Genomic DNA, 288,358 nt, shown 5'->3' with positions numbered 1-288,358 from the left:
TGCTGTATGTGAGAGGATGTGCGCAGGGCGTACACAAATACTACGCCATTGTACGTAAGGGACTTGAGCACCTTCGGGTTTTGGCAGGTGGGTGTGAGGGGGAGGTGGGTCCTGGAACCCATTCCCCAAGGACACCAAAGGATTACTGTATATATAAAACAGAAAATAGTAGAATTAACAAATAAATTAAAAGGCTGAATTTGAGGAAGAAATAAAAATATAAAATATGCAATAAAAAAAGAGAAAGAAAGCTTGTGTGCACAATATTAGAATTAGCAAATAACAAACAAAGAGGCAGAGACTTTTTTTAAATAGAGAATTTTATTTTATTTTATTTTTATTTCAGCATATTATGGGGGTACAAATGTTTAGGTTACATATATTGCCTTTGCCCTACCCGAGTCAGAGCTTCAAACATGTTTCTCCTCACAAGAATGAAAAACAAGGACCACATGTACTCACCATCAGATTGGTATTAACTGATCAACACTTAAGTGCACATATCGTAGTAACATTCATTGGGTGTCAGGCAGGTCAGGGGGAGTAGGGGATGGGTATATTCACATATTCACACCTAATGGGTGTGGTGCACCCTGTCTGGAAGAATTTTTTTAAATCTATGTATATGAATTTAGAAATCTTAAAGAAATGGGAAACCTTAAGTTTCACACATAGGGAAAAATTTGAAAATGGTATTAAAGCATTAAGTCCATAAAAGGTCATGGACACAGACACTCTCCCAGATGAGTCCTTTGAAATCTCTTTAAAAGAGATACTTCAACTATTTTCTAAACAGCTGAAAAAGGAGTACAAAATAAAGGAAAACCATAAATCAATTGCAAATATAAATGCAATTATTTGTGAAATTGAATTTATAATATATTTAAATAAATATACAACATGACTATGTAAATAATACATGAGTACAAAGGATGTTTAATATTTATAAATCTATTAAAATATTGACATGTAGTATATCAATAAGTTATGAAAAGAAACCCACATTATTACTTGGACAGAAGCAGGAAAAGTGTTTGATTAAATCAACATCCTTTTCACGGTAGGAGAAAATACCTTCTTGGTAAAACTAAAAATTAAAGCATATTTCTCTGATGTGACAAGAATTATATACTTCAAGCCAACATCAGACATTATTCTTTAAAATTCACTTTCGAGGAATTTCCATTAAATCCAGGAGCCAAAAATGTATGTCTACAAAGACTGCCATTATTTTGCCACTGTTTGGGAATTTCTTGTGTGTGTATGTGTGTGTAGCGGGAGGTGCTTTTCATTGACATATCATGGTTGTACATATTTTGGGGGTACACATCGTATTTTGATCAAGTATAGGATATGTAATGATCAAATCTGGGTAACTGGAATATCCATTACCTCAAACGTTTACCTTTTCTTTGTGTTGATAATATTAGAATTCTTTTCTTCTCAATATTTTAAAATGCCCAATAAATCATTTTTAACTATAATTTCCCTCTGTACTAGTGAATACTAGAATTTATTTCTTCAATGAAATGGCATTTTTATGCCCATTAACCAAAAATAAGAAAATAAATTATAGCTAAGTATATACACATATATGCTATAAACATACATCTATATAAAATTTCTTATTTTCAAAAATTAATTAAAAAAACTATTAGAACCAATAAGAGAGCTCAGTAAGTTAGATAATTACAAAATAAATATGCAAAAGCCACTAAGTTTTTATATACCAGGAAAAAAAAAAAACCTGAAAATTGAATGCAAGGAAAAAAAATCATAATGGCAACAAAAGAAAGCAGCTAATGGTTGATTAATCATGATATATGAAGAAATTTTATGAAATAATGAAAATAATGAAATAATGAAATAATGAAAATAATGAAATAATTTTACTAAATTTTTTGTAAAATTATTAATAAAAGAAAGCTTAAATAACAGAAATGTTTATCATAAATGTACATGGAAAATTAAGTGCAGAATTATTTTGCACATTAATGGAATTCTAATCAAAATTGCAATGAAGTTTTTGAGGAGCTCACCAAAATAAATATATTTCATCATAAGAATTAAGAAAGAGAGGCCGGGCGCGGTGGCTCACGCCTGTAATCCTAGCACTCTGGGAGGCCGAGGTGGGCGGATCGTTTGAGCTCAGGAGTTCGAGACCAGCCTGAGCAAGAGCGAGACCCCATCTCTACTAAAAATAGAAAGAAATCATATGGACAGCTAAAAATATATATAGAAAAAATTAGCCGGGCATGGTGGTGCATGCCTGTAGTCCCAACTACTCGGGAGGCTGAGACAGGAGGATCCCTTGAGCTCAGGAGTTTGAGGTTGCTGTGAGCTAGGCTGACGCCATGGCACTCACTCTAGCCTGGGCAACAAAGTGAGACTCTGTCTCAAAAAAAAAAAAAAAAAAAAAAAAAAGAATTAAGAAAGAAAAATATCTCCTTTTTAAAGAAGAGTACCATATGTTACATATTCCAGTGACATAAACATGGCACTAATGAAGAACTAAAAGATACTAATGGGATTAAAAATTGACAAATTCAGAAAGTGACCCACGTATTTATAAACACTGTTTGTATGAAAAGAGAAGCATTTGGAACCAATGCAAAAGGGAACTTTTATTTAATAAATAATACTGAGACAATTGTTCAAGCATTCAAAAATAATAAATTAGATCTCTATCTCATGCCACACATTAAAATAAATTTCAACAATTAACAAGCTAAATCTAAGAAAATAAACCATCAAAGAGAACAGAAGTGAATACCTAATGGATCTTACAGCAGGAAAGGTCTTTGCAACCATAAAAACCAATGAAGGAACAGTAAATAAAAAGTCTGATTGATTTTACCACACAAGACATAAACTTCTGAACATCTAAAAATACCACCATAAACAAAATTAAAAGACTAGTGACAAAATAGGAAAAATACGCGTAACCTATATGCCAGATAAAGCTTAATATATTTCATTTATGAAGAAGAGAGAACAAGAGCAGGAGGGCTGGTACATCTTAGTGAACAATCCAGTATATAAAGGGGCACAGGGCACGAATACGCCAATATATAAAATACGAAAACCAATGGAAAATAAACACTACATAAAATAGTCGAGCTCATGTGAAATCAAAGAGATGGAACATGACACACTAATGAGCTGATGTGAGTCCACATATCAAGCTGGCAGAGTTGCATTGTTTGGTTTTGCTTTGCTGTGTGTTCTTTTGTGCCCAGGTTAGGAAGCTTTGAGAAAAGGCCATCAGTCTTGGATGAGGGTGCAAATTGATGCTGCCTTTCTGGAGAGCCATTTGGAACTAGAGATCCAGTACATTTAATTAGATGGTGCTCTTTAAAAAATAACCTTAAGGAAATAATGAGAGAGGTACACAGAGATATTTGTACAATGATGGTCATCACAGTGATATTTATAATACCAAAAAAAATAAGCAGCAACCTAAATATCCAACAATAAAGGTATGTAGCACTAAGGGATGGGTTTAAAAAAATCTGTAGTATATCTATGGGGTAAAATAGCTATTAAAACCATGAACAGAAGATTATTTAATGAGGTAGAAATTCTTCAAATTATAATGTTAAGTAAATGAAACCTACCTATGTATATTGTCTGATCACCTGTTGGTTTATGAGAGGTGGAAGACAGAGACACAGACTAACTTAGAAAATAAGGAAATATGCCATAATTTAATATCAGTGATATGTAGTTTTCTATTCTGCATTTCCAGTTTTTACAAAGAATATATCACATTTATAAATCAAAGGGAAAATAATAAGTCTTCAGGTTTTATTCATTCAACATTTTTAAAAGCATGGTGTTCTCCAAGGTTAACATCTTAGCAACTCTCCTAAATAATCCATTGTTCATTCAGATAGATTGAAGTCAGCTGTCCAGAATTTCAAAAGTTGACAACAGCCATTTCAGACCTTCCAGCTTTTTTAGGCTCCGATGTAACAACATCGTGAAACATAATGGCAGAAAAAAGTATACAATGGAAGTTTTGATTCACATTCTGAAAGAGTATGTAACACATAGATTCAAGTGGCAAAAAAAAAAAAAAAAAAACCCAAACCTCACACACCATTAAAAAATTCCCCAATGTCACACTGCCATTGATGTTAAAATTTCTTTTAAATCTGTTTAGCAGAATGAAGTGTGGCAAAGCAAAACAGACCTACCAGGACACGCAGTTAGTTATCAGTCCCCAAAGGGACCAGCGCTGCCTCCTTCTGTCTGTGCGAGAGTCACCTGGAGACAGGGCCCTAGGTGCGGGGTGTGGCTCCTTTCACCCGGCTTCCAATTTTAGATTCTAACCAGGTTAGGAATAATTAGTTCTCAGAGCAGCAGAGCCCCGGGTATCAGGAAAGCGGTCATCCAGAATCCTCAAGGACTGAACACACCTGAGCTTAAAATAAAGCAAGGAAGAGACCTGAAGGAAGAAACGAGGCCAGTTGAGTGGAAGGCAAGGAGGCAGGTGGGGCAAAGTCTCCGCAGATGAAAGAGGCTCTGAGCCCCTGCAATGGGAAGAGTGCAGAAGGCCTGAGGACCCCGCCCCAGGGCTCCCCGCGGTAAGCAGGCAGGCGTTGTGCTTACCAGCATGACCTCCTTGAACCTCTCAATAGTCCTTAGCAGTCAAGAGATGAAGCAATTTACTCAAAGTCACAAACCAGGAATTGGCAAGCTGGATTTGTCTGCAAAGCCCCAGCTGGTTTAACTGCCCCCTGGCTGAGGATGGCTCAGGTGAAGCCCAGCAGTGAAAGGCCATTCAAGCAGGATCCTTTTGCAGGGAATGAATGGAGGGTCCCAGTACAGCGGCCCCAACTCGTCCTGTCTTTTCTGTCCTGCCCATCTATTCTCCGCTTTACCATGAGAGTCTCGCGTGTCCTCGCTTGCCTTCTCACACTCCCCCTGTCCGGACAGCTGCTCCCCTCCTCTTTTTCTCTAGATAACACACCCGTTCTCAGGCTGTGCACCCGCCTCCCAGGGAGCTGAACCTGCTAACTCTGAGCGTCCTTCTCTGCCACTCTGTACATGCAGCCAACAAAGTTTACAAAATGTGTAGAAGCTCTTATAATGCGGAACATTTTCAAGATAAATAAAAAGACCCAAAGCCCGCTCTATAGAATGAATAACATACACAATTCACTAAATGAAGTAGACTGGTATATGGATATGGCTATACAAATAGAGGCGTCCCACTAAAAAAAGGAGTAGCAAGATCAAATTTATTTAGGAAAAAGTACACACTCTGTCTCCTCTTCATCATGCATGAGAGCCTATTAAAGGGTTGGAACGGTCTTCCTGTTAAAAAATAATAATTTTTAACCCAAATTTCATTGAGCACAGAAGGCTTTGTGTGGGACATTTCCTAATATTTTATGGAATGTTAGTGATATGGTAATAAACTAAAGAACACAATATGAAAAATGCTGATATCTGCTGCTGCAAGCAATAGCATACCTGACACTACGCCAGGAGAGGCTGACAAACGTGCCCACTCTGCCTGTGTGCTCAGCAGCCTCCTCCTTAGGCGTCTGGTCTGCCTGTCTGCCTGGCCCACCTCAGGGTCGCCCTGGCCCCTATCCATGCACAGTAGGGTGGTTTGGACTCCTGCAGACATGGATTCAGTTCTCTACAACAGGGACAAGTTGGCTAACTTTTCTGGGCATCAGGTTCCTTACTGGTCAAATGAGCATAATCATGTCTACATTTATAACATAACTGGTATGGCTTGGACCACAAGAATACACACACACACACACACACACACACACACACCACTGATCTACACCAACCCAGTCTCTCTGCTCTATCAGGGGTGACATAGGCATTGCAGAGTCCTCACACTCTTGTGTCTAAAATTGCTTCCAGTTCAGCCTCACAAGCACTAACTTCAGCAAATGTAAGTCTGTTTTTTGAGCAATCTCCATTTTCTGTTTATTAGTGACAGATGCTTGCAATTACTGGGACTTCAGGAACAACACTTCCTTCCAAACCACTCTGCAAATATCTGCAACAGAACACCTTCTCCTCCTGGCTGCTACATTGGGGTGGAGGATTAGGGTTTTTGATGGACCTATCTTTGATATAAAAGAACAACTTCCAAGCTGAATTTTTCTGAAAATCTCCTCCCTACTTGGAATTTCTGTACAGACTATGTCCTGCATTCCATTCTCAAACCCTTTTTTACCTACCATTTTTTTTAAAGATGCATCTCCTGCTTCACTGGGTTTGCTGTGTCATCTTTCCGAGGCCAAGAGCTCCTAGTACACTGTCCCATCCCACCACAGCCCAAGCAGCAGTGACTTTGCAAAGTACAGTTCCTCATTTGCAACACAGATCCAAACAGCCACCCTTTGATCTTGGAGAATATAACACTGTCTGTAATTACCCAGAGAGACTAGAACTCGGAAATACAATCACATTTTCCTTGTTACTTATTAGAACAAATGAGACCTCACCTGGCTTTTCTGTGCTCCCCAAGTCCTGGCATTTTCATTGCTGCATAAATGCAAAGTCACTGAGCTCACCAGCACATTCCAGGTATAAGATTAAGATATAAGCACCCATTCCAGATATAAGATTAGTGTTTAAAAATTCCAGTCAGATGGAAAGTAGGAGTCCTGGGATTATCCAGGAACCTGCTTGAATGAGCTCCTGGGGCTTTGCCTTCCAATTTAGGCCTGCAGGTTTGACAGTTTACTGCAAACCAAATTGAAAGCAGCCCCTCCTGAGGGCATGGTCCCAGCCTCGGGGTTGGGGTAGGGGAGGTGCATGGGCTTGGGAGACAGAGACTGGGATGAAAATGCCTGCCCTGTCATTTATTGGCTGTGGGATCCTGGCTCCAGACAGGAGTGTATGTGAAAATGGCTGGCTTCTTTTCTCCTTTTGAAATCATTTACGGTGTACGACACATTTAGCCATCACCAGCACAGGAGGTGCTGTAGAAGACCATTGCAAAGGGAGTTCTTGTCAAGGCAAGGGTTACCCTCTGCTTGGTGCAGGAGAGACCTGGAACAGCAGAGAGTGCATCCTGTTATGGGGACTGACTCAGCCTCCCCGGGTACTGCCTCAAGGGTGCCTTTTACTCCATGTGGAGGGATGTGCAGACTGGGCAGAACAGGGAAAACAGGGTCTGGGTGAGAGCTTGGTCCCTCCCCCCAGCAGGGCTTTGCATATGGGGGTGAAGCCTCCCTCTGATAACAAAGGTCCTCCTCTGGAGCAGCTTCTGAATTATTTTCTTTAATCCCCAACCATCATTTCAATCCATTTCTTTCCCCCTGTACTTCCTGTGTAATCTGGAGTCTCATGATTTCTCCCCTGCCCCAAAGTAGTTCCTGAATGAACTCCAGCCACACTCCTCCCCAGGCCTCCACCCTGCCTGCCAAGGTGACATTTCGAAACCAGACACCTGGTCATGCCCATGCTGTGACACAGGCCCCAACGCCTCCCACAGGAGCTCTTGCAATAGTCTTCCCATGGCCCACCACCCCGGTCTCCTCGCTGCTTCTCTTACTGTGGCCCATAATCCATGCTCCACACAAACAGAATGATCAGCTGAAAAACAGAAACTAGGTCATTTCTTTTTCCAGCTTAAACACCATCACTCTTAGAAAAGAAGTCAGATCTCAGGGCCCTGTTTGATCCCCTTCTGCTGCTCCACGGATGCCCAGCCCACTCAGCCACTGCCCCTTTACTCCAGCCACCCACGTCGTCTTTCTATGCATGGGACCCACCCAGTGTATTCCAACCTTTGCCTTGTTATTTCTTCATGCTGGAATCCACTTCCCCAGATCCTGTGTAGCTTATTCTTCCTCTTCACTATCACTCCTGCGAAGCCCTTCCTTGACCACCCTGACTAAGGTCAGCCACACCGAGGAAATTGAGATATTGTATTTCTCTCCCCAGTAGATGTAAACTGGCAAGAGCAAAAACATGCCTGCCTTATCTGTCCCCAACTCTGAGGCTAGTATTCAGCACATTCAATTAAAATTTGTTGGATGGATGGATGGATAGAACAATGCCTAGGTAGATGGATGGATGGAAGGATGGGAGGAGAAATGAGTCATGTCACTTCCCTGATCAAAACCAATCAGTGATTTGCACTAGGACAAAGTCCACACTTCTTTCTATAGCAGGCAAAGCCCCTCCATCAGCCCTGCCTACCTCACCAGCCTCGTCTTTCACCCCTTCCACCTCTCCCTAGTTCAGACTTCTTATATTTAGAAAAATATATGTCAAGCTTGGGAATAAGTCAAACAGTCTTGCAGTGCCTGTCAATGTCACCCAAGTACACTGTCTAGAAATCCCACCTAATTGATGTTCTAGGGAAAGTAATTTTGTTTGACTTACTATTTACTATTGATTAAGACTAGGACTCTGCCAGAGTAAAGAGGTTAACTTAGAATATTGATAAGTTGCAAATGATTTTTATTTGGTAGAGATCTAAATGAATTTTATCCAGTAGAAAAGACAGCCAAAGGTTATAGCTTTATTGCTATGTCCAACATTAGCCATTTTGGTATCTAGTGCACCAACGTTATTCCAACATTCTTTCTTTTATTGATGATTTGCTTCAGGCTCACATACTCTCCTTTGAACTAGCTTTACCATCTTGCTGGTTCCCTCAGTAATGTGTTAAATCAATCTTTGACACATGCTCACCATATATTTTTGGATATTATCATTGACACTGAATTACTAACACTTATACAACTGTTCCACATTCTCAAGACTCTGCAGTATTTTCTCCATTTGCTGGTACAACGTGACTCTTCCCAGTCCCACCCTCTAGCCCTGTCCCCAAACCTACCCTCCTCCAATCCTCCAAGTTATCTCCTGTGCATCCCTGTAGGTGAGACTAAAATGTCAGCTCCTTAGGTTGACTTTTCTGACACACCCAACACACATGCACACGCACACGACATACACACCTCTCTGAAGATTACAGCTTTCTCTCTGGATTTTGTGAACCTCACCAGAAAAAAACAATGGGAGAGGGCAGGTCCACCAGACATGTGCAAAGGCTTAAACAGGCATACGGACCGTTCCCCTCTACAGTGTGTCAAGCTCCACCCGGGCCATTAGGGATCTGGAAGAAATAGAAATCCTTCTGTTTCCCTTCTGGAAAATCTCTACTCCTCAGAATCCAGGTGCATGCTTGTTTTAGTTTGTTCCTTCTGCTATAACAAAATATTTGAGACTGGGTAATTTACAAAGAACAAGAATTTATTTTCTCACCACTTTAGAGGCTGGGAAGTCCAAGATCAAGTCACCACCGAGTCAGCATCATGTGCTCTCTACTTCCAAGGTGGCACTTCCTGCTGTACCCTCACATGGTGGAAGGGACAGAAAAGAAAAAGGGGTGAATGCAGTGTGAAGCCTCTTTTATAGCTACTTTAATTCCTTTCGTGGGGCTCCACCCTTATGACTTAATCACCTTCTAAAGGTCATACCTTTTAATACTGTCACATTGGTGATTAAGTTTCAACACATGAGTTTGGGGAACACTTTCAGACCATAGCATGCTGCTTCTGACCCCCACAATTCATGTCCTTATCACATGCAAGATACATTCATCCCATCTCTATAAACCCCCCCCCCCCCCAAATCTTAACTCATTCCAGCACCAACTCAAAAGTCTAAGGACCAGAGTTTTATCTGAATCAATATGAGTGAGACTCAAGGTGTGATTCATCCTGAGGCAAATTCCCCCTGAGCTGTGAGCCTATGAAATCGAGCAAGTTATGTGTTTCCAAAACACAATTATGGGACAAGCATAGGTAGATATTCCCATTCCAAATGGGAGCAACAGGAAAGAAGAAAGGGGTAACTGGTTCTGAGTCTAAAACCCAACAGGGCAAACAATATTAAATCTTGAGGCTTGAGAACAATCTCCTTTGACTCCATGTACTGCCTCTGGACATATGGTTGGGCCCCCAAGGCTCCAGGCAGCCCTGCCCCATGGCTTTGCTGGGTGCAGCCCATGTGACAGCTCTCAGAGGTCGGAGTCAGGTGCCTGTGGCTCCTCCAGGCTGGCATTGCACACCGGTGGCTCTACAGGTCTGGGCTCTTTGTATTGGCCCCAGTCCCATGCTCCACTAAGTATTGCTCTACTGGGGACTCTAAAGTGGCCCAACCCCTGTGGCAGTTCTCTGCCTGGGCCCCGAGGCTCTCCAAGGCAGCCTTTGAAATCTAGGCAGAGTCAGCCAGGCCCTCATGGCTCTTGTACTATGCACATCTGCAGAGTTCACACCACATGGCCACCGCCAAGACTTACAGCTCTGTGCCCTCCAGAGCGGTGGCCCAAGCCCAACCTGGACCACAGCTGGAGTGGCTAAAGAGCACTGCATTGGAATATAGGCAGCAAAATTTGAGGTGGCCCTGGGCAGTGAGCTGCAAGGCCCCACAACCCTGGGCCCCTCGGTTGAAACTCTTCTTCCCTCAAGACCCTGGTGCTCTGGGCCTGTGATACAGGCACTGGGCCACAAAAATCTCCAAAATGCCTTCAGGGACATTCTTCCATTGTCTTGATGAATAGCACCTGTCTTTCTTCTACCCATACTGATCTTCTTAGCCAGCGTTCTCTTGGCCACAACTGTGGTATTCGCTCCCAAACACACTTTTTAATTCTTTACATGGCCAGGCTGAGAATTTTCCAAATCTTTAAGTTCTGCTTCCCTTTTGAGGATAAATTCTGTCTTTAATTTATTTCTCTCTTCTCCCATTTTACTATTAGCTGTCAAGAGAAGCCATGGAGCACCTTCAACACTTTGGCCAGAGATGTCTTCCACCGCATATCCCATTTCATTGCTCTTAAATTCTGCCTTCCACAAAGTACTAGGACAGGAACCCAACTCAGCCAAGTTTTTTGCCGCTTTGTAACAAGGATGGCTTCTTCTCCAGTTTCCGACAAGATATTCCTCATTTTTGTCGAAGACCTCATTAGAATGGCCTTTACTGTCCATATTTCCACCAGCATTTTGATCATAACCACGTAATCTCTAAGACGACCAAGGCTCTCTCTACAGCTCTTCTCCTCTTCTGAGCCCTCACCAGAATCGCCCTTAATGCTCCACTCACAGAAAACTGGGCTTTTTCTAGCATTCACTATAAAACTCCTACTCATTATCAGCTTCTATTCATTACCAGTTGCAAAGCTGCTTCCATGTTTTTCAAGCCAGGTGTTTGTTATAGCAGCACCTCACTTTTGGCATCAATTTGTGTCTCAGTCCCCTCATGCTGTATAACAATACTCCATAAATGGCAGATCGCTGGGGACTTTTTCTCGACAGAGGAGATCGGGTCATTCTACTCAGCACAGCAGAGTGCACAGCTTCTGGAGCTGCACTCCCCGGGTTCAAATGCTGACTCTTCTGGTTACCGTGCTTACTGGCTGTGTGACCTTGAGCAACTTACTTAACCTCTCTGAGCCATACTTTTCCCTCCCATAAAATGGGAGTAATAATAATTGTAAACCTGTCCTCATAGGCTATTATAAGAAAAAAATGGATTAACATTCCTAGAGCTCAGAAGAACAACTGACAAGTAAGTGAGTGACATGTGAGTGCTACTATGGTACTATGGTCTTTGTTCCAGTCTCATGCAAGCTTCTTGGGCTCACCTCTTCCCCAAGTCAGCTGGGGCTGCACAGATGAGACCCTCCCAACTGACTAAGTGGATGGGAGCAGCAGCAGGGAGCTAAGTCCATATATTCACATTTCATTCTTTTTTTTTTTTTTTTTTTTTTGAAACAGAGTCTCACTCTGTTGCCCAAGCTAGAGTGCCATGATGTCAGCCTAGCTCACAGCAATCTCAAACTCCTGGGCTCAAGCGATCCTTCTGCCTCAGCCTCCCAAGTAGCTGGGACTACAGGTATGCGCCACCATGCCCGGCTAATTTTTTCTATATATTTTTAGCTGTCCAGATCATTTCTTTCTATTTTTTAGTAGAGACGGGGTCTCACTCTTGCTCAGGCTGGTCTCAAACTCCTGACCTCCAGTGATCCTCCCACCTCAGCCTCCCAGAGTGCTAGGATTACAGGCGTGAGCCACGGCACCTGGCCTCTACCTTTCAAAGATCTTCCAAACAACTGGGAATCCTGAGTGCCCTACACAGTACCTGGCACAGTGAGTACTCAGTAACTAGCATCTTCCCTCTGCCACACCTGCTCTACCCATTTCCAATCCCAACTTTAAGTCAAGTACAATTTGGGATGCTTTCAACACTTTTGTATAACATTGACTCAGACGGAAGGGGCTGTTTCAGATTATTATTCATCTTTTCATTACTGTCATATACTTTATTGATTTTGCTTTGAAATGTTTTTTCAACATTTTAAAAGGAGGCTCTTGCTTCAGTAGATCCCAGATTCTCCCATCTGGTGAATTACAAACAATTGTGTGGGTTTTTCTTCTTAGTTTTAATTTCAAAAAATCAATAAGTCATCCATGATGCCTTTAGATGATATTAAATAATACAATCAATTTAGATTTCATTATGAAGATGATATTTTCAACAATATCTACACAAAGATCACAAGATTTGTGAGACCTTGAGGTGCTAAGCTTTCTGGAGAACATCCCATTAAAATCCAGAATAGAATCGAAAGGGCCCAGAGAGCATGCAGATCAGTAAAATTTTTGCTAAGAATAAACTCAAGGAAAATGAACAGATTTACTGGAAATTACTTTTTTCCATTCAAAATAAAAAATGGCTTTTGAGGTAATCCTAACCTTAACTATGATTTAATAAACAGTAGAACATCAATGAACACGGATGCTGTTTTGGCCACTAAGATATTTATAACTAGGTCATGTGAGAAAACACTACATGAAGGCAGCTGTCTAATCATTTGTCATGGAAATAGAAGGAGGCCATATGCAGAAGCCACACCCTTGGGGAGCAGGTGGCTCATTGCTAACACAGGCAGCCCATCTGGGGGAAAATGGAAAGTCTGAGGTTTGGAGGCTTAGTGAAGTACGTGTCTCACCTGAGTTTGCAAGCCATTACGAGACAGAGGCAGGACAGCTTCAGCCCTTGAGATCTCCTGCCCAGCACCCTTGCAACATTCCATGCTAGCAGCAAAAACTCAGTCACCCACCGCCAGTAGGGATGCTGCTCCGTCAGTGTCCCTGGACTTGTTGGCTGACCTGCTCTGCAACTGAAGGTCAGAGCTGAAGACAGAAGCCCTCTGAGGACTCCCAGAAAGACCAGTTGCCTGTGTACCTTGAGAAGATCCATGATCAACAAGGAATTCATTCGGCCGCTTCTGTGTTAGCTGCTGGATTTCAAGACAGGACAAAAGGTAACACACAGAAACACGCATTCTGTTTAAATCTGGCTCTGCCCAACTCTTTCTGACCCTACAGTGATTTCAGCTGGACATATGGCAGGATAATAAATGGCCTTTCTATATTTCTTCCAACTTTGCTAACTCATCTCCCACATCGAATGCGGCCTGAGACCCCTCACTGGCTTGCCCCTGTCCCGTGCCTTCCCCTTGATGGAGTTCTGCCTTCACCCTGCAGCTCACGTTCAGCCTGCAGCTGGGAGGAGTGTTTGTCTACCCTGTCAGTTCCTGCGAGCGCCCAACTCTGCCAGCTCCAGACAAGACGTGGGAGCCTTGTCCCTGGCCGGTCCTCCGTAGCTGAGACAACAGTGACATCTTGTGGTCTAGAATTCTGCCTGCCCCAAGCATCCCCTGGCCAGAGCAGACCCAGCCCTACCAGGAGCCTTTCCCAGACCCGCAGGTGGGAGTGGATCAGTTCCGTGTGGACCCTGCCTGCAGGGGGCTCACGGTTGAGCAGGACACCCAAGTAACCAATAATGTGCATACACTGGGTGATACAGACAATACACAGCGTCTGACCTACCATAAACACACGTACACACACACACACACACACACACAGGCTCAACTCAGTCAGCAATACCCTGTGTGTGATACCATGGGCGGCTCCAGAATCGGAGTTAATGAGAAGCAACGCAGACCATGACAATACTGTGAGCAAAGTGCCAATTACGGTATGGATAACAGCTGTGAGAGCACAGAGGCGGGAGGGACAAATGGCCTGAGGACAAGGTAAGAGTTCAAAAGTGACATTGACTCAGAATCGCAAGGGATACTTTGGCGTTACCATGGAAGTAAAGTGGGAAAGTAGCAAGTCAGAAATGTCTGAGCTTCACAGAACAGATTCCATCTGGAGATGGAGTGCTAAGCGGGGAGACGGCTGCAACAGTGTGGAGCGGTTTGCACGCGGTTTATTGGTGGAGAGGCAAGGGTGGGGGTGGGGCACAGAGGGGGACAGAGTAGAGGACAAGTCTGGAAAGACACAGCCTCAAATGCCAGAATAAAGAGGTCACTTTATTCAATAGCTGAGAGTCACATGATGAAGTTGTATTTAAAAAGAAATAATCTGGCAAAGACCAGGCATGACTCTATGCACAGAGCAAGGACTGGAGAGACAGCCACCCAATGTCAGCAGGGACTGTCAGTAGGGGAGAGGACTAGAGTGCTCATTTGTGTCATTTTTCTTCTTTCTTTTCTTATTTTTCTATTTTAATGAATTTTTGTGATGAAAGAGGTAACGATGCAAGTTATCATCGTATGAAGCAGATGTGTGATGGGACTGGAAGCTGCCCACTCCACCTGAAAAGGAAGCAGTTAAATACCGGGACTTTTATGCTATTTTATCTGATGGTTCTCAAAGTTTGGTTCAGGGACCCACGAAGGTACCCATGATCCTTTCAGGGGTCTATGAAGCCAGATCTATCTTCACAATGATACCAAGGTGCAACGTGGCTTCCCCACTCTCGTTCTTGCATGAGCGTACACTAGTTTTCCAGAGGTGACCTGACATGAGATGTCACAATAGATTGCATGCAAATGGATTGAAGGGGACTCCTGAAATGATTGTTGAATGATGAAAAGGCGGGTTTAAACTTTATTAAATCTATTCAATTGAATGCAAAGGCAGAGATGAAAACCTAGCTGTCTTCTGTTAAGCCAGACATTAAGGAAAGTTGAAAAAATGTAAAATGTAGGCCGGGCGCGGTGGCTCACGCCTGTAATCTAGCACTCTGGGAGGCCGAGGTGGGCGGATCGCTTGAGCTCAGGAGTTCGAGACCAGCCTGAGCAAGAGTGAGACCCCGTCTCTACTAAAAATAGAAAGAAATGATCTGGCCAACTAAAAATATATATAGAAAAAATCAGCCAGGCATGGTGGTGCATGCCTGTAGTCCCAGCTACTCGGGAGGCTGAGGCAGGAGGATCGCTTGAGCCCAGGAGTTTGAGGTTGCTGTGAGCTAGGCTGACGCCACGGCACTCACTCTAGCCTGGGCAACAGAGCGAGACACTGTCTCAAAAAAAAAAAAAGAAAAAATGTAAAATGCCACTCTTCTAATTTCTGGAATTAGAAAATAGTTATTCTTAAATGTTGTTATATTTACAAGTAATGAATGTATTGTTTTATTTTTAATGATTCACAAATATATTTGAAATTTCTCAGTTCTAATTGATAATATGGTAAATATGGATTCATATAATCGATACCACAAAAACCTCTTTGGGGTCTCCAATAATTTTTAAAAATGCAAAGAGGGCCTGAGTCCAAAACCTTTGAGAGTCTCTAATTGGACCGTCTAGCTTATCACCCCACCCCCTCCCCAGTCCCCACCTTCCAGGCTCCCCACCTTCAGGGGACAAATCTCCTCTCTCACCCTCAGAGGACACCTAGCACAATATTTCCTACTTACTAGGTCTCTCTCTCCCCCCACCCATGCTGTGCACTTGGCTCCAGGCAGGGCTGGGCTGGCAGGATCCTGTGCACAGAGAGCTTTCTCCCCTCTCTGCTGCTTTCCTTCCACCTGTTGCAGCCTTGAACCCACCTCCTGCAAGGCCACCTGTCTTCCCTGCTTTCAAGTGCCCCTAAAACAGCATTTCTCCCCCAGAAATTAGCTCTCAAACCTCTTCAAGGGGACCACAGACTGCAGAATCTGATGGAGTCGAGTCTGCCCCTGCCTTTTCAGCATTCAGCAATCATCTCAGGAGCCCCAACTCTGTGTCAGATGTTGGGGACCCAAAGATGATTAAGACATATCCCTTCAACCTGCTCACAGTTTCCTGGGGAAATGAAGAAGGAGCTGATAGTTCTGTCTAGGAGAGCTGGGAAATGCTTCACAGAAGATGTGACATTTGATGTGGATCATACAAGATGAGGAGGCATTTTCTAGGTGAAGAACTGAAGACATTTTCCTAGTGAGGAAAGAATGCTTTCAAAGGCACACAAATGTGAAAATGCATGGCATGTTTAGCGAACTGAAAGGATCAATGTGGGTGTGTGTGCATAGGTGTAAGTATGTATATGTATGTGCACAGGTGTGCATGTGTGTGAGTGTGAACCTGTGAATGCATGCTTGTGTCTGTGCATGTGTCCTTGTGCACATGCCTGTGTGTGCTTGTGTGTGTACATGTGGCTGTGTGTACTCATGTCTGTGTGTGCATACATTGAATGTATGTGCGTGCCTTTGTGTGCATGCCTATGTGTGCTTATGCATGTGTCTGCATGCACGTGTGTGCATGGCCATGTGTGTTAGCATGCCTGTGTATGCATGCATTGAGTGCATATGTGTGTCTGTGTGTGCATATTGTGTTTGCATGAGAGCTTAGTGGTGATGAGGCAAAACATGTCCCTTAGGCAGAGAAAGGAGAAAATGAGAGAGAAAGGAATTGTCCTAGACATGTTGCACATGTGATCTTATTTAATTCTCACAACAAAAACCTTGCCATGTGGGTGGTGTTGTGCCCATTCTACAGGAAGGATAAGAGAATTGTTCAATGACATAACAGTCATAGGTGATAAAGCTATATTTCAGGCCATACCTCTAACCAGTCCCCACCTAGGGACCTGAGATTGGGTACTATAACGTCTGGAAGCGCAGCTCTTCCCATGTGCCCACTCCCCAGGTGGAATCTTGTTAAATCCCTGAATGCCGACATTCTGCTGAGAGAGCTTCAGTGCACAGTGTGTATTTTCCAGATAGTCCCTCCAGCGTGTATCACGGCAACCTCGCACCTCTGCCACCAGGCAGAAGCTAATACCGGCAAAGCTTTTCCTGCAATTTAGAGTGCCAAAGTAAAACACAAAACCACAATTTCTGTCTTTTATTAATAGAATGGCCTGTCAGAAAATGAAATAGGAGGTCAAGAGTTTGCAGAACTTGGGAAAAACAATGAAATCTTCTCCCTACTCAACAAGGGCCGCTGAGAGCTTGTTGTAGCTCTGCACGGGAATGGCCAGAAGGGGTCAGGCACTGCCCAGCTCACTGCAGCGGCCTCTCCTGTCCTCCCTCCTCTGTTCAATCTGGCCCACAAAACAGTGATGATTCCAACCACATCTATTTCAGCTAAGTCAGAAAGGAGCAATCCTCATTCAAACAGGTATTCGGATGTATTTCTTGTACCAGACGCTTTTCTGAGGCCTTTGCATATTCTCTCACTTAAGTTACATCCATTTCCCATAGCCTACATGGTATTTTCTATATCATATATTATATAGGATAAAATTATATATGGCACATATTACATCTTCTTGTGTATTTAGTTTATATGTTTAAATATTACATGTTATATGTTCCATGTTGCCCATTATATAGTTTATTTATATTTTTAGCACAATCATTTGTGTCAGTTACCCCATTTTTCGGAGGAAAAAATCGAAGTCTGACAGGCTTGGATAACTTGGTTAAAGTCTTGCAACCAGTAAAAGAGGCAAACGGAATGCAAACCTACATCCTCCTGCAACCCAGACTCGTGCCTTTTCTTGTGTCAGCTCTTTCAGCTAGTCTCATGCTCGGTCACAACCGGGATGTTCCAGAGGCTGCAGGACCCTGGGGCCACCTCTATGCATGCCCCCGTGCCCAGTACCTGAATCAACCCTGTGGGCCCCAGCCACTACTGCCCCTTATTCATGGCCCGAGGACAGTGACAGTGCTGTGGACATACTTAAAATCTATCGCCAAAACAAATTGTGCAAATTCAGCAAATTGTGGCTCATTCAGAAATAGAATATTAAGGAGCCCTTAAAAATCATACTTCATGGCCATGGAAATAAATGCTCATATGTACAACAAACAATAATAATAAAGGACACAATTTTGTACTCATAGCATGAGATCAACAATGTGAAAAAATTCATAGAGAAAAAGCCAGAAAGACACACACCTAATTGGTGCAGTGAGCACCGTCTGGGGGATGGACACACTTGAAGCTCTGACTCAGGGGGGGCAAAGGCCATATATGTAACCTAAACATTTGCACCCGCGGAATATGCTGAAATAAAAAAAATTTTTTTAAATCTACAGCAGTTATTATATTGCTGAACAGTGAGATATTTTAGAGGTTTAGTACATATTTGAATTTTGAATATATTTGAATATTTTAACAGAAGAGAAGAAGTATTTCCTGGAAGAAACTACTAAATAACCATCATTTAAAAATTATTAATGTAACAATTTTAATAACTATGAAAATAAGTCAATTATTAACTGCAACCTGAACCATCAAATGTACTTTTTTTGGCGTGCTGTTTTGTGTGATAAGTATGGTTCCTGCATATTCTGTTATATTCATACTAGAATGAAATACATTTTGCCTATTCGGGTAATGTATTTCATGTAATCTCCTCTATGCGATCTTATAGAAGATACTTAACACTTCTAAATCTTAGTTTAAAAATTGGTAAATGTTTATGGACTTTTTAATAAAAGCCATTCTAACTGGGAGGAAAAAAAGCCAGAAAGGAAAGTCACGAATTACTAACAGTAGTTATTTCTGGATGATGGGCTTATGGATGCCTGTTTTTTTCTTTTGACTTTTCTGTATTTCACAATTTTTCCACATAGACATGCATCGCTTTACAATGGGGGCAAAAATATGTAAAATATGACTGTGGCTTGAAAAGGCGCCGCCCCCTTTCCCGTGCACTTAAAAGCGCAGGGCCCGCAGCCCCGCAGCAGGAGGGAGACGCCGCCTGGGGCGGCGGGTTTGAGTCTCTGCCCCGCCCTGTTCTCGCGTCACCTGAACTTCCCTGGGGAAGGCACAGGCTGCAGCCTCAAGCTGGCCCTTCATTCCCCAGCCAGTCTGCAGCGTCCAGCTCGGCAGCCTCGGGACCCGACATGCAGCCCTAAAACAGCGACAAACTTCGCCTCTGCGGGCTTCAGAAAACGCCCGCAGCCCGGTCTTGGCCTGAGCGCAACCCTCGCAGAGGACGGTGCCCGGAGCGTACAACCCGTGTGGGACAGCACGACTGTCCCCTCCCTCCTTCTTTGTCCATTGCCCTCACCCAAGACCACAAGTGACTCTAGCTGCTGTGCCTTCTACTCACTTACTCCTTTCACAAACATTTAATCAGCGCTTCCCACAGGGGACAGCCTCGCCTAGAGGACAAATTCCCGGGGTTGGGGGAGAGGGACAGACACCTGACAACACGTTGGATTAGGGGAGGGATCTGCGTGGTGTCCTGTAGCACTGACAGCAGCTCCCGTCCCTGGGGAAGGTCGACCATGAGCAGTTGTGTCTGAGCTGGGGTCCCGAAAGATGGGAAGGGATTAGACAGATGAGAGAAAGGTCAGCATTTTGTGCAAAGCCAACAGCATGAGCAGGTGCACACACACACACACACACACACACACACGAACGAGAGCGTTTGAGGTCTCTGACCAGGGTAAGATGCTCAGAGCTGAACTGCTAGCCTTGCCTGCAGTGCTCAGGAGGTGGGAGTCCCTCCTTTTGGCAAATGGAGCCCGCGGAGTCCGTAAGCACCGGGCTCCCACCGGCTGGGTCTCAGAGAGAACTGTGGCGGCGCAGGAAAGAGCGGAAGGCAGGAGGCCGGCTGGGAGTTGCGGTGCACATTCGTCTGCCCAGCCCCTCAGCACTTCAGTGGGAATCTGCGTGGAGTAGAGGCGCTATTTAATCTGTCCTGGTGCAGAAATCAGAAATGAGAAATGATGCAAACCGGGTTTCTAAGGCCCATCTGCAGACCCAGCCGTGCCTGGCAATCTGGCCTGAGCTGACAGGTGAGCGCATCCCGGCAACGTGGCACTGGGAACCAGAGGAGGTTCATTCCATCTCCCTGGGATCACTGGTCTGTAACCTGTGAGCCTGAGGGGAGCTGGTGGTCTTATCTGCCAGGCGGACTAGCACATAGAGGGAGCTGTTCTGCAAGAAATGAGGCAAACAGGAGACCAGAGGAGAGCCACTGCTAGTGAGGACTGTCTGGGCTTTGCACTGCCCAGTCTCTGTTTCCCTTCCTGCAGCCCAACTTGAGTCCTTCCTTTGCATTCCAGGAGGTAGGAAGGAGAGTCTGAAACTCTTTCTTTCTTTCTTCTTTCCTTTTTTGTTTTTTTGTTTGTTTGTTTTTGGTTACAGTTGCAAGTTTACTTTCTGTTACTTGCAACCAAAAGTCTTAAGTTATATAAAGCTTTTTGTAAAAGTTCTAGCCTGAACTCAGTATAGTGGGGATGAAAAGAACAGGGATTGTTTGAGAACTATTTAGATTATGAAGTTCTCAAACCAGAGACTGGCTGCTTTGTCAACTGGCCAAGCTCAACTACTCATAGACTGTCCCTCCTGCCATGTCCTCCCCAGGCATCTGTGAGCTTCAAAAAGAGAACACATTGGCTCCATGCTACCTAGAAACCACCCAACCACAGCAGGTGTCAAGGCAGCTCAGGAAAGAAAAGACAGGCAGGGCATGTACCTCATGAGAAGGGGAACAGAGGGCTCTAGTTATCTGTCTGGTGACTGTCTTTGCCTCTGTTCCAATAAGAGGGTAGCTGGGTAACCAGCCCTATTGAATCACGGACACAGGGGGGATCTCTGAGGCCTGGGGTTAAGATGACATCACTCCCTTTGTGGAGCAGCAAGCTGACATTAGCACAAGCCCCACCAGTTCCAGGGACAGAAAGATGGTAGAAGCCCCAGGGCAGATGGAGTTCCCTGGCTGCCCCAAAGACATTAAAACTTCTCCCCTCCTCCTCTGATTTTGCAAATGTCACTCAAAGCTATTTCTTCCTTCAGTTAGAAACCTCTTTATTCACACTTTCTCTGCCAAGTTCAGTGGCTTCATTTTGCAGCTTGGGAAGTTTTCCATTAAAAAAAAAAAAAACTTGCTCAGGTTTTTGATGTGTTCCAGATTCTCAAATTGCAATGCAGCTGCATATTGGTTAGGCCCATCAAAGAGAACAGGAAGACTACAGCTCAGCCAGGCTTGAGCCTCAGGTAAGCATCGGCACCTTTTGGATATAGGCTCCAAACTAAAAGACTGGTGTAGCCTCTGCCAGGTAGATGGAGTTCTCCCAATTCTGACCAAACCTGCATCTCAGGTGTGTTGGATGAACAGGGCAGGTGTGTGCAGCTGGGGGTGGGGGCAGTTAGAGAAGCACATTCCTTTCCTGCAAAAGCTCACCATAGTCCCTCCACACCCCAGATTCTAAACTGAAGCAGTCTCCATTTCAGCCCAGACAAGAAGCCTAGCTCCACTCACAGAATCAGATAATAGGCTCGCAGCAGATTTTCTACTTTTGATAGATACATCCGAACGATTGAGGAAATATTTAAACATAAATATTTCCTCCCTGGACTGGAGATTTCCTTTCCTTTCTTATAGAAGCCATGTTTTCTCTTCCCTCTAGTCCCAGGTGGGTTAATCTATGAGGCCAATTCCCCTGCTTTGTACAGAAATTCCTTCCCTAGATGAACCCTCAAACTCTTTTCTACATTGATGCCCTGAAGCCTTTATACAGAGCAGCCTCAGAACTCAGAGCAGAAGGGAAGGCACTGGAGGGGGCCGCTACACAAATGTGGTCTCTTTGCCCCATGAAACTGCCAGTCTTATGGCCCTGGTAGGTGTGTAAGAAGGGCCTCAGGATGGCAGAGGCTGCAAACAGGCAGCGCCTCTTGAACTCCTCTGAGGAAACCACTCCCTCCTCCACCTTCACCAGATGCTTATTGAGGACCAAGTATGGCCCAGACACCCTCCTCAGTCCAACTTTTATGACATCGTTTCTTTTCCACCCCAAGGCAGTCAAGAGTTTTCAGGACTCCAAGTCTCGTTAGTCAAACACCCACAGTAAGGAATGCCACATCAGGAAAAAGGACACCCAATGCTGCATCCAACTTTGGCCAGAAGCACCTGAACGGGTGGCTTTTGGGGACCAACCACAAACCAGCAAAGGAAAAGAAACCAAGGGCTGGGGCATGGCCTTAGGGACTGGCTCAAAGAAAGTTCCCTGTTGAGAGCCCTGCTTCCTCCTTCCCTGCCAGCCCCAGATATCTGTCCCCACAGATAACCACCTGTCCTAGACGCTCAGGAGCCCCCAAGGAGACCTGTAGTCCCTGTGGCTCTCCAGGTGCTGCAGCCCCTCCCTACCCCACTGGACCTGAAGGGCAGACCAGGGCCTGCTGGGTCGGGACAGGGACAAAGCACTAAAGGACCTGTCTGAGAACTGTCCCCCCTCCCCATTGTCCTTGTCTCCCTCCAGTGGACACCAGGGAGGGACGAAGTCCTCCCCCACAAGACTGGAACAAGGGACCCAGGGATCAAGAGTATCACTTGCCCCAGGAATGCAGGAAGCTCAGAGGAGCGTCAGCCACTGAGAGCCATTCTGAGAGGAGCCAAGAGAGTGACAATGACACGGGTCGCACCAGGGCCCCAAGAAGGCACACAACTTCCAAGTGGGCTGATGCCAAAGAGGCTCCTGAAACCAATTTTTTACATTTATACAATGTAGTAGAAGAATAAAGAAAAGCTTATCCTCTGTTAAGACAAATTGTTTGTTTCTGCTCCAAACAAGGGATGGCTTTTATATCCAGAATGTCACATAACATTTTAACAATTTGGTATTCTCTCCCAATGGACAGTGTCCCTGCCTTTCTCCAGAGCATTAGTTACACTCACTAATGAAGATGGCAGTAACTTACAAGGATACGTTTACAAAATCTGGCTGAAGATATAATTAAAAGTTGTTTTTCTCTGGCATTTACCTCAGCAAAATATTTTCCTGTTGTCTGTAGTTTCAGTTCTCTCCTTGGCTATTTATTGGTGTGTGGGGGTGTGCGATTTTCTGAAACAGACACCTTCTTGAATTCAAAAATTTGAGAGAAAAATAGAGAGAAAAAATCCCTCCTTTCTGGTAACCACAGATTACTCGGCTTAAGTCAGGATTTTGGATGTCACTGAGTGCCAACTTCAGGCAACTGTCTGCTCCCTGGACTCAGGCTGAGAGGCGCCACCTATAGTTGCTCCCTTAGGTTTGCATGTGTGTGTGCCATAAAACTCACATCGGGGACAGGTCGGCCCTGGGAAAGACAAAGTGGGAAGGAGAGAGAGAGATTCTGTGTGTGTATATGTGGTATGTAGTGTATGTGTGTGGTGTGTGTGGTATATTGTGGTGAGTGTGGTGTGTACGTGGTTTGTGTGTGTAATGTGGAATGTGTGTGGTGTGTATGAGATGTGCAGTATGGTGTGTGTGGTATGTGTATATGATATGTGTATGTGTAGTGTGTGTGGTGTATGTGTAGTATTATGTGCTGTTTGGTGTGCTATGTGTGTGATGTGGTATATGTTTGGTGTGCATATAGTCTGTGTGTAGTGTGCACATATGCTGTGTGTGTGGTGTGTGTAGTGTGTGGTACGTGTACTGTGTGGTTTGTATGTATATGGCATGTGTGGTGTGTGGTATGTGTTTGAATGGAATATGGGTGTTTTGTGTATGTGGTGTGTGTGCTGTGTACGTGACGTCTGTGTAGTGGGTGTGGTGTGTGTGTGCAATGTGTGTGGTACATGTGTAATATGTGTGGTAAGTGTGTGGTATGTGGTGTGTGGTATGATATGTGTGTGATGTGGTGTATGTTTCTTGTGTATATAATTTGTGTATGGTGTGCGCGCATGCTGTGTGTGGTGTATGGTGTATGTGAGGTGTGTGGTATGTGGTGTATGTGTGGTTTGTGTGTGTGATGTGGTGTGTGTATTTGACATGCGTGGGGAATGTGTGTGTGTGTGTGTGTGTGTATGTGAGGTTTCTCCCCCGTGCAGGGTCTACTCCGGAGGCACTGAGGCCGTCACCCCTGAGGGTGCTGTGGAGTGGAGCTGTCTGGCACCACGCCCAGGTCAGCCCCCGAGGACCGATCCTCCTGGCAGGGGTGTCCTGGCAGTGCCCGCTGGCCGCCCCACCTGGTGTCCCTGCCCGCAGGCGGTGACTCCTGGGCAGAGGCTGAGGGCTGGCTCGGGACAACTGAGCAGCCTAGAAACACAAGCACCCACCCAGCCCTCCTGGAGCTCACTGCGGGGGTCCGTGGGGCCCAGAGGAAAGGTCCCATCAGGTGGGAGGTTCCATCAAGTCCCCACATAGAACTCTGTGAGGCTTTGTCCCCACACCTTGAGGGGCAGGGGAGTCTCCCAGGGCCCCAAGCCAATCCCATTGTGTAGAGAGGGCCGGGACCTCTGTGGTTCCAGCCTCAGTCAGGAGCCCGTCGCACTTACCAATCTGTCCCACCGTCCCTCACCAGGTCCTCCGGCTCCACCACACAGAACTGAGCAGAGACGCAGAGGGCTGGGCTTGGGCAAAAACCATTAAGTAAAATGGTAACAGCAAAATGGAGGTGGTGGGAATATGAAGGTTCACTGTAAATAATGATTTCACCCTTGCTGCTTGTCTGAAGATTTTTATTATAAAATGTGGAGGGAAGGGGCAGGGAGGCAACATTTCCACCTGCAGAGGACCAAGGACATGGAGTGATAGTAATTCCCGTGACAATCCCTAAGGCCCTGAGGCCCTGCTTGGTGGCTCCAGCACCAACAGATCAGCTCCCCCGTCCCCACTGGGTCCTGGGCACTCTGGCTGGTGGACGCAGAGGCTTCTCCTCCCGCGCCTGTGGTTCCTGGACGCCTGCGAGACCGTGCTATATCCTGAAACATGTCCTTGATTTGGGCATTAAAATGACATTTTTTTACATTAAATGACAGTGAAAACAGATGATAGTTTTTTTAAAAAATGCTTGCTAAAAGGCTGGCAACCCTGGATTGGTATCTAAAACTCCTTTTAGAGATGTGACTAGACTGTGAAAACTGGATCTGGGAACTTCTAATACAAGCGGAACGTGTGGGCTTGGGCAAGTTTATTCTCTTCCTGCAGGCGGAAGGCCTTGGTTTCCACATCCTTAAAAAAACACGGATATTTCAATGCATGAAACTTAATTCAATCTTGGCTTTTAAAAAAAGCCAGAAAAAAAAAATCTGGGGAATAATTGAGAACATTTGAATATGGACTGGGTTTTAAACGATATTGGGTATTATGGATTTTTCTCGGGTATGGAAATAGTAGTATGATTATGTGAGACAGGTCTTTATTTTTAGGAGACACATGATGAAGTATTTAGAGGTGAAGTTTTATGATGCCTGCAATTTCTTTCTAAATGGCTCCCTAAATGGCTTAGGGAAAAAAATGCAGCAAGAAGTAAATTTGGCAAAATGTTAACAATTGTTGAATCTGGGTGACAGATATATAGATGTTCACTATACTCTTCTCTTAAAACACCTCATTTGCTGATTTGTTGGTCAGATTAAGGTGATATATCAGAGAAAGTTCTGTGCCTGAGAACAAGGCAAGCAAGGACAGAGCTGTGACCAGCCAGCCACCACTCTCAGGACACCCTGTCGCCCCCCACCCCAACAAGACAGGTGACAGAAGAGGTTCTGGTGAAGTCTGTCCAGGAGCCCTGTCACCTTCCAGGGTATTCTAAATGCCCAGCCCCACCAATAAGCTCGCCATTATGTTTCTGGGATCCCAAGTCACCTAAATTTTTTGTATCTGTGGGGCTGGGGACCTGGCCAAGAAGTCCCAGAAGTAACAAAGGAATTCTAAACAGTTATCTGGGCAAGAGAGAGAAAGAGAGATGGGCAGAGAGGGGAGCAGAAGGAGAAAGACGGGGGGTGGGGCGGGGAGGAAAATGGGGGAACAGGAGGAGTGACTGCAGCAGCCAGAGAAGCCCCTGAGCAAATCTCTGGCCACTGGGAGCTTTTCTGAAAGCCAGATAATGAGGCCAGGGGCAGATTAAAAAAATTCCTCCCCCCTTAGCTTCACTACCAACTCCATTTATTGCTAATCCTTGTTATTATTCCTCATAAGCTCGGCATAGCCTCTACCTCTACAAGGTAGAATGACCTATTTATGGCCTTTGTCCACTCACTAGCTGAGTGTGTGCCCAAGTCTGGAATCAATATGCCACGTGGATGACAACTGACCTCGAGATGTCTGGGGGAGAAATACCCTGTGCCTCAGGGAGATGTGAGGGCCCAGCGGGAGGAGAAGGGATGCACTCAGGCTCAGGCAGGAAGCGAACACAGTGTGTCTCTCTTGCCATCTGACTCCCTGGTGCTTCCCAAAGAGGGAAAGCTCTGGACTTCACCCCAACTTGGCGAAACCAAATGAAAGTAGCCATAGAGCACTTGTAGCACCTGCTCTGGTCAGGAAACCCTTGAAAGGTCCCCTTTGTGCCCAAGCGGAGAGAGGAGGTAAACCCCATGGTGGACTCCAGCAATCTCCAGCTAAATCTCCAGTAGCAGGAAGCCAGACTGCCTTGGCCAGAGCCTCTGGCGACACCCCTAGACCCCCGTCTACACAGCTGACAATTCCCCATTCTTGGTCCAGGACCCAGCGCAAGAGCTGCCTGAAGAGGGCTGGCCAGTGGATGCAAGGAGGGAGAATTCGCACTGAGATGGTGGAAGTGTGGCTCCCTGGATCCTAGAGTCTCCCACAAACTCTGAGAGGGGTCAGCCCACCTCACCTCTGAATCTCAGCTCTTCCAAGATACAGCCATGACTGCCGTCCCACGAGAGCCTGTCCTCCCCAGCCCTAAGTGCGCTTCTGGTCTGGGCTCCAGGAGCAGGTCTTGCTGTGTCAGAGCTGGCACCTCCCCTCTGTCCTTGCTAAAACTGTCTGGGCCTGGAGCTTAGACCACAAGGTCAAGAATGCCTCTCCCTGCTGAGGCCTCGCTCCTCATTTCCATAGTCTTCCATTTCCTCAGGTCCCTCCCAGCTCCCAGCTCCCCAACTCCGTATGTCAGTAATTCAAAGCCTGGCACAGACTCCACACCAAGAGGCAATCAAGGGCAGGAAGAGTCTCTGGGAGGCAGCTGGTCTGGCGCCTGCCTGCTGTAAGTGCTCGTAGTGCTGGGCAGGCTGCAGAGCGCTGCTATTACAGCCCATTTCAAGGGGGGGCACACAGAGATGGCAGCCCCCACCCCTCACTTCCAGTCAAAGTCCTTTAACTTCTCTGAAATTTCATGTTGGACAATCTGTCTCCATTTGCACTGTCACATCCATGGCTCAGGGCTTTGATCTCCCTTCTGCACCACTGAAATAGTTTGCCATTGCTCTATGCACACACGCATGGACAAATGTGCATTGAGTTCTGGCTGCAGAGCAGGCCCTGTGCTAGGCACTGGGAAAAGATGTCTCTCCTGCCACTGCAAACCAGGGAACCAGCAATGCCAAGTAGATCTTCCCAAAGATCAGCACTAACTTGTTTCTTTGCTACTCAAAATTTCTAGATGGTTCCCCTTATCTCATAGGATAGCTCTGTACCTAAGGGAGTTATTAAGAAAGAAACTAGCCTGGGTGCAGTGGCTCACACCTATAATCCCAGCACTTTGAGAGGCCAAGACGGGAGGATCACATGAGGCCAGGAGTTCAAGACCAGCCTGGGCAATATAATGAGATCCTATCTCTTAAAAAAAAGACAACAAAGAAAGAAACTAACCAGTGTCAGTATCTGCTTTCCCAATCTCCACTCTGGGAAAGAGAGCCCAGCCCTGTGTCTAAAACTCTGAGCTGTCCTTACCCTCCCCTCTCCCTACTCTTGGAGTAGCTTAAGAGTTTTGTGTGAGTGTGTGTGAGCATGCCTACACATGAGTAGGTTTATGTGTGTGTCTGCACATTTGTGCCATGTGTTTGTATGTGTATATATTTTAGGCCCATTAAAGAGAATTAATCTTTGGCTGTTCCTATAAAAGGAGAGGATAAAGGTGAGAACTTTCAAGATGGAAGCAAAAGCCAGCAGAGAGGAGATATTTTTGTCAGGAGGGGACAGTCACTCCACAGCTGCATTAGGCAGCTAGAGGAACAATCATGACCACATGGGAAAGAGGAACCTAGGTCCTCTTTCAATTTTTCTGACACCAGATAAGCTTCAAATCCTTCGATGATACCACGGCAGAGGGAAGAAGTCTCATTAATGATTGCTCCTGGGTATCCCGCCAGCCAGACAGGTGAGGTCTCAGAGCAAACTAAATCTGATTAAGAAAAATAAAGGGATGAGGCCTGTTGTATATCCTGTTGCTGTGGACTAAGATTCATATTATAGGTCAAAACGCCTTGGCTAAATGCTTACAGCTCTCCGTGAAATGTAGGACCAACCTAACCCACCCCTCCACTGCCTGACAGCTAGTACATGCCATGTGCAAACATACTCTAAAAATTTCCTCTTATTTAAATTTCTTTTTTGATTAGTATCTCCCATCACCCACCCCCAACACCTGTGGCAGGTATCTTTCTAAATGTCTGATTTTCCTGTAAAAGGAACCAACTGCTGAATGGTCCCTCGAACTGTTCTCCTGATTAATATCCCTCATCTAGAAGGACGACGACGACTGGAAGTGTGTCTGTGCCTCACTGGATGGGAGCAGTAGAGGGTCACTGTGGGCAGCAGAGGGGCAGGGGTGGCACACAGCCTGTGCCGTCAGGCTGACGGTGTCCTCACTCTGCTGTCGCCAGCCGTGTTCCCTGGGCAGGTCATTTAATCCCCCCTGCCCATCTCGGGATTTTCACGAAGAATGAGATAATGTACATAATTAATGAAAAGAGGCTCAGACATAACAAAGTGTCCCAAGGAGGCAAGATTCCTTCCCACTGAAAAGAGAGGTGAGCAAAGACAGTGGGCACAGGCTGCAGTGGTGATAAAGAAGAAAAACCCAGATTCAAAGAGACTCTAGAGACAGCATTGAAGACACAGGTACAATGGCCACGAGACAGGCAAAGAGAGCCACTTGGGACATTGCCAAGTAGGGTCTACAGGAAATCTCAATGGGCCCACAAGGCAGGCCACCAGGTCCCAGGAGGTGAGTGGCCGCCATGACGTGGAGCCCACTCTGGGAATTTGGGGCCACTTGTTCATTCTCGAGCGGCTGACTCCACACACCTGCCCCTCCCTTCACATCTGCCCACCCGGCACTGACCCCGCACACTTCCCCTCCCAGCCTGTCCGGTCTCACCAGTGTGACCATCCTTTGGCCTTCCTCCCAGGGTCACTTGTAGACTCCAGCTGGCATTTTCTTCCTGGCACAATTTATTTGTGTCTACTAATCTTATACATGGGTCTCAGGCATAAGAGAAAAAAAAAGGTTTAACTAAAGAAACTCAAAGGATCCATGGAATCAGCTTCTCAAGACAGAAGCTGCAGGCGTGCGCTGTGCACAGCAGCCTGGGTCCTCGCCACACCCGAGCTGGGATTCAGGGTCAAGCCGGCTCCCTCCTCCATCAGCAGAAGCCCCTCCCCTGTCCCTATTGCCTCCGTTGGCACATGGGTTTCTAGGCAAGAGAGAAAAATAGAGACGAAGAAATGAAGGCCAGCTTGATGTCTTGCTCTAGCTTACCCTGCAGGGACAAAGTGACACAAGCGAAAGCTGAGAGTTGCTTTCATGAGCTCACGGTGAGGCTCAGACAAAGGCAGAGCTGCCCGGGGCCCAGAAGAAGAGGTGGCATGGAACCAGGGCCCCATTTCCTCCTGGCACAGGGCCCACCTTGACTCAGGAAGATGGAAGCATATGCAATGGGGCGGGGCCCCTTGGGGAGCGTTGGCATTTGGAGAGCTCCGGGGAGCTGCAGCCAGGGTGGAAACTGGGGCTCTACAAAAAAGCGAGGAGGACAGGGAGCCGAGGGACCTCTCTCAAGAAACAGCTAGAAAGGACTTAACAAGGACACAAGAGCAGAAAAAAAATGAGTGGGCCGGTTGAGGACCCATCTGACTTTCCCTAGGGACTCCAAGATCTCCAGGCACATGTGGGAGGCTGAGATCCTGCCTCCGCCATGGGAGTGACCAGTCACCAGCACTGGAACTGGGAATGTGGACACTGTCTTATTGTAAGCACGTGCTAGGGGTCCTGGGGCCCGTTCAGATCACACACACGAGGGATGAGCACCTTTCCAGAAGGATCCAGAAAAAAGAGACATCATCTTAGGCCCTGAGCTGTGGTCCTGAGGACTGAGGCCCTCACGGGAAGGACAGAGTTTGCATTTGATCAGCAGATCAGCTGTAACCACACACAGTGGCCCATGATCTAAGGCTGCATGAACAGCACAGATGACAAAAATTAGAAATTCAGAAAAGGACAAGGTTAGTGTGTGCTGAGAGCTCCAGGGAGGCAGCTCAGGAAAGATCCATTTGTTCTTTCCCTGAGTATGTTTTTAGTTTTTGTGTTGTTTTTTTTTTTTTTTTTTTTTTTTGGCTCTCATGATAATTGACTTATTAAGATTTAATAAGAGCAATATTAGCTCACCATTGCTACTATAACAAATTACTAACGTTAGTGGCTTGAAACAACACACATTTATTTCCCTACGGTTCTTTAGGTCAGAAGTCCAGCACGGGTCTCCCTGAACTAAAACCGAGATGCCAACAGGACTGCAATCCGTTCTTGGAGGCTCGAGGGAAGAACCTATTTTCCTGCCTTTTCCAGCTTCTAGAGGCTTCCCACATTCCTTGACTTGTGACTCCTTCCTCCATCTCCAGAGCCAGCAACATTGCATCTTCTCTGACCCTTCGTCCGTGTTCTAGTCTCTCCGACCGTAGCCAAGGAGGTTCTCAGCTTTCAGGGACTCGTGCTGAGGTTGGGCCCACACAGATAATCCAGGCCCATCTCGCCTATCAAATTCCTTACCCTTAGTCACATCTTCAAAGTCCCTATTGCCAGGTAAGGTAACATATTTACTGATTCTCAGAATTAGGGCGATCTTTGGTGGGGGAAGCATTATTCTGCCTATGCCCAGCAGATATTTTTTCTAGGTAAAGTGAAAGAGATAAAAGTCTCCACCACAAAAATATTTCTTTCTCCTAATGCAGTCGACAGTCATGGCGTATTTCCAACAGTCACATCACACAGGGGCTCACATGCAGTTTATGGCCAAATGAAATTGCAGGATGGTTTTCCATTATTGTTTCGGGCTAACTCCTGAATAGACAGTATCTATTTCACTCATTTTTTTCTTAAACTGTATTTTCAAAAATTCAAGTTCAAATCATGATTGATTATTCAGAGTAGCTGATAGTCAATGAGGCTTCGGTGTTGGCACTCACAATTGAGAGGATTCAATTCTCAATCTTGAAACAAACAAAATTTACCTATAATTCTCAGAAATTAGTTTTATCGAAAGACAGCTTAGTCTCATGGCTTACAATAAATGTAAATAAAACCATGCTGCTTCCGATGTCAACCAAATTCACTGTCTAAGAAGCACCTCCCCAGCGTGGGCCAGGCATTGCCCCGAGCTCTGGGAACACAGAGAGAAGTCAGAGCCTTGTGGGGAAAGAGGAGCGTGGCCTTGGGACAACCCCTCCGATGCAGGTACGCACAGGGGCTGTGGGGACACCGGAGGGGTCACCCATGCTGCCCAGGTAGGAGGGAGACCAAAGGGTTTCACAGGGTGACAAATGCTCCAGGCTTAAAGCAAAGGAGCAGGGACACTCCTGGCAGGGGGGCAGGAGGGGCGAAGACACTGAAGTGGAAATGGTCTGTCCCTGGAAGCTCTGTGGGGTGACGGCGCTGGGGTGGGACAAGAGAGGCCAAGTAGGGAGTAGAGGTCAAAGCCAGAGTCTGAGGGTCTTTGAGCCATGATAAGGCAGAAAGTACCAGCGACAACAACTGGACTCCTGGCTCTGGACATAAAGGAGGGTGAATGAGGTTCCGCGGTCAGAGGGGAGTGCTGGAGGCAGAGCCCGGAGCATCACCCAGGAGAAGGCCCCTTTCTGGCACCGTCTTTGTGGCCTTTGGCCGGTCTGCCACCTTGCTCTGGGTTTCCACCTCCTCCTCTGGTGCGCAGGAGCCACCCACACCTCCTCTTCCTCACCCCGTGATACAAAAACCCAGCGAACTGCCGTTTGCCAGAGTCCTGGGACGAGTTCCAGCTGCCTTGCAGGCTCGCCGAGACCGCTCAGGGCCAACCGGGTATGTTCCGGGCATCATGGAGCCAACAAACAACCCACTGAATAGCCGTGCGCTCAGAACTGGATCCCAGAGTGCCCCGCCACTCTTCTCTCGGCAGAAACCAAATCCAGCTGATCCATTCTAAGTGCGAGTGACACGAGTCATCACCACGTATGGATTTAAGCTTTAAGAATTAATTAAAGCAAAAAGATTTCAAATGTGCCCAAACCACCGCCCAGGTGAGGCTCTGCCCTTGAACAGCTGTAATTTAGGATTGTCGTCTGCGGGCCTGATAATGAAAAGGAGACTTTATCCAGCCCCTTCTTCAAATACTAAAAATTGATTTTTGACCGAGGCCAATCTAGTGTTCCAGATCATTAACTTGAGAGAATAAATCATTTTCTGATGCAGTAAAAGCGGTTCCTGGGGGTTTGGTGTTTCGGGAGGCTGCTAATGCGGAACCGCAAGCCGCTTGCAGCAGGAAGAGGCTCTGCAGAGAACAAAGCGGCGCCCTCGCCTGATTCTTCCGGCTTCCTTCTAGGCGTTTGAATTCCAGCTAGACCAGGTACGAAGCTTCTCATCCTGAGGCCTGGATTTCAGCTTTTCCTGCAGGAATGCCCTCTCCCACCCTCAGGGTCAGCCTCGGGACACTAAGGGGAAGCTGACACCAGCAGCCGCTGACCTGACCCAGGAGTCCTGGTCACGCCAACCCGAACCTGAGATCAGAGCAAGGGGACAGTGGAAATCAAGAAAGCAGAAATAGCATTCTTATTTTCCATCTCTGTCCTCATCTTTTTTGAAATGTCCCTTCCTGCTAATGAAGCAGCTCTCCCTGGTTCTCCACATCTGCACAGGCGTGGGCTTGGCCGGGGGCGGGGGGGGGGGGTAAGGTGGTCTTAGATGTTACCCCTCTGCCCTCTAGCCAAGGCCACTGGGGTCGACTGCCCCTGTGGCTGTGGTGGGAGGCCTCAGGTGTGCACCTGTCCTCCAGGTCCTCATTGGCTTCCTCTGTGGGGTGACTGAATGGCCTCACCCTGGCCCCGGAAGTCCTCAAGGGACCAATGCTGGCTCCAGGGGCCTGTGGCCTCTCAGCAGCACCTGCACAACCCGTGAGGAACCCGGAGGAGGCAGGCAGGGGGACAGCTCTTTCTCCATTTAAGCATCCCATGCTGCAATCTGTCCCTCTGCCGTCACCAGCCCGGGGCCTGAGGTCACCCAGGGCGTGAGGCTTACCAGGACCGGAGGTGCCAGCCCCTGGACTTTTGGCTTCCCCTGCAGCAGCCCCGTGTTCCTGTCTTCTTAGGCCAGCACCCCGATCACCACCCACTGGGCTGAGGAGAGTGGGGTGCTGTGTTCCCCAGGGCCCCAGGCACAAGCTTCCCTGATCCCTCCGTCCGCACACCATGCCTCTTCCCACCTGGGGGGAACAGAGCACCCTGCATCTCATCCTCCTCCTCCTCACCCACCCGTGGGTGCCCCTGTCCTAGGGACCCCTGCAGCTCATTCCCTGGTCCTCTGAGTCATGTGTCTCAGCCTTAGGGTCAGACTCAGTGCAGAGAGAAACTGGTTTGGCCTAAGGGAAGTCGCCAGAGGAGACATTTTAAAAATATCCACCCGCCCCCCCCTTCAGTTAAATAAATGAGTTTGAGTCACTTTCTGCTATTTGTATGATTTTAAATGATGCAAGACCTGACAAGAAGCTCCTGTCCAGATCTTTCCCAGGACAGCCCTTGGGGGCCTTGTCCTTCTGAAGGCACCGGGATGAGGGGCTGGACAGAGGGCTCCACCTGGGATTCCACCTGTCCAGTGACTCCCAAGGCAGAGGAGGGACTCCGGCTGGCCTGCTGCACACAACCCTTCCCAGGGGAGTAGGAAAGCCAGGGGACCTGACTCCGGGCTAGCAGGGGTGCCAGACCTGCGTCTAGGCAGCCTCTCGGGCCACTGAGCTTCAGTGGCTGGGCCCTGGGGTTCGCCAGGCATCCTGGTGTGGGACCTGGCTCTGAAGAGAGCCCCCGTGCTCAGAGCTCCCTGTGTCCTGTCCCCTGCAGAAGGGATGCTCTCCCAGAGCCAGGGAATGGAGGGGGCTGACACCTTGCCCACCTGCCCAGTCCTCTCTGTCCAGGTCTGAGCTTGTTCCTCAGGAGCCAAGCCACAGCCACAGTGCCCTGCCTGCTCCGTCATCACAGCCTCTGCCACACTCACAGCCCTGGGCACCTCCTGCTGGGTGAAGAGGAGAGTGGAGCAGGACCCATCCAAGCCAGGCCTGGACCACAGCAAAAACTGCCTCTTTGGCCACTGTCATTAGAAAGCCCATCCCTCCTGCCCCCTGGGTCTGAGTTGGCTCCTGTTGCCAGCGTCAGCTACCCAGGTCTCCTTACCCCAACCCCGACCCAGGGCCTCCCTGAGGCCCCCGTCAGCCAATTTGGGGCCTCTGCTCTTTGTCCTTAGGTCCACTGGCATTGGCCTTCCCCTCCACACACCCCAGCCCCTACCGGGGCTCTACTTTTCCTCTTTGTGGCTTCACTGCTGCTGGGCAAGTTGAACCCATTTCTGCAAGTCCCAGAGGCTTGTCCTGGGAGAAGGGAGAGGAGGGACAGACAGGCAGTGAGCAGGACAGCAGCAGCCAATGAGCCCACTGGTCAGGAGCTGCAGGGAAGGGCACAGGGAGCGAGGACACTGGGCTTCTCCGTGTTGGTTACGTGGGGTCACGAGCTGTTTTCCTGCAAATGCTTCTGGGACTGAGCGTCCTTGGATTGAGTTTAATACCTGGATTCAAAAATGTGTTACCACATATAAAGTCATCTTTAATAATTTCATGCCATAATCTTCAGAATTTAATAAGCCCTCCAGAGATACTTAATAAAGTGTAGCCTAACTTGAAAAGTGAAAGTTATCGGCACAATACCCTTAGATACTGCGGGAAGGCCTGCTGTTCCCGTCCTGCCCGAGCCTTGCCCCACCTGGGAGCCTGGGCTTCTCCCAGCACCGGGGAGAGTCAGACCAGAACGAGGAGTTAAATTCTCACCTTTGAGCTCAATTCCAACGGCTGGGTGCTTAAAGGGGACTGGTTCTCCTTAGAATTTCAAAGAATTTATTCAAGTTAGATGATCAGGAAGCAGAGCTCTGCAGTCGGAGCTGAAGGCCTACAGCGGACAAGGGGCGTGAGAGGGGGACGCAGGGCAGGATCAGAACCATCTCCCTGCCGAGGGCCCACGGCAGGATCTGAAAGTGAGAGACGCAGAAGGGCCATTACCTGTGTCTGTTTGAAGGGATCGAGAGAGCTGAATTATGTTGAGGGGGAGCCCGAAAGCAGAGGGCGGTCGGCTGCCGCACTTCCCGTCTGAAACTCTGGAAGGAGGCGATGGCTTAGATGGCCTCACGGCAACACGGGAGCCCAGAGGGCAGAGGGGGTGGCACGGCACGCTTAGGCAACGTGTTTATCAGGGTTCTCGGTTTCAAACAAAAAATCTAATTCTGGCCAACTAAGCAGGAAAGACACCTATTGGCAGGGTAACAGAGAATGCCCACAAAATGAACAGAAGGAGCACGTGGCAGTCATCCCTTAAGAGGTCAGCCTGGAGACCTCTGGCCTTTGGCCTCTGTCCTTGCAGATGCCATGACCAAGTGTCTGAAGCTGGCGCAACTCATGGTCAGAGCTGCCCACAAGAAGCTGGCCGTGTCCTCTGCAGGCGAGGCTGCCTGTGAGACTCGGCCACACCCACCCTTGTGCCTCCCAGGCCCACGCCCTGCCCTGCAGTGACCTCTGGCAGGCACGCTGCCTCCCAACCCCCAGCCGCCGCCTGCATCCTTCCACAGGGGGTGTAGAGAATGTGCTGGGTTTTCTCCAGGCTCTGTGGAGCAGAGAGAGACTGGGGTGGCGGGGCAGAGGCTAGGTCAGGACCCTCTGGCCCTGGAGCATGTTTCTTATTTTGGCTACTCAGATTCCTATTTGGGGGAATCTCAAGACGGAAGGGAGGCAGCTCTACCTCCAAAGCCACAGGTGGTATGGGGTGGGGGGAGCAGAGACTCCCTTTCCCACCTGCTGGCCATGGGGTGGGCAAGTGGCCCAAGTGTGGCCAAGCAGGTGCCACCACCAGGGCTTGGCTCTTGAGGGAATGATGCAGGGACCTTGTCAGGTAGCCGATTTTCCACGGTGGCTGAGATGGGATGGAGTCCGGCAGGCTGGCAGCGGCAATGCCTGCAGCTGAGGTGACTGCTACACCCTGCCTTCTTGGTGCTTCCCCTGGACCGGGACCTGCAGGCATCCTCCAAAGCCAGGACAGCACAGGAACACACTCCAAGAACTTATCTCACACCAGAGGGCAGGATGGGAGGAGGGGCAGAGGGCAGGTCTGAATTCAGCTGAATATTAACCAAATCAGTAATGCTTTAAACTAAAAGACAGTGGACTACCAAGATCAATGTTGGCTGGTGGGCAGTGAGAGGGGGGTGTCCTGATGCAAGTTCAGTGACATAAAGAATAGATTGCTTTATGTTCTGTGTGACAATAAAAATAAAAGCGTGAAGAGGCTCCAAGGAGTGGCCTGGAGGGCAAAGCCCTTGCACGTCCGGACAGGGCGGGGTCTGAGCAGGTCCAAGGTGGAAAGGGGACTCGGCTTTACACGCTGTGGTCTGACGGGCGAGCCATGGCTGCAGCCGGCCCACAGCTGAGGCCCTCCGCAAGGACGGAAGGAGGGAAGGGATTCCCTGCCATCTCTGACAGGAGCCAGTCTCCCTGGGAGCTGGAGAAGGTGGAACCAGAGCAGCACCTTTTCATTTCTTGAGCTTTCTTATCTTTTCCCACACCCCTGCGATCTTCCCCGTCCCGTTACAGAACTGCACGCTCGTCCCTGCACTTGGCTGAAGGTGCCCTGGCTCTGTGCTCCTGGGATCACCCTCCTCAGTCCCATGCACCTCCCTGCTCTGGTCCCCAGGCCCAGCCTGGCTAGAAAGGAGGTCAGACAAGTGGACACAAAACCAGGAGTGACAGATGGGAAGGAATGGGGCTCGGACCAGGCCAAAAAAAAAAGCAAAATCTTGTCTATAAAATGTCACTCTGTTTTCATAGGTGAAGCTCCCTGAACTTGGTCAACCAGCCCAGAGAACATGGATCCCAAAGAGAACTTCATCCAGGGTAAATTCGCCAGACTTAAAATGCTCATTTCCTTCCCAAAACTGTCCCCTGCCCAGTCTGCAAAAGGCTCAGCTGATGGAGAAGCTGTGCCTTGTCACTCATTCCGTCGCTGAGCTGGTGTGGGCAGAGTCCCCAGCAGCTCCCCTCACTGTGCTGACAAGCGTGGAGTGAGCACAGCACGGGGGTCCCACGGAGCCTGGGGCACCGCAGCTGGAGGCCGGGAGCAGCCTGAGGAGGTGACTGGCTGTTAACTGAGATTTGATGGACAGATATCAGTTAGCCAAGAGAGGGTCCCTGCGTGCCAGTGTGCTTTGAGGAGTGATGTGGGGTGAGGCATGCACTGGGGCTAGCTTTTGTTCAAGTTCAACATGGTTTCTTTTGCTTCTAGAAAAGATGGAGTCACGGGGAATGAATTCACCCTCTTGCCTGAAGTAACAACAACAAAACAAAAAACAGAAAATAACATATGAAACAAGTGTTTTCAAGACACTGGAATCTGGAATCTGGCTATGAAAGAGGGAGATCTCTAAGAGAGGGGAAATCAACAAGGTGTCCCCCCCCCCCCGCCTGAGAGAGCTCAAAGCTGGGTGCACCTGGGAGAGCCCCCAGGTAGAGCCCCTAGGCCCCCTGAGTAAAGCAGACAGAGTGAGAATCCAGGGAGACCCAGGCAGCTACAGAGCACAAGATGGAGCGCTGAGGAGCACAGAGATGCCCAGGACAGAATGCATAGTGCTCAGAGGGGCCCCGCAAGTATTCTGCAGAGTTCTGACCAACGGGCATGTGTGTGTGTGTGTGTGTGTGTGGAAACTGCATGAAGCTTGGGGATGAGGCATCTAAAGGATTAGAGGGAGCAGCACCCAACCAAGCCAGAAATAGTACCCATTCCACAGGCCAGACTGGAAAGTTGGAGTCATGAAACGTGAATTACAATTACAGTGTTCTCTGACTTTAGCCCCACATATAAAATCTCCACAAACCCTGTCAATCAAACTCCTGCCTCTCGGTGCCAAGCATCCCGTGTGCTCCTCCTGGCCAGCTCTCACTCCCTGCCTTCACTGTCCCCATCCACACCATTCCCTTCCTGCAGCCTGTCACCAGGCTGGACCTGTCACCAGGCCCTGTTGCCAGGAAATGGACCTCGCCCTTCCTAGCTGAAGCTGCAGCTCCTGTTCCTTCTGTTGCAGACCAGTGGGTCTTTAATTCCTCATTTCTAATCATCGCACTGGAGGCAAAATGTCCTTCCTCCACCAGGGTACACCAGTGTGAATGCCTTTTCTTTTTCATTTGTGTTCGCTTTAATTAACAAATAAAACTTGTAAATATTAAATACTTATCATGTACAACATATTTTGAAATATGTATACATTATGGAATGGCTCAAGCTAATTAACATATGCATTATTTCAGATACTTGTCATTTTTTTGTGGCAAGAACACTTAAAATCTATTCTCCTAGCTGTTTTAAAGAATACATTAACTATAATCACCACATTGCACACTATATCTCTTGAACTTATTGCTCCTAACTGAAATTTTGTACCTTTTGACCTACTTCTTCCCAATCCTCCACCCCACAACCCCTGGTAACCACCATTCTACTCTCTGTTCCTATGAGTTTGACTTTTTCAGATTACACATATAAGTGAGATCCTTAGGTATTGGTCTTTTTGTGCCTGGCTTATTTCACTTAATATAATGTCCTCTGGTTTCATCCATGTTGTCACAAATGACAGGATTTCCTTCTTTTTTAAGGCTGAGTAGTATTCCATTATGTGTATATACCACATTTTCTTTATCCATTCATTGATCGATAGACACTTAGGTTGATTCTATATCTTGGCTACTGTGAATAGTGCTGCAATGAACATGAGAATGCAAATATTTCTTCAACATAATAATTTCATTTCCTTGGGTATATACCCAGAAGTGGAATTGCTGGATCATATGGTAATTCTACTTTAATTTTTTGAGGAACCTCCACACTGTTTTCCATAAAGGCTGCTAATTTACATTCCCACAACAGTGTGCAAGAGTTCCTTTTTCTGCACATTGTTGCCAACATATCTTTTATCTATTTATTTATTTTACAAAAGTCATTCTAAATGTGTGAAGTGATATCTCATTGTGGTTTTCATTTGCACGTCTCTGAAAATTAGTGATGTTGAGCATTTTTTCTCGTACCTGTTGGCCATTTGTATGTCTTCTTTTGAAAAATGTTTATTCAGGCCCTTTGCCCATTTTTCAATCAGGTTATTTGTTATGTTGCCATTGTTTGAGTTCCTTATGTATTTTGGATATTAAGCCCTTATCAGATGTGTGATTTACAAATACTTTCTCCCAATCCGTAGGCTGTCTCTCCACTCTGTTGATTGCGTCCTTGACTGTGCAGAAGCTTTTCAGTGTCACGTGATCCCATTGGTCTATTTTTATTTTTGTTACCTCTCCAGGTAATCCTTGCTCAGACCAATGTTGTAGAGCTTTTCTCCTATGTTTTCTTCTAAAAGTTTTACAGTTTGGGGTCTTTTGTTTAAATCTTAATCCATTTTGAGTTGATGCTTGTTTGTATATGGTGAGAGGGGTCATGAATGCCTTTTTTTATAGCTCCTTTGTGTGGCTCACAGTCTCAGATGATTTGACACCTTCTCTCCTTAGGCACAGACCACCCGACGACTGGTTAGGAAATGGCAGATGCAGTACCGACGGGCCTCACCCCACACCGACCCTGAGTCTCTGCGTGCATGTGAGTCAGACTCCTGTGAGGATTTCTTTCCTCCCCATAGTACACGTTTCGCAAAAGACCATCAGGAGGAGAGAGAAAGGAGACCAAGAAAGAGCAGGAGGAAAAGGGGGAAAAGGAGAAACAACAGCTATTCGCCAAGCACTCACTGCCCCCTCCCAGGAGCTACTGTGGCAGCATTGCAGCCCCCGTGGGTGGTCCCGAAAGACAGTAAAGGAGGGTAATCCTCGCAGCTGCCAAAGCTTTGAGAGGAACATCTACTGTCCAGTCTGCCTAAAAGGAAACATGGAGATGCACAGAATTCCAGTTCACTGACCCTTCGGAGACCACTGGTCATTCCTGTTCACACTGCAGCACTGACCTTGGATCTTCACTTTCCCCAGCTGAACCCACGCACAGTCATCTGGCCACTGTCCATGGAGAACGAGCCCATTGACATGGTTTGGTCTGAAGTGTCATCTGATACATGGGAAACCTAAGGGGCACAAAACATTACTGTAGGAAATCAAGCAAGGAAAGGGTGCGTGTTGAGGAGGGAGAGAAATAACTAGCACTTATGGAATATTTTCTCTTCAGATCTTTCATTGCTTGACTAGATGTACTGTGTGTAACTCACACAGTTCCAGCAGATCTCAACAATTATTAATAAGATAGCTCTACAGGTGTTAGATCTGTTTGGCTATTATCTCCTATCCCTTGCACCACAGGTCTCTGGGTTGAATACATCTTTCCCTTGTTGCTCTTCTCTGCTCATCCCAGCTTGCTGATAATTTTAGACCCAATACTTCCATTTCTCTGGCATTAAAGGACTCCTCATTCTTCTCTTCCCCAAGTATACCTCTCTTTATTCAATGTGTTCTGCCCATCCTCGTGACTCAGCATTCCATCCAAGTGTCTGCGTTTGTTTTTTCTCGTCCAAGTTTCCACATGCAGTAAAAGAAGCTCTTTACCTCTTAGAGCACTGAAGCCCTTGACTAAGGAAACATGTTCTCAAAATGCATACAATTATTTGAGTAAACTCTCAGAAACATAGCATTGATATTAATACTTGTATATCCTCAATTTTTTTCAAAACTATTAGAAATTTATTAGTCAGTAGGTTTCAATTATTTTTGACATACTTAAACACAGGCTCCCTCTACCTCTACCTCCAAATATATACACACAGTCATGCATCACTTAACGATGGGGATACATTCTGAGAAATGCATCTTTAGGGGATTTCTTCATTATGCAATGAGTGTATTTAAACAGATCTAGATGGTATAGCCCACTACAGACCTAGGCTATATGGTATGGCTTATTGCTCCTAGGCTACAAACCTGTACAGCATGTTACTGCACTAAATACTGTAGGTGATCGTAACACAATGGTAAGTATTTGTGTAGCTAAAGATATCTAAACATAGAAAAAGTACGGCAGAAATATAGTATAAAAGATAAAAATGGTACATCTATATAGGGCACTTACCATGAATGGAGCTTGCAGGACTGGAAGTGGCTCAGGGTGAGTCCGTGAGCGGTGAGTGAGTGTGAAGGCCGAGGACATTACTATACACTACAGTAGACGTTATAAACACTGTACACTTAGGCTACAGTAAATTTATTTAAATTTTTTCCCTTCCTCAATAATAAATTAACCTTAGCTTACTGTAACTTTTCTACTTTATAAACTTTTTAGTTTTTTTAACTTTTTGATTCTTTTGTAATAATACTTAGCTTAAGACACAAACACAATGTACAGCTGTGCGAAAATATATTCTTTGTATCCTTATTCCATAAGATTTTTTCTATTTTAACTTTTTTTTACTTCTTAAATTTTGTTAAAACTAAGACAGACACATATTAGCCCAGGCCTACACAAAATCAGGGTCATCAAGAGTCACTAGGCAATTGAATTTTTCGGCTCCATTATGATCTTGTGGAACCACCATCATACACGGGGTCCATCGCTGACCAAAATGTCATTACGTGGCACATGACTGTTTTTAATATATATTTGTATGTATATATAATACACAAATATGTATGTATTATATATAACGATTATATTGAGAATTAACTCACATATCATAACATTTGTCCTTTCAAGGTGTACAATTCAGTGGTTTTCATGGAATTGTGCAACTATTACCACTAATATCAGAATATTTTCATTACCCCAAAAAAGAAACTCCATACCCATTCGCAGTCACTTCCTCTTCCAAACCCTGGTAAACATTAATTTACTTTCTACTTTAATTCTACTTTCTACTTAATTCTACTTTCAGTAGATTTGTATAGTCTGGATATTTCATATAAATGGAATCATACAATATGTGGTCTTTCATGACTATCTTTTGTCACTTAATACACATAATGTTTTCAATGTTTCTCCATGTTGTAGCATGTATCAGTACTTTATTCTTTTTATTGCCAAATAATATTCCACTGTATAGATATACTGCATTTTGTTTATCCATGCAATTAATGGGCATTTGTGTTGTTTCTGCTTATTGGCTATTATGAATAATGCTGCCATCTACGTACAGGTTTTATGTAGACATATATTTTTAGTTCTTTGGGGTATATACCTAGTAAGGGAATTGGTAGATAATAGAGTAACTTCACTTTTAACCTTTGAGGAATTTCCAAACTGTTTTCCAAAGTGGCTGCACCACTTTACGTTCCTACTGCCAATGATTGGAGGATTCCAATTTCTCCATATCCTGCCAATATTTATTATTCGTCTTTTTCAGTATAGCCATTCTAGTGGGTGTGAAGTGGCTTCTCATTTTTGTGCTGATTTGCATTCCCCTAATGATTAATGATGTTTAGCATCTTTTCATTTGCTTATTGGCCATTGTGTATCTCTCTGGAGAAATATTTATTTAAATATTTTGCCCATTTTAAAATTGAGTTTTTTAATTATATTTATTATGACGTTGTAAAAGTCCTTTATATATTCTGGATACAAGTTCCTTATCAGATATATGATTTGCAATTATTTTCTCCCATCCTGTGAGTCATCTTTTCACTTTTGGGATAAAGTCCTTTGAAGCATTAATATAAGTTTTTCATTTGCAGAAGTCTAATTTATCTATTTTTCTTGTGTTTCTCATGTTTTTAGCGCTATACCTAATAACCAATTACCAAACCCAAGGTCATGAAGATTTATTCCGTGTTTTCATCTAAGAATTTTATAGTTTCTCTAACATTTAGCTCAATGGTCCATTTAAAGTTAATTATTATATATGATGTGAGGTAGGGTGTTTATATGGATATCCAGTTATCCCAGCAAAGTTTGTTGAAAAGATTATTCTTTCTCCCATTGAATGTCTTGGCACCCTTGTTAAAAATCAATTGGCCACACATGTAATGGTTTATTTCTGTATTCTAATTTGATTCTATTGATCTATATGTCTGTCCTTCTGTCAGTGTCACACTGTCTTAATTATTACAGCTTTATAGTAAGTTTTGATATTGGAAAGTGTGAGTCTTCCAACTTTGTTCCTGTTTTCAAGACTGTTTTTTATATTCTTGGTTCCTGGCATATTCATATAAATTTTAGGATCAGCTTATCAATTTCTGGGGAATAAACACCATCTGAGATTTTAATCAAGAGTTATGTAGAATCTGTAGATCAATTTGTGGAGCATTGTCATCTTAACAATACTGTTTTGCAATGCATGAACTTAGGCTATATTTCCATTTATTTAGGTAGATCTTCTTTAATTTATTTCAACATCTTGTAGTTTTAAGTATATAAGTGTTCTGCTTTTTTTGTTAAAATTATTCCTAAATATTTTATACTCCCTGATGTTCTACAAATGGAATTTTTTTAATTTCATTTTTTGATGATGCATTCCTACTGTGTAGAAATGCAATTGATTTTTATATATTAATCTCATATCCTGAAACCATTATTAGTTCTAATAGTTTTGTGTATGAGGATTACTTAGGATTTTCTACATACGAGATCATGTCATCTGCAAATATAGTTTTATTTCTTCCTTTCCAGACTCGATGCCATTGAATTGATTTTCTTGCCTAATTCCACTGGCTTGAACCTTCAGCACAATGTTCAATAGATGTCATAAGAGAAAACATCTTTGTCTTGTTTCTGATCTCAGTGGGAAGCACCTAGAATTTCACTATTAAGTGCGATGTCAGGTATGGGTTTTTTGTAATGCCCTGTATCAAGTTAATAAAGTTCCTTTCTATTCTTAGTTTGTTCTCTGTTTATCATGACAGAGTGCAGGATTTTGTTAAATGCTTTTTCTATGTCTATTAATATCACTATGGTTTTCTTCTCTCTTCTATTAACATTGTCTATCACTTAGACAGATTTTTTAACGTTAATTCAATCTTGCATTCCTGGGATAAATCTCACTTGCTCATGTTATATAATCCTTTTTATATATGTCTGGATTTGGTTTTCTAGTATTTTGTGGAATATTTTTTCATCTACATTCATAAAAGATTAATCTATAGCCTTCTTTTCTTATGCTGTCTTTTTCTAATTTGTGTATTAAGTTATACTGGCTTCGTAGAACAAGTTTGGAAGTTTTCCATCCTCTTCTATTTTCTGAAAGAGTTTGAGAAGGATTTGTATTAACTCTTATTCAAACATTTGGCAGAATTTACCGCTGAAGCCATTTTCAGCATGCCTTCTATTAAAGTAGAAATAGTTCCCATATTTAAAGTAACACATTGTAGAAATTCCAAGCTAATGTTAAAAGGTTGATAAATAAATGCTCAGACACATTTACAACTTTATTAAGTCACTGTCTACCTCTCTCTCACCTCTTAGTGTCAGCATTTGTAAGACATAACAGCTGCGGTTTTAAATTGGCAACTCATACTATGTTATTGACTGGAGTTATGTGAAAACCCCACTCAGCTAAAAGAAAGAAAGGAGAAAAGAGGGGTGGGGAAGAAAGGGGAGAAAGGAGAGAAGGAGGGAAGGGGGCAGTAAGAGAAGAAAGGAAGAATTAACTTGTTATAGGCCACACAGTTGATGAGTACCTGGCTATAAATCACACCCCAGCAGATCCATGCTTCTTTCCCTCTGGGACGACGTCAATACAGTGTCATTCCCTGTGCAAAGCTATGGCTATTATCAACCACCAGATACTGCTCTTCACACTTGGGAATAAAGCCCATTGGCTAAAAGAAGGTCTTATATCTGATGCTGCCCTATTTATCAGACAAACAATGTGGCTGTCCCCTCCCAAATTGTTGAGCAGTGTGACAAAGTGGAAAGAGCTTTGGGGTGAGAAGATCTAAGACCTGGTCAAGGCTCTTTCTCCCAAGCTGGGAGACCATTTCATGCCACTTTCCCTTTCTGGGTCTCAGTTTTCTCATCGTTACAATGAGGAGGTTGAACCAGACTGGATCTAAAATGGTTTCCATAAAGTGGTTTGGGACTGTAGAAATAATTCTCAGGAAGAAGTTTGTTCCATGGTTATAAGGAGGACCCTTGGAGCCAAAGATACCTGAATTCAAATTCTAGCTCCATCTTGTGTTGGTTGTGCCACCGTGGGAAGTCCATTATACTTGCTGAGCTTCGGTTTTCTCATAGGCAAAACAGGAAAAGTTACAAAGTCCCTTTACAGAGTGTTTATATGGATTTTGTGAGGTAATTTGTTGTGCCTGGTAAAAAGTAGGCACTGGAAAAATGTTAGCTGATGTCAGGTGCTAGGACCTTTGCTGAAGTCACATAAAGAAACAAGGTGATGCCTACTTTTGAAGAGCTCCCACTCCAGCAAAAAAGGCAGAAATGGACGCAGAAAAGTTTCAAAATAGCACAATGGGTTCCATGACAGAGGTTTGTAGGTGAAAGATGCTGTGGGAACATGGAGGCTAGATCTTGGGAAAGGCAGGGAAGATGTCAGGGAAAATAACATCCCAGGTAGGTCTTGAAAGATCAGTAGGGAAAAGCCCATAGGAAGAAAAGAATGGAAGGACATTCCAACTGGAAAGTGCTCCTCTGCAAAGCCACAGAGGCATGGAATAGCAAGGGGGTTTTAGAGAAGTAAAATGCACAGTGTGGTTGCAGTTTTACATCTAAAGAGAAAGACAGTGAGAGAGGACAATGGAGGGAGAAGTATGAGCTCATATGTACAGGGTCTTGTGAAAAGGTAGAATTTAATCCTGTTTGTAATACATAGCTCACAAGAGAGAGCCATAGTGTGTGTTGTGTTTGGGGAATATAACTTGGTACTCGGGCAGCCTGTAGGCAATCTCTGGGAAGGAGGTTAAGAGAAGGAAGGGGAACAACAGAGGAAAATGCTTCCATTTGAGGGTGGGTCCTCTGCCAAGGCAGTGGAGAAATTGTAGGCAATGGCATTTAAAGTCCCAAGCACTCTTCTTCCAGGATCCTCAGTCACCAGTGCCCCAAATGGGACGCTTCTGCTTTCCATGGCAGCCTTGGGGAGAAAGGCAATAGGCAATGATCACTTGATGAGCACCTTCTGTATCCCAGGCACTCACTCTCAGAAGCTGAGTACAGAAATCACCATCAGAACATACCACAGTAGTAATTGCTAAAGGCAAGTTCACTGATGAATAGTAAAAATTAGTGGGGAAAACATTCAGGAGAAACAGGATATTTGGATAGCCTCAAACCATCTCCACCAAGGTGTTTATTAATTACTCTGATGATTTTAATATATATCCAGAAATTCTTTGATACTCCCTCCTTCAGGAAGATGGAATTTAATTCCTTCCCTCTTGAGTATAGGCTGGACTTACTAACTCATTCCGAAGAATAAAGTATAAAAAGGGGAAAACAGAGAACATGGCAGACACCCCCTTAATCAAGTGATCAAGGCTAACATCACAAGTCATGCTGAAGTCATATACCTCCTGATATGATATGACGAGAAGGGCACTTCACCTCTCTTGTATTCATAACCCAGATTAATCATGAGAAAATGTCAGACGAATCCAAATTCAGGGCCATCCTACAAAGTACTCAACCAGTCCTCTTCAAAAGTGCCAAGGTCATGGAAATCAAAGAAAGTCTGAAAACAGTCACAGGTTGGAGGCGATTAAGGAGACATAACCACTAAATGCAAAGTATTATCTTGGACTGGATCTTAGAATGGGAAAAGGGCATTAGTGGGAAAACTGGGGAAATCCGAATAAAGTCTATGCTTTAGGTCATAGATGACCAACTGCTCTGGTTTGCTGGGAACTGAGGGGACCCTGGGGCATGGGACTTGGAGTTTTAAAATCGTGACAACCCCAGTTTGTCTGGAACTGGGGGCTTTTCTGGGATGTCAGGCTTTAGGTGTGAAAAAAAAATTTAAAAACAGGAAAGTCCCAGGCAAGCCTGGATGAGCTGGTTACCCTGGTAACACGATACAATTGCACCTAGGGTTATTTCTTAGCTTTGACTAATGTGTCTTGGTGGGCATGTGAGATGTTGTCATTCAGGGAAGCTGATTGCAGGGTCTACAAGAACACTCTGTACCATCCTTCTAACTCTAACCTGAAGTTATTTCAAAATTAAAAGTTCAAAATAACACAAAACAATTGAACTAACAAAAATAAATGAGAAGGGAATGAGAGGTGAGAAAAAGCACAAGCATCATGACATCCTAACTTATGATGGCAAAAAAGGTGACAGATGTGGGCAAGCCTTGGGAGGAGCTCAGGAATGGGAAAATCTGGAACTAGACTACCCTCCTGTCTCCCCTCCCCAGCCCCTTGTCCCCCAGCTCGGCAGTCTAGCTGTCCCCAAAGTCTCCCCCAACACCCGGCGCTCAGCACACGGAGTCTCTGAGCCCACTACAGTTTCCAAGTTGAGCAAAGCTGGGTCTTGCACCCACTTCCCACCTGCTGTGTGGGTGACACAGCCCAGACCCTTCAGCACAGTCTGAAGAGGTGGGTGAGAGGGCCGGCAAATGGGTCATCAGGTCATTAATGTTCATACTGGGAAGGTATACAAAAAAATACAAATACTGTTAAAGAATAAATGTTTGTAGTGAGCACCTTAGTGTTGCCTCAATTAAGCAAAGTTGTTTTGTTTAAAAAAAACTGTGAAAGGTGCACACCCCCATTCCTGCTCAAGTCAAAGACCAGCAGCTGCCACAGCTCCCTGCCTGGGCCATAGCAGACTCCCACAAGAGGGCCCTGCCAGCCCCCTCCTTTCCAGCCACCAGACCTTTCCTGGGTGGCCTCCTCCTCCCTCTGTTTTCTTTCCAGTCTTATTGTGATATAAATTCTGTTCCTTGCTATACTCAGTCCTGCCCTTTTGAGTCTTAAAAGCCTGTTTGGAAAATCAAATAATTGAAATTTGACTTTTCCTGCTGTTTTTCTTCCTACTTGTCTTACATACCTGAAGATCATGTGAGCGTCTTGATTGACCGGAAGTGGAGATCAGGGGATATGTACAAGGAAGTGCCGGGGGGACACATTAGGAGGAATATTTTGAATTATACTGTACACACTAAATATGTACCTGAAAAAAATGTTTAATGTGAGAAAAACATGCAACAGACCTACATGTTTTAAGAGTGTTTAAGGGTGGTTCCATCTTGGAGAGGAAAAATAAATACATTTTGTAACTCCCTGTTACTTCTCTCAAAAGATACAGTCTTTGCCTCTGTTCCTTAATTTTTTCTTTTCCTTTACAACCATAGTCACTGGTTCAGGCCCAGTGAGTGATTCCAGGAAGAGATTTATTGGTTTTGACACACCTAGCAGTTTCCATCTTTGACTCTATTGTTTTAAATTTATGAAACCCACACTTTATATCTGCGCTTTCATTTTTTCCCCATTTTCCCCTCATTTTTACAAAACAGGGACAAAATGCCACCAAATGCTCCAGCAGTTGCACAAAGGTGCACTGCACAAGACGGTATGCTGTTGGCCACTGGCAGTGCCATCAGCGCCGTTCATCAGCTCACAGGCAAATGCGTCCTACGTTCAATAAAGCAAAGTTTTCTTCCCTTTCTTAGGTATTGTATTAGATAAGTTTAATTTTATAAAAGGTTTATGCACTCATTGTAAAAAGTTGCACAATGGAGTTGTATGAAGAAGTGAATTCTCCTGCTCTCTCCCATGCCCCTCCACCCCAGGGCCACACCAGGAGATAGTTGTTGCCGCCCAGCCAGGTTCATTTGCCCGCTGCACAGAGAAGAGCCAATATACTGAGATAGTCGGGCTCCAAAGGAGAAAGAGTTTAATAATTCCTCATAGCGCTAAGCGGGGAGACGGGAGAATTTCTCAAGTCTGCCTCCCCGAGAATTTGGGAGACAGGGTTTTTAAGGATAGTTTGGCAGGCAAGGGATTAGGCAATTAGGTTTGTTAATTGGGGCAAAATTATAGGGGTGTAGAAATCATCTTGCGTTGCTCCAGTCCCTGGGGTCACAGTTCCAGTTGAGTCAGTTTCTTAGTCTGGGCCGCTAGACCTCTGCAGAGAAATCTAATTAATTTTACCTTATGCACAATATTTCACATTATGGATGTATCATAATTTATTTATCCATTCCTCAAGATGAACCTTCAGATTAGTTCTAGTTTTGACACCACCATAAATTTTCTCATATATTTACAGAAATTTAAAAATGGCCCTATTAGTTCTGTAAGAAAGATAGCCAAAAGTGGTTTTACTAAATCAAAGGATTGACATGTTATTTACATTATTAGGTATCCCATATTAGTTTCCCAAAGGTTATAGAAATTCACACTCCCACCATCAATGTTTCAAAGTGCTTATTTCTCACTGTCACGGGGTCTTGTTATTGCAGGGGCAAAGAGAATTTCCCTCCCCCTCCAGAGGTTAGGTCTGCTGCAATGAACTGACAATAGACAGATTAACAGGAGAAAAGGTGTACAAATTTATTAATGTGCATAAACACAGAAGCCACACAAAATATGAGACTCAAAGAATGCGGCCAGATGGTTGAATACCCTCTTTGGAGGTAGGCCAGGGTGAAGGGAGTAAATGATTTTCAGGGGACAGGAATGTGTCCAAAGAGCAGACAATAGTTTACAAGTGATTCTTTTAAGAAACTGACTAGTCTGCCAAGTTATGGAGTTATGGGAAGGTGAGGGGTGGCCACACACTGTGACAAAGGTGGTTTTTTTACACAGATAAAAGTCTCTTAGGCAACCTTGGAGCTGCCCTCAGAAAAAGAGATGAAAAGTCTTTCTGGGCATGGTGAAGACTTGCAGATTTTTCTCTTCTCTGGTAGTTAATCCCTCCAGGTTATTTAATGAGATTCCTAGGGAGAGGGTTTAAGACAATTGCATTTCTTTTGAAAAGAAGTTTCCTCAGTCAGATAAGGAAATTCCAGACAGAGACCCCCTCCCTGAACTTGGGGAGGGAGAAACAGAGAAGGTTAGAAAGTCCTTGGTTCTGAGGTGGCTTCTAAAGTCTTTCGGTTTCTTTTAATTCAAAGTGCTCAGCACTCCAGAGCACTATACCCTGTCGGGATATTTTTTTCTGAGCCCCAACATCATCAATTGTTTTAACATTTGCTAATTTAATGAATAAAGAATGGTATCTCATTGTTTTCATTTGCATTTGGTGAGATTAAGCATCTTTTCGAATGTTAATACTGTGAAGTGTCTGTTTCTATTCTTTGCTGTTCCCCGCCCCTCCCCTCCATTGGGCTGTTTGTCTTTTTCTTACTGTATTAGTTTTCTATTGCTGCTGTAACAGATTATTGGCAGTTGAAACAACACAAACTTATTTTCTTACAGTTCTGGACGTCAGAAGTCCAAAATGCATCTCAATTGGACGAAAATCAAGGTGACGGCCAGACTGTGTTTCTTTCTGGACATTCTAGGGGAGAATCCGCTTTCTTGACTTTTCCAGCCTCTCAAAGACACCCACATTTCTCGGCTTAGGGGTCCTTTCTTCATCTTCAAAGTCAGCAATAACAGGCCAAGTTCCTCTCATGCTGCCATCTCTCTGGTTCTCTGCAGCCCAGAAAGGTTTTCTGGTGTTAAAGACACATTAGATGGCGCCCACCAGGATAATCCAGGGTGCACTGTCCATGTCAGGGTCCATTAATCACATCTGCAAAGCTCTGTGCTTAGGTTCAGGGGATTAGGTTGTGGGCATTTCTGGGAGCCACGATTCTGTCTACTACACTGATATAAGTACGGTAGCACTTTTTTAAAAAGGACATCATCCCCCTGTTGTCATACGTGTTGCACACATTCTTTAACCTACCATTTCTTCTTTTACATTGTTTGTGACTCTGCTCTTTTTAGTATGATGTCTGCTCTTTCCAGACTTGCAAATAGCTTTCCGTTTTACCTTTCTTGAGGCTGTGCACTTGTGAGACGAACAAGTTTCCTGAATTTCCTGATTCAATGCATAAATAAGTAGCTTGAAGAGCCAAAATCACAATGTAAGTGGAATTCACACCCTGACCAGGTCTCTGGTGAGAAATTTAGGGTAATAATTGGGATGGACCCTGAGAATGAAATCATTAGGGTAGGGATGAATGTGAACACCTTAGACTCCCAAATTCTTCTGAGTCATCTTTTGCCAACGGACACCTTCCCTGTCCCCTCAGTTTTGACATGAATCGCTCTGCCTTGGTTAAAGACCCTATAATGGCCTTACCTGGGGCCAAGAGGGATCCATTGCCCAGCCCCCACCACACCTTCCTGCTTGAAGACCGGTAACTAGGATCAGATCCCAGCATTTAACTTAGGGGTATGAGTATAAATATGGCATATAAAAGGACTAAAACCCTGAATTCCAATAGTTTGCTAATTTATATCAGCAAATACCTTGGGATTATTTATGGAAAGGGGTTCTAAGGATATAATTTGCTTAGAGAAAATAATTCAAAGATTATGGAGATAGGAATGTTGGAGTGGATTTATCATGTGCCACCTACTCGTACATACCCTAAATATGTCTCCCAGAAGACACAGAGGAACTCTATTTAATGAGGAATCAAGAAATACATCGATTGGAAGCACCAGCACCCTGGTCCAAGCTCCGTGGTTCTGTCCCCTCTACTGGCCAGGGATGGAATTAACCGCGTGGGGCTGATGGGACTGGCTGTTTCTTGGTCTGCGCGTGCGTCACAGTCTCCTGCAGGGTTCGGTAAAACACAGAGTGTTGGGCCCCATCTCAAGGTTGCTGATTCTGTGGTCTGGGCGGGGCCTGAGAATTTGCACTTCTAACAAGTCCTCAGCTGCTGATGTTAATTGGACCTAGGGGGTCACAATTTGAGAACCACAGAGCATTCTCAAAAGGAGTAAATGAAGTAGGGACACGCGACCACGGAGGTAAGGGAGGTGGGGTTACTCTAATGGGCAGCGGGGTTAAATGATTTCGTCAAAATGTTTCAGTCCGTGGGGATATTGGTCCGTGGCCCTGAGTCTGAAATAGATTGGCAGACCACCAAAGTCTTATTTTTTCTGTTCAGTTAACCAATAAACAGAAAACCAAAGACAGATCTGGTGACACACAACAAAGATTCCTTGCCTCTCGCCCAATTCCCAGTGTTTTGCTACTTCACAGACATGGAGCCACTCGACTGAAACCGGCTCCGGCTCCCGTGTGGACGCTGCCCCAAGAACGTGCTGCAAACCCTTCCTTCATACCTCCCGATGGGACCTGCAAGCACTGGGCTGGCGGTGCACGGAGAGGGGAGCCGCCCGGACTCCACAGGGATCACTGGATGTTGACTCTAGATTCACAGTAATTCCCACGGACCCAAAATGCCACTGCAGTTCAACTGTCAGAGTTCTGCTTTTGGAAGACACGTGATACAGGGAATTTCCGCCCTAGTCCATTTCAGTTGGTCAGTGTCCATGAACTCTCTCTGTAGATATTTATCCAATTACTGAATACAAAACATACGCTTTCCGTTCTCGCCATGTGGAGTTTTGCTGGTTTAAAGCTCATAATTACTAAGGAAGAAATTTTTCTACCAGAGAACACCGGAAGTTAAGACTCCCACTTGGCAATTTTGAGACTCCCACTTGCCACTGAGGCAGCAAGCAATAAAGGGAGCTGTACAGGCTGGGTTACCTGACCCTGACTATCAGAGGGAAATAGGGTTGCTGCTACCCAATGGGGACAAGGAGGAGAATGTCTGAAATAATGGAAATTATATATATATATGTATATATATATATATGAAAATAACTGCCAACTAAGAATTTTATAGCCAGCATAAAAGTCTTTTATGTCCTTGAAAATAAAGCAAAATAAAGACATTTTTTTCAGATAACAAGAAACCTAACAGACCTGCATTGAAACACTAGACATTTATTTTAGTGTGAAACACTAAAGGAAATTATTAAGGCAAAAGAAAAATAATTCTAGACGGAATCTTGGATTTCCAGAAAGAATTAGAAAGGAAATTATAAATACACACGCACCCCGCACAGGTCTAAATGAATATTGACTGTATGAAACAACACGTGGGGTTTAAAAATATACATGCAGTTGAGATACATGAGAAAAACAGTACAAAAGGCAAGAGATGCACAAAGTACTTGAAAGCCCTTGAATTCCTGGGCTGTGAAAGATGATTTATGCTAGACTTATAAGTTAAGGATACCTATTATAAAGTAACCATTTTTTAAAAAAACTTCAGTATAGAAACCATCAAACTAATAGAGAAGAAAGAATGGAATAAATGAAAGCTACGTGCTGAATCTACAAGAAAGCAAGAAAGGAAAGAGAAAGAAACAGAACAGGTGGGGCCAATGGGAAAAAACAATTAAGATGATAGATTTAAATCCAAATATATTAGTAATTATATTAAAAATAAATAAAGTAGGTACTTCAATTAAAAGGTAAAGGTTATTACATGGATTAAAAGTCAATTATTATATGCTTTTATAAGAGACACACCCACAATATAAGGATATTGAAAGGATGAAAGTAAAAGAAAAGAAAATGCACCATACAAAGGCTAATTTTCAAAAAGCTGGCATAACGATAGTAATATCAGACAAAATAAACTTTGGAATCAACATGTTATAAGTGAGAATGTGGGGTATTTCATAATGATAAAATGTCAACAGTCAATAAGATGGAAAAGAATCTAAATGTGTATGCAACTAATGGCATAGCATCAAAATACATAATTCAAGAATTAACAAACCTGAAAGGAAAAAAAAAATAAATGACTCCACAACTTTAGTGTGAATTTTTAATACACTTCTCTCCATAACTGAAAGAGTAAGTAAACCACAACTAAAAACGTTTCCTCACAGAATACTCTAGGCTCAGACAAATGCATTGGTGGATCCTTTCAAACATTTAAAAAAGAAATAATACCAGTGACACCCAAACTCTTCCAGAGAACAGCAAATAAGAAACACACCTGCTTGTTCCATGTAGCAAGCACAACATTGGATTCCAAACTCTGACGGGGTCATTATAAGAAAAGAAAAATCACAAAGCCAATCTCTTTTAAAACATAACTCAAAAATCCTACAAATCTAGCAGCCTATAAAAATAAGAATACATCACAACCTAGATGTGCATATTCCAAGAATAGAAGGAACTTAACATTAGAAAACCAATGAATTTAATTTACCACATAAACAGAATAAGAGAAAAAAAAATCACATGATAATGTTAATATATAAAGATGAATCATCTTATAAATTCAATACCCATTTGTGATTAAAAAAAAACTTCTAACAAATTAGGATTAGAAGGAGATCTTCTTAATTTATGTATTTATATATACAAAAACCCTACAGCCAACATCACAGTTAGCAGTGAAATCCTAAAAGCTTTCCCACTGAGCTTAGAAATAAAACAAAAATACTTGCCGTCATCTCTTCTGTTCAAATTGCACTAGAGATCCTAAACCATGCAATTAAGCAAGAACAATTAATGAAAGATTTAAGAATTGGAAGGAAGAACAATGTAAAACAGTCATAACAGATTACTACATAGACTATATAGTATACAATAGAAAATGCCAAAAAAAAAAAAAAAACTCTATAGGCAAACTAGTAGAATTAAGTAAACTTAGCTAAATCACTAGATACAAGGTCAATATACAAAAAGCAGTGGTAGCTTGGTAATTTTATGTACCAATAAACAAGTAGGGAATGAAATTTTAAAATATTTCAATTGTAGTATTGTAAAAAATATAAACCTCAGAATAAATCTAACAAAGACAGTATAGGAGTTCTATGCAGAAAACTATAAAACGTTGTGAAAAATTGAAGATGCCTTAAATAAATGGAGAGACACACCATATTCATGAACTAGAAGACAATATTGTATAGAGATTAATTTCTCCTCAAATTAATCTGGAGATTCAATGCAATTTCTATCAAAATATCAGCAGGGGTTTTCAATTCAGCTTGGAAATTGGCAAGCTGATGTTAAAATTTATATGGAAATGCAAGGGGCCAAGAAAAGTGAAGATTGTCTTGAAGATTTTATAAAAACCTGGCGAAGATTTACAAAAAAGAACCAGGGAGATCTTAGGAAGAAAAATCAGGTGAGATAATATTGGCTGCTCAATATCAAGACTTAAAAGCCAAAATAATTAAAACAGTAACTAAACCAATGAAATGTAATGTGGAGTCCAGAAACAGACCCATACAATATGACTGCTTGGTTTTTGTATATCAAAGGGAAAAATGATGGTCTTTTAAGAAACATGATGCTGGGTCAACTGGATAAACATTTGGAAAACAGTTGAATCTTAACCTCTACTTTGCAACATCCACAGAAAATCAAACACATGAGAATTGTAGATTTAAACAGAAACATAAAACAGTAAGTCCCTAGAAGACAATATAGTTTAATTTCTTCATTATCTTGGGGTAAAGAAGATTAATTAAAGAGTATCCCAAGAGTACTGGCTATAAAGAAGTAATTACTAAATTAGACCTGATTAAAATCAGGGACTCTTGTATTCCAAAAGATACCATTAAGAGAATCAAAAGCAAGTTGCAGAATGAGAGGACTTTTGCAATATACATATATAATTTTAAAAGGGCTTGAATCCAGAATATGTAAAGATCTACTACAAGTAAATAAAAATACACAAAAAGTGTTGCTAGTGGTTACTTTTAAGGAATAGGACAGAGAATAGAGGCAGGATTTTACATTTTATGTGTTTAAATTTACATGTGTGTATATTTATTTATAGCAACATGTGTGTGTGTACACACACTCATATACACAATATACATGTATACAAATGCATGCACATATTCATTCATGCAGACATTTCTTGCTTTAATGTTTAAATGTCTAACCTTTTTAAAAAGGATACTATATACTTTTTAAATTTTGGCAAATATTTATAAAAAATAATGACTTGAGTTTTGGGATTTTGATCTAATGCCCTAGATCTAGCAATGATTAGATAATTACCAGTCTGCCTCTAAGGACAGGCTTAGTTCAGGGCAATAAAATATTTCCTCCCATTCTGAAGTTTAATCCTGCTGTAAGCAGGTCAGCAAGCCAGCTTCATGGCAGAGAATCCAGTTCTACAGGGGAATCCAGCCTGGTAAGCTCTGGATGCCTGTGGTTTGTCCAAATAATTCACATACTACTCACTCTACAATTAATAGAGGTGAGCCAGAGAGACTCCGGATCCATTATTGCCCACCACCTAGCAGTCCCCTTGTTTTGATATTAACATTTTTCCTGATCCTTCCCAGTTCTTGCTTATTCCTGATTCTGAGTTCATTCTCTTACCTTTCTCTCTCTCTGCTTTCTCCTGACTTTTACAATTTTAATAAAGTCTGTTTTTTTTTTTGTTTGTTTGTTTGTCCTTCATTATCACTAAGTACTTTGGTTCTTTCTGTTCTTAGCTGCATTTGATAGTGAACTACTCTCTACCCTGTAGGACCCAAATCATAGTCCTAATGCCCTTGGCCGTCACAAAGCCAAATCTGCACAACATCTGCAAGGCAATTTTGGTACTGATTATGTCCAGGAAAGAACTTGCTTTTTCCTAGAAGGCAGCATTTCAAGTCAACTCACAGGAGAGCCTTTGGTAAAGGCATATAGGAGTCCAGCATTTATAGCCAGTTGAACAGACCCAAGCAAGGAATGGTTTTATGTGTGTGTGTGTGTGTGTGTGTGTGTATACATAAAACGTATAATAAATATGTTATAAAATTATATATATAATGTATAAAAGGTACTCCTTGATAGTCAAAGAGACTCATTTTAAAAATACTATCATGATGAGTAAGCAAATGTGATATGGTGGTTGATACAAGCTAATTATACAAAAATCAATAGATTGGTTTGTTGTTGTTTTTCCTGTAGCAGTCAGAATTCTTAAATGTAAATAACCAACTCAGGATAGTTTAAACAGAAATGCAATGAATTAAAAGATATGAAAACTCTGATAAGGCCAGAAAATCAGGCCTCCAAATTACTCCACAGAACTGGAACAGGGGCGTCACCACTGCCACCCTCACTGGGCAGAGACATTGCAACTTGCATCATTAACCTGATGGGTGTTAGACACTGTTACAACTAGAAAACCTGCCCTGCAAACTTGTGTACCTGCCTCCAGCCATGCCACAATGCTTCAGTGCATCTTTCTATGTCATTAGCTTCTGAATCAAAGTCTGGAAAAGTATAACTCAGTGGCAAAGCCAGGGCCGGTTGCCCAAGTCCCAGCTACAAGGGCGGCTGGGAAATTTCCATAGGCAAGATGATCTTTCCCTTTCACCAAAATGTACAAAGTAGGAAATTCCTCAAACAAAGAAAATATGTTCAAAGCTTCTGGATAGCCAAAGAAAATGAAAAACACCTATGATATCCACCCTGTTAACTGTCCAAACATCAACATATGACTTTGTTCTATACTTAATCTTCCAAATCACACAAGTAATAATGGTTTCACCTAAAATAATAAAACTATGTACCCCAGAAAAATGCACTCATGTTCTTGCCTAAAACAGAGACAATCAAAGCCTTATTGCATATTTCATGCGATTTTGTATCTAAGCTTACCGTGCAATGCCCACTCTTCATCTAGTTCCATGTAGTGATATTCTGTGCATGGTGGACTAAATGGTAGAGTTCAACATCATAACACATAAATTACATAAAAATGATGGATAAAGGATATAATTAGTTAAATATATATACATATGTGACACAGCAAGGAGAAAATATCCATATTTAAATTTATAGGCAGTACATTGAGCTCCGTAGAGACAGCGCCGGGGCAAGTGAGAGCCGGACGGGCACTGGGCGACTCTGTGCCTCGCTGAGGAAAAATAACTAAACATGGGCAAAGGAGATCCTAAGAAGCCAAGAGGCAAAATGTCATCATACGCATTCTTTGTGCAAACTTGCCGGGAGGAGCACAAGAAGAAGCACCCAGATGCTTCAGTCAACTTCTCAGAATTTTCTAAGAAGTGCTCAGACAGGTGGAAGACCATGTCCGCTAAAGAGAAAGGAAAGTTTGAAGATATGGCAAAGGCGGACAAGGCCCGTTATGAAAGAGAAATGAAAACCTATATCCCTCCTAAAGGGGAAACAAAAAAGTTCAAGGATCCCAATGCACCCAAGAGGCCTCCTTCGGCCTTTTTCTTGTTCTGTTCTGAGTATCGCCCTAAAATCAAAGGAGAACATCCTGGCCCATCCATTGGTGATGTTGCAAAGAAACTGGGAGAGATGTGGAATAATACTGCTGCAGATGACAAGCAGCCTTATGGAAAGAAGGCTGCAAAGCTGAAGGAAAAGTACGAAAAGGATATTGCTGCGTACCGAGCTAAAGGAAAGCCTGATGCAGCAAAAAAGGGAGTTGTCAAGGCTGAAAAAAGCAAGAAAAAGGAGGAAGAGGAGGAAGATGAGGAAGATGAAGAGGATGAAGAGGAGGAGGAAGATGAAGAAGATGAAGATGAAGAAGAAGATGATGATGAATAAGTTGGTTCCAGCGCAGTTTTTTTTTTTCTTGTCTATAAAGCATTTAACCCCCCTGTACACAACTCACTCCTTTTAAAGAAAAAAATTGAAATGTAAGGCTGTGTAAGATTTGTTTTTAAACTGTACAGTGTCTTTTTTTGTAACGTTAACATACTACCGAATGTGTCTTTAGCTAGCCCTGTCCTGGTGGTATTTTCAATAGCCACTAACCTTGCCTGGTACAGTATGGGGGTTGTAAACTGGCATGGAAATTTAAAGCAGATTCTTGTTGGTGCACAGCACAAATTAGTTATATATGGGGATGGTAGTTTTTTCATCTTCAGTTGTCTCTGATGCAGCTTATACGAAATAATTGTTCTGTTAACTGAATACCACTCTGTAATTGCAAAAAACAGTTGCAGCTGTTTTGTTGACATTCTGAATGCTTCTAAGTAAATACAATTTTTTTATTAAAAAAAAAAATTTACAAATAATAACATGCTTCTATCTAACATAATCCAACTAGCACAAACAAAGGTATGCCAACCCTGTTCCCCAAAAGGGCAGACTCAAAGCCCATAAGTTACTGTATCCATGTCTGGGTGATGCTTATCCTTCATGCCATTTAGTTATAATTCCCTTTTGCTCTACTGGGTAACCTAAAGTTGTAAGATTAACTAACACACATAAGCAAGTAGGGAGAAAAGAGAGGGAAAATTGGTTAATATATAAAAACATACACATATCAAGATAAGGAAAAATATGTATAATTACCACAGTTCACATTTCTACAACTAGATTGAGGCCATATTTAGTGATTAAAATCTTCCGTTACCCACCCTGTAATCCCTTCACCTTCAGCCAGCCCTCTAGCTGACCATGGTTCTACTCCTGGGTGTTTCCCAGCGCAAGCTCAACTCTGCAGTGGTGCTCGGTGAGAGTCAGAGAACGCCTGCTGGAAGAGAAGCCTCCTGGGAGTTGGGGGAGTATGAGGCCAAGCAGGTAGAATGTCAGAGAACAGTTCTGCCTGCTGCTTACACCTGCCCAGTGCATGCTGAGTCCTTTCCCAGGGCCCAGCCCCTCTTGTCCAAAGCCCACAAATACCTGGAGAGACCCACAATTAATAGCATAGGATAAGGTCTGGTCACTGCACGTGATGGCTCTGCAAAGAAGAAAACAGGTCTGCTTGGTCTGCTCCCAGAACCCATTACGACACTTGCTTCGTAGTGAGAAGGGAGGTGAGATTTGGGCCAAGAGCGCAGGTCTGGAGCGATACAAAGCCAGATACGAAGACAATCTCTGACTCGTGTTAGCTCTGTGATCTCATACCAATCTCTCAATGTCTCTGAGCCTCAGTTCTTTGCCTTATAAAATGGGAATTAAAGTGGCAAGTCCTTTAGAGAGTTGCTCTCATGATAAAGTGAGACAATACACATAAGTGTTTAGCATGGTTCTGAGACAAAGTACATGCTCAATATATTCAGCTAATATTTTTTTCTACCATGGGTACACAATAATTATTTTTTACTGAATAAGTGCGCCTACATTCAGGGAACCTGGGGTCCCTAATTTAGTCTGAGTGCCAAAGTCTGTCCCTAGTCTCTGCCAATTCTGTTTTGCTTCTAATAGGAGGTCTGGGATTGAAGTAGGATCCTGCCCCAAAGCTCTGCCTATTGCCTTGGGCCCAGACCACCTCCTCTGAGCTTCCATATATCCTGTTCTTGGCAATGTTTGGGGTCTGGCATCCCTATAAGCATGTTCCCAGGAACACAGAACTACCAACAGCTCAATCGTCAGTCCCACCACCACCTAGAGGCTCAGGCTGTTGGGCCTGTTCCCCACCCCCAGCTTTGCCTGCCCCCGCCCTGGCTGACATGCAGATCCCAGACCAAACTCCACCTTCAGCCCCTGTTCTCCAGAGACGGATGTCTGACCTCTAAATTGGCCTTTCTTACTTCGGAATCTGCAAACCCGAGGGCTAAGGCCATAGTAGGGAAGGAAATAGACTGATTCACTGAATCAGTTTGCCAAAGCCAATTTGTAAATGATTGAGTCACCAAATTATTGAGAATTAATTTTTGTTTTAGTTTCATCATTGCTGTCTTATAGCTATTTACCCACAGTGTAGCCTGCGCAGGCCAACTGAATGTGAAGCCCTTGTCCGCTTCGCTGAGTGAAGGCAGAGCACTTCCTAGGTGGACATCATTTAACGCTGAACAGCTGAGCTTTCTCTTATATGCAGCCTCCCGTCTTCTTTATTTTTAAGGACTTTTGCTTTTTAAAAGCAAAATTACTCTTACCTTAGCTTCTGAGTCTTCTTCTACAAGGCCTTCTTGTTCTGACAGCAAACTGTTCGTAGCCACCCAGCCTAAACATGAGTGAGGGTTGGACGGTTTTCAGGGCATCGGCCATTCAGTGACTTGATGATTCAGCAAATTGATTTTCAGCAAATTAACTTGGTAAGTTGGCTTTTGGCAAATTAGCTATTCAATACATTAGTTTTCATTGAATTGACTTAGATTCGTGGATGACCTAAGTCCCCAAGTCATATTTTAGAGTAGAATACCAACTAGTAGCAAAGAAAGTCACATTTTCTTGTACTCTGAGAGAACTAGGATGCACTAACTCTTAATCAGTGTGTGTACCGGCATGCGCGTACACACGTGCTCACATGCACACACACACACACACACACACACGTGCGCGCTCCTTTAACAAAGCATGCAGCTGCCACGTTACAGCATCCAGAGTCTGTTTGAGATGATCCAGCAGTCCACACGATAAAGGAGGTAAAGAAGATGGAATGAGGCCATTTGTCTCATTGCCATTTGGAAACAAGAGATTGTGGAAGCCTGAATACACCCAAGAGTTGTTTGACGGAAAAAAAACTAACTGGTTGAGAATCAAGTTCAGGGGCTTCACCCTGGATGACTGGGTCTGATGACTACAACAGCCAACATATCCTGAGCACTTTCCAAGCACAGGCGCCATTCTCAGTGTTTGCATCCACACTAGATGTCAGTACTGTTATTATCCCCACAACACAGATGAACAAAACAAAGAACAGAGAAGCGAAGTAACTGGCTCAATGTCACACAGATAATGAATGGGGGGAGCCAGCGTTTCAATCCCAAGCCCAAGACACACTGCTCCTCTAATGGTGGTCAAAGCTTGGTGTCAGCTCAGATGGAGAGTCGGGACAGATGGCATCAGAGCCACAGTCCAACGGGGTGAAATATAACACAGAAGTAGGGAGAGGAGGCCAGAAGGGAAAGAGAAAGGAGACCTTTCAGAAACTGAAAGGTCCTGAGCTCCTGCTCTGTGCTAAGACCAGGGGCCACCACCTTGCTCCCCACAGTCCAGACTCAGGCAAGGCCTCTGCTGCACACAGCAGGAAACGGAAGCCCAGAGTCGAGCACAGGGCTAGAAAGGGGGAAGCCAGGCTTGGCATTCAAATGGTCTGCCCGGAAAGCCACAGAAATTAGGCTCAGATGTGGGACTGAGCAGGCTGAGAAGAGAAAACAGCCGACGGGAAGATCATCTGCATCTTAGGTGGGCAAGGCCTGGTTCCAGCAGGAGGACGACCTCTTTTCCCAGAAGTAACATTTGAGGAAAACTCGGTCGCTTGACCCTTGCAAGTGTTTCCCAAGAATTGGAAGTATGTTCTAGAGACAGCCCCAGCCATCTGGACGCCGCCAGGCACTTGCAGCCCTCTAATAAACCCCCTCCCAGCTGTCAGACACAGCCCACTGAGGCATTTAATTTGGCAGAGCAAACATTGGTTATCAGTTAGAATGCTTATCAAACGTCAATTAGCACTCTGCCATAATTGACATCTAATTAACATACCATCGCATGTTGTCGGGTGCCAATTAAATGCCTAAACAGTCCTTTCTCTTTTATTGCACCAACAAGACAGTAATTGTACATTTCTCAGTTCAGTAACTTTGGAGTTAATTTTATTGTGGAGCCTTTTGGAACATAGAAACCAGAGAGAACTCTCAGGCAGATATTTAATTGATGTGCTACTTTGATATTGCTGAAGCCTGCCTTATGTTCACTACTCTCCTGAGAAATCTAATCATTCATTTCTGGAAAGGTCAAACTCTACGAGGTGTCGGTGGCGTGCTCAGGGAAGTGACAGGAAGGAGCTGGACAGGCTGAGGAGGGAAGGGACCAAATCCTGGGCTCTTCCCTGCCAGATCAAAGGTCTCTGCGCAGGGACTTTCTGGATGCCCGGGACTCAGTTAGCAGACGGCAGACACCAGGGCACCCGGAGTGGACAGTGCACACAGCTGAGCCTCACGTCCCGAATACAGAGGACATATGAGGTCCATACATAGTTCGGTTTTCAGAGAGACCCTGGCACTCTGCCATCTGCACCCTGCAGAAGAGGAACAAGCGACATGGGAATTTAAAGCAGTGCAGATCAGCCAGGAAGCTGAGCAGAGAGGAAATAGGTGAGGAGCACATCCTGGTGTCTGAGGGAGGAGGTCTCAGTCTTGGCCGTGGAAATGTGTGCCACTCATCAAGTAACTTTCTCAGCTCCAAACCCACCCTTCTCTCCCGCTCAGCGACGCTGAGGCCAGGACGCTGCAAACCACATTTCGGCCTTGCCAGCCGCTCCCTGTTAGACTCTGCCTGTAGGGCGTGCTGCAGGGGGACTGTGGGGCTACAGAGGGAGCAGGATGCCCCTCGGAGCTCATCATCCGCTAACTGTGAGTCCCAGTCATCTTGCTCTTCCCCTGGCCTCCTGCTCTGCGAGCATCACCCCAGCCGCGCTCCTTCACCCCGGGGAGGCAGTTCTTTCCTGTAGCTGAATTCAGTCTGCACGTTTTCCACGCTGCCTACCCTCCCACCCACTGCAGCGACCCAAGCACCGGCCAGCGCCCTCTACTCAGCAGCCTGAGTTCCAGCTTCGTGGTGCTCTTGTCCAAATTTTGAGTTGTAATAATTCTGTTCTCTTCCCTTAATCCTTCTGTCCTAGGGCAGGGGCGGGGGGGCGGGTTGCTTCCTGTAGTCCCTACCTCTGTGACACTAGGTCCTTTTTGTGCTCTTTCAGTTACGGAGTTAACCACTTTATACCTAGTGAACAGTTCTTTACGTTAAATAGTCTCTGCTCAAATAACTGATGTGGTCCTGCCTCCTAGTGGGCCCCTGACTGACACAGAAGGATGGACCAGGACCAGAAGGTGACATGAGACACACTTGTACCAAAAGTTGGGGCCAAATGAGGGGTGAGAGTTGAGGGGAGGGGAGGGAGGACAGAGGTGAGGAAGTCCACCTGCAGGGGGTGGGGTGTCAGCTGCAGGGTCCCCCTGCTCTTCGTGTGGCCTCGGGCAAGTTGCTCAGCTCAGCCTTCCTTCATCTGTAAAATGGGGCTGATGCATACATTTGCAACCTCATAAATGTGCTCTCTGTATCTAATGATACAGCCCATGAAAGCAGTGGGCAGAGTGCCCGACACAGAAACGCTCAATAAACGCAGCCTGTTATGGTGACCATCACCAGAGGCCGGCTGGCAGAAACGGGGTGGAGACGTGACACGCAGAAGGCGAGGTGGCTTGCTCACCTGGCATTCTCACCAGGAAGCAGCCAGGTTCATTCACAGGCAGCTCCTCTGGAGACAGAGGCGGGGGTCCCACCAGCGTAGCACCTGAAGTTGCCGCCAGGGACTTCTTTTATAAATGAGCCAGAGATGGCCTCTGTGCGTGAGCCCTAGGTCGCTTATTTCTGCACGGCAGGATGAGACCCGTTAGCTCAAAAGCCTGCCAGCGCCAAATCCAATTTTTTACACATCTATTTTAGAAATAATTCAACCAAATTTTTAGCCATCTAGAGACTGCCCCCACCCACCCAGCAGCCGTTACCTGTTGGTAAGCCCGGGCCCTGCCGCTACGAGGCCCTTCGGAGCGCTGAGCCCGGCGACTGCCGCCTCCGCTGCTGGGTGATCATTTTCCCACCATTTGCAGTGCCCTTTTTATTGTTTTGCATTAGCTGGGTGCGTTTTAGCGTTTTAATATTGTCCACTGAGATATCCACTTCTGTGCTAGCACCATATTCTTTCAATCATTGTCCCTTTGGAATAGGTTTTCATATCTGAAGCAGATTTCATATCTGGCAAATTTTCGTATCAAGTTGTTCTTGCCTGCTCTTCTGTGCTCACTGCTTTAGATAAATTTTAGGAATAATTTGATTAAATGTTTAAAAAGCTACAATGAGACCCCAATAATATTTTGCTTGAACGGAATTCGATTCATAGGCAAACTGGAGGAGAGCTGCCATCTGGGCCGTGCTGGGTGGTGTGGCCCCCGCACCCACGTGTTGCGTGAATCACTGCTGAGGCCCCCTAGGTGCTGGGTGTGTGGTAGAGGCTGGACAGTGGCAATGTCAGCGAAGATCCTACCCTCGCAGAGCTTATTTTGAACTTTAATTAAAGGATCATTCGCACAAAGGCCAGAGTTGAATTCTGGCCGCAAGGTGGCTGCAAGTGGTTCTTGGTAATAAGGAAGTGATTAGGACTGGCCTCCTCCGTGCTCCTCCCAGCCCGAGTGCTGGAGGAAAGGCCGCTAGTTCCCACAGTGCCCAGCGCTGCCTCGGGCCAGCATGTGTGTGTTTTATTGGAAATATCCCGGCAGCCTGTTTAATGACTCAGAACAGGCGCAAGATAGGAAGAAACTGGAAATAAAATGTCTAAATCTGAGTCCTGAGAATTTTTGCTAATGGGTTCACCTTGGGAAGGGAATTGAGGTCCTGGCTTGTCGTGGAGGTGACCAGATTTCTTACTGCCTCCCAGAGAACTTAGGGGAGACACAGGGGGACCACACAGGCGAGAACATTCTCTGCAGCAGGTTTGTAATGCTGAAAAGTCAGAAACAAACCCATTCAACAGGAGAGGAAAGGACAAATAAACTATGATTTATTCTTATAATCAAAAGCACTCCATTATAGTACAAAGGAACAAAACATATTTACACAGATCAACATGGGTAATTCTCAAGAGCGTAAAGTTGAACAGAGATTTGGTCCAACCTCAGGAGCCTGGGGGCAGAGGGCAAGGCAAGGGGGAATTGGGGCTTTAGCTGTACTTTAACATTTTATTTCTTCAAAGAGAAAGACAAAGGTAAAACAAACGTGGCAAGCTGTTACATCTATTAAATCTGGGTGGTAAACACGTATTTGTAATTTTCTGTGGTTTTCTAATGTTTGAAATGTTCCATAATAAAAAGTTTAAAAGAATATTGTAAAACACAGCCCTTAAGGAGCTTCCAGGCTCCTAGGGACACAAGATAACAACGTAATAAAGAAAAAGCTATAAAAGGAGCGAGAACACTGGGTGAACCTGGGGGAGGCATCACAGAGGGGTAACACAATTTGGGTCCTGAGGGATACATAGGAGTTCTCTAGCTGGAGGAGGGGAGGTTAGGCACCTCCAGCAGATGCATGGGCAGAGCACGAAGGTGGGGAAGCATGATGTTTGCCCTGGATAGGTTTGGGGCATCCGGAGTGGGGCAGAAGCCTAACCAGGAAGACTCTGTGCCACATTAAGGACTTTGGGATATTTTGTGGGATGGTTGGAGAGGATTGGTATGCTCAGTTTCTCTGTTAAGGAGGGAAAAACAAACAAACAAACAATGCAAGCCCCAAACAAGGTGAGTGTGATTCACTGGACTCTTGGCCATGTCTCATGGGGACCACCATCTGGGGACCAGGTGGAGTCCACAGCCCAGGCCTGGCCAATCAGAGCACTGCATTTGGACTGGCACAGGGATTGTTTTAAGAATGAACCCACAGTCCAATCGGAGTCACAGGTAGGCAATGACACTTTTACTGAGTTTCCTAGAAAGGAAGTCCCTCTCTCCCTGTAGCCTAACAGGATGTGGCTGTCCTACCACGGCTAGGAGCCTGAGACTGGACCCAACACGGAGGAGAAAGGAGCCCAGAGAAAGAACACAAGAAATGGCATCCTTGCAGCTTCCTCGAAGCCCAAATCAAGCCACACCTGAACCCCTTCTGCTTAAGCCAGTTTAGATCTGGTTCTCTGTCAGCTACTTGAGTTACTGCCAGGGCTCTGTCCCTTGCCCAGCTCAGAGTCAGTTTCCCCATCTTCAACCTCAGGTCTCTTCACTGGGCTCCTTAAATCATGATCTGTCTCCTCCCCGGCTGACGACCTGAGGTTTGTATCTATCTCGAGGACCCCCCTTGGGTCACTCCCAGGAACCCCCGGCCCTAGGCAGAGAGGGCCACATGCCTGATGGGAGAAGATGAGAGACATTGCTTGAAAGATTGCGGAGCAAGGAAGCCTCAAAGGGGCACAAACACCATCTTCCCCACGAAACACACAAGTCAGACGTGGTTTGTTCATCCCCTTTATTGAAATGGGGCCTTCCACTACAACCATATTGCAACAGGCATGTTTAGCAACACCCCCTTCAGTCTGTTACAGCTGTTTCTGCATTCTCTGCTCATCGTCATTAACATGGAAATAGCTCCATAATGACACCAAGCCTTACCCAGCAGTACTCTCCGTTCATCTCAGTTATAAATGAAACCATCTTGTTATTTGGGTAAAACTGGAAACAGGAATGCTCTGTGTCAGATGTCACAGGGCAATTCTCCCTCATTATTTCATCACACCGAGAGGACTTGGAGTGGCTGCTGGAAATCTGCTCCTATTTTCTAGCTTTAGAAGCAACATTTCAGAGGAGCAGCAGCAGCTCCAACGTCAGCTGCGGTGAATCCTAGGGGTCCCGTAAAGGGCTGTATGTTCTGACAACTCCATGGGGATATCGGTCTTTGCACAAAGCAACGCCCCAGAAAGACACAGGCGAGGACGGCTGGGGAGGAGTGTAGACAGGGAAGAGTCCAGACCTGGCCAGAATCCCCCGCCCCTTTGTCATTGACTGTGTCCAGGTTGGCAGTGAAAGAGGAAGAGGAGGCCGCAGCAATGTCCCAAGGACCCAAACCCGGCCACAATACCCCTCCTGACCTCAGAGGGTGACTGGTCGAACCAGACGCAGAGCCATGCAAACCTGTCTGGCCTACTCTCCCTGCAAGTTCTAGCTCTGAGTCTGCGTGGGATGCAGCCTGCCCACCACAGCTCTGCCCGCTGCTCACATAATGGCTTTTCCTGGCTGGGGGCTCACTGCTTTAGAATGTCTGTGCTGGGCCTCGGGTCCCCCCATCTGCTGCATTTTATTGCTCTCAGAAGGGAAACCACTTATCTGATGTGTAAACTTGAGGCAAATCAGGATCTTTAGAACATGATATTGTACTTAAATTACAGGACAGGAAGGCTGTAATGCTTGGAAACATTGATCTAACTGGCAGTGGTAAATTCCAGGGCTTTAGAATGGAGGCAAGACAGCTGCCCCAGCCCCACCCAACAGAGGAATAAAACAAAATCAGAATCTATCTATCAGGAGGGGGCCAATCGTTCCATAACTGGGAGGCCACAGGAGTGAGGGTGACTAATGAGGATGCTGCAGTATCAAGCTGAGCTTATCTAAGGTGTCTTTGAGGAATTCCCTCCCAGGGTGACACTGGATGGGAACCTGGCCCCTAGCCTTGTCCTGGTGACCAGGGCTGGGCACCACCCTTCCCCAGGCCCTGCTGAATCTCTAGGCAAAGTGAGGCCAGAGGGAACCCCTGGGGCTGAGGAGTCAGGACCAACTCCTGTCCTCAGGCACAATGAGGAACGGGGCCTGACTGTCACACTGCACCCCTGCTGAGGTCCGTGCCCACACACACATGCATGGGAATGTGCACGTGTGCACACAGACACAGAAACACATGTGCATACATACACAGAAACACACATGCATGCACATGCAGAGAGACACAGGCATGAACAGAGAAACACATACAGAGAAACACACTCAGATATGGAAACACACACTCAGAAACATAAAGAGAAACACACGCACGCACACTCTAAATTACACAGAAACGCACACACAGAGTAACACACACATACATACTCTCACGCACAGAAAAACACACACATGTACACATATACACAGAAAGCACACGTAAACACACACAAAGATACACACATACACACTTGCACACACACCCAAGGCTCCATCTACTCATCGCCACAATCCAGAAGCCTGGTCGGGCCACATCTGACAACACACAAAGGCGCTGTCCTGCCCATGAGCCCCAGACAAGTGACGCAGGCGTCAGTGTGCAGGAAGAGCCTTCAGGGTACAGAGACTACCAGCCTGCTGCCCGGGGCAGTGGCTCCTGCCCCTGAGAGCTGAGGTCTGGGCTCCAGGGCTGCAGGCGGGGAGGTGGGGAGGCTATTGATGGACACAAATCCTGGGAGCTTCCTGATTGTTCAGAGCTGGAGGAAGATTGCCCTGCATACATCTGTACAGGAGCTAAAAGGAAGTAAAACCCTTTGGGCCACAGAAACGTCACACTGTGGATGCTAGGAGTCTGCATGACAAACAAGCCCCATCCTCATGGGCCTCTAGCCTGAGCCGGCGGCCCGAATGCAGTGTGGGGACCCAGGGACAAGCATAGGGTGTCCGTGGGGAAGAAGGGTTCAAGATACGCTTCCTGGAGGAGGCAACACCTGCACAGACCTGGGGAAGAGGAGTCGGAGGAGGAGGCCGTGGAGAAGAGGTGAAAGCTGCCTGCAAGGGACACAGAGGTGCCCTTAGGAAGGGCCAGGGAAGGAGGCCTGGCAGCCTGTCCTGATGCCCTGCTTTCTAGGCACTTCTGGGCTGGAGCAGGGTTTGGGGGACCCGGGGGGACCCTCCCAGCCTGGGGCTCTTGCAGGGACAGTGTCCACAGGCCACGGATGGGGAGGCAGGCAGAGGCCTGGGGAGGGAGGCTGGTTGGCCCCCCAAGGTCCTCCCAAGATCACGGGGCAGCCCAGTGACCAAGCTTCCAGGTTTTCCCAGGACCGAGGGGCTCCCTGGAGGCGGGACTTTCAGTGCTAGAGCCACAACATCAGGGCCAAATTGTGACAAGTTGTTCAACTTCCGGGCAGTCAGTAGAGGACTGAGCTGGGGACCTGGGCTCATGACGCTGGTCACGCAGAGACAGACACCGTGCACGCAGGGCTGGCCATTCGCTGCCGGGAGCCCTGACTTCCGGGGTGCACCGGGGCGACCCCTTGCAGGCTCATTGAGAGGACAAGGTGCCCAGTAGGAGTTCCAGGTGGGACCCTGGGGGCGATTGGAGGCCTTGCAGCTGCCTCCTCAGCACATGCTTCAAATAAAACACAATGTGGCCCAAGCTGCTCTACACATCGCTCCGTCATCTTCCCCAACTCCCCCACCGCTCCTGCTCTCTGTCCTCGCACCCTTTTCTCTCACCTTTCACTTTTGCCCTCTGCCAGCTTTGCCCGCCCATCCCTGCTCTGGCCTCTCATCCCCTCACTCTGTCTTGTCCTGTTCTTGCTTAACTCTTTCCACACGGGCTTCTCTTCTGCTTCCCTTTTTCTCCCCTCCTTGCCCTGAGGCCCTCGTCTCCGTTATCCATTCACTTTCACCCAAGTTTCTCGCCTCTCTCCCCCAGGCTGTGGGCTTTGCCCCTCGCGCCCTGCCCACTGCCCTTCCCTGTGCTGACCTGACTCTTATCCCCAGCCACCTTCTTTCACCCCCGCCCTCGCCTGGGGCCTCAAGTCTCCTGCTGCGTCTCTGGGAACAGCCCAGTTCTCCGTTTGGGGAGTGGGGACAGTTGGTGAGGAGATTATGCAGAGACCTGTGCACGACTAAGAGCAAGGATGGGTGACCCTCACCGACAGTCGCCGTCTCCTCCTGGCATGACACGATGGCCTGTGTGCCCGTGCCCGGCCCTGGCATGCCGCGCTGCAATTCTTCAGTGCGTCTTTGCAGAGGATTGGGGAGTATGTTTGTGTCCTGAAACCAGCGGAGAGCCTTGAAACGGTACAGGAAGGAGGAATGGAACTGGGAGGAAGAAGATTTATTCCAGAAACAAAATCGCTCCCCTCCTCTGCTGTAGCTATTTCCCTGGCGATACGAACCTTCTGCTTTAAGGAGCCGCGGCACTCCAGACCTTGAACATCGAGTCAGGATGGCAGAAAGGTGTCATGTTCCTCCACTGGAGCCCGGGCTGGCAGCAGGCTGCCGTGGGGTTAAGAAGCCCAGATTGTCTGGAAGTGGAACGCACAGTCACAGAAATGAGGCCGCAGCTGTCCTGGCTCCAGTTCAGACCCTCTTCAAAACCACCAGCAGGTGGACGGAGAATGTGTCGGACTGAACCCTGGGACCTGGAAACGCTCCCACCACAGTAAGGAACCCTGCGTGGGGAGTGCTGCGCCCTCTCCCCCGGCCCGGTGGGACTGTCATCACCACTAAGAAGCTGGTGGTGGCCACTGCTCTGACGTACTCTATTGTCACCTCTACAGCTTGCCACAACCACGACTTCCTACATTCACCCATGACTCCGCCCACTATTAGTGACATGCACGACAGGGTGGGGGGACAAGCGGATTCAGAGCTTCGCTGGGGCCTCTCGGCCATGAATCTTTACCCAGGACTCAGGGAATACACGTTAACCAGTGCTCTAAGGCCAGCTGGTCCCCCCACCCCAACCCGAAAGGGGCTGCCTAGACTTTTCTGCTCCGTCCCCCTCTTTCCTTTGAGGACAACAGTGATAGCCTGCCCTGGGAGGTCGGGTCTGTGAGATTCAACCTGAATTCAGCAGTGAAAAAGGCGTCAAATGTCCAGCCACATTTTATCTGAGGTTGCTAAGGACCGAGACTGGGATCAGATCCAGACAACACACTCCTTGTTCGGGAAAGGTGGCTTTCAGTCTCCAATTACCGGTGAATTCACAAAAACAATCAAACTCACCAGACACGGAAGTGAGAAGGCGACAATCAGCTATGCAGAGTGTGCTTCCCCACGGCACTCTTTCCAGAACGGCACTCGTCACGCCCCGGCCCTCCACAATCGTCACTCCTGACACACGCTGCATGACCAGTCCCACCCCACTGTGGCTCCGATGGCCATGGCATTATTGGAGCAGATGCCACCTCTTCCTGGTCCAGCGACTTCTATTACTGCACCATTGTATGATGCTAGGTGCCATTGCCAAGTCGGCCTCCTGCTGACTTGGGGGGCAGGGACAGGGGGTTTACATAGCATGAAACAGAACCTGAGGGCCCGCGCTTCATCTCAGCCTTCCCTCAACACGGGGTTCCTTTGCACTGGGGCTCCTGCGTGGCTGTGAGAATCACTGTGCGGGTTCAGAAGCCCCTTGTCTGTGATTGGCCACATGTGTGTGGGCCTCACGCTGGAAGCTGGAATGGATGGTCCATAGGCTTAACCCCTCCAGCCTCCCTGGATGAAGCAGGCATATTCTCCCGCAGCCCGGGCAACGGAGGCCAACAAGAAACATTTTTAGGTTGTTTTAAATTCCTTGTTTTTAAAATTCCAGTTTCTTACATACCAAGAGTTGACTACAACCTCCATGCTTCCTAAGTGGGTGCCACAATAGGGCTGGACGTGGGCACCATGAGCCCGTCAAGCCTCCTGGACAGAGACGCACATCAAGATCGGAAGCCCTTCGGATGGCGCTGCAGAGCGCATTGCTCAGTAAGCCGTGGAGGCTTTAATTCTCGTCCCCCTCTCGGCTGGACTTTCTGGCACTCTTCCTGCACTCAGTCTCCTGGTATTGAACAGAACTCTGCCCATGTAGCCTGCTGAGGAATGGAATGGAGATGCCCACGGGAAATCCCGATGTCATTGCTGTGGGCAGGTGTGAAAGGAGAGATCTCGTCCTCGTCACCTGGCCACCTCACTCCTCTCTGGTAGCAGTGCCTATAGCTGGAGCCGGGTTCTCAGGAGCACAGATGTGCAAGCAGTTGGGTTGGGCTTTAGGAGGACACGTTGTCATAGGACAGAACCCCAGGTCTCCAAGCTGGTGTCTTTTCAGGCAAATGTCCTGAGGGACCTTTGAGCCCAGGAGTTCCTTTTCCTAGTTTGCCTATAGAAGTGGAAAGACTGTTGATGCTTCAGTCCTTTACAGCAGTGGTCCCCAATCTTTTTGGCACCAGGGACCAGTTTCATGGAAGATAATTTTTTTACCAATGGGGGCAGGGGAATGAATGGATTAAGGATGATTCAAGTGCGTTGTATTTATTGTGCAGTCAAACCTCTCTGCTAATGATAATCTGTCTCTGCAGCTGCTCCCCAACGCTAGCATCCCTGCCTCAGCTCCACCTCAGGTCATCAGGCATTAGATTCTCATAAGGAGCCACAACCTAGATCCCTCGCACGTGCAGTTTACAGTAGGGTTTGTGCTCCTATGAGAATCTAATGTTGCCACTGATCTGACAGGAGGCGGAGCTCAGGCAGTGATATGAGCAATGAGGAGCAGCTATAAATACACATGAAGCTTCCCTCGCTCACCCTCCGCCACCTCCTGCTGTGTGGCCGGGCTCCTAACAGGCCACAGACCGGTACTGGTCCGCAGCCTGGGGGTTGGGGACTGCAGCTTTACAGGACTTTAGAACAACGCTGTGTAATGACACAAGGTGAATCTTTATCTTGCCTAACATGCTGGGAATCTTCACCCCAACCTGGCAAATTTCCAAATAGCTCATTTTATTCTTGGTCTTTCAAATTTTCATGTGACACGTTTCCTTGTCCCATTGTTGATGATTTCCAAATAGCTGTCAGCAAGTTTTTCTTCCCTCTTGCCTACTTTTCACTCATTTGTTGGCAAAGTTCGTAGAACTTAGGGGACTTGGAAGATGTTTTGAAAACACTGTCACAAAGGCCTGCTAAAATGCACAGGAAGGGTGGTCGGTTGGAAGGAAGGATCCTAAGGACTTTACGCTGGTTTTCAACAACATGCTCAGAGAACTCTTGAAGTGGATTGGGTGTCAACCCAGGGAACACAAGGTATTGATTTAATTTATTTTTAAAAACTTATGTGGTGATGGTGTGGCTTTCTGAAATGGGCCAATATTCAAGTCAAAAGACCTTTTGAGTTTCCACTGGCCAGGAACTGGGGCAGGGGAGTGGGGGCACAAGCTGAGAAAGGACACGTGTCCAAACCAATGAACTCCTAGGCATGGCTGGTGTGTTTCTGGGAAGGAAAGGATGAGGGTGAGTGCGTTTGCCCGCACTGTCCTGTGCTGTCTGCAAGGACCTGGGACCCCCAAGGGGAACATGGGTGACATTGGGGTGCCCAGGCTGCAGCCCCCTCACTGCTGAGCTGGGTTCCCACAGCCTGCCACGTTTCCCTTGGTGATGGAAATGAATACAAAGGAGTCATTTCATGATTTTTTGCTGCTGAGAATAATAAATGTCTTGTTACCAACAAAACAAACAACAACAACAACAACAACAACAACAAAAAACCCCACTATTGAAGTTCGAATTTAAGCATTTCTGCCTGTTCTCCAAAGTTTTACATTCTGGGTACTACATGGTGATACACAAATATTTCACAGTTATAACCAGCAGCTCCTCACCCCCAAGACATTCTCCTTTTGTAGAGTTTCTTGTCTCCAGGCCCCTGACCTTATTTTTACAGGAATTGCTGTCTGGAGGCTTCAAGACCACAACTCAGCATTTTTTCTGCAGGTGCCAGCACTGAGGACTCTGGGGGCCCATCCACGTGTCCCTCCTCTGTACCATAACTTTAACTGTGCTTCTCCAGCCCTGGCAGTCACTGGTCACAGGGTGGGGACGTCTGGCTCCAGCCCTTCCGGGATTGAGTGAAATGGCATTTTCTCTGTGAGGCCTGCCGTGGCCTCCTGATCACAGATGGAATCACTCACCACACAGCACAGAGACACACAGACACACACACACACGTAGCACACAGACGTGCACACATCACACAGACATACACACATCACTTAGAAACACACATGCCACACAGACACACACACACATCACGCAGACTTGCAGAATGTACACACAGACACATACACACTCGCATGCTCCTCCTCTCCTGTGCTTTTCTACAGCACATATTACCATTCATGACCTATCTTTTTAACTTGTTCATCTCACTTATTTTCTATCTTTCTCCCCAGAACGGAAGCTTCGTGAAGGTAGGGATTGGGGTCCTTTTTCTTTTCCTCCCACTGCTGCATCCCTAGCACCTAGAACTGTTCTGACACAGAGCAGACGCTCTATAAATATCTGTTAAATCAATGAACTCCAAACCTTTACTTATATTTTTCACAAAAATATCTCCCTGGGGTTGCAAGACCCCTGCCCCTGGTCACACCCCTGGCCCTTCATAGTGGGACTCCCCGGCTTGGGTCAGCAGGCTCACTGGACAGTGGGGGGAAGGGAGAGTGCAGCCTTGTCCTTATCTCCCACTCCCAGCCTGCACCTGCCCTGGGTGCCTTCCCAGGAGCTCATCTCAGCCCCGGCAGTTCCACAAGGCCTAGGCCACGTGGCAGACAAGGATGCTGAGCTCAGACAGCGAACTTGAGAAGCTGCTGCTACTAAGAGAGCAGAGTCCACGCTTGGTGGTTCTAGGTCGTGGGGCCGCAGCAAGGAAGATCACAGTGGTTAAAGTCTCCGCCCTGCAGTGCTGTTGCCCAGGCACTAGGGTCCGCCCTGCCACCTCCAGCTGGGTGGTGTGGGCACACTCCTGAAGCTCCCTGTGCTTGGACTCCCTCACCTGCAACACCAGGAGCACGCGAGCACGGAGCACCTATGGCCCTGCATTGTGGAGGCATCACAGGCAGACCACTGAGGCATAAAGAAAGCCTGGCCCCTGGTGCGGTCCAGGGCTGCCAGCCTTTATCACTGTGCAGACCCCGGCTTCCTGCCAGCCCACCCCAGGACCTCTGTCACGCCGGGGTGCCTGGGCTTGGTCCGGGCCCCAGCCTCTCCCCAGAGAAGTCCGGGGAAGAGTTCCCTGTGTCACTCAGGACAGGACCCAGGCCCAGGAATCCCCGGTTCCAAAGGCAACTTTTCCCTCTGAAAGTCTAGAGAGGCAGAAACTTGTTGCACAGAAGTATCGGGAGAATGTGGCCAGCCCGTTCCTCTGGCTTTGGGGCCTCTCGCTCTGGGGGTGCAGTCTGGGGCTCCACTTCTCATTCTGAAGGAGACGCCCCGGGACCCCCGCCCCGCAGCAAATTCCGTTCGGGAACAGACCCCTTCACGCTCCCCTGCACTTGCGAAAGGCTACGAGTGCCCGTTAAGCCGCTGCGGAATCTTAGCCCGGCAAGGAACGCGCCATTGACAGTGGGCCGGAACCGGCTGCGCCGCAGGTCAGGAGGCCAAGCTGGAAACAAAGTCGCCGGGGGAACCTCAAGGCGCAGCGAAGGCGCCCCTCAGACCCTCAGGATGGCGTCTGGGAAGGGGGCTCGGGGCCGCCGGACCCCAACAGGACACCGAGCCTGCGACCCAGCCCCGGGGCCGCGGCTGCTCCGAGCGGGAGCCGCGCGCCCCCGCGTGGCCGTGCCTGGGAACGCAGGCCCTGAAAACACTGGGGGCTCCCCGGGGCGCAGCGCGGGCTACGGAGGACCTTTGGGAAGGAAATGCCAACCCGGGGCGGAAAGGGAAGGGAAGGTGATCCCGGCAGCCCCTCGGCAGGCCTTGCTCAAGCTCTGCATGTTAGAAGGCCCTTGACAGAACTGAATCTCATGATGGCCAGAGGCGCATCCCCCTGAGAGGAGGGCTGTCAGGAGGCACAGCCCCCACCTCTGTACCCCAAGGTTTCCCTTCCCTTTAGGAGCCCACTGAGCACCTAGTGGTCCAGGGGCTTTGCTCCCCCACGACAGGTGTAGACTGAGCGGGGTGCAAGGTTTGAGGGCAGCCCGAAACATGGCCCAGGGTAACAGCCAAGAAGACAGAGCACAGCGCATGCTGTTGGTTCACTCATTCATTGTGCAGGACTCAGGAAGTCCCCCCATGCCCGCCGCCCTGGGAGTCCTCTGCAGGCTAGGAGATTCATACTAACCCAGTGACCAAACCCCACAGTGAGTCCCATGGGAGTTTCTGTGTGGGAGGCACAACCCCCCCCCTTCTGATACCTTGGGTGGACACTGGTCCTACTCAATCTTACTCAGGAATTGGAGCATGATGTTAGATGCATTAAGAGTAGACTGGAAACTCTGAAGAAGTTCATCCACTCAAGTTGCCTTCACATTTTGGCCAGCTGCCCGGGAGCCTGATGCCATCTTTTGGGATTTGGCCAGAGATTCCCAAACATGTGGTCTGTTTGTACTCCAAGTACTCTAAAGGAATTTTGCTTCATTGAGTCATCACGTGGAACATGGTGCCCTGGGATCTGTTGACATTCATTTGTTGTGATTGCAAGAGTTTGTTTTTAATATAATTGGTGCAGCCAGAGAAAAGTAGCTAAAACTTCTGGGAAATTGACTCTTAATATTTTAACACATTATACAGAAAAAAAAAAATGGAACCACAGTAATGATGGGCTCAGTTTTGTGACTGGGGGTTTGTGGTTCCTGTGTGCTTGACAATATGTGTGCTTGGGATTTTGATAATTTACTTAGAGCTTTATGCTCTAAGAAACCTCCCTTTCTCCAGCTTTGTTAAAATCAAAAGGACATTTGCAAAGATTGGCCTCGGAAAGCTATAACTGATGTAATGCAAATGAGAGTCTGCCTTAGCGAGTGAAGTCCAAACCATGGCGCCCAGACTTGAACCCCACTGATGGAATGAGCAATATACCCCGAGAGACCGGAGGATCCTTTTCAAACAGAAACCCACTTCAGGTACATGGGGTTGTTCATCTGGACTCGAGAAGAACACACTTGCTTTCCCCTCCCTGCTCTCCCACAGTTGACGATACCCCCAGCCCACCCCCTGGGCTGTTTACACACAGTGCCAATGTCCCACCTGCAAAGTTGTTTGGGACATGTTAGCCAAATTCTTCTACTCTAACTCAGCTTTGGTGTGGTTCACATTAGGCTCTTGAAAATCCCCTCTCAAGCCAGCCTGCTTCTGGAGGACAAGGACAAGGGTCCTCCCCTGGAAAGCACAGAAGATCCTTAGGATTCTTGGGCAGGAAGAGGTGGGTGAGTGGTCTGGACCAGCACTTTCTAATAGAAATACAAGGCCAGTCACATATGCAATTTAAGAATTTTTTGAAGTCACATTTTAAAACATAAAAAGAAATAAGTGAAATTAATTTTAATAATGTATTTTATTTAATCCAGTATGAAATCATTTATCTCAAAATGTAATGAGTATAAAAATTATTTTTGAGATTGTAAATATTTTACCTTTCTTAATATGAAATCTGGTGTGGATTTTACCCTTCCAGGACATCTGAGTTCAGACCAGCCACAATTCAAGTGCTCGGTAGCCACATGGGACTCGTGACTACTTCATTGGACAGCGCAGGTCTAGAGTTCATCTCTGGAGCTCATGGCACAACAGAGGAGCATTGTTGCCACCCCCCAAAGTCCAAAGCAGGGTGTCAGACCCTCAGTGCTGCCTTCCAGACATAACTGTGCCAAAACTAGTGAAATATGAGTGATGTCTGGGCCTGAAAGACCTAGTGGATAGAGTTTGCTGATGCCTTCATGAGACATTCCCACCCCCAGCAATGACTGCCTGGAGAAGGGCTGAGCCAGGGCGCCTATATAAGCAGGCACTCCTGTTCCATTGGGATCCTAAGTTGGCTTTTCCAGGAAAATGAATATCCACAAGGAGGACACCTTCAATGTCTTTAGTGCTGTTGTTGCTGAATTACTAATGAAACTCAAGGGCAGGAAAACTCTTAGGATGAATTAATCTACCTTTTACTGGGCAGTGAGAGCGAGGGAACACATAAGTTTCCTTCTTTGCCTTGGCTGCCAGGAAACTCAGAGCCAAGCCTGCTCTCACTTAAAAGTTATTACCTTATCCACAATTCCATTATTATCTAGTCATTGTCCTTTTGATCTTATTTTAATACTCTGGGGATTTGGCAGGGTTTCTGTCTCCTGAAATTTTAAGCAATTGTAAATCATTTTTAGAAATGGGCATGCTATGTCTGTGTAAGGAAGTTTCCAGATTTTACCACTAGATGGCAGCATTGTATACTAGACTTAAGGGCTTCAGCCCCAACCAGGGCCTATTCCACTATTTTTTTTAGCTGGGTGACCTTTAACACCTTGAGCTTCAGTTTTATCATGTGAAAAAGCACGAGCCATTGTGAAAATGAACTGAGATGAAATATACCTTGAGAAATAGTAATAGCCTTGTGATTAAGTGCATGGACTCTGATGCAGATGACCTGGTTTCAAATTCTATTATGCTATTTAATAGCGGTGAGCTCAGGGAGATTATTTAACTTCTCTGGACCTCAGCTTCCTCTCTGAAAAATGGCGAGGCTAGCGCCTGGTTCTTAGGATTGTCACAAGAATTGGCGGGCAGTATAGAAAGCACTGAGAGCAATGCCTGGCACACACAGAACATCAAAGGTTATTAGCTATTATCATCGTAATTAACATATAAAGCGCGCCTCACAGTGCATGGCACAGAGCTACTTTCGACCCCAGTATTATACTCATGTGCCTGGGAGTCTATGAGATGATGGACAGGAGGTCTCCCTGTGGCCCACCCGCTCCTCTTTGGCCCGTGGGAGGACTGACTCCTGGCCCTGCTGCTCCCTGGGGTCAGGGACTGGGTGGGGAGGGAGGGAGATGGTGGGCGAGCCTGGAAGAAAGGTGCCTGGGAGCGGCTGTGGCGGTGGGGAAGGCTCACGGGGAGAGGGCTGGAGAGGGAAACGTCTCTTCATGAACGCCGCTGTGCAGATTATGTCTTTGGATCCCATCAGAGTTGCTGAGAAAGCTGGTAAAGGATTTACACTATTGTGAATTTACTTTTGGCTGCCGAACTGCGTTTTAGTTTATCCATTGCACCCCGCATGGACACTAAGCAAGATGGGTCCTTCTTTCATAAAGGTTGCATTTATAAAGCACTGAACTCTGTTCTTGAAAAACAGAGAGCTCTCAACAAATATTAACTAGTATTATGTGGCCACGCTCCCCCATTCTGCACCCACCTGGGGGTCATAATAATGGTATTTCTCCACCTCAGAACCCTAGAAACCCCAAAACTCCATGTTTACTTTGAGATTCACTGTATTTTCTGCCATTTTTGGCAACAAAGATGATTTTGTTGAATTTAATTTTTTAGTTTATATTACAGCAAAAGAAGTTCAGATTTGGAAAGCAAAATTAAAATTATAGTATTGAATATTCCTTCAATTCATCCCTCTCAATACTCTAATTCATCCCACTGACAGCAGCTTAAGTTTCTCTGAAGCTCCCCGAGTCCCACGAGAAGTGACTTCCCCTCACCCTGCATGTCTCTAAATCTCTTCCTGTGTTAAAAAATAAATATCAGACATGAGGCCCCCCATTCAGTTTGGAGAGCATATGTCTAAAATCATAGGCCTTACAGTCTGGCATGCTCAGCTTCCCAAATGCCTCTGTGCTGTATTTCCAAGATTCCCACTATTTCCCTCACTAATAATGAACAATATCAGATGAATTTTATTAAAACAATTTGGGGTCACCATTTGGGACCCAGGCAGTCAGTTCCTGCTGCAAAGTGTGTGTGGAGAAATAAGACACTTAAAATATTCATTGGGGCTCTCAGAACTAGAGGGTCCCAAAATAGGGGGTCCAGAGACCTCAGGCCATGCTCCCTGAGGAGCATGTGATAGGCCCCTGACCTTTGCCTTCTTGACCCCAAAGTTGGAAGGCTGCTTTGGCACATTGCTGCTGTCCTCTTGGGCCGCAGAAGGCCACAACAGGGGTTTGTGGCCACAGGGGTTAGTGTCTCAAGGGGGCCCTAGGTTTAGCAATGTCAGCCTCAGGAGCAAAATGAGGTATGCAATCAGGCAAGGAAAAGGAAGAGAAACAAAAGCATCCACGAGGAAAAGGAAAAAGTAATACTGTCTTTATTTGCAGATGACATAATCCTATGTGGAGAAAATCCCATTGAATTCATAAAAGCACTATTAGAACTAATAAATAAGCACCGTAAGTCTCAGGATACAAGATCAATATACAAAAATAAAAAAAAAAATTCTTGTATTTAAAGTCAATTTACTTTCAACAAAAATTCCAAGACAATCCGCTGGGTAAAGGATAGCCCTGTTTTTTTTTTTTTTTTTTAAACAAATTGTGCTGGGACAATTGGATATCTACATGCAAAAAGATAAATTTATAACCTCACTTCACACCATTAACAAAAATCACTCAAAATGGATCATAGACTTAAATGTAAGAGCTGAAACAATACAACTTTTAGAAGATGGCATAAGAGAAAATCTTTAAGACTTTGGGCTAGGAAAAGCTTTCTTAGATATGACACAAAAACATAAAAGAAAAAATTGATAAATCTGACCTCATTGAAATCAAAACTCTTGTGGTCCAAAAGACATAAAGACAAGCAATAAACTGAGAAAATACATTCAAGACACATATCTGATAAATGACTTGTATTAAACACACAAAGAATCCTCACACCTCAATAAGGAAGCCCATCAAAAAATATGGACAAAGATCTGAATAGACATTTCACCAAAGAAGATGTATGAATGACTAACAAGCACACAAAAAGATGCTCAACATATCAGTCATTACGAAAAGACAAAGCAAAACCACAGTGAGATACCATTTCACACCCAGTAGAATGGCTAAAATTAAAAAAAGACAGTAACAATGTTAGCGAAGCTGTGGAGAAATGGGAACCCTCACACTTTGCTGGTGGGGACATAAAATGGTGTGGCCACCTTGGAAACAGTTTGGCAGTTCCTTAAAAAGTTAAATAAACTTGTCATATGACCCAGCAATTCCACTCTTAGGTATCTACCCAAAAGAAACGAAAGCATATGTCCAAAGACTTGCACGTGAATGTTGTTAGCAGCACTGTTCATAATAGGCAAAAACTAGAAATGACATAAACATCCATGAGCTGGTGAATGGATAGACAAAATGTGGTATGTCCATACAACAATGGAATAGTATTCAACAATAAACAGGAATGAAGTGCTTCATGCTATGAACCTCGAAACCATTATGCTAGGTGGAAGAAATCAGACACAAGAGGCTACATTTTGTATGGTTCTGTTTACAGAAAGTGCAAAAAGGGCAAATACATAGAGACAGAAAGTAGATTCGTGATGCCAGGCACAATTGGGAGGGGGCAGGGACTATAAGTAAATTAGCACGGGGGACCTCATAGGGGTGCTGGAGATGTTCTAAAACTGATTTATGGTGAGGTTTACATGCCTGGTAAGTTTGCTAAAAAAAAAAAAAAAAAAAAATCTTTGAATTGTACACTTGGAATGGGTAAATTATATATGTAAAATATGCCTCAAAAAGTAATGGCTTTAAAAAAAAAAAGAGGAAAATGAGCCCATACAGCTTTGGAAAACCATCCTACCTTTAAAAAATGATTTATCTCCTCTCTAATGAGTGTTGAGTCTGGGGTGGGGGACAGGCCTGTGGAGCTGACACCTTGTTTGAAGATGCCTAATCTTCAAAAATGATAAATAATGTGTAATACAAAGGGCTGTGGGAAACTGGGCCAAATCCTCTTGCCTGTTGGGAACACCCTGAAGCTGGAGAAAGCATAGACAACATGAATTAAAAGAGACTAACAAGAAAGTATGGTCTTGCCTGCCCTAAGCAGGAGAGGATCAAGGCGGCTCCTCCATGGTAGCTCCCACAGCCCCCAATCACACTGCACAGAGCCCTGACCTAACTCCCAGAGTCTCTTCTTTCCTCTCAAGCCCAGCAGAGAACCAGACACTGAACGCACACGGTGCAAACATACTTGCCTTTGCTGTTCTCAACTTGCCACGTTTGATGTCCAAGTGTTGAGTGGCAGAGGAGCAAAATGGTAAAGCGTGGGGGGAGTTATTCAGAAGAAAGGAAAAATCCCCCTTTTCCCAGGCAAAGAAAAATAATCATTGGCCACATAACTTCATTTGTAGTTAGAAGCTATTAAAAAAGTGGTGGTGATGCTGGGTATATACCCAAATGAGAGGAATTTAGTATATTGAAAAGATACCTGCACTCCAATGTTTATTGCAGCACTATTAAAAATAGCCAAGATATGGAACCAACCTAAGTGCTCATCAATGGATACATGGATAAACAAATTATGGTACGTGTACACAATGGAATATTATATAGCCACAAAAAAGAATGAAATCCTGCCATTTGCAACAACATGGATGGAACTGTTAAGTGAAATAAGCCAAGCACAGAAAGACAAATCTTGCATGTCACTCATATGTGGGAATTAAATATAAAAAACAATTGATCTCATGGAGACAGAGAGTAGGATGATGGTTACCAGAGGCTGGGATGGGTAACGGGGAGGGAGGGATTAAAAAAAAAAAATCTAAAACAAAAGTGGTGGTGAGATTTGGCCACCAGCCAGTGGATACAGAATATTAAATATTCATAACAAGAGAAAAATACTTGTGGGAGAATTTCACTTCTCTGTAGAAAAGAAGTCAATATCTGCTTGGATTTTAGCAAGGTTGCTTGCTTTAGGATTCCTTTTCCCCTCCTGTTTCTTACAGTGTGTACTCTGTGCCTCTGTTCCTAGGGAAGGAAGCTCCGACCAGGCCTTGTGCTGCTGAAACTGGGCAAGTGGACTCTGGTAAGCTTTCCCCACTCACCCCAAGGCAGACGAGCATTCGCTTAGCATTAAGGAAACCATAAACAAATGGTATAATTAATGGCTGGGGGTCTCCCTCTTTGGCTCAAAGCCAGGGAACAGAATTGGATGACTGGTTCTTCAGTTCCCCCCAGCCTCGGAGGCAGGAGGCAGGAAAACAAACAGCTGCACAGATCAGAGGAATCCTCAATCTGTAACCAAAGAGTGTGGGGCAAGCTCTGGGATATGCCTGTTCTGGTTTCTAGCACTGTTGAACCGTACTTTAACCATCTACACAGTGCATGATGTATTCCGTCATGCCAGGCACAAAGGTCCAGTTAATAAAGTAAGAGTTGACATCCCATAGCAAACAGCCTTCATGCAGCAGGACCCAGGAAAAGGCCAATCAATCTATAAAGGTTTTCATTTATAGCACTCCTTTTTGGGAGGGTGTAGATGGAATCAATGACTAATGAGAAAATACTACATGGAGAACATGGAGAAGGGCTGGTGGAAGTTAGGATGAATCTCTCCAGGCCTACCTAGTACACTGCTAAAGGGACAAACTATTCAAGTTTGGGAGAAGTGGATTTTGCCAATGACAGGGGACAGATCTCTGATGCATAGAGTAATGCTTTCCCAACCCCAGCTATCTGAATGTAAAAAGAAGTAAAGCAATGACGCAGTAGAACGAGTTTTGAGGTCAGAACAGTGGGCCATTAGTTGTCTTTGCATAACTGACTTAAAATTCCCTGAAATGTCATCCTGTGACAGGAGGTCATGAACAAAGACCACTCATTAACTCTGTGGCAGGGGACATCAATTATTGGATGCCTATGTGCCAGGTGCTTTAGGAATGTTGCCTAGGCAATAGAAATGATCCTATTATTAAAAACACACAAACGTTTCTGATTATAAGATCACAGTCTTACAATTTAGGAAAAAATAGAAAATGTATAAAATAAGGATAAAAAATAAAGCCACCCATAATTCTACCACCATGTTATTCTTTTGTATAGGTATTTATAAGCACATACGTATTGAGATTGTACTGCATTCATGGCTTTGTCATTTTGTTTTTGTCTCCAGTTGTAATATATTTTGAATGAATATAATATGAATATTCTGAGTAAATATTCTTCAAGAGCTGACTATAGTTATTGTGTCGTATAAATGAAATAATTTAATCATTCTCCTACTGTCAGGCATTTGGGTTGTTTCTAATTTCCTAAGCTTTTAAATAGTTCTTTGCATGTAAAGATACAGTAAGTAGCATGTCATTCTATTTTTCATCTCTTTGCTAGCAAAGGTCAATAATTTTTTCCCTTTTATTGGCCCTTTGTACTTCTGTGGTTGGCCCATTCTGTGACTTAAGTAATGCTTTTTGCAATATTTACAAATGATTATAAGCCCATTGTCTCTTCTGCTTCCTCCTTACATTCCTGGGGGACTCTAAAAGGCAGGAGAGCACTGTGCTACACACACACACTCTGCCTCCAGTCCAAACTCTCTTCAACCAACTGTAGTCAGACCAAGGTCCAGGGTTCTGAGTGCTGAGATGTTTCCCACCCAAACACCTCCTGTGAGGTCTGTCTAGCCCCTAGATCTTTAAACATGGCTGAGGCAGCCTCTGGCAGCAGGGAGATGAGAGTGCTATGTTTGCATCTCAGCATTGGTCTGGAACACAATTTAAGAAACAACTTACATTAATAATTCATCACAGATCCTATTACTTTTGTTTTTCTTTGCAAGTTACATTAGTCACTTGACCTACCTTTATAAATGCAAAACGTTAGCTAAAATTTGTCAGGAAAATATTTGAAATGTCCCATAACTCAGAAATATTTTGAACTGATCATGTGCTTACAGTCTTGGTTAGGTTGAATGCATCATTACCACTACAGATTATTTGATAATGACCTAAATTACGTTAAGCTGTTTAATTTTTTTTTTTTTTTTTATGCTAACACAAATGCACATTTGCTGAGGAAGAAGAATGGTTTTGGAAGCGAGTTCACCTGTGATCTCTAATGTCTCTTTCTTGCCCACTGGCTCTCTGCATAGTGCTTTGTTTGAGATCCCTCTGTCCTGCTGGAATTTGATCTCTTCCATTGCAGGGGATCTGTCACCTATCACAAGGTCAAGCCCAGGGCTGGTCACAGGACAAGCATTTCAACAATGTTTCTTGTAGGTAATAAAAGCAGTTACCTTTCATGTTAACAGACTGACACTTAAGATGTACTGCGGAAAACATCCATTTTGTAATCACTTGAAATAGGACCAAAGCAGCATCATTCATACTCAAAATGGATGTGTGAATGAATTCGTGTGAGGATTAAATAACAGGTTATGTTTTGGGATCCGGAAAATAGCAATACCATTTTTATAATTGAGAAATCAGAGAAGTGCCTGTGAGGAGCTGTTTCTTTCTCATTTTTGCATAGGCTGGATGCTAATGTGAGGGCTGGATAAGGAGGGGAGAATTCATGAATGAGGAAAAGGCACTTCTGCATGAGCTAAACTTCTCAGAGACTCCATGGTGAAAAACAGCAGGAAACCAGCAACAACACAGATGGAACTGGAGGACATTATGTTAAGTGAACTAAACCAGGAACAGAAAGACAAATGTCGTATGTTCTCACTCATATATGCAGAAGCTAAAAAAATTGATCTCATGGAGGTGGAGTACAATGGCAGTTACCAGAGGCTAGGAAGGGTAGTGGGGAGTGGGGGATAAAGAGGGCTTGGTTAACAGGTACAAAATACAGTTAGATAGAGGGAATAAGATTTAGCGTTCAGTAGCACAATAGGGCCACTATAGTTAACAATAATTTATTGACTATTTCAATATAACTAGAAGAGTAAATTTGGAATGTTCCCAACACACAAAAAAATAAGTGTTTGAAGTGATGGATACCCAATTACCCAGATTTGATCATTACGCAGTATGATCACAGGTACAAATATGTACAACTATTATGTAGTCATAAAAATTAAAAGCCCAAAATGTCAACCAGACCATACTAGATTTTGATCTATACAAAAGAATTGGAAGGACAGGAAACAAAGCCTGTACATGAATTTGAATGTTATGGGTAGATTTCAGAAAGTGAGATCTTAGGGGCTGAGGTTCTAAAAGGGAAGGTGACTTAAGATAGTTGAGAAGTCTCAGAATTAAATTCTAAGAACCCTGGGGGAAAGCAGAGTATTTAATAATATCTTATATGGCTGAAGAGGGAATTCTTGAATAAAAAAGATTATAAAAGGCCAGGTTTTCAGAGGGGAATGAAGGCATGTGACCAACTAAGAATGAACATTACATAAAGTCAGAGATAAGAACACTGAATGGGAGTTACAAAGCCCAGAATGAAATGAAACTGGAGGGAAACGTCTGCAAAAAGGAGTTTTATCATCATAGTCAAAGGAAGATGATGAACAGGGAACAGAAGTGAAGGGCTCCGTCCTGGAGCGGATGTAGCCATAAAAACCACCTGTTTCCTATGCCCCATGAGCCAGGGACTGTATCATCTTTACCTCTGTGCATCGGGCAGCCAGCCCAACGCCTGACACACGCTGGACACCCCACCAAATTTACCTAAACCAAATTAACAGAGGAAGAAGTCAATTATCCAATTCCTGCTTAATTGTCTTCTTTGTAGGGGGGGGGGGGGAATGGAAAATGTGGAATCAATAGAATAAATGAGGAAACTGAAATTATTACACTTGACAAAATAAAATGGAAAAATTTTGAGTCAGTTTAAGAAAGTACTTGCTAATACACTCAGATGGCCTTGAGGTGGATACAGGTGTCTTAAGAGGTAGTAAATTAGTTTATTACTAATGAAATTTCCCTCCCTCTTTTTACAGAATTTATGTAGCCATTTTGGATTAATAACATGATATATCACTGCATCAACTTTTTAATATCTTCTTATATGATTATCGCATCTGATTAAATTAAAAAATAAAAAAATATAAATTCATTATTCCTTTTGTTCCTAAAAATTATGTAAAATTTCATTAAACACCTTTCTTGCTTCAAGCTAGTTTGTGCATGCAAACAATAAAACAATTGAAATCACAACAGTGTTTTTCCTCTTTGTACATTTTAACCCAAGATGCTAATGTTTCTTCAAATATTCAATATCCCAATGTCTTTTTCGAAAATAAAGCAGGTATTTTATTAAAATGAAAAAGTACTAGATCACTTATAGAATCTGTGAAAACACACAATAAAATATTGTTCAACTCCTGGTCAATCCAGATTGGGGTGTGATGTGTGTGTGGAGGGGAGCATATAAAATAAAATATCAGAGTTTGAAAAAAAATTAGGCAAATGAACAGTTTCAGATCTTTTAGGAGAAAAGACAAACACCAAGAAAAACTACAGAAGTCAATTTTGAGGAATACAAGATAAGTTTTATAATTATGAACTTTATTTTTATTTACTATGCCAACATTTTCAGGAGAGACTTTACATCTGATTTTTATAATTCATTTTACAGGCAAATTCTAATATACAGTATGTACTCTGAACTGGTTTTTAAAAACAATGGGAAAATAATACTGCAGATATTATTTTTGTTCTTTGTTAGTGATGACTTAGAGACTTTAAATTCTTAGGGTCAGTATTATTTTGTTATGGAGATGCTTTACCAAGGAGAAAGGGGGTAGCTTTTCCCCAACAAGATTAAAACATATATCTTCAATTAATGACATAATTGTAGATTGGCGCCCACCATCACAAATCATTTATCCAAAGTATTCTTTCAAATTGCTGCAGCAGAAAACTTAAAGGGAGATGTGGAAAGATCATTAGAAAATAGAATTCAAGCATCAGAATTAAGAAAAATAGCAAGGCCATCATCCCCAAGGAAAAACATCAGGTATCTGTATTACAGCTATAATTAATTTTCAAATTATTGCATAAACATGCAAACATAACCATCTCAACTAATTTAGCAACACGAAAACTATTGTGTAAGATGGAGAGTAAACTGAAATGGTGCTGCAGTCTTACTGATCTTCATTGCAAGCCTGTTTGGTGATTCTAAAGGACATCTCCAGTGCCCTAGAGACCAGGAAGCCAGTATGATAACTCTGCTCAGAAAGCCAAGTGTGCACCTCTGTGTCTGTAACACCATCTACGCTACAGGAACATTTGGAAATGACAGCTACAGGGGGATCACGTTCTCTTTGATGCACTGAGAACAATGAGTAAAATATTTAAGGGGACAATGGAACATTCAAAGAAAACTTAGTCCTTTAATGGGAAAAGTGACATGCTGGGAATATAATTCTGTGAAAGGCTGTACTGATATCTTCAAAAAGCAACAATTACAGAGAAATTCTTTCAACAAAGCCACACCCAATAGGTGGCATTTTGATATTTCAGGCACAACTCCAAGCAATTAAGCTCATTTAAAGTGCAAATCTGATATTTTCTTTCATATTCAGATTTTAACTTGTTAAAATACTTAGTAAGTTCCCTATTATCTATATAAATACAATGAACAGTAGCCTATATGCCTGAAAATATTGCACAAATGAAAATGAGACTCCAAAAGAAAAATGCTAGATGGTCTCAGTTATTAGAAACATTCTAAATGATATAACTTTATAATCCTTTAATGCCTTTAAATCATCTGCACCTGTATGGATAAACTCCTTAGGCTAAGCTTTCTTTTAAAAATTTGATATGCATCCCATTAACAGCCAAATATCTAATCCTGCATACTCTAACTTCCTCTTTCACAAATGTGAAACTTAACCAATTCCATAAAACTTCCTCAGGACTTAGAATTTACATACTGCAACTATCTTCGCTAATGTCACAAGAACTAAGAGAATAAGTGGTCTGAGTTCCTGTGGAGGAGGATTTGGCACAGAGTTGATTTACAGAAGCAATAAACAGAGATCAAGCCAAATCTGAAAAGTGGATCTCTGATTATTTCAATAGAGCTACATCCTCACGTCCATTTCTGACTTAACATTTACTAAGGAGCAGATAAGCATGATATTCTTTTGTAGGCAAATATTTTATGTTGTTTATGCAAGCATCCTAGATTTTTTTCTCTTAAATATATTATGCTTCATAATTATATTGATGAGCCTATCTTCTGCCAAGATTAAGACTCAACAAAGGTACAGAAAAGTTGAATTAACAGGTTAACATTTCTGCCAATTCATCAGGAAGAAACAAATAGAGCAGGAAAAATAAACAAATTACTGGAGTCAACATTTTTATGTACTAGACAATAAAGACTTTTCCCTCAGACTAGGGAGATAAAAATAAATTAAACATTAAAAACTTTTCCCTTAAGAATAAGGCCAACTTGTAAATAATGTTTCGTAAGTATCTATACATACTTCTAAATAAACCAAAAATCTCCTAAGTCATTAGTATGTTTTACTTTAGGGAAATATAGTATGATAGCATCCTATTTGCAATACATGAGATCAGGTTTTTTTTTCTCCTTCAAAATGAAAGACCACATGTGCCACTTGTAGCTGCAGCCATCATGGCTCATCTCCGTTAACAAAGAAGTGCTTTGCCAATATGTCTGATGACTATACTAACAGTTTCTGAACTCTGTGAACGAACTTTCTGAATTTCACTGCTTCTCCAGCAGAAGTGCTGGCTCCTGAGAGTAGGATACCAGATTTGCATTGCTCATCTGATACCAAATCCAAGAATGGTTTGTATCCACCGAATGGCAAATTCACTTGAATGGTTCTCTGACAGGTAAGGGAAGACTGTGTCAAAATGGTAGCAAACACTTCTTTTGAAATTTCCACTAAAGGATTTGCTGCTGTTTCTCTTATAAAGGGGCAGACAAATTTACCAAGGTACATTTTTTAAATGAATCCCTAGAAATTTGAGTGACTTTTAAGGCCATAATCCTTTTTGATATATTTTTGGTCAGCTCCTCAAAACAAACACTGACCTTGTAAAGTGATCTTTCTGAAAGACACTCATTGAATTAAAGCAGCTACAGGTGAATAGCCTAAAGACGACATGATTTCGGAGAAGAGGAAAGCAAATTTACTGAACCATCTGACACGTGGCACCAAAGCATGATAACGTTCGTGTACATGGTCGCTTGGAGGTTCCACAGCTATCTCTACAGCACATTAAAATAAATAAGCATATTGCCTTTGAAATACCTTTCAGTACCTTTTAATAAAACATAATTTCCCATCTTTAATTCTCTTTTCCTTCCAAAATCTACTTTCAAGAAACTGTCAAGCAAACACCAACAGAAAAGGGAAACCTAGGACACTCAGAATTAAAAAATAATTATTACGAATTCCAGCTTTCTCAAGATAGTCTTACTTAAATTCATAATTTTTCTCAAAATATTTTAACTTGTTTTGCTCTAGAAAATAGTTTTAAATCCCTACATATAGGATATTTGTATCCTCTCAACGTTTTGTGCAAATGTTTCAAGCCCATTATTCCAGTTTCTGATATTGGCATAAAGTCAATAAACATAAATATAATTAAAGACAACATAAAATAAATGCTGTGGAACCTTAAAATGGCTATAATGGATCCATATGCCTATAGGGTTCAGAACTGAATTACCAGCAAATTCTAGCACCAGTGTATGTTACAAACAGATACATCTTTAGGTACAGGTTTCAAGATGTACCTCAACCTCTCCAAAATTTACCCAAGTAACAAATACAAACACAAATGCAGTGGGTTTGTGTGTGTGTAAAACAAGATGTTAAAGCAATATATAATTGTTTATATATAATAAGAAACATTTTTAGCTTGGGGAATTTGTCTGGGAAATGAATAAATAGTAATATTAGCTTGCTGATCCTAGCAAGAAAAAATAAAACTTACATAGACTTTCCATTAAAAGCCTAATCTCCTTTATTCATCACAAAGCTTTTGCATAGACCTTTTAAATACACAAAACACTGGCCAGAGCTCTGCTTATAAACTACCATCTTCCATCATCACCGCATCTTTAAAATAGTAGCCATATTCACAGGAGGGACAAGTGGAAAGGGGTGAGGTTCTGACAACCACAATAAATACAGACCTTAATAGGACTAAACCAGCAAAGCACACTTCTCGCCTGCTAAGTAGAATATTATGCATTTTTTGATGTGCAGATTGATGGATAACATGATTAGAGCCTTTGGCAGGCCTCTGAAATGAGTAAGCAAACTTTTGTGTTTACCTGAGACAAGTATGCTCAAATGGCATGTACTTCAACCAGGATATAAAATGGAAGAGCCAAACTAGTAGAAGCTTCCACATTTTAATATTTGCAGGCTTTTAATGGAACCTCCACCATGGTAGCAAACTGCACATAAAGCTATTACAGAACAGTTTTTAAGAAACCAAATTGGCAGGTGATGGCTACATACTTAATGTATCTTTGGTTTAGGAAGACGAGAATATCGATTAAAACCCAAACAGTCCCCAGAATGGAAATTGCTATTTGAACTCTGCATGATTTCTTTTCTTTGTGTTAGTGGCCTTGGGATGCTTGTCTTGGCCTGGAAGCTTTGAGGCTCTAGTTGAGGGTTGCTTATTTGTTTTTGTTTGAAAGAGCCTGAAGGGGGGCGGAGCTTAGATGCTTTCAGATTTGGATTATTCGTAAGATTTGTTTGACTAGATGTTGGCTGAAGTTTTGCTGAATTACATGTTGTGATTATCGGTGACTTCTTACAAGGGAGAGTCCTATTTGGAGATGATTCAGAAACTGGAGGAGGTACCAAAGAATTCAAGATGGATGGCTTTAAAAGCTGCACGGACTTGGGCTGAGACGTACAGCCCACTGGCAGAGACTGATTTCTTCCAACTCTCTTAACCTGGTCTACTGTACTTGACTGGGGAGGTGTCTGAAGAGAAGTAGGTACAAATTGCATGTCACTAATTTGATTATTTGCCAAATGATAAGGCTCTTGAGCATCCACAGTCATGTTCAAGTTTCCTTCAGAAGGTGTACTCTTAGCCACATCCCCTGTGAATTGTGGGCTTGACGAAAAAGGCCGGTCTTCCAAACCGTAGTTGATTTCTTCTTGCAAGCCGTGTGTCAAGCTTTCATCCAGATGTGCAACACCCTGATGCAAGCCCGGGGTCGTGCATTCACTGAGGGCCTCGATAGGTTGCGGCTTTGTTAGTTTTCCCTGGGCATGGTCTGTGGGTCTGGGAAGGCTGCTGGAAGGCTGTAGTACTTGAGGCTGTCGAAATTAAAAAAAAACATTAGCAATAATTTATCTTAGAAATACCACCCATAATTAATATAAATTAAGTTCCAATTAGGCTGTGTTGGTACTTATGTTTTAATATGGAGAGTATGTGGGCTTTTTAATTAAAAAATGAATTATAATATTCAAGCAAATTCATGAGACACATATAAGAGTGATAATGCAAACAAAAAAATGATACAGGCAGTAAACAATAAACAAGATCCAAAATTAAACAGGGGGAAAGAAAATGTTAAAGTACTGATTTATTATAGAAAAAAACTTCTGCCTTAATAGATTCATTAGGTATTTAAAACCTTATATAAAACAGAGCTTGACAGAATGATTTCTATAGCATTTTGGTTTAATCTCCACAAGCATTCAGATAATAACTGTGATCTTCAGAATATTACCCATTTTAAAGTTTTTTAAAAAATAAAGTTGTACACCATATTACCAAATGTTGTACTTCCATCAAGAATTAATTACTAGCAGATAAACAAGGTTTAGAATGAAAATTTTATTCTCAGTTTATGTGAAATTCTAATTACTTAAACAAAAACTGGTTGATACATTTAGCTGATGCTAACCTATCCTTAATATTCTTGTTGAAAATTTTCAAAATAAAATGTTTCAAAGCTTATTTGTTCTGTCTCATTACTGTTACGGCTGACATGTGGAAAACAAATCTACCCTGACCAAAGAGTGAACATTCATTTAGTAAAATTAAAAATGATCAGCGTTTTGAATGATGGCTGAGAATAAGTCAAATTTGAAATTGCCTCTAACTGGAACTGAAGCACAGAAGCTTATGATAACAAAGTTCTTAGGCCAATATGCCCTCACATACTTCTCTGCAGCCTACTGTGTGGTTACATTCTACAAAAATCAGAGGAAACATGCAATTTCCATTACTTTGGGGCATCCAGTAAAAAAGAAAAAAGTTATCTGTCAATGGCCCAAATAGTTAAAATATATGGGGCAGGGCCGACTGGGCCTGTCTTGATACAGAGGTGGTTGCTATAAATGTATAATTCTTACCACCCATAGACACACTTTCTATTAAATAAGGTGAGCTAAAACATCAAAGAGTCTGGCAAAGGGTTTTGATATGTGAACTTTCAAGGACCATTTCTTGCTAGTAACTTTTTTTTCCACTATGCTAACCCACAAACAAATCTACACTGCACCTCTAATTTCCCCAGTAGAAGGGGCAGATCTATTGATACTGCATTGTTTTCTCACTTCTTTCACCTCCTTGACCAGCACTGAAGAATGGCTGCCCAGGGTCAGCATTCAGGGCTTAGACTGTGGCAGCGCTGGGAGTGACAGAACAAAGCCCATGGACTCACAGAGGGATGGGTGGCTCTATGAGGGCATAGGACTGACTTGCTATTTAAAAAAAAAAAAAAAAAATCAAGACGACTACTCAAAATTGATCTGTACAGAAATATGTTGCATTAAATCACATTGCAGAATGCACAAAGTAAACAAGCCATCTCAATTGCTGCCTCAAGCTAATGTCCCAGACTTTAACGTACCTGGGTATTTTCACAATAAATCACACAGATGAATAAACTGTCCTCAACATAGAAGGTACTAAAATTATCACATAATTAATTCAATACACTCTCCTTGGGGTTCCTTACATAAATATAACTATGCCAAAGTGACTAAAAACCTTAGAAACATTAGTGAAAAAAATAGAGCAGGGCCCAACTAAACAAGCCAAAATCTACCAAAGGAAACCAGGGAAGTAAGCAGCAAACAAGCAGCAACAACAAGTGGTTGGTTGAGAGGGAATCTGTTTTCCCTTTTCACCTCTTTCCACCTTCAAACACAACAAAATATTCTAGTCTCAAGTTAAAAATCTTAAACCAATTTGAGATATTTGAAAATATGAATAATCTAAAAAATGACTTTATTGTAATACGTTTATTGCCAGTAAGAAAAAAACAAGTGTAAACCATGTGTTATCAGCTTAAAGCCTAAAAAGGTTTGATTTTGCCAATTCAGACAAGTAATAAACTGATTATTCAGACAACCAAACCTTCAGAAAAGGGGCATGATGCACTGCAGATGAACTATCCATTTGCACTGTTGTGATTACTCACATTACTCAACTGACCACTGCTTATCAAAGAAATAAATGAGAGTTAAAAAGAGTCAGAAAGACTCTGTTTGTATTACATGCAACAAAGCTTCATATCAAATATTAAAGAATTAGAAAATAACCATTTTTAATAAACTGTTGAGTCTTAACTGACAGGAGTTAAACAGTTATATAGAAATATTTGTGAACTATCAATTAATTACACTAAATAAATCAGTGCTTTCTGTATGCTAAATGTAAATTCCAGGTTTTTATTAAAAATTAACTTTAATGGTATGATATAACTTCCCTATCCCAAAATAAATGTGTTGTTTTATTATTTATTTGAAAACTACAGTTTGGAAAATCAATTCCACTACTGTAAAGTAAAAAAGTCCCTTTCAAGAGGAATAAGAAATGACTATAATGTGAGAACCAAGGAGATGACTTGCCCCTGATATGTGCAAGTGGTTACCCACTAAGGAGTAGACTGTCACTAACTACCTGCTGGCAAGTTGAATAAGCTACCTCTTAATCTCTAGCAAGCAAAGCAGAAATATGTTCTGATGGCTGTTGATTATACTACAATTTCTCCAAATTCTAAACACTCAACTGTGTTAATATAAAGGCAAGATGTTAACAATTCATCTTGCCTACATCCACTACTGCTTCTATGGCCATAAAAAGATGCCCTCAGATATCTGCAGAATGAATTCTAAATATAAAAAGAAAGATCCCATATCCTCATGGATAATAAAACTAATAGGAAGGAATATCAAAGGCTATTCACTTTTTAAATGTCTGTTAAGAATCATGTACTGTACTAGGTGTGGGAAAATCTGAAGCTCAACATTAATTTGTTCCTATGCTTGAGAAGCTTAGTTAGGGAGACAAGGCAAGGGAAACAAATGATGAGACCATGTCTCAACCATAACATATGAGAACAAAAAGAAAACATATGCCTGACTGGAAAGGTCACAGAAGGCATCCAAGAATCACAAACAATCTGCACTGAGTCTTAAAAGGGTGCGTAGAAGTTTTCCAGGTAGACAAGAAGGGAAGAACATTCTGGGTAGTGAACTAGTACGTGGTAAGCACAGAGGCAAAAGAACATGGCATATTCATTCTGGCCACTTCAAACTGTTAGACAGAATTTAAAAGGATAGTACAAAAGTGTAGGTAAGGGCCAGCTCCTGAAGGAACTCATGTCAGGCTAAGTAGCTCTGACTTGTGAGCTGTAGATGACGGGAGACAGAGTTGGATTTTAAGTAGAGGAATCAGAAATCCAATATGTGTTTTACAATAATTACTCCATTGTAATCAGTGAGGAACGTACCAGAAGGGATGAAATTTTAAGGAGTACAGCCAGATGGTAAGCTATTGCTAACAGCCCAGGTGATAAATTATAAGGCTCTAAAATTAGAATACTGGCAGAAAAACTAGAGAGGACTAAAGGAGATCTGAAGGTGGACAGGCAAGATGAGGTGCTTGCCTTGTATCCAAAAAAGGCCTCTGGGGAAGTTGCCTGCCAGCCCAGGCACTTCACAGCCTCAGCAGCCCACAAGAACCACAGGGAAAAAGGAAATCCCACACTACTGGCGGGACTTCAGGAAACTCCCTGTAGTCACAAATAAGCAGAGCTCTAATCCTCGCAACTTGTGGAGGGGGCGGTTACCGAAGCATGGAAATGTGAATCCATTTCTCACTCAGAGAGCTAAGTGCCTCTAATTGGATTCAGCAACTTCAATTCTGATTTTAGTCAGACATATAAACTTCAGCACACCATTCTGAGACTTCTCAGATTAAATGGTTCCATGTGTCAAGGTCAAGAGTATCAGCAATAGGCATTACTGCGTGGTTGCGCAAAGGCTTGGTAGCATCTTTAATGATAATCATAAATGTCTATTTTGGGCTGCTCACAAAGATAGCCAAAGACTATGAGCTCCTCACAGGCATGTACCATGCTTGATTCATTTTTTGTTGTAGTTGGTATTACTAGTATTTGGTACATAGTAGGGATTTAAAATATATTTGCTAGATAAATGAACAGGTGATGAATGAATATTAGTGATATATTCAAGAATTGCTTCTTTGGCCATAAATTATCAAAGTGACACTTTCCTATTAGGTCAATGATGCACCATTGATTAAATAAAAACCAGTTTTTTAAAAACAATGAAAATAAATCTGATAATAGAAAAAAACTGTTTTCTCCAAATAAGTTTGAGGTTAGTTTAATGATTCATGTTAAGAAGGATAGCAGGAAAGACTAATCACATGTTAACTTGAACACAAGCACCTCTCATAATGATCTCCAAACTTGGCCACCAAATGTTTTTTACTTGAAGACTAGACATTTCTGGGCTAAATAGGTTGGGAAAACTGTCTTAACAAGCATTCTTCTATTTTCCGTTTCTATTTCTAATAATTAAGTATGTTTATTCACATAAAACACTTAGCATAGAACATCGTAGCACATAATATGTGTTCAGTAAATTTCATCTATGATTATTAAAAGGCATAAAAACGAAGAGTTCAAGCCATAGCCCTTTTGTAACTGAGACTTGGGGGGGGGGGAAGGCAAGTTATTTAGCAGTATAATAATAAACTAGTTGTTACAGAATATGAGGTTTCTAGGCTTCAAATACATTGTTCAATAATGTCAATACTATCTAAATGCTTTAAATCCATATATGTAATATGATACAGAAGTCAAAGATTCCTTAACTGTCTTCCTGGAGATAAGAACAAGAACTAGGACATGTAAGACATTTTAAAGTTTAGAGAGTCAGACTAATCTGAGTTTGAGTCCTGGATCTATTGCTTATCACTGATGAGGTATCGCAAATTATCTCACTATCCTGAAATGGAATTTCATAGTTTATAAAATGAGGACAATAACAGTATCCATACCTCATGGAACTGTGGTAAAGAATGAACAATAACATGCATTCAAAGTACTCAGCACAATGCCTGGCATATTACAGATATTTGAGCAATGTTAGCGCTGGGCTCTGAGAGAACAGAGTTCCCTTCCTTCCAAGGGCAGAGATTCAGACTTTGTTTTTGCATGCATGATCTCTAATTATCTATGAGATCCCTAGGTAGAAAGTACTGTCCTCTTCTTTTTGTAAATGAGTAAACTGGAGTTAAAAGAAGTTAAGTGACATGTTTGAATTCATACTTTAGCAAATAGCAAAGCCAGAATTGGAACCATCAGAGAATTTATTAAAATGCAGTACTAAAATTTATTATTCTATGCTATCTGGGTAGTATTATTGAGATCACAGGCTTTCAGAATATGCAATTTAGCCAGATAATTATTTTAAGTTTTAATATATTTGAAAACTCTGTGGGTATATTCAATGCCAACATTCAGGTACTGACTTTCCTGGACAATGCCCTACTTCCTTCTTAGCTGATCTAGCCTACACAGGGTAACTCTCAGACACCAAACTCCGGCCACATCCTGTAGCAGTATTTCTGGAAAGAGGTGGATCCATAGTCGCCCCTTGGAGTAAATGCGCTGAACATGAGAAAAGGCAAATTTAGCAGAGCAAAGCCCTTCACCTTTACTGTTTCATAACACTTCAAAATCTAGCATCAGCATATGGAAAAGCACTCTTGCCAGTTTTTGTAAGCAAAAAGATGGCAGCTAAAAAGTCAAGCCCTGATTGAATAAATACGCTAAAGTGTACAAAGTACAAAGCAGGAAATGTTCTAAAATGTAATAATGCTATTATTGAATAACAGACATAGGAATTACCTAAATTTATTTTCTGGGTACATATAAGTTTATTGTTATTATTAAATACATTTTAAAGGTAAAAAGGAAGATTGAAATGGAGCCATCTGTAACATGCCTGTAATTTCATGCAGGCTCTGACATGCATCATGCAAACTGGATAAAAATACAAACAAAAAAGTGATTATGAGGAAGGTGGTAGGAAAAAATCCAAAATTGTACTGTACCACGCTTTGTCAGAGAAGTAATGGACTAACTTCTCAACTCCTTGCCAATGGCATAATGGGAGAGCAGAGACAAGAAAAAGACAGGACAATGGCGTCAGAGACCACACACAACACCAAGGATTGCCATGACTGGGTAGCAGCCAGAAGTATTTGCTTTGCTATTGTTGTGTTTTCCTAGGCATTATTATTTTATTTAATGTATTTGTATATAATAAAAACATATTTTAATAGGTTTACACTTTCTTACTAAAGTGGTTTGCAAGTTAGTACAAATACTCACAGAAACCCACAGAAAGGTTTACGTAAAATTTCTCATACTTAAATGGACTCACTCAAGGAATCTTACCAAACAAAATATTGGAAAGAATTCTGACACAATTTAATATTCAGACTCCAAAGACCTAAAAAGGTTTAGCCCCAGGAAATCTGTCATGAAGGATAGAAACTATTTTTTTAATAATTTCAGAACTTCTTGCACATTATAAAATATAAATAAACTTTATATTTGTCAGTTTAGTTTTATTACTGCTACTGCATTAAAGACCACTAAAGGTATAAATGTGATCTTAAATATGATGTAAATTGTAAGTGAGGCTCCACACATCGCTATAGAGATGGAAGACTTAACTGGGTCCCTAGTGCTATATAACTAGGTTCAGTGACTTTTGCTGTTGAGTTCACATGAGGCCAATCACAGCTCCCAATGCTTCTTGGGAACCAGGAATGCTCTTTTTCCTCTCTATCTCAGAATGGTGCCTCTAGATCTCAAAAACCTTAAAGAGGATAACTGACTGATACATATAAATTATTTACAAATAAATTCTGAACTAAGGAGTTCAACACCTATTCTAAGTTGATGACCAGTTAAACTGCTTTTTAAAATTATCAAAGTGACTAAGAACGACTTAAGCAAGCATTTACTATAGAAGAATAATCAGTGTGAGAAGACTAATTTCATGGGTCTGTATCTCAAAGACACAGGATCTATTACATCTACCTCTTGGATGCAGAGCGGTACAGAAAAAACCTAAACAGTATCATGATAATACAATTCCATTGGTGTGACCAGTAGTCATCATATATTTATCCAGAGTAGGATACTGTAAGCACTATGGTACAATAGCAAACACGGACTAAAGAAACCCACAATCTGTAGAGCAGATTATAATAAAAGGCTTTACACAGAAAACACTAATTGCTATGTTTCTCATAATTGTGAGGTATTGCAAGAAACTAATCTATGTCTACATTTATGGGAAGGCCTATTGGACCATGAGTTAGATGCACATTTCTAGTCAATTAACCAATGGCTATAAGAAATGGCTGCCAAAATGTACACAGTACCACATTCTATGTTAACCATATTTAAATAAAAATTAGCTTACTATAAAACTGAATTAGTTTTTAATGGAGTTACTCTAATTTGCATTTCATTCAAAAATATTTTATTTTTATGAAAAGTCACTCCCAGAGCTAATTTCTAAGGAAGCAGAAGCTATCCTTACGTATAAAATTGATTTTAGTCACATGTTGGAGTCAATCAGATTAAGCCATGTTAATTTATACCTTATGAGCATGTCTGACAATTCAATAATATACACCAAGTGCCCATAAGAAGTGTACAGCCTTTGATGAAGTGGTATCCTTCCAAAAATCTACCTAAGAGAGATGCTGACACTGATTTATATACAAGGATAAACTGCACTGCAATAGTGTCTCTGTAACTAGAAACAACATCAATGCCTAACAATAGGAAAAGATTAAGTTGTAGTAAATTCACATAATAATGCATTATTATGAAGCTATTAAAATGGCAATTTCAAGAAATATTTACTATATCAAAAATTTGTATATATAATGATACTATGTGAAAAAAGCAAAGCAAAAAACTTAAAATACATGAGATTCCAACTTTATAAAATAAAGGAAAAAAGACTGGAAGGAAATTTATCAAAATGTTTCTGTATATTCTAATTCCTCCACAATGAGCCACTATATTGGTATCATAAATAAGGAAAATGTAAATTTTAAAGAAAGGTCAAAGTATTTATAAGAAATATTTAAAGTTCAGGCCCTGGAATGAGAATGGAATTTAATTCTGGTTTGTTCACCTACCCGGGACAAATTACTACATGACTCTGATTTATTTATTTACATTTTCCTTATTGTAAAATGGAATAATAATAGATCTGACTCTATGTGTTGTTGTGAGGATCAAAGGATAATGTAAATAAAATGCATAGAAAAGTACTTGAGACATTAAAAATTGTAATAAGTACTCAACCTTAGTCTTTTCCCCTTTCTTAAATGTATGGCTAAATTTTTTAAAAGATATATAAAGGTTTTCTACACATTCATATTTTTTACATATTCGTATTTGTGAAAATATAATTTTTAAATAGCTCTTAGAAAACTTAACCAAAGGGTATGAATACTGAAAGAACAATTCTCCAGCCAAAAAGGACTGAAAGAACAAATATGAACCTAGTGAAATAACTAAAGTGAGAAAGTGTAGTCAAGGATAAACAAACCAAAGACAAAAGTAAGAATTTAAGATCATCATTTTGATTGAACTGAGGAACAGCTGACTCTTACAAAGGGTTTATCGGCCATTTAAACCACTCTATTATCCAACAACAAAATTTTTTTCCTGGCATAGGCTTAATCATCAGGAGATTTAAAAACAATAAGGATATTTCTGCAGAAAAAAAAATTTTACTATGATTATATACAAAAACTCTATGCATACAGTTACTTAAACAGCCTTTATATTTAAAGTTGATGCATTAAAACCTAAATGCTCAGACTTATATGGGCAAAACAGACCAGTGTTTTTCTAAATAAAGGATGCTAATAACATTTTTAAAAATTAGAATAGACAAGAAAATACGAGAGTACCCTATGTCCTAAGAAAAAGTACTGTCTCATGAATCTATTATCTGTATTTCAAATGCATACACAGACACATGTGTATTGGGCTGTAAATACACACTTTCATTCAGTAACCTACATACTGGGTTATTATGTAAAATGTATTTGTAACCATTGCTTGTCAAAAAGTTTGTGAAACACCTTCTAAAGGTTGTAAGAGGGGGATATAAGAAAATATAAATCTGCCATTTTTAATGTAGTTCAGGTGAACACAATTACTTATTATTATAATATAAATTTAAAAATAGGCAACATTCCATCAAGAAACTGCTGGGCTATTAAGACATATGTAGATGCATTTATGTAATTTTTGTTGTTTGAAGACCATTTTTTTCCCTTTCCCATCTAAGTTACTGCACATGGAAGGTAAAAGTAGATAAGATTTCTAAATTCTTTTAAGCAAGGTACTAAAGAGCAAATTTTAAAAGCCCAGTTAGCCATGGTAAGAAACTGGTATTATTTCAAAATATATTTTTTGCATATTCTCTGGCAAGAAATTGATATTTGGGATTACCATTAAGGCTTTCTACTTGCCAAAAGCAACTATTTTTATTAAATTTTACTACTATGAGGTAGATTATTTGTCATTCCCAATTTTACACAGTTGGAAATTAGAGTAGAAAAACTAAACCAATGTCAATTAAGTGAATTTGGACAAAAGCTGAAGTCACTACTGATAGCAAGAAAGACCTTGATATACCTAGATGTAGATTATTTTCTGCTAACCTAGAGAAAAACTTAATTTGAAATCAGAAGATAACTATCATGAAGTAGAGACTAATAATACACTTGAGAAAAGAAATGTAAGTAAAAATTTCCTGAGAAAGAAGAAAAAATACTTAAAGGCCAGGATCTTCCTTTTTATCTCCACTTTCCTAGAGTTATCTCAGCAAGAACATTTCTGGCCAGTACAGCTTTCTAGAGTGAACAAGACTAAATATTTTCTGTAAACATTAATTCTTTCGCACTCTGCATATTTAGAGTAGGCTATCTTTTCATACTGGAAAGTCTACTACTCCTGTAACTTAAAAAAAAACCACACAAACAAAAACAAACTAGACTGCCCTTACTGAAGACTCATAGCCAAGCCTACCTGGCCTCTGCATTTAGAAGAGGGAGGCAGTTCACTCAAGTCAATGTTCAAGAGGGAATCAGAAAGAACTCTTCAATGAAACAGATTATAATGAAGGAAAAATAACTATCTTCTATTGCTTACACAATCAACCTTTCCAAAAATGAGCAGAAGGAACCACAATATTGACTAAATATGGAGATAAATATTATCTCACTGAACATAAATTTACTGTAGGAAAGAAGAGATCTATTCCCAAAACTGTCTGAAAAACCACTGGATTTTATGCCAATAATCCCATACCTTTCTTCCCTATGTTTCATCACTGAAAAAAAAAAAAACTTTATTAGTAAACTGCTTCAGATGTTCTCAGGTTAGATCCAAAATAGTGTGGTAGTTTAGAACACATTCCCCCGCTAAACAAACCTTCCAAGCTGAGAAAGAGCTATCAAAAAGCTGTGAGCAAGTCCTCTTGTTATTATTTCCCACAAACAGGGTCCTACAAGGCTCAGTGATCAAATCCCAGGGCCAGTTCTCTTAGCTGCACAGGCCATGAGAACCTGCTCAGGAAGACTCCAGTGTATCTACATTTTCTAGGTGACTAATACATCCAAACTCTGGAGAATGAAAACTTTCTTTTTGCTAACCCAGAGATGCAGAGAAGGAAGGTTTGAAATAGAAAAGTAAAAAAGACAGATCTTGATAGTTGTATCGTAGGATTAGAGCTGCTTCATAGTCTGAAAAAAAGGACAACTCGAAATCAAACAGGGAAGGAGAAAGAAGCACTTGAAAATGGAGGGCCAACAACTCAAGGGAGGAACAAATAAATTTTAAAGCTATACAAATAATAAACTAATGAAATGGGTATTTCTGAGAAATAAATTTTTAAAAGCAAAACTAAAACTATTTGCAATTCAGAATAATTAACCCTAAACTTCAATTTAGGGGAAGAGGGGAGAAGCATGGTAGGGGAAAAGGATGGGGGCCAAAAGGGGGCTTCAATAGGTACCAAGGGGGGTGTGCTAAACTGAGGGAACTCTGCCACACTGTGCTGTTTACTGGCCTCAAGCCTAAGAAATACATATTTGTTATAACTGCCCTTTGAAATTTCAGATTAGTTCACTAGCAATTTAGTAGGAGAGGTGGTGGGAGATAGAAAAGAAGAAGAAACTCATCGCTTCCACTAAACAAATGAACTTGCTACGAAAACTCTGACAGAAAAGCCTACACAAACCATTTTTTCTTTAAAACAAAAAGTACTAAAGGGAAGGAGAGGCATAACAGCCAAAAATTAAATTTCATATCTTGTCTAGAATTCATGTTGATACCTCTTAATTTTGACTAATTCAAGAAATAAAGTTTTATTTAAATAAATTATATTCCTAATTACTTAAAATGTCCTCCTTTTGAACCTTTGATACTTCATATAAATAAGGACAATTAATGAAAAAATTGATATAAATCACAAATCAAGGCAAATCCACGAAGAAGGCATAAAAGCATCTCTGACTATTTCTATTTCTTTTTCATTAATATTAGCTTTTTTTGGGTGACTTTTCAAAAAAGATAAAATATAATCAACTTACCGGGTATACTTATGTACATAAAACAAAATAATAAACACTGTTTTGGAAAGTAGATTTAATGTAAACAAAAGTTTTAAGGTCAAACAACTAAATCATTAGCAATGTTAGTAAACCATGCATATTCAAAAGCCATTTCTTCTGTGCTATAAAGCAGCTGAGAAATTACAAAGACATCTTAGTTGTTTTAAAACACTTTTGAAAAAAACAATTAAAAAGATCTTTCTTTTAGAAGACAGTGAAATGCAATCCAAGCCTTTTGATTAGGAAATATTTAAAGAAATGTGCAATGGTCTAGTAAGCCTGCTCCCTACACAGTATGCATCTGTCCATCATACTACTGCAGATAGCATGTACATTTTTTAAATAACTAGATAAAAAAACCAATTTTTTATTCACATATATCAAGGTCTTGAACAAAGAAAATGCCTTAAAGACAGATGCATGTCAGTAGGTCAAGGGTCACCGCCAAAAGGTTTAAACAGCATTAGAATGAAATTAACCTCAGACAGCTTCCATGAGGCTCTAAGTAGAGGTCTGTTTACATGCAGTCAAAGGAAGTGTTAAGAGAGGAGACCACAGGGAGTGCTGATTTAACAGATGCCTGCAGATCACTCAGGATGGGAAAGGAGGTGCTGGGGAGAGACAGGTCATGCAGAAGGGAAGTACCATGAAAGGGAAGCCAGAGTAGGATAGGAGTGAGAGACACAGACTCACTCTGTCTGCGGTGCGGTGGAACAGTCCGTGGGATCCCCTGGAAGGAGCCCTGCCAAGGAGAGAAGGAGGGAGCAGAATACCCACCCTGTGCAGAGAGAGATGGGGTAGGGAGGTATAATAAAAAAGGGAACCGAAACATAGAGAAACCAACGTCATACTGTTTTATTTTTAAATAACACAGAGCAATAGTGTTAACAAGGCAGATTTCATTTTTTAAAAATATGGCCAACTCACATTATTAAAACTATAGCATAATCCAAACCTAGGTTTTTTTCATATATTTTTAAGAAAAAATTATTTTCCTCTAATATTTGTACGTAAGTACAAGAAATAATATATTCTTTTTGGTATACATTACATACATTATCATATATCTCTTTTTAAAGCAGCAGATTCCAGTCTTTTGAAGAAAAGAAAGGAATTTAAAGGGGGACATAGAATTTAGGTATTAAACACAAAGAAATTGCGTCAATTGATGAATCAAGCAATACAAAAAATTACCACATAAAATTTTTTATTTCTTTTTAAATAATAGGTTTTCAGAGGATTAGCAGGTAAAAATAAAGAACATTAGCTGAAGTTAGCAGAACCAACACAGTATTAAAAAAGACACAGGATGTTGTCAGAGTAGGTACTATATAAAGAATGTGACATGCAGGCCACAGGTTACACATGCATACTTTTTAATTTAAATAACTTGTGGTTTTGTAGCTTTATTTTTTTAATCACAGATTATCAGAATTAGAATACATCTGAAATGTCATTTATTTCCATTTCCTCATTTTCCAGATAAAACTAGGTCTTCAAGAAAGTTACTATTCAATGTCACATAAGGAGGAACCAGATTAGGTCTCATGTCTCCGTGTTCCTAGCCCTCTCACCGATTGAAACATATCCACAAATAAAATGACTGAAACACTCTTAAAATATCATCAAGGAAAATGAGCCTATAAATCATCATCATACACAGTTAAATTTGCAAAAGAAAGTATGTATAATTTTTCAGACCCATTAATCTGACATAGAAATAGTGTTCTATTAAAAAATACTAACATAGCTTATCAGTATTTACATATTTCATGAACACTGTTTCAAATAAAAAAAATTTCCCACCTCTGTATCAACATTCCTTGGCCAAGTTAGGTATAATCAGATACTACTTTAAATTTAAGAGTAATCCAGGAGGAATAAATTCTAGTGTTCTACACCACCGTAGGATGACTATAGTTAATAATGTTATATAGTTTTAAATAGCTAGAAAGAGGATATTGAATGTTCCCAACACAAAGAAATGATAAATGTTTGAGATGATGGATATGCTAATTTCCCTGATCTGATCACAATATATTGTATGTATTGAAACATCACTATGTACAATTATTTGTCAATTAAAAAATAAAATACAATAAAAACCAAAAAAAGGGAATTATGAAAAAAATTAATAATTCTACATTGTTCAATATAAAATAGAAACCAAAAAGATCTATTTTTTATGCTGATGAGGGAAAAAACAGTTACAACAAACTAAATAGAATTAACAATCTTTAGAATATTCTAGTAAATACAAATCCTATCTTTTGAAATTATTATACTTTCTTCACTAATTTAGCCATGGATGTTTGCAAAGATAGCTTAGAAAATATTTAATAGTGTGATGACCCCAGGGCTCTCCACAGATATTACCTGTTTACAAGTCTATTTTGCTGTGTGAGAAACGTTTTGGTTCAAAGGCTTTACACAAAGCAAGTCCTCGACGAAACCCTCCCTATGTTTTACCAAAACCAAGCTTCTACCCACTCCACTGGGTAAAGAAACTTTCAGATGGGGACTTCACAGATAGGCTAAAGTAGCAGTCATAGATTCCTTCATCAAAGAAGTTAGTGACCTCTCGAAGTCTGTGGCAGTAACACTGACCTTGGAGTCAGGGAACCTGTGTTTTTCCTCCCATTAGCCCTGTAACCTTGAGAAAGTCACTGATCTCTGAGCCTGTTTCCTCATTTGTCAAATGCAAAGGGTAGAATGGTTCATCTCTAAGAACCCTCTTACTTTTAGTTCTTATAATTCAGTTATTCACATATCTGTCCCTATCTCCACTCCAGTCATTGCTATCCTTTAATTTTATAACTCTATATGGCATTCAAAGTAACCAACTTCATATTAAATTGTCTTTCTTGCTATATCATTAATTTGTGAAATAATTTAAGTGAAAGTATCTGTCACGGTACCTATAACTTGGCAGGAGTTTTAAAAGATATTAAACATCCTCCCTTCTCTAGCCTAAAACTCCCCAGCACACACAGCAGATGCTAAATAGCTATTTACCAATTTAAACTGAATTAAATTAAATTATTGTGTTTATTTAGAGATAGAGCTATAACATTTGTCAGTCCTGGCCACATATTACAATCATCTAAGAAATTTAGAAAACAAAACCAATGATATCCATCTTCATTTCCTCAAAACCAATAAATTATAATATCTGGGACAGGCCTGAGCATGAGAAGAAGGGAGAGACAACCTTGTGAAATAAGCACATAAACAGATCTGCAAAGGGGCACCCGTGCATTAGCTGACTGGACAGTTTGCCATTTGAGCTGATGCCCAGAAAGGCAAAGAATGTTACTCATTTTATTTCTGCCACTTAAAATGCCTCCTCCACTTCCATACCCATAGGTCAAAATCCTACCCAGCCTCTTCAGCCCATTTCCTAAAAGCTTTTACTCACCCTACCTAAATTAATTAAGATCACTCTTGTTTATAAACACCCACAGCTCTTAGCAGATTTTTCTCAGGGAATTTTTCTTCCTCTTTTCATTATTTTGATTTGAATATTTAAAAAATTTTTCTACTAAATATAACCACTCAGAATAATAGCCTGCTTACTTTTCTTGATGTCAACTATAGCTTCTTATCAAGTGACTTAAAAAGAGTAGAAAAAATATATTCTGATCAACATTTAATAGAATAGGGAATTCCAGTTACAGCACAAGATGGAATAGCCACACTTTCCCTTCTCCTGCTGCTAAGTATAGCTGGACACTATACATAAAACACAAAACTCTGAAACATGGAAAGAAGGTGGCAGACCAGCTAGGGAACTTGAAACTCAAGGAGAAACATGGTAGAGAGTTTCCTGGGTTTTCTTTTTGCCTACTGTATGTTAAACTGGATGATGGAGAAGTCAACACCTGGAAATGCCAAGGAACACAAACAAAAAGCTTCAAGGAAAGCCTGCACCCTCTAGCCAAAGAATCAGGAAAGAGGTAGCCTAGGAATGCAGAAAACTTAGACACAGTAACCTGCCTAACACCACAGAAAAACCTGTGGCCCCAGACCTGATTCCCACCAGAAAAGGCAGACTGGGGAGTCTAGGCTTCTACTCTCACCTGGCTGTGATATTATCTTATGTAGTTCTTAAAATATGTACAGAAAATATTTAAAACACTTATAAATGGGGGAGAGGAGGGACTTAAAGGGAAATAAGGTTTCTATACTTAGTAGACTATATATAGTTTTACATATATGTATGTATGATGTAATGCCTAGAGCAACAACTTAAACATTTATACAAAGAGACACACACAACACACTGCATAAAAAACAAAATGGAATTCTTAAAGGTACAAGTAACACACAGAAAAGCAAGAAAAAGACAACAGAATTAAAGAAGAGAGAAAACAAACATAAAATCAAAGAAATAAAATGGCAGACTTAAGCTCTAACATATCAATAATTATATTAAATATAAAGGAATGAAATGCACCTATTAAAAGATAGATTGGTAGAGTAGATCATGACCCAACTATTTGCAGGCTACAAGAAATTCATTTTATGTATTACAATATAAATATAGGCATTTTAATGTAAAAGATGAAAACAATATACCATGTAAAAAAAATCAAAAGCAAGCAGAGGTAGCTATATTAATATCAGATAAAACAGACAGACTTCAGACCAAAAATAATTTCCAGGTACAGAGAGGGACCTTACAAAATGATAAAAAGGTCAATCTACCAAGAAGACATAGTGATTCCAAATGTGTATATACCAAACTAAAGACATGTACAATACACGAAACAAAAACTGAGAGGAGACTAGCCAAATACACAATCTCAGTTGGAGAGTTCAACATCCCTCTCTCAACAATTGATAAAGTAACTAGATAAGAAAATCAGCAATGATATAAAACAAGGATACCATCAACAATCAGAACCTAATCAACCTTTACAGAATATCCAGCCAACATTTACAGAACATATGGAGCCAACGTTTATCAAGACAGACAATAGTTTGGGCCATAGAACAAACCACAACAAATTAAAAAGAACTGAAATCATACGCAATGTGTTCTCTTACCACAATGGAATAAAATTAGAAATCAGTAACACAAAGAGGAATATTTCCAAACACCTGGATACTAAAAAGCATACCCATAAGTAATCCATAGGTCAAAAAGGAAGTCCCAAGGAAAATTTAAAAAACACATTGAACTGGATGCAAAAGAAAATAAATAATATCAAAAGATGTAAGACACAGCTAAAGTAGTGGCAAAAGAGAAAATATCAAATCAATAAGCTAAAGTCATATCTTAAGAAACTAGAAAAAAAGACCAAAATAAACCCAAAATAGAAGAAAATAATAAAGATAGCAGAAATCCTAAAAATTGAACACAGAAAAAAATGGAGGAAATAAAAAAACCCAAATGGTGGCTCTTTGAAAAGATCAGTAAAATTGACTCAGTCAGTCTTTGACTAAGAAACAGAGAGAAGACACAAATAACCAAAATCAGGCATGAAACAAGGGATATCTCTACAGATCCCCCAGCCACTAAGATAGTAAGAAGTCTATGAACTACTATATAGTCATAAATTTGACAACTGAGAAAAGGACCGATTCCTCAAAATCATAAACTATCAAAAGTCATCTAAGATGAAAGAGATCATCTGAATCAGTCTATAATTATCAAAATTGAATTTATAATTTTAAAACTCCAAAAAATGAAATCTCTAAGCCCAGAAAATTTCATTGCAGAATTCTACTAAACATTTAACAAAAATTAACACCAATTCTATGCAAGCTCTTCCAGGAAGTAGAAGAGGAGCAACACTTCCCAAATTATTTATGAGGCCAGATTTACCTTAATATAAAATCAGAGAAAGATAGTACCCAAAAAGTGGAGGGGGGGTTGCCCCTCAGAATACAGATGTAAAAATCCTTAACAAAATACTACTGTGTAGAATTCAGCAATATATAAAAAGAACTTTACATCATGACTAAATAGGGTTGCTTTTAGGTTTATTAAGGCTGATTCAATATTAGAAAATCAATCAACGCAATCAATAGGTTAGAGAAGAAAAACAGTATGTTCACATCAATTAGCACAGCAAAAGCATTTAATAAAATCCAACTCACATTCATGATAAAACCCTTAGCAAACTAGGAATAGTGGGGAACGTCCTCAACTTGAAAAAAAAATCATCTCTCAAATATCTATAGCTAACATCTACTTAATGGTGAAAGACTGAATGCTTTCCCCTTCAGATTAGGAACACAGCAAGAATGTCCACTCTCAACATTCTTATTCAACATAGTACTAAAAGTCCTAGCTGATGGCATAATGCCAAAAAAAAAAAAAAAAAAAAAAAAGAAAGGAAGGAAAGAAATAAAAGACACACAGATTAAAAAGTGAGAATACTTTTCCTATTTGCAGATGACATGATGGTCCATTTAAAATCCCAATCTATAGAAAAACTCTCAAAACTAACAAGTGAGTTTAGTAAGTTCGCATGATAAAGGTCAATATATAAAAATCACTTGTAAACATAAATCAGCAATGAACACAAGGAAACTGAAATTTAACAGACAATATCATTTATAATCACTGAAAAGAAATGAAATAAGAAATCTAAGGAAAGCATGTATAGAACTGTGTTTTGAAAACTAGAAAATGCTGATTAAAGAAATAGAAAAGATTTAAAGTAATGGAGAGAAATGCCATATTCACAGACTGGAAGGATCAACATAGTAAAGATTCTGATTCTCCTCAAAATGTTATTTAGGTGTAACACAGTTCCTATCAAAATCCCAGCAAGACTTTTTTTTAAGATCTAGAAAAGTTTATTATAAGATTCTGTGGAAAGCAAAAGAACTAGAATATCTAAAACAATTTGGAAAAAGAAGAATAAAGTGGGAGGAATTATTCTAGCTAATTTAAGACTCACTATATAGCTACAACAATCAAGACAGTGTGGTACTGATGGAAGGGGTGGACACACAGATCAATGGACAGAACAGAGAAACCAGGAAGAGTTATCCAAGTACAATCTCCAACGTACAACGGTTTGACTTACAATTTTTCAACTTTACAATGGTGTGAAAGTGATAAGCATTCAGTAGAAACCATCTCTCAATAGGTGAGTGGTTAAACAAACTGTGGTACATCCATATCATGGAATATTACTCAGCAATTAAAAGGAATGAACTGAAACACACTGCTGGAATGGATGATCTCCAGGGTGTTATGCTAGTTAAAAAAAAGCCAAGCTCAAAGGGATCCATGCCCTTCTGTCCACGCCCCCCACGCCCCCCACGTCCCCACCCCCGCTCCACATCAGCATTTGTTACCTCCTGCCTAGACCATTGCAATCACTTCCCTACTGGCCTCTCCCCTGTCACTTTTGACTCAGAACCTCTGGTCTCCAAGATCAACCACAGTAACCTTTCTAAAATCGCAAAACAGATCACGCCACTCTCCTACTTAAAGCCCTCTAAAATCCCAGCATTGCCCCAGCTCCTCCACTGCCCTGTGTAGTCTGTTTCCCACCCACCTCTTCACCTTCACCTTGAACCATTCACACATTGTATGATACCTATTACCCAAAATTCTCAAAATAACAAAATTATAAACATGTAGAACAGATTAGTGGTTGCCAGAGACTAGGAATGGCGGGAAAAGGAGGGAGTGGTTATGACTATAAAGGGGCACCATATAAGGGAAAACTCTGTGGTGGTGCAACAATTCTGTATCTTAAATACGCTAGTCTTTACTACCCAAGTAATAAAACCACAGAGAAACACACATACAAACATGCACGCTAATGTCAGTTTCCTGGTTTTGATATTATACTATAATTATATAAAATGTAACCATTGTGAGAGACAGGTTGAAGGACACAAGGGATCTCTGTACTATTTTAGCAACTTATTATGGATCTTTTCTAATTACAGCAGCAGTCCCCAACCTTTTTGGCACTAGGGACCAGTTTCATGGAAGGCAATTTTTCCATGGACTAGGGGGGAGGGTGGGGGTGGGGTGGTTTTCAGGATATTGTCAAGCACATTACATTTACTATGCACTTTATCTCTATTAATATTACATTGTAATATATAATGAAATAATTATACAACTGAGTATAATGCAGAATCAGTGGGAGCCCTGAGCTTGTTTCTCCTGCTACTAGACAGTCCCATGTGGGGGTGATGGGAGACAGTGACTGATGTGACAGGAAGCAGAGCTCAGGCAGTGATGTGAGCCATTGGCAGCGGCTGTAAATACAGATGAAGCTTCACTTGCTTGCCTGGTTCCTAACAGGCCATGGAGTGACTGGTCCGCAGCCCGGGGACTGGGGATGGCAGAATTACAATACAAGCAAACTTTGCTTCTTTCAATGGATACTTCAAACAAAGTTTTGAAAATGCCTTGTATAGTTCTGGCATTTGGTAATGGAGGATATAGATTTAGATAACCATATATTTATAACCAATAAACCACTCAATTGCTATAATATCTGTATTTAATTTGTTCCTAGCCTTAAAAAACAATTCTATTTTTTCAGTTATTGGTTTCAGATATAACCATAAAAGTCACAGTACTATTTTTTTTAAAAAAATACAAGACATGCATAATAGAATTCTTGGTGTGTTGTCATAAATTCTGCATGCCATGCAATTTCTCAGCAATACAGGTGGCTCCTGTCAACATTTAGCTCATTGAAACATAGGCTGTATTCAATGGCCAATGTCTAATATTGATCAAACATTAAACAATTTTAAAATAATTGCATGACCAGATCATATTTATTATTTAAACACCCTTGTATATGTATTTTTCACTTAATTAAAATACTTCTGACATTTTAAAATATAGATAATAACGAATATAAATAAAAGAACTTGGCAAGGAAATAAACCCCTTAAGTCCTTTTGGGGATATATCTGTATCCATAGATACATATTTTCATAGATACATAGATAAATGATAATGCAAGAAGAACAGAAAAAAAAAGGCACACCTAAACTTACAATCAGGACATTTTTCGCAAGTAAAAATTAACCAATAATGCCGCCCACTTCCAAATTGGGAAAGCACATGGTCCAAATGAAAGTGGATTTTGAAGAGATTATCCATTAGACAAATCTTTTGCCTACATTGTTCTTTTCAGTTAGCATTCCATCCCATCCTCCAGGCAGAGGGGGAAAAAAAAGAGCAGGATTCTTTGCTAGTAAATTATGATCGCCAGGAACAGAACTCCTCCTCCTTTGGAAATTATAAACATTTGATATGGTTTTTCTGATATAGCTATGACAGCTTTCTGATTTTACCTTTCCTATTTCATAAATAGTTATGATGGGAACATACTTGACTCAGTAAATCTGAGGCATGAGAGCCTAATTCTAAGCACAAAGGATTGCTGATAATGCTGACCATATTCCAGTTGTTAAATTTTTATAATTCATATATGTATATCTATTACATATGCTATAACATGGATTAATTTTTGACTCGGGACTAAAAACTAAATCCAACAGAGTACTTTGAAATGTATATAAAATCACCTTTCCTTGCCTCTTTGCTATATATGATAGAATGAGTTCTTAAAATGTGAGAGAAAACTAGTATTAGATCAAATTGTGCACATTCTGAGTTTTAACTGGTAGGCACTTTTTCATACTGATATAATAGTCTGTTTATTCCTACACTCAATTTTCAGAGTAATCTAGAGCAGGTCATTACATGACAGGCCAGGTCAATCCTTTGGGTCCATCCTACTGTCTCTACCTGAGATTTAAAGGATAAATAGTAAGGGATTTGAAGGTATGACTACAGAAAGGTTTTTCCTAGTATTTTGGCTTCTCTAGTTAACGTAGGATGTTCAAGCAACTGGTCTATAAAAGGTATACATCATGAAATTCTAGAATTTACTTAATGTGCAAAATAACTATTCATATCTTTAAATACTAATGTTAAATGTTTTTAAATCAATATTGAAAATACACAAAAATAATATTCAAAAAGACAATGCTATTTTTAAGAATATGCTTGTACATAGATCAGTAGAGTCACATTATCTTTTAAAATAGTTTTATAAGTTTGTATGTTTAAAACGAATCTTGATTTCTCACACAACCACCATCCTCCAGCACTATTCCTACTCTCTTCAACTACTTTTGTGTGAATGATTAAGCACCTTCTACATTATTGTTTTTTTGTGTGTGTTATCCATTTCACCCTTCTTCTATCTGGGTATTTTTTTCTTTCAGATGAGAGAAAAAGATTTGCTTACTTTCCTTTGAAGCTATCATCTTCTGCTCCTACAGCTCATTCTTATTTCTTTCTCTCTTATTTTCCCCCGCCTAAATCTGAACTCCATCTCTCTTATCTTATTTCTTTTGAAAATTGCCTTCACTGACTGACCCTTTACTTAACTGCCCCAGGTGGCTTTCCCATGTCCATCTAAGTATACATCATTAGCTCCAAGCTGCTTTGTCCAAGATGGTATCTACCAGTCATTTAGCTATTTACATTTAAATTAATCACAAATCAAATTAAAAATTCTCTTCCTCAGTCACACTAGCCACATTTTCAAATGCTCAACAGTTGCATGTAACTAGTGGCTACTGCTCTGGACAGCACAGAAGGTTGTATGGGACAGCACAGCTCTAAGGCAGCCTTTCATTCTCAATCCAGAATTTAGTCCTACTGTGGCTGCTTTCTCCTTATAATGCAGGACTAAGGGTAGTTCACACCACTGCATTACTCCTTTCCTAAGAAGGGGATCTCCCCCTTTATTCCAACAGGTAAGAAATGCTTCATATTTGTCCTCAACGCTGAAAACACTGTTTTTGGACACATAAAAGGATCCTGTATTATGCCTACAGCATGTCTTAGGCAGCTCCCTATAGCAGTAAAACCTTTGTCTTACCCCAAATGAACAGCACCCAGCAGGTGTTTAGCTATTGTCCTTTGCTGAGTTAAATCTCACAAGTAACACCCACACCCAACCCAAAACAAAACATTTTTGATCTTTACCAGTACACCTCCAACACCAAAAGCACCTGTAGTATGAAAGCCAAATGTTAGCATAGGCAGAAAGACACTCCCAAAATTCTGAGGATCAAAATATATAATCAATACACAAAGGTTACATTCAATATTAATACATGCAGAAAATAGCATAATTAAAAAAATGTTTCTTAAGCCAGGAGGAAGAAAGTCAGAATTTTTAAGGTAAGAAACCACCACATAACAGGAAAGGGCATAGCAGAAATAGTTGGCAGCAGCCTCCCAGTACCACCTGAAATGACACTGTGATGGAGGCCCTCCTAGCCACGGAGGACTTTTTTGTATTTTTCTTTTGTAGAGGGAAATACCACTGGCTTTTAGAATCTAATGACATCGGACACTTGAATCATAAAACCTAACATCGTGGCCACCAAGCCACTTTCTAATCATACTTAGCTGGTGGCAGTACAAACGTGTATAAACCTTTCAGAAAAAACTGTGGTAATGTATTTCCAGAACCTTGCAAAGGACCATTCAGTAAGGGAATTCATTTTTAACTGATTATAGGCAATGCATTCTTTCAGTTTGGGTTTAGCAAAAGATGAAACCAAATAGTAAAAATAGCAATTATCACCATCACCACCTAGGCAGGTTAAAATATAACATATTACTAATTCCATCTCAATAGAAATGATAGATCTGTGCACACACCCATATACATACATTACAAAAAAACACTGGAAAACCATATATGAAATAACAATCGTTGTCAGTAGTTAGTGTGATTTGAGTAATTTAAATTTTCCTTAAATTTAAATATAAATATTGAAATAGATTCAAAGATAGCAAATAGATTTGCTATAGAATGAATATATTGTCATCTCTCTATAAAAAGGGACAGATAGAGGAAAAGGCCACTTTAGAGTGTTTCTCTTTTAAGCATATGTTTTTAGGCTCCATGTAATTCATGAGTATCCTTAGTATTCTACTTTTTTTCATTCCTTTAAGAAGAGGTGTTGAATTGTATTTTCTATTGAGAAAATTATTTATGTAATTTATGTAATTATCTATGTAATTTACTAAGTCAATAGATTTCTTCAACATTGCACTGAATCTAATTTGGTTGTGGAGGATTTTTTTTTTTTTTTTTTACATTCTTACTAAAACTATGGACACTTTCAATCATAAATATTTTTCTCCCAGGAATTTTAAATACAAGTATGTTTCTATGGATTACCACAATGGCCTGCTGAGACCTCTACCATACAGTGCAAACCGGGCATCTGTCTTTTTCTCTCAGGGAAGTAAGTCCTTATCATGATCTCTCACTGAGATCAAGCCTCTGTCCTCCCTTCCCACAGTTATGACCCTTTTCTCCTCTCTATTCCTTCCAGCCACCTCACCTCCTGCAGCCATTCAAAAGGGAGGCAACGGAGACATTACCTACAAGTTAGTGAAAATAGGTCTTCTCCATAAGACTGCTGTATACAAGTTGTGTAAGTACTTGCACAAATTACTTCTTAGTCTTAGCTTCTTCATGTGCAGGAAAAGAGTGCAACTGACACCATTTAGGCCAAATGAAGGTTTCTGTAAACATTTTGAGGGCTGGGACTCCAACTTCTTCACATTTACATTTCCAGATTAAGACAGTGCCTGGCAGGGAGTATGCACATGAAAATCTGCTGAATGAGTAAGTGAATATCTGCTTTTCTTCCTTTCCCCTGTTCTAATAATTTGTTTCTTCCTCTTATTTCCTGTTGGTTCTCTACATCAAAGATCTCATTCGTAGCCATTAGGTGATACCAAAATCCCTTTGGACAAATCTATGAAGAAAATTTACACTGGGCTCGATACATTCAAATTTCCATTGCTCTGCTGCTGTTGGTAGCCAACCACTATCCTTCTTCTGGCAGGTTCTGACTGAAGTGTTTATCTTATTTTTTTCATATTTCTTTCCACCTCCTAAATGGCTGCCAACAAGTTCTATAGACAGTAATCCACTTTCCTCCACCATTCTTTCTCACTGCAGCCAGATTTCCCCCTTCATTTTCTAGGAAATGTTCAGAGGAAATGCCCACATTTGCCTCACAAATCTCTGAGGTGAATTCTACTATATAATCTTCAACTGAGTGAGACGGTGTCAAGAGGACATTTAGATTTCCTAAAATATTACAAGAAATGGTGATGAACAAGACTCAGATTATAACTTTCAAACTTCTCAAAGGCTTAGCCAGATCAAAAAATTTTTTACTTACACTCAGTGTGGAGATATTTAATATAACATGCTTTAACTCCCCAAATTACTGCCTAACAAACTAAATGTTGCCAAAGAAGAATCACACTGCATCTCCACATCCCATCATCAAAATCTTGTTTAAGTATGTTGGGTTCCTGCTAAAAAAATAACATTTAGAGTAAAGTGTGACTTTTTTAAAGAGACAAGAAGATCATTGTAATTTCAGTAAATGGTTTCCAAAATAATGTATTTCAAATAAATCCCAAAGAACAGAAAAAAATTAGAAAAAAACTCAGTATTTAATATTTAATAATTGTTATTTAAGTAAATAAATATATAACTTTTTAACTAAATAAATACAACTCCATAAACCTACTTTTCTAGTAATTCTTAGATTAAAATTTTGAATTCTACCTTAAAATGAGCTTTAACACTAACTTTCACTATTCCCCTATACGTCAGTGTTCCAGCTGAAATCATGTACTTACTATTGCCTAATTGTACCTTCTACTTCTTTGCCTTTACTTGCACTGCTCCTTTTGCCAAAGATATCTTCCTATTGTAATCTGCAAAACCTCTCATCCTCCAAGACGCCTCAGTGTGCTTTCGGGGGAGAGAACCTTGAACTAGCACCAGAAGTCCTACGTTTTATTAATAGCTCAGTCATTTATTAATTATTGAACCTTTAATATTCTATTTAATCTCCCTGGATATTCTTATCTACAAAACAAAGATATTATATTTAGCCAGGTGATTCCTATAGTAATAGATAACAGGGAAAGCTAAAGTTTGGGTGTACTACAGTGCAAGCCTGGAATATTGATCTTTACTTAACCCAAGATCATAGTAAAACTAAGCCAGGAATATATTCCAGAATGTAATGAGGTTGTGTTGTACCAGTTATTTTTGTCTGGTCAGGAGGCTGACTAATACCCAGTTTCCAGCACAATGAGTTTGAGGGAGTCAGGACAGATATAAAGACTTTCATGAGGATGGCAAAATGGAATCACCAATCTATTTAGTAGCACAGTCATCAGAAGGCACAAACATCCCTGTGGAGAAACCAGAGAAACCTGGAAAGCCCAAACCTCCGTCCAGAATCAAGGGGCACAATCTTTTATTTTCTGTCTCCAAACAGATGAGTTTCTACATCCTTTGACATTAAAGAAATAAAATATCATTTCTATTGGCAGTTTTTGCTTTCTATGATTTAAACACAACCTTCACCTTCTTCACCAAGCCCCTTGCCTTGATTCTTTCAACTAGACTTTCTCAATCCTTTGAATCTTATAGACTTAGTTCCTTTAATAAGTACTTATAAATGGAGGAATCATTATTTATCTGTGTATTTCCTTCCCCAATTCCCCAGTTCTACTTAGAGAGCTTAATATCTTAGATGAGAGATCATCAAACTTTTTTTGAATAAATTAATTTATACCATTGTACCTTACACACACAAAATCATGACTTACTAGATGAATAGAAACAAAATAACTATTTTATAAATCTTAATGCCTATAGCCAAGTTCTACAAATTGGATTGTTCATTGCATTACCCACTATATTTCCCTGTTCATATGCGTTACTAGGAATCCACTTCTAAATACAAAGCAAAAGAAGAGTCAAGGCCAGCTCTTTAGGCATTTTCTTAATGAGAAATGTCTATTAACTAGCCCCATACAATAGGATAATGTTGGCTAATGGCCATATGATGATTCTCTGGCTCAGGCACATCATGAACGGAGTTCAGATTAAATGATCATCAGGGTATTTTTAGCACTAAATACGTTTTGAGATATAACATTTTTGAAAAACAACAAACAAGCATGGAATGAATACAAGGTTATTTTCTACTGTTTAGAAGAAACCATTCCCTAGTTCTGCCTAAGTAATAGCCTTTACTATCTGTATCTTTATGCATTTATATTTCCTAATATCCTCAACATTTGAGTAATTGTAATAATAAAACATATGTGAAAAGTTTCCCAAAGAAAGGGAATATGCTACATCATATATTTTCAAAGTATCATATGCTGCTAAAGTGGGGTGACTGCATACTGGACTCCTGCTTACTTTTGGACATGTGGAAATATTCTCTCATAAGTACATGCGATGAGAGAAGTGCAGACACTCAAAATGAGCTACAGTGTGCAGAATGGAAAAGCTATTAAATGCACATTCGCTTATATAAGACACACAAGAGAAGCTTTAGAAAGCACATAAACACCTAAGAGACAAGCAAAAAACAACTTACCTAAGAAAAAAATTAACAGCCATGACAGATTCAAAATTATTAGAGATTAGAGGAAAAAGCGTGGAATACAACATCAAAATAGCAAAAGACAGGAGAGGAGGTTAAGAACACGTTACTCACAGGAATTCTTCTCCAAGGTGTTTGGGTATATTTATCAGCATATGTGCATTTTTCCTCTTTAGATTTTTGGTGGTTGTTATACTGAGTTGCCTAAACAAAAACACAAATTTTTACATTGGTTTAATTCTGGACATATACAACAACAAGATAATTAGGGGTTCTCATAGGAAGTACAAAACCAAATTAACAAAAAAGTCACACATTGCAAAATAGTTCTGGCTACTGTTCTGAAGAAAAAAAGTGACTACAGCAAACATCAAGGTCTTTTCAGTAGTCTCTCATCCTATTCAGGGATTAGGTTCAAGAATCAGCCAGTTAAGGCTAGAATTTTAAATAGTCCAAATTACTCTTGGCAATCTTTTACACTGTTGGTAAAAAAAAAAAAACCAAAAAAAACCAAAAAAAAAACACTGTATATGATTTTATGTGTATCAATACATATGGTATTAAATATATGGATGTAGAATATATATATAGTGATACACAGCACTAGACACAGTAGCTCACGCTTGTAACACTAGCACTTTGGACGGCTGTGGCAGGAGGATCACTTGAGGCCAGGAGTTCAAGACCAGCCTGGGCAACATAGTGAGACCACGTATCTACAAAAAATGAAAAATTAGCCTGGCATGCTGGCATGTGCCTGTAGTCCTAGCTACTTGGGAGGCCGAGGCAGAAGGATCGCTTGGGCCCAGGAGTTTGAGGTCACAGTGAGCTACGATCGCACCACTACACTCCAGCCTAGGAGATACAGCAAGACCTGAGAGAGAGAGAAAGAGAGAGAAAACACTGCAAAATTTATAGTACTTCCCTAACTTATATGGTACTACAGTCACTGTAGCATTGCTTTTTTTGTTTGTCATATCCTGCTTCTACTTCTTAAAATTATATTGCCAGGGTTTTCAGTCATAATTCAATATTTCGTGAAAAAAATGATTTCATTTGCTTTGGCGTATTTTGACATAATTGCATCAAAATTTGTTTGAGCATTTTCCTATTATTGCATTTTGTACATGAATTATAATTTTTCATTATATAGCATATACTATGATTAGCATCTTTGTACATAAATATTCATCTGGATTTCTGAATATTTCCTTAAGAATGGTTCTCCAAAGTGGAATTACTAGGACAAAGGGTATGATTAGAAATGTTACTTTGATAACAAGAACTACAAATAAGCCAGTCTGTCTCTTTGCCAAACTAACCTCAGTACATTCGGAGCTACTGTCAATGTGGATTCACTGTGAGTTTTGAGTTTCAGGAGCCTTATAACTGCAAATACAGTTTATCAGTCTCATTTGCTTCTCTACCACTTCAGGAAAGTTTTTTTTGCTGAATAGGCAGGTACAGACATCTCTTCACTTGAAGGCAGTGGTTCCCAACGTGGCTGCACATTAGCATCACCTGGATCCCACCCCAGAGCAGTTTAATACGAATCCCTAGGGGAAGATGTGGGTGTCTCTTCCTTCCGTCCTTCCTTCTTTTCCTCCTTCTTTCCTTCCTTCCTTTCCTCCTTTCTTCCTTCCTGCCTCCCTTCCTCCCTCCTTTCCTTCCTTTCGTTTGTTCTTTCGCTCTTTCTATTTTCCAGCTAATTCCAGTGTGTGTTCAGCTTGAGAACAACTGCTTTAAAGTAAAAGAAAGTTTGGTCAGTTTGTAGTAGCCAAATAAATTTTAACTGTTGATGTCTTAAGTACCTTTGACCTTTGCCTTCTTAGGAGTTGGATTTGCTTGTGATGATGGTTATACTTCAAGATTAGGGCAGATGAATAAAATATAGGAAGCTCAGTTAAATTTGAATTTCAGGTAAATGACAAATAATTTTTTAGAGAAAGTATGTCCCAAATATTACATGGGATATGCATATATTAAAAATTTATTGTTTATCTGAAATTCAGATTTAACTGGGTCTCCTGTATTTTTATTTGCCAAATCTGGCCACCCTTATCATGGTTATACTTGAAGATACATCTGATTTTCTGTAGCATTTGTTCCCCTCCTCTTGCTGAGGATTGGTACTGGTATTTCCTATTTTATGAAGAGGTTTCTGTTTATAGTAGGTTTAGCCTCAGATTCTTTCTGCCCAGTTCAGAAAGTTACATTCATCAACCTTCTGAAATAACTCCACAGAAAAACTTTCAATACACTACATAAGGTCTTTGTGAGCTCCCTGGCCCATCCTGAAGTGTGTTGTGAGAAGCTTTTACTTGGCATAGGAGTCTCCTAATGGCCATAAAGTATGCAATAGCCTCTTTTTAAATTTATTTTTTATTTTTTTAGAGACAGGGTGTCTTCCATCACCCAGACTGGACTATAGTCATGTGATCGTCATAGTTCTCACTGCAACCTTGAACTCCTGGGCTCCAGCAAACCTCCTGCCTCAGCCTCCGAAGTAGCTGGGACTATCGGCATGTACCACCAAGCCCAGCTCATTTTTTAAAAATTTTTTGTAGAGATGAGGTCTTGCTATGTTGCCTAGGTTGGTCACAAACCCCTGGCTTCAAGCAATCCTCCTGCCTAGGCCTCCCAAAGTGCTGGGATTACAGGCATAAGGCACCGCACCCAGCCTCTAGAACAGTTTTTTAAATGCATTTTTGGTAAGACTCTACTGGACATTAAATGTCACCAGTCCACATTACAGCTTGTCTGGTCACATGTACAGTGCTAGGAAGCCTCTTTCATCATGTGTTGACTTTATTGGACTGAAATATTTTGAAGGGTCCCTGCCCTTTGACAAGATCCCTATAACCATCTCAGTTCACAAATGAACTCTGTACACATGATCCCACTCAAAACACACTCATTTATACAACACAGAGTAATATACTTGTATAAACTCTGGTCTCTCAAACAATTGTCAAATTCAAAAAAAGAATGAAAAGACTGATAAAGAAAATTCCACCTTAGTGTGAAGCTGGAAAATAACCATATTATTTATTAAACAACCCCACTGGAGATAAATATACTTTCTTGTAGGAAAACCTAAAAAATTACTGATTGTTGCATCAAGTTAAAATAGTAAGTTTCTATTTTGAAAATATTTACCAATTATCAAATTTTTTTATTAATTGCAATTAGATCATTCCAATTTCCTTATACAAAATAAAATCTAGTTAAAAACAAAAATTTCTATAGTACAGACATATTTCCCATTCCTAAGAAATAGGATAGTTACTGAAACGAAATTCAACGTATAAGCATATCAACTTAAAGTCTCTTGGAATTCAGTGTAATAGGACTTAACTTTTCACATATATCAGAGATATATAAACAAGAGAAAATTAAAAAACACTTATCATAAGGCAAGCACATTACTATTTTATCCTGACCATGGCAAGTCCAGAAATATAGGTGCTCCTCAATTTATGAAGGGGTTACATCCTGAAAAATCCATCATAATATCACTGCAAACACACTTTCAATTTATAATATTTTCAATTTATGTGGCTTTACTGGGACACAACCTCATTATAAATGGAGGAGTACACTGAATGCACATAGCTTTTGCACCATCATACAATTGAAAATCCTAAATAAGGAGGACTGACTGCAGTTTTGTTTCTGTGGTCAATATGTTGACACATACTGAAAAATAATATTTTGTAAATATATGAATTTTCCATAATTTGGAAAATCCAGTTTTTAATACCACTTCAACATATTTAAAATGACTACCATCTTTCTTTTTTTCTTTTTTTTTTTTAGAGATAGGGTCTCACTCTGTTGCCCAGGCTGGAGGCGCAATGGCACAATCACAGCTTACTGTAACCTCGAACTCCTGGCCTCAAGCGATCCTCCTCCCTCAGTCTGCCAAAGTGCTAGGATTACAGCTGTGAGCCACTATGCCTGGCTCATCTGCTTTCTTTATTGCTGACAGACTGTATTCAGATGCTCGCCTTCTATGTAGTTTCATATTCAGGGGAATGTGTCCTAATCCTCTACTCCAAGGAGATAGATCTTGATTAGTCTAAACCAACCTGGTTAATCCTAGTACAGCTATGCTTAGTAAGGGACAAGTAACCCAAATCTAGCCAATAAAACACAAAGGAAAGTCTAGGGTCCTTCTGAGAAGATATTCCTTAATTTTAAAAACAGGCACTACAGGTAATAGGCCCTTTTCCCACCTTTGGGTATTGCTGTGTGGTAACGTGACACAAAGAGCTACAGCAGACATCTATGACCACGAAGGGACAGCCAAGAGGATTCAAGAAAAGTCAACCTAGAACTTCAACCATTAACCAAAAGACCAATAAGTAACCATGGAAATGGAGAGGACCTATACACTTTCTTGATATTTGAGTTTACAGCTGTTCTTATTTCTTAAGTCACTTTTAGGGACTTTTACTTGAAACTTAAAACATCATAAGATATGCCCTGCTTTACAGCAAGTCATTAAATAAGAATTACTATTTATCATGCAGCCAAGGGCCTAGCATTAGGCAGTTTATATATGTAATTAATTAACAACTATCGCAGCCCTATATGGTCAGTATTATTTTTAGTATTCCCACTTATAGAAGAGGATTAGGAGAGATTACAAAACTTCCCTCAGAGAACACAGCTATTAAATTTTAAGTCAGGATTTGAACCTGGATCTGTCACGATTTTCAAATATACTTCACTGATGGCCCACTTAACCTGAGTTCCACTTTCTATGTCTCCCCAAAGAAAATTTCACAGTAATTTCACAAGATTATTCTGAGGATTCAACAAGTACATGTATCTAAATTAACTATTATATAACTAGTATATTGAGATGAAGATAAACAGGCATTCTTTCTTAGCATTTTAGAATAAGGTTTGAATAGTCAAATCTCTATACCTTTCAGTTAAATTCTTGGAGCACTGCAATCTGATTTTATATCAACATATTTCACATATAAAATTTGAATTTAACAATAGTGTCGCTTTATTTTTATGAAAATCTGCATGCAAACATAGGTTAGAGGTGAATGTATTTTTTTTAAAAAGAAAAGGTTAGAAATGAAAAGGAACTTTAAAATCACCTAGAAAAATCTCCACATTTTGGATAAAGAAAGCCCTACAGAGGTGTGAAAACAGCCAATGTCATTCAGCTAATTAATACCGGAGATAAGAACCTAATTCCTCATCTATGGTTCTTCTGACAACTTTTTCTAATTTTAAGAAAGTAGTTTACAGATGTAAAGAATGAAAAAATTAAAAATTAAAATATAGAAAGGCGATTTTAATTTTGATAAATGTGAAAAATGCTGTTTTTTATATATATATATTATATATGGTTTATATCCTTTTTAAATTCTCTTGATTTTGAACAAGTGACTTTCTAGAGTTCCATAACTAAACTTTATACTATTAAAATCTTTCTGGCCGGGCGCGGTGGCTCACGCCTGTAATCCTAGCACTCTGGGAGGCCGAGGTGGGCGGATCGTTGGAGCTCAGGAGTTCGAGACCAGCCTGAGCAAGAGCGAGACCCCATCTCTACTAAAAATAGAAAGATATTATATGGACAGCTAAAAAAATATATATAGAAAAAATTAGCCGGGCATGGTGGCGCATGCCTGTAGTCCCAGCTACTCGGGAGGCTGAGACAGGAGGATCCTTTGAGCTCAGGAGTTTGAGGTTGCTGTGAGCTAGGCTGACGCCACGGCACTCACTCTAGCCTGGGCAACAGAGTGAGACTCTGTCTCAAAAAAAAAAAAAAAAAAAAAAAAAAATCTTTCTGAATGACTTCTAATTCCCTACTACAAAAAGAACACATGGCCCCTTAAAACTCGTTTAGTAAGACATTCACTTCCCAGAGGATCACTGTTTGCAATGACAAGCAGTGAATCTTCTCTAATCTTCTAAATTTATGTTGAGAAAACCATAATAAATGTTAGTCTCTAGGTTCAAGAACAGGAACTTTCAAGTAAGTTTCACAAAGTTCTCTTGATACAGGCTGCAATTCCCCTGCAATCTGTAAATGGGCTAATATGATTCTGATGTGCTTACAGAGGGAATTTCTAGCTGAATGTGCCACGGCTGCCCAAGCAATGTGTAGGAAAACTATGCACAGCACATAGAAAAACAGGTGACAGGTTCCTATATAATAATTATGATTTCTAGGTTAAATATACCAAATACAGAGAATTTCAAGGTATACACTGTTAAAGATTAATGCTTTCAATTTTCTCGTTTTCTTTCTTTCAGATTATCTTTGATATTTCTTAAATCTTTCTAAAAATTATTTTCAAGGTGAGATATTGTTCAGGACAACTGGCTCAGTCTTGTCAGTAAGTTAAAAGGGACTAAAGGACATAAACATTTGTCATGCACTATCCTAGACTGGATTCTAGTCTACACAAATCAAATGTACAGGATGTTTTGGGAGATCTGAATATGGACAAGATATTAGAATATATTAAGAAATTACTGTTAATTGCTTAAAGATGATATTATTTCATCTAGGAAGAGACCTGTTTTTATTTTTTAAAGATGCATGTGGAGGTTAAAAGAACATTTTGTTAAAACTTTTCAGCACAAAAAGATTGACCTTTAATTAATCACATATCAATATAAAGTGACCTCTTTTCATAATTCTTTCAGCCTTAAATTTACTTTCCTAATTTTAATATTGAAACCCCAGTATTTTTTATGAGAATAATTTTATTCTGTGTCCCCCAACCTTTTATGTTCAGCCTTATTAGGCCATTTTACTTTAGCTAAATCTCTTTTGTACAAGGCAAGTTACTGAATTTTGCTTTAAATCCTCAAGCAAACTCTCTGCAAAGACATAGGACAATTTAAAATTACTATCATATCTGCTACATTTGGTTTAATTTCTGTTACCTTAGTTTTGCTGTTTTTAGGTTTTTCTTGGTATTTTTCTACTTTATCTTTATTTACTTTTATTTATTGCAAGATACATTATTACAACCTATTAATAACCATCTTAAAGCATTTCACAAACAGTATCATAATTTATCTAAGTATATTAAAAAAATTGCTTGGGATACTGATTTGTAGAAGATAAAAAATTCAGTACTTCTGACATCCTTCACCATATTCCTATATTCTTCCTCAAACTTACTTAATTTAATCTAAATATTTTCCAAAACTAACAGTGAATTAAAATTTTTAAATTATAATTTTTTTAATTTCAGAAAAACTAAAGATTTATAAATTCAAATAAATCCTAACATTTGAATAACATATAATTTACATTAGATAAAATAATGACCAGTAGGTTTTCTCCAACTAATGGTCTGCAAGTTTATTCCCATTAGTTTCTCTAAAGATCATTTCCATTTCACTACTCATTCATTTTAATCTTTACTTCCTTATTCTTAAGTCATTTCTTAATTTCTCTCTCAAGTATTTGGAATGCATTGTTAACTGCACAGCATATTTTTCAAGACATTAGAGACATTACCTTTGTATATAAATAAAAATTTGTGTAGATATAAAATATGAGGTTCATAACCTTTTTTCTAAAGTGCACAAGGCACAGTATCTTGTGCTCTATAATATATTTTCACAAAAATTGAAGCTTACTTAATTCCCATTGCTATCTTTTTTCTTTTCCCTGAAAGCTGGCTGGGTTCTTGTATTTAGCTTCGAAACACAAACATTAGGTCTTATTATTATCCTTTTCAGTTTTGTATTTTGTAGGACCTCAATTTGCAATATTAGATTATTCTTTATTCAGATTCATAAATTTTCTTTGTCACTTTAATCATAATATCTGATCTTTCTGTTCTAACTATTTATTTATGAGCTGAATCTCTGATCTGACCTCAGTGGCTCAGAGTTCAGTATGTTATATCTCTTATATTCTGGCTGAGATTAATATTTCATACTGCTAAATTGCCTTGCTAGACCAAGATATGCTTCTGACTTCCAACAAAGATTTTCTTTTTACTGTTACAATTTTTAGGCCATTATTTTCTTTTTATCATGGCCTTTTATATTACTATGAACTAAATTATAATTAAATTTAAGACATCATACATATTTTCATATGAGGCTAACATTTGAAATTATAACACTCATAAAATTATAAAGATTCCAACATGGCTCTGAGGGATCATTCAGTATCACCTATAGGGAAGAAACATTTTCTGGGAATATCCTTCACTCTGAGAGCTCTATAGCTACCAAACACTGAACACCCAGTCTCATTCTGTTCACAGAGAAAGAAAATATCCTGTTCTCAATTCACCAGTACTCGTTTCTTAACACATGTATGAAGGAAAGCCATTTACCCTGCATCAATAAAATGAATGTAAATCAGTGGATTTTAAATACCCCAACAGAGGCCACTGAAAATGGATCAACAAAGAATTTTTCACATTGAATACTTAATATTTACACTGAAAGTTAAATCATATACTTTTATTAAACTGCATAAAATCTAAAAATACAAAAGTACAAATTTGAAAGCCAAAAAAAAGTCAAACTCTAATTGCAGCTCAGTTTTATAAAAATATATATTGCCCAATTTGAAAAGCTTCCATTTGACATATTATACTATAATACTCACAAGCTGATGTTCTAATAGTTGGATTTTTTCATCTTTTTTCTTTATTTCTTCTTTAAGTTGTTTTATTTCATTTAACAAATCTTCATTCTGAAATGTTAAAAAAATTTAAGATTAAGTATTTAAAATATCATAGAAGAAGAAAAATCAATGCTGAAGACCAAGGAATGAATGGACCATTCATTAATTTAGGGGGGAAAAATCCTCTATTAAAAAAAAAAAATCTAAGACTTCTTCTAATGGAGTCTGACATGTAGAAAATTAACAATAACGAGAACAACAGCTAATATTCATTAAGTACTTATTAGATATCAGAAACTAAGCATTTTTAGGTATTTAAGCATTTGATCTTGACCACACCTCTGAGGCAAGAATTCTTATTCCTTTTTTACATCTAAAAAAACCGGGACATAGGCCATAGAGTAAAATAAATCACACACAAAACATTAACTTCAGCTAGATTTCAAGAGATGCATAAGAGTTGCCTGCTAGAAAAAACAGAAGGCACAACAAGCAGAGGGAATTGTATAATTTAAGGCATAGAGGATTTCATGGCTGGTTCAGAAATCAGCAAAAAGAGAAATGTACCTTCCAAGGGTAACAAGGGAAATTCTTTTCCCATGAACCACTTTTTGAAGAGCACTATCTGAATCAAAAAGAGAATACCTTGTCAACTTCATTATGAAAAATGCCTGATATTATTAAATGGAAACCAACTGTCAAGTTAAACAGGAATCCAGTTATATACCCACAGTGTTAAGTATTATTACCTTACAGTTAGTCCATTTTGTGCACCACTATTCAACTACCCAGAAATATATACTGAGGAAGTAGTATGAGCAAGGAAATTAGAATAATATGTGAATGATATATCTATCATATCTCTCCAGAGAGAAAAATATGCAAGCAATGAGTATAATGTGTCATTACTGGACAAAGTATGTCATCTCCAGAAGATACACTGGCCACAAAAAAATATACATTGCGGTTTAACAAGAGATCAGAAATAGACATTTTACAAAGGCTTATCATATCACATAAGCATCCCAAACAATAAGGAAGAAAAGATTTTTAAAATCCTGTTATGTAGTCTATAATTGGGAAAGACATTATTACATATAAAAAATGATTTCCAGTCAAATTTTAAAAGTTTAGGAATTTAAAAAATTCACAAATCAAGACAAAAACATGGACTGCAGATCATGAAAAATACATTTCTAACGATACATTTAGAAGGACACATTTCTAAGCTATGCAGCAAGTGAAGTTATTAAGAAATGAAAACATATATTTGATTATATAAAATTTTAAACCACCTTAACAATTAACATTAAAGTTAAATGCTGGTGGAAATCCATGCAAATATGACAAAGGAATTATATCTCAAGTACACTAAGAGCCTATCCAAACATATAAGACCATTTTCAAGGCCCCAAAGGACAAATAGCCAGTTCTCGCAAACATACATATAAAATGGGTAAAATGTTCTATTTGACTTGTTAAAAAAATACAAGTTAAAATATCACAGATATTGCTTTATAGATATTAAACTAGGGGGAAACACCCAACGTGATTAACAAGATTACAGGAAAAAAAAAAAAAAACAGTACATCATCAGACACAGCCACTAACCTTTCTGGACAAACATATTATATGTATAAGAGTCATAAAAATGCACTCTCTGATTCAGCTATCTTATGCCAAAAAAATGATCCTAAGTATGAGAAAACCTATAACAAGGTATCATCTGAAAGTTACAAGTTTACAATTGTCCTATGAGGGGACAATCGAAACACATATAACAACTTGATGAAACACTACTACATCGCCATCAAAATACAATGTGGTAAGAACAGTAACAGCCAACATGTATATAGCACTTATTACATGTCAGGCACTGCTCTAAGGTTTTATACATAAAAGTAGACAAAGGAGAACACACCAGGGAATGAGTGACTCCCGTGGAGTCTTAAAGGATGATCAGAAGTTAGAGAAGTGTAGTAGGCTTTCGATTTTAGGGTAAGGAATTGTAAGTGTCATACAACACAATACAGAAGGAAGTACACGCATAGCAGATTTGGAGAATTATAAGCAGTGATGCTGTAGCACAAAGGCTGTGGTTAATAGTGAGGAGTGACTGGGCTACTAAACTAGCTAAGAGCCAGACCACAGAGGGCCATGACTATCAAACATGGTCTTAGCTAAGGAGTCACATATTTGTATTTAGAATCGCTTTGGTAGCTATTTGAAGGGCAAATTTGCTAAAAGCAACAAAATTGAGCTAAGAACTTGTTATAAAAATATTGTAATAACCAGCTGGGGGCACAGTGGCTTAATATCTATAATCCTAGCACTGTGGGAGGATCACTTGAGCTCAGGAGTTCGAGACCAGCCTGGACAACAGAGCGAGACCCTGTCTTTACAAAAAATTAAAAAATAAATAAAAAACTACCCAGGCGTGGTACCGCACATCTATAGTCCCAGCTCCTCAGGAGGCTGAGGTGGGAGGATCACTTTTGCCTAGGAGTTCAAGACAGCAGTAAGCTATGATAATACCACTGCACTCCAGCGTAGGCAACAGAGTGAAACCACATCTCTAAAAAAACAAATATGGTAACAATCCAGATGAAGGCAGGAGCTTGACAGAAGAGAGTGATAACAAAGATGGAGAAGAGATCACAATTTGGAGATTTTGACAGTTCGCTACATGTGAAAGAAGATCACAGAGGAGCAGTCAAGAGTGACATCCATATTTCTGGCTTGAGTGACAAAGTGAATAGCTGTGCCATGAAAAGAAATGGAGAATACAGGAGGAAAAATATGTTCAAAGAGGAGCATGTATGAATTTTAAATATACCGTTAGAGGTACCTGTCCGCGGGTGAGACACACAGCAGTAATGTGCAACGGGCAACTGGATTACAAAGCACGAAAGAGAGAAATTTTACACATTATCTATATAAGCGTCATATGTGAAATCATGACAGTAAAAAGTTCAAAGAGGACTGAACTAAAGATATAAATTGAACATTTAAAGGAAGAGGAAACCCTACAATGGGAAAAAATGTTAAGAGATATAAGAGATTCCTGAAAGAAGTGACAGAAAAGGAAAGGGACAAAGCTTTTAAGACAAAAGCTGTGCTAAATCTACAGCAAGAAAACCAGTAGCTATTTTCATTTTTTCAAGTTTCTACATTAACTAGATAGGGGTTTAAGGAGAGTCAAAGAAAAGTTTATTTGATTTACCAAATTTAAGATGAGTGAGATATATAAATTTATAAACTGATGATGAAGAAAAAGCAGAGGAAGCACACTGAAGACAGAGGAGAGCAGAGGAGATGTACTCAGGTTCTTAAGTAGCAGCAGAAGATAGTTAGGCATACAGGAGAAAAGGTGGTCTTCCACAGCATGGTGGCCACTTATCCCCTCTACGTGGAAGAAACTGAATGAGAATGAGACAGACACAAGTTTAAGTTAGAAGGCAGTAAGAGATGATCTTTGCTTGATGAACACAAGGCTACCTGCAGAGGTTGAGAAGCATAGCAGAGCATGGGGCTTGAGATGTTTAATCTTTGGAATAGGTTATCAGGGGAATGGAAAATGGAGCTCTCCTGAGATAAATATAAGGACAGAGTGGCAGCATGCAGTGGAGATTTTAGACCTTGAATTTTTAATGACAAAAGACAGCATATTTATGTCACTGAAAACTGTACTGCTAGATCATTTAGATGAGAAGGTGACATAGTTGGGGATTTGCTGATGAAAGTATAAGAGAAAACAAGATATGGGAGAAAAGAGACAGTGTGAGCTACTGCATCTCATCTTAAACAAGAAGGAAGAGAGACTAGGAAAATGCCATGTGACAATATGTTTATCATGAAGTACTAATATAGAGGAACTACAAGGAACATTGAAAAAAGTGAAGATACTAGTTGTGTAAAGAAGGTGGAATTAAAATGTTTTCTTTAAAAATAATTTCTTCACATATAAAAAATTGTTTTCACAAAAAAAATCCAAGAAAAAGGGTCAACTTTACTTTTAAAATGCCAGTCATAAAAATTAAAAATCTAAGAGATCACTGGAGATCATCTATGTCAATGGATCTCAGCTGAGTGTTGACAAAGAGTTGGCCTGCTAATGACCTGCTGATTTAAAATATTATTATACTGGGATGGAAGCCAAGACACAGGAAATAATTTGGAAAATGACAGGTACTCAACAAGCTGAAAAGCTAAGATTAGATAACCGGAGTTGACTACTATGCTACATTGTTTTGATTTTGATTGTTTTATATGCAATCTTTTTCCCATAAATCACTCTACATCCTATGACAAAATGATGCTTCTCTGCCCCCACTAAAACCAGGCTTGGCCACTTGAATTGTTTTGAAAATGACATGTGCCACATCAAAGCAGAATTCACATGTGGTTCTGTCAAAGCTCTTTTCTCTCTGGCACAACAATATGTCCCACAACAAGGGCTGATCCTTCAGTTTGGATCCCAGAACGAAGGACATATATGAAGCAGAGTTTCAGCTGACCTACTGCCAATATGTGCGGGGAGTTAGCTACGCTCCCCGCAAAGAGGTCGTTTTCTCTTTGTTCCGATCATGGTCTCTAAGTTGACTACGCCAGTTTGCAGGGAGTTAGCTACGCTCCCTGCAAAGAGGTTTTTTTCTGCCGATCAGGTCTCTCAGGCAGGGGTCATTGCAAAGGATGAAAAATATAGTAGAAAATAGAAATAAAAGATAAAGTAATGGCAATAATAATACACAGAGCCAAAGATATAGTTTATAATGTAAAAGTTTATGAAAATAGATAAAGGAGGGTATCCGGATGGAAATATTTTACCCGCATAAAATATCTCCCCGACTGAAATTCCACACAGGTATTATATAGGGTACATACAGGCTCCGGTTGCCAAGGGCAACGAGATTTTCATACTAACAGGCAGTTTGCTTTAGGGTCAAAGTCTCCTAAAAGGCTACTATAGATCCTTTGACTAACTCTAACTAGGGGAACAATGAGTTATAAAATCGTCTTGGGGCAAACTTCTAAGTTTTATGATAAGGCTATTACTTTAGCAACAAACAGAGACATCTTGGCTCTGGTGATTGTGTTCTTGGAGACAGAGATATCCCAGAAGTCAACATGGGCTGTGCTTTGTGTTAATTACTTTAAGGGCATGGTTCCATCTGGGCCCTTGGGCATTAGCATATCTATCTGATTAGCTCTCATCTCCGGGGGTCCACCTGTTAGCTCCGGCAACCTTTGGTTCTAAGGGAGGACTGCCTTGTCTTTCAAAACAGGTGAGAACCAAAGGCGCAGTTTACAGCTGTCTCTTTGAAGTGCAGCTTCTACTGACCAGCAAGACGCCCTCCTGAGCCCTCCTGAGACGAGGCAGCTTTTGAACTAACACATTTATTTTTCCTTTAAGGCAAAGCCTTATTTGACTTCTGAAATCAAATCTTGTCTCCAGAAATACAGGGGGCATTTCTATAACTCAGTATTCTTAGGCTCAACAAATATGTATAACATAAGTGAGACAAAAATTTTGCTATGATAAGCCACCGATGTTTTGAGGTTATTTGTTACTACAGATGATAAGCAAACACTGATTAGTATGCCCTGAAAATAGGATGTAAAAGCCAATAATAACTTTATTTGGAAATACTAAAGACTATTTGTGTTTAAGAAATAAATATGGCCTTAAAAACTTTTACAAAGTGAAGAGCTTTCTTCAACTAAAAATAGACCTTAAGATGAGAATTATTTTTAAAAATACTTTCAAATACTCACTAGAATGAATCTGGATTCTGAGTGAGGGGACAAGAAGGCTGACTAGAAACATTGGTCGCCAGGTCATCTCAGAAAGAAGCAAAAATTTTAGATGGAAAAAAAAAAAATACAAAAACCATAGTTTAGTTGTAATTCTGCGGGAGAAGTGCCAGAACCTATCAGAGATTACATGGGAAGAAGTTGCAGGGCAGAATAAGGAGTAAGATTTTGGCAGAGATAAATGTCTGAGAAACTTAGAGTCCTGTGGAAAAGACAGGTGGGAGTTTTATTTCTCCTCCCCTCGCACCTCTGGTAGTCAGCAGGCTCCCGAGCTGCTGGAGGGCTTCTCTACCCTCACGAGCCCAAAAGCTGCTGCCACCAGTGAACTGGAAGCTTCTTGAAAACAAACCACCAGGCTGCCAGCCCCCTTGGGGTCACTCCCTGTCACCAAAGACTTGAGCTAAGGCGGCAGGTGCCATATTGCTTCTCCACCCGTTGTGAGCCTTTGTCCTCCCCAAGTAGCTTCAGCCCTTCAGTTTTCATGTCACTGGTCTCCACACAAACAATTCTCAACTCCTACTGAGACTGCAGTGGCCACAAGAACCAGTGGGTCCTGAGGGAACTGTGTGATCCAAGAGCTTGGACATTCGGGCAGACTGCCTACAGGGGAGAGAGACAAAGGGGACCAGAGTGCCAGCTCTCCTCCGTTCAGACTATTTTCCACCCCCTTCCCTCCCACTGCTGCCGAGTGGCATGTGTGCCTCTAAGGAATGATTGAGCCCAGGCTCTCAGGAGTGTCTGCTTCCCTTCCGTTAGCACATCTACTACACTGAGGCTTCCACAGAGACTGGGGATCACATCTTTGCTCTTAAAGACCTGTGCAGACCAAGGGGTCCTAGGACTGAGCTCCCTGCCTACAAGCCACCCCTGCTGCTGCTCGCCTGGCTGCTCCAGCAGAGGAGGCACACACTAAAGCAGGGGAATATTAACCCTACTTGAGCACTCCTCGGGCAAGAAAGGACAAGCACACTTCTCCCTGGCATAGTCAGGGAGTGAACTTTGGGGACCAGGGGACAAACCCGCAGGCCAGATCCCATACCCCAAGAATTGATAGTGTGGCACAGAAGGGAGATTTATGAACTAATCTTACGAGGTGAGAGAGAGCCCACTTGGGCAGAACTGAAAGGCGAGTGCAGTGTGGGTCTGAGCCACAGCTCCCTCATGGAGCACCACTCCCCCCACAGGACAGCAGCGCTTTTGGTTCAGGGCAGAATCTTGGGCAGGGAAGCTCCCAGCCTGTAGCACCATTGCTGGTGAGCTCAGCTACTTTGCTATGCTCATGGGAAGACACCAGAAGGAGATGTGCCGGGTAGGGGAGGAGGAAGAAGAGTGAAACCCACTCCCAAAAGCCACCTTTGCAAATTCCAGACAGTCCCTCCCCCATCAGCAGACTTTCTGGCTTCATGGGGCTGCTTCAGCCCCTCCCTGGTGGTTTCCCCAGAGACCTGGGAGCTGACCCTCCATGCCTGACAAGACAGCTCTTGTTCCCGCCTCTGTGGAGCCTGAACACAGGCTTGTCTAACTCAGCCCGGCTCAGCCTCGCTCTTCCACCCACAGTTACTGTGGTGGAAATGAGTCCATGGCAGCTCCAGGGCCCCATCCAGCACCTGGGGCGTCCAAGTGCTTCTCCTGATCTACAGAAGAGCCAGTCACAGGTCCCAGAAAACAACACTGCAGCTGGCTCTTTCCTGCAAGCACCACCTACTGACGGGGAGGAAAACTTGTACAGCCCTTTACTACATTTATGACTCAATGATATAGTCGTGGCTGCCTCTTACCCACAAGCACCAACTGCTGTCTCAGAGATTATACTGGGCATCACAATATAATTCACACTGTTAAGAAGACCACAGGGCTGGGGAAAGAGAAAGGATTTCAAAGACTTCAAAACCAAAGATAGGGAAGCTGCCCACACATATAGTGTGACACTGCTATAACCTACAAATAACTAGCAATTGAGAAAACCACCACACTAAGAAGATCTATAACCAAGGTATTCATCCACAACCTAGACCCCTCCCCCATAAAAGTACCCACAAGCAATGCCAAAGGTTATTATCCAACATATGCTACAGACACACCCTTAAGAGGGAGAGAAAACAGCCCCATCTAAGCAAAAGAAAATCCAAAAACAAGAAGTGACGGCTGCTCTAGATAAGAAGGAATCAGCACAAGAACTCCAGAAGTATGAAAAATCAGAGTGAAAGGACACCCACAAGGAAGCACACCAGCTCTCCAGCAATGGATTCCCATCCAAAATAAAAATACTGAAATGACATATAAAAAATTCCAAATACGGAATTTTTGAGGAAGCTCAGTGAGCTCCAAGAGAAAATGGAAAACCCACTCAAAGAAACCAGGAAAACAATTCAAGAAATGAATGAAAAATTTACAAAAGAGATAGATATATTTTTTTTAAAAAACCAAATAGAATGTCTGTAGATGAAAAATTCATTCAGGGAAATACAAAAAAGTTTAAAGAACAGACTAGACCAAGCAGAAGAAAGAATTACAGAACCTGACAACTCTTTCAATTTAACCCAGTCAGTCCAAAATAAAAAAAAACAAGGAATCAAGAGGAATGAACAAAGTCTACGAGAAGTATGGGATTGTGTAAAACAGCCAAATATAAGAATCACAGGCATCCCTGATTGTAAAGATGAAAATGTACAAGGCCTAGAAATCCTACTTGAGGAAATAACTAAGGAAAACTCTCCCGGTCATGCTAGAAATTTAGACATCCAGATGTAAGAAGCTCAACGAACACCTGGAAGATTCATGGCAAAAAAGGAATTAACAAGGGATACAGTCATCAGACTGGCCCAAGTCAACACAAAGAAGGAACTCCTATAAGCCGAGAGGCAAAAACATCAAGAAACTTACAAAGGAAAACCCATCAGACTAATAGCAGACTTCTCAGTAGAAACTGTACAAAAAAGAAAAGAATCTGTTCCTATCTTTAGTCTCCTTAAACAGAATAAATGCCAGCCAAGAATTTTGTATCCTGCTAAAATAAGTTTCATAAACAGAGAAGAAATAAAGTCTTTTCCAGACAAGCAAACACTAAGGGAATTTGTCACTACTAGACCTGCCCTACGGAAATGCTCAAGAATGCATTGTACATGCAATAGCACAATAGACAGCAACCAGTGTAACAACAAAAGTTACAGCTTACAGCTTTTATAAAACAATAGCACAAGAGGGAAAATAAAACAATAAGATATATCCAACATGTTGAACAGAAACAACATCCCACATCACATATCAATACTAACACTCAACATGAATGGTCTCAATGTCCCACTTAAAAGACACACAGACTGGCTGAATGGATGAAAAAATACAACACAAATTATTTGTTGTCCCCAAGAAAGTCATCTAAACCACAAGGTCTTACAGAGACTCAAGGTAATGGGATGGAAAAAATATTCCACAAAAATAGAAACCAAAAGCAAGCATGTATAGCCATTCTCATATCAAATCAAATAGACTTTAAATCAACAATGGTTTAAAAAAAGACAAAAATGGTCATTACATAATGGTAAATGGAGCAATTCAACAAGAAGACATAATAATCCTAAATATATATGTACCTAACACAGGAGCTCCCAGTTTCATAAAACAAATTATTCTAGATTTAAGCAGATAAAAACACTAACATCTTAGCAGTCGAGGACTTCAACACCTCACTGAAAGAACTGGACAGATCATCAATGCAGAAAATGAATAAAGAAACACTGGACTTTAAACAGGACTGTAGAACAAATGGACCTAACAGACATTTACAGAACATTCTACCCCAAAACTACTGAATATATATTTTTCTCATCAGCACATGGGACATTTTCCAACATGGATCATGTCTTAAGCCATAAAACAAGTCTCAGTAAACTCAAAAAAATCAAAATCATACCATGTATCTTCTCAGACTATAGGGGAATAAAACTAGAAATCAATTCAAGAGAAACATTCCAATCTACATAAAGTCAATGAAATTAAACAACCTGCTCTGAATGAGCATTGGGTCAATGATGAAATTAAGATGGAAATCAAAAGATTCCTCAAACTGAATGACAAAGGTGACACAAGTTTTCAAAATCTATGTAATACAACAAAAGCAGCCCCAAGGGGAAAGTTCATAGCCTTAAATGCCTACATCAAAAAGAAAGAAAGATCATAAAATAAAAACCTAATGTCACATCTCAAGGAACTAGAAAAAGGAGAATAAACCAAACCCAAAGACAGCAGAAGAAAAGAAATAACAATACTTAGAGCAGAAGTAAATGAAATGGAAACTAAAACAACACAAAGGATCAATGAAACAAAAAGTTGGTTCTTTGAAAAGACCAAAAAAAAAAAAAAATCAATAAACAATTAGTCACATTAACCCGAAATAGAAGATAAAGCACTCAAATAACCTCAATCAGAAATGAAAAAGGAGACATTACAACTAATAAGTGCAGAAATACAAAATATCATCCATGAATATTATGAAAGCCTCTATGTGAACAAACTAGAAAACCTAGATGAAATGGATAAATTCTTGGAAACACACAACCTCCTAAGTCTGAATCAGGAAGAAATAGAAACTCTGAACAAACCAATAATGAATAATGACCAGCAAGATTAAAGCAGTAACAAAAAATCTCCCAACAAAAAAAATCCCCGAATCAGATGGATTAACAGCCAAATTAAACCAGACCAACAAAGAAGAATTAGTACCTATCCTACAGAAACTATTCCATAACAGCATGGAGGGAATCCTCCCTAACTCATTATATGAGGCTGGTATCACCCTGATACAAAGCCAGGAAAGGATACAACGATAACAAAAAACTACAGACCAGTATTTCTTATGAACATAGATGCAAAAAACCTCAACAAAATACTGGCAAACCGAATTCAATAGCACATCAAAAAGAGAATCCACTATGATCAAGTAGGTTTCATCCTAGCAATGCAATGATGGTTTAACATAGGCAAATCAATAAACATGATTCACCACATACACAGAAACAAAAACAAAGACCACATGATCATCTCAATAGATGCAGAAAAATCATTCAATAAAACCCAGCATTCTTTCATGATAAACCCCCCTAACAAACTAGGCATAGAAAGAACATACTGAATAATTATAAAAGCCATATATGACAAACTCACAGCCAACATCATGCTGAATGAGAAAAAGTTGAAAGTATTTCTCCTAAGATCGGGAACAAGACAGGGGTGTCCAATGTCACCACTTCTATTCAATATAGTATTGGAAGTCCTAACCAGAGCAATCAGGCAAGAGATAGAAATAAATGGCATCCAAATCAGCAAAGACGAGTTCAAACTATCCCTATTTGCTGATGATATGATCTTGTATCTAGAAAACCCCAAAGACTCCACCAAAAGACTCCTGGAATCGATAAATTCAGTACAGTTTCGTGTTATAAAATCAATGTACACAAATCAGTAACATTTCTATATATCAGTAACAGTCAAGCAGAAAGCCAAATCAAGGACTTGATACCATTCACAATAGCTAAAAGGAAAATAAAATACCTATGAACATACTTAACAAAGGTTAAAGACCTCTACAAGGAGAACTACAAAACAATGATGAAAGAAATCATAGAAGACACAAACAAATGGAAAGACATCCCGTGCTCATGGATTGGTATAATCAACATCATTAAAATGTCCATAGTACCCAAAGTGTTTTACAGATTCAATGAAATCCCCATCAAAATACCAGCATCATATTTTACAAATCTAGAAAAAATAATCCTAAGCTTCATTTGGAACCAAAAGAGTCTGAATAGCCAAACAATCTTAAGTAAAAAGTACAAATCTAGCGGTATCACATAACCTGAATTCAAATTATACTACAAGGCTATATAGTGACCAAAACAACATGCTACTTACATAAAAAATACACAGACATAGACCAATGGAACAGAATAGAGAACCCAGAAATAAAACCATCTACCTACAACCAACTGATCTTTGATAAAGCAGACCACAACATACACTGGGGAAAGGAAGTCCTACTCAATAAATGGTGCTGGGAAAACTGGTCAGCCACATGCAGAAGAATGAAACAGGACCCCTCTCTCTCACCATATACAAAAATTAATTCAAGATGGATAAGACTTACATGTGAGGCATGAAACGATAAAAATTCTAGAACAAGATGTAGGAAAAACTCTTCTAGACATCGGCCTAGGCAAAGAATTTATGACTAAGACCCCAAAGGCAAATATAGCAACAAAAAAAATAAATTAATGAGACCTAATTAAATTAAAAAGCTTCTGCACAGCAAAGGAAATAATCAAGAGAGTCAACAGATAACTTTAGAATAGGAGAAAATATTCACAAAACTACACATCTGACAAAGGACTGATATCCAGAACCTAAATGAATTCAAAAATATCAGCAAGAAAACAAACAACCCGATCAAAAAGTGGGCAAAAGACATGAAGAGAAGTTTTTCAAAAGAAGATAGGCAAATGGCGAAAAAAAAAAAAGAAAAAGAAAAAAAAAGGAAAGAAAAGAAAAATGCTCAACATCACTAATCATCAGGAAAATGCAAATTAAAACTATAAGGAGATACCACCTTATCCCTAGCAGAATGGCCATTATTAAAAAGTCAAAAAAGACTAGATACTGGCATGAATGCAGAAAGAAAGGAACACTTCTACACTGTTGGTGGAACTGCAAATTGGTACAACCTCTACGGAAAACAGTATGGAGATTCCTCAAAGAAATAAATGTAGACCTACCATTCGATCCAGCAATCCCACTGCTGGGTATCTACTCAAAGGAAATGAAGTTATTTTATCAAAAAGATACCTGCCCTCGAATGTTCATCACAGCACAATTCACAATTGCAAAGGGGTGGAATCAACCTAAGTGCCCTTCAATTCATGAGTGGATAAAGAAAATGTGGTACATACACACACACACACACACACACACACACCATGGAGTACTACTCAGTCATAAAAGGAATGAAATAATGTCATTTGCAGCAACTTGGATAGAACTGGAGACCATTAATCTAAGTGAAGTATCTCAGAAATGGAAAACCAAGCACTATATGTTCTCACTAATATAATAAGTTAATAACAATATAATAAGCTAACAGACAGGTACACGTGGGCACAAAGTGATACAAGACATGAGAAACCAAGAAGCGGGGAGAGTGGGAGGATGAGTGTGGGATAAAATCGTACCTATTGGATCCAATGAACACTATTCCAGTAATGGGCATACCAAAGCCCTGCCTTAAGCATTATACAAGATATCCTTGAAACAGAAACTCTTGTACCCCTTAGTCAGTATTTTGAAATTAAAAAAATACCTCTAGATTCTATAATTGTATTTTTTAAGATAAAAAGAAAAACAAATTAATCTTATTTTCAGTATATTTCTCAATGTTATGATTATATATAAGAATTGCCTATTACCATTTTAATTTTTATTGGTAGTCATATTTTAAAAACTGTTATTCACAGTTATAAGCAATGATTTTTAAAAAAGAATTCTGCACCAGTAGTAATATGGGAACAAATAATTATCCAACTGATAAATTCAAATGGAAGCACCACAGAGACACTATTTCAACTTAACAAAGTAGCAAAAGTTAAGAGCAAAACCAATTAATACCCAAGACAGAAAAGTTCCAGGCTTTTATATATTTATCATTAAATCTTTTTGCTATTGCACTTTTAGTAATAAAAAAGAATTTAAAAAAATTCAGCATGATATGTAGTCATACCTTATATATTTGGTCACCATCTTCTGGTTCTGGACTGGATGGCAATGATAGTTGAATATCGTGCAATGAACCACTTCCATCGTGCTGTCAGAAAGAAGAAAAGAAAAACACAAGATTAATATCATAACTGTAGACATTCAGTTCAACCTGAATTCACCCCAAGCCAAATGCTAGCATAGCAAAGAACAAATTGGAGATAGAATTTTAGAAATCTCCTTTTTATCTCTATGCACTGGTAGAAGGAAATGTGGAAGAGGAAAAAAGCGCCAGAATAACCTGTGGAAATAAATAACAGACACTATATGAGTGGTTGAAGTAGAGAGTCACTGGACATATGAGAAATTTCCTCAAGAATTTTCAGATTATCTCACCTAAGAGAAATGTAAAATAAAAGTCAACTGAATCTGATTTGATTTACATGTGTTTTGAGTATGAAGGAGCCAGAAACAATATTAAATAAAAAGGTCTGGCCACAAAAAATCATTTGATTAAAAATACTAGATACATGAGAATACATATTGCATGACTCCATTTATATGAAGTCTGAGAACAGGCAAAACTCATCTATGGTGCTAGAAATCAGAATAGTGGTAGACACAGGGGAGGGAGGTTACTCACTGAGAAAGAACATTATTGGAAGCTGGAAATGTTCTATGTCTTGACTGCATGGTGGTTACATAAACATACAAATGAAAAGTTCAAGCTGTATACTTATGATTGGTATACCTTAAATACTTTACTGGATGTATGCCTCCAAAAATAGCTGAAATAAACTGAAGATTTTATCCTTAAACACGATAAAGAAAATGATATAATATTAAGTTCTACTCCTCGTTGAACTGGTTTAACAATAAGAAGCTATACGCCCAATGATTCAGATGACAACCTCAAGAAAGATGAACCAATACAAGATACAACTAGATGATGGTGAGGGTCTGACCCCCTGACGAAGGCAGCCCACCTGCGGTTCAACACCTTGTTTGTTCAGATGGTACCTCACTGCCTCAGGACACACACACTAAACCAGCAACCTTCAAGGAGCACTAACATCACAATCTTCCTCAGATACATCTTTTCTGAATCTTAGACCATAAATAATGTCCTCCATTGAAACAGGAGTACTATAAAAGCAGAGATAAGCATTTAGGTTATTTTCTTTTTTATTTATTATAATACATCCACTGACTCAGAATCACTAGAGATAGGGCCCAGGAATGTGTATTTAGAAAAGTTCACCAGTTAATATTGATTTACAGAGAAGACTAAGCATTTGCCAAATTTCTAACATAGATAAATTACGGTTTTACTGGCAATATCATATGGACAATAAGACTTTGACCTAAGAGGGAAGGCAATATTCCAATGAACAATAATGTTCTCATAACACCATGTTAAAAAATTTTAAGCAAGTTTTATAAGACATTTCAGTAAAAAAGTTCATCTCTGCTATTAATGACTTGAAATATAAAAATATGGCCAGTCCTACATACAAGTATATTTGAGAAAAGAGGAACTATAAAATTATATTAATTTCCAAATATCTAAATATCTTCCTGCCAACTGCAAAGCACGAACCCTAGGGGATGGGAGACAACACAAGCACACACTGCTTTACATTAGACATAAGTGCAGCTGCAGGAAAGATAAAACAACAGCTTTCCAAGCAGAAGAAAAAAGGGGGGTTCTAGCAAAACAAAATACCAGGGAGATCACAAAATATCAGAAACTCAGGAAAGTAACTCCATAAAACTGTATGTAAATTCCTGGGTTCACTCCTGAACAGCACTTGCTTGGATCTGATCCTAGATAGATAATAGATATTTATTTCAGAAATAAACTAAGAAGTAAAATAAGATCACTGCCCAGGTCCCATACTAGCCTCTGGAAGGTGTATACTGGAGAGCATGGCAAAGGCTTTGAAAAGAGAACTGATACTGAAACCACAATCCAAAGGTGGCTGGTTGGAGCTTGCAGCCTGAGGTCAACTAGACTATTTGCCTGCTCACAAAAAAAAAAAAAAAAAATCAATATTCTCCATAGAATTTAAAGAAGATCAAGAATCACGTAACAATGTTAAAATACCTAAGATGTAATCCAAAATTACTCAACATATAAAAAAGGAAAAAAATCTCAACTCACACGGGAAAAGGCAGTCAACAGATATCTACCAATGCCAAAGTGACACAGAAGTTAGAATTGGAAGAGGTTTTAATAGAGCTATCATAAAAATTCACCAAAAGTAAAGGTGAACTCTTGAAGGGGATGGAAAGCGAAAGCCTCAGCAGAGAATCAATATATAAAGTGGAAACAAATGGAAATTTTAGAACTGAAAAAATTCAATAACCAAAATTTTAAAATGCACTAGTTGGGCTACATACCAACATTTGAGATGACAGTAAACTTAAAGATAGATTAATAGAAAGTATCCAATTTGAACAATGAAGAGAAAAAAGTACTACTCAGCCACAAAAAACAATGGTGATCTAGCACCTCTTGTATTATCCTGGACAGAGCTGGAGCCCATTCTACTAAGTGAAGTATCACAAGAATGGAAAAACAAGCACCACATGTACTCACCATCCAATTGGTATTAATTGATTAACACTTATGTGCACATATAGTAGTAACAACATTCATCGGGTGTCAGGCAGGTGGGAGGGGAGAAGATGGGTTGGGTATATTCACACCTAATGGATGCGATGCGCACCATCTGGCAGATAGACACGCTTGAAGCTCTGACTTGAGTAGGGCAAAGGCAATATGTGTAACCTAAACATTTGTACCCCCATAATATGCTGAAATAAAAAAATTAAAAAATTTAAAAAAATTAAAAAATGAATTAAAAAAAGTTTGGCCAAAAACAAACAAACAAAAAACTGACAGAGCCTGCTCATTAACCTGTAGGGGCACTAACAAAAAATCTAATATTCATGTTACTGAAGTCACAGAAGAATGGGTGTAGGGCAGAAAAAGTATTTGAAGAAATAATGGATAAACATACCCCAAATTTCCCAAATTTGATAAAAAACACAGACATGAGAAGCCCAATTTAAAAGAACTGAACACACCAAAGTATGCTCTCTGAACATAAAGGAATTTAACTAGAAATCAATAACAGAAGGATAATCTCCAATCACTTACAAAGTAAACAAACTTCAAAATCATCCATGGTTCAAAAGAGGAAGTCTCACAGCAAACAAGAAAATATTTTGAATTGAAGGGAAATGAAGACACCATGTACCAAAATTTGTGGAATGCACCTAAAGCAGAGTGTAGAGGGAAAATTATAGTATGAAATGCTTATATTTTTAAAAAGATGTCAAATCAAAACTTGGAACAAAATAAATCTAGAACAAGGGAAAAGAAGATACAATAAAGAACAGAAATTAATGTAACTGAAAATCAAAAAGCACAAAGAAATCAATGCAACTAAAAACAGGTTCTTTGAAAATTGCTAAACATCTTACAAAACTGCCAAAGAGCAAAAAAGTTAGAAGCGCAAGTCAAAACACGTATCAGGAATGAAAGCAAGAATATGATTATAAATGTCTCAGGTGCTAAGAGTAAATAAGGCAATAATAATATGAATGACTTTGTACATAAACTTGACAATTTATATGAAATGGTGAAATTCCTCAAAAGCCACAAACTCTTGAAACTCATCCAAGATGAAATAAATAACCTGTGTGAAACAGAGGGATCCATGTCTATTAATGAAAATGAATTCATAGTTTAAAATCTTTATATAAAAAAATCTAAGCTCAGGTGTTTTACTGGTAAATTCTTTCAAAATTTAAGGGAATAATATCAATTCTGTATAATCTCTAACAGACAACAGAAATCAAATTAATTTAGAAAATTAATCAAATCAATTAATGAGGCCAGCATTTTCCTGATTCTAAAACAGACAGTATAAGAAAACTATATAGATCAATATCCCTCATGAATAAGGATGCAAAAGTACCTTAACAAAATATCTCGGAATCATTATTCAATAATATATAAAAAGGAAAATACATCATTAACAAGTGTGGTTGATCCCAGGAATGCAAAGGTGGTTTAATAGTCAAAAAGCAATGTAATTCACCACATCAAGAAATAAAGGATCTATACAATCATCTCAATAGTTGCAGATAAATTTTCTGACAAAATTCAGCATCCATTCATGATAAAAATTCAGAAAACTTGGAATAAAATGGAACTTGCTCAACCTGATAAAGTCCATCTAAAAAACTTACTACTAACATATTTAATGGCGAAAGACTTAATGTTTTACCCCTAAATCCAGGAACAAGGTACTCCTGTTCAATATCACACTGGACTTTCTATCCAGTGAAATAAGGCAAGAAAAAGAAATAGAAGACACACAAATAGGAAAGGAAGAAATAAAATCATCTCCATTCAGAAGATATAATTTTTGGTATTAAAAAAATCCAACTATCTACAATAAAACTACTGGAACTAATATATGAACTTAGGAAAGTCACAGGATACAAAGTCAATATACAAAAATCAACTATTTTTATGGTGGGCAACTGAAAATTGAATTTAAAAAATACCATTTACAATAAACCAAAATCCAAAAGGGGAGTGGCGGGAAGCAAAATCAAGGAAACAAGATCCAAAACCACAAAGGAGAAAATACGTAGGTATAAATCTAACAAAATACAGACAAACTCTACATTAAAAACAAAATATATAGAGAGATGAAAGAAATCAGAGAGAACTAAGTAAATGAAGAGATATTTTCTGTTCATGAGTTGAAAGATTCAATACTGTTGAGATATCAATTCTCTTCCAAATTCAACTACAGAGTCAATATCCTCCCATGAGAATTTTTTTTTTGAGAAGTAGAAAAGCTGCTTCTAAAATTCATATGGAAAAGCAGAAACAACTAACATAGTCAAAGAATTTTGAAAAGAAAAACAAAGTAGGAGGAGTCAAGTTACTTCATTTCAAGATAAACTATAAAGCTCTAGTGATCAAGAGAGTGTGGTACTGGCAAAAGGACTAACACAGATCAAAGGAATAGAAAAGAGCTCAGAAATATACCCATAATTATACCAACCATTTATGGTCAAAGATAATTGAATAGAGAAAGGATAGTGGTGCTATCCTCAAATGGTGCTAGAACAATTGAACAGCCACATGAATAAATTGAACTTCGCCCATAACTCACACAATACCATACACAAAAACTCTCAAAACAGATTGCAGACCTAAATTTTAAACTTAAAACTACAAACTTCTCCAAATAAACACAGAAAATCTTAGTGATCTTGGGTTGAGCAAAGATTTCTTAGACATAAAACAAAAAAACATGATCCATAAAAAAAATTGATAAATTTGACTTCAAGAGAAGATCCTTTGCTCCTCAAAACAAAAACAAAAACAAACCCAAAACCTTAACAGGATGAAAGGAAAAGCCATGTTCTGGGAGAACATACTTGTAATAATTCAGATAAAATATTGAGCATAGTGCCTAACTTATAAAAAGCATTTAAAAAGTGTTAGCTACTTTTGAAATAACAGCAACAAAAATAGTAACAAGAAGGTCTAGGGTTTTCAGCTGACTTCATTAAATCATAATCGTACATAGTTGCCCAAAGAGCTAGTCCCATTTTTAAAAATATTTGTTCCATCATTTATATACCTGATAAAGGACTTGTATCTAGAATATATAAAGAACTCTCAAAAATCAACAATAAGAAAATAAACAAGATTTTTATTAATGGGCAAAAGAACAAACTTCACCAAAGAAGATACACAAATGGAAAATAATAATACAAAAAAGATGCTCAACATCACTGATCATTACAGAAATACAAATTAAATCCACAGTGAGATACCACTGAACATCTATTATAGTATCTTTTAAAATATACTGACAATACCAAATACTGACAAGGATGCAGAACAATAGTAATGTTCTTATATTGATGGTAGGAATACAAAATGGTATAGCCACCATGGAAAACAGTTTAGTTTCTTAAACACTTAACATACAACCCAGCAGTCCCACTCCCAGGTATTTACCCAAGAGAAATATGTTCACATGAAAATCTGTGCACAAATGTTTATAAGGGTTTTTATTTGTAATTGCCAAAAACTGGAAAGCTACATAAATATCCTTCAACTGGTAAATGGATAAACCAACTGTGGTACACGTACAAACTAGAATACTATTCTGCAATATACAGAAACAAATTACTGATATATGGAACAGCATGAATGAATTTAAAATTGCATCATGTTAGGCAAAAGAAAAGCCAGACTCAAAAGGCTACATAATATACGATTCCATTTATAACACAGCCTAGAAAAGGCAAAACTACAGAGACATAAAAGACATCAGTGATTGCCAGGAGCTAGCAGTGGGTGTAGGGATTGACTATAAAAGAAAAAAGAAAAAGGAATTCTGCAGGATTATTGTACTAGCTGCACAACTGTTTGTCAAAGCTCATACAGCTGTATACCAAAAAGACCGACTTTTACTGCACATAAATTATACCTTAATAGAACTGTACTAGGTTGAATAATGCCGCTCTAGAAATTCATGCCCACCCAGAATCTGTGATTATGACCTTACTTGAAAATAGGGTCATTACACACATAATCAAGTTGAGGTCAAAATGGATTAGGGTGGGCCCCAAATCCAATATAGCTGATGGCCTTATAAAAAGAGAGAAATTTAGACACATAGACTCAAAAGGGAAAAGAACATGTAAAGACAAAAGCAGAAACCAGAACGATGCATCTACAAGCCAAGGAATGCCAAGGATTGCTGGCAACCACCAGGAGCTAGAAGTAACAAAAGTTTCTCTCCTAGAGCTTTCAGATAGAGCATAGCACTGATATCCTTGCTTTTGGATTTCTAGCCTCCAGAACTGTGACTGAATAAATTTCCATTGTTAGAAGCCACCAAGTTTGTGGTAATTTGTTATGGCAGCTCTAGAAAACTAATAGAAGACTTGACTAAAAATACAATTAAAAGCAAACAAAAAGGAAAAAAAAAATACTAGATAAACCTCAACAACCACACACACAAAAACTGATATAGGAATATTATTGTAACACAAGAGACAGAGAAGAATTAAAGAAGAAAAGTATTAATTAAGATAAACAAAGATTTTAATTAGTGATTAGAGGACTAATCCACCAAGAAGACGTAGCAATCATAAACATTTTTATACCTAATAAAATAGCCTGAAAATACTAAAACAAAATTGACAGCATTAAAAGTAGAAATAGAAAAATCTATAATTCTGGCAGATCTGTGATCTATAACTCTCAGAAACTCACAAATCAAAGAAAAAATTTAGTAAGGATAAATAAGATACAAATGTTACAATCAAGAAGCTTGACATAATAGACATTACTGCTACCTAAAATATAGAAAATGCATAGAACCATCACAAAAATTGACCATATTGTTGGCCAGAGGTTAAGAAACTAGAGTACACATGACAAATCTGGCCAGCTACTGCTTTTTATTACAATCCACATTTTCAATGCTTGTATTTGAAATGTTTTATCTATATAATAGCCCCAATTTAGCATCTTGCCCAAAATGGCTAAAAAATTCACTACATGGCCCTCTAAGGAAAGTTCTCCAAACTTAGTCACACACACACAAAAAATCAACATATTCCAAAGAACTTATACAGATATGGTTCTTTATTATCCTCTTAAAAATTAGAAATCAATTTAAAAAGGAAAGCCCCATATACCAGTATCTTTGAAAAAAAAAGTTCTACATAAAATAAATTTATAAGATAGCCCAAGACAACCAAGAGTCATTAATATAAGTTATTGCTATGCCTCAAAAAAAAAATCCTCCCCTTTTTTATTAAACAGTCTAGCAATCTAGATTTAGGAGATAAAAAAGGGAAAAGACTATTATTTCCATCAAAGCTCGAGAGCTTTAAAGATCATGAATAAAATCTCCAACTGAATCAAATAATAAAACTACCTCCTACCCCCTCACCCCAATAACTCTGACACTAACCAGTGGTAGTGCTCTCTATTAATCCTTGACTAAAATGAAAGTGTCCAGGCCAAAATTGGGAAATATTTTGAGAAATGCTTCTTTAAGCATTGGGGGAAAGAGGAATCATAAAATGGACAGAAACGTTCTGTTTTTAAAAATACTAAAGAAATAACTTCATGCATGTAATTTTCATGCTTCACAATACACATACTAAGGAGCTAAGACTTATTGACCAGTGCTGGATACTGTTCTAAGTGTTTTGCATAAACATATTTAATAAATGCATAGGAACAAAAATAATACGAAAAACTCCATACCAACTGAACAAAAAATAAGCAATTCATAGTTAACTGACTGTGCAAGAATTCTGAAATGCTTCACTAAGTGAAGTGTTGTGGCAGTTTCTATGGGTTCTAGTTAGGATTTCTGAATTCTAAATGCAATCAGAATGCTAATGTACTCATCAGCATTTTATTAAAGACGGACAAACCTTCCTTTATTCTAACAGCATTAGAGGACTACCGTTAACAAGCCATCTTCCAATTTTCTTTTCTGACATGGCATAAAGGTAAACTTTTGTTCTAACATTAAAATTATTTCACATATTAAATTCTTGAAAACCCTATGACAAACTCCATCTTACCCAGGTGGCTCTTCCATGAGTCTGCAAAAACTGGGATCCCCCTATGAGTTCCAGAGCAGCTGCAATGGACATGGATACTTCGAATGACTAACAGAAAAGTTTGGCAGCATTGACCAATCCCTGCTGACAAGCATCATCAGTGATGTCAACAAAGCTGCCTTGTGTTTCAGATATACTCAGATATGCTACAACACAATCACAAGAGGGATCCTAGGAATGGGAGCAGAGAAAGAGGAGAGGGGGGTTTACTTCCTTTTCTTTTCAAAAGGTTTTTTGTTTTGTTTTGTTTTGTAAATACAGAGGTATATGGGTGAACAATCGCATCACATCACACAGTATCTAGAATATGCACTGAGAATAATTTTTGGGTAATATTGTAATTCACCTGTGGAATTTAAAATCTAATGATTTAAATTACATTTGAGAGTATTTTAAAAATACAGACTTATAAAGCTTGATTTTCAGTAAGTGCTTCAGAGATGAGGTGATCCTAACAGATGGTCAGGACAAATACATTTTAAAATAAAAATCAAATCTACCTGGCATTCAAATTAACTAGAATGTTCTTATATATGGATAGACCCTTTATAATATTCTTAGCAAACAGTATTTATAAATTTCTTCTGTTCAAATTTATTTTTTATTAAACCTAAGTGTTTCATTTGTCCACATATGAATCCTGTAGGTTTGTTTTGTTACTTAAAGATATTCCTTTTAATTTCTTCTAATTTTTCTACATTTTGACTTTTTAAAAATATTCAACTCTTCAAGTGGGTTTATTATAAGAAACTAAATATTTTCTTCCACATTACTAATAAATTTTCCTCAACATATATTTTAAAATCTTTCTATATTCAGCTGGGTACAGTGGTACACATCTGTAGTCCCAGCTACTCAGGAGGTTGAGATGGGAGAATCACTTGAGGCCAGGAGTTCAAGGCTGCAGTGTACCACGACCCTGTCTGTGAATATCCACTGGGCAACACAGTGAGACCTTATCTCTTCAAAAAAAGAAAAAAAAAAAAAAATCTTTCTGTAACCATTGTTTTTCAGTAAATACTTCACATACATTTCTACCTTTCCTATTCTCTTCCATTGCTCTATGTGTCTATTTGTGTCAGTACTGTATCCTGTTCTAAAGCGTTTTTTTCCCCTCTTTCCTTTTTGTCTTTTTCAATGTACCCAAACTTTACCCTCTGGTGTTTCCAATTTTGGAGTCATTGTGATGAATCCCTCCATAAAACCTACTGTGATTTTGGCTCAAATTGTATTAAAATTATAAATAGTCTGGGAACGAGCTCTAGATATACATCATATGCTCAGATTTTATCTTATACAATCTTTGTATAACATAATTGGTTACCCTTTGTAACACATCATTCTTGTAATTATTTATTTTAATCTTTGTATGTTCTCCTAGACTCTACACTAGCTGTCTTGATTAAGTACATTAATATCCATGAGTTAATGTTTACAATATTTATCCTTCCACTAGAAAATAAATCCTTTCTATAAAGTTTTTTTAGGTTTTTTCATAAAGCATCACAAACATCACTCAGTAATTTATTGGTGATTTAATGTTTTATTGATACAGTGATAATTTCATTATGTACTACTTAAATATCAGTTCGATGATTTGTTAGCCTTGGAGTCTTGAGTATAATACTGTGTATCTACTAGAACAGGTGTTTTGGTTGGACCATGACCCACAATAAGAAATACAATTTACCAGCCTGAGCAAGAGCGAGACCCCATCTCTACTAAAAATAGAAAGAAATTATATGGACAGCTAAAAATATATATAGAAAAAATTAGCCGGGCATGGTGGTGCATGCCTGTAGTCCCAGCTACTCGGGAGGCTGAGAGAGGAGGATCCCTTGAGCTCAGGAGTTTGAGGTTGCTGTGAGCTAGGCTGACGCCACGGCACTCACTCTAGCCTGGGCAACAGAGTGAGACTCTGTCTCAAAAAAAAAAAAAAAAAAAAAAAGAAATACAATTTATATTACAGCCAAGTATATATATACATATACATGAATATGTATGCATGTATGTGTACATGTATATATCCATGTGTGTATAGATAGACATACATACATCTCCCTCATTAAAAACAAGTTTTTTAAAAAAGTACTTGTCCTTATTACATGTGATGTCCTCTAATAGTTTTATACTGAAAATTCTAGTCATGATGAACAAATTCATTTCAAGACCCAGTAACCAGTTTTAGCCTATATTTTTAAGAACAATGCACTGAGTACAGGACAAGAATTGTGTCCTCTTTCTTTTTATTTTCATTACTGCCATAACTCTTGGTATTCAATAAGCACTTAATAAAGTATACCAAATGACAGAATAACAATAACTAAATAAATACAGGTATTGAAGTAAATGAAAGTAACTTTTTGGGCAACTACATAAAATTATGATCAATTAAAAACCCTTGACTTTCACATTATTATTGTCATTATTGCTATTATTATTAATATAATAGCTAACATGTATAAATTGCTTTATATGTATCAGGCATTATACTTAGCGTGTTATATGAATTACCTCATGCAGCCTTTATAACAATCCTGAGATAGGTACTATTATAATCTCTATTATCTTTTATGAGAAAATAGATGCACACAGAGTTTAAGGAACTTGTACAAGGTCATACAACAAGTGGAAAAATTGGTCTCAACTCAAATCTCCATCTTAAAATTGTCTATTCTGATTTTTTGAAATCACACTTATTCCTATTAACTTTTCACCATAACACCTAGAGATTATCTCAATTATCCCATAACTGAAAACAACTCAAATGTCTATCAACAGGTAAATGTAGAAAAGTAAAATTGTAGTACATATATGTAGAATGGAATGGTATTCATCAATAAAAATTACTGATATTTGTAAAACACAAATGAATATCAAAACCGTTAAGGCAAGTAAACAAAATTTAGAAACAAAAACAATACATATCAGATGGTTCCATTTAGATGAAATTCTAGGAAAGATAAAACTTTAGTAACAGAAAACAGAGCAGTGATCACCTGGGCCAGGTTTGAGAGAAGACTGACTATAAAGGGAAATGAGGGAATTTTAGCAGCTATAGAAATGTTCTATATCTTGACTGTGGTGGTAATAACACAACTGCATATATTCATCTAAACTCAGACTGTATACTAAAAATGGGTGCACTTTTCTTAAGTGTAAATTCTATCTCAATAAAGTCATAATTTTTTTTTTTTAATTATCTACACCTTCCTTTCCCTTCCTGAACAAGCAATTAGGACTCCATCCAAAAAGACAGCCCAGCAAGGAGTTTCAGGGCCTAAGCATGTTGAAGAGCATGCCCCTGCAGGGTGACAGCTTACCACTGCATGTCAGGTCCCAAAAAGAGTGAAAAAAGCATCCATGAGACATTGAGGGAACAGCCTAATATCAGAGTCAAGCGTGCGTGGAAAGAAGAGGACTAATGCACAAAATCGGAAGCTGGCATGGGCTGTCAAGAGTCCAAGCAGAGTGAAGGGGGCATCAACACATGGGAGAGCTGGCAAAGGCTACCAGAGTTCAAGCAGGACAATGAGGAAAGGGCCCAGTGCCAAGTATCAGACCCAAGTAGGGCAAGGAAGGTATCCATGTGTGGGCTCAACTGACATGTAGTATCAGAGTGTAGGCAGAGTGAAGGGGCATCCACACAGAGCAGGGGACTGGTGCAGGGTATCAGAGCCCAGGGGCTGGCAAGAAATCAGAGCCTGCATAGTATGAGGAAGGTATATACAAAAGAGTGAGGATAGCCATGCATGGGGTTCAGAATCTTAGCAGGTTAAGGAGAGCAACTTCAAATACACATGGCCTAACACAAGCTATCAAAGCCCAAGTAGGTTGAGGAAGATAACCACACAGGAGAAGGGATGACAGTGGTAGGAAATTGATTACATCCAGGAGGATTGATAAAATGAATAAATATATTAAGGAAAATGGAAACCAGTTTTCTCACTGTCAGAGAAGGAAGTTATGAAAAGGGAGAAATGCTGCATTTAGACTAGAATTGAAGTTATGACTATGAACCCATAGTTTTCAATATAGATAAAGAAATACAGTCACAACTAGGTATATAAACACCCACACATGCGCACGCACACACACACACACACACACACACGTCCTGAGAGAGCTTAAAGGCACTGACACTCAAATATCAATAAGCACACCTAACCCCCAGATACTGGCTTCTAAAAACCATTTCTTTCCACTAAAAGATACCCAGGGCTTCTTGAAAAAAATGACAGTTTCTATGATGGAGCACGGAAAATACTAAATAAGCTTAGTACATCTTGTATTGATTGTCAAAAAGCAAAGAAGTGCTCAAAGAATAAGAAAATGTCAAAAAGACACAGAAGCCAGACTGAGTTATTAACAGCTAAATGGTAAACAGTCTGAGCATCAAAATAAATTATGTTAATACATTATGACTAACTGAATAAAATAAGAAACTATGAGTACATACTATTATAAATAAATCACTGAATAAACTGGAAATTTGACAAGGAACATGGTATTTATATAGTTTCAAAATTCCTCCTAGAAAATACTAATTATAAAAGGGCAAAGACTAATTTTACAGTGGAGAAGGCTACCAGATACATCTTTACCAAGTGATCAAAGTTAACATCACTAATGGGACAAACCAGAATCATGTGCCATGGGATGAGATGCAATGACAACAACATAGCATTGCTACTGTGACATTTCTGTCAAAGATACAAAACCTGAATCCAATCATGCTGCTTGCCATATTAGACAAATCCCAATTGAGGGACATTCTGCAGAATAACTGGCCTATAATAATAAACAGTGCCAAGGTCAAAGTCAGGGGAAAACTGAGAAACTATTGCAGATTGAGGAAAATTACAGAGACATGACAGCTAAATACAATATGTGATCCTGTAGATCTTTTTGCTATAAAGGATTTTATAGGGATAAATGACAAAACCTGAACAGTCTCTAAGAATCAAATGGTTGTAATTTATCAATGTTGGTTTCCTGATTTTGATGACTGTATTGTGGTTATAATGGAGAATGTCCTTATTTTCAGGAAATACAAGTATTTGGGGATAATGTGCTTCAGCAGGCAACTTACTCTCATGTACGTCAAGAAAAAATGGTTATTGAGGTGGGGGTGGGGGGAGGGGATGGGTGTTGCCTACATGATGAGTGCGTTGCGCACTGTCTGGGGAATGGTCACGCTTGAAGGTGCTGACTCGGGGAGGTGGGGGGTCGGGGGAGGGGATGGGTGTATACCTACATGATGAGTGCAATGCGCACTGTCTGGGGAATGGGCACGCTTGGAGCTCTGACTCGGGGGGATAGGCGGTACATGGGCAACGTATGTAACCTGAGCTTTTGTACCCCCATAATAAGCTGAAAAAAAAAAAGAAAAAAAGGTTATTTAAACACGAAAAAAATATTTGAAATGTTTTTGTAAGAATAGGAATATTTCCAAAAAATTTTTAATATTAAAAAAAAAATAAATGTTCTTCATCTCATAAAGGGTATCCACAAAAAAGATACAAGAGACATCACACTTAACAGTCAAACACTGAAAGCATTTCTGTTAAGTTCAGGAGCAAGACAGGAACAATTTAATACTTTATTCAAGTTCCTAGCCAATGCATAAGGCAAGGAAAAATACAAACATTGTAAAGGAAAAACATAATTGTCATTATTGCAGATGATATGCTTATCTACATAAAAAATTCCCCAAAACCTCTATGGGAAATTACTGTAATTAATGACAACTGTATCAAGATTGCTGGATACAAAATCAATAAACAAAAGTCTATTGCATTTCTGTATAGGAACAATCCATTAGAAAATAATAACATATACAATAGCAACAAAAACTTTCAGTACTAGAAGTAAATCTAACAAAACTGTATAAACCTGTTATGGAAAAACTTATAAAACTCTATTGAATAAAATTTTTAAAAACTAAATCAATGGATTATATCTCATGTTCATGGATAGGAAGTCTAAATATTGTAAGATGTCAATTCTCCCTGAAATTGATCTATTGGTTAAATGCTATTCCAATCAAAATCCTACAAGTTATTCATAGGATTCAACAAAATGATTCCCACATTTTATGGAAAAGCAAAGGACTACAAATGGTTAAGAAACTTTTGAAGAAGAATAAGATAGGGAACCATGGTAATGTAATATTAAGCAACAGTCAGAACATATAATTTGATGCTAGGATAGTATTACATATAATGGACATCTAGTTTCTTTAAGAGCAGACATTGCATATCAGAAAAGAAAAAAACAGACTCGTTATTTTTAGTCATGAATCCACTGATTATCCAGATGGAAACAAACGAAAGAAGATCTCTGCCTCATACTTTATATACACCAAAATCAATTCCAAGGCATTTGAGATTTAATTGTGAAAGTCAAAACTCTTAATTTTTTTAGAAAAGAATAGAATATTTGTATGACCTCAGAACAAGGATTTCTTAAACAAGTATTTCCAAAAATACAAACCACAAAGAAAAGTCTGATAAATTCAACTACATTAGAACTAAGAAACTTTGTTCATCAAAGGATACCAGAAAGTGAAAAAGCAGTCCAAATAATGAAGAAAATATTTGCAACACGTATAGCCAACAAAGTACTTACATCTAGAATATACAAAAAACTCTAAATCAATCTCTCTCTCCCTCTCTCTCACAAGACACAAGATAACAAGGATTCCATAAACATACAAAGAGGTTTCACTTTATTAGAAGTCAGGGAAATGAAAATTAAAAACACAATTAAATGTCACTATATTCTAGCCACACGACAAACATTAAGAAGTTGGATAATATCAAATTTGCACACATATGAAACAATGGAAAACAACATCTACTACTCAAGGGAAGTAAAAAAAAAAAAAAATGAACTCTGGAAAACAGTTTGGTATTTCTAGAGTAGAATATTTCCATGTCTCATGACTCAGATATTCCACTTCTAATTAGAGACTCCAAGGAACTTTCACACAGGTGTGCCTAGACAATGTTCATAGCAATATTATTTGCCAGAGTGAAAAAACCTGGAAACAAACAAAATGGATATCAAAAGTAAAACAAAGATATTACAGTTTGTTCATAGAATGAAACATCAATAGAGAAATAAAAATTAATGAAGTAGAGCTAAACATAAACATAAACATTTATGAAAATGTTGAATGAAAGAAGTCACAGAGAAATACAGTATAATTTCATTTATACAAAGTTCAAAAAGAGGCAAAGCTAATATTCATAGGGATACAAACAAAAATGGTAAGGTAAAACTTAGAGGAAAAACAAGGGGAATCTCTAGATTCTGGAAGGGGAAGGCACTACAATCAGGAAGGAGTGTACAGGGAGCTTATCAATGTTTCATTTCTTAACCTGGGTGGTGAGTAAAAAGCTGGTTCACATTATTCATTACATTCAATCTGTGTATACTCTTTTTTTTTTTTTTTTTCTTTTTATTTTGTTTGTTTTTCAGCTCATCAAGGGGGTACAAAAGATCAGGCTATATACATTGCCCATGCCTCCCCATCCCCCCGAGTCTGAGCTTTAGTTGTGTCCATTTCCTAGACAGTGCACATCACTCTCATCATGTAGGTGTGCACTCCTCCCCTCCCCCCACCCCATCCCCCCCCCCCCCCCCCCCCCCGAGAGAACTTCAAACGTGTCCATTCCCCAGGCAGTGCGCATCGCACTCATCAAGTAGGTATACACCCATCCCTTCCACCCAGCCCTGACCTCTGTCCAATACCCTATTGGTGTGAATCCCAAATGTGCTCTCAGGGAAACCAGTTTGCTGGTGAGTACATGTGGTGCTTGTTTTTCCATTCTTGGGATACTTCACTTAATAGAATGGGTTCCAGCTCACTCCAGGAGAACCAAAGAGATGCCATATCGCCATCATTTCTAATAGCTGAGTAATATTCCATGGTATACATATACCACATTTTGCTAATCCATTCATGAATCGATGGGCATTTGGGTTGTTTCCACATTTTTGCGATTGTGAATTGTGCTGCTATAAACATTCGGGTGCAGGTGTCTTTTTTATAGAATGACTTTTGTTCTTCTGGGTAGATGCCCAGTAATGGGATTGCTGGATCGAATGGTAGGTCTACTTGAATCTGTTTAAGGTATCTCCACATTGCTTTCCACAGGGGCTGCACTAGTTTACAGTCCCACCAGCAGTGTATGAGAGTACCTGTCTCTCCACACCCACGCCAACATGTATAGTTTTGGGACTTTTTGATAAAGGCCGTTCTCACTGGAGTTAAGTGATATCTCATTGTGGTTTTGATTTGCATTTCCCTGATGATTAGAGATGTTGAACACTTTTTCATATGTTTGTTAGCCATTTTTATATCTTCTTTTGAAAAATTTCTATTCATGTCCTTTGCCCACTTTTTGATAGGGTTGTTCGATTTTTTCTTACTAATTTTCCTGAGTTCTAAATAGATTCTTGTTATCAGTCCTTTATCTGATGTGTAGTATGCGAAAATTTTTTCCCATTCTGTAGGTTGTCTATTTACTCTTGTGACTGTTTCTTTGGCTGTGCAGAAGCTTTTTAATTTGATCAGGTCCCATTTATTTATTTTTGTTGCTGCTGTGATTGCCTTAGGGGTCTTCCTCATAAATTCTTTGCCTAGGCCAATGTCTGTAAGAGTCTTACCTACATTTTCTTCTAGAATTCTAATAGTTTCTGACCTAAGGTTTAAGTCTGTTAACCACCGTGATTTGATTTTTGTGAGGGGTGAGAGCTGTGTGTCCTGTTTTAGTCTTCTACATATGGATATCCAGTTTTCCCAGCACCATTTATTAAATAAGGAATCTTTTCCCCAGAGTATGTTTTTTTCTGCTTTGTCAAAGATTAGATGGCTATATGAGGATGGTTTTATATTTGGATTTTCTGTTCTGTTCCACTGGTCTGTGTCTCGGCACTTGTGCCAGTACCAGGCTGTTTTTAGAACCACAGCCTTGTAGTAAAGTTTGAAGTCTGGCAAATTAATACCTCCCATTTTGTTTTTGTTGTTTAATATTGCTTTTGCTAAACGGGGTCTTCTCTGATTCCATACAAAGCGTAAAATTATTTTTTCTATGTCTGTGAAAAAAGATGTTGGTAGTTTAATAGGGATTGCATTGAATCTGTAGATAACTTTGGGCAGTATAGACATTTTAACAATGTTGATTCTACCGATCCATGAGCATGGTATGGTTTTCCACCTATTTACATGTTCTGCGATTTCCTTCCTCAGAGTTTCATAGTTCTCCCTATAGAGGTCCTTTACTTCCTTAGTTAGATATATTCCTAGATATTTTATTTTCTTTGTTGCTATTTTGAAGGGTATTGAGTCCTTAATTTGGTTCTCCGTTTGACTGTTATTGGCGTATATGAATGCCTCTGATTTGTGTGTATTGATTTTGTATCCTGAGACTTTGCTGAATTCATTAATCAATTCCTGGAACCAGACAAGGCTGCCCACTGTCCCCATTACTTTTCAACATAGTATTGGAAGTCCTTGCAAGAGCTATCAGGCAAGAAAGCAGAATCAAGGGAGTCCAAATAGGGACAGAAGAGATCAAACTCTCACTCTTTGCTGATGATATGATGTTATATCTAGAAAACCCCAAGATTTCAACCAAGAGACTCCTGTGTATACTCTTTTTAAGAATATGTTATAAACTCTTTTTTCCTGAAGTGATGAGAAAAGTATGGGGACAGAGGAGCATGAGTGCCCTGGCTTTTCTGTGATTCTCTGCTGCCAAGTGGCATTCATTCAGCAGCCCCTAACTCTAGGTGAACTCACCCAGGATACTGCTGCTTCCAATATTCCATCTGCCTACCACTACCAACACACGTGTGCGTGTGCGCACGCACACACAGAAAGAGAAAGAGAGAGAGAGAACAGAATAAATATGTAAGGGGAAAAAAGTATTGGTTTTATTCTCAACATTGGAGGTGAAAGGGAATAATGAAACAAAACATTTGTATATTACATTTGATAGTTTATAAAACACTCATGCACACTCCTTTATTTTTATCCCCAAAACAAGCATCCTGAAGTAGACAGGGTGTAAGTCATAGGGACCAAATATTTTGCAATCCAAATAAAATGTCAGAAAGAGGTATCATCATCCTTTTCCATTATTCTACCTCGGATTCTTCATTTCATACTGCAAGGTCAGACAGAAGTCAAATATGATAATATAACAAAAAGAGCAAACAGGGAAAATAATGAAAAGAAATGAGAGGGAAAAAAGTGAGTGGGTATTATAACTGCTTTGGAAAATTGTTTCTTAGTATTTACTAAAGCTGAATATCTACATACCTCATACCTTACAGCTGGCCAGCAATGCCACTCATAGTTATATACATAACAAGAATGCATACATATGTTCACCAAAAGACATATACTAGAATATGTAGTGGCACTATTCATAATAAACAAAGAATAGAAACCTGTCCAAATGTCTATCAGCTGTGGAACAAATGAAATAAAGTGTGGTATACTCACACAATGGAATACTCTACAGCATTGAGAATGAATGCAAGAAATGAATGACTTACAAATACAATGTTGAGCAAAAGAAGCCAAATATAAAATGGGTATATGCTATATTATTTCATTTTACTTCAAAGCTCAAATACAGGCAAACTCATCTGTTCTCAGAAATCAGGTGGTCACCATTAGAAAAATAGGGTAGTAACTGGAAGGGGCTTCTGATAATGTTGTGGTAATGTTCCATTTCCTGTTGGATACTGGCCACACAGGTATTTTCAGTTTGTGGAAATTCACTGAGATAGACACTTAGGAATTTTAACCTTTTCTGTATGTATACTATGCTTCAATAAAAAGTTTTTGAAACAAGGTGTAAAGAATTAAAGTAAGGAGACAAGATACCACTAAAAAATCATTTTTTTTTGTTATAATAAAGAACATCCCCATGTTCTTCAGATCAGGATCAAAATTCTTATTCAAAATTTCTAAATTAGGCAATAAAATATACAGAGGTATTAAGCTAAAATAATTCAAAAGCCTTGAGTTTAAAATGCATTCTACATTAATATGAAACTAGGTGACCTTGAAAAACTCAATTAAATCCCAGCCTCAGTTTTCTGACCATTAAAATGGGGTTATCACTGCTGTCCTTCCTATCCCCAGTGATGCTGCGATGAGTAGAAAGAGGTATACAGGAGAGCTGTTTAAAGTAAACTTGAGTTTACCATAACAACAAATAAAAAACAGATTAAAAGTCAAATACAACGGTTTACAATTTTTTAAATTTTATGTGTAGCGAGAACTTTAAGTGAATGCTTAAAAAGAAGACTATTTAATAAAATAAAGATTCCAGAGCCTGGGTTTGGCTTAGAGGACACAGAGCAATGGTAAGGAGAATATTGGAGCCTACCTTTACGCTCTCCTCCTCTCCCTGTTGTCCCCCAAAATATCTCCTAGAACACCATTGTGTGCAACAAGTCTTGGAGTCACAGAAATTGGGGTAAAAAAAAAATCCTGGTTTTATCACTAATTAGCTTTCTGAGCCTCACCTTCTTCACCTATGAAATGAAGCCAATGTCACCTACTTTTTAAGGACTAGAGATAATGTATAATATATTAGAGAACCTAGAAGAATGCCCTGTATGCAATACATGACCACTATATAGAAGTTCTGCATACACAACTCTATGCATGAAATGGAGCATTAAAATTCAACTATTTTTAAAGCAATTAAATTTAACAACTTTAGCTTAAAATTTGAGTACCTGCAACAGCCTCCTAAATAGGACTTAAGTCATTCCCTCTGCTATTCATTTTCCACAAATCTGCCCTAAGCATACCATTCCTGTCTCTTTTCTAGCACACTATATTTTAACCATATCCATTTATTAACTAATCTTTGAATATGGTATGTACTTCAAAAAAAATTTTTTTTTAGAAACATTAAATGTGTTTGTGAAAAATTAGAAATTAGAAAGTATAGATTAAAATAAAACACACACACACAAAAATCACATTCTCACCATCCAGGTAGCATCACTATTAACACCTTAAAGCATATCCTTCTGGAGAGATATAGATGTAGATATAGACATATACAGATAAATAATCATAATGTACATACTGCTTTATAACCTGCTTTCTTCAATCAACAACCTCCGCCTTTCCATTTCAGTAAATTTCTATCTCCTCTAATGTATAGGCCATATTCAAATTTCCCCAACTAACCTAAAATGTCTTTCACAACTAATCTATCCAAACCAACATCCAATTAAAAATCTCACACTGTAGCTAGCTGTCCCTTACATTTCTTTTAACGTAGCACTGTCACCTTCCCCCACTATCTTTTTAGGATGCTAACAAGTTAAAGAAATCTCACTACTTTTCCTACAGAATGTTCAACCTTATGATTTTGCCTGGTTTCTTCTTCTCTTATTCTTCTATCACCTGTCTTGTCAGATACAGAAAAAGGTAAGTTTATGATCCCTCATTTTTAAAAATGTGGGTATTACTAATCTTAAATAATTGAAAATCTGCATAAGGAATGAACATACTCCCAGGCTTCTACCTTTATTCCCAGCAAAAAAAACAAAAAATAAAAAAACAGAGGTTTCTTCTCTACAGAAACTACAACCAACTCAGAAGGAAAAGTCCTTCACTTAGTAGATACTGAGGGTCCACCTACATCCATCCATCACTGTAAAATGAACTTGCCCACCAGCTAGTTGACAAGCCCAGACCATGTACAAATAGTCCAGAATCAACTTTTTACTTTCTCACTCTTAAATATTAATAATCAATACAAATTTGAAAAAATATTCAAAAAGAAAGAGAAACCAAAATAAACATAAAGAACAAAGTAACCATGTATAAAGAGAGAATGCAGGGAGCCTCAGAATTCTTAATAACAAAACAGAACAAACAGAAACTCTCTACTTAATAAAATTCCTGAAAAAATAATTAATTGATATGATTAAGAAATAACATACAATAAAGAGTTCTTAGAAATTGCAAATACGATTGCCAAGATAAACAGTTAAATAAAAATAGAGAGCTGCAAAGTAAAGTTGAGAAAATATACTAGAAAACATAACCAAACCAAAAGAAAAGAAAAAATAAAAATATCAAAAGATTCAATTCTGAAGTTCTAGATTCTGGTTACTAAAAATTCCAGAGAAAATGGGGGAAATAAAATAGTCACAGAAATAACATAATAAAATTTCATACTGCATTAATCTCCAAAGAGGCACTAACTGCCAAAACGTCAAGTGGAAAACAACCAACTAACCAACTACAACAAAACTCAAATCCCAGGATATCACTGTGAAACTGGAGAATGCCAGAAATAAAAGATTAAAATCTCCCGGTGAGAAAGGGAGAAATATAATGTAAAATGGATCAGAATGTATAGTAAGCTTCCCAATGTCTAAACAAGTTCCTAGAAAAGAAATGTCTTCAAATTTCTAAGGGAAAACTCTCTTCTATCATAGCCAAATTATTCCATACCAGCCAAACTATTAATATCACTAAAATGTGACAGGAGAATAAAGAGATTTTCAGTAATGCAGTAATTTAAAAAGTTTGCCATCCAGTCATCTTCTCTTGGAAGTAAATTAAGGATATACTACAGTAAATTAAGGATATACTACAGCAAAATGAGAGAGTAACCTAGAGAAAATGAAGATATGCTATCTAGGAAATAGCAGACTGAGGCAAAAGAAAGTCCCTGCATAACAGCTCTAGAGAAGCTTTGGGTAGTAACCTGTTCTGATTCTAACAGGTTGAAGTGGGGAAGGAGCCAAAAATACTATTTTTTTCATTAAGCCTTTGGATAGTATGTAAATTTTTTAAAAACCAGGTATCGCATTGATTTTTTTTTAATTTAGTAAAATTAAAAAGGAGAAAAGTTAAAAGAGGTAGTTATATGAAATCTTGGGCTCATTCAGCTTTTAACTTCTATCAGCATTTGGGAAACTTTAAAGATGCCCTAAAAGGATTCTGCAATTTTCTTCTCCTAATTTTGTTTTCACTACATAAACAAAAAGTAAAGCCAATTTGAGCAGTGTGTATTACCTAAAATTTCAAAGGCCATAGTGACAGAAAAGAACCCTTAAGAGATTTACTTTAAAGTACCTCAAAAAACATTTTTTTTATTTTTATGGGACTAATCATTGGTTACCAATTCACTACTCTCACCTGTATTATACTCTTTCTCTCATTATTAGAGGTGGCCCAGTCTTATTAGCTGATATTTAAACATATGATACTGCTAGTACAATGACTGGGCTCACAGTAGATATTTAACATATTTTAGCTATTTCCCACCCTTTCCTACCTCCTGTTTCCTTTGACGTTGAAGCTCCTGATCAGAAAACCTTCTCCCCTGACCAGCCAGCAGAGAAACTCTGTACATCAAAGCCTATCTTCTAGTTATAGTTAAACTAAGTTGTAAGCTCTATGACTGCATACTTCAATCATGGAATCTCTTTCTACCTCAGGAGAAGTGTAACATTCCCAGATCCAAAAAGTATTCTCGACTCTCTTGCTCCTAGCCTTAGCACAGAAAAGTTTCTTTTCAAAAAGCAGTCAAATATCCACAAGGATGGAGAGCATTAGTCCAGAAAATCCATAACCCAATGACATAAAACAATTTCCATGGCTTTAACAGAATATTTACACTAACCGTCATTACTAACACGGACCTAAACTTCACTTCAACTAATCTTTCCTGGGCATATACCATGAGTTTGGCTTTGATGGCCATGAGGAATTCTAAAATTTGGTTCCCTGTTCATATGAAGCTAAAATATACAACCCTGAGGAAGGTGTTGAGAATGGAAATTGAGCAACAGAGAGAAGTCAACCTGTTCTTTCTCAAACATAGTTTTAAGCTAAATTTGGCTACTGTACAAAATACAAATATAGATTTAAAACCAAAGGTATCCACAGTTTAAAACTGGTATTTTATTCCTTGGTTTTCTGCTATGCACTTGACCTTGTCTGTAAGTGCTAACTAAGTGCTTAAACAAAGAAAGTACTGTTGAATCAGAAGCCAGTTCTAACATCAGTTCATCCTATGACTTTGGACAAGTGACATCCCTGCTATGAGTCTAGATATTCTCAAAATATATAAATAAATAAAAGGACTGGAAAAAATTAAACTTGAAGATCCCAAACAAAAATTAAATTATATGACTATCATTACGTAAGAAAAACTGCTGCTTCTTATTTTCCACTTAGCTGAAATTATAGTGGTAGCCACTGAATACTGAATGCCTACTGCGTTTCAGGTATTAGGTTACTCAATATACAACTACTATTTCTGATTCTCTTGACAACCTTACAATGTAGATAATATGAAAATGAGGAAACAAAAGCAGAGAGATTGGCTTACCAAATATCACATAGTTCATACATACCAGGGACTGTGTATTGACACTATCATGCAAAATCCCATGGGTTTTTTCTCCCCACTACCAAGTTTCTATTATGTATTATTTACAAGCATTATTTCAATAGAAATCTAAATAGACATGAGAAATTCAAGTCACTTTATTTTTTTTTTAAAAGTAAAGTCAATCCATTTGCAATTCAAAATATCAGAGCTGGAAATGTTCATTTGTACTCACCTGATGCAGGAGACGTTTCAGTTTGAGTAACTGAGTTTTTACGGCAGTGCAGTCTTGGACCATGTGCCGGAGAGTCATCTCATCCAATATCACTGTATTCTCTGGTACATCTATAAACATCTTCTGAGCCTGGAAAAAGGGGGTTCCTCCATAGCTTTCAAAATGACCCAAAGGAGATTCTCTATAGGGAGAGCCTCTGGAAGGGCAGGGGAAGAAGGTGGAAGGAAAAGATATACAATTTCAGAAAGAAATAAAGGTAATGAAATTACTGCAATGAACATTACAAATCATTTATCATCATCACAAAGTCTTGATTTGTACTCACTTTAGTCACTAGTCACTAAATGTGTCTCCACCAAAGGGTGAAATCAGCTGTACTTGTCATTAAAAGAATTATATTCTGTATCCCCCCAAACACACACCCACTTCACCTTTGTGTATTTTACACATCGGTTGAATAAACCTTCTTCCTTAGGAACCAGAATAGAAAAAAAGGTCTTTCTTATCTGGAAAGACCTTACCTGGAAAAATATATTGCTTATTCTTCCTTTTCTACACTGATTGCCTACTCTTTAGTTTTTTACTTTGCTTGGTCTCTTAAGCTGCACACCTTTTTTAGCGCCATAATTATGCTACCTACATTAGTTCCCGGCTTGTACACATTCTTGGACTCCCATGTCTTCAAATTCCCAGCAGGCAGTTAAGACAGACAAACTGTTATTTCTTCTTTCTTTTGTTCTTACAGTGTGGATAAATTATTTTCCAATACAGATTAAATAAGCTTTTATAAAAGTCTTATATACACCACATATTTCTTAATCTTATACTGCATTAAAAAAATCTACTCTAAAAAATTTATACTACCCTTCAGTTCCATACAATAATATACATGCCAAGTAAGAGGAAAAAATTAGGGATAACGTGTGTCATGGGAGTGAAAAACACAATGTTTTAACCAGAAGTCATAACTACAGCAATTTAAAAATTACTGCATTCACATTACACATAATTCCAGCTGGTTCTTAAATTATGATAAAACTTATTGTATATGTGAAATCCTAATATCTAAATAACATGCCAAAAAGTATTATCTTCAATATAATGGCTCTTTTAACATATCAGGATTAAATTCATCATGCATTAAATTTGCAAAAGTAACAATGCATTAAATTTCAACCATATTAAAAATGTAAAAATATAGTTTCTACTAAATTTTCTAGTTTTCAACAAATATTCCCAAATCTCCGACTTCTCAAATATTCAGCACAAGGTTGGTTTTCACAAGATTATTTTACTTTGAAACTACTGCTCAGCAGTATTTCAGGCCTTTCTTTTAACCCAAGAAAAACGTATTTTAAGAATTTTTAAATTGTTGATCCATAAGTAATTTGGTCCCATATAATTCTGCTTCATTTTATTGGTTCGAAATATTGTTGAATTATTAAATTTCAAATACTGCTCAATTAATTATATGAATTTACCCATCTATGACTGACAAGATGGACAATCCTTACTTGGTATATTGAAAAATGTATAGTAATAAAAAGTTAAAAAAGTTAAGAAATAAAGATAGAATCACCTGGAAAATGAATAGTAGAGATGAAAAGAACTATATTTTCAGAGGAAAACACTGACATTCTTTGGGAAATTTTTCTGGGTAGGAAAGAACTTGGAATGAACTACAAAGTATGAGGTGTGAGTCTGACTGAAATGAAAGGCTAAGGCTTTCTAGAAAAAAGAAAGAAAGAAAAGTAATGGCATAAAGTGCAAGGCATGTTTTCTAGGGTCAAGGAGACTTTTAAATATGGCTTTATGATGCCGCAGATAGCTTGAATCCTATTTATTCAACTTCTCCCAACACACTTGCCTCCCTTGGAGAGACTTCTTACTCCACAGCTAATTACCTGAAATTCCCAAAGCTTGCTACAATCTCCCTCATCTCCAAACCCATGTCCTCAACCTCTGGGCAGTCGTTGCCAGTCTCCCCATCCTGTTCTCCACTGTGCACTTGATCTGAATAACTCCTCTTCATCTTAAATTAGTTGGCAATTCTTCAGGAAAAGCTTCCTTAATCCCCTAAGGCAGGACTTGGTACTTCCCTAAGTGTGCTTATAGAGCCTTGTACTGTGTCCCATTATAGTATTTATCACAGAATACTGTGTTTGTTTGCAATTCATGCCAAATTATAAACTCATTAAGGATGGACTGTTTATTCTTTTCCTTTATATCTGAGTTCTGAAATTTTTGATTTTGTTTTTTTGGTTTTACACTGAATAGGTAAAAAACATCATGTATTTTAACCACTAGGTTTGTTTTTTTTTTAAAGCTTACATTTCTGAGATTCTAAAATTCTGTAGTTGTGACATGATAAAAGCACTGCTTTAGAATTATAATCTGGGAGTAATCACATTATAAACTGTCCCAATTAATAATCAAATTAAAATTTACTTCTTATTTAGCTAATTGAGGAAAAGAAATATTCAAGGAGGAAGAAAACGGAAAGAGACTAGTCTAGAGTCTACCACATGAGAATCAGGCAGATGTGGAATACAGACTAGTAATAGGTTGATGTAAATGTCAACCAAATGCATGGAACTAATGAATTAAAAATGTTTCAAGAGCCAAAAGTCTTTATCATTAACTGAATATGAGAACAAAGAACTGGCATCTAGAAAAGCTACAGAAGATTAAAAAGTCAGCTCTGGCCTCGGATTTAGGTTTAAATCCTGGCTGACAGTAATTAGCTATTAAAAATACTTAATAGCTTTGGGCCACAGTTTCTTTAACTCTTAATGTTCTCTACTGCCTACGGAATAAAGTTCATATGCCTTAGGTTGCATTTCAAATACCTTCACCATGAGATTCAAAACTAAATTCGTATTTTCTCCTACTATTGAAATGCTACTTCCTTAAGAAGTCTTTCCTGATCCCCTCAACTAGATATAAACCTACATTTATGATCCTGAATTTATTCTACATTATAAAGAAATCTACATACTTGTCAACTCTAATTGGATTATAAGCCCTTTGGAAACAGACCCATATCTTACTCATTTTTATATTACCTGCACAGATCATCTAAATTCAAATTCCGCTGTTACTTACTAGCATACATGGCAAGTTACTTAATCCCTCTATGCTTCATTTTCCTCATCTATAAAATGGGGATAATAACAGTACTTACCTCCTTAGGTTTGTATAAGGATTAAATGAAGTAATATATGTTAAAGTGTGTGGGATGGTGCATGATACATAGTAAATATTAAATTTTTAAAAATTACTATGTTATTAATAACTTCTAACTTCTTTATATTAAAATTTTTTCAAATAGAAATATCTAAAGAATACTAAAATGAACATCCATACCTTTCACCTATATTTACTATTAAAATACTGACCCACTTGCCTGCTTTGTATCTATGTATTTGTTGCTAAACCATCTGACAGTAAGTTCAAAATAACATAAAATGTCACTAGATGAACATTTGAAGTTTGCAAGGAAAAAAATTAATATAACTAAGAAGTCTAAGAGGCAGAAAGACAAAGATGGAACAGAAAGCAAGTATATAACAGAGGTTATTTTCAAAAAATGAAAGGAGACTATGAAGATAAGGGGGGAACATAGGACAGAAAGATACTAAAGATTTTGAGATTTAAGATTCTGAGAAGACGACGTAGTTTACAAATGAGAAAATGAATTTCACAAACAGAACAGGAAGTAAAATCACTTTCTAAGACTGAAGGCATAAATCCAGAAGTAAAGGTGTAACGAGAGTAAAAAAAAATAAACATGAAACAAAGGAGAATTACTGGCCATAATACTCTGCATTAAGTTGACAGTTACCAATATATACTTGTGTACAAATTTAACAATCATGGATTTCAAGCACGAATATCAAGCAGTGAAAGCAACAGAAAACTGTGAGCTGTAGTATGAATACACTAGAATGCTAGCAGTGTGTTAGTAAAGAGAGAACCTATGTGGCCAATCACAGTCCAGGACGGCTGGTGGCCATGAGGAACTGAACTAGGGGTGAAGGCAAAAATGAGTTCAGTGGTTACAGAAGCATAAGAAAGAAATGCCCACTAGCACCAATATTATTTAATGTTGTTCTTTAAGTACTGCCAATAAAATCAACAAGAAAAAAATTGAATGCAAACTAAAGAAATGAATCTTGAAGAGATAACCGTTTTTTTACACACTTAAATTAATCTACATACAGTAGCAGCACCAGATATTCAACCCACAAGCCTAAAAAGCACACCGTTTGCATAATTATTTATCATAGTTTTAAAGGAATTTCCCCAAATTAAATGACTACACCCATATACTTACAAATAACTTTATTCTTCATTTCCAACAGAAACTCTTCCTCGTTTCCAACAGTACTTCTTGATTACTAAGATGTGTGATTTGTGCTAATCTTAAAGTTTGTGATTCATAGGTTAGACTAGTGAGTGCAGATGTTTGTGTCTGTGTGCCCTTGTGTGTGTATGTGTATATGAGAGAGAGGGAGAGATTTTTCCTCATTTCTTACCTAATCAGAGTCACAATTCTGACTTCATAAAATCTTTCTTTTCTTACCATTAATAAAAACTTTATATTAAAAATTAAATTATGTATTTTTATGTTCATAGTTTTTTCTATACATAAATATGTGTGTGTGAGTGTTTTTTTTTTGTTTGTTTGTTTTTGTTTTTTTTTGAGACAGGGTTTCACTCTGTTGCCTGGGCTAAAGTGCAGTGGCATCATCATAGCTCACTGCAGACTCCAACTCCTGGGCTCAAGCAATAAGCCATCATCCTGCCTCAGCCTCCTGGGTAGATGGGACTTACAAGTACTTGCCACCATACCTGGCTAATTTTTTTATTTTTTGTAGAAATAGAGTCTCACTCTCACCCAGGCTGGTCTTGAACTCCTAGCCTCAAGTGATCCTCTGCCTCAGCCTCCCAAAGTGCTAGGATTACAGACATGAGCCACTGCGCCTGGTGCATAGTTATATTTTTAAAATGCTAGATTCGACACAATTCCAACTAAAATTCCAGCAAGTTATTTTGTAGATGTTATAAAAGTGATTCTAAAGTTTCTGTAAGAATAGGCAAAAGACCCAGAATAGCTGACACAATATTGAAGAGAAAATTCAGAGGACTGACACTACTTAACTTTGAGACTTACTATATAAAGCTACTACACAGTAACCAAGATAGCATGGTATTGGTGAAAGAACAAAGAGATCAACTGAAGATAACAGAGCTCAAATATAGACTCACATAAATATGGTCAACTGATCTTTGACAAAGGAGCAAAGGCAGTTCAAAGGATGGTCTCTGATAGAGAAATGATAGTCTTTTCAACAAATGGGACTGCAACAACTGGACAGCCACATGCAAAAAAAAAAAAAAGACTTTAAATCTTTCACAAAAATTAACTCAAAATGGATCAAAGGCCTAAATGTAAAATGCAAATCTATAAAATTCCTACAAAATAAAAAGGGAGAAAATCTATGTGACCTTGGATTTCGCAATGACTTTTTAGACACAAAAAGTGCAATCCAGGAAAGAAAAAATAAATGTTGGAATACATAAAATTTTTAAGTCTGCTCTGTGAAGAACACCGTTAAGAGAATAAGACAAGCCACGGAGTGGAAGAAAATATTTGCAAAACATTTATCTGATAAAGGACTGGTATCTAACATATACGATGAACTCTTAAAACTCAACAGTAAGAGGACAAATAACCCAATTTCAAAATAGACAAAGATCTAAACAGACATCTTACCAAAGAAGATACAGAGATAGCAAATAAGCATGTGAAAAAATGTTCAACATCATACCATTTAGGAATTGTAAATTAAAACAACAACAAAATACCACTACATACCTAATGACTAATATCGAAAGCCCAGTCCCAAAGGCTGATGAGGATATGGAACAGTAACAGAACCTCTTATTCATAGCTGATGGAAATGCAAAATGGTACAGCCACTTTGGAAGACAGTTTGGCAGTTTCTTACCAAATTAAACATATGTTTCCCATATGGTCCAGCAATAGCACTCCTTGATGTTTACTGAAGTGAGCTAAAAACTTACACCCATGCAAAAACTTACACATAAGTGTTTACAGCAATTTTATTCATAATTGCCAAAACTTCGAGGCAACCAATATGTTCTTCAGTAAGTGAATGAATAAACAAACTGTGGTATATCCATACAATTGAATATTATTCAGTAACTTTCTAAAAATGAACTATCAAGCCGCAAAAAGATATAGCGGAACCTTAGATGTATATTTCTAAGTGAAAGAAGCTGATATGAAAAGGCTATCTACTGTCTGCTTCCAGCTATATGGCATTCTGGAAAGGGTAAAACTATGGACATAGCAAAAGGATCAGTGGTTTCCAGTTCAGGGGCAGGAAGGTAGGGATGAATAAGTGGAGCACACAGAATCTCAAGGACAGTAAAACTATTCTGTATAATATTATAATGGTAGATGATGTGTGTGTGTGTCAAGGCCCATAAAATGTTCAACACAGAGTGAACCCTAATGTAAACTATGGATTTTAGTTAATAATGAAGTATCAACATTGACTCATCACTTGTGACAAATATACCACAATAATGCAAGATGTGAATAGTAGAAACTATGTGTATAAGAGAAAGTGAGGAAGTATATGAGAACTCTGTACTTTCTGCTCAATTTTTCTGTAAACCTAAAACTGCTCTATAAAAAATGATGTTCATTAATTTAAAGTGGGGAGAGGCATGACTAAAGGAAGAGAAGCACTTCCAGGATGGCAGAATAAAGATCTCCAAAAATCCATTCCTCCATAAAAGCACTGAGAACACTGGCAAATTTGTCAAAATCAACTTTTTGAGAACTCTGGAAATCAATCAAATGCTTGCAATAACTGAGGAGCATTTATTCAATGAAAATGGCTGAATCTCGGTGAGAACAGCAGGCTTTGTGGCATTTTAATTTATCCTATTGCCATGCCTATCTCTTTAGCTCTGTGATAGTTTGAAAACCAAGAACCTTACAAGCATGGTAGCAGTGAAATCCAGCAGTCACTAGCAGCTGGGGGGGCAAAATGAGTTTAGAACTCCCTAAAAGGCACCATTCCCAGAGAATTGTTACTATTTGACCTGTCTGGCAGCTCCTCAGAAAAAGCCCATTCTCAGGAGTTGTTTTATTTGAGCTGATTCAGAGCTTGGTCAGTTGGAACAGCCTTATCCCTAGTACATTTGTTGGGAAAAAAAATCAGTGGCAAATGCTTAAAATCTCAGCTGCCTGAGAGTACGATATACCAGCTGGGGCAAACAAAAAGCTGACAAAAAAAATAAAACAAAAGGAATTCTGAGAATGAAATGTCCACAGAAGGCTTTGAAATGTTCCAATATATTCTTGGGAACAAAGAAGACTATACACATATGTAGGCTGTGTATATGCAAAGGAAATACCTGAGAAGGCACAAATCTTTCACCTCTGGCTGGTCTTAGGCTTTAAGCAAGTAGGACGAGAATGCCAAGCAGAGCTGCAAACTACTCACCAAGGTGTTGAAAGTATACCTAAGCACAAAGACAGAGCCCACTGGTTCGATGCATTCAAGGAAATCTCTTTCCAATCATTAGCTGACCATTAAGTAAACCAAGCAGAGACTTCAAATATATACATATAAAAAAATACAGACTTCAGTGATTTTTCTGGACTAATTCTGTAAACAATAATAAAAAAGCAATGACAACAAATCCTGGAGAGAGAGAGAAATATTATTTGAGTAGTTTTCCCATTAATTATCTTTTCAAATTTTTGTGACAAGCAAGGAATGATGCTCATATGTTCCCTTAGTTAATTAAACAGAGGAAGTGGGGAGAAGGAGGGGAAGAGGGAAGTAGGAAGTAGGAAGGGGCAGAAAGAACCTGAAGAACTAATGACCAAACACTTCCCAAATTTGATGAAAAACATTACTCTGTATATCCGAGAAGCTCAACAAACTCCAGGTATGATAAAATAAAAGAGAGACAAACCTAGACACATCATAGTTTAACTGCTGAAACCAAAGAAAAAGTGAAAATCCTTAATGCAACAAAGAAGGTAGGATGAGGGAGGACTCGTCATGTGGAAGACATGCTCAATAGCATTACCAGCAGATGTCTCATCAGAAAGCATGGGAGTCAAAAGTCACAAGGAAGAATTCTATATCCAACAAAACTATCCTTCAAAATAAAGAAGAAATTAATACATTCCCAGATAAACAAAAAACTGAGAGAATTTGCTGCTAGCATACCTTCCCTAAAAGATATAGTGAAGTTGGAAACTTCAATACCTTACTTCCAATAATGGACAGATCAATTAGATAGAGATCAACAAGGAAATAGAAGATTTAAGCAACACTATAAACCAACAAGACCTAACAGACATCTATGGAATATTTATAGAGATTAAATTAGTAATCAAAAAGCTTGCTGCAAAGAAAAGCCCAGGCCTGAACAATTTCACTGGGAATTCTATAAAACATTCAAAGAATTAACAAAAATCCTTCACAAATTCCTCCCAAAAATAGAAGTGAAAGGAATACTTCCCAGTTCAATATATGTGGTCCTGATACCAAAATCAGAAAAACACATCTCAAGAAAACAACAGACCAATACTTCTTAAGAATATATATGTAAAAACTCTCAACAAAATACTAGCAAATTGAATCCAGCAACACATAAAATGATTATATACCATGACCAAGTGGGGATTATCCAAGAAATGCAAAGTTGGTTCAACCTCTGAAAATCAGGCAATGCAATACACCACATTATAAGAATAAAAGGGAAAAAAATATTATCTCAATAGACACAGAAAAAGCAATTGACAAAATCCAACACCCTTTTCGTGATTAAAAACAGTCAACAAACTGAATACAAGGGAACTTCTTCAAACTGATAGAGTATCTAAGAAAAATCCACAGCTAACATCAGACTTAATAGTAAAAAATTGAATAATTTCTCCCTAATATCAGAAACAAGACATAGTTGTTGGCTCTTGCCACTTCTACTTAACATCGTGCCAGAGGTTCTAGCCATAGCAATCATGCACAAGAAAAAAAGAAAGGTGCCCAAATTGGAAAGGAAAAAGTAAAACTATCTATTCTCAGATGACATACCTTATATACGAGACTCCTAAAGAACCAAGAAGCCAAAGGGTTAAATGAATCATGTATTATTAATACTGGAGTCCCTCAGTACTGTAGCAAAGCTTATAATGAGGGAAAGTGGGTCAAAGGCCAAGTTTTTGTGAGCGACTGAAAGGGATCATAAGGAGGAGATGATACAGCCAAATGCCCAAAATCTCAAAGAAAAGGGACGTAAAAATACTTCATTTAGAAGTAACAATGAGGAATGAGGACAAAGACCACACCTCTAAGTAACAAAGTACCACAGTAGTTGGAAAATAAGAATCCTTCATGTAAAAAGGTTACTGGGAAAGTAGTACGTTTAGGAAAGAGCTAGGTTTCAGTTACAATCAGGAGAATGAAGGCAAAGAAATCAATATCGTAAGTTTGTTAGGATGTGAGAGAATTCTATTAATATATAGCATAGTAGAAGATGTAGAAAAAAGGGAGGTCTGGGGAGAAAAGAAGAGTGGAAGATTAGGCCAAGTGAAAAGATAAATCAGCATTATGATGAGAATATGAGAGAATGGAGATTGGTAGTTCTCAACCACCAGTCTTCCCAACACCTCTGAGTTATGGGTAAAGCATAATCCTATAATTAGCTATGATAATAATGGGAGTTGAGGGACAGAGAGGAAAGGGAACCAACACTCAAGAAGTTATACAATGGGAAGAGGGGATTTTGCACATGTAATATTAAAAAGGCCCTAGGGTTTGTATATCCGAATTTTTTAATATTAAGGTATAAAGAGAAAATAATAGTTTTAAGGTATGTTGGGGTAATTCTTGTCTTAGAAAAGGTTTCCTTTTATACCACCCCTCCCTGTAATTGACTCTGGGGGATCTAGATGTCTCAAACCCGGCACAACCACCTGAAAGCTTGAGGGGATCAATAAACTCATCAACCTATAACCAACCATTCACAACAAACCAGTGTGCTTTAGCACACTTGTTGGGAAACTCTGTGCTAAGTAAATCAGATTAGCAACCCCTAAGAATGCTATGCAATTCTCTCTCATCACTAAGAATTACCAATGTAGATACCTACCACATATTATAGTCCCCTAAATACACTATGCAGAAAGGATTTATCATCATATGTTTTGGAAATGGCTATATATTATATCTTTTACTATCTTTTGAAAAATCGTAATACTATATAAAGGTACCATGGAGTCCACTATTTTAAAAAAAAAATTTAATTTTTTCATTCTCAGACTCATGTGACCAGAGAACCTCTCTTTTCTCTACCTGTTGACATCCAAGGAACACAGTTTTTGGAAAATGTTGCTTAACTTTTCTGACAGATGACTACATAATCAACCTCAGCTTGGTCATTCCCAAGGACAGAGATGACTACCTCCAGGTAAATTCATTCCATTTTGGACAGTCTGATTAAACTGAAATTTGTCACCCTGTATCTCAAACTGCATATATAATAGTTTTGTGTTCTCTAGAGCTAGAGAACACATCTACTCATTCCTCAAAATGACCCAGCAATCTGCCTATGGTGAACTTAAGAGTAGATCTCTGAAAATGTCATAACCTTTCCTACATGCCTTTGCACATGCCATTCTTTCCATCTGCAATATTTACCTTTCTCCTACAGAAATTGCTCCTCTGCAATTTCTACAGTCAGACTTTTAGAATCAGTTCAACAGTAACGTCCTTTATATTCTACTATCATAGACAAAACCAGTTGCTGCATGCTCCTGGGGTCCCTTATATGTCATCGTATTGAGGCATCCATCATCACTGTACTGTACTAACATCGCACTGTAACTATCTACATGCCCGTCTTTCCCGTAGAATCTGAGCATCCTGGCAGAAAGAAATACATGCTAATCATCTTTGTATGGGATGGAACAAACACATGAATCATATCCCAACTAATAAGTACAAAGATTCCTACTGAGCTTGCTCACTGCAGAATTCTTTTTATCATCTTCAACACAGTGCTCCAAGAAGCGATTATCAATCCACAGCTTTTACCACTCACACCATCTCCAAATTCACCCCAGCTTGAAAATTTAGCACAGTCTCTGATATATAGATTCTCAATGAATATTTGTTAATGGATGAATAAATCTTCAAAATAAGCAATGGTTCATGTTTTAGTTCAGCTTCTAAATTTAGCTTTTTATCAATTGACTGTCAAAGATGAGGGAAGCATAATCTTCATTATTAGCAATGAAAAAATGTATTAAATCAGATTCTTCTTGATAATACCAACTCTCTGATGGCCATTCCTTATCAAAATTCCAGATGCAAGAATTGTAACAGCCAAAATAATGCCTAGAAGGATATGTACTCCATACATTCTTCCAGATCTTCTCAACTATATCCCTGCATTGAATTATATCAATAGCATTTTACTTGAACATCATTGGTTCACGATCTACTTTAGAACTGCCTTTTCTCAGGTGGACTAGAATTCTTTGCAGCTTGCACTGAAGAACATAACTAAGAAACAGACTTAAGAAATGTATGATTATTTTTACTTTGGGAAGCTGTCTGGGAGCTGTTTAAAATATCACAAGGTATTCTCCTTCTAAGAACTCATGCAAGCAACCTCTCTCAGGTTTTTCAGTCAAAAAAGCAAATCAATCCAGGAGAAACATATTCTTTATCTCATGTACACTGTACATCTTACAATGAATCAAGTTTGCTTTTGCTACAAAGAATCTTAGAAACAATTTTTTTTTTTCTTGCTTTAGGAACTATATAGGGCCATGTTTTCCTTCCATTATTTCTTTATCCAGGTTTGATTATTTGTATTGTTAAGGTGTTTCAACATGACTTCAAAGTTCTTGTGGAATGAGATGAGTGAAAAGGAAAAAACTAGTAATAATAACTGCCACTGGGTATGTACTGTAAACCAGACACTGCTCCAGGCATGTTTAACCCTGATCCTTGAACACTGAGAGAAAGGTATTATTAACTATGTTTTACAGATAGTAAACTGAAATAGAGAGGAGTTAAATAAATTATCTAAACTTGCAAAACTAATGTGTGCCAGGCCAGGTTTCGAACCCAGGTTTGAATGACTACAGAGCTCCATTACACATAAGGTCTGGTCAAATTAAAGACTATCCTATATTTCAAAAAAGAAAAGATCTCTAGCAATGTACAGTATGTTCTTCTGTTTCTAATATTATTTGTGGAATTTTTAAAATTTCAACTTATTACATAAACAAAAGAAGACAGATCACATGGCACTAATCTTACACATTATTATTTACAAAAACCATAAACTTTAACAAAGTCAATATTTAATCATTCACAAATCAGAACCAGAAAAATCACACAACTTAAAGTCCAAATATTGGATATAAATAAAATATTTATATTTATGATAAGCTAATGAAAAAAGATTTAAGCCAAAAAGAAAGAATTGGATATACTACTCAAATTAGTACCACATATAACCTGAAGTGTTTTTTGAAGCCCCTAAAAACCAGACAAAAACAGTTGCAGGGGCGCAGGGAAATTACAATTCAAAATTAATCAGAGGATAGCAAATGAAATCTAAGTTAGAACAGTACTCACCTGCTCAAGTCACTTTTTCCACGGTGATGGTAGTGGTCAGAATGGCTGAGGTGGTAATGTTCCTGTCCACCCCACCTCTGGGGTGGCCTTTTCCAAAATCCTTCCTGAGACTGCCGAACATTTCTGTCTGGTCGGTCAAAGCGGTTCATATTGTCACACTCCACTAGACAGATTCAAAAGTAAAAGACTATAAACATGTACACACTCCACAAAAGTTAACTACTTATAGCTTGATAATTAAATGCTGCTGAAAACAAAAAAGCAATATTCTAAAAATACCAGCCATTTATACTAGCTAATCACAAAATCAAGATTTCCAGAAGAAGAATTACCAGTTCTTTCGGTAAAAATTAAACTTTATATTATTCAAACTGAAGCAAATTATAATACTTTTATATCACAGTCATTTAACTGCCACACTGTTTTAAAACAAGCAAATTATCCTTGAAAACAACAATATACATTTTAAACACCAGTAATCAGTTTGGGGTGGTTTTCACCGCTATCACAAGTTGGCTCTTATTTCAGAATGAAAATGACAAGAAAAGGTTGGTTTTTTTAAGCCTAGTAGAGAACTCGTTCCTAAAAATGAATGCACAATTCTTTTTTACTGATTTCAAGAAGCACTAATTAACTTTTCATCACAAACAAATCACATTTTTAAAATTAAGCTCACATTTTTAGAAAATAAGACGCTTCAATCTGCCTGCTGTAAGAGCTTGTTCAAAAAGTCTAAATGCTACTGAAAACAAAGCCAGTATTTTGCAGCAACAAATAGTACACTCCCTTAAATCCAAATACCACAAAAACACGAAAGGAATCTCTTTGAAACATCCCAAGCTTCCTCACTTACCCAAATACGTTTTCCTCACATATCTTAGCACTCACAAAGAGAGTTACTTTGTACAAGGGAGACATTGTGTTACCGGCTGCCTACTCAGACATAGTTGCACACAAGGCACTGCCGAACAGGCCTTCCTTCCTGCTCCACTCCCAGCCCTCCCTGTGGGAAGCAAGCCCAGTTTGCCCTGTGACTCCATCTTCATTCAGTGCTTACATAGCTACTGACTTAGGACTGTTACTAAAAATACAACTAAACACTAACCCAAGCCACAGAACAGGAAAGATTTCTCTAGTCATAAGAAAGTTGACTTTCTGTCCTAAGAAAGAAACTTTCATAAGAAAGTTCTCTACATAAGAAAGTTGAAGTCTTGCATGTTCAGGATTCCTTGTGATAAAAAGGTTTAAAATCAACATAATCCCCAATTTTAAAAAAACTCACTTATTTAAATTACTGTTTCACTAAACCAAAAACTTGAATTTGAAACATGATGAGCATTTTGTTACAGACTACCAGATGAAAACAAACTTTGCCATTCCAAAAAAAGATGTAGTTAAAGTGTAGATGTTCAATCTTCATATACACAGGACTCATTTTAATCTATTCCCTCTAAAGGTATAACAATTTATGTAAATAAAATGTTTTTGAAAGAACATTGAAATTTTTGTTCACATTCACTAGAGGAGTCAATGGGAGGAAGGGAATATATACATTTTACAGATTAAAATTTTTTTTTAACTATTCAAAAGAAGCTTTCCATTTGAAATTATTTCAAACATATTAGATTCAGTTAAGACCCATAAGTATTTCCACATAGCATTAAATTTTACTTTAGTTTAAGCAACTCTGTATAGCTAAGGGCTAATCTATATCTACTTTTAAATTTTCTGAATTCATATTTTTCCTTAATTCAGGCAGGAGAAACTCCACCCACTCCCAAAGCAAGAAATGTTGCTGAAAAAAACCACTTTGTATGTTCTTAGAATGATTAGCAACACTGTGCAGAGTAAGAAGCAACAAACAAACCAGGGTTAACAGGCCAGAAATGGGTTAAATATTATGGGCAATTACAATGCAGAAACTGATGCTACTTTTGTGTTTGCTAAAGGTTGTTGGTTCCACATACAGACTCCAAATAGAAGGATCTTTAATTGAAACTTGAACTCAAACATTGGCTTACTGGTAAAAAAGCATTGGAAACAAACATTCACCATGACCAAAAAAGATTAATGTTCAAATTTAGGCAGTGGGCTTAAAGTGTAAGAGAAATGACTGTTCCAAGACTGTACTGAAAGTGTCATGCTTATACTCCTACCTGAGGGACCCACCAATCAAGTGTTCACATACTTTAAATTGTTGTTAAGAAGGTAATGTGAAATAACAGTAGTGGTTTCTTAGAAACAATTAAGGGTTCCCTGACAGAATGAAAGAAATAATATAGAAAGAAAATAAAATTGTAAGATGAAGATAGATAAAAAACTGTTTCCAAAGCCTGATAAATATAAAAATAGCACAAATAAGTCCCTCTAAATGTGTAATACTATAGGGAATGATGGTGCCTATGGCAAACTAAGGAATGAACTAGAAAACTTAAAGGCATCCCAATGCAAAAAACTTTAACCCAATGTAATAATCAAAACCATCTGCAAGCCAGATTTGGCCCTAACTATGAGTTGAGAACCCCTATGAGTGAAAAATACAGGCCTTCTGAAGGAGGTCTCTAGCTCCAAAAGTAAAAGGCAGCAGACTTTAGTGTTCAATATGCGTAGGAGATAGAGATAATATCAGGACTTTTATGCTCCAGAGAAGAAAAGATGACCTAACATGACTAACTAAAAGGTATGTGATAAGGGGATGTGCCTATATCTAACACTCATCAAACTCATTTTTTTTCTGATTTGATAAAGGAACAAAGCATGATACCAAAAGTAACCTAGATTATTTATCTTAAAACTTTAAAGTCCTGAGAAGGTAAAGGATAACAAAAGTAACATTTCCATATGTGACTAACAATTGGATATGAAGATAGCTGGGAAAAATTACACATCACAAAGCCTGGGAAGAATATGCTTCGCAGGAGGCTTACAATGAGATCAAGAAAGCTTTTAACTGAAATTTAATTTAAAATAAGAAAAGCTCATTTTTAAAAAAAGAAAATGACAAGCCTTATAATTACCGATCATAATTAGCATTGAAATAGATAAATTTCCAGAAGAAAATACAGTCATTGGAAAGTTATCAAGGACATTACTGACCTCAGATATCTCAATAAAAAAGTTAGCAAAAATGGGGCCTTAGGAAATTTGAAATGAAATAAATGCAATTTAATAGGCATTGTAACTTTCTGTGGGGTTCAGGAAGTGATTAGAAAGGTATCTTTTTCAACAGAAAAAAAGTTTAAAACAGAATGGATACAAGTATTGTGGTTCAGGACACACCACCCCACATTTGACTGTAGGAGACCAAACAGCTCTTTGCCATATTTTGAGCTGGTTACTCTGAGAAACCATAGACACAAGGAGAGCTCTGAAAATCTGCCCTTTTATAAATGAGATTCACATCTATAAAGGAAATCTACATTAGTAAAAAATATCTATATCAGGCCACTCTAGTCAACTTTTATCACCTGAGAGACTTTTTATCTGCATAACAAGACAACCTTTACTCACCATATATTTTTTTCCCCTCACCTTCCCATAATTTGTTTCTCCACCAACCTCCAGAAGCCCCAAGTCCCTATTCCCTTCCGTAGCTCAGAATGCCACATAAACTTTAATCATCTGACCTTTCTTCAAGTCTCGTATTTTGTGGGACTCCTGTGCAAACATACATAATTATTTTTCTCCTGTTAATCTGCCTTATGTCAATTTAATTTGCAGCCCCAAGAACCTAGAAGGATAAAGGGAAGTCACTTCTCCCTCCCCTACAGAAGAGTAGCAGCATATGTAATAGGGCACATGCTGTGGAAATTCGTGAACCTGAGGATCATACTATGAATGTGCCAAGTGCCAGGCTTTAATCTGTAGGCAATGAGTGCCCACTAGAAGTTCCTGAGTAAGAAAACAAAGCAACACAACTGTGCTTTTGACGTAACAAAATTGTTCAGTTGAGAGGCACCTTGGAAGAAAAAGGGAGCAAATATCAAACATGCAACAGTCCACCAAAAGAAACTGAGATTGCAAAATTATATCTTTAAGAAATTTCTTGACCAAGGTGAAAGAAAAATATTTTAAAAATTAAGACTATCTCTCTTTAAGATCCTCCCAAATCACAACTCAAAGTCCTTGTTCCTATTACTCCTCTTCCCCCATTCTATGCTTCTTGATTTCTCTCTGCCTCATCTCTCCCTCTGTTCCCCTTCCCCTCAAACTGGCCAGAAACCCCAAAAGCATATTAACTCTTAAAGTTAAACTTCCTTCTCAATAGGAAAAACCCTTTAAGGTTGGTTTTAAGACCTGAGCTCCTTCAGAGCTGAAATCCATAGCCACAAACAATCTAAGGTCTATGGCAGGGCTTGGTGGCTCACGCCTGTAATCCTAGCACTCTGGGAGGCTGAGGCAGGAGGATCGCTCAAGGTCAGGAGTTCGAGACCAGGCTGAGCAAGAGCGAGACCCCGTCTCTACTAAAAAAATAGAAAGAAATTAGCTGGACAACTAAAAATATACATAGAAAAAAAAAAAATTAGCCGGGCATGGTGGAGCATGCCTGTAGTCCCTGCTACTCGGGAGGCTGAGGCAGTAGGATTGCTCAAGCCCAGGAGTTTGAGGTTGCTGTGAGCTAGGCTGATGCCATGGCACTCTAGCCCAGGCAACAGAGTGAGACTCTGTCTCAAAAAATAAATAAATAAAATAAAATCTAAAGCCTAAACAGGACTGGGAGAAATTTGCAGAGGAATTTAGAATAGTTTAAGAAATTGATAATCCAGGGCTCTCAGATCTATACCAACTAGGTTCATACATTAGAGGACACCCCACATACAAATCATAGAACAGAAAAAGCACAATGTAAAGAATCTTCAGGTGACTTAAAAGCCCATGATTGACTGCATAGAAAACCAGAGGGGTTAAAAAACGACTTTCACAGGCTGTCAACAAAGGTTTTTCCTGTACATGGAGATTGGGCTCTGATCAGTCCCACAAGACAAGAAAGGCTAAATCCCTCGCAGACATCAGGGACAGACTTATACCTTTAGACAGTATTTAGGACAAAACTTTGAAACATGTGGCCTCATCTTTCCTCCTTTCTGTAAAAGTCTTTTAGGCAAAAATAGGTCTCATCACCAGACCTTTAACATCTGTCAAGAGCCTTAGAAAAAAAGCAGAAAAAGAGTCAGAATAAAATGATGGTTTTCACATAAAACAACTAGATGCTTCCACCCCAGTCAATTAAACACTGGAGGAGAGAGTCTATTAATACACTTATAGATACTGTAAATGGAAAGGATATTGGGAACACTTATATGCAATAAGAAACAAAGAAGAAAAAGTGGGTGATCAACAAAAGTGTTCCAAAGGGGAAGTCAAGGCCCCAATTTCCTGACTTACCTTTAAACTCAAAGATTAATTTTTCTAAATATTAAAGGACAATCTTGCAAATGTTTTATTGATACAAGCACTACAATATCAACCTTAAACTCCACAACTATTATATAACGTCACTGACTCAGGGTCACCAAACACTCAGGTGTGGATTTCTTTGTTAGGGCTCAGAAAGTCTGGCATCTTGGCATGATGAGTACTTTGAACTGAAGGAAATTGGAAAGGCCTCCGAAGCAAGGTCTCTCTGACCTTCCCCTACTCTCCTGTCTCCCACCCCTTTCTAACCTGAAGCGAGTCATAGAAACCAGAATTCCTCTTCCCCAAGATGGGTCACAGAAATGAGAAATCCTCTCCCCCAAAGCAAGCCATAAAACCTAGAAAGGTTACACTCGCTCTCTCTTCTCCCTTCTTCCTTGAAGACCTTCATTCCAGACAGGTCCTGCCCCATACCCGGAGGCCATTCTTCATTGAGCCTAAGCATAATACTAGATATTTTTCCCTGGATCTTTGGATCTTCATTTCTGAAGGTTCCTGTGTCACATATAACTTTGATTAAATAAATTTGTTACGCTTTTCTCTCATTAACCTGTCTTTTGTTATAAGAACATCAGCTGTGACCCTTATGATAAGTAAGGAAAAGTATCACATCTTTGTGCCTCTACATCTCCAATTATTCTCAGATAGTCCCCAAACTGTCCTAGCCCACAACTGTCCAAGAAACATTTGACCAACATTTTCTCCTCCTTTGTACTACTACATATGCTACTTAATAGGGAGAGATTTACAAATGCAATTGCCAGATAAATACTCTCCTCATAGCATCTTCCATGAAAACTGTGAAGACTGCCCTATTTACAAAGCGGTCATAGTAAACTCTGACAAATCAAACCCAAACTGAAGATCTCAATGAGGTGCCAGTTTTCTTGTGGGAAAAAATTCCACTGACATTGGCACAATTAGCAGAGCTGAACCCATTAAGGTTCAGAGTGACTAATCCAAATCTCTACCCAAACTTGCATAATATTATCAAAAACCAGAGATAAAAGGGACTAAAACCAATAGTCAAATAGAAGACTTCTTAAAGCCCCACCAGTCCTTGTAACATTCCTGTCCTCTCGGCCAAAAAACACAATGGGTGGGTATAGTCATTTGGGACCTACGAGCTATCAAAAGAATAACCATTCCCCACTTCCCTGTAGTAGCAAAACTAAATTCTATTTTATCTTTAGTGCCTCCAGAAGCTACATATTTTAGATCCATGGTCTGCTTTCTTTAGTGTTCCTTTAGTTCAAAATAGCCAATAGTTGTTTGTCTTTTCCTGGGAAAAATCTATAATACTGTGCACATGGGATGTTCCCAAGAGTTCCCCCCTACTTTTCACAAGTCCCCAATCAAGACTTCAAAGATTTAAAATTTCCCTGTAATTCTACTTTATCTAAAATGTGGATAACTTTCTGTTGTGCACCAAAGATAAGGCAGGCTCTAAGACAATTCCATCTCTACTTCCTGTTTTAGATCAGAAAGGGTATAAAGTTTCCAAAGAGAAGTTATTGTAATTCTGTCAAAGTAAAATGCGTTATCTAGTATGTGATTTATTCCAAGAAGGTAAATCCTTACTCCTTATTTCCAGCCCTAAAAATTCCCATTAAATTTCTTGGATCATCAAGTCTCATTATTTTGCCTCCTATAATTCTCCAATATTTTCTTCTGTGTTCTACAATATTTTCCACATGATCTTCCGGACCACTAATTCAGATTTCAATAACAGCTATGTGTTCTGTCATCTACTGAATTGTTTTGTTGAGAAATCTCCTTTTCTAGCTTCAGAAAGCACTGTGCTCCAACAGAATCTCCCTAAGCACTCTCAGTATTATCTCCTTAGGCTACTCTTATCCTCGGAGTTCTGTTATTTTCCCTGTTCTTCCTGGGTATTGGTTTTGATTTTTCTTTCTCAACAATGGAACTCAGCTCTGGTTGCAGGAGTATCCCAAATAACAGCAGAACCACAAGAAGGTACAACATTGTCTACCCTTATGATAGAATGGACAGTGTCCTCAGCTCTTCACTCTCTCTTTTAACATAATTATACATCCAATGTGCTCTGTCACGTGCAGAGCCTCTCACTGTGAACAGAGTATATTTGCCAGTTCCAGTGGTGTTAGGCTTGGCCATGTGACTTTCTTTGGCCAGCAGAATGTGTTTAGAAGTAACAATGTGCTGGTTCTAAGCCAAGACTTTAAGAGACATAATATGCATGTTTCTGCTCACCCTGTTGTACTTCTGCCATGTGTAATAAGAACAACCTGCCCCAGTAGTCCTGGTCTCAAAATGAAGAAACATGGAGTAGACCTGAACACAGTCCCACAGCCTGAGCTGTCCCAGCTAATCCACAGATGCATAAATGAGAAAAATAAATGTTTGTTTATTTTGAAAGCGTCTGAGATTTTGAGATTGATTATTACACAGCTTTCTGGCAGGAAAAAATAAAAACAAATATGAGCTGGTAGTAAAGCAGCAAGCAGGCACCTAACAACCCAATGAAGCACTAGGACAAACACCTCCTCTCTCTGAAATATCCTTGCATTTTTCTAGCACCATGGATAAAAAAGACTCCACTCACCCTTATAGTTTCTCCCTAGCCCTGGGAGGCCTAGGAGACCAGGCAAGTGTTGACTGACAGGAAATCTTCACATCTCTGGAGCGTTCTTCTCCCCCAGGAGGATCTCCATTTCAACACTTGCCCCAAGGGCTCTCTTATGCTGGTCTCTAGTTCTCCACCAGTCCTTAACATGGAAAATTCTACAAATGCTAAGTCACTGGGGGCAAGAGAACCCAAGTCCCTCTTGTATATGGATTACCTAAAGTGCCATCCCAGTAGTTAATAAGATCCAGAGAAGAAGAAAGACTAGAATTGGCAGTAAAAAGGACAGAATGAACCATACAGAAGGTCATCATTTTCCCAGAATTGATCTTTTAAAAATATTTATCAAATTAATATACTGTTTCACAAATCAAATAAGTTTCTCTATTTCTTAAAATCAAAATAATTCAAAGTCAGGAAACAATGGGTATGTACACAAGAAAAAAAAAAAGAAAAATCCCATCTACCACTTATAAATATAGGATGTTATTAGATCATACAGAATGCTATCTAAGACCTACAAAATCATGTTTTAAACATTTAAGTTAGCTTCCAAATGAATCTATTTTCTATCACTTAAGATTAATTCTCAGTCTGAAAGATTCCACTGAGATTAAGAAGTCTGCAAGTAATATCAAATTAGCTTTGGCCAAGTAGCCCAAGTATATGCCTCTGGAGGTTCAATATTGTCCCAACTTACCATTTTCAAGAGGTGCATCCTCAGGCAGATCCACATCAAGCATAAGGTCATCATCCTCAAGGTCACATGATTCAAGATTATTCAGAATATCCTGTCAACAAAAGCAGTAAAAAAATGCTATAACCTAGCTCAAAGGATGTGTATAACCATTAGCTTTTTAAAATATCGCCACATGATATCTTGGATTTACTCTATGTTTGCACTATAAGAACAAAACAGACCTTTAAAATTTCAAGCATAAGAAAAATAGACTCAACTGGTTTATTTAATGAAGCTATTTGTAACATCCTTCTCCTAGTCATCCTCCCTCCCAGCATCCCTCCCCAGATTTTTATTTTCATGTTTAAAAAACTTATAAAGTGCTCAGTAACGTGCCAGATATTGTTCTAACCACTTTACAAACATTAATTTATTTATTTAATCTGCAAAATAACCCTATGAGTTAGTGACTAATACCATCCCTATATTATCAAACTATTGCAGAAAGCCTAAATACCTGGCCAAAATAGGATGGGAACACAGGAGGTCTACTTCCCGAGTCCATGCTTTTAACAACTTCTCTGATAACATAAATCATCAAAAAGAGTGAAGAATCACCCAAAATTTATTCATATTTGGTGTGAGAAGTTATATTTTATTATTCCTAGGAGAAAGGATCCCTTACATAAAATAATGAAATAAGCCTGTAATGATGTGAGTATTCCATTTCCTTTCTTGTGCCAAACTCTTACTCCTACTACCATCAGCACCCCACCAGCTCCTTGGCTTGATTTAATTTTTTTTTTTTTTTCTGTGATAGCACTAGACTACTCAAACTTGCATAAACAGTCCCTGTTGTGTTTTATTTGCAACCTTAACAGCTATCATCTCTCCTTAGAAAAGTAGTGTTTTGTTTTCAATGATTGCTGTTCTGAAGCATAAAGAACTGATTTATCAAAAACTAAGATTAAGGTAATGAATTCAGTTTGGTCTATAGCCCACTGGTGGATCCTTACAATCCAAGAACTGATCCAATATCGTAAAACATTCCCTTGGTATATATAATAAAAAACATCATAAGTCCACAAATTTTTAAACAACTGAGAGATCATAGCCAAGAAATAACTCATATAGAAGGGGAATATCTACTTTATTACAGATAATATGAATAAAATTAAAACTGCTTCCTATGTCAGGTGTTCCATTCAAATACTTCCAATTTTGTGTTGTTGGGTTCTCCAAAACCCAACCAGAATTTTAAAAAAAGAGATTTAAAAAAATCTGTGGATAATTATTTAACCTCAGCACAGAAAGGAGATATTTCTCAGAATCTCTTCCTATCATGGAGATATTTGCTGCCCTTAATAAACAGTCTTTTTAAAAAAAATTGTCATGGGTACATAATAGTTCTTATATCTTTATAGGGCATATGTGATGTTTTGATACAGGTGTACAATGTGAATTAACCAAATCAGAGTAATTGGGGTATCTATCACCTCAGGCATTTATCATTTCTTTGTGTTAAGAACATCCCAATTTCACTCCTTTAGATATTTTAAAGTATATCCTAACTTACTGTTGATAAGTTAGGGTATACTTTGCTATGCTATCTACATAGTCTTAATATAAAGAAAAAAAGATGAACATGGAAAAAAATTAGCAAAGTGTATGACAACTCACAAATATAAAATAAATGGTCAGTAAATATGATGCAGGAAAGAATGCTAACACCCATGTTGATTTAACACAAATTAGAAGAATATAGTACTCATCTGTACTGCAAATAGGAATAGATTCAATACACATGTTCTGGAGGCCAATTTATCCAAATTTCACTAGAGCTTTTTTTAAAAAGATGATTTTTTCCTTCTTAAGAATTTATTCCGTAGGAACAGTCAGACAAATGAAGAAAATGTATGTGTAAATAGCATTCGCAATGCACTGCAGCACTGTTCAGAATGGCAAAAAGCAGAAAGAGCCTAAAGGCTCAACAATAGAAAAACAGCCAAACAGAAAGTATAGCACAGTCATGCAATGGAATGCTCTGTTGTTCTTTAAAAAGATAATAAAATACATACTTATAAACATGGGAAGGTGTTAACCAGGGGAAAAAAACAGTTTTTTCCAATCCTTTGCTCTCAAAAATAATGCTACAATAAACCCTGATAAATCAAAAACAAAATGAAATAAAAATGGATGTAACTATGTATCAAGCTGATGGCATAACATTCAGAAATTACATCAAGGAGGAGAAAAAAAAATTAAGCTTTTTGGTAATTATATTATGGGTGGTAGTACTGGAATCATTTTGAAATGGTGTGCATATACGAATATAAGTGAAATATTATATTGATGTTTGTTGAAAAATGGATTCTCATCTTAGAAACAAGGAGATATAGATATAAGAACAATGAAATTAAGTAGTAACTCTATGTTTCTGAATTTGAGTGGGAAGTATCAATACAAAAACAAGATTTTAGGCCGGGCGCGGTGGCTCACGCCTGTAATCCTAGCACTCTGGGAGGCCCAGGCGGGTGGATCGCTCAAGGTCAGGAGTTCGAGACCAGCCTGAGCAAGAGCAAGACCCCGTCTCTACTAAAAATAGAAAAAAATTATATGGACAACTAAAAATATATATATAGAAAAATTAGCCGGGCATAGTGGTGCATGCCTGTAGTCCCAGCTACTCGGGAGGCTGAGGCAGGAGGATCGCTTGAGCCCAGGAGTTTGAGGTTGCTGTGAGCTAGGCTGACGCCACGGCACTCACTCTAGCCTGGGCAACAAAGTGAGACTCTGTCTCAAAAAAAAAAAAAAAAAAAAAAAACAAGATTTTTTTCATCTTAAAAGAGAAGTACATTCCTTCCACTGAAAAGGACTTGATGTTCATAACAACAACAAAAAGCAGGTCTCTAAAACTGCATGTACAGAATTATCTATTTTATGAAAAAAAAAAAAGCATTGTATAATTTTCAGCATAAAAAAAAGCTAAAAGGAAACCAAAACACAGATTAACTCTATTTTAGAATTATGTGATGTTCTTCTTTTTCTCTACTAGAGTACCTGTGTATTCTCATTTACTGCAATAAGCATTATGACTTAAGTAATTTTACCAAAAAAATTATATCCTCTATAAAAACATTTGGCCGTTTGTTTATGTACATCTGAGTGTGTGTGAAACAAGATGGTATTGCATGTCCCAGGCCAGATCTGACAACTAAGGCCACAACAAAGAATCAAAGGCAGAATGACCTGGTATTCTAAATACAGAGCAGGGCTTGCTTAGAGACACTGAATCAGAAAAAGGAACATTGCGAAACGGCGCCAAACTTTCAATAACTAATTAAACTCTACATTTGTTTCGTGTAGTTTTCTGTACCTTTCAGTTCATAATGAAAAGTGTTTGTTTTTTGTTTTTTTTTAAAGAAAAAGCCTTAAAGAATGAAATAAGCCTGCTCTAATGAATGTAAAAGAGATGGAATAATTATATCACTTTGAGAAGTTACTAAGAAAGGCCAGTAGAAAAGAAAAGGGAACACAGAAGGAAAGAATAGAGGATTAGAGGGGGGGAAAAGGAAATCCATCTATATATATTAATAAATTATTACGTATGATGTTTCAGAAACTTATCACACAGAAAGATGCTCTGTAAAATGGGGGAGGTGGAAGCAGATTACATATGGACAATATGACTACCTCTTTAATGCTGAAAAACACATTTAAATATCTAGAAGGTGACAAACCAAAGGATTGTTATAATCTTCTAATATAAGAGATAATACATGATTATGCTCTTTATATTCTTTTTAATTTTTCTGTAATAAGGACATAGTACCTTTATAATAAGTAAAACTTTGTGTTGGATAAAGTCTATCTCCTCTGCCATCAGCAGGGAAATTCAAATTGCACAAACCCAGCCTGAATGTGGGAACCCTCAACCTGGCCCATCCCTAATCACAATAAAAACCAGAGACACCCTCCCTTTCCTTCACACAAGCCATTCTGCACCAGCTTCAGTGACTGGCCTGCTCTTCCCAGAAAGTCTCATTTTGTGAATAATAAATCTTTTCAAACACTCTTAGTACAGATACAGCAACATCTGTCTTGGCCTCTGACCAATTTGGGGGAGGGGGTTGACCCTGCCCCTCCACGTAGCAACTACAAGACACACCGTCAATAATTTCACAAATATAAATATCAATATGTGCAAAGCACTATTCTGGGTACAGGATATACCCAGGCAAACAAGACTAAAGAGTTTTAAGAAATGACAAATTAAGATTTGCATTAGAGAAATATTATTCTGGCTGCAATGTAGAGAATGGATTGAAGTGGGACAGGGAAACCAGTTGTGTGGCTATTACAAAATCCACATGACATATAAAGGTGGCCTGATTTTAATCCATGTCAGTAAGAATGAAGAATAAGCAGTTCTGAGACATACCGAGGAATTAGTATCTATAGGGTCAAATTAACTGAGAATAAGGCAAGGAGCCATGGATTTGACTCCTTAGGTCCTGGCTCAAGAAATAGATGCATGATGCTTATTAACTGAAATAAAGCATAAAAAATGAAGGCCAAGCTTAATGTAGCTGGAAAAAATAAAATACAACAAATAAAACAATGAATGAAGCAAAAACAAAAAAGGACGAACAAGTATGAGAGAAAATAAAATATTTAATATATAGTTTTGGAACCCAATAATTTAGATATGCCTGCTGCATTTTTTTTTAATACCTCCTAATCTTTTTTTTTTTTTCTTTTTAGAGGCAGGGTCTTGCTATGTTGTCCAGGTGAGCCTTGAACTCCTGAGCTCAAGCAATCCTCCAACCTCAGCCTCATGAGCAGCTAGGACCACAGGCGAGAAGCTAGGACCACAGGCGAGAAGCTGGGACCACAGGCAAGTGGATGAAACTACAAGTGTGCACCACCATGCCTGGCTGTCTCCTGCATCTTTGACAAGACACGTCCCGCAGATAACTGAATATTGGGGTCTGGAGTTGAACAAAGAGATATAAGGTATGGGAGTCATTACCAAATAAATAACAACTAGAAGATACTGAATAATGAGTTTGACAAGAGAGACACTGCACAAGAAGAAGACTGGATTCTAATATCTGACTCAAACAATTTTTCTCCTGTTCATTCTTTAAAGAAGGTCTATGTTTCTTCAATATCAGATTTTGAGAAAAGTTACATCAGAGATATTTTTAAGCCTTACAGTAAGGTTCCAGGCAAAGAAAGAAGGAAAAATTAATCTACTGTAAGTTTTCTTCCACCAGCTTGAAACTGCACAGGGTAAGAACTGCAGGAAGAGAGGAAGCTATGTAGTGTGGAGATTGGTTAACGTGGGAAAGAGTTTCTGTCTCATGTTTACTGTGGCAGCCTCTTTCTCTAACTGGCAGTCCTGCACTTGTTGGGCGCCAACATCCACATACACCTGTTTTAGTTAGTAGACCTTCTAACGCAATCATTAGCTGAGAGTATGACAATGAAAACCTAAATCTATATATTCTCTGGCTTCCAGAGGCTTTCCATAACACACAGTGGAATTAAAACTCTGACTGAGCACCTTAGTAGCAGAATTACCACCGAACTTCCTTGGACTCTGAGAAGTCTTTTCCATTTGTGTGAATCATGAGATAGGGGGTTGGTGCTGCCTTCACATGTTTCTCCTTCACTAATGCTTTTGATAAAGGAACGATACCATCAACAGGTTTGTTTTCATTATCATACTGTAGAATTAATTTCGGGAGACGTACAGTTTCTAAATTTTAAAGCACTTATTGATTTGTCTAAACACCAACACAATAACAATGCAAAACTGTTACTTTACCCAAAAAAGTCCCTCATGTTATTCAGTTATAGTTACACCCTCCTCCCACTCATAATCTCTGTCAAACATTAATCTGTTCTCCATCGCTACAGTTTTGCCTTTCAAGAATGTCATATAAATGAAATCATGCGGTATGCAACCTTTTGAGAGTGACTGCTTTCACTCAGTATAAAGCCTTTAAGGTTCATCTAAGTTACCGAACATATCAATAATTAGTTTCTTGTTACTGCTGAGCAGTGTTCCACTACATGGATGTACTATTTTGTGTACCCATTTACTCACTGAGGGACATTTTAATTCTTTCCAGCTTTTATCTATTACAAATGAAGCTACTATGAAGATTCATGTACAAGTTTTTGTGTGGAATATAAGCTCACATTTTAAATACCGATGAGTAGGATTGCTGGATGATATAGTGAGTGTATGTTTACTTCCTAAGAAACTGCTAGGGTCATTCTCCAGAGTTGCTATAAATTCCTAATCAGCAATGAATGAGACTTTTAGTTGCTCCACATCCTCAACTCTAGTATTGTCAGTTACCTTTAATTCAGCTATTCTAATAGGTAGGCAGTGGTGTCTCAGAATGGCCTGAATTTGCTAATGATGTTGAACATATTTTCACGAGCTTATGTGCCATTCTTATATCCTTTTTGGTGACGTCTCTATTCAAGTCTCTTCTACATTTTTTACTTAAGTTTTCTGTTTACTTGGTGTTTACTTTTAAGCCAAATTTCTAATAACTCTTCACCTAACTCCCAGGTCACAAAAATTTTCTTTTATGTGTTTTCTTCTAAAAGTTTTACAGTTTCACACTTTACAATTACACCTAAAGTCTAGTTTAGAATAATCTTTGTATAATGCAAAATTTTAGTCACAGTTCTTTTTGTTTGTTTTTTAACATACGAATGGTCAATGGTTCCAAAAGCATTTGTGGAAAGATTTCTCTACTGAACTACTTTAGATCAAAAGACTGTCTTTTTATAGGTCAATTTCTTTTCCGGAGTTTCTATTATGTTCCAATGATGTACCTGACTGTCCTTTGGCCAATAATGCAGTGTCCTCAGTGCTGTAGTTTTAAAATAGGGTATTGGAATTCTTCCAGCTTTGTTCTGCTTTTTCAAAATTGTTTTTAACTATTCTAGTTTGCCCTTCCATATAAATTTGAGAATCAGCTTGTCTATATCTACAAAAAAATCCTACTGGAATTTTGATTGGTATTGCATGAAATAGATAAATCACGTTGAAGTGGAATGATGTATTCACTACATTGAGTCTTCCAATCTGAACACCACATGACTATATTTATCTAGGTCTTCTTATTTTATATTTATCTATTAATAGATCTTTAATTTCTCTCATCAGCTCCCTACACTCTTCAGTATATCCTAAATAGACTTTCTTATATTTATACCTAAGTATTTTTATAGATATAGTTAATAACATTATTTTATTAATTCCAGTTTGTAACTAGTCATTGACTATACAGAAAAATAAGAAGCATTTTGTGTGTTGATTTTGTACCTTGCAAGAATGCTAAACTCACTTATGATTAACAATTATAGGAATATTCTTGTAGATTCCTTGAGATTTTCTATGTAAACTATAATGTCATCTGAAAATAAAAATGCCTTTTATTGCTATTTCTTGCCTGACTACACTGGCTAATCTTCATGTACTATATTGAATAAGAGTGGTCAGTGTGGATATCTTTGCATTGTTCCCAAATTTAGAAGAAAAGCATTTAATCTTTCCTCATTAAGTATAATGTTTGCTGCAGGTTTTTGTAGATGTCCTTTAGAACTGCAGTCCCCATCCCCAGGCCACGGACTGGTACCAGTCCAAGGCATGTTAGGAACCAGGCCACACAGCAGGAGGTAGAGAAGCAAGTTAAGCTTCATGTGTTTTACAGCCACTCCCCATCGCTCACATTACCACCTGAGCTCTGCCTCCTGCCAGATCAGTGGCAGCATTAGATTCTGCATTATGGTGAGTTATATAATTATTTCATATATATTACTATGCAATAATAATAGAAATAAAGTACATTATAAATGTAATACTCTTGAATCATCCTGAAACCACCCCCTAAAACTGTTCTAATATAAAGAATATTAAAAAATGAAAAATTGAACATTTGCTGAGTTCTTGATACTAAGAAATTATTGTTAATTTTTATAGGTACAATAATGGAATTATAGTTATGTCTTAACAAGAGTCATTATCCTTAATTAGTAAGACATTAAAAATATCCATATATAAATTTACAAGTATACATTTACACATAAATATTTTATATTAATATAAGATTGTGATGATGTATAAGACTCTCTCAAATTAATCTTGGTTTGGGGAGAGGAGTAGATAAATAGGGATATAAATGAAAAAGACCATAATTTGATCATTGTTGAAGCTGAGTGATTAGTATAGTGCATCCCTATGACTATCCTCTCTAGGTCTGAATATGTCTGAAATTTCCATAAACAGTTAAGTAATCACCTAGTTTAAAAATTTAACCAAAAGGGTCAGAAAATAAACTCTAGGAAATTTCATACAGACAAACACACAAAAAAGGTAAAAGAACAAAGGCTTTAAAAAAATAAAAACAACTTAGAACTCAGGAAAATAAGCAAGAAAAAAAAATCAAACAACCCTATCAAAAAGTGGGCAAAGGACACGAACAGAAACTTTTCAAAAGAAGACAGAATAATGGCCAACAAATGTAAAAAAATGCTCAACATCTCTAATCATCAGGGAAATGCAAATCAAAACAACAATGAGATACCACTTATCCCCAGTGATAATGGCCTTTATCAAAAAGCCCCAAAACAATAAATATTGGTTTGGATGCAGAGAGACAGGAACACTCATACACTGCTGGAAGGACTGCAAACTAGTGCAACCTCTGTGGAAAGCAATATGGAGATACCTCAAAGAGATACAAGCAGATCTACCATTTAATCCAGCAATCCCATTACTGGGCATCTACCCAAAAGAACAAAAGACATTCTATAAAAAAGACATCTGCACTCGAATGTTTATAGCAGCACAATTCACAATTGCAAAGATGTGGAAACAACCCAAATGCCCGTCAATACATGAGTGGATTAATAAAATGTGGTATATGTGTACCATGGAGTACTACTCAGCTATAAGAAACAATGGTGATATAGCACCTCTTGTATTATCCTGGATAGAGCTGGGACCCATTCTATGAAGTGAAGTATCCCAAGAATAGAAAAATAAGCACCACAAGTACTCACCATCAAATGGGTTTTAACTGATCAACACCTAAGTGCACATATAGTAGTAACATTCATCGGGTGTCGGGCAGACAAGAGGGGTAAGGAGGGATGGGTATAAACACACATAATGAGTGCGATGCACACTGTCTGGGGGATGGACACGCTTTAAGCTCAGACAGTGGGGGGACAAGGGCAACATACGTAACCTAAACATTTGAACCCCAATAATATGATGAAATAAAAATAAATAAATAAATAAAAACAATGGAACAGAAAATGAGAGCAAAAAAGGCACAATGAAGATACAATAACCAACTATTAGAAGTTTTAGAAAAGGGGCACAGAAATAATGGAAAGGATAAAATAATTAAATGTGAAAATTTTCCAGATTTAAAAGAATAATGGAGCAAATTCCTCATTTAAGAAGGGTTCAAAAATGTCATTATTTTATTTAAAATTATTACCTAGCATGTACCCAAAATATAGTTAGTGAGTGAAAATAAGTAAATCCAGACTAACTCTCAGTCCCAGTGACTTCTAATCCAGTGTTCTTCCTTGTCTCCCATTGTCATTATAACACCCCAAAAATCCTACCCAGAGAGATTTCAGGTTTCAGATTTTATTGCTATAAAATTCTTTCTTGAAAATAGGCTGAGGCAGTATGTCTAACCCTAAGGAAAACCCAAATGACCAAATGTGGTGATAGTGAGCACTTTAAATAAGCTTACAAAACACCACCACAATACAGGCATTATACAGAAGAAATTTCCTTAACATGGAGCTAGTTCCCAGACCAAGAAAACAGAACAGGGCTGTGTTAATGTGTCTACACAAATTCTTTACAAAGAATACCCTATGAAACAAAATCCTTACTTTAAAAAAAAAAACAGACTGTTCATCACTGTATTCCCTATGAATTAGTAAATAGAAAGAGAAAATTTCAGTTGTAGCTCAATTCTTTACAAATTTCTCTTCTGCTCTCAAGAAATGATCTTAGGTTTTCCTCTATTCTTCCCAGGAATAAATCTACTTTAATGCCAGAAATAACACTCTAAAAAAAAAAAAAACACACACACACAGTGTAGAAATTCAAAAATCTGAGAGCTACAGAGGAAGAAATGAGTAGGAAAGTGTGTGGCTCTGACTCCAAAGTGCTTCTTTCAAAAGGCACAAAGCAATACGGTTTCACTTCAGGGTCTCCATTCTGAAATTATGATTTCTTATAAAATATTTAAAGAATTCTACTACGATAAAAATAGGGAGTTGCAGAAAAATAATTTTCCTTAAAGTAGAATAATCCCTGAAACCCATGAATATGTTAGATTACATGGCAATGAGGAAATTAAGGTTGCTGAGTCAGCTGACCTTAAAGTAGAGAATTATCCTGGTTTATCTGGATGGACCCAATGTCAACATACCTTAGAATGAAAGAGGAAGCCAGAAGAAGACAGTCACAAGAAGAGTGGTCAAAGAGATGCAGTTTTGGTGGCTTTAAAGATGGAGGAAGGAGGCTATGAACTAAAGGCACCTGTTAGAAGTTGGAAAAGGCAAGAATATGGATTCTCCCCTAGAGACCCCAGGAAAGCACGCACCCCTGCTGACATCTTGATTTTAGCCTGCTCAGACCTGCATCGGACTTCTACAAGACAAGAAGATAACAAGTTTGTGTTGTCTTAAGCCACTATGTTTGTGGTAATTTGTTACGGCAGCAAGAGAAAGCTAATGTAGCCTGTTTCCTCAAATTCTATTAATTAGACTTATTTCTGTTCCTCTTGTTTTAGATTCAATCCTATTCCCACTGCCTATACTTTTTATAGTTTAAATATTTGTTTTCCTTTTTCTATGGTTCTTCCCAGTAGGCTGAAAGAGAAATAGGCCAACATATAAGCACATGAGCACGTGAAAAGGAAGGAGAAAAGAATCAGAGCAGCACTAGTGAGACTTCTGATGGATACCAGTCATGTAGTACGTTGTGCATCTCAGTAATAAGCCCAAGTCAAGTTTTGCTAGACTGAACTTTACTTAAGCCTTTTTAAATTTACTTAAGACTTCACAGGTTTCAGATGAATAATTTTAGCCATATTGATTATAATGGTGGGTGGCAGATTTCAATTAACATGTATGTTTAATAAATTGAAATGCCATGTGCATTAGTGGTATAGTATATTCCCTGGTTTTTGGATGATAGAAAATGAATGTAGTTAATATCCCCAATTCCTTCAGCAGCCAGAATTCTCTTCTTTTAGATTCAATTTTCTGTCCAAAACCAGTTAAGTTACAGTGCATCAGTGAGTGCCCATTTAAGCTGAGCACAGTCCCATCAGATTTATTGCACATTACATCAAAAGAAGCTTCAGAAGTATGAAAAAGGCATTTCTTTCTGTTATGTTACTGCAGAATTTCACATTTTAAGGACATTTTACTTCTGAGGGGGTGGTAATAAAAATATTGTGGGATGATTTTATGAGATTCTAGTAATCTCAGAGACTTATTAATTACATCACTTAAGATTTGATAGTAAGTTTTGGTTAAGAGTAGATGGTGACTGGAATGTTCTAGGAAAACAGAATATCAGAGTAGAATTATCAGAGTAACAACCATCATACAGTAATACTGACTAGCACCTTCATGTGCAGAAGTTTCTAAACAACTGAATAGGAGCTGGTATGGACAAAGTAAAGTGATAGAAGCATTTCTTTACCTAAATTATGAAAACAAATATGCACTAGAATAGTCATTGTAGCAGTTTATAATTGCAAAATGTTGAAAATGATCTTAATGCTCACTGTTGGAAGAGTAACTAACAATGTACATCTACAAAATAGAATGAAGGTCTCTATGAAGTGATGTGAAGTAAATAAATTCTTAAAATGAACCATGAAGTCGGGGGAACCCAAAATGAAATACAAACAGTAGCAAATGAACCTAAACCATATTACAAACGAATAACACAACCACACTGAAGAAAATGAGAACAAAAAGAACATAAGTAAACTTGGAAAACAGTGCCTCTACTGCATGCTGTAAGGCTAAAGTTTAAGAAGAATGGTAAATATTATAAGTTAGTAAATTTATTTTTCCTAGAGTATAGGTTAGCAATTCTGAAACTCTGTGTATACATATTATATACCATAATCCTAATATACACTATATCCTAATACATATATACAATATATATACACACTATATATACATACATTACACACACACACACACACACAGATTGAACTAATTAAAAATATTGTGGTTAATGAGAGCCAGGTTTCTCATTTTCTGAGAAAAGGGATAAAAATAAGGAAAGCGGAAAGGCTACAATGAACACTGTGGTATTATTGGGTTGGAGTCAAAGGCACCAGTAGGAACTCTTGGTTTTTAGTACACAGATGAATACAGAAACAAATATAGATGTGTGTGTATACACGCAATTCACAGCTCTGTCTGCCATGATGCCTAAAAGCAATTACACCCCAGTAGCGACAAGTACACGTAGCCCCCAGATTTTGGTTTCTAAATCTCATTCTCTAGTAAAATTCTTCCTTGGAGAAATGATGATTCCAGCGCTGAGGCAGGGAAAACACAAGATGATCCTGTACTATCTTATGGTGGCAGAAAATAAGGAGGTGCTCAAAAAATAATAGGGCCACCAGAAAGGCACAGGAATGAACCTACAGGCACTCCCAACAGCCAAATTTGGAACAATTTGAGCAAAAAAATAAATAACCATGGATTATACACATAAAACAAAGTAAATAACCATGAGCCCATAATGATATAAATCACTGTAGACAGAGAGAGAAAGGGCACAGTTCTTCCTTGCAGAATTCCAATTAATACAGAATCAATAGATGCTAAAATTAATGGGTAAAACTGTTAAGAAATAAAATGTATGCACAGTCTCTAAGTACCTGCCCACAGACTCTTATTTATAGAGGGAAAAACAGTAACTTTCCATAGCAAAACCTGGCAGATACCACCTTAATCAAGTGAACAAAGTTAACATCATCAGTAATAACACAAACCAAAATCATGTATTTCCTGATGTAATGTACTGAAAAGGGTACAGTATCATCTCTATGGTATTCTTGTCAAAATCCATAATCACAATCTCATCATAAGAAAACATTCATAGAAACCCGTGTTGAAGATCCTTCTACAAAACAATGGGTCAGTTCTCTTCAAAAGCATCAAGATTATGAAAAAACGAGAAAGACTGAGAACTATCACAGATTGGAAGAGCCAAGGAGATAGGACAATCAAGTGCAACATGGGATCCTGGATTGGATTCTAGACCAGACAAAAGATATTAAAACTGGCAAAATTCAAACAATGTCTGAAGATTAATATTATATCAAACTTAATTTCCTGGTTTTGACCATTGTACTATGGTTATGTAACATGTTAACATTAGGAGACAATGAAGGAAAGGTACACAGGAACTCTATTTTTTTAAGTTTCCCTGTAACTCTAAAATCAGTTCAAAATAAAAAGCTAAAAAACAAATAAAGCTATAGCATATATCCTACCTTTTTGGCAGGAAAATAGTTCTTACTTGCCACCTTCAGGTTAATGAGAAAGCCTATTAAGCACTAATAAAGGAAGTTTCAAAAATAAACAGGTATAATTTAGGAAATTAAAAATTTTCAAGCAGAGGAATATATTTTCAAAACAAATGTCCCATTTCTTCCAGCACTAAAAGAAAGAGACACAGTAAGTCAAATCCCAGAAAAAAGAAAAAAAACTAGAATTTCAGAACGAGGGAAAAGTCTCAAAACACATGATGCAACCTCTTACAAGGGAAGAACACTACAGGTTATATCATATGAGAAACTAATTACACACCTTAGGCTGAAATTCAGTCTATTATTCCCCTGCTCTTTTCTACTTCATCATATACATATACATGCAACCCAACTTAAGCTACCAAGTTGGCAGCTTCTGCAAACACAAAGGTGACCTGACTCCTAAAACCAGCAAAGAGATAAAGGATTACAAAATTATCACCTAAATGCCACTAAAAGATACACAGCCTGAAGGCAGTAAGTTTGACTACCACACGACAATAAAACAGAATAGCCTGAACTAAAAATGTTTAATTACTTATTCAGGCTAGAATAGCAACTTCAACAACTCTTAAAACTTGTCCAATTAGAAGACATTTAACTTCTCAGCTTCAGTTAACTATAACATAGCTATAACATAGCCATTAACTATAACAAGTTTGTGACATCTATCTGGGATCAGAATTCAATATTTTCTCCATAATTACTAATTATGCATCTACTCTATGCATCAGGTATTATGCTAGGTAAAAGGAACACAGTGGTGAAAATATTACTTTTTATTAACAAATTACTTTTAAGATCATAAATAGAAATATTGATATAATATGTAATACTGTATCTTTCTTATACTATTAATATTTTAAAATTTAATCTATAATTATCATTTGTTCTTTCAGTTTGAGATACTAGATTTTCCTTCTTTTCTGCCTTCTTATTGTCCTAGGGTTGTCTCCCAACTACTCTCCACTTACACATTACTCTTAGGAATGTTGATACTCCTTTCACACATCATGATTTTGTGATACCCTGATGTCACTGTACATGCTGTCATTCCCTGTACCTAAAATGCTCACCCTCTCACTTCCTTGGCCAATTGGTCAAATTTGTATTCATTCTTCAAAATTCAACTCAGATGTTATGTCCTCTTCAAAACCTTCTGAACAGACACATACACACACAGAGTTAGAACTCCCTTCCGTGTTATTTCAAGGCTACATGCACACTAACTGCAGCACGTTACACTTATAAATCCACACTACAATAATCTATTTATAATTTATCTGCCTATCATACAAGACTTTGAACTCATTAAGGATAAAGACAGCCTTATCCATCTCAGTATCCTCAGAACTTAAGAGTATGCAGAACATATTTGAGGAGAAGCTCAAGAAATAATTATTGAACTTCATATTGTAATATACTTACTCTAAGAAACATTAATGAATAAAAAATATAATTATGTTTAAAGGGTCATAACATATTTCATAAATTTAAACTTTTTTCCAAACATAGAAGTTATATTAATAGAACAAGAACCCATGTTCATAATTAAATATACATAGAATATAATTAAATATACATTAAAAAAATCTGTTGAGAAAAATTTAGTTTCCTCATCTTATTCTGTCCCCTCATCTGTAACAATTGAATTGGAGTAGATACCTTCTGTACTTTCAAGTTCTGTGATTCTGTGTCAGAGCATAGCAAAAAGTATCAATAACAGTTTGAGATTTCCATTTACCTATATTAGGACAGTCTCAACTTTCTGTAAGCTGTCACTCCACTATCACATCTTTGCCAGCATTACATTTTTAGTGACTTGCGACTTGCTATTATGACACGTGATACCTTAGAAACTTACTTTGTAAATAGGTTATGTCATAATGTGTATGGAAAATTGGTCAACAGTATTAAAACAGTACCTGTAGCTTAAGTGTTTGTATTTATTCTGAACTAAAAGGCAATATTTATCATATGTCATCATGGCATCCATTTCAGCAAGTATTTATTGAGTCCTTATTTAGTGCCATTAACAGAAAGCTACAGGAATGATGTGAGAGGTAATAACTATATTCACGACACATAGTAGGAAGTAGAGATTCAAAGTGACCAGATAGACACGAAAAAGGTGAGAAAAGATCATGCAGAGAAGCCAAAGTTTAAATTTAACATTACAAGGAATGGAAAAATCAACAGGACAGTAACAAGTCAAACTGGCAATAAGATAATTCGGCAGAATGAATGGAAGCAGAAATATTAGTTATAACTTCTAAAAGTGAGAAGGTGACATTTTTCCCCCCTGTACAGTTAATTAATAATGAAATTTGGTCAATTGTATCCCTACACCTGTTTTCAAAACTACCCACCCCTCTAGATCTCCACTTTGCCACCACCTTAGCATAAGCCACTACCTCCCTTTCACTCGAACAGTAGCTTCCAGCATCCTGTCTAGTTTCCCTTTAATTCAATCTTCATACAGAGCTTTTTAAAAATGTAAACCACATTATATCACTTTCTAGTTTAAAATCCTCCAATAGCTCCCCTACCATTTTGAGGACAAAGATCCAAATCCTTCGAGCTCTGTAAAAGCTCAGTACTGACAGCCTCCTCTCCTGCCACCCCTCTGAGTCAAGACTATCCTGGCCTTCGCATAGTTCCTCAAATACTCCACAATTCTTCTTGCCCTTTCCTAAAACACACCACATTTTTCCAATTACATAAACCCTTTTTAACCTAGTTTATCCCTGAACTAACTTGGCATAAATATATTTCCTGAAAAGGCCTTACCTAATACCCACACTAGACCAGGTCTTCCAGTAATACACTTTCACACTTTGTAATTCTCTCTAGTTAATTCCCTGGTCATCAACTGAAGATACTTAGTTGATAAGTTAGCTAAATATTTCAAATGCATCTCCCCCCTCCATTAGAATATAAGCACCACTAGAACAGAACCTATAACTGTCTCAATCACTGGATCCTCAGTGCTTTGAACATAATATACACTCAAATATGTTGAATGGATTGATGAATACCTTTTGCTGGGGCCAGAAGAATCATACTAGGCATGACTAAAAGGAAAAAAAAATGAAATGCCTAAAAACTTGACAGACTTATATTTGGTTGGAAAAGTTGATTTCTGAATCTTTAAATTATCTGCAGTGCTATAATGTAGAAGTAGGCAATTTTTTTCTTAAAGACCAGACAGTAAATATTTTAGGTTTGTGGGCAATGTAGTCACTGTTGCAACTACTCAATCATACTACAATAGCATGAAAACAGCCATAGACTATACATAAATTAAAGGACATGGGCTGTTGTTCCAATAAAACTTTATTTACAAAAACAGGTAGACAACCTGCTGGTCCTTGTTAATGTATGTCAGAGAAAAATGAGATATAAATTAAACAAATGCAAAACAAAACAAAATAAAAAACCTTCTCCTTTCATTTTAAACTCATAAAGAAGTCTTCCCTGAAATAGTGACCATAAAACCTTCCCAAACTTTGAATTCTTAATGGTTTAGCATATGTTATTAATTAGAAACACACAACAACCCTTATTTTTTTTTTTTTTTTTTTTTTTGAGACAGAGTCTCACTCTGTTGCCCGGGCTAGCATGCCGTAGTGTCAGCCTAGCTCACAGCAACCTCAAACTCCTGGGCTTAAGCAATCCTTCTGTCTCAGCCTCCCGAGTAGCTGGGACTACAGGCATGCACCACCATGCCCAGCTAATTTTTTCTATATATTCTTAGTTGTCCAGATCATTTCTTTCTATTTTTTTAGTAGAGACGGGGTCTTGCTCTTGCTCAGGCTGGTCTCGAACTCCTGAGCTCAAACGATCCACCCGCCTCGGCCTCCCAGAGTGCTAGGACTACGGGCATGAGCCACCGCGCCCGGCCAACCCTTCCTTAATGGTCAGAATTAAGTATGTCCCCTCTTTTAATTTGGATCATGAGTTTCTGCTGAAGTAGCAACTATCTCTTCATATATATTGCTCAGTAACTAGCAGCAGCACACTACTGCTACTTTAGTAAAAAATGCATGCTGGGCTGGTGCAGTGGCTCCCAACTATAATCACAGCACTTTGGGAGACTGAGGCAGGAGGATCCCTTAAGACCAGGAGTTCGAGACCACCCTGGGTAGCACAGCAAGATCCTGTCTCTATAAAATATATGTATTTTTAAATTAGCCAAGTGTGATGGCACATTCCTGTAGTTCCAGCTGCTCAAGAGGCTGAGGCGGGAGGATCACTTGAGTTCAGGAGTTTGAGGCTGCAGTGAGCTATGATTGCACCACTGCACTCAAACCTGGGTGACTGAGTGAGATCCCATCTCAAAAAAGAAAAAAAAAAAAAAAAAAAAAAAGCACGCTGAACAAATTAATGAACCAAAAAGAAGAAATATATAGAGAAAGCCCTCCATATATTACTACTGCCTTTTCTTCTTTTATTCTCAGATTCTACCATAGTTTGGTACAGAGATGAACAAGAGAAGCAGATAATCTGAATGCTGTGATTTTCAAAAAAGGTATTCTCCAATAAGACTCCAAATGAACCATTTTCCAAAAGGCAGACATTTGATAACAAACAGAAAACAGAAAAATAGTATAAATCTATGGTGCCAGCAGAAACAATGAATTGGGAGCCAGTTGTTCCAAGTTTTAATTCCTCTATATCTCTAGAGTGACTGTGTCACTTTCCACTTTCTAGACCTCAGTATCATTATCTATGAAATAAATGGATAAGACTAATCTCTATGACCTTGATTCTATGGCATCTAATTTTTCTGCACATAAAAGAAACTACAGCTTTGACAAATAGTAAAAAAGTCAAGTGGATGGAAGGAGGGAGAGAAGCAATATATAAACTCCATTGTGATAACTAATATATTCATTCTAAAGTGAAAATTCAGAACAAATGTATAAGGTGACAGAGTATATTTAGGTCCGATGTCCAGCAAAACAAAAGCTGGGAGATTTAAAGTAATCCCATCTTCCCTTTATTTAAAATCATAGTGCAGCCATACCTTGTATGCTGAGCAGTTATGATATTCACATCTCAAGAGAAACACAATGGAAATGTAGGACAATTAAAATAATCAAAAGAGTGAAAACAGTCCATAGGAACAAGACAAATATTTAAAAAGATGTTTTATCCCCCAGCCAGAGGAATCGAGATCTCTAATTATTTTAAGTAGTTATCAATGTAAGGTTATCAATAATATCAAACAGGTATATTTATCATTTATATTATTAGTAAATAAAGGGTATGCCATTAATATTAATACATTCTAATCTACAGAGTGCTAATCTAATGTTATACGTGAGAGCACTGGACTCTGTTTTCAAGTCAGTCTCATAAGCCATTTTTTCCTAGAAAATAAAGAGTTGAAAATATTGTACAGTTGTATGCATAAAACCATACATAAAAGGAGGAGGAAAAAACATCTAAAATCTGACCAAGACAATGTCTTCACCATCCTATTAGCTCTTAACTGTATTTCTTAGAAAAGAGTCTTTAAATTCCATGTTAATTTATAGAAAATATGAATGCACACACATGTACACACTGCTACACATTATTTCCAGTTATTATAAGGCATCAAATATTAAGAGTAAAAATATTTTAAAATCTCCAAATGATAAAACCTACGATTAGCTATAGCACTAATAATCATTAAAAGGCCACTTGAAGAATAACTATGACACCAGTTTATATTAACTTAAACTGAAAAACAAGTTTGACTAAACTGTGCTTACAATTTACTATTTTATTTTTAAATCATATTCATAACTTAGCTCTAAATCTGTTAACCTCAAAGGATAATTATTTTAATTACTGGCAGTGCTATTTTTTTTTTAAATTTGAGAAGTATGTCTTCAGTTATATTAGACAGAAGGCTCTTTGAACATGTCGACATCTTAATCCCCGGAACCTATGAATACGTTAGGGTACATGGAAAAGTGGAATTAAAGTTGCAGTTGAAATTAAGGTTGCTAACCAATTGACCTTAAAATAGGGATAGTATACTGGAATATCTAGGTAGGCCAATATAATCATCAGAGTCTTTTAAGTGGAAGAGGGAGACAGAAGAAAAATCAAGTTGATGTGATGGGAGAACTAACCTGCCGTTGCTGGCTTTGAAGATGGCAATGGCCTAGGAGCCAAGGAATGCTGGCAGCCTCTAGAAGCCAGAAAGGGTAAGGAAACAGATTCTCCCGTAGAGCATCCAAATGCAACACAGCCTTTCCTACCTTGATTTTAGTCCAGTGAGACTCATTTTGGACTTTTGAGCTCCAAAATGGTAAGATAACAAATGCTTTAAGCTAGTAAATTTGTGGTGATTTGTTACAGCAATGAGAGAAAACTAATACACCACCAGATTTATAAATGTGTTTTTCACTAAGTCTGACTCTGATTACAAAAACAACAAAAGCAATCTGGATGCTCTGAGATTCTTTTAGGTTAAAGGATAGTAAGTTCTTTTTATCTTTTTTTTTTTTTTGAAACAGAGTCTCGCACTGTCACCCTGGCTAGAGTGTAAGAGTACAGTGGAGTTATGATAGCTCACCACAATCTCAAACTCCTGGGCTCAAGTGATCCTCCTGCCTCAGCCTCCTAAGTAGCTGGGACTACAGGGACATGCCAACATGCCCAGCTAATTTTTTCTATTTTTAGTAGAGACAGAGTCTCACTCTTGTTCAGGCTGGTCTCAAACTCCTGAGCTCAAGCAATCCTCCTGCCTCGGCCTCCCACAATGGTAGGATTATAGGCATGAACCACCACACACAGCCAGATAGTAAGTTCTCTCTCTCTACATACTCACAACAAATATAGTATTCATATTTTTTCCAAATAAATAATAATATCTTTCCCCTATGAAACAATTTTGCAATAGATGCTTCTAGAATCTTTAGGATTGAGCTAAACTGAGGATTCTCACAAATCCTTCCAACAAAAGTAACTGTGCACTTTCCTAATTGATTATAATTAAATACTGTCACATAAACTGGACATTATGATAATCTAATTTACATTGTCTAAAAATTGGAGATGTTTACACCAAATTTTGAATTGAACCAATGTTGGAAAAAAATAAAGCTTTAGCTCTCTGGATACTTTTAGACCCAAGCTTCCATATTACTTACAAAAAATGATCCAGATCCTATGAAGCTTATTACATATAGCAGCATTTATGATAATTTTTAATATCATCCATTTTGACAATAAAACAGATATATGTGAAGATCTTAGAATATTTATAGTGCATCTATATTATTAAGATGTCCCAAAACATCTCCATACATCCTCCTTCAAATCTGCAAGTGGCAAGGAGAGGAGACAAACACTGAGAAAGGGAGAAAGGCATACACACAGATAAGACAAACAGGGAGTTAGAACCTAAGTAAAATATGAAAGAGTATCCATGTACAGGGTATCAGGGTTTGACGACATCAGTGGTTATGATGACATCCATAATCAGGGCAGAAAAGGAGGACTGGAGGCAGGGTTAGCTTGGTGAGATATGGAGGTTTAAACAGAATACATGTGGGAAATGGTCTGATGTGGGGAGTCAGAGACTAAACAAGGTAAGGAGGTCATCCATGCATGGTGGTAGCCCAATGCAGAAGTTTGAGAGCCCAAGTAGGGTGAGAAAGACATCAATGTAAAGAAGGAAATAGTGACAAAGAAGGGAAATTGGTTACACAGGAGGTTGATCAAATGAATACAGTCATGTACCATATAACAACATTTCAGTCAACAAATGACTGCATATGCAACAACAGTCCCATAAGAGTACAATGGAGCTAAAAAAAATTCCTATCACCTAGTGAGGCAGTGATGATATAGCCGTCATAACATCATAGTGCAATGCATTACCTTTTCTGTGTTTAGATATATTTAGATACACAAACACCACTGTGGTATAATTGCCTACAGTATTCAATACATTAACACACTGGATAGGTTTATAGCCTAGGAACAATAGACTATATCACATAACCTAGAGGTATAGTAGGCTACACCATCTACGTTTGTATAAGTACACTCTATGATGTTTGCACAACAACGAAATCATCTAACAACACATTTCTCAAGACATATCCCCATTGTTAAGCAACACATGACTGTAAATATTTTAAGGATAAGGCAAGTCAGGTTTATCACCATCAGAGAACGGACAGAATGGAATCCTGTGGTTTTGGATTGCAACTGGAGGTATTAATGTGAATTCATGGTTTTCAATATATATAATTATGTAGAAATAAATATTGATGTATATGTGTGTGCACATATATATGCATATACATATTTCCCAGCTCTCTCCACTGAAGAGGCCTGGCAGGAGCAACTTTCCAATAGCAGAGAGTGTATCCAGCCCCCAAAACTTAGCTTTGAAACTGCATTTTTCATTAAAAAGAACCAGCGCTCTATGAAAATAGCTGATTTCCAGGCCTAGAGCAAAACAAGTACAAGATGAGACTAAAACAGCTTGCACACAAAAAAACAAGAGAGTGCTCAAAGAATGATGAGACACAGAAGAAAAAGACACAGAAACCAACCGGAAGGAACACTCACTGGCCAGAAGACTAAAAAGATTAACGACCATGATAACCAAAACTAATAGATGATTCAAACTTGGATGTTTTTATTACAGAAGATACTATTGGTCAAATGGAGAAACTTTAGTGAGGTCCGAATATTAGATGGTAGTAATTTATCCATGTTAACTTCATGATTTGCATGGTTATTCGGTGGTTATATAGGAAAATGTTTCCAAGAAATACACATTAAAGTATCTGAAGATCATAGGGCAACCGGTAGAGAGCTTACTCTCAAATGGCTCAAGGGGTAAAAAAAAGTCATTTGTACTCTATGTTGTCATGTTTCAACTGGCACAAGTACACTGGTCTCCGCATCACTTTGTAGAGACCATCAATACCAGCTAACCCAACCTTTTCACTGTCATTTCATAAGTTCCAATGAATGGGGAAAATAACACTCCACAGTGGCCTCAGGAGAAAAGATCATAAGGAGGCTATTAATTCACGGGGAAAGAAAGAAAGAACAAACATGAGTAAGACTGAAAGTTCAGCCATGAAAATAACTTTATGGACCACAAGCCAAAATTTGAGACTCTATTCTAAACCAAAGCAATATAATTTAAAAACATATAATAAGAAACTGAAAACGGATGCAAGATGTGTGGTAAAACCTGGAGTAAATGTCCATAAGCATCAGAAAATAAGAATTTTACAACAGAAAATAAAAAGTTGTAAATATAATTCACATCACTAGCACTTTAGTTCTCTAGGTTCCTAATCTAATTTTTTAAAATCAACAGGTTCTACCCTGGCATAGGAAGAAAGATGAATAAAACACAGTCTGGTCCTGGCCTTCAAGATTACTTCAGTGTACGTGGGGCGATCAATACAAGTATACTACAAGACAAAACGAAGTGCTAAAACTAGTACAAAGCAATATGGTTAGAACTAGAGAAGGAGTACGTAATTCCACCTGAAAGGCACGATTTATTGAATACTTACATACACTAAGTATTAGGGCAAAAAGAGATGAAAAGAGGCAGTCTTCACAACCTAGCAGAAGAGAGAAAAGCAGAAAACCAGGATGTGATTTAAAAGTACTGTGGGGTCTCATCATTGAACAGTTAACCCTTAGCGGGCGGGGAGAGAAAAAAAAGTCTGAATATAGCCTTACTAAGTGAATGGATGGGAGCATTTAGAGAAATATAAATAATCTCAAATAGTCTTTGCATGGGGATGTAGGCAAGCCAGTAGCAGTATGATAAAGGGCCCCTGAACATGGATACAGATTTAAAGCAGCAGCAACATGATCTTACCAGAGTTTATTGAAAACAGTCTCACAGTAGTATGAAAGACTGTTAAATGGAGTGAAAACTAGCAGAATGGAGACAAGTTACCACTATCACTGAGATAATATAATATGAATACACTTTAGAAAGATTAAAGCACCTCTGGTCTCTTCCTTAAAATAAAATAAACACAGGCTAAGCCAGGCACAGTGACTCATGCCTGTAATCCTGGCACTCTGGCAGACCAAGGCAGGCGGATTGCTTGAGCTCAGGAGTTCGAGACCAGCCTGAACAAGAGTGAGACCCCACCTATACTAAAATAAAAAAATTAGCCGGGTGTCCTGGAAAGCACCTGTGTTCCCAGATACTTGGGAGGCTGAGGCAGGAGGATCTCTTGAGCCCAGGATTTTGAGGCTGCAGTGAGCTATGATGATCCACTGCACTCTACCCAAGGCGATGGAGTGAGACTCCGTCTCAAAAAAAACCAAAAAACAAAACAAACTCAGGCTAAGACAAATGACAGTAAAACCACTCATACAAAATTAGAGAATAATTTTAAACTTCCTATTTATTCTAAAGTTCAAAATAAAATCAAAAAAGGCAAACACAAGCCAGATTTTATATTCCGATATTCCTCTTCTATAGTTTTGGACTGAAGAAATTCCAAATTTCAGGCCGGGTGCAGTGGCTCACGCCTGTAATCCTAGCACTCTGGGAGGCCGAGGTAGGAGGATCGCTCAAGGTCAGGAGTTTGAGATCAGCTTGAGTAAGAGCAAGACCCTATCTCTACTAAAAATAGAAAGAAATGATCTGGACAGCTAAAAATATAAAGAAAAAATTAGCCGGGCATGGTGGCACATGCCTGTAGTCCCAGCTACTCGGGAGGCTGAGGCAGGAGGATTACTTGAGCCCAGGAGTTTGAGGTTGCTGTGAGCTAGGCTGACGCCATGGCACTCTAGCCCGGGCAACAAAGTGAGACTCTGTCTCAAAAAAAAAAAAAAGAAAAGAAAAGAAAGAAAGAAAAAAGAAATTCCAAATTTCAGTATAAATAACCTAGGAAACTCGTATCTCCACAGTGAACTACTGCTAAGAATATTCTAACATTCAGCATACATTTAAGTCTCAATAAAGTCTAGCTATATCAATTACCAAGGAAGAAACCCAAATCTAGCCAGCTGTTCCCTAGTAAAACAAAGATAAATAAATGTATCATAAAATGTGTTAGTAGCTTTAAAAATGAGGCATAACTACTTGTTGGTGTGTCAAAAGCATTCAAGCAAGTGTTTGAATCTACCTTTTAAAGTGAAAAAGATTCTCATTTAAATAAGGAGTTAAATTTGTCTACTATGTAAAGATAAGGCCAGGTTGATAAAACAGAGAAAAATAAAGCCAGATCATCTGGAATCATCTGGTTCAAACACTTCTTGAGGCTTCCCATAAAAATCATTCCAAAAACAAAGGCACTCCGTATGATGATTTAAAATTATCACTTCCTAAGTATTTCACTGTTAGGAAATCAGTCATCATGAAATTGTAGTTGCAACTCCTCTTCAATGAGAGCTCTCATATTGGTCACTGCACTGCAGTGAAGAAGAGTCGGCATATGGCTCACTGTGCTCACAAGAGGGAAAAATGTTTTTGCCTACTATTGGGCACATACAATATGATTGTAATAATATTTATTGGAAAAAATGCTGTATTTTATCTTTTAAAAAAGGTTTATTGAGTTGAAAAATTCTCAGTTATCATGAGTAGATATTAATATAAGGCTGACAATCAAGAACATTAGACTGAAAGTATGGTTAAGTAGTAAACTAGTTCCCAACCTATCAGTATCAACTTACTCAACTCCTCTGGAATTCATCCTAGTCGGAAACAGAAGGTAGTAGCTGGTCCATAGCTACTTCAAAGGACTGTTCTAAAAATATAAAAGATGATGAACAAAAAATGATACTATCACAAGGTGAACAAAGATTAACTGCACCATCAGTACCTCTGTTGACAGATCCCCAAACCCACCCCCAGGTTAGATGATTCACTAGGAGGACTTGCAGGATTCAGCATACAATCATATTTACAGCAAAGATTTATTTAGGCAAAAGGATATAACACAAAATAAGCAAAGGAAAGGCATATAGGGCAAAGCTGAAGGAAACCAAGTATAAGCTTTCAAGAGTCCTCTCTTAATGGAGTCACAAGGGATGTGCTAAATTCCTTCAGCAACGAGTTGTGACAACACTCACAAAGTGTAAGAAGTGTCATCTAGCCTGGACCTTCCTAAGAAACTCAGTACTCAAGCTTTTTATTGGAGGCTGGTCATGTGGGTACCCTTTGCCTAGCACATACCAAAATTCCATACTCCCAGAAGGAAAGCAGGTACCCAGCATAAATCACATTGCTTGTCCAAACACTTTAGGCACAGCAAATCTACCACCTTTACCATTTATGAAAAGTTTTATATCACTATAAGGAACTGTTAACCAGCCAAGGGTTAACCTTTCAAGCAAGCAATCTAAGGAGAGGCAATCTCAGACCTGCTACGTTAATTAACTTTCTTCTGCACAGTACCCCAAGTATATTGTGAAAGACTATTCAAGAGGATAAATTATTGTGCTTCATGCCAACTTCACAGGTATTAAAGGCTTAAATATAAAAAAATTAAAATAATTAGAAGATTATAAAATAATAATATATAGCTAACATTTGTTGAGGTTTTGCCATGTTCCTGGAGTTAATAAGTGTTTTATACCTACAACCTCAGTTAATGTTCACAGTAATCCCATCAGGTAGTCAGAGATGATACTCAAAATACTCAACAACCAGTATCACAAGAGGATCATATGACTATTAATACCATTCAGGTATGGACTTCTTAACATCAGTCCTGAGGTAGGTACTGTTATTATCTTCATTTAAAAAAAAAAAAAAGAAACAAACAAACATAGAGGATCCAAGGACACACAGCTAGTACATCACAGAGATGGGATTTTAATATGGCTTGTTCCAGAACCCTTACTCTTAGTCACAATGCTATAATGTCTCTCAATGCACAGAATACTTGTGTGGCCCTATGATGAGAAAGGATGTCTTACACACACACACACATACACACACATGCACACACAGGCACATGAAGTAAAAACCATAAAGAAAAACACTACTAATTTAATTACATCAAAATTAAAAACTATGGATGGTAAAGGACACAAAAAACAAAGTTAAAACAAAAGCCATGGGCTGAGAGATTACCTGCAACATATTACATAATTAAATCCCAACCACATAAGAAACTTTTCCGTATCAATAAGAGTAATTCATATAAAAGAAAACAAAACAGCCAGTAAATACATGAAAAAATAACAAAATTAATAATGATATAGATGTAAATATAAATGACACACCATTTCACATTCACCAGACTGGTTAAAATTTTAAAGTCAGACACAGCTTGTGGGGTGAAGATGAGGACAACAGAAATCCTCATTCACTACTGGGAAGTATAAATTGGTAGAACCATTTTATAAAAAAATTTGGTAACATCTAATGAAGTTGAAAATACACTATTCCTAGGTTTATATCTTAGGAATTCTATTGCTAGGTTTATATCCTAAAGAAACTCTGACTTACAGGATCAAAGAGAATTGAATAAGAATGTTCACTGCTGCACTGTCTAGATACTATCATTATTAGTGACGAATAACTCAAATGTCGATTAGGGGAACAGACAGAAAAATATTGGTATATTCAAATGCTAGAATATTACATAGCAGTAAAAATAAACTAGAACTAAAACATAAATACACAGGTACACAAAAACATAAAATTGAGTAAAAAAAGAAGTTGCAGAACATTGTGTCACTTATATAAATTATAAAACAAAACCACATTGTATATTGTTCATAGATACATAAATGCATTAAATGTTAAAAAGAAATGAAGACAACCTACACAACATGCCTTAGAACTCATTATTTTTAAATAAGGCACATTAAAAGAAACCCACTGCTTATATTAACTACTAGGATTTTATTGAATGTATTGTTTACTACATAATAAAGTCCTCTCTTCATGAGAATACATTCATACAAGAGGTGGGGAATGCTGAAAATTAATGATCTAGTTTCTATAGTAAGAATTCTGGAAAAGAAAAACAAACTAAAGGAAAGTAGAAGGAAGGAAATAAAGATATGAACCGAAATCAGTAAAACAGAAAACAAGCAGATATCAAAAAATCAGCAAAGCCCAAATTTGGTTCTTGGAAATGAAGAAAAAGAGAGGAAATACCACCTACCAGTAACAGAAAGGAAAAAATAGACATCATTATAAGACCTTAAAGACATTAAAAAGAAGATAATTCTAAACAACTTGTACCAACAAATGACAAATTTAGATGAAATGGACAAAGTCTCAAAAACCAACACAAGAAGAAACATATATATAAATTTTAATGGGCCAATATGTATTTTAAAAATTAAATCTATTATTAGAAACATTCTCAAAAAGAAAACTCCAGGTCCAGACGGTTGAATTCTGGTAAATTCTTTTACATACTTAAGGAAGAAGTAACATCAGTTGTACAGAAACTCTACCAAAGGTCAGAAAAATGGAGAACAGCAAGACCGTGATACCAAAACATGACAAGAACACCAAAAAAAAAAAAAAAAAAGGAAAGAAAATTACAGAGCAGAACAATCTTGCTCATGAACATAAATACAAAAAGCATTAATAAAATATTAGCAAATCAAATTTAACAACATTTAAAAAGATAATACATCACAACCAAGTGAATGTATGCCAGGAATGGGAAGGTAGTTTAATATTTGAAAACCAAGGAATGCAGTCCCCACACTAAGAGAAAAAAATATCATTTCATCATCTCAATAGATATAGAGAAAACATTTGGTAAAATTTAATATTCTCTCACAAAACAAAAATTCAGCAAATGAAATAAAAGAAAACTTTGGTAATCTGATAAAACCCCCCTCTCCCCTCCCCCACAAAAACTTTAATAGTTGTGAACTATTAAAGCTTTCCCTCTCAAATTCTATTGCCATTTTAATTCAACATTATGTTGGTGGTCCTAACTAGTGCAATGGGAATAGGATGGGGTGGCGAGGTAACTTGCAAATGGTATGATTATATGGCATATACAGACATTACAAAAATATCCACAGGCAAATTATTAGAACTAATAGGTGAATTACAGGAAGGACAAGTCAACAGACTGTAGGGACCAAGGACTTTGGCCCCCTAAAGGTTCACTGAAAAATCACTGACACAAGGCAGATTGATTAATAGGAAAAAAAGCATACAAATTGATTTAATGTGTATACACAGGAGTCTTCAGAATGAAGACCCGAATATAACAGGGCAATTGTCTATTTTTATGCAACAAAGTATGGACAGCCATTTAGAAATATGATTGGACAAAAAGAATATAATATAATGCTCACAGACTGAGTGGGGAAACCCAGAAAGGCCTGTCTGTCTAGATTCTTCTTGGCCTCTATAAGCATACATTCCTTCCTTCTGGGTATAAGGCAAGGCCCTGTCTGGAATGGGAGTCTTATGACCTACAGTCAAACAAGGTAGGGTGGATAATTCCTTTATGGCTTGCTTTTTTACACAGAATAATTTTAGGTTGTATGCCTGTCTTCAGGAAAAGGGGTTCTAATTTGTATGACCCGCCTTGGGGAAGAGCGATTCCAGTTTCTATGGCTTGGGAGAGAATGGAATGGGACTGAGAGACAGAAGATCAGAGAAAAATTTCTGCTTCTGAGGCTAGTTCTGAGACCTTCATTTTGGGCTACTGTTTTCTGAGCCCTAAAAAGACAAAAATGAAGTAAATTTGTAAATATGACAAAAACTTAGAAAATAAAATTATAAAAGTGGTACCATTAACAGTACCAAAACCAAACACCTAAAAATAAATCAAATATGTATAACATTTTATAGAAAAGCACAAAACAGCAAGAAATATTTCTAAAGTCCCAAATAAATGGAGAAATATACCATATTAATGAATTGGAAGACTACTGTAAATACATCAATTCTCTCCAAACTGATCTATAAAGTCAATACGATCCCATTCAAAATCCCTACAGGTCCTCTATGGAAACTGACAAACTTATTCTAATATTTAAATGGAAATACAGAAGGCTAAGAAGACCTAGGAAGCTAGGGAAATCCTGGAAATAAAATGAAGCTGGAAGACTTACACTACCAGACAGCAAAACTTTAAACCACCTATATTAAAATAATGTAAGGCCATAAGGCAGGAATAGTGATAGAAATCTGATTCCTATAGAAGCACAGAAATAGTTAAAAGTTGACCAGCCATTGTTCCCTAACTTCCCTACTTCTATAATTGCTTACTGCTTAAGTGCCATGTATTCCTGACAGGCGCAAGATTTGTGACTTTCCCAACCACTTCTATAGATAACACTGCTATTGTAAAACCTAGAACTGTTTTTTGAGATATCTTCCAGCCTCTGCATTCGGGAGGACCAACTGATGTCAACCAGACCAGTGGCCATGCATGGGAACCAATCCAACAAGTCCTGTGACCTCCTACCAGGAACTGTCCCAGCCAAGACAATTTCTGCTTCCCAGGCCTATGAGTCCATTCCCAGCAAATTAACAGACCCAATTCCCTAACCCTTTCTTTGCCAAACCACCTTTAAAAATCTTAGCCCCAAAATTCTCACAAAGATGGATTTGAGAAATTTTTCCCATCTCCTAGCCAGACACCTGGCAATACTAAACTTTCTCCGCTGCAACCCCTGTTGTCTCAGCACATTGGCCTTCTGCTGGGCAGTAGGCAAGGAACCCAGTTGGGCGGTAACAAACTTATTTTAAAGCTATAATAATTAAAACAATGATTATTAACACAATGATAGATAAATCGACCAATGAAATATTTATAGATTTATATATGTAGTCACTTATTTATGACAAAGGTGACCCTGCAATAGAGTGGGGGAAAGAAGATTTTAAAAAAAAGATTGATCTTGACCTCTATCTCATACCATACACAAAAATAATTTCCAGATGGACTGTAGACCTAAATGTGAAAGGTTAAAAATAAATAAAGTCTTTAGAAGAAAATACTGGAACACATTTCCTTAGGATAGGCAAAGATTTAACAAACAGTTCAAAAAAGTGGTAACAATAAAGGGAAAAACAGTATATTGGACAATATTAAAATTGGTAAGTTGTAACATCAGAAAACACTATTAAGAGATTTAAAAAGCAACTCACAGGGAATATACTATATATGCATATTATATATAAACAATAATACATGTATCTACATACATATAAAATCAAATATTTATATCTAAAATATACAAAGAATTTTTACAAATCAATAAAAATAAATACTGATAACCTAATAGAAGGCACTTCACAAAAGAAGATATCCTAATATACGATAAACATACATGAAGGTGCTCAACGAGTAGTTATCACAAAACGCAAAACAAATCTCAATGCAATACTACCATAACCCCACCAGAACAGCAAAAATGCAAAAAGACAGATAATAAGTGTAGACAGAAACTGACATTTCTGGAATGTTCATTTACTGCCAGTGGGAGTATAAACAGGTATGATCACGTTGATAAAATGATATCTGTATACATTAGCATAGCCTATAAACTAGGAATCCCTCTCCTATATATTGTACCAACAGAAGTGAATAAACGTCCACCAAAAAGCATACAGCAAAATCTTCACAATAGTGCAATTCACTAAAAAACTGAAAACAACCTAAATGCCCATCACAATAGGATAAAATAAGTTATCATACATACATATAAAATACATATTCACACAAAGGAATATGACACACTAAGAATGAACAAACTACAACTGACAAATGCATAATATTGATTAAAAGAAGCCAGACATAAAATAATATATGTTTATGATTCCACTATGATACAGTTCAACAGACAAAACTAGTCTATAGTAAAAGCAATCAACAGTGGTTGCAGGGTGAGAGAATGACTGAAAGGAACAGGAAGGGAACAATTTGGAGTGATATGAATACTCTATTAATATATATTAATCCGGATGATTGTCAAGCATATGCATTTATCAAAACTGCCTGGGCTATCTGCAGAAGATTTGTGCATTTTATTATACTATACCTCAGCAAAATACTGGTAGCATTTCAACAGACAAATAGCCAGGATTCTAGACCAATGTTATGCAAAGTAGTCGGTCTAGGAACCATTTGTTGGGGTCCTTGACATGATTAGGAGCTGGTACCAGAATGTACAGCAACATACTGTTTCTTTCAAAAAGAAAGTCTTCCTATAAAAACTTCAGCTGAACTAAATAGTGGGTTGACTTCAACTGTATTAGAAGTGACACAGTTGACACACATGCTAGCGAAAGCTCCTTATTGTGACCTGGACTGAAATGAGCATCATTGTAGAGACCAAGAAAAGTGATAACATGCTAAAATTCTTTTGGGGTTGAGTTAGAGATATTAATTTAAGCTACTTTATAAAAGGGTAGCCTTACAAAAAATAACAGGAAAATATCTAATCCCACAATTTCCCTAACAACAGGTAAAGATCAATCATAGGAGTTCTCTCAATAACAGTCACCCTGCAAGAGTTCTGTTTTGTACAACTTCTGAAGAGAGCTGAACAGATGGAAAAGATATGTAAATCTATTTCTTTTAAATTTGCTTTTTACAGAGTTCCTGGGTGAACAGCAGGGGTGTGAGCTTCAGGCCTCAGCCTTATCTCAAGGGCAGAGTCACATCTCCAATCATAAGGCCTGCCTCCATGAAAAGGCAGAGGAGCCAACTCTTAGACGTTGATGTCTTGCTGCTTCTGCTACAGAGCGGATGCAGCAATACCCTATTAATTTGGCTACAGCCATAAATCTTCTTCACCCACTAAATAAAAAGCCTGAGTACCTTGTTCTCTATGCCAACACTATCTCCCTCTCTTTCGCTGTGTTGGCCCTTTTTCCCATGTGGAGAAAGTAAAATAAACTTTTTCTTCTTTCCATCCTAATCCTTGTCTGAAGAAATCTTTCTCAAAACCCACATGCACTAGCTCACACCCTAACACTTTAGGGAAAAGAAGAAACAGAAAAAGCAAGACAATCTAAATAAAGACATTAAGATGGCAGAGTAAAGTCCAAGTATATCAATAAATGCAAACATAAATGAACTACACCCACTGGTTAAGAGAAAAAGACAAATTGATTTTTTTTTTTTTTTTTTTTTTTTTTAGACAGAGTCTCGCTCTGTTGCCTGGGCTAGAGTGCCATGGTGTCAGCCTAGCTCACAGCAACCTAAAACTCCTGAGCTTAAGCAATCCTTCTGCCCCAGCCTCCCAAGTGGCTGGGACTATAGGCATGTGCCACCATGCCTGGCTAATTTATTCCTATATATATTTTTAGCTGTCCAGACCATTTCTCTCTGTTTTTTTAGTAGAGACGGGTCTCACTCTTGCTCAGGCTGGTCTCAAACTCCTGACCTCGAATGATCCTCCCACCTTGGCCTCCCACAGTGCTAGGATTACAGGTGTGAGCCACTGCGCCCGGCCTGATATGTTTCTAAATAATAAACTATTCGCTATGTTTCAAAAAGGTTGATAGTAAATTAAATCAGTAAGATATACTAATATCTGGGCGGGGGGAAGAGGTCTAAAGATAAAAAGCATAATTAGGGATAAAGAAGATCACTAAATAAAGACCAAAAGTCCAATTCACCAAAAAACAATACTAAACAGGTACACAACTAACAAAATAAGCTTAAAATATACAAAGCAAAATATTCACAGAACTTCAGAGCAAAAATGGTAAATCCAGTATCACAGCAAGAGATCTCAATAAACTCTTCTCAACTTTTGCCATCGATCCTCCTTCCTTTCTCAGACTTTCTGTCTTCCCTTTAAATCAGAACAGAAAGACACTAAGACATCATATTGTTCCAAAGCACAGAATGAACTCTGATGGCTCCCCATCCCACGTACATAAGCCTACTGATCAAGGATGAAACTCAGGGATCTTAAGGACTAACAGTCAATCCAGATACACTCTCTGAACTCTTTTAGAGAAGGCTATTTTGTCATTAGTCACAGGAACAATGAACTGAAAATGGTGAACCTCTAAAAAATGTCAGGTAATAAGAGGCTTATTGCTGCCATCTGTTGGACACAATGTTCATTTGCACGTCAATCATACTTTAAAAGTCCTAGTAAGAAAGCACATGAGGCCCTAGACTGTAATCTTTTCTTAACTTCTATTATCTAATGAGATGAAGATGCTCTCTCTAAATTAAATGAGTGCACTCTCTATGTTTATGCAACTTAAGTTTCTGGTAACAATGTCTATTTTTTTTTAAGTCACAGGTTTATACGAGTATAGAAAATTATATTACCTGAAATCCACTTGGAATTTAATATGTCCACAAAGACTTCCAATTTTCCCATACAACTACTGGAAAATAATATTTTATATACTGAATACTCATAATGAGTCACTTTAAACACCCCAGTTACATTTTACTCATATGACATATTAGCCACATTATTTGCAATGTTTCTTAAAACACGCATGTATAAATGCATGGTAGGTCTTCTAGCACTTACCTTTACCTGGTTCTCTCGCCTTCCAAGCACACAGGAAGATTACACTTCCTGACTCCTTAGTACTTACTTATGTGGGAGCATATAATTAGTTCTCATCAATAGATTGTGACTGAAAGTGCCATGTGCCACTTGCAGACTAACACAAGTAATATCATGTGTGAGATCCCCTGGCACTCTCTTCCTCTACCACAGTGACAAGAAGGGGCCTCAAAAGATGGCCGACTCCCAAAATTAAAGCTGTTAACATTACCAAAGACAGCTGCCCCAGAGAGCTGTCCAGACCTGCAAGACTTTCTAAGAGTAAAAAATAAACTTTTACTGTGTTAAGCCACCAAGAGTTGGCACATCGATGTTACCTCAACATAGACTAGCCCAGGGTCTCTCAACAGTGGCACTACTTCCATCTTAGGCTGGATAATTCTTCATTGTGGGCTCTGTCCTGTGCAGTAAAAGATGTTAAGCAGCATCCTTGGCCTCTATCCACTAGATGCAAAGTAGTGCTTGTCAACATGACAATCAAAAGTCTCTAGACGTTGCCCTCCTCCCCATCTTTGAGAACCACTGGCATAGCTTAAACTGACCAATATAGTATGTACATATGTATGTATGTATGATGAATATATGTATATATATGTGTGAGTATATTTAAGTCAATTGTTTATATTCCCCATGCTTTATTATACACTAGGGTCAGATATTTTATAGGTCCTTAACAAATATGAATTCCCATTTCTCAAACTAGTAAAGTTAATTCATAAATTTTTTAAAAATTCAACCAATATCATAAGTCTCTCTATAGTAATGTAAACAAATATTCCAAGAGTATATAAATTCATACATACTATGCTGTTCATTTCAGAAGACTCATAGCTCCCAACCGGATGGACATTTCCAATGGGTTCCAAGCCCTCTTCATCCCACATGTATGTTCCATCAGAGCTATCAGATGGAGAGAGTTCAAATGAAGAACCAGCTCTGTAATCTGTATCTGGTGAAATCAAGTTATTCCCAGCAGTATGTTTCGTACATTCACTCCTGTCTTCAATTGATTTAAAAAAAGAGAGAGAAGTTATTAATTCACAAAAATATAATTATTTCTCATGTTCTTAAACTATAAGTCCTAATAATTTGACATATTACAGAAACAAAGTTGGCCTAAAAAAGCATTCATAACTAGCATTTCCTATATCCTAAACAATAAAAAAATCAACAGGAAAAATATTAAAAATAAACTGGTGAAACAGACAAAAAAAAATTTTTTATGTAGCCATCTTTTACTTCTGCAACATTTCTAAAAATATAAATAAAGCCTCATGTTCCTTTAATATTTCCCAAGATATTTACTTTTAACCACTGGCCAAGAAACTCCTTCCTCTGTGTATATTATTTAACCTCATAGTTGACTCCACACAAGGAAAAAAACTTAGGCAGTCACTTTTAGAAGACCCACAAACAATCAAGATTTTATATGTGCACCTCTAGGCATGACCTAGTCCCTTGATTAAACCATGTGCCTATATCCAGTCCCTTCAGTTTGTTCTTTTTTCAGGTATATGGGCACACAATACATTTTCTCCTGCATTTAGTGGCAGGATAACCAAATATAAGAGGAAATGTTTAACAGGTGCTTTCACATTTTCTTCAATTAAAAAAATAAATAAATAAGGCTTCTCTGGAAGTGTAACTATAAAAATTGCTAAACAAGAATAACTTCCTAGAATAAAAATCCATTAGATTAAACATAACCTATATTATCTCATTTACCCTTTGGTATAGCATTACTCTTAATACATAGTAATGAAATGCTACCCTAAGGGAAGAGATGATTTGTTTAATGGTATGCCACTGGCTGGGGGTAATGCGGGAAAAATCATTTGGAAGCACTGCCTGTACTAAGGAGGAACAGGCCTGCGTATGACAGCTAAAGAAGAGCAAAGGTAAGAATGGTTTTATTAAAGTTGTTTTACATATGGTGAAAAATAAAATAGGAAGAAAAGTCACAAGGAAGATAAATGCTGCTCCACTCCAATTTAATCTAGATTTATCCTTCTGTGAAACTGACAGTATCTTGGAATTTATCTGAAGATAATTCTGAATGTAAGTTCAGTTATATTTCTAGAAGAAGGCAAATAAACTTAAGGATATCAATATTTACCAGAGACACTTATATCTATCCATTCATCCGTTTTACTGAAGGATTTTTCATTTTCCTTGGAGGAATCAAATATATCCTGTGGTGCTACATTTTCATGTTTTTCTTCTTTGAGTGAAATTTCCTCTGGAGTTATTCTTGTTCTGTTGGAGTCTTCTATATCTATAAAATCATCACTAAAGTCTTCACTTAAATCATTCTTATCAGAAGATGACAAAGAAGACAAAGAAATGTCATCCACATCATCACTCAAGTATCTAATTTTAACATCATGTTTTGCGGTCTGTTCATTTTCAGTTCTATAACTTTCATTTTCAGTTAGTTCTTGGTCCTTATTAGTAGCTCTGTCCTTAGCTAAAACTGTAGCATCTTCTTCTATACATGTATCAGCAGATGAGTTTTTATTTCCATCCACTGTGATAGTCCCAGAAAATGGAGGTCGGCTAGATTTCAGTAGAGAAGGATGAACCATCCTATAACCTAAAGTGGAAGTTACACCTGGGCCATTTGGTAAAGCCAACTTCTTTCCACCAGCAGCATAAGGCCTGTTAAATCCATACCCCAAATGTTCATTCCCATTGAGTACTTCTGACTGCAGGGAATTTCTTGTTAGCATACTTGACCGTAGAGGCACTCTAATGGATAGCTGTTGGTTCTGATAAGGCTTTGTAACATCTACAGCTCTATTGAAGGAATGTGATCTGGTTATAGATGAAGGTGGAAGGAATGAATTCTGAATGGAATGTGAAAAGCTTTGTGACCTTACCATTTTTTCACAAGTAATAGATTTAATATTGTCTGGAGATTGCGCTAAGCTTTCTCCAGAACTGCTTCTGGTGGCACAGGAGTTTGCTCTGGGCCTTTGCATGTTACCAGCCGATCGGTTTCCATAAAATCCATTCAACTGCGATTTTGGAGCACTGACTGAAGAATATGAAGTCCTTCCTAATAATGAGCCTTTGGTGAATTTACCCAAATTAGACGGTCCAGAAAAAGACTTTTGGTTTAACTCCTCTGTCGATGACACAAACATAGTGGATGGCTTTGCTAACTTTGATGTGAGTAAAGAAACACTTTTCAAACCTCCCTTTATCCCATTTTTATCAAACATTCCTTGAGTAGGAGCATGTTTTTCAGGATCAATTAATTTATCATGTGAATTCTGAGTACCGCAGGGCTCTTCAGCACCTTGTGCACTAAGTTGGTATTTATTTGCTTTTCTCCAATTAAATGAATGGGATGATGGACAATCAGAGCCATTATTTTTGATGTAACTTTTGACATTACTATTCTTAGAAGATCCTAATAAATTAACAGGTGTCCCATTTGGCATTGGCTGCAATGTACTTCTTACAGATTTTGTTCCATACTTTGGCAACTTGGAACCCAAAAATGTCTTGATTTGTGTTTTTTCTTCCATGAGCTATAAGGTACATTTGTTCTTAAAATTTGACAGAATCTAAGGAGGAAAAAAAAGTAGATTAAACATTCCTAAATAAGGATAATTCCATGAATTATTACATAATAGGCATATAAATACTTACATAATTACATGCAGAAAGGCCCAAAAGCTACTTATGATTTCTATAGAACTCTTAATAAATACTGAATGCGCTAATTAAATTAACAACTGCATGCTGGAAGAAAATAAAGAACAGTTTTATAAACAGTTGTATAAATTTGAGCAATGGATGATGACAGCAAAATCCAGAAATAATAAAATTAGACTACCAAATTTGACTTATAAAAAATAATACTTTTATAGTATATCTTCCAATTTCCAATTAAAATAACTTTTTCACTTTGGCTATTATTCTCTCCTTTAAAATTAAGAACATGTAACTTTTTCTAAACATATATGATCTTATAAAAACTGGAATACATTTTAAAAACTTTAATTACTAATGTCATAGGAAGGATGTAGATCAAGAATATAGCAGTACCAAAAAAAATTCTTCTGGCATTAAGGGTTGTGATATCAGCTGTCATTTTAAGCAACTACCTCAAAAGAATTTCCATCCAGTGACACTAAAGTTAGTGCCAAATTTGCATGAAATAACATTTTTCTTTTTTATTTTGTCTTGACATTGTTCTCTGATATGGTATTATCATTGAAATATAATTGGTGTTTGCAATTAAAAAGATATATTTTAGGAAAAAAAAAAGTTAGTACCAGGGTGAAAAGTATAAAGATTTAATAAAGTTGACTCATCCATTAATCTCAATCCCTCAAATTTATTTTAAAGATAATATAAAACTACAAATACGAAAAGGTTCAATGCTCACAAAAGAACATAAAACTAGAAAAAACTAGTGTCCTCTCTTTGAGTAACTGTTTAATAATTATAACATGTCATATGATGAGATTATAAAGATGAAACAGAAATATTAAAATGTTTATCCTAATATGAAAAGAAATATAATATGGTTACTATATACTCACTATAATTGTATAAAAATTCCATAAAAACACAAACAAGGGAAAAATGCAAATTTTAAAAAATGCACATCTTAGGGTCACTAATTTTTTATAGATCATATGACATTGTCTTTAATTTGATAAATTTTGTTAATTAAAAAAAATTATTCCAAGTCAACCCTAGCCTGAGAATTAGAGTATAAGTATTATTAATTATGTCAAAAGTAAATGTTTAGAAAATCATATGCACTTTCATAAAGATGGTGGAGTGAAACAGAATTAAAGAACGTCCTGTCACCAACAACTAATAAATGGGGCAGAATATATATACATATATGTGTGTGATTTTTTTAGCCAAAAGCCCACTAGCTGCAGTCAAACAAGAAATAGTTTAAACAAAGAACCTATAATCTTTAATAAGCAGTGTGGACAGTATGGTACAGTATGGCTCCTACCCTAATTACAGTGCCTGGAAGCAGTATTAAGTGAGCTAATAAAACTTGAAAGAACTTGAAAATTTTAATAAACATCCTCCAATTTGGATAAATAGATTCAGTCTGGGCCAAGTGTGGTGGCTCACACCTACAATCCCAGCACTTTGGGAGGCCAAGGTGGGAAGATCACATGAGGCCAGGAGTTCAAGACCAGCCTGAGCAACACAGTGAGAACTCGTCTCTATAAAAAATAAACAAAATAGCCAGGTGGCCCATGCCTGGAGTTTTAGCTACTCAAGAGGCTGAGGCAGGTGGAATGCTTGAGCCCAAGAGTTCGAGGCTGCAATGAGCTATGAGCACACCACTGCATTCCAGCCTGGGCGACAGAACGAGACCCTGTCTCTTGAGGGGCAGTGGGGAAAAGCCTCTTTCTCGCCCTTGCTTCCAAGATGACAAAGAAAAGAAGGAACAATCAAAAAAACAGAGCCAAAAAGGGCTATGGCCACGTGAAACCTCCTGTGCTCGATGTGTGCCTAAGGACAAAGCCATTAAGAAGTTCGTCATTTGGAACATAGTGGAGGCCACAGCTGTCAGGAACATTTCTGAAGCAAGTGTCTTCAATGCCAATGTGCTTCTCAAGCCATATGTGATTTACCACATGAGTTGTGCCATTCACAGCAAGGTAGTTAGGAATCGGGCTCAGGAAGCCTGCAAGGACCAAACACTCTCACCCTAACTGACCTGCAGGTGCTGCCCACAACCTCCACCAAAGCCCACATAAAGAGCTCAGTCCTTGAGGACTGAAGAAAAACTATCCTTTGAGGAAAAAAAAAGAAGAAGAAGGGTTCTCTCACCAATACCATCTTATACACTTCAACTACAGAGAAGCAGAGAAGCAAACAGAGAACAGAATACACTTATCAAAAGGGGTACAGAGGGAGCACAGTAAAATGAAGAGACAAATCACAGCTAAGGTAGAAAAGACCTTAGGGGGAATCACCTCATTATATCAGGGCAAAGGCAAAGTCTTGACCCAGCTATCCAAATTAAGCCTGAGCAAGATAAAAATAGCCACACAACAGTACAAATAGTTTTTGGTAACAGAGAACAACCTAATAAGAAAATATATCTAATAAAACAAAAGCTCAAGGATGAAAAGACAAAACAGGTAAATTAAAAGAAAGGTTACAGAGTTAAGGAAACGAATTAAGAACAATGAATCTGAAAAAAGCAAGAAAAAGAAGCAAAGACAGGAAATCAAACTAATGGCAAGGGAGAAAAATCTTAAGATAATAAGAATATTGAGGAGAAAAAGAGACAAAGAAATCAAAGCAATTAGATAGAAAATGTAGGACAAAGATTGAACAGAGAGATAATTAGTATCCCTAAAGCAGAATAACTAATCAAGTGGAAAAGGCAGGGGGACATAATAGAAAATATCCCCAAAATAAAGGAGGAAAAAATCTACAGAAGGAAAAACATACCAAATCACAGATCCAAATACATGTCCTAGAGAAGTTAATGAAATACCAAGGATAAAGAAATAATTCTCCAGAAATGCAGGTTGGGGGGGAGCAATTCACCCTGTAAAGAAGATTTTAAAACTATTAATATTCAAAAGAAATTACTGGATCCTTCCAAAGAAATACTGGAACATTTCTGGGGATAACTTATTCCTACAGTAATCACATTAATTTCATCATTAAAATTTATTCTAAATTCACCATTTCCATTCCACAATTCTAGTTCTTATGCTCATCAATTCTTCCTGTACTACCAAGACTTCCTACATTATCTCAAGATTCCAATCTCATTTCTATTCAAAGTGTCAACAGTTATCCTCTTAAAACACAGACATGAGCATGTCATTCTACCGACTAAAAACCATGTGTGAGCCTAGGAACAACAAAATAAAACCCAAAATTTATTATACAGGGAGCAAGCTTCTCTATTTGGTTCTACCCTATCTTTACTATACACTCAGGCCAAGATGCATTTTCATTCCCCCAAATCTATCCTCTACTTTCTACCTTCTATGCCTTTGATAAAGTAATAAAGACTACCTTGAAGACCCTACTCTCAAAAGTCCAAAATCACTACTAGATTCACATACCTTTCCAATTATAATTAATCTTGCATTCTTCTCTATTCCCTTCACACCAATAATACAGCTGAGTCTGTCTTCTAATTGTGTGCATGCCTATTTGACCTGTAAGAAAGTATACTTATTGAGAGCATAAACTAAGTCCTATGTACTAAACTTTGAGGCCTGCTATAGGACCACAAATTTAATACACCCTCAACTTCCAAGTACATATATAATCTTTCAATGCAAATTAATTTAATAGATAGTAACTCAAGACTAAAAAACAACTTTGTTTTGTGAACCTGTGATTGACTGGTAGCAGCTACCTTGAGCAATGAGTTAAAAAGGGTTCTGAGGTCAAAATCTCATCTCTGAAGTAGTGTCATGATGAAGCAGCAATGTATGCCACAAGCAGAGAAAGGGACGGTGGCAATATCCATGCCACATAACTGCCTTCTCCATTTTAGATAATGGTCTTTACCACAAATACACTCCCATACCTATGAACACTTTCAGGATAGACATAAGAAAACTGGTAATGATACTACAAAAAAGGGTCATTTTGCAAATCAATAAATACACATATTTAATATTTTGTCCTCTGGTGACTCAGTCTGTGAGTCAGAAAGGCTTTAACATATTCCTGCCTGTCACAAGTAGACTGAGTAGAGAACATTCTATTCTTTCACTTCTCCATTTTCCTAAGATGAGGATAATACATGTTATCTCCCAAGAGCATCTTAAGTATTAATATTAACAACTTAGAGCTACAAGATGAAACCAAAAGACAGACACACTGTTACTATAATACAAAGCGTCCACTTGGTTCTACCACTTGGGGTGGGGGGTAATGTTAGAACCTGAATGCACTATTTCCTATCAAGAATATTTATTGACTTCTAAATGTACAAATTATCGCAACATAAATGACATCAATCATCTTGAACTGTGGTCTTAAGACTAAACTAGTCTGATGGCTCAACTGTTAAGTTCCCATATCTGTTTACATTATGAATATTGTCACTTCATTGTTGATGAGCTACCTCCTGTCTTTAAACATTCATGAAATTTTCTCTTATATTTTCTTATAACTCTGAAATGAAATGAAACAAAACAAACATTTTGAGTCTGCCTCATATTGGTAGCCATGCTTGTCCTTTGTTGTACTTCACCAGATCTACAAACGGTTAAGTGTCTAAAAAATGCAATCATTAACAATTTGAAAAAGTACGTGTTGGTTACAACATCTAATGATATAATCTTCTTCTCTGAGATACTTTAATACTGTCCGTAAGGTTCAATTTAATGAACTAAGAATAATACCTGGTACAGGGTTTGGAAATGTCTGAGATTTTCTGAGTTAGTTTCTATGATAATAATAAAGTATAGCACATTTATAGCACTAGTATTTCAAATTTGAAAAAATTTTCAAAACTACTTATAAATTCTTTTTTTAAAAACTAGTAAATCAGACTTTCTTGTTTTTAAAAGGAATTCACAACTGGATAAAACGGGGAAAGAAGGAGCAAATATTATTTAACACTTACATGACAGATACCATACTTACCACTTTATCCTTACTAATTGCTGAGTCTTTAAAACATTATAAGGTGGTAGATTTCATCCCATTTAAAATACTTGTCCAAAGTCACAAGTTCACAAATTGTCAAAGAGTAGTTGGGTTCAAGTCTACCTGACTGAAGAGCCAATGCAGACTGCCTTCATGACAAAGGAATGAGCAGCATAAAGACGTTTCAATCAAGGATGGACTTGACATATACAATAGTGGTCCTGTAAGGTTACAATGGAGCTGGAAAATTCCAATCACCTAGTGACATTGTAGCTGCCTAACATGGTAGCACAATTACTTTTTTTTTTTATATATTTAGTATAGCCTAAGTATATAGTGTTTATGAAGTCCACGGTAAGGTACAGTATTGTCCTAGGCCTTTACATTCACTCGCCACCCACTCACTGACTCACCCAAACCAACTTCCAGTCCTGCAAGCTCCATTCTTGGCAAGTGCCCTATATGAGTGTACCATTTTTTATCTTATACACTGTATTTTTACTGTACCCTTTCTATGTTTAGATACACAAATACTTACCATTGTGTTACAACTGCCTACAATACTGAATACAGTAACATGCCGTACAGGTTTGCAGCCTAGGAGTAATGAGGCCATACCACATAGCCTAGGTGTGTAGTAGGCTATATCATCTAGGTTTCTAGGTTTGTATAAGTACACTCTGATGTTCACACAAGGATGAAATCGCCCAAGGACACATTTCTCAGAAGGGATCCCTGTTGTTCAAGGACGCTTGACTATATTCTGAGAGGCTTACTGATAGCTAGGGACAAGAGTAAAAGAAAGGACAGCTAATGTTAGAGAAGCAGCATAAAGGCTGCAAAGGACATAGGTATTAATTAAAGGAGAAGTTTTGCAGAGGAACAGTAAGAGCCATCATTTTTTCAAACTCCTTTCATATCTATTATCCCATCATTTGAGGAACCACCCACTCACTTTCTTTTTTTAATTTTTCAAATAGCTTTTTAGAAGGTATGAATTGCCTGCATTTTAGGGATTTAAATAGGCATAAATTCACTATTGAGTCCAACAGCAATTAACTGAACAACAATGCTGATGACTACACAAAGACAAGCAGTCACTTCTGAAATGTGCTTTCATTTATACAGATACATCCTAATTTAAAATGGGCCAGCATGGTGGCTCCTGCCTGTAGTCCCAGTGACTTCGGCAAGGAGGGAGGATCGTTTGAGGCCAGGAATTCAAGATCAACCTGGGCAACATAACCCTGTCTCTACAAAAAAATTTTTTAAAATTAGCCAGGCCCAATGACATGTAACTATAGTCCTGGCTATTATATTTGGGAGGCTGAGGTGGGTGGGCCTCTTGAGCCTAGGAGTTCAAGGCTGCAGTGAGCTATGATCTCACCACTGCACTCCAGCCTGGGCAACAGCGTGAGACCCCGTCTCTAAAAAAAAATAATAATAACAATTTTAAATGATTTTTTGTTGTTGTTGTTTTACCTTGTTTCACTCAACTACTTCCCCCATATTCCCTTTTCCTCTGTTTTTCTTGGCTGTCATCTGTGGCATAAGCAATTCAAAGGCTTGATAGTAGCAATTAAATACCCAAAAATGACATCTTTGGCCAAAGTAAAGGTTTGTTTAAAGGAGTGTAACTTTATTCCATATTCTTTCAGATTTCAAAAAGTACACAACAGACTCAACACAAAGGCCCATTACTGTATGAATTTGACCTTTCTGTCTTCCAGCTACAACTTCATTTTCACTCATTCAGGTGGGGTTCAAAATAACTTGTGAAAGTTAGGCTCCGAAGGAATTTGAGGTTTAGAAACATTAAATAATGTTATTAAATGCAGGTCCAAAGTGTATGACTTCCTGAAATTTTAATCTAAAGGGCAAGGAGAATATTAGCAGATACAGTGGAACCAGAAGTCCCTTAGGCCAAACCATACAAATTCCTTGCTCTAAATTTTACCATTTAGTTCAGGAACACAAACTCAAGTAACCATGGGGTATGCAATGTCATTAATGTGCAGAGGGCAAGGAAAAGATGATAGGTCCCAAACTGCTTGGATAACAACCAAGCCTAACACCTGAATTAGTTGTACTGCCTTTTAAATAGTAGACAGGTATAACAATAAGCACAGACATTTTATAAACACTAAATCAAATCACAACATGCCACCATTTTACATTTTGGTCTACATAGGGCTACTTGAGCAAAGTTCCCTAAATTAAATTAAATGGACAATAAGGACACGGCCATAGGGGGTCCAATGCTGGAGAGAAGAGTAACATGTTAACATTAATATGGACGAATGATTACCAGGCAGTAAATTCACTAATGGCACATACTGAATTTGATTCACCAGTATTCATTACCCAACCCCAAGCTTGCTCAGTACATTACAGATAATAAATACCTAAACACGCAACATTTTGTAAAGAGGTACATGCACTGAAATTATAGTTTCTTAGAAAAATGTTAGTGGGTAGTTTTGACATAATAGACTACAAAAGGTAATAAAGAACTAACTATTGTTACATGGGACAATACAGATGAAACTAATAGGATGCTTTAAACAAAAGATTCTATCCTGGCTAAGCATGACAAGAACTGAAAAAACAAAAATTAAAACATAAATAAATAAACAAAAGAATCCAGACATTAAAAGCACATATAGTGTGTTTCCATTTATAGGAAGAGCAGACTTCTACTTCCACTTAGTATGTAAAAAGCTGCAATGAAATGTTGCTTCTACCTACTAACCTGGAAGAACCAGATGATCTTCAAAATCATAAAGTTTCATGAGCTTATCGGAAAGCTCATGTCATAAGGCAACCAAGTAAACCAAATTCCAAAGAGAGACAAGCCCCTCCAAGGAGAGATGGGACATTTGAACAGTTTCACTTTTGGCAAAGCGTAAGAGAAGAGGTAACCACCATAGGACGGAGTAATAAGCTAACGTTTTAATAGATGCTTAAAAGCTAAATGTGGACTAGCCTGTCAGTTTCGAATAGCAAGCTCTTCTCCGTGGGCCTCAACCTAGTGTTCAGGAGAAATACATTAAGAGAGTACCCTCTCAATGGCACAGGCACTCAGCAGGCGATCAGAGGCTGCACTGGAACAAACACAAAGTCCCTCACTTCCCCGCCTCCTTCTGTTCCCTCAAGCAAAAGCCTCAAACTGCCAAGGAAGGGGCAGCAAGTCCTCTTACCCCCCAAGGCAAAGGATAAGATCTATTACATCTAGGATAAAAGAATGGAACGTAAAAAATCTTTGTTTGGTCCATTTACGTGAGGGGAGGGTCAAGAACAGGTTAAACTAATTATGATAATAGAGGTTAGAGCAGTGGTTCTACAATGTTTCTGTGTATCAGAATCACCTAGAGGACTTTGTTGAAATAAGATTGCTGGGCTCCACTCTCAGAGTTTCTGAACCAATATGTCTAAAGTAAGGCCTTAGAAAATGTATTTCTAACAAGTTTCTAGGTCATATTGATGCTGCTGATCTGGGGTTTACATGTTGAAAACCCCGGGGACAGAGATTCATTCTGCAGGAAGTGGCTGACTGATAAGGGGCTGGCAAGTTGATCTGGATGGTGTAAAATTCACCAAAGGTACATCATTTAAGATGTATGCACTTTATCATATGTAAGTTATATCTCATTAAAAAAAAACTTCCTCCAAAAAATTTAAAATCTTCACACTAACTGCTTCTAATCCTATCAATAGCAAAAATGAGCCTCATTGCTAAGACAACTTATTCCACAAATTGATAAAAGAATTAAGCATCTCTTCTGCCTTTCCTATATTTCAAGGTAATCAAATAGTTGATAATGAAAATTATCTTTATAGAGGAATCATAACTAATAAATGCAGAAAAAGACGGAATCACAAAATAAGAAAATCTGAAATATTCCATCATCAAAACCTCCCTCAAAAAAGGGGGTGTAAGCAATGAAACAAAATTGATAACTGTTAAAAGCTCAGTGATAGATACACTAGGAATTAATTATACTCTTTACTCAATATGTTTGAAAGAGTCCATATATAATTTTCCTTTAAAAAAGTAAACCCCAAATAAGGAAGGATGCTTTCATCAGGGGAAGAAATATGTAATCAACTACAGCAAATTCCACATTATCATCCTCCTCCTAGCATTCATTTTCATTCTCCCCCACTCCCAGCACCTGCATGTTCCTCCTATTCAGAGAACTCCCAATGCCTGGATCTCTACACTTAAATCCTCCCATAAAGGACAGACTTTGCTCTTGAATTAGCAAAAGCATAAGCTGGTAACTACCCTGACCAAGCCTGATTAGCAGCATCAAAGCAACATCATCCAGAAACTTGTTAGAAATACATTTTCTAAGGCCTCACTTTAGACATGTTGGTTTAGAAACTCTGGGAGTGCAGCCCCGCAATCTTGTTTTAACAAAGTCCTCCAGGTAATTCTGATATATACAAACACTGTGGAACTGCTGCTCTATTTTAACCCCTATAGCACAATTAGTTTAACCTGTTCTTGATCTTTCCTTCACATAAATGGATCAGCATTTTTCACATTCCATTCTGTATCCCTCAGATACAATGGACCCTTCAGAGTTGCAGGTGCCCCAGGAGCAGATAAATCAGGTTCCCCCCCAATTCTACAATTGTATAAAATATTATTAGTACAGCAATGCCTGAATTAACTAATCTTCTGGAGATTAACTAATCCTCTTGATACAAAGCACTTAAAAAAAAAAAAAAGTCTACCTGTGTGCTGAGAGTTAGATGTTCCCATAGACTTGCATCAGTAACAGTGGGAGCAGTTTACAGGAATCCTTTTGAAGAGCAAACATCACAAAGCAAATCAGGGTCCCAGGACCACAGGAGATAGCAAATGCCCTGGGTTCACAGGTCCCACATACAGAAGCTCCTCTGCTCCCTTTCAACTCATAAGCTTTTGTATATGTGAACAAAGCAACCAACCAAAATAGAAGTTTCTTAGCAATGCATGCCACCAAAGGAAGATAATAGCAATTGTTTACAAAAAAAAATTATGGCAGCTTTTCAGAACTTAAAACTATTCGTAAATAAATGAATTTCTGTACTGGAAAAGAGTGGAGATGGGAGGACAGGATGGAAGAAGCTATCATATCACATGTATATTTTAATTTAGACGAAGTAAAATTACTTCCCAGAGCTAAAGAAAAATTAATGGTGTTGGTTATTCCACCCATCATTCTACTCAATAAGAATATACTACAAAGTGAACATATGAGGGAAAACATGAATCTCTTTTCCCTCAGTAAGTTTCAATTTGTACATGCCTGTCATAGCATGGGCACACTACCAAGAGTGAGATATTACTATCTGAAGATAGATATTATTTGCACAAGCCAACTATTTGAACTGGTGCACAACCAAAGCTGCAAGAAAAGATGACCAGGTTAAACTTAAGTCACCTGATTGCCCTGATTTCTCAAAGGCAATTTTGACTATACAAGATTTTCAACCTCAGTACTAACTTCAGAATTTAACCCCACACAAAATATCCTATCTTATAATCATATATGTCCTCCATTTCACTGGAAGCAGGGAAAACAGGAGAAAGCAACTCAAGAGGCAAGTATGTTCTCTATGAAGTCTAGGGGTCTAAACTCCACCTAACAGTAAAGAACTCATACCTTAAAACATGCATGAGGTGGGGGGGCACAAAATAAATAAATAAACACGCATTAAACCACATTCTCTTTTCCAACAGAACTATTATTATACTATAAGCTTTCTATAACACCATTATAATGTTACTTACAACACCATTTATTTCTTTACTAAATATTTACTGAGCCCATACTATGTGCCAGCCACTATTCAAGGCATGGGGACAGAGTTGCGATTAAAACAGACATGAGATCAAATTAAAAGCTTCTGCATAGCCAGGGAAACAATCATTAAAGTGAATAGACAACCTACAGAATGGAAGAAAGCATTTGCATGCTATATATCTGATAAAGAGCTGATAACTAAAATCTAGAAAGAACTCGAGCAAATCGGCAAGAAAAAATCAAACAACCCCATTTAAAAAAGTGGGCAAAAGACAAGAACAGAAACTTTTCAAAAGAAGACAGACTAATGGCCAAGAAGCAGATGAAAAAATGCTCAACATCTCTAATCATCGGGGAAATACAAATCAAAACCACAATGAGATATCACTTAACTCCAGTGAGAGTGGCTTTTACCAAAAAGTCCCAAAACAACAAATGTTGGCATGGATGCAGAGAGACAGGAACACTGATACACTGCTGGGTGGGAATGCAAACTAGTACAACCTCTGTGGAAAGTAGTAGGGAGATACCTCAAAGAACTCAAAGTAGAACTACCATTTAATCCAGCAATCCCACTACTGAGTATTTACCCAAAGGAAAAAAAGATATTCTATAAAAGAGACACCTGCACTAGAATGTTTATAGCAGCACAATTCACAATTGCAAAGATGTGGAAACAACCCAAGTGTCCATCAACACATGAGTGGATTTATAAAATGTTTCGCTCCATGAAAGATACCATCCTTTGTCCAGTCAGACAAGCCTGGAATCCTGAGCCCTTTTCTCTCATCTCCTACATGTAATCAGTTATTCATCTGTTTATTGACTAAATATTGTACCTTCATTTTGTGCCTACTATTGTGACAAAACTCTTTAGATTTAATATCACTAGTATCATCTGTATTTGTACCCTTTTACTACCACCTTTGTCTTTCTCATGTTATAACTTCTTAACCTATCTTCCTTTTTTCTTCTAGCCATCCTCCATAGTGAAATCAAAGTGACTTTACAAAATTGAGGTCACATCATTTTTCTTTTCCAGTTTAAAACCCTTTGGTTTCCTAATTGCCCATAGTAAAGTCCAGATTTCTCAGTATGGCACCTAAGGCCCTCTGCAGGCTATATTTTCTCCAGCATTCTCTCTCTTCCTGATGAATTTCTTTGAGCCCTGTTCTCTACTCTTGTTCAGCTAATAACAGTTTTATGAATGTGCCATGCTGGTTCTACGCTTTTGTTATACTCTTTACTTAGGCTATATTGCTTTTCACATTCAGTGTCTTTATTATTATTTACTATTTGTCTTTTGGGACAATTTCCTCTATAAAGCCATTTATGATATCCTCCTTTCCCAATTAAGCACTTTCTTTTTTGTACCCCCATGTGCTTACCCCATATACTCTGCTCTAACATTATAGTACTTCATTGCCCTTTTCTTGTCTATGTGTCTTTTTCATTATGGAATGTCTTATTTTATCTGCAGCCTCTACCATAGAGCCTGATTTATAACAGGCTTTCAGTAAATGTTTAATGACTGAATGAATATATTTCGAGTCATTTCTCTAATGAGAACATTTCTTCCTTTACCACTATGTCCCCCAACCCCTGGGCTGCAAGCTGGTACTGGTCCGTGGTCTGTTAGGGACTGGGCAGCACTCTTGCCACCACCACCTCCACCCACCCACCCACCCACCCCCTTGCAAACCAGCCGTGGAAAAATTGCTTCCATGAAACCAGTCCCCAGTCCCCTAGATTAGGGGACCACTGTTCTACATCTAAAATCCTGTTTGAGGATCACAAAAGCTGAAGGAGGTATGGACTACGTGTTATTAAACATTATGAGCAAACTCAACCAGCAAGAGTATGAAGAACTTAAGCAATACAATTAATTTTAAAAACATAAGTGTAATGAAAATATCTACAATATACACTCAGTAGCTTAATTAAAAGACTCATTTTTAAAATCCTCAGCATCTAGCACAGAGCTTGGTACATAACAGACATTAGTGCATATAAATGAATGATGCCCTGCGGCTGACTCAGGCTGCTATCCCAAAAGACAGGAACACCTGTGGAAGGCAAGTTGTGCAGTGTCTCCAGGACCCAGGCAAGAAGCTGTCATTTCTGTGAGACCACAGAGTAGAAAGGCCTAATTGTCTCTACTGAAGACAAAAGAGGACAACATGACTTTGAGGGCCCTTAAAGATAACTAATTTTTAACAAGTATAGATGAGTGTGGCATAGTATAAGAACTATCATATCTTTACCTAACAACTACAAGACAGGTATATTTATTTTCATTTCACAGATGAAAAAACTGAGGTTTAGAGAGGTTAAATAACGTGTCCAAGTTCACATAGAGAGTAAGAGACCAGGATCACTTAAGCTAAGTCAGCAGCATTCAATAGGTGGTAGTGGTGGTAGCAGCAGGAGTAGCCATAACCCTTTAATAGCTCTACTACGTGTTGGACAATGTTCTAAAGATTTCATGTATATTAACTCATTTAATCCTCACAACTGAATGAAGTCAATATACTTCACGATTCAAATGTAACCATTCCCCTAATGGCCTCTCTTCAACTCATTTTCTTAAGCTAACACTCAATACACCTGTGTTTTTCAAACTGCAGATCATGACATCAATTTATTGGTTTATGATAAGCAGGTTTGGTGATAAATATAAACAACAGAATAGAGAGGACTGCCCCATTCTTTTCCCAGTACCTTCACTAGTGCTAGAGGGGATGGCTGAGATACGGGAGGTGGCAAACTGCAGGATAAGCATATGTAATGGCTGGGTTTAGTTTTGTAATGGGTAGAGGAGGGAACAATTAAATTTAACAATGTAAAATATTCAAGAACTTATTCATGGAGCACAAATCAGAAAACCTGTTTCTTCTTCTGTAAGTGTAAAAGTTGCACAGAACAGAGAGGAGAAAATATTTAAGAATTATTCAAAGCAACTATAGAGTTGGTTCCAATGGGGGAAAAAAAACAGAGAATAATCAATTTTCTGAAGAAATCAACACTTCAGGGAAGATTTTAGACAAATATGGGGGGGTTGGAAAGGGAACAGAAAGCAAAAGAAAATGTTCAATTTAATTTTAATAAGCCAAAGAAATGTAGCCAACAAACACAAGCATGCAAAAAGGCGGGGGCGGGGGATAGCGTTATCACAGCTGCCCAAACAACTGAAAATAATATACAAATTGCAATTCTTTCAAGAAAATCAGTCAAAAAATTCATTTTGAACAATGAATCATAACATAGACAGGAACTGTATCTTAAAATAACTCTCTTCATGCAAACATAGCTAAAGCCAAGAAAATATAACACAGAAAAAAAATCAGATAAATACCACAAACAAAAAAAAGAATTAAAAAGTCTCCTGTACATTAAGCCTAAAAATATACTTCTCACCACCTCAAGAAATTAGAGGTGGCTAAGACATCAACAGAGGAAAATGAAAAGCAATGTTCCAAACGGGAAGATGACATAAGAGCAATGGAATTACAACTGGCTGGTAGAAGGAGAAATTTTGAAAAGCAGGTTAAGAAAGAAATCTTAAGTAAAGGGAAAGATACTGAACTGAAAGCCAGTCAGCTTGATCATTAAAATACAAATTCTGTAAATAAGCCAGTTGATGAAGGATTAGATTGTAGAATGGTCAACAGTATTATACAGACTGTTTCCTCGAAATCAGTGACTCCATTTGTATATGGTAACAATGGTCTTAGTTTTCAGACCAAACAGACAAGGCAGGTCATACTCAGTGGACCTTAGAGGCAGAGTAAGAAACTTAACCTGCAATGTCTTTTAAAACCCTAAATGGTACTCTCTATTACGGTCTGAATGCTTGTGTGCCCCCTAAATCCACATGTTGAAACCTAATCCCCACATAACAGTATTAAGAGGTAGGGCCTTTTGGAGGAATTAGGTCATGAGGGTTCTGCCCTCACGAATGGAATTAGTGTCCTTACAAAAGAGGCCCAAGGGAGCTTATTTTCCCCTTTCAACATGTGGGGACACAGTTATAAGGCACAATTTATGAGGAAAAGGACTCTCACCAGACACCAAATCTGCCAGAGCCCTGATCTTGGACTTCCCAGCCTCCAGAACTATGAGAAATAAATTTCTGTTGTTTATAAGTTACCCAGTTTAAGGTATTTTGTTAAAGCAGCCCTAACAAACTAAATATTGTAAAATATATTTATTTTAGATAAGCATTTTTGCTTTAATAAGTGTCTCATAAGGAAAACCTAAGATGGTTCCATCTTCAGCAGCTTTACTAATTAATGTTCAGTTGTTTTCTTAAAATTAATTTTGCATATTCTAAAGCAGTCTTTTTCTACTTAATAATCAGTAAGTGTCCTTGCTATAATAAAAAATAGAACAGAATAGAAAATATCAAAAGGCATGATATGACTGTTTCAGTTATATACCTGGATATGTGTATGCACCATGTAAAATGTATTTCTACTGTGGGTCATGGTCTAAAAAAGCTTGAGGAACACTACATTACAGTATGAAATGTAGGACTCTTTCCTATAGGAATTGAGCAAAGAACCCCTGACATTCCAGGTTAAGAACCAGCACTAGGTAGAGCACTTGATCAAGCATCAGGGACAGCTTTGACAAGTATAGCACGTAGGACTTTGCTGGAATGAACCAGCCCAAGCCAGCTCTGCTGCTGTATTGCAGACACCACTCTCCACAGAGTCACCCGATTAACTTACTTACAGCAAAACAGAAGTAGTTGACAATCTACCCATAAAGGCTAATTAGCGCTCTACAAAATGGTCTTTCTGAAATGTGGCTCTTGTTAAAAAGTCTTCTGGCAACGTATGTAACCTGAACGTTTGTATCCCCCATAATAAGCTGAAATTAAAAAAAAAAAAAAAAAAGAAAGTCTTCTTAAACATTATAAGATTAAAAATACATACAAGTAAAAGACGTTTATGTATAAACATCTAAGAATTTTCTTCTGCATGGGTACACCTTGAAATATAAAGCCCCTGCCAACAAACTTTTGCATATACAGAAAACTTGCACACTGGCTGCCCTTCACCCAGAGGACTGCTCCCCTTATTCTTCCCTGTCCCCCAGTGCTTCTTCAATAACTGGCTGACCGGAGGAGACACTGCCACCTGATGGCCAGTGCAATGGACTGTACGTCTTGTGGCCTTGTTCACTCACCTCTCTCCCTGGCTCCTCCACCTACAAGATTTAGCCTCTTTAGTATCAAAAGTACTGTACACAAACAAGTCACTATTTAGCCTGCTTCTGCTCTCATGAGTGATCTCATCCCACAAAGTTTCTTATTCCAATACCACCCACAGAACATTGTACGAAAAGAAATGTTCTATATCTGCCTTTGTCCAATGCATGTATCTACCCTGTCAATACAGTGGCTACCAGCCATATGTGGCTATCACATTGCGCTAAGACCACAAAACAGGCAATCGTAGACTCCATTAAAGGAAATGCAGTCTTAATCCAGACTATTGAAATCTCATTTAGTTCTAGTTGGAATGACATTAATAGACCTGAACATATTTTTTTATTAAATTATAAAATACTCTTTATTTAAAAACTTCTTTCTACAATTCCGAACACCCTAACACAACTATTCTCATTACTTCATATGTCCTTCTAAATTTCCTTCTAAATTAGTCAGCTATAACAACTACCTAAAAACAATTTAATGTTCTACTTTTTAAATGATTATTTTATAAATATTTCCTGTGGTTCTAGTTATAGTTATTATTTTAAGGGCTATCCTACATTGAATTAATATAAGTCATTTAACCCCAGTTTACTGGACCAAAGATTATAAACATCTTTATCCTTCAATATATCAATTTTAAAGTTACTGTGGCAAAACAGATACAGAAGGAAGTTAGGGTGAAAAAACATGTCACTTTATGAAAAGCTGAAGCAGTAACAAATGTTTAGCCTAGCAAAACCAAGAGACTACATGACAGTTGCTGTCAAATACTTTCAGGTGAGATATGTAGGATCAAAATAGTTTAAGGTATGACAGGGGCAGAACTAAGATTAATGGATGGAAATAACAAGAAAGGCAGGGTTCAGCCCAAAATAATGAAAATCTTTCAAACTATCAAAATTATTCAACAAAGTAAACCACATAAAACACTAAGCTGTCCATCTCTGAAAGCATTAAAAAATAAGCTATGTAATCATTTGCCAAAGATAGTGCAGACTCTTACAATGGCCTAGATAACCTCTCAGCTTTCCTTTCACTCATATATTTAAATATTTATTAATCACCTGCAATATTATTAGCAATATGCTAGGTATATAAAAATAGACAAAACAGACATGGCCCCTATGCTTTTTGCATTCACAGCCTAGTGCAGGAAATAGAGAAAAAGAAAAAAAAAGCAAACAATTACAGTCATAAGTGTTGTGAAGGAAAACAATGAAATGCTATAGGAGAAACAGACTAGGCATCAAGGAATGCCTCTCAGAGGGAAAATATTCAAGCTGTGAGCTAAAGGAAAAGGAGCTAAACCACGCAGAGTACTCCGGCACAATGGAAAGCCACTGAGTGTATAAGCAGGAGAATGACACGATCTTTTTTACATTCCTAAAAGATCATTCTGGCTGTTATATGTAGAGAATGAATAGGAAGGAAGAAAATGTGGAAGCAGAGAAATCAGGTAAGAAACTAGGCAGGAATCCAGAGGAGAAATGATGATGGACTAGGAAAGCTGAAGTAGATGTACAGAAACAGGACGTGGTTATGGGTTAAACACAAGAGATAGGGAAAGAGAGAAATCATGGGTGACTCTCAGGTTTCCGGCTTGAACAATTAATCAAACGGTGCTGTCATTTTCTGAGACTGGCAAGATTGGGGGATAAATGTGGAGCAAAAAATGAATCCAACTTAGTCTCCATGGTTTTCTTTAGACCCTTAATAGAAAGTTTCTACCAAAAATCACTCATGATTCATTCTTTGCTCTTTAAAAAAGCAGTCTGTGGAGGGAGAAATGCTATAAAGGTGACTAGGCCAATTGAAAAATGAATTAGATAGAATATACATAGTAAATTAAACCACTGTGTCAATGTTAAATTTAGTGAAGTCCATAACTGTACAGCTAAAGAAAAAATCCCTATATTTAGGAAATGCATGTTGAAATATTTAGGAGGTAAATGGCCACTATATGTATGTAAACATATATGTATACATATTCATATATATGTATATATGCAAGAGAACAAATACTAAGCAAAGGACAAATTATTAATAGGTGAATCTGGAAAAGGGGTATTCAGATATTCTTTGTACCATTCTTGGTCTTACAACATTCCTCTGAGAATGAAGTTATTAGCAAAAAAAAAATTTTTTTGAAAAGACAGTTCCAGATTTCTCTTACTCAATCCAACTAATTCTAATTTCTTTCAACTCATCTCGTATGTTTCTCCCTCCAACCCACTCTAACCATCTTGTCTTTTCCATTACCCAGAGTACTGTCCCCTTCAGGGAGACAAGCAGCATACGCAACATACTCTCTGAAGAGATAGCATGATAAGAGATGGACTGTAAGAGGTTTCTTGCGATCCGCAATCTCCCATGAAGTAGTATGTCCATAATTCTTCTCTCTGAAATGTACTATGTCTTGATCTGTATCTGATTGCTAGACGATAGCTTCCTTTCAGTTTTGTATTTTCTCTTCTCATGTAATATATAGCAATAAATCTGATTATTGAATTAGCAAATTCATGTGACACCTGCTGGGATTAGATGTTCCTCATACATGCTCCCATGGTATGGCTAGGTATCCCTGGGTATAGCAGTTATCACACTTTCATTTTTACAATCATGTCTTCCTGTGTTCTACTTTCTCCACTAGATTGGGAGTTCCTTGAGCACAAGGAGCATAAAATATTTAGGTTTGCTGGGGTTTTTTTTCATTCCTAAAGATGATTGTAATGCATAGAAAAGGTACTTACTAAAAGCTGTATAGAAATAAAGATCACTGAAAAATCTGTTATACTGCAGCTCCATTAAAAGCTGCTTTTTCTTTGCCCTTCGACATAGCAATATACTGTACAGCCTTACTCTAATTCAGTAGCAAAGGAGACGTAACATCTAAGGGTTGCTGATAAACAACTGAAAATGCCTATAACCTTATACATAATCCCAAAATCTTGTTTATTTTAATAATACCAATTATAATTTTATAAAATATAATTAATAAAAATTAAAATATAGGCTAAGTCTCAACTACACCTCAAAATCAAAGTACATTATATTTAACACATACTAGCAACTGGTCAACATAATGTAAAGAACACTTTAGTGAAAAGAAAATGCACATATTCTAAACAGAACTTTGTTCTCTATTATCAAAGAATCTTTTACGTAAAATTATGTAAGAAAGGTAAGAACATTCAACTTAGTAAACAAATTAAAAACTATTCATTTTACTGTGAATGGCAGTTTCTCAAATGCTGTAATTGAACTTGCCAAACAGGACAGTATTCACTGAGAATGTACAAAAAGTACTCCAAAAACAAAACTGTAAAGTAAAAATGCATCTTTACCTAAAATGATTATACAGTAACATTTCAAAATGTCCCACTACCAAATGTCACAATATCAAATGCTACCCAAAGAGCACTGAAAAAAAAAAAAAAAAAACCAAATGCTTTTAAAAATGCTTCAGAGCTGTAAAATTAACAAAACTTAGATGAGCCCCCACCCAAGAGGGCCTAATTCTCTTTTAACAGTCAGAAAGGGAAGAACCCAGATATTCAAATCCAAACATAGGGTAACATTGTCAATTTCAGTTGTTCTTCCAACTCCCTGGAAACTAGCTCTGTTTCATATCTGATACTGCTGAGGTCTACTTATGAATCATGCTGTGTCTCTCCTGCACCCAAGAGAGCTTCCTGACACTTGGAATCCCTGTGTGCTATGCAAAGTTACCGCTCTGCACTCATCTCCTAGAGTTGTCCAAATGCTCTGGCCCCATCTGGGGAACCGCCGGTAGCCCAGCTCAGCCACACGTCCTTGGCAATGGTGAGCATGGGCCTCTTACCACCCTCTTTGGCCCTCTGCTTATTAAGAATAGAAGAATACAGGGTTTCTTAGCTAAATATTCTGTCCATATCCTTGCTTTCAATTCCCATAGTTTCCTTTAGATCTCCCCAATTCATGGAATACAATGCATGTGACAATTTGGAATAATCCTCAAACCATCCTGCCCTCTCCTCATTTCTTAATCTATAATTTTACCATCTCTAGCCAATAACCTGGTATAGCCCTCCTTAATTTCCAGCTTTCTGTTTTTTCCTCCTTAATCCATTCTTTATACTTTTCCAGAATTAATATTCAAAATTCTAAATCTGATCTTGTCACTCTTCAATTTAAAATACTTCAGTGGCTCTCCAAAGTACAAATGCCTTAAAACGGTACTAAGAACTGCTGGTATTTATTGAGCACTTGTGTGCCAGGTACCTATATTACCTAATTTAAATCTCACAACAATCTCAAAATGTATCTCACTTTGCAGAAGGAAATAGAAAATTAGAGAAATCACCTAATCTGTCCATAGACACACAGTGAGTGAGTGTAGCTATAACTACAAATGCCATCAAAATCTGGCTTTGGTATTCCTTTGCAGTTGCTCCCCCTCACCACTACGTAATAAACCCCACCTTCCAGCCACACCAAACCACCTAAAGGTACATGACCATACCATGCTCTGCCAGGACTCCTTACCAAAGCACACACTACTCCCTTGGTTCAAAAGGCCACTCGGCCACCTTGGGAATTCCCTGAAGCATTTTTCCTTTCTTTTCCACCTCCCCTAGAGAAAAGCCCTGACGCAGAATAACATAAACCAAAGTGATACACACATTCCACTCTGACTTTCAAAATGCTACAATACAGAATACCCAAACAGATTTTCCAAAGTAATGTCCAGGTGAGAATGTAGTGCCACCCTCATAAACCCTAAATTCATCAGAAAGTAAATAAAGCAACAGCAAAAGCTAATAAAGCCCCTAACACTTAAAAAAACAGTCACAAAATATAAATTCAATTACTGTGGAATATGTGCTAAATCATTCAGAATATAAGGGACTTAGTTTTAAAGCACTTTCTACTGCAAATCTGTACCTTTTTTTATGCCACAAATAAGACAAATCTTATCTAAGATCTACTATTAGCAAACCAAGAAAAATTTCAAGAAACTAAAGAGCTCTTCTATGACCATACCAAGGTTTAGAAAATAGTTCTTCAGTGCTAAACGGCTTGTGCTTATGAAACACATTGGAAGAAGTAGAGGTAACAGTGATTAAATTACCATATCTCAAGCATCGGCACATTATGCCAGTATCTTCCAGGAACATGAAACAATGATATCAAGGAGTCTCTCCTGGGTATTAACTGACAGTCAAATATCATCTCTTAAGAGTACTACTCAAATATATTAGCTTATAATTCCCCACATTGAAGCTAGAATTTTGTCTATTCTTAGTCTCAAGATCTTCCTGCAGTTAATTGCTCTTAAACTGGCATGTGAACAATAAGTACCAAGTGTTATTTGCAAACTTTTAATATCTTTTCTAGATCATTAAGAAAATGTCCTATAAGATCATTTCTGGAACATATCTCAGCCACAGCCCTGTTTCCATACATCTTTTCTTGTTTTTTCCCTATAATCCTAACAAGTCATCTTCTTAATCCTTAAGTAAATTTCTTATACAAAGCAGAAATTTTTTTCATAACAATATCATCTAATAAAGGCATTTAGGAAATCGACCTTTAATGAACATAGAAAGATTAATCCTTAGTTCCAGTGCTACTCTAGGGTGGTCAATCTTTTAGGGTGGTCTTTTGCCTTTGGCATTCCTACTGGCCATACAATTAACATGCATTTCCTGAATACATGTTATATGTAATAGAATAACCAGGACCAGGCAGAAGACTTACTCTAAAGCGGATTTTTACTGTGGTCTACTCAGGATATAAGACCTATCCCAAGGAAATAGTAATGGGAATGGAGAGGGAACAGAACCAATAGCAAGACTTGACAACCAATGGGAAATGAGAGGTAAGAGAACAGGAACAGCAGTCAGAATGACTCCCAGGTTTATATAATAATTTGAGTAACTGAATGACTGGCAGCATCATTAACCAAGACAGGAAAATGAGGTGAATACATGAATAGGAGACAATAAAGACAGCTGAAAAAGAACAAGTATGAAAGAGAAACAGGAGAGGGTGATGCCTTGGAAGACAAAGAAAGAGAGCGTGTCAAGAACACGGGTAATGATCATCTAAAAGGTTCATGCTGGATTTAACAGCTAGGAACTATATCTAAGGATAAATACAATTTCAGTAAGCACAGGAAGCAAGAGTAAAACATTACTGGCGAGAGAGTATTACTGGAACAATCAAGGCAAAAAAGGAAGTATGTTTGGAACAGAACGTAGAAGAGTTTTGCTACATGAAAGGTTCATGTAGCAGAAAACAAAAAAGGGAAGTCTGAGTCAAGGGCTTTGAATTCCAGGTTTAATTTTGGGTTTTATTTTGTGAACAGGAAGAGAAAGGACATATAGCTTTCTTTTTCTTTCTAAGACAACTTTTTGAACCCTTTCTAATGAAAGGGTGCATAATAAACTAGAATGGCAAGAGTTAAAGCACAAAAAGCTATTAAGAGGTCTTAAAATTACCTAAACATAGTAACAATAACGAGCACCTAAAAGAAATATCCAAAGTAAAAACTAAGGAATATATGAAAGAGATATTCTCTATTCCCAAAGGGCCTGTGATACTGTGACATAATATGATATATATTTGGTCTCTGCCCCTGGTTCCTGGCATACAGCTCCTAAAACTCTTGGAATCTCCAAAGTGATAAGAGTGTCTTTTATATACTAATGAGATGACTGGTAGCTGGGGACCCCTAGATAGCCTCAGGATGGGAGCTGGTCACCAGGAAGACCAGGGTGTGATTACAATGGCTGGGACCTTTCAGCCCCACCCTCCCAACCTCCAGGGAAGAGAGAGGGGATGACGGTTAAGTTGATCACCAAAGGCCAATGATGTAATCAATCATGACATAATAAAGCCTCCATAAAAGGCCAAAAGGACAGGGTTCAGAAAGCTTCTGGACTGCTGAACACATGGAGGTGCCTGGAGGACCAGGACGGCCTGCCCAGAGATGGCCTGCCCAGAGGATAGCCTGCCCAGAGACAGCATAGAAGCTCCACACCCCTTCCCACATACCCTGCCCTATTCATCGCTTCCATCTGGCTGTTCATCTATATCCTTTGTAATAGGCTGTACAATAAACGAGTAAACATAAGTAAAGCATTTCCCTGACTTCTGTGAGCCACTCTAGCAAATTAATTGAACCAAAGGAGGGGGTCATGGGAACCCTGATTTAGAGGTAGTCAGTCAAAAGCGCAGGTCACAACCTGGAGCTTGCAACGAAAGTGGGAGGCAGTCTTGTGGGACTGAGCCCTGATCCTGTGGCATCTGATACTATCTACAGGTAGACAGTGTCAGATTTGAATTAAATTGTAGGACACTCAGTTGGTATCCACTGGAGAATCTAGTGTCTGAATTGCCTGGTGTGTGGGGAAACAACCTCCACATATCCGGTGTCAGAAGCACTGGGTTAAGTGGCACATGACAGGAAACACTTTAGTTTTTTCCTAAAATTCTTGTAGTGTCCTAAATATTCCACTATTACTGTATTGCCATATTCATCACATTGTATCATAATCATTTGTAGACTGGGACCCTCCCTTATTCAGCCTCTCATTACTAGCACTAACAAGTCAGGACCACAGGAAATGGCCAAAAAAGTGTTTGCTGAATTACAACAGAACTTCACTAACTGATTAGAGGTAGAAGTGAAGCTTAAAGACACTGCAGAGAAACTGAAGTAACGTATAGAATAGTGATAAAGAAAACACTAATGGATAAGTCAAGAGGGAGATCAAGTTTAGGGTATGAGTTTTAAGACAAACTGAATTTTAGGGTGGAAGGTGGCTAAAGACAACATCCAAACAGAAATGTCAAAGAGATTTAAAAAAAAAAAAAATACAGAGGGAGAAAAAAATTCAAACAAAAATAGAGATTTGGGATATACAGTAAAATCATCAAATCCCATTATTTGCTAATGAGAACAAATATTTAATAAAATACTGATTTACTCAGGTACTTTGGGATATAATTCTGTCTTTAAGAATGCTATTTGAATTGCTTATTTGCATATTCTATACAAATTGAAAGATATAAATGCCCAAATGGGTCAATCAAAACTGGGTCAACATTGAATAATTATTTACTTAATCTATTCATTCAACAAAAATTTATTGGGTGTCTATAAGTTGGGGGCATGGGAACCTGTCATGAAAGCAAACAGTAACATAAATATGGCAAATAATACAATAAAATAAGTGTACAATGTTAACAGGAACACAGGTAACAGAGAATATAATGAGGGATGGAAGGAAAAGGCAAAACAAAAATATACCTAGCAGCTTTCCTGGAAGAGGAGACATCTATATTGGGTTCCTAAAAAGATAAAGTGATTTAACAAGATAGCTAAGGGAATGAATGGCATTCTAGAAAAAAGAGAATAGTATGTGTGAAAGCACAGAGCTGTCAAAGAGCTTCTCATCTTCATGGAATCATGACAGAAGATGAGGGCTGAGGTAGCTCATGGAGGACTTCCTGTATACTGATAAGTAATATGACCTTTATCCTGTAGCCCTATGGTAAGGAACATCAGATGTGCATTAGAATTCCCTAGGGAGCACTCCAAATCGAAAGCATGTGAGGGCAGAAGGTGGGTAAGAGGAAAAGAAATGGCAAACTAACTTCTATAGACAATAGGGAGCCACAGAAGATTTTTTTAGCAATAACAGAACCTGATCAGATCTGTGTTTCAGAAATCCAAATATCAGGAGCATAGATCAGTGGATAAGGGAAGAAAACCTGGAGAAAGACCAATGAAGAGGATTAAGAAGCAACTGCAATGATGCTCCAGCACTAAATATTGACTACCACTTACTCAAATGTAAAGGAACCACAGAAAGAGGCACAGAAAGTGCTGTAACTGTATTATGTGCTTTCAGCATAGTTTCTGAACTCATCTCAAACATCAACTCAATAATTATAAGCAATTACAGTACAAATACGATCAGGAACATTAGAAAAAAAGAAAGGAGTGATGAAAAAGAATAGCCATCAAAATTTCCCTGAATGGCAGCTCATCTGTACTTCAATTTAAATTTTTTTAATATAATTTTTTTTTTCATTTCTAAAAACGTACTTCCTAATAAACTTACCGTATCAGAGAGACTTCCAAATCAAAACTTGGAAGCTACCACAGGCCAACCACTGCACAAAACTGCTGAGAATGATCAATAAAGTCATCAGAGAAAAATAAGTTAGCAAATATAAGGCCATTTAACTCATTTCCTAATAATTCATAAAAAATTTTCTTACACACATATAAAAACTACAGTTTTGACCTAATAAAAATTCAGCCACCCTCTACTAGAAAGCAATAGGGGGCAGCATTCTTCAACATCTCTCCCTACTGGCCACTGTCTTCTTTTGAACAAAAGAGGGAAATACACACAGACATACAGATGATAATGATGGACCTTGGGTACACAGATTAGGATAAAACTAATTTCATTTATGTTTCAAAGAAATAGCTCCTGCAATTTTTTCTCTCTCTCTATTGGATCACTCCCTTAGATATACACACTGTGTATACATACGAATAAACTAGAAAAGCTCTCATATTTTTAAAAAGAAAAATTAGCCTGGCATGTGCCTGTAATAAGCTACTCAGGAGGCTGAGACAGGCCGACAGCTTGAACCCAGGAGTTCAAGGTTACAGTGAGCCATGATTGAGTCACAGCACTCCAGCCAGGGTAACAGAGCAAGATCCTATCTCAAAAGAAAAAGAAGAAAAAGAAAATAAAAATTCCTTCACTCCACATCCCCTCCACCTACCACCCTGTTTTCCAGCTTCACTTTACAGCAAACTCCTTGAAAGAACTGTCTATCCCTGCAGTCTTCAATTCCTTTCCACCAATTCTCTCTTAAACCTACTCTAATCAAGTTTTTACCTCTGTAACAGAAGTAAAAGTCTGAAAAACGGCAAAATATTTTATGAGTTGTCTCTTTAAAAATCTCTCACCCTTTTTGAGGAATTAAAACCTGCATTCCTGCCTGAGGCCAATAATCAGAGGGGCAGAGGAGTGTTCTTTGTTCTTTATTTTCTAGTATCTTAAACCACAGGAGATGGCTCAACAGAATTATTTGGACACAGATCACAGAGGTTAGCAGATCAATCTTCACCAAGATCATCTTCACCAGAGATGCTATTTCTGTTTAAAGGGGAGAATACAGTTCTTTAAGATGAGAGTCTGACATCTTCCTCATTTGCCAGCAAATTAATAAACTTCTCTTTCCTTTTCCTCAAACCACCTGTCTTCGCTCTTAGTTCAGCCTCAGGGACAAGTACCTAACTTTGAGTAACACCTCCATCACTAAACTAGAAATAACTTGTTAAGGTCACCAATGATTTTTATGTTGCTAAATCTAACAGTAACCTCTTAGTCCTCAAAATAATAGCATCTGATCACTCACTCCCTCCTTCTTAAAACATTTCACTTGGCTTCATGGATACTACTCACTCTTGATTCTCCTCCTTCTTTTTAGTCTCCTTTGCTAGTTTCTGTCTGTGTAAACATTACAGGATCCCAAGGCAAAGACTTTGGACTTCTCCAGCCACACACTCTCATTATATCTCCAGCCCAGACCTCTGCCCCAAACTGCAGACTCATGTATATTCAGCTGTCTATACTGTATCTCCACTTGGATTGCTAACATGTCCAAAACTGAACTCATTATTTCACCCTAAAACTTTTTTCTTCTGCAGTCTTACCCATCTCAGTAAATGTCAACTCCGTTCTTCCTGTTGTTCAGGCCAAAACCCACAGCCCATACTCATTCCATCATCAAACTATTGGCTCTGCTTTCAGAATGTGAGCACTTCTTCCAATCCCTGCCGAAAATCACCATTATCTCCCACCCAGGATTACCGCTGCAGCCTACTAAATGACCTCTTTATGCTCTGCCTTTATGAGTCTCTACATAGCAGCTGAGAGATCAATTTAAAACAAGTCAAAGGGTGGGAAAGGGTGAGGGTTGAAAACTTACCTATGGGGTACAATCTACACTACTCAGGTAATGGGTACACCAAAAGCCCAGACTCCTCCAGTACACAATATATACATATAATGGAATTTAACTTGTACCTGCTAAATCTATTAAAAAAATTTTTTTAATTTTAATAATAAATAAATAACAAGTCAAAACTCTCCAATACTTTCCACTTTTAGAGTGAAAACCGAAGTCCCACTGGCCTACAAGGCCATATATTTTCTAATGTTCCCCCAACCCATCCCACCTCTCTGACCTCATCTTCTACCAATCATTCCCCTCAATGCCTCCATTGATCTACTTACAACTCCTAGAACAGACCAAGCAAGCTTCAATCACAGGATTTTTGCACTCTGGTTCTATCTTTATCAATTATTCTCTCTCCTAATAATTATATAGGAGATCACTTTATACACAGATCACTTTCACTTCAAGATCTCTGCTCAAATGCTGGTTATCATTATGGCCTTCTCTAACTACCTTATATAAAACAGCAGCATCCCCCTGACATGTGCTTTCCATCTTATTCTGCTTTACTTTTCTCCACAGCCCTATAAAAGATGACATATTACATATAGACTTCTTTATTTTCTGTATCTTGTCATTGGAACCTAAGCTCCACAAAGGCAGATAATTTGTTTTGTTCACTGAACTATTCCTAGCAAGTTCTCAGCGGATGTTTCTTGAATGGATGGATGACTGAATAAGGAAAAATCCAGACTGAGGATCTGGTCTCACAATCAGAATTTACAGTGTAGAATTTCTCAAATCCTGTAAAAGCAGCCATAATAATGGCCAACTCTACAACTCTAACTGGTACCAGTAATAAATAAGGGTTGACAAATCCATACCATTCCTAAAATGAGGAAAATATACTTGAGAAAATTTTTAAAAGGGAGGAGGAGGAGGAGAAAAAGGAGAAAAGAGAGAGATGGCCATCCCTGCCTCCCCATCCCTTGAAAAGAAATACTACCTGGATGTTTCCTGTAAACTGCCCTACCAACTCTGACCAAAATATCATCCAGGGCTATTGTATACACTTAAATAGCTGTTATGAATAATCCTTACTTTTCTAAGGTATGGTCTTCAGAGAAAATTTTAATTCCCAATCTAACACTGGCTGCCAAGGCATAATGGTCAGAGAAAGCTCTCAAATTTCCCCAAAGCACTCAGGCTGAAACCAAATATCATTAACATTATGACAACAACAATTCAAAGTACCTTCTGGTGTCTGCCTTGCTTCACTGTCCCTAATGTATTCATTACCGGGCTTTGTCATCAAAGATTTTGATATCTTGGTGTGGGGGGGAGATTGGGGGGGCCAGGAAGGCGCACAATTGAAAAAAATAGGACTAGGATTCAATTTTGCATTTTAAAGAGAAGTAGTATGATGAGGAACAGAAAGCACTTGCCAAGATATGAGGTGTCACCTGGGCTTTTCAACATCAGACACCAAAAGAGAGATCACAGAAGGACCAAAACCCTGAGATGTCCAGCATTCTTCAGCTACAAAGCCATGCCTTGCATATCCCATTCCCACAAATAGAATTGAAGACATGGCGAAGGAGCCCTTGCCAAACTCAACAGCTGGGAGCAGTGATGGAGGGCAGGAGGCTGGTAACAACTACCAAAACAAAGGGAAGGAAAGAAAAAAAAATTACCTGGTTGATACTGCCAGTAGCAAAAAAGAAAGAAGAAAAAAGGGAAGGGAGGAGTAATTACTCATGCTTTTTCTCTTTTCCCCTTCCTGCTGTACTTACCAAGGACAGAAACTGGGCAGATGAAAACTGGGAAGGAGAAGGCAGAAAATGGAGGGTAAACATGGCATGAAGCAAACAGCAGTGGGGGAAAAAAATCAAGAGCAAATTCCTTTCCCAAGTGACTCCTTGAAAAATAGACATATGAAGTAAATTAGGAACCGTTCAAGGAAATTTAAAACAAGCCCCTACATCTTATGTAACTATAGAACCATACAAAGAGAACAGAGATTCTTAATAATTTGGAATGATCTGTGGCATTTTTAAGACCAACAATCCTCAAAGATAATACAACTACATTCAAACTAAGCTATTGATCGACATAGAAAAGTAAGCAGGTGAAAAGCCTCAGTTCTCATGAATCCAACCTTTAAGAATCCTCTGGCTTCCCCAAAGCTCTAAACCTCAATATAACCAACCAGAAGTCTTTACAGGTAAAGAAGTAACTCTGGGACACTCAAAAGCAATTAACTCAACAGAGAATAGCTAAAAACTCAGAGATTATACCTCATATACCCTGATTGGTCGATTCACTTAAAAAGAAACGAGAGTTCTGATTGGTTAATCTCAACAGGCTGAGTCACACCTCAGCATCAGCACCTGTAGCAAGCAGAAGTTAGAAGCCTAGAGCCAGGAAGCCACAGGATACTCTGAGGAAGGTATGGGGAGAAAAAAGAAGTCAGTAACAAAGGAAAGACTACCTAGCTCTATACAACCACTAGCCATCAGCTTATCATGTCCCGGCACACCAACCAGAACTGTCTGTAGCCTGAGACGGCATTCTGTATGCTCACTTCAGCGCTAACACTTCCTCCCCCAGCTCCCTTGCTGACGGCTCTTCCCCATCCTCCCTGACAGCTGTCACATACTAGAGCTCCTCTTCCTCCACCCACTCTTTGATTTGGGAGATTTGGTATTTCCCAATTCAGTCTCTTGCCCTCTTTCTGTATTATCTCATCCTGTATTCGCTCACGCATTCTACTCAGTCCCTGTCCTTGACAAGCACACAATCCAGTGGCAGAGGTAGATGTGTCGCTAGATTAGGTACAATACATCACAGTCAATGCTATGAAAGAAATATACCAAAGTGCTGTGACCACATACTCATCTATCATTACTCCACTTAGTGTCTCCAAATCAACACTCCACCTTCCCACTCTCTTGTAAATCTGTTACTAAGTCCTGTATCTTTCCAAAATATCCCCTGATCTCTATTTCCATCTCACAGTTTAGGCTTCATTTCTCATATGACCTATTTCAACCACTTCCTATCATAAACACAATTCAATATATTTCCACACTGTCACATCAGCCATCTCCCTAAAAGAGATAACATACCATATCATCCCCTTGTTTTGAAACATCTAGTATCTTTCTAATGTTTAAGAGATGAAGTCCCAATCCTCAGCACAGCAAACAGCATCTTTTAAAAGCAGGCAGACTGAGTTCTCGTTCCAATGCTTACCACCTATGTCACCTTTGGCAGATCACTTTCCAGCTCTACATTTTCTCATCCACAAGATGAGGATACTAAAAGAACCTACTTCCTTCAGTTGCTATGAGGATTAGGTAAGAAACTCCATGCCAAGTACCAGCACAGAACCCAGCATTCAGTGTTAACTATTAGCCTGGGCTATCTCATCTATCTAGAATAGCTCACTCCCCAAAGGGAACAGATAATCAAGGTTTGCTTTCATATATTTTAGAGTGATTAACAGTAAGAGTTAAATCAGAAACAACCCCCTGGCTAATCTTGAACAAACAAAAACTTCAATTAACCAATATATTGCTTTGATAAAAATTTTGGTTTGTCTAAAATTTACCGTACTTTATTTAAAAACAAATATCCATTTTAAAAAAACCTAGATTATTTTGTTTTCCTATTCGAGTTCAGAAAAACAAATGTAAACTCATGTAGAGGAATGTAGTTTTCTATAATATAAAATCCACATAAATGAAATTCAATTTCAAATTATATGTACCTAGCTAAAGTTGTACTCATAACAAAATAACTTTAGAAGCTTAAGAAAATAAAAGTATGCATCAGATAGTGAAGTGACATTCATTCTCAGACCTTACAATCAAAAGACAAAATCATAAAATTATTTTTAAAAGTCAGTGATTTTAATAATATAAAAACTACAAAGCCTTCAACAATAAAAATAAGAATAGATCATAAATATTTTTCAAAAGATTAATATATTTATGGTGTTAGTGCTAATGAAAATTAGTGAGAAGATTCCAGGAAACTTATGGGCAAAGGATGAACAATTCATACAAAAGAAAAAATAAAACTAGAAAAATACTGCATTTGCTTTTTCTGTTGTGGACTATGGTGTCAGATAGCAAGTACCTATCTGTATTTTTAAAAAACGAACTTTGAAAAACAAAATCCTATAAAAGTATGATAGATCTGGTTGACCAAACTCTCCTGAAGGCAGTGTAAATCAATACCTTTCAGAAGTAAATCTGGTAATATTTCTCAAAATTAACAAAATCTTCACACCCTCTGACCTTATAATTCCCCTCCTGGCCCTTTGGCCTAAAGGAAAGAAACAAAATGAACCCCTATACACTAACTGCATTACCTTAAAAACGACAAGCAACCTAGATGTCCCATAATTAAGAAATAAGTAACTCAACTCACTGTAACACTATATAATAATGTAAAGGCATAAAAACTATAACAAAAAGAAAACACAAATGTGAAAGCAAATATTTAACATTACATTTATGCTTTGATTATAGTATCATGTAGCTGTAACAAGAAATAAATAAGAAAAATTAAGGTTTTTTTTTCTTATTTCTTTGACCATTAAGTTGTTTGCCAAATACAAAGCCTGTTGGACTTGATCAGGCCCACGACACTAAGTACACATTTCAAACTGACTTTTCATGGGCATTCACAATTTTTCCCAAGAATCTACCACATAAGACTAACAGATAGGCTGTTCTCACATACAGGCAAGCCAAACATGTAATTTCAGCCATACTATTAGCCAGCTGTAACCTTATTCTCTTAAAATCTCATTTTACCATCAAAACGTAACTGTATGTGGGATCTCCATATGGTGATCAGAAGTCACTTGTTATGAGGCATCTGGAGAGAGGTCCCCAAGCACTGAAGTTAAAACTATCTGGCCAAGTGGAACGGTGAAGGTTGGGTTTCTCCTATATCCCCAAATGAATTATCATGTTTCTCAGCCACTCAAGGGCTTTAAGTCCCTACAAGCAGCAGCTATGGATTCAAGGAGGGAGAAAGTGTGAGCAGATTTGCTCTCCCTCCGAAAAATTGGCAACTTCTTCATTTTCCCCCAAAGCACCATGAAGTAATGAAAAATACACAAGCATGAGGTCAGGAAATGCGAGATGTAGGTGAGCCTAAATAACCTCAAGCAAGTTACTTGCCTTTTCAGTCTCGAGTTGTTTAATGGTAAAATTTTTAAAGTTGAAACAAATAATCTGTTTATTCTTTCAAATTCAACGTTCTATTAATGTGATAGACCCCCCTCCTTTTCAATACATACCCAAGTCTCTCACAATGCCCAATCAGACCGTAAAACAAGTAAGATTTAGAATTAGGAGACTGGGGGCAGGGGTGAAATACACAGACGGTCAAAATATCTGGACTGTAATCCCAGCTCTGTCCCTTTCTACCTATGTGACTTTGGGCAAATTACTGCACCTAGAACCAATGAAGCAGCAGTCTTCACTGGTCATGTCCTTTTCATTCCTGTGTCATCAAATGGATTGTTTTTTTTTCCATCATAACTGGGGTTTTCCTTACTAACCAGCAACAACAATTTTTATTTCATTCTTGGATATCTGAAAGTACCCTGCGCATTCGTCTTTTCTAAGTTTTCTGATACTGAATGAAGAAGTCTAACATTTCGTCTACCTTAAAGCTATATTCAAGACTGGGACCATTTTTCAAAAACACAGTCAGTAAATAATTTTTGAGCACCTGTGCCACTCAATAGTATGTGCTAAAGTTGCAAAGGTCCCCTCCCTTAAGAAGCCCAAAAGCCTGGTGGACACAGACATATAAACAAATCATTAACTACCAATTGACAAATGCTAACTGCAGACTGTAGGGATCAGTCCAGACAAGAGGGCTGAGATGTCTGGACAAGGCTCAGAGGTGATATTTTAGTAAAGTCTTGAAGGGCAAATTGTTTACTAGGTAGAGAATTCTCAACAGAGGAACAGTGTAAAACCACAAAGGAAGATGTCATCTTCAGAGAACTGCAAGTAGTCTTTATGGAGAGGGCAGGCATAATGGTAGAAGATGAAACGAGAACATAGACAAGTATGAAGAAATTATGAAGGACTTTGAATTTTAGCCATATAGACTATAGAGAGTCACTGAAGGACTTCTTAACATGGAATCAAACTCCCTTCTTCCACCATACAGTCAAAGAAGTTGACTCAAGGCAACAAAAAGTACAGGTCTGAATGTGGAAAGGCAGAATAAAAAAAACCTTAATGGGGAATTCCTGCTCTCAGGATGTCTTCTAGCACTTTCTTAACTATGTCATATCAATACCACACTGAAGTAAGATTGTATGAATTATGACTAAAGGTTCAAGAAAGTGTGAATTTTTAACCTAAAGATCATTTGAAGTCAACGTTGTTGAGAATACTAAAGAAATCAACCAAATCAGAAAGAGTAAAGAGCTTTAATAAATTAAGAGAAGCAAAGAGTAAAAAGGTTCAAGAAGAAGACTGACTTCAGACAAAACACCCAGGAATGTTTACATCCTTATCATATACTGATTATAGATAATAAGACATGTTTTGTACCTATCTTTTGCAGGAGAGTATTTTAAATTCCTTTTTGTTAAAGAGCTGCCATCACTAAAGTCTCTTTAAACTAGTCTAAAAGATGATGCTTTAAAAAAAAAACTGGCCAAATTAATACATTTCAATAATATTTTAACGCTCAGGAAAAAAGGACGAAAAAAAATGCCTCTTCAAATGGTTATTCTGAAAGCTTAAAGCTCCAATTCTCTCACCTATAGAGTGAAACACCAACATTCCAATCTGGGACCACAAAGAGTCCAAGCATCAGTAATTTCAACACTGCTAAGGCCTAGTCTAGGATCACTAAGCCTAATTGGCTGGGTAGCCTACAAAGATGAATTTGCAATTATTGAAATTCAAACTGAAGCTTAGCCACCAAGGACCACCTCGAAGGAGTCAATCCTCCTTTTACTTTGTCAAGAAAGTAGGTGCATTTAAAAACATGTATAAAAATAGCAGATGTCTAAAGAGAAGAGAGGAGATGCGAACCTAAGGCAACGGTGTGATCTACTAAAGTTTTATCTCAGGATATGTTTTAGGGCGTGTCTTTGTTTTGGCCCAGTAATTAAAAAAATTCAGGGCACCCGGTACTTTCCCCTATCAACCCTCACAAGCAAGCATCCTGGCTCTGAAATCACTGAGTATCTCAGCCCTGTCCTGACTTCTCCTTGGGGAAAGGCGGCAGCCCCAGCGGTTCGAGGCCCCGGCGCGCTGTCACAGCCCGCAGGACGGGCGCCCTCCGGCCTCCGGCTCCAAGGCCGCCCCGCCTCGGCGGCTCGCGGGGGACTCGAGAGAGTCACCCTGGAGGCTGGGAGGCCGGAGGGCGCCACAGCCTCACCGCCGGAGCCCGGGTCTCCACCCCGCCCCGGCCTGCGCCCCTAGTCCCGAGACGCCTCGGGCGCCAGCCCCGACCCCGGCCCCAGCTCCGAGCGGCCCTGACCCCGGCTCTCACCGTGGGGAGGTCGCGTTGCCTCCTCAGCTGCGGCCCAGCTGCGGGTCTCCCAGAGATCTTCGGGCCCGAGGACGGAAGGAGAGGCGAGGGGCCGCCCGTCACATCCCCGCCGGCCCCACCGCCCGACCAGCTGCAACCAGCATCGCGTCCGCGGCCTGAGGGAGCGCCGGACTCCAAAGCCGCCGCGCCCCCTCCCTCGGCCGGCGCCCGCCTGGACTCCGCCCTCCAGAGCCGAGAGCACGGCGCGCGCGCAGCCCCGTCCCCCGGGACGCCCGTGCGCAGGCGCGAGCCTCATGCGGCCAAGCCCCGCCTCCTGGCCCGCCCCCGCCCGCCTGACTCGAGCCTCAGCCCACCTCTGGCCCCGCCCCGCCCCCTCGCCAGGCTTTCCCCGGTCCGCACTGGCTTCGGGACCCGCCCGGTTCCACTGACCTTGCCTCTGCCTCCTGACTCGGGTCTCTGCTCGGCCCAAGCACTGACGCCAGTCCTGCGGCTGACCTCACCTCTAGCCGTCCCCCTGAACTAACATTTGCTGCTTGACCGCGTTCAAACCTATCAGCTCCTCCTCCAAGCTCCGAAAAGTTAGGAGTGGTCTGAGTGTTATGACTGACAGGAGTCCGACCCCCACAACCTTTCGTGTTGCAAGTCCATGCCTGTTCCCCGCCCTCCCGTGCTCTGGGCCCTAGGGCATGACTGAAGCACATACCTACCTGCCACATCAAAACACAGGATCTTGCTGAAGCCGAGGGGAAGGAGCACCCCGGAGTGCTGAGATTCTGAGCCACTCCATGGCTCCATTCATCTGGGTTCCTTTTACCAGAAACCAGGTCCTCCTTCCCTTGGGGGTTCTATCATCCACAAGCCATCTCCCACTCCTTCCTTCCTCCGTGGCCAGACCTGCCCTCACCCTGGAAGCCTTCTGGGTCTGGTCAGCTGTTGAAGAACTGGAGCTGCCCTTATCTGGTGATAGACTAGTTGCTCTCTGAAATGCTTGCTGACCCCAACAGCTGACTGCAGTAAATAGCATTTAAAGAGAACTTCTTGAAAAACATCCACTTCTTCCATGTCTCCAGAGCAGTGATACTCAAAGGGGAAAGGGGAAGAGGTGAATGCCTGAACTGTATAACCACATCTCATTTCATAATATACTTGTATATTTAGAAAATATCGTGTCATTTTTAATACCGAGCCCTAAAAATAAAGATTTAATTTGTTGGATGATAATGCATGTGCTTAAAATGCTGAGAAAGACTAGGTCTAAATGCTCTACAGTTTCTCTTTGGCTTAAGGTGGCTAAGATCATTAGAAAGGCAAACATTCGGTGGAACTCTTGAACACACCCATAAAGAACATCTCTCAAGAGATGCAGTTACTAAAATGTGCTTTGAGGTTTATGCCATCAGCTAAATTGAGAGATGGTTCAAGAAATGGCTCCTCACAGCTTGTCTTTGGGAGTTAGAGAAGATGCTACATTCTCAAGTCTCCATGAGAGGATCTGGGAAAGAAACATCTCTCAGTTCCCAAAACCAGGAAGAGCTATGCTTCTCTAAACTGCTAGATTGTTATCTTGCGATTCCCTGATGATTTGAGGTGATCATGTGTTCTCTTTTCTTCAACAGTTGTGAAGTACTAAGTCTCCCTTCCTTTCCTCCTCTACAAAGGTAGGAGCCTTACTGGGTGCTTGCTGCATATGAACATTTCCCAGCTTCATCTAATTTTCCCTATTCCTATTTTATCTTTGTCCCAATTTTCTCATTTCCTTGGTTATCATGTCACATTGATTCTATTTCTATTCGCCACTTATTTCAAAATGTACCCATGGGATTTTAATTTATTGAGATGACTGTGATGACACAGGGAGGTCAATGCATTGAAAAAAGATTTTTATTACCTACATTTCCCGAGAGCTGAAAGTATGCCATGCCATGCAGGGAAACATGGAAAATCACCAGGTTTGGTCAGAAGGCAGAAGCAGGAGTGAGGGGAAAGTCCAGGCCAGAGCTTTTGTTGAGGTTTCTGTGGGAAAGGCAAGGCAGGAAAGGGGAAACAGCTCGGAATTGGCTAGTTTGAATTATGTCAGCAGGCTAGGCTATAAAGGTGGTCTCTAGTTGTATGGGGTACTTGGCCATGGATAATCTAGGGCACGGAAAATATTGGCTTGGTATGAGAGAGTTAGATAAAGGGGGTGGCTAACAGGTAGAAGACTGAAACAGGATCTGCACCTCTTACCACTCATAAAAATGAACTAACGATGGATAACAGACTTAAACCTAAGGCATGAAACTAGAAGAAATATAGAAGAAAATATTGGAAAAACTCTTATATACATTGGCTTAGGCAAAGAATTTATTAAGAAGACCCCAAAAGCAATCACAGCAACAACAAAAATAAATGGGACCTGATCAAATTAAAAGGCTTCTGCATAGCCAAGGGAACAATCATTAGAGCAAACAGATAATCTACAGAATAGGAGAAAATATTTGCAGACTATACATCCAATAAAAGGCTGATAACTAGAATCTATAAAGAACTCAAGCAAATCAGCAAAAAAAATCAAACAACCCCATTAAAAAGTGGGCAAAAGACATGACCAGAAACTTTTCAAAAAGAAGATAGACTAATGGCCAACAAGCAGATGAAAAAAGATTCAACATCTCTAATTATCAGGGAAATGCAAATCAAAACCACAATGAGATATGACTTAACTACAGTGAGAATGGCTTTTATCAAAAAGTCCCAAAATAACAAATGCTGGTTTAGATGCCAAGAGGTAAAATCATTCATATACTGTTGGTGGGACTGTAAACTAGTACAACCACTGTGGAAAGTAGTACGGAGATGTCTCAAAGAACTCAAAGAAGAGCTACCATTTTGATCCAGCAATCCCACTACTGGGTATTTACCCAAAGGAAAAAAAGACATTCCATAAAAATGATACCTGCACTAGAATGTTTATAGCAGCACAATTCACGATTGCAAAGACCTGGAAACAACCCAAATGCCATCAATACACAAGTGGATTAATAAAATGTGGTATATGTATATCATGGAGTACTATTTAGCCATAAAAAATGGTAAACTAATATTCTTGTATTACCCTGGATGGAACTGGAGACCATTCTTCTAAGTGAAGTATCATGAGAATGGAAAAACAAACACCACATGTACTTAACATTACATTGGAACTAATCAATCAACCCATGTGCACATATGGAAATAACATTCATCGGAAAGCAAGCACGTGGGAGGTGGGGAGGAAGGGATGGATAAATGCACACCTAATGGGTATAATGCACACCATCTGGGGGATGGGCACACTTATAACTTTGATTCAAATGGTACAAAAGCAATTTATGCAACCTAAATGTTTGTACCCCCGTAATGTTCTGAAATTTTAAAAAAAAAAAAAAGAAAAAAAGGGAAAAAAAGAAAAATAATTACTCTTATTTTTAACATACTTATCTATTTATATGTGATTTTAATAAAATTTAAAACAGAAAAAAAATAAATGGATGGCTAGACGTATAGACTTGGGATTGGTTGGAGTGTTTGTAATAATATGATTTTTACACTCTCAGAAAAGCTGATTGCAGGAGAGGTGTAAACAACTTTGGCCGTTGTCTGGTCTTTGATTAATGGATGCCAAATAGACAAATACAGAATCTAAGAAAACACAGTTAGAACACCACTTCAAATTATATATAGAAAAAGTTTTAATATTAAACATATATAGAAAAAAATATATATATATGTAGCCCTAGATGTCTGATCCCTGAGTGTCTGAAGCCTGTTTATTGCTGAGGTTAAGAGAGAGAGGGCAGACCAAGCTGGTTCACAACTTTTACATGCCTCTGAATCCACTGGAGGGCATGATACAAGACAAATTGCTGGGCCCCACCCTCAGAGTTTCTGACTCAATAGGCCAGAGCAGGGTCCAGGAATTTGCATTTCTAAGTTCACAGGGGATACCAATGCCCTAGGGAACACACTTTAAGAACCACTGCACTAGAAAGACTCTTTGATTAATTATCCAAACCTTATGGGAAGTACCCTCTAGAGACAACCATCTCCTAGGAACTCTTGAAGACTTGAAAAGAGACAAAGTCTGTCACATGCTGTCATGTGGACAATTTTCACAACTATGGCAACCTTCAACACAGGCTAGAAATGGAGATGACAGCTGAGCAAGCCAGGGTATGCCCCAGCCCATGGGCTGGGGGAGTAGAACAGAAGATGAGGAGTCAGAGGCAGATGGTATAAAATGCCATGAGAGGAATGTACATGGTTTGACCAATCTTCCTTGTGTTTCCCTGGATGGGCCCAAGAGTGCCAGACAGAGACCGGGAATGGGAGATCTTTTGGGGTTGCAGCCTCGAGTCACTTGTTAAAGAACAGTGTGATAGCACAGAATGTGTGTGTATGGGGCTGAGGAAGGCCTAGAGGGGAGATAGAAAAGAGTCTGTTTTACAGTCATGTGTATGGATCTGTCTGTGGTTGAAGCTTCAGAAGAGTCAGTGAGCATATTTACATATTTTTACTATGAATTTTTTTGTTACATTAAAAACATTATCTATATGTTATGGGCTGAATATGTCCCCTCAGAATTAATATGTTGAAATCCTAACCCCCAAGGTGATGATATTTGGAGATGACGCCTTTGGAAAGTAAGATTAGATGATGTCATGAGGGTGGAGGCTTCATCATGGGATTAGTGTCCATATCAAAAGAAGGGGAGACAGGGATCTGTGTCTCTGCTCTCTTCCAGGTGGTAATCCAACAAGAACAGAGCCATCTATACACCAGGAAGTGGGCCCTCACTAGACACTGGATCTGCCAGCACCTTGATCTTGAACTTCTCACCATACAGAACTGTAAGATATAAATATGTATTGTTCAAGCCACCCAATCTATGGAATTTGTTATAGAAGCCCAAACTGACAAAGACACTACATATAAACATAATAGAAAAAAAAACTTTTCCCGCAATGCTAACACACAAACGTACTTAGAACAATCACAATGGCATCTTTGTGTATTTTCCTAATTTTATAGGCACCTTGGATATGTTTTATTTGTTTTGAATTAGTGTTCCTGGGGGCCCCCCCTTTTCTTCTTAAGCAATAAAAATTTATTATTTTATAATTCTGGTGGACAGAAGTCCAAAATGAGTATCACTGGGCTAAAATCAGGGTGTGGCAGGGCTAGTTCCTTCTGGAGACTCTAGGGCTGAATCTGTTTCCTGTTCATCCTCATTGCCTTGGGGCTCCTTCCTCCATCCTCACAGCCAGCAACCATAGTTTGAGCCTTTCTCACATAGCATCCCTCTGACCTCCTCTTCTGCCTCAGTCGTCCACTCTTAAGGACACATCTTTATGTTGGGTCCAACCGGATCATCCAGAATAGCATTTCCATTTTAAGGTCAGCTGATCAGCAGGCTTAATTCCATCTGCAACCTAAATTCCTTTTTGCTAGGGCCCTCTTGACATAAGAGAGAGAACTTTGAGGGAAGTTTTAGGGTTCCATGACAAATAACACAATGAAACAGTTGGTCAGAGCCCGGGTAAGAGATGATTCTGGAGACCATTTGAAATACAACAGACAAGAGTCTGATGAAATTTCCTTCGTTCTTTCCACAAATATTTACTGTGCACCTACTAGGTGCCAGGCACTATTCTAGATGCATGGGATTAAGTCATGAACAAGGATAGGAGTCACTGGGATTGACCTCCTAGAAGAAATAACCAGTTCTCCCCAGAGCTCAGTGTGATGGGGACTCTTGGCTCCCACAGTCACAGAAGGGCTGCTTTGTTGGTCCGAATCTCTCTGCCTTTGGATGCCTCCATGTCTTCTGGCATCTAGAATCTTGCAACAACAAGCATCTCCAGCAGTAAAAAAAAACAAAACTGTGTATCAAAGATGTGGCCTCCTGGTTGAAGGAGAAAGAGTCTGCTTCTCAGCCATGAAGATAACAGAAGGTAGCAGAGTAGGATGAATCCCTTCTTTTCATCCTCTCAAATGCCTAGCTCAGGCCCAGGAAGGCGAGGGGGACCACAGCAGCCCTGATACCTCTATGGGCACCATTTTGCTTGTATCTTGTTCATAGTTCATGAAATGACACCTGCAGATCAAATTCAGCCAATAGGTGCATTTTGTTTGGTCCATGCTGTGATTTTAAAAAAACACTGAATTGGTTATCAACTTTTAAGAACTGATACATTTCTCATGAAATCACAATTCCAGTTCTCTCCCATTTGCCAGAGCCACACCAGGCCCTTTTGTCTATACCGACTCCATCCACTCATTTCTTTGCCTGGCTTCTGCAAGCATGTCAGTTTGCCATCCTGCCACAGAGGCTCAAGAGATACTGAATTCTAAACAAGCTTATCACTTCATGGAGAATTCACATTGCTTCTATGTTTTCCTCTCTTGGGAAGGGAAATTAAACCAACATAACTGTGAGCCTGATATACACTAGTTTTTTTTTTTTTTCAATTTTTCCGTGGTAAAATACACACAATATAAAATTTACCATCTTAACCATTTTTAGTTGTGTAGCTGAGTGGTATTAAGTACACTGGCACTGCTATGTAACCATCAACCACCGCCCATCTCCAGAACTCTTTTCATCTTGTAAAACTGAAACTCTGCATCCATTAAACAAGAACCTCCCAGTCTCCCTTCCGCCCACTGGGCAACCACCGTTCTACTTTGTCTCTATGACTTAGACTACTCCAGGTACCTCATATAAATGGAATCATACAGTATTTGTCTTTTCCTGACAGGCTTATTTCACTTAGCATGATGTCCACAAGGTTCATATTGTGGCATGTGTCAGAATTTCTTTTGTTTTTAAGGCTGAATAATATTCCATTGGCTGTATAAGCCACATATTGTTTATCCATGCATCCACTAATGGACCCTTGGGTTGCTTGCATCTTTCGGCTCTTGTGAAAAATGCTGCTAAGAATGTGAGTGTCCAAATATCTCTTCAAAGCTGTTCTTTCAATTCTTTTGATTATATACCCAGAAGTGGAATTACTGGATCATATGGTAATTCTATTTTTAATTTTTTGAGGAAATGTCATACTGTTTTCCACAGCAGCTTAGATTTTTGTGCTAAGTACTGTTATATATATTATATTAAACTGCTTAATCTTGCTAAAAGTGACATAGGAGGACTCCCAAAAGCTAAGATATTTTCTCATGAGATTAAACTAATTAAATATCAAATTATAAGAAGCAACTGAAGTTAATCATTACAGTTAACATGTGGGCTAACAATAGCCCCATAAGAGATTTAATTATTAGAAAATTCTATGTATGACTAGCTATATAGCCATATGTTTGATAATCTCAATGAAAGAAAAATTTTCCCCCAAAATTATCAAATTTAGTCCAAAGTGGAAGAAATCTGGAATATAAAAACAAATGCTAAAATAAATTGATAAAGATATTTAAAAAGTTGATACAATAAAAGATGCTTAGTTGAATATTTTTAAGTTATTTTCTGTTTACAAGGAAAAATTAACTGCCAACAAAAATAACTTGTTCTAAGAATATTTAAAGAAATCTCTCAAATTAATAATAAAAAGACAACCCAGATATTGAAATAGTCTTGAATAGATACTCCCCAAAAGAAGATACATGAATAAACACAGGAAAAGGTGCTTAACATCATTAGTCATCAAGAAAATGCAAATTAAAATCCAATTACATATCACTACACACTCACTATAATGGCTAAGAATTTTAAAAGATTGACAACAACAAATGTTGGGAAGAACATGGAGCAACTGGAACTCTGCCTTATATACTGCTGGTAAGAACTTAAAATGGTGAAACTATTCCAAAGCTCACTCTGGCACTTTTCTCATAAAGTTAAGTATGTCCCTACCCTATGATTCAGCAACTCCACTTTTAGGTATTTACTTAAGAGAAATAAAAACATGTTCACAAAATGACTTAAAGTATATTCATAAAGGCTGAAATTGGAAACAATTACTTTTCCATGAACAAGTAAATGGATAAACTAATTGTGGTATATTCATACAAGGGAATACTAGGTCAGCATTTAAAAGGAATGAACTACTAAAATTATATAAAATTCTAGAAGAGAAATAATTAACCTATGATGATAGAAATCAGAACAGCAGTTGCCCTGAGAGAAGATAAAAGAGTGTTGAAGGAAAGTGGCATGAGAAGACTTTCTGGGGTCCTGGAAATACTATATTTTGATTGGCTTGGTAGTTTCATTGGTCAGTAAATTCGTCAAAATATACTGAACTATACGAATAAAAGCTATGCATCTTACATAACAATTATGTGTCACTTAAAGAGTATTTTTAAAAGTCCATCATTTCCTCCATGGTTTGAGTTGCTGCTTTGTCATGTATTACCTTTCCAAATACAACTGAACCTATTTCTGAATTTTTAAATTCTGTTCCACTGATTTTTCTGTATATTTATGAGCCATTACAAAAATGTTTTAAATATTGAAACTGAATAATATATTCTAATATCTGATAAGGCTAGACTCCAGTCCCACCATTACATTTTTTTTCCAGAGGTTTCTAGCTATTTTTTTTCCCTGTTCCTCCAAATAAATTTTATAATCAACTTACCTAGTTCTAGGGGGAAAAAATCAGATGGCATTTTTATTGGAATTGCTTTGAATTTACAAATTAGTTTTATAATTCCTCATATAAATCTTTGTGAGAGTGAATTTTCCTATCCAGCAACTTGATATGTCTCTCTATTTTTCAAATTCACTTTTGTGTATTTAGAATTGCTTTAGAGTTTTTATCTTTTGGACATTATCTGTTATATTTATGCTTTGATATTTTGTGTGCTTGAAAAAATCGGGTCTTGTTTTCCATTGTGTCTTCTATCTATTTTTGGTTTGTATGTATGAAAGTCTTTGGTTTTTTGTTTGTTTGTTTTATAGAGACAGGGTCTTACCCTGTTGCCCAGACTGGAGTGCAATGGCCAGATCATAGCTCTCTGTAACCTCAAATCTTGGGTTCAAGTGATCGTCTTGCCTCAGCCTCTTGAGTAGCTGGGACTACAGGCAAGGTCCACCACACCTAGCTAATTTTTTAAATTTTCTATAGAGATGAGGTTTCTCTATGTTGCCCAGGCTGTCTTTGGTTTCTATATGTTAATTTGATTTTAAAAGTTGATGCTTTACTAATCTCGTTTGTATGAGTTTTCTCACCAATTCTTCAAGATTTTCCAGGCATATAATCATGACTTCTGTAAATAGCATTCATTGGCTAGTGCCTTGAACTTTATGTTATATAATAGAAGATATAGTGAAATCTTTCTTTTGTTTATTACTTTAGCAGGAAAGCTAGGAAGATGCTGACTTTTGGGCTAAGATATATACATATATATTTTTTAATCATGTGAAGGACATATGTATCAATTCTTAGTTCACTGAGTGCTTTGTTTTTAAAAACACAAATGGGTATTGAATTTTGTCAAATGCCTTTTCTGTATCTGTGGAAATGACCACATATTAATTAATGGATCCCCCGGTATTGAACCACTTTGCATTCTTGGAATAAACCCCACTTGATCACAATGCATCTTTTAAATCTGCTGTTAGGTTCTATTTTAAGTTTTTTTGCATTGAAATTCTTAAGTGAGAATTGTCTGTGGTTTCCTTTTATTGGAATAAAAATTTTTGAAAGATATTCAAAATAAATTTGGAATTTATTGAAATAAAAACCATGCAATTTTTGTCAGGTTGGGGATTCATTTTATAGGTACTTTCTAAAACGAAATGCTCTGAAATAGTTTAAGTAATGATGGAATTAGCAGATTTTTAAAGATTACGTATAATTCCTTTGTGATACCATTTGGTTTAGCATTTCTTTGATTTTGTGGAAGAACTATTGAGTGTTTTCATTTCTTCTACAGTAATTAGTTTGTTTAGACTTTCTGTCTCTTCTGGGGAGAGACAGAAATTTTATTTAGCTGTGATTGCCTAAAAAATGCCTATTGCTTCTAAATTTTCATATTTATTTGCAGAGTTACACAAAGCACTTAAATTTTTTCTCTGAATTTATACTATCATTTCTATTTTTGTGTATTTGTGTTTTCTCTCTTCTTTGAGCTTAAAATATCTAATAGTTTGTGTATTTTGTTGTGCTTTTTAAATATCTAGCTTTTGGATTTATTACTTCTACTCTTTTCTGTTTTCCAAATCATGATTTACAATTTTATCTTTATTAATTCCTTCCTTTTTTCTTTTGGCTTAGTTTGTTATTTTGTTTTTTGTTTTGGATGGTAAATTCACTTATATTTATGTTTTCATTTTTATTGCACCCAATATTGAAAACTATAAATTTTTCTATGATAACTGCTTTAGCTGTATTACAGAGATTATATCTCTTGTTTTCATTATTATTTTCAAGAAACTGTGCAATTTTATTTTTTATTTTCCCTTTATCCCAAAGAGTTGTTTAATAGAATATTTTTAAATTACCAGGAAAAGGAATTTTTATATTTTAAAAAAATTTTGTCATTAATTTCTGGTTTTATTGCATTATGATTTGAAAACACTCCTTATATACTGCTATACTTTGGAATTTCTTGAGATGTTCTTGGTGGCCTAATATTTGGTCAATTTTTATGAATGTTCCAAGTTCACTTGAAAAGAAGGTAAATTCTCTTTTATGTAGGTACAGAATTCAACATTGTTTTATAGGATCTATTAGTTTCCCCTCCCCACTTAACAACAAATAGTAAACCAAAACTGCAAGACACTGGAAGACAATTTTTAAGAGGGAAGATAGAAACCCAAACAAATAAACCTGAAGGGAAACAAAAACTCTACAGGAAGAAGAAAACTAATCCCTTACACTTCCCTCCCAAAAAACTATAAATAATATGTCCAGAGAAATAAGAAAGAATATCGCATTCATGAAACAAGAGTAAAAGTCATAGACAAGAAATGCTCTGAAAATGCAAAAGAACACTTGGAAATGAAAATGATACAGCAGCAAAGTAAACTCAATAGAAGGGAGAGAAAATAAAGCTCAAGAAATCTGCAAATTGGAGCAAACAGAAAATGAAATTGAGAATAGGAGAAAAACCTGATTTAATCAGATCTCTTGAAAGCTTCCCAAATTCCTGGGGTACTGAGGAAGCCCGTCACTGACAAATATACTATAGGGAGGATTCACAGTTGGGCAAGGGCTTCTTGGGCTCCCCCAGGAGGCTGGGTGGGCAGGGGATGCGCCCAGGGCTACAGTCTCAGTTCCCTACTGCTGGGCCTGTCCAGGGGAGTTGCTTCTGAGTGTAGGATAGCCCTTCTCTGATCTGACATCCCTCCTGGGCACGCCACCAGAGCCACCTACAGTCACTTTTCCCTGTTCAGACCTATTCCGGACCACATACCACAGATGTGACCATTCAAGGATGGGCCAGGCTCTAGGCCCTGGGACCCAGAGGCCTCTGTCCTGTCCCCTACCTCCAGCCATTTCCTAGGGTGCCAGCTCCAAATCTGTCTAGTACCACTCCTACAAACATACATTTTGTTTTTCTCTCAAAATATGCCCTGAAGTCCTTTCAGGTAAAACTCCTCAAAAAGAAACTCTGTTGGCCAAGCTCAAGTGTCTTCTCTCTAAGTTAAGGAGGGCCTACCAGTCCTTGGAAACACAATGGCCAATCTCCACTCCCCCTGGGGAGAGAGGAAATGCTGTCATTCTTTCCAGATGAGTCACTATTTCTGAAAATGGACAGAAGGCTACTTGCTAAAGCAGCAAGTCACCAATTTAGTTTTTATACCCTAGAATAAAATATGGAATTCCACGTGGCTCTTAAAACAAACGCAGTAGGTATATGTGCACAGACATGGAAAACTGCCAAGAGGTATAAGTGAGCAACCACGTTTCACTGTGCTAGGGGAGAGCATGGCCTGACGACCTGCCTGGCTCTAAGTCCTGGCTCTGCCACTTGCCACTTACGCCTGTGAGGCTCTGAGCAAGTTACTTTATTTCTCTGTCCCAGTTTTCATAGCTGTAAATGGGGACCAAATGAGGTTGCCACGGGAATTACATGAGTTAATAGATGTGAGCCCTTAGAACAGTGCCCAGCACATAGGAAGTGTCAAATAACTAGATATTATTACAACATGCTTCCATTTATGTAAAAAAAAATTTGAGGTATAATGGTATGTAAATTTATTCGCACTCTTATTCAGGATAGATGTATTAGTTTGCTAGGGCTGCCATAACAAAGCACCATGGACACATGGCTGAAGCAACAGAAATTTATTTTTTCATGGTCCTGGAGGCTGCAAGTCTGAGGTCAGGGTGTCGGCAGGGTTGGTTTAATCCCAAGGCCTCTCTCCTGGGCTTGCAGGTGCCGTCTTCTAGGTGCTATGTCTTCTCAATGTCTTCCCTCCACGCTGGTCTGTGTCCTGATTTCTTCTTATTCAAATGCCAGTCATCTTAGATTAGGGCCCACTCTAATGACCTCATTTTAATTTTATTACCTCTTTAAAACCCTATCTCCAAATACAGTCACATTCTGAGGTACTGGAGCTTCAGACTTCATCCTAAATTTTAAGGGGACACAATTCAGCCCCTAATGGCAGAGAAATATAAATTCCTTTGTCTATAATTAATCTGGATTATTTTTTTCCTGAGTCTCTACTTGCTGTTTTTTGAGGGAAAAAAATGACTAAACTAGCAATCTATTCAAAACCTGGATTTAGGTAACTTTTAAACAATACTTTTTTAGGATCCAAGAGCTACAGTGAAAATAAAATAATGAACTAAGCAATAAAAAACTTTAAAGTTATATTAAGCCAGTCTGTTCCCCAAAAAATTTTTTAAGTTAAATCAAGAAATAATTAAAAAGAATAATAAATCAGAAAAAAATTTTAATAAAAAAACTAAAACTATAAGAAAATAAACAATACCTTTTAAGAAGTCTTTTTTTTTTGAGACAGAGTCTCACTCTGTTGCCCGGGCTAGAGTGCCATGGTGTCAGCCTAGCTCACAGCAACCTCAAACTCCTGGGCTCAGGCAATCCTTCTGCCTCAGCCTCCCAAGTAGCTGGGACTACAGGCATGTGCCACCATGCCCGGCTAATTTTTTTCTACATATATTTTTGGCTGTCCAGATCATTTCTTTTTATTTTTATTAGAGACGGGGTCTCGCTCTTGCTCAGGCTGGTATGGAACTCCTGACCTCTAGCGATCCGCCTGCCTCGGCCTCCCAGAGTGCTAGGATTATAGGCGTGAGCCACTACTCCCGGCCTTAAGAAGTCTTTAATCATTTTTGGATAATAAAAGCCCAATGTCTCAATGACTGCCCCCATATTCTGCTTTCTAAGATGATGTCTGAGTATATGAGGAGAGGCTGCAGCTGTCAAAACCTTATGGCAGTGTTTGGGAGAAGTTGAGCTCCTGCACTAGGAAAGAGTAGAGAGTTAACTGGATGTTTTGGGGTGAATGGGGATGCCCAAAGCCTATGGCACCAGGTAATATTAAAAAAAAAATAAAAAAAAACCTACAGCAATCAAGGGTTCTCAAGTGTGATGTCTCTGCTTCCTCTGTTTGTTGGAGCAATGTCCCTTGTCTACCCTTCCAGGCAGAAGACTCTAGCCAGAGTGACAAGAGACATAGTTCTCTTGGCTTGTTCAGGGCTCAATAGTTCTGCCTGTATGGCTCAGCCTCATCTCAGTTCTTGCAAACACAATGGACTCCTCTGAAGTCTGTCTGCCATCCCACGCAGTCCCATCCTGGGCAGCTGGCTCAGTAACAGGCCAGGTAGGAAGGGGATAATGGTTGATCCCAAGTCTAGGGGAACTGAGGATGCTGTAGAGAGGACTCCCAATGGAGGAGGCAGGGCTTCCCAGTTACCACGCAGAGGGTACCTGAGCTGGCATCCACCTCAGCCTGACATGGTACATGGGGCTCAGAAGCAGCTTCTCCAAGCTGACATAGCAAGTCAGTTGGCAGCAGCTGAGCACTTCCAAGTGACTCATCTGGCTCCGAGCTGAGCAGGGGGCCAGGCACCAGCAACCCAGGGAGGCTTCTCTCAAAAACTATGGAAATTGTCATGGACCTTTAAGCCAGGTAAACATGCCACTGCAGGTAAACATGCCCGTGCACCATCACCCACTGGTGGTGCCAGTGTTGAGGAACCATCTGCATAGTGACCCCTGACCTTCTGTACTTCTTCCCACTGGCTCCTATGCCAATTCTGCCTCCAGTTTCCCTGGTACTTGGGACCAAGTGTGGAGAGTATCCCCATCCCAGGCCACTGACCAGAAGCCAGTTCTTCCAGCAGAGATCAGAAGAGGATGAGTGCCTCTGAGGCCTGCCCATGTGGAGAGGCGGGAAGTCTGTCCTGACACCATGGGTCAGCAGGTGTGTGGGCTGAGATTCTGTGAGCATGTAGGTCCTCAGGGAATCACCTAGATAAATAACCTGGGCACGCTGGAATCCAAACTTCCAAAAGAGTAATTCCAAACTCCTCTGTACCCCTCCACCCACCTGTTCCATGTACATACTGTACACTCCCTTTCTGGTTCATACACAGACTAGGGCTGAAATTCATGCAAATGGATTTACTATAGGTTGGAAAGGCAGGGGATGAGAATGGCTGACGCCTTTAAAACCAACATCTGTAAATTAGCCATTGCCATTGCTGGTAGCAGGGGTTTAAAAATAAATATTAAAATCTATTTCTGAGTGGATGGTAGTTTATTACTTAGGATAAGGCAGAGATGCAAAAAAAAAAAAAAACTTGCAGAATTCAACATGATAGAGACTACGACTAGATCAGAATTTATTTCTCATCATGGTCCAAGGTGGTATGGGGCTCAACTCCTTCAAGTTCTCTCAGATCCCTCTACCATCTCTAGGCTGTGGTTCTTCACTATTTTATTTTATTTTATTTTATTCCTGAGACAGGATCTCTCTCTGTTGCCTAGGCTAGAGTGCAGTGGCATCATCATAGCTCACTGCAACCTCAAACTCCTAGGCTCAAGTGATCCTCCCACCTCAGCCTCTGGAGTAGCTGGGACTATAGGCACACACCACCACGCCTGTCTCATTTTTCTACTTTTTGTAGAGATGGGGATCTTGCTATGTTGGTCAGGCTGGTCTCAAACTCCTGGCCTCAAGTGATCGTCCTGTCTCAGCCTCCCAAAGTGCTAGGATTACAGGCACCACACCTGACCTAGACCGTGGTTCTTGACAAAGATTCTCTCCTTGACCAAACTCTACTCAAGCTCCCCTGAATTCTTTTTTAACTGAGTCTGACTTTTGTACCTTGTTGTTTGTCTCTGCATTGAATTGTGGGGAAAGGGCTTTTTTATTAATATTTCTTTATTTATTTGTTTGTTTATTTTTTGAGACAGAATCTTACTCTTTTGCCCAGGCTAGAGTGCTGTAGTGTCAGCCTAGCTCACAGCAACCTCAAACTGCTGGGCTCAAGTGATCCTCCTGCCTCAGCCTCCCAAGTAGCTGGGACTACAGGCGTGTGCCACCACACCCAGCTAATTTTTCCTATTTTAGTAGAGACGGGGTCTTGCTTTTGCTCAGACTGGTCTCAAACTCCTGAGCTCAAGTGCTCCTCCCTCCTGGGCCTCCCAGAGTGTTAGAATTACAGGCATGAGCCACCAACCCTGATCAAAAAAGGCTAACTTGATAGGAAGCGATAATTTAATCATCTGCTAAGAGATCCCAAGCTTGAGGCTCATGCACATGATCTGGAGGGAAGGAAATTGAGATAGCGTGCAGCCCTGGGCCCTGAGAAGGATGCTGACTGTCCCTTGTGCAAAGTGACCCCTTATTTATCTTTAAGGAGAAACACACATATAAAGTAGTAAGGATTGCTGATTTGACATTGCTGAGCCTTGCCTTACTGGTATAAATGCCATTTGTCTGATATGGCTGGGAAGGTTTTGTGAATCTGGGCTCCTTGCCAGGCGTCAGCATGTCATTGTTGAAGGTCCACAGACTCCCTTCCAGAAAGAGCCATTTCTTTTTTCAGCTCAATTGTTTTGTGGGAGAAATGAAAGTTCTGTGGCTAGAATGGCTTCATTCCTCTCCGGCACTGGCAAGAAGGCCAGGGAGAGTGGCAGGGATGGTGCGGTTCCTTGAGCATGGGGTGCAGTGCAGGGGGTGCTTCTTGCTGGAAGCCACAGTACAGGGAGTAGAAGGCAGATTTGGGGGGATTCCCAGAATAGCCCAGGATATTTTCCCAAGAGTCAAAGCCAAAGAAAAGTAATAGCAATAACAAGAATGAGCAGCTCTCTGTGCACTCAAATGGAACTCTCTCTGAGTGATGATGTTAAGGGGGAAAAGCCAGGCACCGAGCAATCTGTATAGCATGCTACAATTTGTATAGGGGAGAAGAAATATGTGCATATACATAATATTTATTAACTCAATCTCTGGGAAGATGCTCAAGAAACTGGTAATAGTAGGTGCTTTTGCAGAGAGAGATTCCATTACTATAAGATGTAGAGTGAAAGGAGACTCAATTTCCCCTGTATATATACCCTTGGGTAGATTTTCAATGCTGTATCATGTGCATAAAATGCCTCTTCATAGTAGAAAACCAATACAAATTAGAAAATAGCAATAAAACACAACTAAAAAGGAAAGTACCAGAATCAGTGGTTGAAGCAAGCAGGCTTGAGGAAGGAATGGCAAACCATTGTGGGAACCAGGAACACAAGATGCAGAAAAGCCAGGAGCCAAGACCACAGTGTGATGGGAGTAAGTCAGAAGAGCAGCTGGGTGAGAGAGCGTCAGAGAGAGGGAGCTGTTGTCTGGAGCTGGGCTTTTGTCGGGTAGGGGAGTAGGAACAGACTCAAGTGTAATTCCTCCCAGAGTAAAACCCCACCATAACTCACTTAAGATCCAAAAAGTTCAATCTTGTAAAGTATGTGGGGTCATGTTATTGGAAGGTTAATGAGATAAAAACACGCAGGACAAGTCTTTGTAGCTGAGAGTTCCCCAAAGCCATCTAGTTCCTGGCTGCATTTGGTGCTGCCTGTAAAAGAGACTCTCTCCTTGACCAACTCTGAGGCAGGCTCCTCTGAGCCCTCTTCTCAACTAGTTCCCTACCTCAGGCCCTACACTCAGACCCCTGGCCCAGCAAGAATCCTACAGAGTCAGTTTAGTGGAAATGCAACACTCTTGGTATGTGATCACTCTCAGTATCTGATCAAATTCCTCACCCCCTACTTTCAATATCTTATCATGCAGCCCACCTTCAGTAAGAATCTTGTTGAGTCAAAAACAAAAGATAAAAAGTGCTGGTGAGGATATAGAGAAAAAGGTACCCTTGTTGGATAAGAATGGAAATTGGTACAGCCATTATGAAAACTACTGTGGATTTCCTCAGAAAATTAAAAATACAACTACCATATGACCCAGAAATCCCACTTCTGGGTATTTATCCAAAGAAATCAAAATCAGGATCTCAAAGAGATACCTGCACTCCCATGTTCATTGCAGTGTTATTACAATAGTCAAGATATGGAGACAACCTCAGTGTTCACTGATGGACGATGGATAAAGAAGATGTGGTATATATGCACAATGAAATATTATTCAGCCTTAAAACAGGAAATTCTGCCAGTTGCAACAATGAATGAACCTGGGAGACATTAGCTAAGTCAAATGAACCAAACACAGAAAGACAAATACTATATGATCTCGTATGTGGAATCTAAAGTAGCCAACTCATAAAAGCAGAGAGAATGGGGGAGGTGGGAATGGTGAGGTGCTGGTCAAGGGTACAAGGTTTTTGTCAAGCAAAATAAGTTTTGGAGACTTACCCTATAGCAGGTGCCTATAGCTAACAACACTGTATTTATACTTAAAATTTTCCTAAGCGGATGGCTCTTACATTAAGTGTCCTTAAAACACACACAAATAGCAATAATAATAATAAAGGGGGTGGAAAGACACTTTGGGAGGTGATGGATATGTCTATGGTCTTGATGGGGGTGATGGTTTCACAGGTGTATACTCATGCCCGGACTCATCAAGTTGTAGACATTATGTATACACAGCTTTTTGCATGACAATCCTGTCTCAAAAAAGGTGTTTATTAAAAGAAAGAATCCTGTTGAGTTGGTCTAGCAAGTATCCCTCTAGCCTTGATGTTTCCTCTTAGGAATTTTCTATCCACTGACTCCTATCCTGCTTTTTACCTATAAATCTCCACTTGTCATTGTTGTTAAGAGCCCGATCTCTCTCCCCTACTGCTAAACACCCATTGCAGTAGCTCCTCTTGAATAAAATCTTCCTACCATATTTAACAAGTGTCATGCATAATTTTCTTTAACACCTTCTAGTAGATGGCTGCCTTAACTTAAATATGGGGACAATTTTGGGTTCTGTGGCTGATTCACATGTTCAGGACAGAAGCAATAATCTTAGGAATCCTTGGCTGGTTGGTATCCAATGGACCTGGGGAAAATGGGTCAGCAGAACCCCCAGAATTGGTGTCATGTTCTCTTCCAGTTACTGCACAGTCTCACCTCCTCTTAACATGCTTCCTCTCCTGAGGAGGATAGGCACTTTAGCTGGCCCCGTTTGAAAAGGAAGGGAGGGCTGAGAGGAGGAGAGAAATGAGGCATCAATCTCAATAGATCTAAATTTGTATTATGTCCAAATTCACAGTATTTACCAAGCAAACTATGGCAGGATTTTTTTTGAGAGCAGATTTGTTGAGAAATAACTCACATACCATACAATTCACCCTATTAAAAGGTGTGATTGAATGGATTTTAGCATATTCTGCTAAAAATCTCTGCACACAGAGTTGTGCAACCATCACTACAATCTACTTTTTTTTTTTTTTTTTTGAGACAGAGTCTCACTCTGTTGCCCAGGCTAGAGTGAGTGCCGTGGCGTCAGCCTAGCTCACAGCAACCTCAAACTCCTGAGCTCAAGCGATCCTCCTGTCTCAGCCTCCCGAGTAGCTGGGACTACAGGCATGCACCACCATGCCCGGCTAATTTTTTCTATATATATATTTTTTTAGCTGTCCATATAATTTCTTTCTATTTTTAGTAGAGATGGGGTCTCGCTCTTGCTCAGGCTGGTCTCGAACTCCTGAGCTCAAATGATCCGCCCACCTCGGCCTCCCAGAGTGCTAGGATTACAGGCGTGAGCCACCGCGCCCGGCCGAACTACAATCTACTTTAGCACATTTTCGTCACCCCAGAAAGAAACCCTATACTTTAACAGTCACCCCTTTTCACCATCCTCTCCCTGATCCCCAGCCCTAGGCAACCACTAATCTACTTTATTTCTCTATAGATTTCCTATGGATATGCTTTCTCCACACATACAGATTCCAGACATTGCACATCAATGGAATCATACACTATGTGGTCTTTTATGACTGGCATCTTTCACTTAACAGTGTTTTCAAGATCTATACATGTGATAGTGTATATTAGTACTTCATCCCTTTCTATTGCCAAATAACATTCCACTGTAAGGATGCACCATATTTTATTTATCTCTTTATTAGTTGATGGACATTCGGGTTGTTTCTACTTTTTGGCTTTTGTGAATTATGCTGCTATGAATATGCGTACATACATTTTTGTGTGAGCATATCTTTTCACTGCTCTTGGGTAGACACCTAGGAGGAGAATTGTGTGGCAGGATTTTAATGTCTTTAGAAATTAAAGACAGTGATAATGCTACATGTTGAACTAAGGGGATATGGTCAAACTATGTAAAAAGATAAACTTCTAGACACATATGTTTCATTATGCAAGAAGAAAGGTGCAAGGGTGGTCAAGGGGAAGGGACGGTACAGGGAGGACGTCCACGTAAAAACAATACCTGTGGCGTGATCTCGTGTGCACAATAGCGTACTTATATGTGAGAGTGAAATATATTTTTTAAGTTCAAAATGAAGAAAACAAATGAAATATTTCATTCAAGATGTTAGAAAAAAATAAGGAAAAAAATCTAAAAAATGAAGAACATAACTGTAGGAGACCAGAATATGCTACCCCGAAATATGACTGTAGGAAACCAAAATATACCACCCAAATATGCTCTTTTGGCATAAGAATTATTTTGAGCTGATTATTTTGAGAAATGGCAGCCACAGAAGAAGCTCTGAAACAGAATATAAGTTACCCTTTGCTAAGGGAAACATGTACTTACAAGGAAATCTTCATTTATAAGGGTGTCCTCCTCTCTGTACCAGGAAGAGCAGGATGGCTGCAAATCACAGGATACTCTTACCTGTGGCGAATACTTAAATCTGTATAACCACACATTCTTTGGTCACCTTCCCATAGTTTGCTTCCCTCCCACTCTTCTTCCTTTTTTTTTAGGTGAAAGCCACCTCTTTAAGTCACTCATCCTTGACTTTCTCCCATCTATGTATTAGATGTATAAATAAATAAACTTCTGCTTGTTATTCTGTCTTTTGTTATAGGATTCCAGAGAAATCCAGAGGGGTAGAAGGAAAAAATATTTTTTCCTCCCCAACATAGCAAAGGTAACAAAATTATTGAATCTGAAAATATGAAAAGAGTAGAATTAATAAATAAAACCAAATAAGGAAGCACAAACAGATAAATGTCTGGCAAATTTAATGAAGAAAAAGATAACACAATTACTACAGGTACCAGGGATAATATTTTGAAAACATTATATAGTTTTAATATTCTCTAGGTGATGTTCCCCAGAAGCCACTCTGCCATGGCGGCCCCAGGGAAAGTGGACAAAGACCCATCACAGGAACAAGGCATCGACAAAGGAGAAGCAACTTCCAGACAAGAGGGGAAATAGAGGAAAGCCTTTCTGGTTCTGGGATGTCAGATGCCAGTTCCTCGTGTTAACCCCTCTCCATATTTGGATTTTAATGTTAAATGGAAAAAGGTGGTAGAGAAAAATTATCTCTTTGGAGCAAAAGCCTAAAGTAAAGGGGGCTTGTGTTTCTCTTCCCACTTGGGGCTGTGGACACCTCTCCCAGGGAACCTTCACATCCACCTGGGGGACAGGGGGCCGCACGGGATGTCCTCACAGGGAGGGCTGGATGAAGGGTTTCCTTCTTCTCCTACCCCACTCACTCTTGTGGAAATTGAGGAAACTAGAAGATCTCTTAGGCCCCCAGTAATATTCGGGGTAGGCAGCTCAGCTGAGAACCAGTGTGCCAGCCATGGTCCTACCTCGCTGAGAGCACAGTGACTCCAGAGCAGAGGCTGTGGTGGAGATGCAGGCAAGCCTGCTCCAAATGCGGCCTGTGGACCTGCCTCACTTGGAAGCTTGTCAGAAGTGCAAACTCTCGGCCGGGCGCGGTGGCTCACGCCTGTAATCCTAGCACTCTGGGAGGCCGAGGCGGGCGGATCGTTTGAGCTCAGGAGTTCCAGACCAGCCTGAGCAAGAGCGAGACCCCGTCTCTACTAAAACAATAGAAAGCAATTAGCTGGACAACTAAAAATATATATAGAAAAAATTAGCTGGGCATGGTGGCACATGCCTGTAGTCCCAGCTACTCGGGAGGCTGAGGCAGGAGGATCGCTTGAGCCCAGGAGTTTGAGGTTGCTGTGAGCTAGGCTGATGCCACGGCACTCTAGCCCGGGCAACAGAGTGAGACTCTGTCTCAAAAAAAAAAAAGAAGAAGTGCAAACTCTCGGCCCCACTCTAGACCTACTAATCAAAATGTCCAGGTGTGGTGTCCAGGAATCTGCTTCACAAGCTTTCCAGGTGACTCGTATGCATACTGAAATCTGAAAAGCACCCGTGCAGACAGGCTGGCCAGGAGGCTGGCGGAGAAAGCATCTAGGCTCGGAGGGCTTGCAGGGGCCGGCACAGGGAGGCTCCCAGGTGGTCTCGGGTGCCTGCTCCACCCCACGGCCAGAAGTGACAGTGACACAGCTGGGAGGCCTGCCAAGGACCTGAGACCCCACACCCCAGCACACATTGTGCTCCCCATCAGCCCAGACACTGATTTCAGAGACTCAGTATTGACAGAATAAGAAAATACAGAGGCCAGGAGAAATTGCTAAACTTCCCAGTGGCAGATCTAAGTTTTTCTCATTACCACACACAATGGAGACTAACTTGTGTTCATTACCAAGAAATTTAAAAGCTGTACTCTTTTGGACCTGAGTAGACTGGGCAAACTTTTTACCCCACCACACACACAAAATTTGGAATAATAAAATGCTGTTTGTAATTGACAATGGGTACAAAAAAAGATTGATACAAACATGAAAGGAATACTAGGTAGCCACTAAAAATTATTGTTGATTTTTTTTCCTGACAAGTGTTCATGCTTATTTTTAAACAGTAAGAAGAAAACTATAAAACACTATCACAAAATTCATTTTTGTAAAGGGTTGTGTGTGCGTGTGTGTAGTGTACAAATATATTGTGTGTTTAGGTGTATACATGGGTGTGTGTATGTTATGTATCTACACATACACATACAGGAAAAAGATTGGAAATATATACACCAAATGTATTATGGTTATCTTTGGGGGGTATTATAATAAGTAGTTTTTGTTTTCTTTTTTTGCTCATATGCATTGTCTATTTTTTTCTTTAAGGAATATGAATTATTCATATGATTAAGTTTTAGAGAAAATTGTACAAGGATGTTTATTAAAGTGAGCTTGAGGAAGAAGAAACCCTGTATTTAAAATGAGGATGGTTAAATTTTAAAAAAGTAGTAACAGCTAGAATTTACTGAGTGCTTACTAAGTGGCACGTCCTGCTTTAAGCACATTGCCTATATTCATTTATTTCCATCTCACAACTGCCCTGTGAATTAAGTATTCTTATTACTTCATTTTACAGAGGTAGAAACCGAAGCTGTGTGCCGCAAAAATCACATAGCTAGACAGTGGCCAGGCCAGGATTCTAGCCCAGAAGATGGGTTCGAAACACCTGCATGCTTAACCAGCAGGTGTAGCCACACAATGAGACAAAATATCTGTCATTTAGACCAAATTTCCAAAAGATCCATACTGCATAAAGAATGCCCATAAGATAATGTTAAGTGGAAAAAGCCATACACAGAGCTGTGTGGAACATGAGAGTCGACCTTGCCTTCCCCAAGCAGGGCCGGCTTCTTCTCACTTGTGGAGGTAGAGAGAAGGTCCCAACTTGTGGTTCAGGAGGGGTCCTCTCAGCAGGGGGCGGGGGGGAGGCTCCTCAGCATCAGGAGCTCTTCCCTGGCCATGACCTGCTGGACAGCTGGTCCCTGCCAGGTCACCCGGGTCCTGACTGCTGCTCATCCTCCAAGGCAGTGCAGGGACAGTGGGGCAGTGCTGAAGGCCCCTTTCCTCCAACCCCTCTGCAATCCCCAAGACTATACAGTAATATCGGATAGTCTACCTGCAGCGGCCATCCAGGAAGACATGTTTTTATTTTTCAAATGGTTGGGGCGGGGTTTTTTTCACAGATTTAAATTTTAAAAAATTTTTCTTAGTGACAGGGTCTTGCTCTGTTACCCAGGCTGGGTGCGGTGGTGCTATCATAGTGCTATCATAGTTCACTGTAACCTCGAATCCCTGGGCTTAAGGGATCCTCCTGCGACAGCCTCGAGAGTAGCTGGGACTACAGGCACATATCACCACACCTGGCTAGTTTTTAAATTTTTGGGGGGGTCTCCCTGTGTTGCTTGGCTGGTCTCAAACTCCTGGCCTCAAGCGATCCTGCCTTAGCCTCCCAAAGTGCTGGGATTATAGGTGTGAGCTACCACACCTGGCTGATTTAAAATTTTTTAATAAAAATTGTACACAAACATGGCTAACAGTACTAAGAGGATACATGATGACGATGATGATAAGGCTATACCTTGTACCACCTCCAACCTCACTCTATCTTTCCCCAAATGATCACTTATAATTGATTAATTTTAGACATTTCTTCTTTACCTCCTCTAGATCATGATTTCGCTCTCTTAGATCACCCCCTTCCTTCACTCACTCAGTACAGCTCTATCACTACTTTTGGTTACATCAGTAAAAAGAAGCTACCATTTTATGTCTGCACTGACAACGTTCTTCGTAGAGCTGGGGGAGCGTTTCGACTGCATTTTCTGTCTTATATAGCTTTGTGTTTTTCTTTCCTAGAGTCCTAACAATCTTTCGTTTCTTCCATTAAACAATAACCACAAAAACAAGGTGTCTGTGGTATCAGGTACAGAGTTATCCACTTTTTTTCTGGGAGACAAAGCCCTGCTTCTTGTGGCATCTGTCTGCCTACTCTGATCTGGGCCTGCTGCCCTGACAGCATCTCGGGGCTTTTTTACGGCAGCTGAGGAAGATTTGCCTCGCAGAAGGTCGTAATTAGCACTTCTCCCCAGACTGCAGAGGGACTGCAGCAAGGAGATGAACCCCTCCTGGAGGGGGCACCTGAGTGCACATCCCAGGTCCTGCCTCCCTGTGCTGATGCTCCTGTCTTTAACCCTCCACCCACCTTTTGGGCAATAGAGCCGCCGCCTTAGAAACAGGCTCTCCTGCCCCACCCTCATATGACTCTGGTGCCTTTCCCCAAGTCTGAGTCTTTCATCCCAAGCAGCCCCCAGGCTTTAGTGGGATGGTGGGAAGCCTTCCAAGGACAAAGTCCCCTGTGCATCTGGGCCAGGAGGGGCTCTGGCGCTCGGACATAGTGGCCCGGGTGGACGCTGTCATTGGCTCAGCTTCTGCTGGCAATGTCCCCGTCAATGTGAGCCTCGGGCTCTTCTGCTTCCTTAAATTATGCATCTGCTAAACCAAGCATGGACGCCCACATCTCCCAAGGACAAACACTAATACTAATTGCCAGGGACCGTGCCCAAACCCACAATGAGGAAGGAGCTCTTTCCTTAACAACATCATAATTAGTAGCACACCTCCCTTTTTCCTGGGAGTCAGTACACTGCATTGTTATGCTGTGTCTGTGTCCTGTTTGGCTTATTTCCTGCTGCTCCTAGGGGCCGGCTGGAAAAATAAAGGAGTCACATTATACTTGGGAGGAGGCTCCCTTGGTTACCCTGAAAGGGGCTGGGAAATGACCCTTCTAAAAAGACCTTCATTTCATTTTCAGCCAAGAGCCTTTATTCTCCCAAGCCCTTCTGAAGGAAAGGGAGATAATGGCCAAGGACGTGCGGTGTGTTTCCAATTTTACATATATGGGGGGAAAAAGAGGCTGAAAGCAAATATAGCAGCATGTTAGCACTGGTTATCTCTGGATATGAATGTAGAAATGATCATTTTTCTTTTTTATACTTTTCTGCATTTTCCAATTTTTTTGAAACTGTATCTACCATGAGATGCTATTTAACAAATGTTTAAAAATATTTACATATTTTACATAGCAGGGGTAAGAGAGCCCATCTTGAGTTTGAGCTGGAATCAGGCCTTGGGGATGCCTCAGGCGGCTGTGTGCGGGAAGCAGGGGTCTCCTTTGCAAGGATGGGCCCTCCAGGGCGGCAGAGACCATCAGTCACAGCTGTTTTCCCAGCACCTGCAGCAGTAGGCACTCAAATATGTGTTTAAAATACACTTGTGAATGAATGAGGGGGAAGGAATTCCTGCAGGTTGAGCCTGATCCAATCAGGAACTTGGTCGTCAGGGAGGAGGCCAGACCGGGCGTCTCTCTTGGCTCTGTCTCTCAGCCCAGCCTTTAATGTGCTGGGAGAACAGGATGTTTTAAGTCAAAACGGAAAACGCTGTCATTCTAACAACATGCAATCTTGCTTTAGAACTGCACCAAGAAAATGCATCCCGGAAGATGGGGAGAGTATATTCACTCCTCTGCTTGTTTATAGACCACCCACCGTCTTTGGCCCAGGAGACCACATCTCTGAGGAACAGAGACTAAGCCGGCGCCCTGGCGCTGAGGTGCCTCCCCAAGCTCCCCAAGCAGCAGCAGCATCACAAGTTTACACTTGGTTCTGAGCCTGCTGGAGGCAGCCACTCTTATTAAAATTCATCAGAGCACAAGATACTCTCTTAAAATTTTGTATTTGGGAAAAGGATAGCTGCAGTTTCTATCGGTGTTTTTTCCCCACTCTGTCAAGTCTAAGACTCATTCTTGAGAGGCAGGAGACAGAAGCACAGCGGGAAGTGGGGCTTTCAAGGGACCCTTGAGCATTAGGTCTGTGGCCTAATCTTTCCTTGTTCTTGCCTCCAAATTAACATTGCAATGCCCATATCTGGTGTTCTTAGCATTTTTGCCAAACCCCAGTTTCCTGGGACTGAGACCCTCCTTTCCGGCCCAGGTGACTGCTTTTTCCTCTCCTTGAAGATGCACCTGTGTGGAACGCCCCAAAGCACCCTTGCTCAGCAGTCAGAAACCGAAGGAGGCAGCTGTTCCCCATCCAGTGGGTCTCTGGATAGAAGTTGTCCACTCGAAGTACAGGATCAAATATTTTCTACCTCGTTTTTGTCTCTTGGTTAGAAAAAGAGGTGCTGTATGGGGGAGGGGGATTCTCTGCATTGTCTCCCTAACAATGGGATGAGGCGGGGAGGGCTGGTGAGCACCCTCAGACGTGCAAGTGGACTGGACGTGCCCAGCTGGGCTTCCGCACACTCTCTTCAGATCATGTGATGGCTGATTTTACGTGTCAAGTCGGCTAGGCTGTGGTGGCCAGTTGTCTGGTCAAACGCCAGTCTAGATATTGTTAGGAAGGTATTTTGTAGATGTGATTAACATTCACAGTTGGTGGACTTTAAGTAAAATGGATTACCCCCTGGGAGATGGGTGGGCCTCATCCAATCAGTTGAAGGCCTTAAGAGCAAAAACTGAGGTCTCCCAGAGAAGAAGACATCCATTCTGCCTCAAGATTGTAACATAGAAATCTAGTCTAGATTGCCAGCCTGCTGGCCTGCTGGACTCATGTCTGAAATTCCAGCTCCTGCCCTGTGGATTTCAGAGTTGCCGGCTTCCACAATTATATGAGTCAATTCCTTAAAATCTCTCCCTCTCTCTCCCTCTCTCTCCCTCTCTCTCTCTCTCTCTCCCTCCCTCATTGATCCTGTTTCTCTGGAGAACCCTGAATGATACTGACAAAGACCCCTCCTTGACCAAACTTCAGTCAGGCTCCTCTGAGCCCTCTTCTCAACTAGGCCTCATCCTTGGCCAGCTGAGACCAGTTTTAGCAAAGCATTCTGCTGAGGTAGTTTATTGAGAATCCCTCCCACCCCTGATATCTAATAAAGTTCCTCTCCCTGACCCCAGACTCCCCTTAGTAGTCTTCTGTCCTCTCCCTTATCGGGCCCACTGGCTATAAATCTCTGCTTGTCCCTGTTTGTATTTGGAGTTGAATTCAGTCTCTCTCCCTATCTTAGTCTGTTCAGGCAATATAACAAATTATCATCAACTGGGTGGCTTATAAACAATAAAATTTTATTTCTCACAGTCCCGGAGGCTGGGAAGTCCATGATCAAGACACCAGCAGATTCAGTGTCTGGTGAGGGCTGATTTTCTGGTTCATGGATGATACCTCCTCACTGCATGCTCACATGGTGGAAGGGGTGTCAGGTCTCTCCCAAGGCCTTTTTTATAAGGGCACTAACCCCATTCATGAGGCCTCTAGCCTCATAACCTAATCACCCCCAAAGCCCCACCTCCTAATATCATAATCTTGGAAGTTAAGTTTCAATATATGGATTTTGGGGGTACACATCATTTAGTACTTCCCTATTGCAATAATCTTGAATAAAATCTGTCTTGCCATTTTTAGCAATGTCTGGTGAATAACTCCTTTTTAACAATACAGACCTTATATCTAAGGCCAGTAACTAAAAGATCTTTATAATATTCCAGAGTCAAATTTCGTTTCTCATGTGGCTCCTGTTTCCTGTGTTCCTATAGCAATCAGAAATACTGAAATCAAGAATAGTATGTGGGCTTTCCTGGGGTGCAGCGAGCAGGGGGAGGGGAGAGATTGCCTTTTACTGTGTTCCACTCGGGTGTGTGGTACGGAATGGAGGGAGGCAGCTCTAATGGGTGGGAAAGCTTCGGAATCCCTTTGGCCTGAGTGGGGAAACCAGAGAGCTGGCAGCAGTTGCAGTCTGGGGTGAGGTAGGGCCCAGGAGCTGAAGAGTAGGATGGCTCCATGACAAAGAGCTTTTTTTCTGTCAGGATGCCCTTGGCAAGTTTATCTGCAAGATCCACAGGGACCTCAACAATATGAAATTGTGTGGTAGATTGGGAAGCCAGATTAGGTCATCACAGGACTGGAGCACCTC

At 39.2% G+C, this 288,358-nt stretch overlaps 2 protein-coding genes across 3 annotated transcripts; one reads left to right on the top strand and one right to left on the bottom strand.

The window, feature by feature from the left end:
* Positions 1–58,278: 58,278 nt before the first annotated feature.
* Positions 58,279–59,398, top strand: LOC138376327 (high mobility group protein B1-like). The gene has a single exon (XM_069460563.1). The coding sequence runs from the start codon at positions 58,357–58,359 to the stop codon at positions 58,996–58,998; it is 642 nt and encodes a 213-aa protein (XP_069316664.1). The 5' UTR covers positions 58,279–58,356; the 3' UTR covers positions 58,999–59,398.
* A 31,894-nt stretch (positions 59,399–91,292) lies between these two features.
* On the bottom strand, positions 91,293–260,213 carry CCSER2 (coiled-coil serine rich protein 2). 2 transcript variants are annotated; one of them, XM_069459968.1, is made up of 11 exons: positions 260,159–260,213; positions 224,112–225,567; positions 222,799–222,995; positions 187,887–187,977; positions 179,167–179,329; positions 166,457–166,652; positions 142,152–142,235; positions 128,552–128,638; positions 120,049–120,138; positions 105,157–105,241; positions 92,626–92,783 (listed from the first exon to the last, which is right to left on the bottom strand). In XM_069459968.1, the coding sequence occupies exons 2-11, from the start codon at positions 225,526–225,528 to the stop codon at positions 92,689–92,691; spliced, it is 2,505 nt and encodes an 834-aa protein (XP_069316069.1). In that variant the 5' UTR covers positions 225,529–225,567; positions 260,159–260,213; the 3' UTR covers positions 92,626–92,688. The 2 variants fall into 2 exon arrangements, with proteins under 2 accessions (XP_069316068.1, XP_069316069.1); XM_069459967.1 differs by lacking the exon at positions 105,157–105,241 and having other exon boundaries at positions 91,293–92,783.
* Positions 260,214–288,358: the final 28,145 nt, after the last annotated feature.

The sequence above is a fragment of the Eulemur rufifrons genome, chromosome 28 (assembly GCF_041146395.1).
Source record: "Eulemur rufifrons isolate Redbay chromosome 28, OSU_ERuf_1, whole genome shotgun sequence".
Classification (NCBI taxonomy): domain Eukaryota; kingdom Metazoa; phylum Chordata; class Mammalia; order Primates; family Lemuridae; genus Eulemur; species Eulemur rufifrons.
This window is presented reverse-complemented; position numbering and strand designations above follow the sequence as displayed.

Coding starts and splice junctions, on each gene's coding strand:
- LOC138376327 (XM_069460563.1), top strand. CDS start 58,357: ATGGGCAAAGGAGATCCTAAGAAGCCAAGAGGCAAAATGTCATCATAC.
- CCSER2 (XM_069459967.1), bottom strand. CDS start 225,528: ATGGAAGAAAAAACACAAATCAAGACATTTTTGGGTTCCAAGTTGCCA. Junction 120,139..128,551: donor AACTATTAGAACATCAGCTT/GTGAGTATTATA, acceptor GTTTTTGTTTAG/GCAACTCAGTATAACAACCA. Junction 92,784..120,048: donor CACCTTGGAGAAGAATTCCT/GTGAGTAACGTG, acceptor TAATTTCGACAG/CCTCAAGTACTACAGCCTTC.